General features: G+C 45.8%; 4 protein-coding genes across 42 annotated transcripts; 1 reads left to right on the plus strand and 3 right to left on the minus strand.

The window, feature by feature from the left end:
- Positions 1–18,789: 18,789 nt before the first annotated feature.
- On the minus strand, positions 18,790–135,454 carry WDR59 (WD repeat domain 59). Of its 26 annotated transcripts, none has more exons than XM_005592548.5 (27): positions 135,279–135,454; positions 112,673–112,722; positions 102,350–102,485; positions 97,653–97,738; positions 95,573–95,653; positions 93,983–94,020; positions 88,473–88,561; positions 83,475–83,591; positions 68,612–68,689; positions 66,590–66,746; positions 61,238–61,317; positions 58,806–58,938; positions 58,549–58,673; positions 55,541–55,705; positions 54,095–54,190; positions 53,774–53,930; positions 53,182–53,251; positions 48,249–48,402; positions 43,952–44,008; positions 37,602–37,735; positions 36,412–36,493; positions 33,616–33,728; positions 32,106–32,256; positions 31,628–31,700; positions 30,210–30,336; positions 29,593–29,735; positions 18,790–19,673 (listed from the first exon to the last, which is right to left on the minus strand). In XM_005592548.5, the coding sequence occupies exons 1-27, from the start codon at positions 135,330–135,332 to the stop codon at positions 19,438–19,440; spliced, it is 2,982 nt and encodes a 993-aa protein (XP_005592605.3). In that variant the 5' UTR covers positions 135,333–135,454; the 3' UTR covers positions 18,790–19,437. The 26 variants fall into 26 exon arrangements, with proteins under 26 accessions (XP_005592605.3, XP_073883713.1, XP_073883714.1 ...); XM_065536634.2 differs by lacking the exon at positions 18,790–19,673 and adding an exon at positions 26,568–26,878; XM_074027612.1 differs by lacking the exon at positions 112,673–112,722.
- Positions 135,455–138,895: 3,441 nt separating this feature from the next.
- Positions 138,896–139,248, minus strand: LOC102144646 (large ribosomal subunit protein eL38). The gene has a single exon (XM_005592554.5). It carries the CDS (start codon positions 139,174–139,176, stop codon positions 138,964–138,966), a length of 213 nt encoding a protein of 70 aa, XP_005592611.1. The 5' UTR covers positions 139,177–139,248; the 3' UTR covers positions 138,896–138,963.
- A 13,894-nt stretch (positions 139,249–153,142) lies between these two features.
- On the plus strand, positions 153,143–264,648 carry ZNRF1 (zinc and ring finger 1). Of its 13 annotated transcripts, none has more exons than XR_012429156.1 (6): positions 153,143–154,208; positions 236,241–236,450; positions 246,469–246,564; positions 258,692–258,797; positions 260,401–260,490; positions 263,337–264,648. XR_012429156.1 is itself a non-coding variant. In XM_005592555.5 (5 exons), exons 1-4 carry the CDS (start codon positions 153,785–153,787, stop codon positions 260,456–260,458), a joined length of 684 nt encoding a protein of 227 aa, XP_005592612.1. In that variant the 5' UTR covers positions 153,143–153,784; the 3' UTR covers positions 260,459–260,490; positions 261,665–264,648. The 13 variants fall into 13 exon arrangements, 8 of the variants coding, with proteins under 8 accessions (XP_005592612.1, XP_015298359.1, XP_073883727.1 ...); XR_012429155.1 differs by having other exon boundaries at positions 236,241–236,414; XR_012429153.1 differs by lacking the exon at positions 263,337–264,648 and adding an exon at positions 261,665–262,641 and having other exon boundaries at positions 236,241–236,414.
- Positions 264,466–270,711, minus strand: LDHD (lactate dehydrogenase D). Of its 2 annotated transcripts, none has more exons than XM_045381921.3 (11): positions 270,580–270,711; positions 269,479–269,591; positions 269,193–269,272; positions 268,763–268,904; positions 268,460–268,619; positions 267,917–268,116; positions 267,694–267,822; positions 267,487–267,614; positions 266,764–266,854; positions 266,537–266,648; positions 264,466–266,456 (listed from the first exon to the last, which is right to left on the minus strand). In XM_045381921.3, exons 2-11 carry the CDS (start codon positions 269,492–269,494, stop codon positions 266,291–266,293), a joined length of 1,224 nt encoding a protein of 407 aa, XP_045237856.2. In that variant the 5' UTR covers positions 269,495–269,591; positions 270,580–270,711; the 3' UTR covers positions 264,466–266,290. The 2 variants fall into 2 exon arrangements, with proteins under 2 accessions (XP_045237856.2, XP_005592613.3); XM_005592556.5 differs by having other exon boundaries at positions 269,131–269,272.
- Between the last annotated feature and the right edge of the window lie 17,647 nt (positions 270,712–288,358).

The raw sequence follows: 288,358 nt of genomic DNA on the forward strand, positions 1-288,358 counted from the left end.
ATACCACCAAGCCGAGCTGCAAGTCCACACTGTCTGGCCACAGGGTCCAGGCTCTTAATTACTACCCACTGACTCACCAATGCGATCTTTTGTCTTAACTTGCATTTCCCTGATTACTGGTGAGAAGGGCATCTTTTTCGATTGATTGGCTATTGGACTTCTTTCCAAGACCTCGATGTGGAGAGGTGTACAGAGGGGAACCCGTGAGGAACAGGTTCAGATTGGGACAGCAGGTTTTCAGAGTCAGAGTTGGCAGAGACCTGGTAGGGGTAGGGGGAGGGCACTGCCTGTTCAGAGTCAGGGCTGCGTAGCATCGCTGGTATTAGGACCTAGAATCATCTCAGAGTATAATTTAGGCATTTAGCCACCTTGGCTAGGGTGGCCAGATTTTGCAAATAAAAATAGCAGATGTCCATTTAAATTTGAACTTCAGGTTAAGAACAAATAAGTATGTTCCAAATGACATCCAGATTTGCCTGAGGATCCTGCATTTTATCTGACAGTACCCACACTGGCTCTCATAGCCTTCAAGCCTGGTTTTCCAGCCTTCCTGGAATTTCTGTGAATTACTCAGTAATTTTTTTTTTTTTTTTTTTTTTTTTTTTTTGAGATGGAGTCTTGCTCTGTTGCCTAGGCTGGAGTACAGTGGCATGATCTTGTTTCACTGCAACCTCCACCTCCCAGGTTCAAGCAATTATCCTGCCACAGCCTCCCAAGTAACTGGGATTACAGGTGTGTGCCACCACACCTGGCTAATTTATTTTTATTTATTTTTAGCAGAGACGGGGTTTCACCATGCTGGCCAGGTTGGTCTGGAACTCCTGACCTCAAGTAATCCGCCTGCCTTGGCCTCCCAAAGTGCTGGGATTACAGGCATGAGCCACTGTGCCCGGCTCAGTATCTCTTTCATAAATCTCTTTCCTGCTTAATATAGCTGTAGTGGAGACTGTTGTGTGCCACTAAAACCCCTTACACTGTGTCTCTATCAACGTGGAAAAATAAATGAAAGATCTAGAAGGCTGAGTGTTTTAAGAAAAATGGGACGGAACACAATTTTTTATATATGTATATATTTTTTATTATATATTAGTTTTATTATATATATTAGTTGTATATTTTATTTTAGGTTCAGGGCTACATGTACAGGTTTGCTATTTAGGTAAACTCGTGACTTGGGGGTTTAGTGTACATATTATTTTGTCACTCAGGTACTAAGTGTAGTACCCAGTAGTTTTTCTGAACCTCTCCCTCCTTCCACCCTCCACCCTCAAGTGAGCCTGTGTTCGTGGTTCCCCTCTTTCTGTCCATGGAGAACACAATTCTCTATGGAAGAGAAAATAGTGCAATATGCTTAACAGGTGAAGTGCCCACCTGGGGAATTCTACTTAATGTGGTTATGAAACAAATCATAACACCTGCTTGCTTCATGGTGCCTGAACCCCGTAGGCTTTGGAGTTTGCAACACCTGGAACAGTTCTGCATCTTGATTTTACAGATGAGTAATTGGAGACTGACAGAGGTTCTGTGTCTTCTCTCAGTCACACAGCAAAGCTGGAGTTAGAACAAAGGTCTCCAGATTCACAGATGCTATTCCCACTGCCCCGAATTCCTAATCCAGAAAATTCCAATAAGCACGGTGCATAGAAAAATGTATCATAAAAGAACAGGAACCATGTCTAATTAACAAGTGTGTCTCTACAAAGGGTAGCATAATTGCCTGAAACTGAACAGATACTCCTTAAATGGATGGATGGAAAAGTAGAATCAGGCCTTTTAAAAAATAGTCAGTGATTTAAATATTAATTTATTGAGTACCATGAAATTTTTGCCAACCCAAAGCTGACCTTTGAATGATAGGACATAATCAGGTGGGTAAAAGGAAAGGTAGTCAGCTTCTTTCATAAAGATCTTAACATTTTTTTTTAATTTTATTTTTTTTGAGATATGGTTTCACTCCATCTCCAGGCAAGAGTTCAGTGGTGTGACCATGGCTCACTGCAACCTTGACCTCCTGGGCTCAAGCAATCCTCCCACCTTAGCCTCCTGGGTAGCTGGGACCACAGGTATACCCCACCATGCCCAGCTGTACTTTTTTTTTTTTTTCTTAGAGACAGGGTCTCCCTATGTTACCCAGACTGATCTCAAGCTCCAGGGTCAAGCAATCCTCTCAGCTCAGCCTTCCAAAGTGCTAGGATCACAGGCATGAGCCACTGTGCCTGGGTTTCATAAGGATCTTTATAGCTCATGGGTGCACCCTCTTAGCCAATGCAAGAATTCCCTCTACAACAGCTTTGACAGATGTTCCTAAGAGAACTCTTCCAGTGACGGGGAGCTCACTACCTCATTACTGGACAATTTTAAGTCTCCCCTAGTGTAATCTAGATACCCCAATCCCCCTGTCCTGCTGAAGTCACCTTTAAGAACTAAGGAAGGCGGATTGTGGGCAGCCTCCTCCAGCGTTCCCCATATTGAGCAGTTTGTCCAGGCTGCCGCTCACCTGCCCTCCTTGCCCACCATTCAGTGTCCACCTTCATTGTCTTCCCTCCGGGGCCCCTCTATCTACCATGAACTCCAGTCCTCTTCTGTCACTTCCCCTGTCAAACACCGCTGATACAGGGTCACTGTGTCTGGCACACTTTTCTGAAGAGTTAGTGGTCGTCGAGGGTAATTATGGCACCAAACAGGAAATAATGTCAAACTTAATGAGAAATTTAACAGCCATTCCCCACCTTGGCAAATTTCTCACTCCGTGAGTCCTGGACTTTCCCCAGCCCTCCTCATGTTTCTTCCTTCTTTCCATAGCTCCCTGGGGAAAGCAAACATTCTTCCCACCTTACCAGGCAGTGGAATTGATTTTTTGTATCTTCCCCCTATGACTGCAGCCAGAGGCAACTCACCTTGCAAAGCCAAAGAGGCTCATCAAGGTTATCTTCCTAAACAGAAATACTCTCAGTTGAGTTATGTTATAGCCATAATATGTGAGTCAGTACTATCAATTGATTTAAGTTATTTTTTTCTGCTACACTTAAACTGAGCTGAAATCCATATCCTTGTAGCTTGATTCCACTAATCCTCCTTTTGATTTCTGGAACTACAGAATAAATCTAATTTACTTTTAGCCATTAAAAGTCAGCTTTTCGGCCGGGCGCGGTGGCTCAAGCCTGTAATCCCAGCACTTTGGGAGGCCGAGACGGGCGGATCACGAGGTCAGAAGATCGAGACCATCCTGGCTAACACAATGAAACCCCGTCTCCACTAAAAATACAAAAAAATTAGCCGGGCGTGGTGGCAGCGCCTGTAGTCCCAGCTACTCGGGAGGCTGAGGCAGGAGAATGGCGGGAACCCGGGAGGCGGAGCTTGCAGTGAGCCGAGATCGCGCCACTGCACTCCAGCCTGGGCGACAGAGCGAGACTCTGCCTCAAAAAAAAAAATAAAAATAAAAAAATAAAAGTCAGCTTTTCAGGCCAGACTTGGTGGCTCATGCCTGCAATCCTGGCAGTTTGGGAGGCCAAGGTGGGAGGATTGCTTGAGGCCAGGAGTTTGAGAGCACCCTGGGCAACAAAGCAAGACCCCATCTCTACAAAAAATTTAAAAATTAGCCAGGCATGATGGCACGTGTCTGTAGACCTAGCTACTTGGGAGGATCACTTGAGCCCAGGAGTTCAATGCTACAGTGAGCTGTGATTGCACCACTGCACGCCAGCCTGGGCAACAAAGTGAGACCCTGTCACTTTAAAAAAAAAAAAAAAAAAAAAGGCCGGGCGCGGTGGCTCAAGCCTGTAATCCCAGCACTTTGGGAGGCCGAGGCGGGTGGATCACGAGGTCAGGAGATCGAGACCATCCTGGCTAACATGGTGAAACCCCGTCTCTACTAAAAATACAAAAAACTAGCCGGGCGTCGTGGCAGGCGCCTGTAGTCCCAGCTACTCGGAGGCTGAGGCGGGAGAATGGCGTGAACCCGGGAGGTAGAGCTTGCAGTGAGCCGAGATCGCGCCACTACACTCCAGCCTGGGCGACAGAGCGAGACTCCATCTCAAAAAAAAAAAAAAAAAAAAAAAGTCAGCTTTTCATATCTTCTCTATATCTTCCCTTTACCAGGTTAAAATTTTCCAATTTTGCAGTAATTCTTTTTTTTTTTTTTTTTTTTTTTGAGACTGAGTCTTGCTCTGTTCCCCAGGCTGGAGTGCAATGGAGCAATCTCGGCTCACTGAACTTCCGTCTTCCAGGTTCAAGTGATTCTTCTGCCTCAGCCTCCAGAGCAGCTGGGATTACAGGCACCTGCCACCGTGCCCAGCTAATTTTTGTATGTTTTAGTAGAGACAGGGTTTCGCCAGGTTAGCCAGGCTGGTCTTGAACTCCTGACCTCAGGTGATCCACCTGCCTCGGCCTCCCAAAGTGCTGGGATTGCAGGCATGAGCCACCAAGCCTGGCCAGTAATTCTTCATTGTATATAGTTTTCAAATTCGTCACCACCTTGCCCATCCTTTGAACTCTGTCCCTCTAACAATGTCCTATAATTGAACAGAATGATTCACAAGTAGGTTAATAAAGTAGAATAAATGGGGCTATTTTTCTCTCTCCATTCAGTGAACTCTGAGATTTCATTGACTTTTTTTGGTCATAAATGCACATTGTTGCTTCATACCAAGCAATTCGCTAAAACCTGTGGGCCTTTTTCATAGGAACGCCCTCATCCTGCACTTCTACAGTTATTTCCAACCAACTGGAGACTCTGCATCCATCCTTCATAAAACTTTTTTTTTTTTTTTTTTTTTTTTTGAGACAGAGTCTCGCTCTGTCGCCCAGGCCGGAGTGCAGTAGTGCGATCTTGGCTCACTGCAACCTCTGCCCCCTGGGTTCAAGTGATTCTCCTGCCTCAGCCTCCCGAATAGCTGGGATTACAGGCATGCACCAGCACGCCCAGCTAATTTTTGTATTTCTAGTAGAGACGGGGCTTTACCATGTTGGCCAGGCTGGTCTCGAACTCCTGGTCTGCCCACCTTGGCCTCCCAAAGTGCTAGGATTACATGCATGAGCCACCGCACCCAGCCCCTTCGTAAAACTTATCTTTTCAGCCTGGATCGACAACCATCATTTGTTGAGATTTTTTTCATCTGGATTCGATGCAATTATCCAGCACATGAATTACTATCTCAGCTCTCTGGCTTCGACCCATCTTAGAAGGATATGTTGTCTGTGAACTGTCCCCACCCGGGGAGCTACACACTCTTGCCGTTAAAACAACGCGCTAGAGCAAAAGAAGTCAGGCTCACCTATAGGAGAGCTGGGTTCCAATCCTAGCTTCGTTGTCCTTCCTGTGAACTGCAGCAAAAGTCTCTGAGCTTTATTCTCACCGAACTGTCAAATGAGCTTTGTCTCTGATAGGGCTGGTGTGAAGGTCAATGGTGAAATACACAGAAAGACATGAACCTGGTTTCAGCTCGTTTTTATTTTTTATCTTTTATGGCTTATTTCAGTTCCGCCTTTGTCCTCCAATGCTGGGCTCTATGTTGTTGGAGTCCCCTACCACCTTACTGACCAGGCTCCTGGATTTCATGTGACCACATCCATCTTATTTATATGTGCATTGTAACTATGTTTCTCATTTTAAAATGGAACTTTAGGCCAGGTGCAGTGGCTCACACCTGTAATCCCAGCACTTTGGGGGGCCCAGGCAGGCAGATCACTTGAGGTCAGGAGTTAGAGACCAGCCTGACCAACATGGAGAAACCCCCTCTCTACTAAAAATACAAAAAAATTTAGCCGAGCGTGGTGGTGTGTGCCTGTAATCCCAGATACACTGGAGGCTGAGGCGGAGAATTGCTTGAACCCAGGAGGTAGAGGTTGCAGGCAGCCAAGATTACGCCATTGCACTCCAGCCTGGGCAACAAGAGTGAAACTCCATCTCAAAAAAAAAAAAAGAAAAGAAAAAGAAAATGTAATTTCAAGTTAATGTGTAGAGCTCTGATTTTAGCAAGAATGTGTAAGACACGTTCATGCCCAAGAAGGTGAGAGGCAGGATTTCAAACAGCTTTTCTGATGTTATGTTTGTCAATCACTGCATTGACAAATCCAGAATGAATTACAAGTGAGTGGATCTTTCATTTCACAACTAGCAAAACGAGTGTAGACTAGACTGAATTAACTCTCATTCTTATCTGCACTTCAGATGGATGATGCACTCACCTGCACTAGGTCTCTGCTGCCACCTAGTGTTAATAATTTCTCAGTTTTAAAGCCCTCAATGTTCAGGAAGAGATGAATGTTCTAAAGATTACACCCTCAGCTCTAAATATTACACTCCGAGCTCTTGCAGCCATCTCTTACAGGATTTCCAATTCTTTCAAAGCCTTTTGTGGGAAAAACAAGAAAGAATGTATCCTCTATTTATACTGCACAAGCAACCAGTAGCTTGGGCCAGTTAATGCTGAAAGAACTTTCAATACGGAAGTACCCAAGGTGGAGAGAAATGTTCTCCCGAATGGCAATTCAGGCCCATGACAGCAACGAGCTGAGTTCAGTGGAAAAAAGAGCTGCCATTTCTATTTCATTGTTTTTCTCATCCTTTATATTGTATCTTGGATTCACATAGCAAAATAAAGGCAGTAGTTAGATATCGTGTTGTAACTTATGTTGCTGTAAGAGAAAAACATTTATGATAAAAGAGCTGGGTCCTCATGTCCATGGTTTTCTTTCTTTTCTTTCTTCTTTCTTTCTTTTTTTTTTTTTTTTTTTTTTTTTTTTTTTTTTTTTTTACAGAGTCCTGCTGTGTCACCCAGGCTGCAGTGCAGTGGCTGGATCTTGACTCAGTGCAACTTCTGCCTCCCGGGTTCAAGTGATTCTCCTGCCTCAGCCTCCCGAGTAGCTGGGATTTCAGGCACACACCACTATGCTTGCTAATTTTTTTGTAGTTTTAGTAGAGACGGGGTTTCGTCATGTTGGCCAGGCAGTCTCAGACTCCTGACCTCAGGTGATCTGCCCACCTCGGCCTCCCAAAGTGCTGGGAGTACAGGCATGAGCCACCGCACCCGGCTGTGGCTGTGGTTTTCTTATGTTTTTTGGTTAGCACTCCGTGAAAACAGCTTATCCATGGGCCTTCCCATATGCTAATAGGCATTCTCTCTGATGGCAGCAGTGGGATTTTCTGATATCTGGTTTGGGAGGATATAACCAGTCTCCTGAGATTAGTTGTCTATTTCCAAAGTGATGGCAAACATGGTTGTCCGCTATTCCTGAAAGTTCATATTGCTTCTCAACTGCAAGTGTAACTGGAAAATAATTACCACTACCATAAGGGAAATATAGAAAGAGAACTCAAAACAGAACACAAACTAGACAATATGGTTTGGCTCTGTGTCCCCACCCAAATCTCATCTTGAATTGTAATCCCCATAATCCCCACGTGCGGAGAGTGGGACCTGGTGGGAGGTGAATGGATCATGGAGGTAGTTTCCCCCACGCTGTTCTCGTGATAGTGAGTTCTCAGGAGATCTCATGGTTTTATAAGTGTTTGACAGTTCCTCTTACACACACACACACTCTCTCACCTGCCACCATGTAAGATGTGCCTGCTTCTCCTTCCACCATGATTGTAAGTTTCCTGAGGCTCCAGCCATGCAGATCTGTGAGTCAATTGAACCTCTTTCCTTTACAAATTACCCAGTCTCGGGCAGTTCTTTACAGCAGGGTGAAAACAGACTAATACACTAGATATGCTTATTATTTAACATCAGACAACCCTTCTAGTAGTGGCAAACCAGGGCTGAAGTCAGTCCGACTGAGTCGACCACCTAAATATCTGACTCTTTCCCCTTCTCTCCATTGCTACTCCTTATCAAAAAGAGTTTCACTCACTACTGTTACTCCCTTTACTCAAAGGAAAGACAAAAATCTTTACCATGACCCCCACAACGAGCCACGAGTTTCTTTGCTTGTCAGGCAAGGGGGCACACACCATGCATGGCTCGGCCAGAAGAGAGAGCAGCTGGGGTGTTGGTGTGTGTGTCGGGGAGTGTGCTAATGAAGGATCAAATCCTGCTCCCGAGGTAGGACAGAATGAGCCTACAAGCCCCTGTGCAATTAGTTAAAACAAGTCCCACTGGCCCGGTGCAGTGGCTCACACCAGCCCTTTGGGAGGTTGAGGTGGATCGATCACTTGAGGTCAGGAGCTTGACACCAGCCCAGCTAACTTGGTGAAACCCCATCTCTTCTAAAAATACAAAAATTAGCTGGGCATGGTGGCAGGCACCTGTAATCCCAGCTACTCAGGAGCCTGAGGCAGGAAAATCACTTGAACCCGGGAGGCAGAAGCTGCAGGAAGCTCTGACTGGACTCCAGCCTGGGCGACAGAGTCACTCTGTCTCAAAAAAAAAAAGAAGAAGTCTTCAGTTACATCCAGAGAGGTTCTAGCACAGCTAAGTTGATGTTCAGAATTCATAGTTGTTTATCAGACCCAAATGTGGTGAATCACAGTACCCAGCTTTTTTTTTTTTTTTTTTTTTTTTGAGACGGAGTCTTGCTCTGTTGCCCAGACTAGAGTGCAGTGGCGCGATCTCGGCTCACAGCAACTTCTGCCTCCTGGGTTCAGGTGATTCTCCTGCCTCAGCCTCCCAAGTAGCTGGGATTACAGGCACCTGCCACCGCACCTGGCTAATTTTTGTAGTTTTAGTAGAGACGGGATTTTACCATTTTGGCCAGGCTGGTCTGGAACTCCTGACCTCGTGATCCACCCACCTCGGCCTCCCAAAGTGCTGGGATTACAGGCTTGAGCCACCGTGCCCGGCCCACAGTATGCAGCTTTTAAAAAATAATTACACTTTTTATTTTGATAGAATTGTAGATTCACATTCAGTTTTAAGAAACAACACAGACAGCCAGGCACAGTGGCTCACGCCTGTAATCCCCAGCACTTTGGGAGGCCAAGGCAGGCAGACTACCTGAGGTTGGGAGTTTGAGACCAGACTGACCAACATGGAGAAACACCACCTCTACTAAAAATACAAAATTAGCTGGGCGTGGTGGCGCATGCCTGTAATCCCAGCTACTCTGGAGGCTGAGGCCGAAGAATCACTTGAACCCAGGAGGCGGAGGTTGTGGTGAGCCGAGATGCCGCCATTGTACTCCAGCCTGGGCAACAAGAGCGAGAGTTTATCGAAAGAAAGAAAGAAAAGAGAGAGAGAGAGAAGAAAGAAAACAGATACTCTGTGTATGCTTTGCCCAGTTTCCCCCAATGGTAACATCTTGCAAGACTACAGTACAGTATCAAACTCAGGATACTGACATTCAGACAATCCACCCATCTTCCTCAGATTTCCCTGGTGTTACTTGCACTTCATGGTGGGTACTTAGTTCTGTGCAATTTATCCCATCCCCACAAGGGTCCTTTGTGCTGCCCTTTTATAGCCACACCTCCCAACCTCCTGCCCCTGCCCACCGCTCATCACCGCCCAACTCTCTTCCAGCCGTAACCACCCAACGGGTTCATTTGCCTGCTGCCCAGACAGAGCCCATTTATCAAGACAGGGGAACTGCAATAGAGAAAGAATTTAATTGGTGCAGAGCTGGCTGAACAGGAGACTGAAGTTTTATTTTTTGTTTTGTTTTGTTTTTTTTTTTTTTCTTTTGAGACGTAGTCTCGCTGTGTCTCCCAGGCTGGAGTGCAGTGGCATGATCTCGGCTCACTGCAAGCTCCGCCTCCCGGGTTCACGCCATTCTCCCGCCTCAGCCTCCCAAGTAGCTGGAACTACAGGCGCCCGCCACCACGCCCGGCTAGTTTTTTGTATTTTTAGTACAGACGGGGTTTCACCATGTTAGCCAGGATAGTCTCGATCTCCTGACCTCGTGATCCACCCGCCTCGGCCTCCCAAAGTGCTGGGATTACAGGCTTGAGCCACCGCGCCCGGCCTTAGACTGAAGTTTTATTACTCAAATCAGTCTCTCCAAAAGCTCAGAGCCTAGGGTTTTTCAAGGACAGTTTGGCAGGCCAGGGTGCTGCTGACTGGTTGGGGGTGCAATCCTGGGAGTGTGGAACACGGTCCTTGCACAGGCTGAGTCTGCTTCTGGGTGGGGTCACAGGACTGGTTGTCGGGTAGGAATGGAGCCATCAATACTCAGAAGTGCAAAAACCTGAAAAGATGGCCAGGCATTGTGGCTCACACCTGTAATCCCAGCACTTTGGGAGGCTGAGGCAGGCGGATCACTTGGTCACGAGTTTGAAACCAGACTGGCCAATTTTTCTATTTTTAGTCGCTATTAAAAATACAAAAATTAGGCTAGGTGCAGTGGCTCATGACTATAATCCCAGCACTTTGGGAGGTTGGATCACGACTTCAGGAGTTCAAGACCAACCTGACCAATATGGTGAAACCCCGTCTCTACTAAAAATACAAAATTAGCTGGGCGTGGTGGCACATGCCTGTAATCCCAGCTACTCGGGAGGCTGAAGCAGGAGAATTGCTTGAACTCGGTAGGCAGAGTTTGCAGCGAGCCAAGATTGCGCCATTGCACTCCAGACTGGGCAACATGAGCGAAACCCTGTCCTCTCCCTAAAAGGTGGCAGTAATCCCAGCTATTCAGGAGGCTGAGGCAGGAGCATTGCTTGAACCCGGGAGGCGGAGGTTGCAGTGAGCCAAGATCACACCACTGCCTGGGCGACAAAGTGAGACTCCATCTCAAAAAAAAAAAAAAAAGGCCTGAAAAAACATCTCAAAAGACCAACCTTAGTTTTTTGAGGTGTTTTTGAGACAAGGTCTCTCTGTCACCCAGGCTGGAGCGCAGTGGTGCAATCTCGCTCGGCTCACTGCAACCTCCATCTGTCTCCTGGGCTCAACCGATCCTCCCTCCTCAGCCTCCTGAGTAGCTGGGACTACAGGTGCGCACCACCATGCCCAGCTAATTTTTGTATTGTTTATAGAGATGGTGTTTTACCACATTGCCCGGGCTGGTCTTGGAACTCCTGAGCTCATGCGATCTGCCCACCTTGGCTTCCCACAGTGCTGGTGTTACTGGTGGAGGGTCTGGACTGCAAGTTTTCCAGGTTCTTGGCATTCTGAACAAAGAATTGGATGAAATGCACAAAGCAAGGAAAGAATGAAGCAACAATAGAGATGTACTGAAAGCACACTCCACAGGGTGGAAGCAGCCCAGAAAAGAGGCTCAAGGGCTCCAGTTACAGAATTTTCTGGGGTTCAATACCCTTTGAGGTTTCCCATTGGTTACTTGGTGTACACCCTGTGTAAATGAAGAGGATATTCCCTGTTATTGCTGAAGTGTTTCCATTTGATTTTGTTCTAGGAAGCCCTTAGGTTCCCTACTTCCAGGCCCTATTCTCTTGCCTCACTGGTATTATAGGCTTGAGACACTGTGCCCAGCCCCAATCTTAGTTTCTACAATAGTGATGTTATCTGCAGGAGTAATTGGGAAGTGACAAATCTTGTGACCTCCAGAATAATGGCTGGTAATCATTTATGTCTACATCGTAGCAGAATTCAGGCTCTTCTTATCCTCCTAACCTGGTGGTCTTCTATTGGCTTTACAAAGGCAGTTTAGTTTTGGAGAAGGGCTATTATTATTTAAACTATAAACTACCTGTCGCCCAAAGTAGCTTGGCACAAGCCCAGGAATCATTAAGGGCAGTCTGGAAGTTAAAGGCAAGATGGGGGTTTGTTAGATCAGGTCTCTTTCACTGTCATAATTTTCTCACTGCTCTAATTTTTGCAAAGGCAGTTTCACAGCTCTAGAGTTTTGCCGCTTCAAGAATGTTATATAATAACAGTTATCAACCAGGCGCACTGGCTCACGCCTGTAATTCCAGCACTTTGGGAGGCCGAGGTGGGCAGATCGCCTGAGGTCAGGAGTTCAAGACCAGCCTGGCCAACATGGTGAAACCCCGTCTCTAGTAAAAATACAAACATTAGCCAGGAGTCAGGTGGCAGGTGCCTGTAATCCCAGATACTCAGGAGGCTGAGGCAGGAGAATTGCTTGAATCTAGGAGACGGAGGTTGCAGAGCGCCGTGATCTCACCACTGCACTCCAGCCTGGGCAACAGAGTGAACCATCTCAAAAAAAAAAAAAAAAAAAGAGTCATGTGGAAGGTAACCTTTTGGGGTTGGCTTTTTTTTCACTCAGCCTGATTCGCTTGAGAATCATCTAGATTGCTATGTGTATCTGATGATATAAGGGTGAAGAAGAAATTACTCAGGCAGCTAGTGTGCGTATGGGAGTCCTCGGTAAGGTTTCCTTTTTAACGAAAAGCAGCTCCCAAATCATTGTCTTTTCTAACAAAGAGCAGCCTGTAAAATCGAGCTGCAGACATAAACAAGCAAGCTAGAAGCTTGCACAAGTGAATGCCAGCAGCTGTGCCAACAAAAAAGAGATACCTGGGACTAGGCCTATTCAGCATGGCGGCTCCATCTTCCCTTCTCTTTGCCAAACCACGTGTACAGTAAGGAAGACACAGCACGGCGCAGGCCAGGCAAAGACCCCATCTACATAATAAGATTACAGTGGGGCCACCAGCTTCCTTGTGTGCTAAACGTCACACCTGGTCCACCCAATCTCTGGGTCCTATGTAAACCAGACACTGCCTTCTCAATCCTGTCTATGAAATCTGGTGCACTCAGCCTTGGGCCAGAATTCCCACTCGGTGCCCCTCTCTCTCGCAGGAGAGCGAGCTATTCTCTCTTCTCTTTCGCCTATTGAACCTCCGCTCTTAACCTCACTCCATGTGCGTCCGTGTCCTTGATTTCCTTGGCACGAGGCAATGACATGCCAAGACATGCCCCAAACCACAACACTGCTTCATTTCTGGGGCTGATTCCCTTTTATCGCTGAGTAGCATTCCACAGGACAGAGGCTAGAGTCTGTTTAACCATTCGCCTACTGAAGGACATCTGAGAGAGTTTCAGTTTGGGGCTATTACAAATCTGCCGTTTGAGTCTTTGTTTTCTGTTTCCTGTTTCTTGTTCTTCTGTTTCTTTTGTCGTGCCTTCCTGTGCGTAGAAAGACTCGCCCTCACATAGAAGCTCCTATGCTCTTTTTCTTTTTTGAATATATATTTTTAAAATATAGACATAGGGTCTCACTATGTTGTCCAGACTGGTCTGGAACTCCTGGGCTAAAGTGAGCTGCCCACCTCGGCCTCCCAGAGCGCTGGGATTACAGGCGTGAGCCGCCGTGCCCGGCCTCCTGTGCTCTTTCTTAACTCTAGCTGTTCTCTCTCCCTGGGAAGCAGTGCTGAGGCTCCCTATACCTTCTTCATAAGGAAATGGCTTTTACCTCTTTTTGCCTTGTGTCTGTGTTTTCCTGATTTGTGAAAATAAAAATAAGCCCTACTTATGGAAATCATATGGAGACAAGGCAGACAGAACAAAATAGTAACAATATTTAAAGTGCTTCTATAATTGCAAAAAAAAAAAAATCAAGACATAAAAATCTTTTCTTAAAAATGTGTGGGTCAGATAGACCTGAGTGTGAGTTGAGACACGGCTTTCCTTTTCTGGGTGTGATACTGTGATTTAAAAAGAAATGTACATCCGGTCTGTGCCCTGGTTCCTGACATAGAGCTCCTCAACCCTGTCATTTCCTGAGCAATAGGGCTGCTAAGAGAATCTTCTGTTCTGATATTTAGTCTTTGATCTGGGTTCCTAACACAGAGCTCCTACGACCTTTGTAATTTCCTGAGTGATAGGAGTGTCTGACACAAAGCTACTAAATCCCTTGGAATTTGGTGAGAGGAACGGCTTTTGTTCTAATGAGTGGACTCTTGGTGGCTTCTCAGACAGCCTCAGGATGGGGGCTGGTTGCCAGGGGAACCAACCCTGTGTGACTGTCCAATGTATCTCTTCATCTGGCTGCCCACCTGTATCCTTTTAAGGCCCTTTATAAAACATGAGGAGCCAGGTGCAGTGGCTCATGCCTGTAATCCCCACACCTTGGGAAGCTGAGGCAGGAGGACTGCTTGAGTCCATGAGTTGAAGACCAGCCTGTGCAACACAGACCCCATTTCAATTAAAAAAAAAAAAGAAGAAGAAGAAGAAGAAGAAGAAGAAGAAGAAGAAGAAGAAGAAGAGGAGGAAGAGGAATAGGAATAGGAAGAGGAAGAGGAAGAGGAAGAGGAAGAGGAAGAAGAAGAAGAAGAAGAAGAAGAAGAAGAAGAAGAAGAAGAAGAAGAAGAAGAAATACACAAATAAATGCAAGTAAAGTGTTCCCCTGAATTCGGCACATCTCCTAGTGAAACCCGAGCAGGGTGTCATTGGAACCCCCAATTTAGAGCCGGTAAGTCAGAAGCACAGGTCACACAACCTGCGACTTGAGACTGGCATCTGACGTGGGGGCAGCGTTGTGGGGGTTACCCTCAGCCTGTGGGATCTGACACCATCTTCAGGTAGATGGCATCACAACCTGGGAGTTGAGACTGGCATCTGAAGTGGGGGGCATTACAGGCTCCACTAAGAAACTACACACAGCACCCCCAATGCCACGCTGTCTTGTCCCGCTCTTCCTCATTGAAAACACCCTTCATATGAACTCAGCCAAAGCCACCTCCTCTGCGCAATCTCGGCCCTTGGTACAGTTTCTTCTTTCCTTGGAAGCCAACAGCACGTTTTGGTGTAAGCACTTACATACTTCAGTTTCCTGCTAGACTCCGCCTCCAGCAGGCCAGAGACCACATTCTGTATGGTTCATCTTTGCCCAAGTGTCTATCCTCATGTCCAATACTTGATGAATTGTACCAGACCTCCTCAGATTTGAGGAAGAAATACTAAATTAGTGATATTGTGGCAACATAAACTTGCCAATGTGACAGAATGCCAACATGGGAGATTTATTTCTGATTCTGACAAGACCATTAGATTCTAAGAAGGATGTAGAAACCCAGGTGTTTCCCCCATGCCCGGGACCCGCCACTGGGTGCGTGAATCTTTGAGGGTGGGCACGCAAAGATAAGCCATAAAGAAGAGGGTGTGATTTGTCACCCTGTTTGCGGAACTATTTTGCTACAATTAGCAAAACCAACCCTTTAAGAAATTGTTCAGGGGCCAGGCACGGTGGCTCATGCCTGTAATCCCAGCACTTTGGGAGGCTGAGGCAGGTGGACAACTTGAGGTCAGGAGTTCAAGACCAGCCTGGGCAACATGGTGAAACCCTGTCTAAAATACAAAAAATACAAAAAATTTAGCTAGGTGTGGTGGCGCATACCTGTAATCTCAACTACTCAGGAGGCTGAGGCACAAGAATCACTTGAGCCTGGGAGATGGAGGTTGCAGTGAGCAGACATCATGTGCGCCACTACACTCCAGCCTGGGCGACAGAGAGAGGCTCCATCTCAAAGACCCCGACCCTAGGGTGGCTATAGCCTAGGTCCTCTCCTGCATTCCTGCTGCACTAAACCACTAAAAAGGAGTTGGCTTTCTCCCCAATCCTCTCAGCCACCTAGGGAACCACACTGAGTAAGGGAAGGAGCTCCCAGCAGGTGAACTTGGCGTCTTCAGACTGATGCATTTTTATATTAAATTAAACAAAACATAGTTGGCTGGGCATGGGTGGCTCACATCTGTAATCCTAGCACTTTGGGAGGCCGAGGCAGGCAGATCACTCAAGGTCAGGAGTTCAAGACTGGCCTGGCCAACATGGTGAAACCCTGTCTCTATTAAAAATACAAAAAACAGCTGGGCATGGTGGCACACCCCTGTAATCCCAGCTACTCAGGGGGCTGAGGCAGGAGAATCGCTTGAACCTCGGAGACAGAGATTGCAGTGAGCTGAGATCGCACCACTGCACTCCAGCCTGGGTGACAGAGCAAGACTGTCTCAAAACAAACAAACAAACACACAAACAAAAATTGTTAAAAGCAACATCGATTCTATCTATGTGACATTACCAACGAAAGCGTTATACCATTTGTGTCTTGGGGGGTTAGGGACAGGAACAAATAGTGAATGTGGTGGTTGCCCTGAGGCTTGCCCCTTGCCCCATCTTTTCCAGTAGCCTGCCTGAGCAACCTTTTGTTTCTGGTGTGCAAATAAGACTCCTGGGCCTGTTTTCTTGCAAAGGTACTTTCAAATACAGTTTGTATTGCTTTTATTTATTTATTTATTTATTTATTTATTTATTTAGAAACAGAGTTTTGCTTTGTCGCCCAGGCTGGAGTGCAGTGGCACAATCTCAGTTCACTGCAACCTCCGCCTCCCAGGTTCAAGTGATTCTCCTGCCTCATCCTCCCAAGTAGCTGGGATTATAGGCAACCGCCATCACCCCGGAAAATTTTTGCATTTTTCGTAAAGACAGGGTTTCGCCATGTTGGCCAGGCTGGTCTTGAACTCCTGACCTCAGGTGATCCACCCACCTCAGCCTCCCAAAGTGCTGGGATTACAGGCGTCAGCCATCCCACTTGGCCTTATATTGCTTTTAAAAACAAACCAACAAAAAAAAGACTCAGGTGCTTGTAATCATCTATTCTGTGGCTGAGAGAATATCGGCCAAGGCCCATAACCAGACAACCAACCTGTTTCCAAACATGAATATTTTAAAAATATTAGACATCTGTTCTGGTAACTTGGAAATTCAAAAGGAATTTCCATATTGAAGGAAGACATTATGTAATATTTTAAACTTGAAATTTCTTCACACCCATTATTAAGATTTTTCAGTTTTGAAAGTCAATGTTCCTCTAACAATAAAATAAGAAAAACATCTCATTCTTGATGGGGACTGATAGGGACAGATTTTTACACTAGCGTGAGCGGTCAACAACAGAAAAAGATTGTTCTCTGCCAACGGTGTGATTTCACTGAGGAACACAACAGATCCTTTCTCTCCGTGTAAATCAGCCAACCTATTCTGTGATCACTATTACAACATAATTTGTGTGTACAAATTCCTGGCTCGGCCTCCTCCTGTCATGCTCCCAGCAGGCCCCCCTGCTCACTCTACTGAGACACTGGCACCTTACCTCAGACCAGAGCCCAGCACTAAACTTCTGGTTCCACTGCACAGGATCTAAGTTCTTTCTTATATCATGAAGTTTCATGTCCAGTAATACAGGCGACGAGGTGTAAGCTTCATTAAAAAAAAAAGAGTTCTGAAAATGGTTTTGACTACAACTTTCAGTAAGAAATGAGTTTACACTGTGATCCGGTGTACACCTGTGCACACGTGTGCTGCACACTCATAAACAAGTTACACAAAACATTTTCCTTAGTTATGTATGGTACATTCTGATCATTTTTCTCCTACACCGTTTCATTGTTTTAAATGCTGATTTTCCGCAGTAGATCAATGTCACAATCCACTAATGGGTCCTGAACTGGAGTTTGAAACACACGAATACACAATACTCTCATATTATGGGACATGTTCTAGTCCCTAAGTTAATCTACTTGGAACTGTAACATTCTAAGAAACAGAAATAGATATTTCAATATAAATAATAAAAAAGATTTCTTTTCACTGGCACATACAAAAGGTGAAGTTGAAAATCATTCTGAAATTAGCCAGGCGTGGTGGTGCACACCTGTAGTAGTCCCAGCTACTCAGGAGGCTGAGGTGGGAGGATCACTTGAGCTCAGGTGATAGAGGCTACAGTGAGCTATGATTGCATCATCACTCTCCAGTGTGGGTGACAGAGTGAGACCCTGTCTCTCTCTTAAAAAAAAAAAAAAAAAATTAACTTAAAAAAAAGAAAGTCATTCTGAAGAATTGGTGGACACAGGTGTTACAACTACTCAGAACACAGGCAAACACAGGCAGTGTGCAAGAGAACCCAAAGGAAGAGTGAGGGCACTCACTGGAACCCAGCCCATCTGCACAGAGGCAAGGAAGACTGGCTTATTGACAGGGTCTCACTCTTTGCCCAGGCTGGAGTACAGTGGTACAATCAAGGCTCACTGCAGCCTCGACCTCCTGGACTCAAGTGATCCTCCCATCTCGGCACCCCAAGTAGCTGGGACCACAGGCATGTGCCACCACAACCAGCTATTTAAAAAAATTTTTTTTTCTTTTTTTGAGACGGAGTCTCACTCTTGTCACCCAGGCTGGAGTGCAATGGCATAATCTTGGCTCGCTGCAACCTCTGCTTCCCAGTTCAAGTGATTCTCCTATCTTAGCCTCCCCAGTACCTGAGATTACAGGCACCCACCACCATGCCCAGCTAATTTTTGTATTTTTAGTAGAGATGGGGTTATACCACGTTGGCCAGGCTGGTCTCAAACTCCTGACTTCAGGTGATCCTCCTGCCTTGGCCTCCCAAAGTGCTGGGATTACAGGCATGAGCCACCACGCTCGGCCTATTTTTAAAATTTTTTACCGAGATGGGATCTCCTTATGTTGCCCAGGCTGGTCTTGAACTCCTGACCTCAGGTGATCCTCCCACCTTGGCCTCCCAAAGTGCTGGGATTACAGGCATGAGCCATCGCACCCAGCCTATTTTTTAAATTTTTTGCAGAGACGGGATCTCCTATGTTGCCCAGGCTGGTCTCGAACTCCTGAGCTCAGGTGATCCTCCCACTTTTGCCTCCTGAAGTGTTGGGATTACAGGCGTGAAGCACTGTGCCTGGCCAAGGGACACTTTTCTATCCATGCTGCACAGCAATCTCGTCCTCCTTCTGCTAGAAGAAATAAGAAGACTCTTGGGGTTGGGAAGAACCTTAAATGTCAAATTCTATTTTCTCCTGTCAGATGACAAAAGTAAATCAGCATTTCCTTTAAAAATCAGAGCACTGACTTTGGTCCTATTCAAAATAGCTACCTGCAATTAGAAGTAGGGTAAAAAAATGATTCACCAAAATGTTGTTTAACTTTCTCTCTCTTTTTTTTCAAATAATTACGAGAATTTTATTAGCCAAGGGATAGCAGCTGGAGGAGAAATAACAAACAAAAAAATACATCTTAAGAATCCTTAAGTACAGTGCATATTTACAATTTAAGTGTCATATTTTAGAAGGCCACTGTCCATCAGCTCAGTAAATGTACCAGCTTCTAAAGCCACAATGCCATAGGCCCATTTGTTGATTCAATTCCGACCCACTGTCCTCGGGCTCAGGAGACTGTCTTTTCCATCTGACTCTGGTCTCTCCATTGGCTTCAGGAGAACACCGCTCGGCGGTTTAAGGCTAACATCTTACAGGGTAACAGCGGCCTGGAGCCAGGTGCTGTTCTCCATGAAAACCTCCCCCTTGGCAGCTCAGCCGACATAGACAACACACAAGCGCAGCTCTGCACTTCTCCCCTCATCTTCCCACAGTGACATCCACATCAGGTAGCCAAGCAGAAGAGAAGGCAGAGGCCCACCAAGAGCTGACGCTGCACAGTCCTGGGGGGACCATCCTCCCATCTCACTGGGGACGAATTGAGGTTCTGGAGCCTCTCCCCTGACAGACAGCTTGTCAGGGGCATTTATGGGTCATCTGGGATTTCAGACAACACCCGTGGTCTGCAGGTTCAGAAAGTGCTTTCAAGCAGGCAGTGGCACCCACACCCAGTGGGACACACCTCCTGGGTCCGAAACCACTCCATCATGTGGCTGGTGTGGCCACCGTGCCCACAGGTCAGGCAGAAATTGGACGATCCCCGCACAGCCACATGGCAGATGGCACACTGGAACGTGAAGCCTTTGCAGATGGCACACTGCGTGCCACGGACCTCACTCCGGCAGTGGCTGCAGTACACGCCGAACTCTGGAAATGGGCAGGGATGGGCAAAACAAGAGGCAGCATGAGTTGAGTTCTGAAAAAGGAAACTGGGGCTTGCTGGGAAGAAGGACGTCTTCCTCTTAAGACTCCGGCAGATTCTTAGACCAGTGGTTTGCATTTTCTGTTTTTTTGGTTTTTTCTTTTTGAGACAGAGTTGCACTCTTGTCGCTCAGGCTCGAGTGCAATGGTACAATCTTGGCTCACTGCAACCTTCACAGCCCGGGTTCAAGTGTCCTGCCTCAGCCTCCCGAGTGGCTGGAATTACAGGCACCTGCCACCACCCCTGGCTAAGTTTATATTTTTAGTAGAGATGGGTTTCGCCATGTTGGCCAGGCTTGTCTCGAACTCCTGACCTCAGGTCATCCACCTGCCTTGGCCTCCCAAAGTGCTGGGATTACAGGCGTGAGCCACCGCGCCCAGCCCATTTTCTGTTTTTTGTTTGTTTGTTTGTTTTAAATCAGAACTCCTTCTGAGCCACTGCACCTGGTTGAGTACTGTATTTTCTCAGGGGTCCCACGTGGAAACCCAGTGCCCCACAGCATGGGGCAGCTGCATCTGATGCCTCTTCCCACCCCGACGGCTGGCAGGGCCTGGTACGCAGGAGATGTTGAACAGGTGAAAGAACTGAATGACTCAGTAGTAACGCTTCAGCAGAGGGCAGACTGGTTTTACCAACGCCTGCTACTGCCCACTCGCCACTGGCCCAAGTCAGGACACCACGGTGCTGCTCCACCGCCGGGCAAGGACTGGTTCCACTGGGCTACCCCGAGTGAAACCTGCTCTGTCTACTCTACTGGCAATAATCTCCTCATCAACTGACCCTCCCGCCTCTGCTGGCCTTTGGATGAAAGGCCATTTCTTACTTAAGTCCTCTGACTGCAGGGGCAGTGGGGTGGGGACTGGGCCCCATCACCGCCTCCAGACCATGGACCTTCTGCTGGAGGCCAATGTCACCCAGCTTCACCAGCCTTTCCCCCTTCTCTCTGTGTCATCTACGGACATTCTGGAGACACGCCCCCATTCACTGGAGACTTGTTCTCGGCTCTCAATTTTCTCTCTACCCCAGATCTTAGCACAATCCTGGAGGTCTCCCAAACCTACACCACTAACCCTGTGCCCACCCGGCCATTCAGGTCTTTGCCCTTGTCCCTAACCCACCACCACTAACCCTTTGGTCCACCTGCCCCTTTCTAGCTGCAGTTTGCCCTTTGGCCAACCTGAATTACATGGACTCACTTTATAATAATCACTTGTTTTGCAAATGCCTTCAATTCCTTTGCCCATCTCCTGCACCACCTGGCAAAACCTCTACCCGGGATGAACCGTATCACCTGCCCATTCCATGCCTGCCCACAAGAGGCTGAGCAATCCTGCAGAAAGGCCCATGGTCAAGAAACGCATCTCACTTCATACACACGATCACCAACAGACACAACACCTAGCCCTGCACAGAGCCTGTGTTCCCTTCTGTCCCCGAGAGGGTGACTTCGGGCCTCCACCACATTCAGCAAACTCCTCCCTCAGGCCTTTTCTCCCCGCTCCTGCACCCGCCGGCCTCTCCTCTCACTTCCCCTCATCATTACACCAGGCATCTTCCAATCTCCCACCTCTCCTTCCCTCTTACAACGGAGGGAGGGTCCTTTCTTCCAGCAGAACTGGCTGCTCTGTTGAATGACAATTGGTGGTTAGAAAAATATGCCAGTAAAAACTCCTCTGATATGTGGTACCTAAGGGCATATTTTATGATAGTCCCAATTAAGGCAGATCCTGAGACAAATCAGACTAGTTTGATAATTTTGGTTTCAAAATAGCTACGTCTTCTCCCTCTAAGCATAATTTTTTATATTATGTACAAACTTTGGTTATATTCTCATGAAAAGCCTAATTAGTTGAAAACTCTCAAATTTTCATTACTGGTTTTATTGGCCAACATTTAACATTAAGAGAATGTAAATATTGTGTGTTCAGGTAAATGTAATTCTAATGTTTAAAAGGGTTTGTTCTTTGGTACTTGAGATAACTGTAAACTTAATTATTCTCCATATCTATCTGGGTAAAATTATTAAAATGTCATCTCACAGTATCATTAATAATTGTGTTTCTCTACAGTGAATCAGATTAAATATAGGTTTCAAGATCCTTGTTAACTTTAAGACCCTGAACTAATATTTCATTTCATTAATTAGTGAATGATCTTTGGGGGGATCTGGACAATTTCTAAGGAGATCTAAATTCACAAAGACAGAAAACACAAAAACCCCAGGACGCCCTCCCTTGCCTCTTCCCGGTATATACACAATGGGATGGCTCAGCAGACGAACCGGTTGAGAAGGATGGGCAGACGCCCGTGGGCCTTGCTGGTGCGCGCCTCCTCTCACCACTTTAGGGCATACAAAGGGATGTGGAATGTGTTCCCCAAACAGAGTGGGCAAGGTGTCTCACATCTGGTTGCCTTTAGAATTTTCCCTGACAATCCACTAAGAGTGTCGGTCGCCGGCCGGGCGCGGTGGCTCAAGCCTGTAATCCCAGCACTTTGGGAGGCCGAGACGGGCGGATCACGAGGTCAGGAGATCGAGACCATCCTGGCTAACACGGTGAAACCCCGTCTCTACTAAAAAATACAAAAAACTAGCCGGGCGAGGCGGCGGGCGCCTGTAGTCCCAGCTACTCGGGAGGCTGAGGCAGGAGAATGGCGTAAACCCGGGGGGCGGAGCTTGCAGTGAGCTGAGATCCGGCCACTGCACTCTAGCCCGGGCGACAGAGCCAGACTCCGTCTCAAAAAAAAAAAAAAAAAAAAAAAAAAGAGTGTCGGTCGCCAATGGTTCCAGGTTTTCTCTGGGTCTCTGTGGGAAGAAGAATGACTCCGGGAGGCTGGGGCTCTACTAGATACAAATTGCAAAGCAGATACCACTTGCCAAGTATGAGATATGAATCTATATTCAATATAATCGACGTGTTCTGTTAGTTCATCAAAGAAATGTTCCAGTTTTATTAAAACGATCAGTCAATGTGCTGAGGGTATTGTCTTACTGAATGTGCTGATAAAGTTAGTATATTTTAAAGTTAAAATATTTAAATTTGCTGGTTTTGTGTACATCTCAAAACACACACACGCACACACAAACACACAAAGGTATCTTAACATTTTTAAACAAAATCAGATGATATACACTTTAAGAGGAAAAAAACAATACTTCCTAAGAAAACTGTTTAGTGACAAAGAAAAAGTCAAATGTGATTCTGTGCCAGGATAAGAGGGTTCCCTACAGCACCAAAATAATCTCACTTGACAGCTGGTTAATTTCTGGTGCTTTTTGTCATGCTTTTGAATTATATTAAACAAAAATCTACTTCTGAAAAGTCTAGGGTTCTTAATTATTTGCTGCTGTGTTTATTTATTTATTTTTTTTTTTGAGATGAAGTCTTGCTCTTGTCACCCAGTTTGGAGTGCAATGGTGCGATCTCAGCTCACTGCAACCTCCGCCTCACGGATTCAAGCGATTCTCCTGCCTCAGCCTCCCGAGTAGCTGGGATTACAAGTGCCTGCCAACATGCCCGGCTAATTTTTGTATTTCTAGTAGAGAGGGGGTTTCACCATGTTGGCTAGGCTGGTCTCAAACTCCTAACCTCAGGTGATCCGCCTGCCTCAGCTTCCCAAAGTGCTGGGATTATAGGCATGAGCCACTGCATCCCGCCTGCTGTGTTTATTTTAAATATCATCATTCTGAACCAAGTATGTTACAACGTCTTGTCTTTAGGCATATAATAACTTATGCTTATATCGAATCACCTCTGACAACTCTTTCTCAAAATGCCTTTTCCCAAATTTGGAAAAATAAAGCTCTCACTGTCTTCACATGTCGGCTACATGTAGAACTCTCCAGATGACAAGTGGCCAACACTACAGATTTGTTCCCTCACTATAGGAAGGAGGGAAGCCAGAAATGACTGGGAATGTCTGGCATTCTCTATACTTTTAATAGTTTGGCATTATTGTAAAAGCTCTTGTATTTGTTAAACCCACAATATGAGAAATCAAATAGGGAAGTTCAACCTCCCTGGGGAACTTTACTCAAGTGCAAGATTATTAATGGGAATTTTTCCACAACTTCTTTCAAGATCAATAGAAGGATACTCATGTCTGTTACAAAGACTGGCATATCTTTCAACAAATTTATTTTTTAAACTTATGTTTAAAATGAAAATACAGTACTTGGCCGGGTGCCGTGGCTCTCGTCTGTAATCCCAGCACTGTGGGAGACCGAGGTGGGTGGATCACCTGAGGCCAGGAGTTCGAGACCAGCCTGGCCAACATGGCAAAACCCATCTCCACTAAAAACAAAAAAATTAGCTGGGCGTGGCGGCGCACACCTATAATACCTGGAAGGCTGAGGTAGGAGAACTGCTTGAACCTGGGCGGCAGAGGTTACAGTGAGCCAAGACTGCACCACTGCACTCCAGCCTGGGCAACAGAGAGAGACCTTGTTCCCCCCACAGCACCCCCTCCACGAAAAAAGAAAACAAAACTAAAAAGAAAATAGAGTACTCCTTTCGTTTGGCAGTAACCTTACAAACATTTTACGGGATGAATTAAAAGAGCCTGGAGATTTGTCAATATCCTCAGAGTCCAAAATATTTTAGTGTTGGGGAATCACTAACTGAATCCTTAGGAAATGATTACGTGTTTTTCTGCTCCATACGATACTGTTATCATAAACTAGCCAGAGCCATTTCGCATTATTGCCAACTGACAGTTTCTGCCTTTGCCTCACACTTGCCTAAAGTCACCTGCTATAAACAATAGGTCAGAAATAGAAACTTATAGAAGACATGTCAAAATAAAGCCTCTTTAGGCACTAATAAAGGTACTCTTCACTACTGATATTACTGAAGATTCCTGAATACCAACTTTCCAAATAAGCTGACACCAGCCAGAAGCAGTTTCTCATGCCTGTAATCCCAGCACTTTGCGAGGCCGAGGTGGGGGTATCACTTGAGCCCAGGAGTTTGAGACCAGCCTGGGCAACATGGCGAGACCCCATCTCTACAAAAACATTTTCTAAAAAATTAGCCGGGCATGATGGTGTATGCCTGTGGTCCCAGCTACTCGGGAGACTGTGGTAGGAGGGTTGTTGAGCCCAGCAGGTCAAGGCTGCAGTGAGCTGTGGTCATGCCTCTGCACTGCAGCCTGGGTGACAGAGTGAGACCCTGTCTCAAAAAACAAACAAGCCAAACACCATTGCCACCAGGAGACACTTGTCAGGCTGTGGAATGGATCAGGATTTCTAGGACTTTTTGGTTCAGAAGCAGATGACTTTAGTGAAAGCAGATGGGTAGAGATTCCAAGATAATTAGAACAAGAATTACTTAGCAGGGACTGAATACAACTGATGGAAAAATTTAATTCTGGCTAATGATCTATTTTCTACTAGAAAGGAGAAAACATTCTTTCCTTTTTTTTGCTCCATCTCTACCCCTCAGTTTAACACATGATAAACACTGAAATGAAACACTCTGACAATGGTATCTTATTCCAATTACCTTCAGGAGGAAAAAAAATCCAAAAAAGATCTTAATATAGACTACAAGATACCAAATCATTAGGAAACCTTAGAACAATAATTCCATAGGAAATATCATATGTTGATTAACTTCATCTGCAGAAGTGCTCAGAACAATGGGTAAGTACCACACAAAGGCCTTTTCTTTCCATGACAAAACATTTATACAGGTTCAGTGAGTCTGCTGGGGCTGGGTGTGGCGGCTCATGCTCCTAATCCCAGCATGCTGGGAGGCTGAGATGGAAGGATCACTTGAACCCAAGAATTTGAGACCACAATGGACGACATAGTGAGACTCTGTCTCTATTTTATAACAATTTAAAAAATAAAAAATAAAAGAAGCTGCCCTCCTCCTTATCACGATATACATGGATAGATCAAATTTACAGCCAAGGTCGTGCCCAAAACATCACATTTAGATTCAAATCTCATTTAAATTAGGTATGATATGGCCAGGCACGGTTGCTCACGTCTGTAATCCTAGCACTCTGGGAGGCCGAGGCTGGCGGATCCCGAGGTCAGGAGATTGAGACCATCCTGGCTCACATGGTGAAAGCCTGTCTCTACTAAAAATACAAAAAAATTAGCCGGGCATGGTGGCGGGCGCTTGTAGTCCCAGCTACTTGGGAGGCTGAGGCAGGAGAATGGCGTGAACCCGGCAGGCGGAGCTTGCAGTGAGCCGAGATTGCGCCACCGCACTCCAGCCTGGGCGAAAGAGCAAGCCTCCATCTCAAAAAAATAAATAAATAAATAAATAAAATAAACTAGGTATGATAAGTCATTATGAAGGGGAGGAGATTGCTTCATATGTGGACATGCAGCCCACAAGTCCTCCCAGGAAACTTCTTTGGCTTAGGGAATCCCAGCCTTGCACAAAGTACAGATGTCATTTCCTGACAGGCCAGAAACACTGACTACCCTGAGGATCACAGGTAAGAGGCACAGGACGACAGGATAGGTTTTGCCAGTGAAACTTGATAGGGATGAAATGAATCATTCTTGGGTCCTAACAGACAAACTAACAAAGACCATAAAAATACTCCCAGCACATAGAACAATCAAAGCATGATTCCAAGGCTTTTCAAAACTTCCAGGAGGAAGCGAACTCCAAAGGTGCAGGATCATATGGCTCCAGTTTGTCAACCATACAACAAAAAGTCTTGTGTATTAATCAACATCACCTATTACACAAAAGTAAATAAAACTGGCCAAAGAAATAAGACGTTAAATTAATATACTGAACCAATAAACTGCTGAACGAAATTTAGGTGAGCAGCTCTGTGCCTCTAGGGAGGGAATTCTCCCCATGAGGAGGCTGGGAAAGCAATCGCTTTGCTCTGCCACCATTAAGACCAAGCACATCACATACCACAATCAGAAACAAAAACAAAAACATCATCTTATATCCTGAGACTTTCTTTAAGGGAATACTCTATTTAACAGTATCCCCATAAAATGAATGAAACCATGAGCCCCATCTGTAAATACTGAATCCCAATGAAACTAACTTTGTCCCTCAAATTTGCTATGCTGAAGTCTGTGGATATGGGATGATCAAGGAGGTGGAGGTTGCAGTGACCCGAGATTGTTCCATTGCACTCCAGCCTGGGCGACAGAGCGAGACTCCATCTCAAAAAAAAAAAAAAAAAGAGAAAGAAAAGAAAATACTTCTTTTACTGCTTTTGTCTGTGAGTCCATCTTTTACAATCCTGCCCTGCTTTATAAACCTTGTGACATTGCTTTTATTGAAGTTAGGATACATTATTCATCCTTAACTACCATTAAGTCTTCCTGAGTTTGTATTTCAGACTCTCTGACTGCACTACAGACATCTTGACCCGCCAAACCACACTTTTTATTTCTTTGTACATCCCACAGAATCCAGCATGACACTTTATAAAAGCAGATGTCAATAAGGGTTTAGCTAACTGATGGGCTGATACATCAGCTCTGTATCTCCATGATTCATATGTTTTCCTGAAAACTAATTTTTAAAAGACAAATTGCTCCAGGCCATCATTAATCTTTTCCTGAGATACTTTCATACATTTAGATGCTCTGAAAAAATGTTGCCCACATAGCATTTTGTGTCTTTACATTTCTTCAGGTACACATACCAACATAATCTCTGTTAAAATAATCCTTGAAATTCACTACCTAAACCTACATATTACTCTAGTTTGTTTCTTCAAATAGAAACTACCAGGTATGGTGTCTCACATCTGTACTCCCAGCACTCTAGGAGGCCGAGGCGGACGCATCATTTGAGGCTAGTAGTTCAAGACCAGCCTGGACAACATGGCGAAACCCCGTCTCTACCAAAAATACAAGTGGTATTTGTATTGTATTTTACTATCTCAACTAAAAATTCCTATTAATTGTATTGTATTTTAGTGTCTCTACTAAAAATACAAGTGGCATGGTGGCGGGCGCCTGTAGTCCCAGCTACTTGGAAGGCTGAGGCATGAAAATCGCTTGCACTTGGGAGGCAGAGGTTGCAGTGAGCCGAGATCGCGTGACTGCACTCCAGCCTGGGCAACAGAGAGACACTCTGTCTCAAAAACAAAAAAAAGAAAAGAAAAGAAAGGAAAAGAAACTATACCTACACAATTTAAAGAGAGTCAAATCATTCTACGCATCTTATTACAAAACCCAGCATTCCCTGCCACTGCCCACCTCATCACTCCCTAGATGAAATCCTTTCCATTCGTTTAACTGTTTCTTTTTTGTTGTTGTTTTTTGCTTTCTTTTTTTTGAGATGGAGTCTCACTCTGTCACTCAGGCTGGAGTGCAATGGCATGATCTCGGCTCACTGCAACCTCTGCCTCCTGGGTTCAAGCGATTCTCCTGCCTCAGCCTCCCAAGTAGCTGGGATTATTGGTGTGCGCCACCATGCCTGGCTAATTTTGTATTTTTAGTAGAGACGGGGTTTCACCATGTTGGCCAGGCTAGTCTCAAACCCCTGGCCTCAAGTGATCTGCCGGACTTGGCCTCCCAAAGTGCTGAGATTACAGGCGTGAGTCACCATGTCTGGCTGAATCCGAATTCTTTACTGCAACTTACAAGCCCCTGCCTGACACAATCCTAAGTACTCTACACTCTAATTTGATACCGCTCTTCTCCCCACTGTACTCCAGCCACACCACGCCACCTTCCTTCGCTTGTTCACAACGACAGTCATTTCCCTGGGGCCTGACCCTCAGTGTGGGACGCTCTTTTCACCACTCTGCACTGATGGCTCCATGGTTCCTTTAAACCTTCAGACCGCAGCTCCTTGGAGGCCTTCCTAACACACCTCAATTCCTCTCTTAAGATTCTCCCTCTCCGTTCTCCCTGCCCCCACATCGTTTTTGTTTGCTTGTGAATATTTATTTGAAATTATTTAATATCCCCCCCCACTCAGTTGTAAGCTCCATGCAGGGAAGGAATGTGTGGGCACTGTGCCTAAGAGGAGTTGGACACATAGAGGAATAAATGAAGAAATATCCATCCCTCTGATCCACGCTGGAGTACTGTATATTTTTTTTTTTTTTTTTTTTTTTTTGAGACGGAGTCTCACACTGTTGCCCAGGCTGGAGTGCAGTGGCGCGATCTCGGCTCACTGCAAGCTCCGCCTCCCGGGTTCCCGCCATTCTCCTGCCTCAGCCTCCTGAGTAGCTGGGACTACAGGCGCCCGCCACCGCGCCCGGCTAATTTTTTGTATTTTTAGTAGAGACGGGGTTTCACTGTGGTCTCGATCTCCTGACCTTGTGATCCGCCCGCCTCGGCCTCCCAAAGTGCTGGGATTACAGGCTTGAGCCACCGCGCCCGGCCTGGAGTACTGTATATAAACTACTTCTATTGCAATAGAAATTTCATCCTGGACCAGGCGCCATGGCTCACACCTGTAATCCCAGCAATCTGGGAGGCCGAGGCAGGCATATCACCTGAGGTCAGGAGTTCGAGACCAGCCTGGCCAACATGGTGAAACCTCATCTCTACTAAAAGTACAAAAATTTAGCTGGGCATGATAGCAGGCACCTATAATCCCAGCTACTTGGGAGGCTGAGGGAGGAGAAGTTTGAACCCGGGAGGCAAAGGTTGCCGTGAGCCGAGATCGCACCACTGCACTCCAGCCTGGGCGACAAGAGTGAGACTCCATCCCAAAAAAAAAAAAAAAAAGATTTCATCCTGTTATGAAATGCAAGGGCTTTTCAGAAGCTTGGAATGGACTCAAAATGCCTTTGAAATTTCTGCTTAGAAATGAGAAGCTGAAACTTCATTCCAAGTCTGATGCTGTGGACAAATTAAATTACAGGATCTTTCAGACAGTGATAGGAAGAGAGAGAGAAATGCATACTCACCGATCCCTTTGTGAGGGTCAGGAGGACAGGAGACAAACTTCAACACTTCGGCTCGCTTCTCTCTCAGACCCCAACGGTAGAGGATTTCCCCATAGCATTTCTTAAAGTCATCAAATTGCTGGGTGTTGGCGGGGTCCAGGAGCCTGGAGAAAGTGAAAAAGATTTCCTGTCAGTTCCTTTAAGAAAAAATGAGCTTGATCCTAAATGGCACTTAATATGCCCTTCTTAAAGCAACAGTCCTGGCCAGGCACGGTGGCTCACACCTGTCACTCCCCGCATTTTTGGAGGCCGAGGCTGGCAGATCACTTGAGGTCAGGAGTTTGAGACCAGCCTGGCCAACATGGTGAAACTCTGTCTCTACTAAAAATACAAAAAATTAGCTGGGCGTGGTGGCATGTGCCTGTAATCCCAGCTACTCAGGAGGCTGAGGCAGGAGAATCACTTGAGCCTGGGAAGCAGAGGTTGCAGTGAGCTGAGATTCCGCCACTGCACTCCAACCTGGCGACAGAGTAAGACTCTGTGTCCAAAAAAAAAAAAAAAAAAAAAAGGCGCAAGAGTTGTGATTGTGGAGAAACTGGAGTCCTGGCATCGCAGCTCTCACCTGGGAGGGTGGTTACCTTTTATTTTTATCATGCTGGTCGCGTTCCCGCTCCCGGGGATCACTGCAGGTCAGACTCCCAAAGCGGAGCTCTTCCGGTGAGGATTCTCCCCAGGGGGAGGACAAGTGCTCTGCCTCTCTCCCCGCTAAAGAAAATCAAATGCGAAGGGAAGATGGCAATCAGAGAAGGCATGGAAAATATCTGAAGTCTCATAAGACCGCGTGTGGCCAATGGATTTCCCAGAAGAAAAGTAAGTGAGGCTGAATACTCTGAGAAATATAACTAAACAGAACTCTTTCCTACCCTTACCTTTTTGCCCAGGTATTTATTACTAAGAGAACCTGATAGCTAAGTACACACACATGATGCTAAAGCAAATGATGGGCTGGGCATGGTGGCTCATGCCTGGAATCCCAGCACTTTGGGAGGCCGAGGTGGGCAGATCACCTGAAGTCAGAGGTTTGAGACCAGCCTGACGAACATGGTGAAACCCATCTCTACTAAAAAAAAAATACAAAAATTAGCTGGGCATACTAGCACGTGACTGTAATCCTAGCTACTCGGGAGGCTGAGGCAGGAGAATTGCTTGAACCCGGGAGGTGGAGGGTGCAGTGGGTCGAGATCACGCCATTGCACTCCAGCCTGGGCAACACAGCAAGACTCCATCTCAAAAAACTAACTAACTAAATAAATAAATAAAGCAAATGATGGCACAGAGATATAGTGGAATGTTATGTAGTCATTATTTACAAAGACTTTTTGAACAATATTTGCTCATGATTTAATTAAAAATAGAACACAAAGTCACATATATGGAATGACCACACTCCTGCACACAAAGAATGGATGGAAATGTTCTAGAACGTTAATGGACGCTATTCCTAGGTGGGAGATCAACGATTACAATTTTCTTCTCTAATACTTCGTGTTTGCTTTTCTTCACTGGGCATGAGCTACTTTTGAAATCAGGAAAATTAAGATCATTTTAAAAAACTGTTTCTTAAAAAAATTCCAGGAAATACAAATACACCTACTCCGCAAATAGCTTTATGATCAGCTGGAGTCAGATCCAGCTGTATTTGTCTACACTGAAAGCGTTCGTGGGAAGGAGTAGGCGGCAGATGAACATGGAAAGGGCATGTGAAGGAGAAAGGATAAGGGTTGGATTTTGGGGGTGAACAGCGGGAAGTCCCATTGTCAGTTTCTCAAGGTTATGAGATGAAAAGCAACACAGCAAAAGGCACAAAGAGCCCCAGAACGTGGCCTGTTCAACCTGCAAAGCCAGGCCTCCAGCAAGAGGATCCCTATCACAGTACATGTAAAGAGAAATAAGAAACAAGAAAAAATATGGAGACTAAGCATCAACTAAAGCTTACATATGCACAGCTATCAGAGAACTAAAAATCCGGCGTGGGCTAAGTCATTTCCATACAAACCTATGTTCCAGCCGCCAGTGCTGAGCCCTGGGTCTGACATACTGGAGCACGAACCGGAAGAGGTAAAGCTAGGCTACAGATGGAAAGAGAAGAACCAACAGGACTAGCATCAGAATACTGTTCCCCATGACAGTTCACATTAAGAAAACAGCAGGCCAAGCGCGGTGGCTCATGCCTGTAATCCTAGCACTTTGGGAGGCCAAGGAAGGCAGAACACCTGAGGTCAGGGGTTCGAGACCAGCCTGCTCAACATGGTGAAACCTCATCTCTGCTAAAAATACAAAAATATACTGGGATTGGTGGTGCATGCCTGTAATCCCAGCTATTCAGGAGGCTGAGGCACGAGAATTGTTTGAACCCAGGAGGCAGAGGTTGCAGTGAGCTAAGATCGTGCCACTGCACTCCAGCCTGGACAATAGAGTAAAACTCCATCTAAAAAAAAAAAAAATCAGACAAAACCAGAAAAGGACAAACTTACATATCGACTATGGGACACCACAAGATTAGAAGAACGGTTGGGAAAAGGCCCAAAGGGGTTTGGTATCCCCTGAGGCCGAGACTGGGCTTCGAACACGCTACAGAGCATTGCCAGTGTCTGGACATCCCGGAGCCGGCAATAGTGAGCCAACCTGAGGAAAAGGTGAGAGGAAAGAAGACAAGTCAGGAGGAGGGACTGACACGATCACAGTCATGGCGTGTTACTGTCACGGGGTGGGATGGGAGGATTCTTGATTTGGCCTCAAAAACCGTCAGGAATGGGGGCTTTCTACAGATCCAGTGGTTTGACCTACTTTGAGTTTGCCTAAACTTGTTTTGGAATATAAGACATCGACGTATTACAAATGATCTACAGAACGCATCTCAAAGCCTCTGGCTAACACTCAGGCATGGGCTTAAACATGAATTGGCTTCTCCAAGAATTAAGTGGACTAACCTGACATCTGAACGAGCCAATACACGCTCTCTGTCCTCCCAGCTCCAAGGAAGAATCACACTGCTTTTGGGGGATTCCCATACATGCCATTTATATAACCTAAAGCTACATGGAGGAGCCCAGAGGACACTGGACCACCACAGTATGCTAGCAGGCAACCGACTTTGGAGGTGCAGTTATGAAGATGAGCTATTAGGTAAGAATAACAAGGAGTGTTTCTACTCTTTAGGTACTCATATCCCCTTTGTCCTTTCAGGAAGATTAGGCTAGAATGTGAGTAAGGAATCAGAGGGGCTTTGCCTTTAAGAATGAATAATATTACTGTCTTCCTATCACTCAATGTCTAATATTTGTGTTTTCACACTCACTATCTTATTTGAGTCTTACACGAAGTAGGTAGAGCAAACCTTATCATCCCTATGTTAGCGACAAGGAAACGGAAGCATGAACACGTGTCCCAGGGGTGGCCTTAATGCATAAATAAAACCTCAACCTGAAGGCAGGAGCGTTTCTCTCCCCAGGCCCTGGGCCTCCAAGTTATGGAGATTCAAATGGTTTTACTTCGTGTTAAATTATATTGTATCGTATATTCCAGTTTGCCACATGTCAGTGCAATAAACTGAACACAAAGGCAATGTTTTCTCGAATTGCCTAACAGGGTGAAAGTGTCGTGGTCTCTGGCAAACATGAACACCAACACACAGTTCTCAAAGGTGAGACCCTAGAGCTTTCAAGAAGAAACTTACCATATCATGAGCTCAAACTCCTGTGTTCAGACTGACGTGATTTGTGGACTAACGCATGAATCTCTAAAGGATACATGAGTCTCAGGGGTCTCAAATCCTTGTCATAAATGACAAGTATTGTATAGTTCTGTCTGCTGTAAGAAGTTTGTTCTGCACAGAAATTATTTCAGCACTGAAAGGAAAGATCCTACTCCTTCCTTTCATTCCTCGGGCCTCTGCGCCTTTCTCTTAGGTGATGACATTTCAAGTGTTCACAGACCAAAAACGGACATCACTCATTTTTCTCACTTTTAGCTCTCATAACCTACAGGGACTCCAGCAGCTGCCGCCCAAATGGATGTCGAGCCCAGGGTGTTTCCAAATCTGGGTCAGATTTCGGACCAAGGCAAAGATCTGTAGCTACCGTAGCCAGCGACCAAACCTGGACAGATCAAAGAGAAATACAAACTCAAACTGGCAAGGACAAGAACCGAAACCGTGAAGCAACCCCATCTGTCTTCCATATAAAACCCGATGCCTTGCTACTCTGGGGGCAGCAAAAGCTGGAACCTTATTGAAATGCAGAAGTTTAGGTCCCAGTTAGTTCTACTGAATCAGCGTTTACATTTTCACCAATTCCTTCGGGGAGTTAAGTGCACTCTAAAGTTTGAGAAACACTAGGCTTAAAAACTTCTCATTAAAAGCAAGCTTCAGAGAAATGACACAGTGTAATAATTTCAATGGGTCATCTACTTAACCACTAACTCACATGACCTTTTATTTTATTTTACTTTTTTGAGACAGAGTCTCGCTCTGTCGTCCAAGCTGGAGTGCCGTGGCACGGTCACGGCTCACTGCAACCTCTGCCTCGTGGGTTCAAGCCACCCTCCTGCCTCAGCCTCCCGAGTATCTAGGATTACAGGCATGCGCCACCACACCTGGCTAATTTTTGTATTTTTAGTAGAGATGGGTTTTTGCCATGTTGGCCAGGCTGGTCTGGAACTCCTGGACTCAAGTGATACGCCCACCTCGGCCCCAAAAAGTGCTGGGATTACAGGTGTGAGTCACTGTGCCTAACCTCACATGACTTTTTAAAATGCTGCTTCATCAGTAAGTGGGGTTGGCAGGGAGGAAAAAAAAGACAGTCTGTAACACATTTAAGATCTGTCCTTCTTTACCTGAATAATGAAGACTTTGTTGCCTTCATTATAAAAGTTTCAGTATCCTCTCTGAAGCTAAAATGTAAGAATAATAAAAATAGGCCAAGACAAAATGGATTTGGCTTTCTTTTTGTTGACATCAAATCTGAGGAATATCTCCCGACTTGAAATCCCATGGGGCCTGGAGCCATCGAGCAGAAACCAATAGCCACTAAGTGTCTATTTAAGTCCAAGGCATAGGCTAAACCCATCATGTCATAAGCAAAGCCCCCACCCCCACAATACCTTTAAAAATCAAATACAGCGGACCCCGTGGCTCACGCTTGTAATCCCAGCACTTTGGGAGGACAAGGAGGGCAAATCACGAGGTCAGGAGTTCGAGACCAGCCTGGCCAATATGGTGAAACCCCGTCTCTACTAAAAATACAAAATTAGCTGGGCGTGGCGGCACACGCCTGTAGTCCCAGTTACTTGTGAGGCTAAGGCAGAAGAATCGCTTGAACCCAGGAGGCAGAGGTTGCAGTGAGCCAAGATTGTGCCACTGCACTCCAGCCTGGGCGACAGAGTGAGACTCCGTCTCGGAAAAAAAAAAAAATCAAATACTATTGTCTGGAAAACCTTTCTTAGTAGCAGCACATCACTGTATACCCATTAACTGGAAAACATTATACTAGACTCTGAGATACTCAAAAGAAAGAAGATATGGACTTTGAATCAAGGAGTTTGCAATCTTAAGGAGAAAGAATAGGCAAACAAAGACACCGAGAAACAGGTAGAGAAGCATTAGGCATGCAAAATCAATTAAATCATGTAGCACTAACATAGTTGAAAAATATATAGAAGGTATTATCGAAAAGGAGAAACCTGAAGTTCACATTCATCTCTATAATCAATGACCTAGTGAATCAGTACTAAAGGAAGTTGATGACTTTCTGGGATAAGATAAGATGTTTACTACCCTGGCTAAAAATTTAGGCATGTTATTTCCTCACTGATAATATACATTTCCTAAATGTCCTTAACAGAAACAGTGACTCTTGCATTTACTTCTGCAACTCTTTGCAAAATAGTAAACATATCTTCAACACAAGCATAAAGAACAAAAAGGCTAGGTGTGGTGGCTCATGCCTGTAATCCCAACACTTTGGGAGGCCAAGGCAGAAGGATCGCTTGTAGCCAGGAGTTCAAGACTAGCCTGGCCAACATGATGAAACCCAATCTCTACTAAAAAATACAAAAATTAGCTGGTCTTGGTGGCATACATCTATAACCCCAGCTACTCGGGAGGCTGAGGCAGGAAAATCACTTGAACCCGGGAGGCAGAGGTTGCAGTGAGCCGAGATCATGCCACTGCACTCTAGCCTGGGTGACAGAGTGAGACTCCATTACAAAAAAACAAAAACAAAACCAAACCACTGAATGGTGTATTTTAAATGAGTAAATTGCATGGTAGATGGGCTATATCTCAGTTAAGCTGTTTAAAAAAATACAGAGATAGTTTGTTATAATACACTGATATGTTGCTGCAAAGATGAAGAAAATTTAAATATTTGTCATGTTAAATCATATTTTAAAACTGAACATCTCTACCTAAAGGAACACTTTGGTAAATATTTCATAAAATGAAGCATTTTAGAAAAAAAAAAGAATTGAGGGTGCAAATGGCAAAGAAATGGACACGCAAGTTTAGCTACACAGCAATCACCGTGATACTGGAACAGAAAAGAGATGTATAATAAAAAAAAAAATTAATCAATGCTTTAGGATCTTCCCAACTAAGCACCAGGAAGAAAAATTTCCAGATTTGGAAAGGCACTCTAACCCTGCAGACTGGCAAAGAAAACGGAAAAGGAATTCCAAATCAAGACACCCACTGTGAAAATGTCATTAAACGCCAGTGACGAAGTAAAAACAATTTGCTCCTGAAGAAAAATCCAAATCTCCACCAAAAGGGATGGACAATACCTGGACAAGATCCTTTCTTCCAACAAGCAAGGCAGAAGCGGCATTCTTCTGACACGTTTCCTGAATATCATTCACATTCAATCTGAAATGTTTTTTAAAGAATTAAAAATTTCATTCTAGTGTAACTTCCCACATCAACAAACAGATGAGAAACTGCCTCTTTGTTTGCTACTCAAAATGTTTTACTCTGTGTTTGCCTTGGGCCTCCTTCCTATCTGACTCAGAGGAAAAGCTTAACTAGAGCTGATGCTAATACATCTGTGGGTTCCAGCCTGGGGAAGATGAAATTGCTCACCTCTTTAAAGTCAGGAGGGAGGCCATACTCAAATACCAATTTACCAACCAGCTTTTCTATGGAGTTCCCAAGCCTTGAGGGTTGAATAAAAATGCATTGAAATACATGCGACACTGACTATGGTTCCTAACAGAAAGAGTAGTGTGCTATGTACAGACTACAAAGGAAACACTTTCTGTTATGAGTTCGAGTTTAGGAAGAGGCAGGGGAACTGCAGGTGGCCTCTGCGTGCCAATTACTCACCTCTCACTTCCGTCCAAACAAAAGTAGCTGTGCTTTGTATAATAGCTCTTCTGCTTTGTAAAGCAGCATGCCTTGTACAATACTCCACCCCTTTGAACGTGGGTGACACCAGGTTGATGGGATATCACTTCTGTGATTATGTTATTAAGCAATTGACTTTGAAGTCACCTACAGAGAGACTATCCTGGGTGGGGCTGACCTCGTCAGGTGAGGCCTTAGAGGGAAGGTGAAGCATATGTGAGCCATTCCTGCTGGTCTCAAGACGAGATTTATAGACAAGTTCTACAGCTGCAAGGGTCTGAATTCTGCTGACAACCTGAACAAGCTTGGAAAAGGAGTCTGTGCATCGGATGAGACCACTGCCTGGCCAATGCCATTTCAGCCTGCTGAGACCCTGAGCAAGGACACAGAAAAGCTGTGCCCAGACTCATGACCCCCAAAAACTGGAAGATGAGAAATGAATGTTGTTGGAAGCTAAGTTTGTGAGAATTTGTACACAGCAACAGAAAGCTAACACACTGGGCTTCTCCTGAAATTGCTTTTCAAGAAAGGATTCCCACACTCAAAAAAAAAAAAAAAAAAAAAAAAAAAAAAAGGTTTGCTAATCCTAGCTAAGTGACGAGTACAGCAGACTTGAGATTTTTATACTTACATGTACAGTTCTCCCAGCGATTTGTGAACAGGCAGGAGGCACGCAACATCCTGGATGATGACTTTCCCAGCAGCCTTGATCTGTCGATTGCCAGAGTCCGATCCCTCACGCTTACTTTTCCATCGCCTTGATTTCTAGGGGTAGATGAAAGGATGTAACTAATGGGGACTTTGACAAGTGGAAACCAACAATTGCAGAGCTCATCATGTTGGGGTCATTGGTAATTTGCACTTTTTAAAAATTACATCATGCCTACAATTATAGGAATCAGCATCTGTAGGAAATAAAAGGATGAGCTCTTGATCCAATAATCCTAACAGGAAAAAAGCACCTACTGCCGGGCTAGATACATTCTGCAGGTGCTCAGAAACATGTATCAGGAAGCCAGGATTAATACATTAATTAATGAATTTGAAAACAGCAAGTAAATAAGTTAGTAAAGGCCACAAAAATGTGGGAGAACAATTTTTAGATTGAAATCAGTCCTAGGTTCAAAATTCCTGCCTGAAACTAATCAAAGTTTCTTTCCTTAGGCAGTTTGAACAACGTTTGTTGAAAATTTATTTCAGACATAGCAGTGTGTGGGCTCTGCAAACCTCAATCTGTAGTAGGAAGACAGAGAAATTTTGCAGCTTGAGGAGAATTACCCCGTTTTTCTGGAAGACTTGAATTATTTCCAAAAGTGATCTTTCTCAATGTCAAAAATACCTGATTTGAGGGGCTTGGGTAATGGACTTGAAATATCGTGGGCAAGTTTCCCATTTCCCCAGGCTTACCTATGGGTGGCTACATATGTGAGGAGTCTGTATGTATGAAATGAGAGATGTCCTGGAAAACTCGAATTATCAGAGCACAGCCCCATCTGGAATCTTTAAAATGACAAGCCAAGGAGCAGGATTCTATTTTATTACCAGAAGTTAAAAAGGGGGACACCAAAGTGATTCAACTAAGGAAGGAATGACATATTTATTAGCAAAAAAAGGCAAAAGGAGCTAGTAAAAAGGGCCTCCAATTTGGAATGAGAAAAACCAAGATTTCCAGGTCTTATTACTACGTGTACTGGCTCAGTAGGACCCTGCGCAAGTTTTCATTTGTTGTGAATTTAGCCTAAGGCATGTCACTCTTTGTTCGCTCACTGACAACTTATGGCCAATCATGACCTCTGTTGTTCCAGTCTCACAGGTTAATGAGCGTACAATGAAGAGGTAGGGGTGCAAATGAAACGGAAAAGTGTACTCTAGAAACCTGTAATTATTATGAATGTATATAAGCTCTCGGGAATTTAAATTGGATCATTATTTAGATTACTCACAAATAAATTCATTTTCTGTAAGTGATTTTTATACAATCATTCTTCCATAAATTAGCCTTGGTCTAAAGTCAGGGGTTTCTGACCACTGATATCCCATTTAATCCCCAAAGTTGTCCAATGCATGTAACTTCCTATAGGGTTATCATGTGTCTTAGAACCTACTAAATTCAGGACATGTGGAGTTAGTTCAGGGCAGGTAAATGAAGAAGTTTAGCTAAAGTATCTGTCAATTGTTTATCGTCATTTGTAAATGCATGTATGCATGTTACACTATCAATTTGGAACTTTAACCCGTTTGATCTTTTTTTTTTTTCCTTTTGAGACAGAGTCTCGCTCTGTTGCTGAGGCTGGAGTGCAGTGGTGTGATCTTGGCTCACTGCAACCTCCGCCTCCTGGGTTCAAGTGATTCTCCTGCCTCAGCCTCGCAAGTAGCTGGGATTACAGACATGCGCCACCATGGCGGCTAATTTTTGTATTTTTAGTAGAAATAGGGTTTCACCATATTGGCCAGGCTGGTCTTGAACTCCTGACCTCAAGTGATCCACCCACCTTGGCCGCCCAAAATGCTAGGATTACAGGAGTGAGCCATCGCGCCTGGCCCCATTTGATCTTAAGAACCAGATCAGTGACTATTTACCATTTATCCATACCCAAGTCATCATTCTGCAATACAAGGGGAAGCTTTATCAATTATTATGGGGTAGCCCTTCCATTCCTACTTGCCCTGGTTTTCTAAAACATTATGTGCATACTCACAAAAGTGTTACCCTTTTAGACACAATCATCTTGACATGGGTGTAAGTAAGGGGAGGTTATGTTAAAGAGCAAAGAACCTGTCAGAATGGGCTGGAGCCAGGCAGTGTTACTGACCTAAGACAGACGTAGTCACATGTGCACTAAATACTATGGCAGGGCCTGTTTTAGGGAGGGTCATTTAACCTGTGTCTACCTTGCAGTGACAGTGAATAGCACAGGGGCTTTAGGATAATAGGGAAGGGACAAGGTACACAAGCTCATTCACTGTGATTTTCATTCAGGTTTCCAGGACTTAAAAAAGCCCAGGAAACAACACACCCACAGGCCCCACATAATTGGTCATCTCAAGTGAGACTCAGGGTACTGGATTAAAAAAAAAAAAATCTATGCCAGAAAGATTCCACCTAGAATGGAATCTGATCCGTCTAATTTGATCTTCCGGGTAGGGTGGAAGGCTTCTAAAACACTGATCCAGGCAGTCACTCTGGCTCTTTATTCCAAAAAAAGAAGGAGAAGCGCTTAAACAATTAAGCAATTCACTATTGCTCAGTTTAACTACACAGCTGAATTGAAGGCCTCAATGAAGGATGAGGTCTACCAGCTTACAGAACACACGGAAAATAACCATGGGCCGAGCGCGGTGGCTCACACCTGTAATCCAACACTTTGGGAGCCCAAGGCAGGCAGATCACTTGAGGTCAGGAGTTCAAGACCAGCCTGGCCCTGGCCCACATGGTGAAACCCCGTCCATACAAAATATATAAAAATTAGCAAGGCATGGTGGCATGGGCCTGTGGTCCCAGCTATTCGGGAAGCTGAGGCAGGAGAATTACTTGAACCGGGAGGCAGAAGTTGCAATGAGCTGAGATCGCGTCACTGCACTCCAGCCTGGGCGACAGAGCAAAAAAAAAAAAAAAAGTCGCAATTTGCTGACCTTTGAAACAAACCTAATGAAAGCATATTATTAATTATATTAAGATTCATATGCCCAAAGCAGCTCATTTGCAAAACAGACTAGCTCATTTGAAATTGACAAATGACACAAGTCCAAGTGTACAAATGTTTGACTGAGGACTTACAGTATCAGCTCCTGCTCCTGGATTGCTCACTCTGTGCTAGTTAAGCCTCACTATGACAGCTCTGTGACAAGGGATACTACCTGCATTTTACAAATGAGGACATGAGGCTTACTCTAGGTCATAGCCATCAGTGCTGAGATGTGAATACAGGCCCGTCAGGCTGCTAAGCTCATTCTTGTTAACTTGATTTTCAGTATACAATTTTATATTAAAAAATAATAAATAATAAATTCTAAGCCCCCTGTTAATATGGAAATTGCTTGGTCCATTTTTTTTTTTTTTTTTTTTTTTGAGACGGAGTCTCGCTGTGTCTCCCAGGCTGGAGTGCAGTGGCGTGATCTCGGCTCACTGCAAGCTCCGCCTCCCGGGTTCACGCCATTCTCCCGCCTCAGCCTTCCCAAGTAGCTGAGACTACAGGCGCCCGCCACCACGCCCGGCTAGTTTTTTTGTATTTTTAGTAGAGACGGGGTTTCACCATGTTAGCCAGGATAGTCTCGATCTCCTGACCTCGTGATCCACCCGCCTCGGCCTCCCAAAGTGCTGGGATTACAGGCTTGAGCCACCGCGCCCGGCCTGCTTGGTCCATTTTTTAATGGATCCATTTCTGCAGGAAGGAGATTAGCACTGGATTCCAGCGATGCCTGTCCAGCTCCACCCTTCTACGATGACTCACTTCTTCAGTCACGTTCTGCCAGCATCGTGCCTCTGTTCTGCTCAGCCCGAGTGTCTAGCGAAGATCTTCAGCTCCTGCAGCTACATGGTTTCATAGCAGGGCAGGCCAGATTCAGACCAAGATGCTGCATTTCAGGCCAGGCACCTCACACTGTTTAGGCTTTGGGGTTTAGGCACATTCAGGATTAGGCACATTGAGAGAGAAGAAAACTGGGTCCAAAGAGATGTCTTAGGGACTCTTCCCCCATTTGCAGCTTTGGGTTACAAAGATGAGTAGAAACAAACCTATGTGACCCGTCCATACTTGATGCAAATACAGACAGTGGTCTTTGCAACTTTTTGCAATGATTCTTCAATGAATTATGAAAATCACAGTCTGTAATTCCTGGGACTTCTTGAGACACCAGGCTTCTAGATATTTCTGTTTGATCTGTACTGGATGGATAGGAGGTGCTTTATGAAACCTCACTCATCTGCCTTTAAGCCTGCCATAAAGGAGGTTCCCCAACAAAGGATCACCCTAATTAGAGTCACTACCTGGAACCAAACTGTAAAAGCAATTACAGAACAGTGCCGTAAATTTTTTTAATCCAGCAAGAAATAACTGCAAAACATTGTCAAAAATCTTTAAGGGGCTGCAAAATATTGTCAACTGTCAGTTTTTCATAATGTGTTGGTTAGTGGTTTTTAAACATAAATATCTCCCCTTTAGGCTTCAGGGGTCTCTTGGTAATCCTGCCTACTGGCCAATTACTCTGGGGATTCCAACAAGGCTGTCTAAATGGAGAGGCTAAATCTCAAATGAGATCAGATACCAGTTGGGGTCTTAGGCCCTTGCTGTTAGCTAATGAGTAGATGGACACCTTTTCAGGGTTTTTTCCCCAGTGCTCTGGCAATAAGAACCATTCATGTTCCATCCACATCTCTCCTAAGAAATTTTCACCTCAATATCTTGCTGGCAATGTTCGGAATCTCTCTTGTCTGTGCAACTGCCAGGTAATAACATACGGATTTCTTTTAGGATCCTCTGGTTCCAGAGCATACTGACACATGAGGCTAGGGTGTGGTTAATCTTTCTGCACTCGGGAAGGGTGCCATGGTCTAAAAGCCCCTGAATTTCCTGCATTGCTCCAGTCTCACTCTGACGGGCTTAAATATGGACACTTCTCTATGCAGTAAAGTTAGTACCTCTGGGAGGCAAAGGATTTGATCCTTTCAATGCTCCATCAATAGAAAATGTCCTGTCCCCACAGATTTCAGGAGAAGAAATTGAGGGAAGAGAGACAAAGCAAGACAGACAAATTATTACATGATGAGCACCAGGCTGCCCCTCTGAACAAACCAAAAAGGTGTTCATGGAGTTATGGCAAAGAGGACAAGGAAGAACGGAGTGGGGTGGAGGTTGAGGGGCAGGAGGGAGGCACTGGTGCAAATAGCACTGAATGACAACCAATAGCCAGCTTGCGACTGTACCACCAGTGTTACTGCTACAATCAGAGGCAACATTAATGCCAATAAATGGGTTGAATGTAAAAACAGCCCAAGAATAAGCCACCAACTGCTTCGCAGAAACCCCATTAGCAATGTATAATCCGCAGAGCGGGCAGGGAGTCTAAATGAATCCCTGTTTAAACAGCAGCGGGAGCAGGGACTTTTGGACAATCAGTGGAAATTCAGCTGTCGGGTTGGCTGGGACAGGCTTTTGGAAGGTGGCCCCATTGGTGGCTCCACCTACAAGCTATTGGCAGCAGTGGTACTTGCTAATCGGGGCTTCTGATTCCAACTGGTTTTCTCTGACAAGACTATAGGATGATTCCCCTCAGTATTCTTTATACCAAATGAAATTTATACAAAGCCTCAAGGCTGCCTTGCACAGCGTGAGGTCACCTTGGCACTACTGAAACATGAAGGGATGGGAGAGGAAGACAGAAGAGGGGAAATGGCCAATAGGAGTGAGTAAGAAAGAAAGAAAAGGAATAGAGGATGTCCACAGCGGAGGTTTTACTGTCTACGCAAAATATTGATGGTAAGGAAAAAATTTGTTCCAGAAACTTCCCAAAGGATAAAAACTAGCTTCTGTGTTATGCCAATGAAGCAGGTGGGCACCTCCCTCTGTGATTGTAAAAGCAGAGACAAAATAGTGGAAGCCTCTTATATCTTCCTCTGCTCCCCCCATGCCAAAGGTAGGCTTTTGAAAGCTCCAAAAAATTACACAAATGCTCCAAGTGAAATTGGGTGAGCTAATGGCTTACAATCAGGGTTCTTTCCAAGAAACCCAGTATTTAGTTTCCTTTGCAAAAAGAGTCCATTCAGGATCCCTGACAATATTAGCCATTTGAAACTCTGTGATTGGACAAGGAGACAGTCCTTGGTGCCTGAACTCCCCCAAGCAAAACATTGGCTGTTGCTGGTCCTGAAAACAGCTAGTCTGTCATTTCAGGTTCCTCAAAGCCAGGCAGGTGGCATTTTATTCTTGGGCCTTGGGTAGAGACAGGATCAGTTAAGGAGAGCATTTGCACAGCGCACAGTACCGGGAAGTCGTTAATTGCTTGTATGGACCAACGCCGCCGGGCAGAGCGAGGAGACATCTGTGCATGAAAACGTTACACCCAGGAGGAGGGAAGAAAAACACCAAGAAAATTAAAAGGGAAAAATATAGAATAAAATGAAAGCTTCCCACACATCCGATGGATTCAAATGTACCATAATACACTGTAAAGTTGGGATTGGAACGACTAAAAGATCTGATCCTAAGCACAGCGGTATTTGGCTTCCCTCACCTCCCTCCCATCCCATCACACTCCAAATACAGCTTCAATTTCATTGTTCTTTTAGTCACATTTCAAGGTATACGGAGGCTGACATCAACACAGTTCTGACAAAGGAACTACAAATAGGTTTGAGGAACACTAACACACACTAAGATCATTGTGCAAGTGGAGAAATAGGCAGAAGCCCGTTTTCCACTGCAGGAGGTAAGAAGGAGAACATATATTGAGAGCACATACTCATTCCTAAAAGGAAGACATTCTTGAATAGACTCAATACCAAATTTTTTCTGGTATGTGGTTGGGGGGCGATGAGGGAATTCGGTGTCTTGACATTGGGCCTGCAGGACTGTCTTCAGAGTGACACCATGGAGAAATGGGAACCGTGAAGAAACGAGGGGAAGGAAGAGGCTAACACTGAGGAGGGACCTTCTTGAAAGCACCCTTGCTAACAAGATGAGTATCTGTTTATGGAGATCAGAAATTATTCTATTAACTTAAAGATCTCTCCAGTTATTTACATCAGAGCTATTTTAGTAACATAAACTAAAGCAAGAGTGGGAGGTTGCAACAATGTTTAAATGTATGCAAGGCAATACCTAACGCTTATCCTAAATTCTGGGCCTTCTGATTTACCCTAGGAATGAACAACACTTCATCAGCTATTAAGAGTTCACTTGTCAAATTAATGTTAGCAATTTGATGGCTTTTGAGGCATCACACGTTTTAAAATTTTTAGGAGCAAACCTTAGCATTCCATCTAGAGAATATTTGGGTGAATAAAACAACATAACCTAAGTAGGGCAGGTTAAAAACACACAAAACCACAGGAGAAACAAACAATAATCTCTAGATGGCTCTATAAAGATGTTTTGTTATTACACTCTACTGGGCCAGGCGCGGTGGCTCACACCTGTAATCCCAACACTTTGGGAGGCCAAGGCAGGTGGATCACCGGAGGTCATGAGTTCGAGACCAGACTGGCCATTCGAGACCAGACTGGCCAACATGGTGAAACCATGTCACTACTAAAAATACAAAAAATTAGCCAGGTGTGGTGGTGGGCACCTGTGATCCCAGCTACTCGGGAGACTGAGCCAGGAGAATTGCTTGAGCCCAGGAGGTAGAGGTTGCGGTGAGCCAAGACTGTGCCTTTGTACCCCAGCCTGGGCAACAAGAACGAAATGTTGTCTCAAAAAAAAAAAAAAAAAAACACTATACTGGCTGGGTGAGATGGCTCATGTCTATAATCCCAGCACTTTGGGAGGCTGAGGTAGGAAGACTGCTAGAACCCAGGAGTTTGAGACCAGCCTGGGCAACATAGCAAGTCCTCGTCTCTACAAAACACAGACCAAAAAAAACCCAAAACCAAAAAACCATTACACTTCCCTCACTGCTATGCCTTAAGGCAGTTACATTCTGTTCTGTTTTTCTTACTCATTTAAAGCTCTCAGGGGCAGAGATCTAAAAGGGAATAAAAATATGTAGGAGAAAAATTTGGGCTAAAAATGAAGACCTAAACACAGAGAAATCCAGCCTGGGCAACATAGTGGGACCTCAGCTCTATACAAATATTTGTTTTTAATTAACTGGGTGATGAGGTGTACTCCTGTAGTTCTAGCTACTCAGGAGGCTGAGGTGGGAGGATCACTTGAGTACCGGAGTCTGAGGTTGCAGTGAGCCATGTTCACACCATTGCACTCCAGCCTGGGCAACGAGCAACAGAGTGAAGTCTCATCTCTTTAAAAAAAAAAAAAAAAAAAAAAAAAAAAAATTCCAAAACCCAAAAACACAAACAGAAATTTAGTAGACTGGAATCATTTCCAAAACAAAAGCAACAAAAGCAACATCATTTGACACGTGAAACTAGACAGCTGAGGATTAGAAAATGCTCCTCAAGGGTATCAACCTTTGTAAGGGAGGTAAGGTAGCCCACATAAGATATCATGGCCATATTACACTTATGTAATTCCCTCCTTGGCCCCTACATAAATGGGATGAATGTGAACAAACTTCAAGGAGAGAGAAATTTATGTCAAATACATCACAAAATGACTGACTTATTTTTATCTTGTTAACCTATTAAGTTGAACCACAAGAATCTTTGTTTAGGTCAAAAATGGTCAAATATCAGCAATTTCGTATGAGTTAAGCTAATAATCCAAGGTTTCTGAGGTTCTTAAAATGTTCTATTTCTTGACCTGTAAGATTATTAATTCACTGAACTGTACACGCCTTTGATTTGTGAACTTTTCTGTATTTGGTATATATCAATACAAGAGTTTCATATGAAATTATAATCAAAGCATCACCCCATTTTATTTGGTCACTATTTGAAATAATACATAAAAAGCCACTTACTATGTCTATTAGGGGGCTCCAACAGCCCACTTTCTGTGCCGAACAGAACACGGGGAACCACCCCGAACTGAAATTTCACAACTCTTCCTCCACTACCCTGCATATGCTATCTGATGAGAGAATTATCCACGTGCTCTTGGTTCCTCTTTGTAATTATGGTGTTTGTAGTCAAAAAGTCCATACCATCAAAAACATGAACACAGGCTTAAAAGAGGCCCCATCTTGGAACTGGAGTTATTTTGATTTCTGTGGGCTTTTGTGGGCTTTACACACCCCCACAAAGTCAAAATTACTAGTCAGTCTATTCTGCCCAATCTGAACCCAAGCATGGGTGGCACACGACACGAATCAAAGAGGAATTCAGAACTGCCTCTTGGACTGAAAGATCTCCTTGACCTGCCCCTGATACTAAAGAGAACTCCCACATGTACCCAACCATAAGCCTGGCTTTCATCTCAACGAAATGTCTTAGTTCCAACCTGTTTATCAAATCATCTCTCCAATTACCTGCAAACATGTGGGAAAAAAGAACTAACAATTTTGAATGGAAAAGACCTGGAGATGATATAGATGAGTGGGTGTTCCAAGGAGGTCTGTACTAAGCAAGTGGGCAGAATTCCATCAGAGATGTGAGGAAGGGGACTATAGGAAAGTGTCCAGAAGAAAAAAAAAAAAACCATTTTCCCTATTCAACTAAATGGTTTTGTTCAAGGCTGGTCTGGTCTCAAACATTACTTGCTGCCACTCATTTTAGTCACATACAACCCTAAAATAAAGTCAGAGATGGCCAACTCTCAGTGTAAACCAAGAAGGTTGGACATTCTACTGCAATCGAACTGAAGGCACTTCTAATACTCCCTAGAAATGGGTGTTTTGTCTAAAATAATTCAATTTTTTTAAAAACAAATATTAATTACAATCCATTATTTCCCATTCAGCAAGAGATAACAACAAAGAATTCCTAAGGCCTGAGTTTGTGCAGTGCTCAGTGGTAACTCTGTTGAAAACATCATGTCAGCTAAAAGTCTGTTTAACCCAGACCTGCAATCTGCCAACACAGAAAGCTTTCTTAGGATCATTCCTATGCTCTGCCAACATTCTCTACATTGTTGGCACCACAGGTTTCTGACAGCTTAATGATAACTACTCAGGGACAATGAGTTCTTTAAGAAACTAGGCACATAAGGACAAGCTCAGGTGATTTTTGTGTCATCTGGTCCACTCAGATATGTATTTCCATGTGGACTTAGTGAAAAAAAAAAAAAAAAAAAAAACCTTTTAGACATTAACTTTAAGACTTCTCACAACTATGAAGTTCCAAATATATTAAGATCCCAAGACTTCAGAGGCATCCCCTTAATTTGTTGACAAACATCACAATACCATGGAAGACCTGAAGCTAAGGTATTCTACCCTGAAATAATGGGAATCAGCTCAGTGAATGGAGATTACAAGGACAGGGTTAAATGGGGAGTAAAGATTATGGACCATAAGAACTACCCCCCAACCCATACACACACAATTTAGAGCAGGTAAAACCAACCGAAAGGAACAAAGCAATGGCTTTCTTGAACAAACTGATTATGAAAGTGAATGGTTACAGGGGGATTACTAATCCAGCTGCTGCACCAGGCAGGAGCTGAGGAACAAGAATCCAGGAGAAGGGGTAAGAATCAAAGGCCGCGGCTCTGGCACTTACCCGCTCCTTGTAGTAGAAGGAGCTGATGGAGACCTGCTCTTTCTCGCTGCGAGTGGGGCTCCCACTGTATAAACGAAGGTTCCCCGGGGCCTCTGTGCGGATCTTCATAGGCGCGATCAAGCCAGTGTGATAAGCGGACAAGGCTGAGAGAGATCTGTAGTTGAAAATGATAATTATCCACACTGGCTGCAGTCCTGTCATATTTCCAATGGTGCTATTCTTAGCACTTGATACCAAGAGGAGAAGACAAAATGAGAAGATGGAAACTCCAGAAAAAGAAGTCAATAAAACTTTTAACACTGAAAAATGCTTTATCTGCAGAAGCATAGAATGCTTCTATGATTAGAGACATGAAAAATTCAAAGGAATCTACAAATTACTAGAATAAGTGAATTTGAATACAAGGTCAACCTACAAACATCTACTATAGTTCTATCAATTAGAAACAAACATTTGGAAAATAAGTATTTTTAAAGCTCATTTATAGTAGCATTAAAACACATCAAATACCTAGGAATAAATTTAATTTTTGAAAATGTGCATGACAATACAAAATGTTGCTGAGAGAAATTAAACGAGACATACAATGATGGAGAAATACACCACGCTAGTGGATTGGAAGAGTCCGTATTCTTAAGACATCAATTTTCTCTAAATTGTTCTACAGAGTCAACACAATTCCAATCAAAATACAAGCAGGCTTTGTAGTAGGAACTAATAAGCTGATTTCATAATTTTATTAAAAGACCTAGAATACCCAACCTGAACTAAACAAGAATAATATAATTGGAGAACTTGACGTATCAGATTTGAAGACTGAACTATATAAATGTACATTATAAACGTAGTGTTGGCATAAAGGATAAACAGATCAAAGGAAAAAGGAGAGTCCAGAAAGACCACAAATATATGATCTATTGATGTTCACCAAAGGCATCAATACAAATTCAATGAAGAAAGGAAATCTTTTTATAAATGGTGCTAGAACAACTGTTTTTCTACAAAATAAAACAAACTTTGACCCCTTAACTCACAATACATGCAAAAATTAATTTGAAATAGATTACAGACCTTAAATAAGGAATTTAAATCTATAAAGCATTTATTTTTATTTATTTATTTTTCTATAAAGCTTTTAAAAAGAAACACAAGGCCCGGTGTGGTAGCTCAAACCTGTAATCCCAGCACTTTGGGAAGCTGAGGCGGGCAGATCACCTGAGGTTAGGAGTTTGAGACCAGCCTGGCCAACAGGGTGAAACCCCGTCCCTACTAAAAATACAAAATGAGCCAGGCGTGGTGGTGCATGCCTGTAATCCCAGCTACTCGGGAGGCTGAGGCAGGAGAATCACTTGAACCCGGGAGGCAGAGGTTGTGGTGAGCTGAGATTGCGCCATTGCACTCCAGCCTGGGGAACATGAGCGAAACTCCGTCTCAAAAAATAAAAAATAAAATAAATAGGCCAGGCATGGTGGCTCACGCCTGTAATCCCAGCACTTTGGGAGGCTGAGCCAGGTGGATCACGAGGTCAGGAGATCGAGATCATCCTGGCTAACACGGTGAAAACCTGTCTATAACTAAAAAATACAAAAAATTAGGCCGGTGTCGTGGTGGGCACCTGTAGTCCCAGCTACTTGGGACGCTGAGGCAGGAGAATGGTGTGAACCTGGGAGGCAGAGCTTGCAGTGAGCTGAGATCGTGCCACTGCACTCCAGCCTGGGTGACAGAGCAAGACTCTGTCTCAAAAAAAATAAAAAAATTAAAAAATAAAATAAATAAAATTAAGTGATAAATTGGACATCATCAAAATTAAGAAAATCTGTTCACTGAAAAACATTAAAGAAGGAGAAAGACAAGCCACAGATTAGGAGAAAATCAATACATACATCTAGCAAAGAATTTGTAACCAAAATAGATAACAACCAGAAATAAATAAGAAATGCAGTTCCCCCAAAATGGGCAAAGTACTTAAGCACATCACAAGAAAAGATACCCAAATGGTTAATATGCACACAGAAGCTGCTTGACATCATTCATCATCAACATGGAAATGCAAATTAAAACGACAGTGAGATACGAGGACACTCACATCACAATGGCTAAAGTTGAAAAGACTGGCAATACCAAGTTTTGGAGTGGATACAGAGCAACCAGTGCTCTGAAACATTGCTGGTGACAGGGTAAATGGCACAATCACTATGCACAAACTTTTGGGCAATTTCTCAAGTTAAACATACATCTATTCAATGACTGAGGAATTCTGCTCCTCAGGTGCAGAAATTAATATACAAGTCTTTTTATGAAAATATGTATCCAGATTTGCTCATAATGGCCAAAAACTGGAAAGGATGCAAATATCTATCAACAGGACAATGAATAAACAAACTGTGTTATATTCATCCGATGGACCTACTGACACATGCGGCAATGTGGATCAACGTCAGTAACATTAAGTTGAGCAAAGTAAGCCAGACATAAAACAGGTCATGCCGCACAATTCCACTTCAATGAAGTTCAAGAACAGGCAAAACTATGAGGACAGAAGTCAAGACAGTGGTGTCCTCTGGGTGCTGAAGGGCTGGGAAAAGGGACTGGGAACCTTTGGGGGTGAGGACAATGTTCTATATCTTAATGTGAGTGTTGGTCACCGAGCCGTACACTTCAGATTGTGTACTGTAAACTATACCTTAGTAAAGGACTGTCAGTTGAAAAACATTCTAATAGGAACATTTTCCCCTCTAATCCGAAGTCCGGATACAGATATTCCTTCTTTCCCTTTGAGAATACAGGACATTTTCTTTTTTTTTTTTTTTTTTTTGAGATGGAGTCTCGCTCTGTCACCCAGGCTGGAGTGCAGTGGCCGGATCTCAGCTCACTGCAAGCTCCGCCTCCCGGGTTCACGCCATTCTCCTGCCTCAGCCTCCCGAGTAGCTGGGACTACAGGCGCCTGCCACCTCGCCCGGCTAAGTTTTTGTATTTTTAGTAGAGACGGGGTTTCACTGTGTTAGCCAGGATGGTCTCGATCTCCTGACCTCGTGATCCGCCCGTCTCGGCCTCCCAAAGTGCTGGGATTACAGGCTTGAGTCACCGCGCCCGGCCGAGAATACAGGACATTTTCTACTCCAATAAGGAACTGGGTGTAATGTAGGTATTCCCTAGTACTGAACCCCAGTTCCCATGGGGCCCAGGTCACATCTGCCCAGGTTACTGCAGAGACTGACCACCTCTTGGCAAAACAGCAGTGTCTGCTCACACAGTTCTCCCATTCAGTTCTCTTTCTTTCTTGTTGGCTCAGCTATTCATTCATAACTGATATGGTTAGGCTTTGTGTCCCCACCCAAATCTCATCTTGAATTGTAATCCCCACAATCCCCACATGTCGAGGGAGGGACAGAGTGGGAGGTGATTGGATCATGGGGGCTGTGTCCCCCATGCTGTTCTCATGATAGTGAGTTCTCACCAGACCTGATGGTTTTATAAGATCTGACAGTTTCTCCTTCACATACACACTCTCGCCTGCTGCCATGTAAGATGTGCCTCTTCCCCTTCCGCCACGATTTTAAGTTTCCTGAGGTCTCTCCAGCCATGTGGAACTGTGAGTCAATTAAACCTCTTTTCTTTATAAATTACCCAGTCTTGGGCAGTTCTTTATAGCAGTGTGAGAACGGACTAATACAATGACTATGCTGATTATACTGTATCCAGCGCCTTCAGGGGTTTGCAGCAGGGAGCTTTGCAAGTTATTATATCTTGGTCACCAGCCTGCAGAACCAGAAGTCTACTGTATAATCCTAAAGTTTTAAAACCCAGTAATCATAACAGGACACACAGAGCACTTCCGATATACCAGGTGGTGTTTTAAATGTTTTTAGAGGGACTTAATCTTCCCAGCAACTACAGGTGGTGGGTGCTACGATCATCCCATGTTACTGTTGAAGGAACTGAAGCTGAAGTTGAGATAACTTGCCCAAGGGCATAAAATGACAGGGCCAAAATTTGGATCTGGACACGTTGGCTCTGAAGTCCATATTCGTATCTGCTACACTAGATTGCCTATAAAGAAAAACTTTTTTTAAAGCACAGAAAAACAATGACTAGACAGAAACATGTTCTGTTGTTAAACATGATTATCTCCAAAACAGGGAAAAGGCAAAGAAAGGCTTTCACATTGTAATTTAAAACTTCCAGGCCGGGCATGGCGGCTCATGCCTTTAATCCCAGCACTTTGGGAGGCTGAGACAGGTGGACTGCTTGAGCTCAGGAGTTTGAGAGCAGCCTGGCAACACTGCAAAACGTTATCTCTAAAAAAAATACAAAAATTAGCTGGGCATGGTGGTGCACGCCTGTAGTCCCAGCTACTTGGGAGGCAGAGGCAGGAGGATCACTTGAGCCAGGAGGTAAGGGCTGCAGTGAGCTATGATCATGCCACTGCACTCCAGCCTGGGTGACAGAGCCAGATCCTATCTTAAAAAAAAAAAAAAAATTTCGTTTCTGTTTTCCCAGTGCACTACTTACATAATGTTATAAAATTACACATTGTTTGGTAATATCAGAAGTGGCATATTAATGTTGTGAAACTACAGATGGTTTTTTTGTTATTTTTCCAGTTTTACTTAATGTTAAATTGAATAATAAAATAATCAAAAACAAATAATAAATAATATGCTAGCAATAGGGGAAAGGCATATTTAAAAACAATTTGCCTTGTTTTGACAAGAGCTTTTATCAATCTACTTCTTCTAATGGTTTGCTAATAACTGTACAGCAGAAATCTCAGCTTTCTTGCAACTTAATTGACTTCAATCTTTCTCAAATAAATCTTGTAATAGGAGTTTACTGAAGAACTAAAACGCATTGTCCAAAGACAAACTCCATGGTCCTTCCCAGGTCTCTGGGCACGGGAACGTAGAGTGGCTTCTGCATCTCCCGCACTCACCTCGGAGTAGGCTCTGTGGGAGACACCGCCCGATGCATCGTCATGGGCCTTGTGAAATACACCAGGTAACCTAAAGAAGAAGACATCACATGAGCCGTCAGTGTCAACAAGCTGGACGTGGGAAATCCTGAGGCAGGACTGGCCAGTCTTTCTTCTATCTCTGTATACCTGAGGGTAAGACACATTTTCATAAGCTGCAAGAATCACGACTGCGGTGACCCTTACCAAGAACAAAGGTCAGCACTCGAGTCCAGGAAAGAGGATGTAGGTGGACGGGGCAGAGTCATCAGCGGGACTCTAAGGCTCCCTACCAGGGGACTGTCCCCTGCTAAGACTCAGGGCTCTGAGTAAAGACTCAAACCCAAGCTCATCAGAATGAAGAAAGTTAAGACCACCAGAATGGTGCACACTCTTAGGATAAGTCCAGAGACCCCGACTGGACCTCACACCCTGCCACGCTACTATGAAAGTCTCGTTGGAGTTCTCTGGGACTAAAAGCAAACATTTGTTGCTCAAGATGTTTATACAGAATCTATGGCATTCTTAGCTGCTCCCTCTCAAAATCTAGAATCAGAGAACCAAAGAGACCCACCTGCTCCACAGAACCTGGCCCCAGAAGTCCTAGGAAACGGAATGTTGGCATCCTGGTACGACCCGTAGGCTGTGGTCACACGAGCAAAAGTCGGTAACGGGGGTGTGACGGAGTTGGGCAGTGCAAACGGATTGCTGGAAGCGCTGTCTTCCTGGTTCTGAAATTTAAAATTCCATAAGCTAAAACCACAACCTGTCTTGAAGTTGAATTACAAAATAAGCACCCAGCAGGAAAAAAAAAAAAAAGCCCATGATTTTAGGGAGAAAGAAATGAAACAAAACCCCAAAGCATAAGTTGGTACAACAGTTTCATGCTTCCCACCACAAAGGACTCGAGGCAGGAGACGAGCTGGCGCAGGCAGGGCTCCAGGCAGCTCTGGCCACGCTTCACTTTCTGCAGGGCCGTGTCCTTCAGGATCTAGAAAAGGCCCAAAACACAGTCAAGAAGAGGAACACATTTCTCTGACAGGCTATTCTGTTTTTTTTTTTTTTTTTGAGATAGGGTCTGTCTTTGTTGCCCAGGCTGGAGTGCAGTGGTGCGATCTCGGTTCATTGCAACCTCTGCCTCCCGTGTTCAAGTGATTCGCCTACCGAGTAGCTGGGAATACAGGCATGCGCCACCACGCCTGGCTACTTTTTGTATTTTTAGTAGAGATGGGGTTTCACCATGTTGCCCAGGCTGGTCTTGAACTCCTGACCTCAGGTGATCCATGCGCCTCGGCCACCCAAAGTGCTGAGATTACAGGAGTGAGCCACTGCACTGGGAAAAGGTCTGATTTTTCACAAAAAAAATTTGCAATCTAATCGTATCATTTTATACTAATAGAAAAATCTATCTTTTTTGTATGTCCAAACTAGGCAACGACATATTCAGATTCCAAGTTTAACATGTCAAATACCACAAGATCTGAGTTACTGGCATTTCAGAGATCCTTAAGCCACTTGAAAACGTCCTAGTTCCATGTGATACCCCAACAAAGCGTAACAATCAAGTGTCCACGACCCAAACCGGGCAAAAAATGAGCAACATTCAGGTTGGCCTGAGTTTGCCAAAAAAACTCCAGTCCCTTTACTTGTGACACTGCTCAAACTGAACAAGGGGTATGAAGAGGCTCATGGGGCTTTGTCATGGAGATTCCACCTGATTTGCTCTGGATGAACTGACACATCAAGTCTCTGAATCTGCAGAATTAAACACTGATGTCAGGCTGTGGCACCTCCATCTGGACACCCACTGTGCAGCTAGCCAGCCTACCTCTAGGATAACACCAGCTCCTTCTATGGGATAAAATTTTTTTTATGACCTTACACATGTTTTTTTCTAATTGTAAAATATCTTTTAGCTTCAGAATACATCTTGCTTGTTGTTTCCACATAAACGAAATTGGACTGCAGTGCTCCTAACCTGGACTCCTAAATGAAATTAGATTGCAAATCTCATAACCTGAGATGAATGCATAACGTTAATGAGATCTGTGGACAGATTATATGCAATTCACATATTTATAGGCAGTATTTCTCAAACCATATGCAATCATTGTGTAGATTTTTCTGAGGAAGGCCATGACCCAAAAAAGGTTAAGAACCACCGCTCTTACGTTTTCTACAGAAACTAAATGGCAAGTGCAGAGGTTACGTTGCTAACACTAGTGTGTGTATGAAACAGATGACTTCTGAATCTCATCTACTAGAGTTTTCAGTCTTCTTTCCTACTCAGTCTAGACAATGATGCAGAACAGCAGGAGAATTTGGGAACCCAGACCCCTACCTTTAGCAGCTTAGCTTTCATGGTGGACGTGATGGTTGTGGGGTTAATAAACTGGAAGGAAGGGGCGGCGTTGTTTGGATACTGAGCAGGGAACTTCACCAGCATCTTGACGCGATGGTTGCTGCAGTGCACGGACACCGTGCAGCTCCTGTCTGCCGCATCCATCTGCAAGAGACAAATCCACAATGGCTTTGCAAACAAACCACAAAGCGTCTTTCGATGCACGTGCATTTAACTGAACGCTCCATGTTCCTAGTAATTGGGTGAAGGGAAAGACTCTACAAAGACAAATTTGTGTGGAAGACAATTCATTTTCAAAAAGATTCTTAAATTTTCATATCAGATTATTAAATTTTCATACCAATGGAATAAGCTGAAAGTTTTTTTTTTTTTCTTTGACACAGGGTCTCACTCTGTCGCCCAGGCTGGAGTGCAGTGTGGCACAATCTCAGCTCACTGCAACCTCCACCTTCTGGGTTCAAGTGATTCTCCCACCTCCTACCTCCCAAATACTGGGAATACAGGCAGGCGCCACCATGCCCAGGGAATCTTTGTTTTTGTTTTTTTGGTTTTTTTATTTTGTTTTGGTAGAGATGGAGTTTCGCCATGTTGGACAGGCCGGTCTCAAACTCCTGACCTCAAGTGATCCGCCCACCTTGGCCTCCTAAAATGCTGGGATTCCAGGCGTGAGCCACTGTGAAGTTCAAAGTATTCTGACTTTAACGAAGCTTCCTCCCCAAGTTGTGGGGTAGCCTAAAACTTGTTATATTTACTTTGAGATGGGAAAATAAAGCAGGAAGAAGTTAAACACCAGACTCAACTTAAAAAGTGCTCCTGGGAAAATCCATAGGGGAAGAAAGTAGATTTGGGATTGCCGGGGGCTGGGGGAAAGGGAAATAGGGAAGAACTGCTCATGAGTATGCGGTTTCTTCTGGGAATGATGAAAATGTTCTGGAATCAGACAATGGTAATGGCTGCACAACTTTGTGAACATACCCACAACCGCCAGATTATTCACTTTAAAAAGGGGAATTCTGGCTGGGCGTGGTGGCTGACACCCGTAATCCCAGCACTTTGGGAGGCCAGGGCGGGCAGATCATCTGAGGTCAGGAGTTCAAGACCAACCTGGCCGACATGGCAAAAACCCCATCTCTACTAAAAATACAAAAAACAATTAGCTGAGTGTGGTGGTGTATGCCCATAATCCCAGCTATTTGGGAGGCTGAGGCAGGAGAATCACTTGAACCCGGGAGGCAGAGGTTGCAGTGAGTCATGATAGTGCCATTGCACTCCAGCCTGGGTGGACAGAGCAAGACTCCATCTCAAAAAAAAACCAAAAAGATTAATTTTATAGTATGTGAATTATATCTCAATAATTTTTTTAAAGTACTCTCAAAGAAAGGAATCAAGATCTTCAACTAGATCACTAGGAATCCACACTGTCCTCAAATGCGACAAAGGGAGTATAAACTGACTTGATATAGATCACTAATTAAGCAAAGAATCTTTTATATCTTTCGATTTCTTGTGCTGCCAACTAGAGACAGCAGCTGTAGTAAAGTGACGAGAACCACATGTGGGAAATCTGGAGACTTGGATTCACATGTTATTTCTTCCACCAAATACCTGCTGATCTTGGACATTTCTTCTCTTGATGTCTCTGTTTCCTCAGCTATAAAGTGAGGCTAAAACCACTTAGACTTTTTTTTTGTTTTTGTTTTGTTTTTTGAGACAGAGTCTTGCTCTGTTGCCAGGCTGGAGTGCAGTGGCGCAATCTTGGCTCACTGCAAGCTCTGTTTCCCGGGTTCAAGCGATTCTCCTGCCTCAGCCTTGCGAATAGCTGGGATTACAGGCGCACACCACCACGCCCAGCTAATTTTTGTATTTTTGGTAGAGACGGGGTTTCACCATGTTGGTCAAGATGGTGTCGATCTCTTGACCTCGTGATCCGCCTACCTCAGCCTCCCAAAGTGCTTACAGGCGTGAGCCACCACACCCAGCCAGCAGACTTGTTTTAAAGGCCACATGAGATAGTTATGTAACAGCACATATTTGGGTAAAGGAAAAACTAATCAAGCTTTAAAACTCCTTTCTGGAGAGATACTCCATTTTCTAAAGCAAAGACTTTCAATACTTGCCCCCACAAAAAGAGTAAATGTTCCACAGGCTAAGTGAACAAAGAAATTTAGGTCGCCTTCTTACTATGAATCGAAATCACCAGGAAATGGCCAGCCTGAGGGAAGATGGCACAGCACAGCACAGCACAGCACAGCACAGCACAGCACAGCACAGCACAGAGAGTGCCCTGGAGGGGCTGGAGGTTTGGCTTCCCAAGGCAACTCTGCCCCTAACTTCAGCAGCAACTTCTGCCAAATTACTAAGCCTCCTGGGCCTAAGTATCTTCCTCTATAGTAAAATGAGATGCTGGAGCATCTAAGGAGGCGCTAAGGCACACAAGCGTCAGGTTCTCCTTTGGCTCATCTTAGGAGAAAAGAATAGGGTTAGAAACAAAGTCTGCATCCATTTATTTATTTATTTATTTATTTAGAGACAGAGTCTTGCTCTGTCACCCAGGCTGGAGGGCAGTGGTGCGATCTTGGCTCACTGCAATCTCTGCTTCTCAAGTTCAAGTGATTCCTGTGCCTCAGTCTCTCGAGTAGTTGGAACTACAGGTGCCCACCACCATATCTGGCTAATTTTTTTTTTTTTTTTTTTTTTTTTTTTTTTTTTTTTTAGTAGAGACGGGGTTTCACCATGTTGGCCAGGCTGGTCTCGAACTCCTGGCTTCCTGGTTTCAAGTGATCTGCCCATCTCAGCCTCCCAAAGTGCTGGGATTACAGGTGTAAGCCACCGCGCCTGGCCAGAAAACCCAGGAAATAAAAAAGCAAGCAGAGAGAGTTCTGTTAAAGCTGCGAAGTTATTTGCTAACCGAAATCGTGGCTGAAATGGTTCTCTCTCCCACAAACTGCCATCAGCAAACATGAGATACAGCTGATTAAACTAAGTACCTCCACATTGACATTCCGGATTTGTACATTGATCAGGGAGAATTCCTGCTGCAAGGTCTGAGGCAGGCCCAATTGATCTGATTTCCTCTCTTCCAGGAGATTTCTAGGGGGATCTTCCTTTAGGGCTAGCAGGAGAGAGAAGTTCAATGTTGGAAAGCATTTTTGAAAATGAATCAGAGAATAGGTCTGGGGTATCTGCCACAACTCTACAATGCGTAGAGTGGCACCTCACCTGAGACATCAGTTTGACAAATTACCTTCTTCCTCCCCATGGCTTGCATTGTGCTGGTGATCTGTATCTTCAGTGTGCAGGGTCTTCTCGGGTTCCGGCAGAAGGGAAATACTCTCAATGAATTCATCGACACCATCTAATATGTCATTTGCACAAAGCTGAAACAAAGGGTAGAAGATGTAGTTCTAGAGAAGTCAGTGGAAATGATAGTCATGTCTGATTAAAGAGTTCTGACTTAAAAATGGGAACGGCAGGCCGGTAGCGGTGGCTCAAGCCTGTAATCCCAGCACTTTGGGAGGCCGAGACGGGCGGATCACGAGGTCAGGAGATCGAGACCATCCTGGCTAACACAGTGAAACCCCGTCTCTACTAAAAAATACAAAAAAAAAAAACTAGCCGGGCGAGGAGGCGGGCGCCTGTAGTCCCGGCTACTCGGGAGGCTGAGGCAGGACAATGGTGTAAACCCGGGAGGCGGAGCTTGCAATGAGCTGAGATCCGGCCACTGCACTCCAGCCTGGGCGACAGAGCGAGACTCCGTCTCCAAAAAAAAAAAAAAAATGGGAATGGCAAAGGATGGAGATGTGTCAGCCAAGAGCTGACATAATCAAAATAGATTTTACCCACTGCCAACTCTCCCTGGTTAAAGACTCGGGATAATAGACTCTATTATTCAGCCCTGGAAATTTTTTTATCATGTTTGGAGTTTATGCAAGCCTCAGAAAAAAAATTAATTTAAACTCCAATCCTTGATGGTGTTATTCAGCTAATCCAGGAGCAAAAATACCATAACCGGCCAGGCGTGGTGGCTCATACCTGTAATCCCAGTACTTTGGGAGGCCGAGGTGGGTGGATCACCTGAGGTTAGGAGTTTGAGACCAGCCTGACCAGCAGGGTGAAACCCCGTCTCTACTAAAAAGACAAAAATTAGCCAGGCATGGTGGTGGATGCCTGTAATCCCAGCTACTTGGGAGGATGAGGCAGGAGAATCACTTGAACCCAGGAGGCAGAGGTTGCAGTGAACAAAGATCACGTGGCTGCACTCCAGCCTGGGCAACAGAAAGAGACTCTGTCTCAAAAAAAAAAAAAAAAAATCATAACCTCAAGGCATTTTGGCGCAAATTGTACCTTTCGGAGAAAACAGATTGAAAATGCAATAAAGTGGCCGGGCGCGGTGGCTCAAGCCTGTAATCCCAGCACTTTGGGAGGCCGAGACGGGCGGATCACGAGGTCAGGAGATCAAGACCATCCTGGCTAACAGGGTGAAACCCTGTCTCTACTGAAAAATACAAAAAAAAACCTAGCCGGGCGAGGTGGCAGGCGCCTGTAGTCCCAGCTACTCGGGAGGCTGAGGCAGGAGAATGGCGTGAACCCGGGAGGCGGAGCTTGCAGTGAGCCGAGATCCGGTCACTGCACTCCAGCCTGGGCCACAGCGCAAGACTCCGTCTCAAAAAAAAAAAAAGAAAAAAAAAAGAAAATGCAATAAAGTAAGGAGATTTGACCAAATTGCTCAAGAGTGACTTCATACTAAGCAGTGTTGAAATTTTTATCCAGTATTTTCTATTCGTTCTGTGCAAAGCAGTGTGCCAAGTGCTGTGGGAGATCCAATACAAGTGAGACACCTTCCCACTGTCAAGAAATTTAGCCATCAAATGAGGAGAGGACAGAGCCCTGTGATAAGGCAGAGAAGAGCAAGGACCAACAAAGCAGCTCATACCAGGTACTACTGTGGTTCATGTAAGAAACAGACATCATTTATCGGGAAAAAGTTACAAACAGCTTCATAGAAGCGGTGTTGTTGATGGATGTAGAAGCCTCTAAGCATTTGCAGAGTACAAGGTAGGCTTCTTAGTCCATTAAGAAGAGAAAGAAATGAAGCCCACAGGGCACATGATCAGGGAGCTACCCATACTATCTTATGCTAGAATAAGGGAGGGAAAGACATTTAGAGGCTCTCTGGCCTTAAAGTGCTGAATACTGAAGTTGGTTCTTAAAGACCTCAAAGCCTTGATGTGGTACACACCAGCCACTTAGCCAACCAGTAAGTACGTATTAAATGTCTATCCTGCCGGGCACGGGGGCTCACATCGGTGATCCCAGCACTTTGGGAGGCTGAGGCAGGTGGATCACTTGAGGTCAGGAGTTCGAGACCAGCCTGGCCAACTTGGTGAAACCCTGTCTCTACTAAAAATACAAAAATTAACCTAGTGTGGTGGTGGGCGCCTGTAATCCCAGCTTCTCGGGAGGCTGAGGCAAGAGAATTGCTTGAACCCAGGAGGCAGGGGTTGTAGTGAGCCAAGATCATGCCACTGCACTCCAGCCTGGGAGATTGAGTGAGACTCAGTCTCAAAAACAAAACAAAAAAAAGTTTATCTTGTAACCTCTAATTTCCACAAATCCTGAATCTTATATTTTTGGTGGATCCAGGTACATTTCTCCACAATAGCACTGAATACATACCCTCTGCATCTGGGAATCTACCCGCCACATTCTCAAGGTCTGATCCCGGGACCACGTCACCAGTTGATAGTCCTTGGACCCTAGAAATCACCAAATAAGAATCCTGGAAATTCTTCTGGATTCAACATCCATTTTGCTATAGGTTGAAATGGAGTGAGATTCATCCATCCGTTCAACAAATATCTACTGAACATCTCTGAAATGCCAGGCACTATTCTAGGTACCGGGACTAGATCATGAATAAAATAATTTCTATCTTCATAGATAGTGCATTCCAGGGGTAGAAATAGACAAGTAAATATCTGATAAAACATCTGGTATAAAAAATAACACAGGATAAGAGGACAGAGACTGACGGTGGAACCATTTTTAGATAGAACTCCCCAAGGAAATGACATTTGAGCAGAAACTTAAATGAAGTGAAATACTAACTGGCAAATTACCAGGTAAAGAGCGATGCTAGGATTTAATGTGACACTAACCTTTCACCTCTGCAAATGTTCCTCCTTTTACATGCTCTCAAGGAGCTGGAGATGAACATATTTTTGCAAAATGGGTTGTTTCAAATGCATCACAGCATCTTACCATTCAAAAGAATTTTTTGGTAAAGTGATGCATCTCTTTGTAAAATGAATAATCAATCCTTAATGTTCTTACTTGACTGAATCATATTTTCATCTTAAGTCTGGTCAAAGGGATTATCCTGAAAAGGTTCAGGGTACTTTATGAAATAACTTCTTGGAAGATCAGGACATTTGCAGATAATTTTGCAGTACCTAGAATCTCCTTCACAGCCACCTTCAGAGAGCAAAGAATTTAGAAATAATTTCATCCAATTTCTTAACTTAATGGATGGGGAAACTGAGGCGAGAGAATATGATCTGTCCAAGGTCACAGGGTGAGTTGGTTCCTTCTCTGCGTCACCACCTTCAACCAAAATTTCACTCCTCAATATTTCATATAAAACTAGGCATGGTCAGCCAGAGAGCAACTATTCTGAACCATGGCTTGTTACAAGTGCCACCGTCTTGCCTCATGTCCACATCAACAATCTTCTGACCCTACATCTGGCCTCTCTTCATGCCCCTGACTTTGAGGAAAAGGTGCCTAATTCCTTTCTAAAGGTTACAAATTAACTCAACCCCTCGACCTGTGCCTCCCCAGCTGGTCCCAAAGGGCCCTTTGCTTCCCCGACTCTCTTGTATCTTCTCCCTGCCTTCCAACAGAGAGGGCAGCAGCCTCTCCCAATTGGCTAATTCTACGCCTTGGCTTTGAGAGTAACTTCATTCCCTAAACCGGTTCCTGCTGCCCCTGTTTGTGCCACCCTATGATCTGGCTTCTCTCCTCAATTTGCTTTTGGAACGCCTTTTTTTTTTAATTTATTTAATTTTTTGTATTTTGAGATAGGGTCTCACTCTGTCACCCAGGCTGGAGTGCAGTGATGCAATCTTGGCTCACTGCAACAACCTCTGCCTCCTGGTTCAGGCAATTCTCCTGCCTCAGCCTCCCGAGTGGCTGAGATTATAGGCACGCGCTACCACACCTGGCTAATTTTTTTTTTTTTTTTTTTTTTTTTTTTAATATTTTGGTAGGGATGGGATTTCACCATGTTGGCCAGGCTGGTCTCGAACTCCTGGCCTCAAGTGATCAACCTGCCTTGGCCTCCCAAAGTCCTGAGATTATAGGCGTGAGCCACTGCACCTGGCCTGGAACTCCTTTCTTAATGATTATATGGCTTCCGATTTGGTCAGTTAAATGCTTTTCTCTTATTCTACATTTTGATCTGTCAGCAACACCTGAAACCAAGGACTACTGCTTCCCTCAGGAGGCATCCTTGTCCCCTGGCCACAACATCCTGACTCACTTCCTACCTCTTTGAGAAATCCTTCCCCACAGTAAAATCAAAGCATGAAGTGGTCCAATAAAACTTGATGACTACTACCAGCCTGGGCAACATGGTGAAACCCATCGGTACAAAAACACAAAAAATTAGGTGGCGTGGTGGCACACTCCTGTAGTGCCAGCTACTCAGGTGGCTGAAGTGGAAGTACTGCTTGAGCCCAGGAGGTCGAGGCTGCAGTGAGCCATGTTTGTGCCACACTGCACTCTAGCCTGGGTGACACAGTGGGATCCTACCTCAAAAAAAAAAAAAAAAAAAATCGATGACGAAGACATGGCAGTAAAAGTAAACTGGAACAACCTTCGGTTGAGAAAGAAGTAAAATACAGATGGTTCCCAACTTACAATGGTTCAACTTAACAATTTTTTGACTTTATGATGGCGTGAAACTGTCACAATTTTAACATAATGCACAGTATTCAATAAAGTATATGAGATATTCAACACTTTTTAAAATAAAATAGAGTTTGTATTAGAGGATTTAGCCCAAACGTAGGCCGATAGAAGTGTTCTGAGCATGTTTAAGGTAGGCTACTTAAGCTATGATGTTCAGTGGGTTAGGTGGGTAAAATATGTTTGTTTTTTTTGTTTTGTTTTTGTTTTTTCCTTTTGAGACAGTCTCGCTCTGTCTCCAGGCTGGAGTGCAGTGGCACAATCTCAGCTCACTGAAACCTCCGCCTCCCGGGTTCAGGAGATTCTCCTGCCTCAGCCTCCCAAGTAGCTGGTACTACAGGCACGCACTACCACACCTGGCTCATTTTTGTATTTTTAGTAGAGATGGGGTTTTGCCATGTTGGCCAAGCTGGTCTTGAACTCCTGGCCTCACGTGATCCACCCACCTCAGCCTCCCAAAGTACTGAGATTACAGGTGTAAGCCACGGTGCCCGGCCTAAAATAAATTTTCTACTTATGACATTTTCAACTTACAATGGGTTTATCGGGACATAACCCTATCATAAGGAACATTTGAATAAACACACATGCATGATAATTAAATCTGTAAAAGGTTCAGAAACAGGCAAACTTAAACTACCTAGGGATTCATAAATAGGCAGTGAAACCACACAGGAAAAATCCAGTAATGGTTATCCTAAGCATTAGGGGAGTAGTGCTCTCAGGGAAGGAGGGGGTTATGATCAGGAAGCTTTGGGGCTCCTGGCATCATTTTCTTTCTTGACCTGCATGGTAATTACATAGATTTTCACTTTATAATTATTTGTTGCACTATACATGTTCCATGTAATTTTCAAATACATATTTCACAGTAAAAAAAAATTTTTTTAATTTAAACTTTTATTTTAGATTCAGGGGTTCATGTGCAGGTTTGTTACACATGTGACTCGTGTCACAGGGGTTTGCTGTACAGATTATTTCATCACCCAGGTACTAAGCCTAGTACCCAACAGTTATTTTTTTCTGATCGTCTCCCCACTCCACCCTCTGTCCTCAAGTAGGCCCCAGTGTGTATTATTCCCCTCTTTCACAGTTAAAACAAACAAAAAAAAAGTTAAATAGTAACTTGTACTCAAAATTGCTACTGGCCAGGCAGTTCCAATTTACATAACTCACCCCACCAGCTTAAAGACAACATCAGTAACTAAAAATGGGTTCCTAAAAACTTTATTTCCATCCAAAACTACCGGTCAACCCCTCCCGCTAGACTGAGGAAATCACATCATCTGTTTTGTTTTCTTGTTGTTTTTTTTTTTTGAGACGGAGTCTTGCTCTGTTCCCCAGGCTGGAGTGCAATGGTGCGATCTCAGCTCAATGCAACCTCTGCCTGAGGGTTCAAGTCATTCTCCTGCCTCAGCCTCCCACGTAGCTGGGACTCTAGGCATGTGCCACTAGGCCTGGCTAATTTTTTTTGTATTTTTAGTAGAGATGGGGTTTCACCATGCTGGCCAGGTTGGTCTCGAACTCCTGACCTCAAGTTATCCACCCGCCTTGGCCTCCTGAAGTGCTAGGATTATAGACGTGAGCCACCACGCCTGGCCACATCATCTGTTTTCTACGGCAAAATGCAAGAGATTAAGTTCAAAGCCAAAACCCATGCATGCAATTGGTGGGATAAACATCAGGCAGCCTCATGTTTCTAGAAGCAAGAGAGATTTTGGAAACATGCATAGGAAAGTTAACAGGATGATCAAAAGAGTATCTTTTTTTTTTTTTTTTTTTGAGACAGATTCTCACTCTGTCACCCAGGCTGGAGTGCAGTGGCGCATCTCGGCTCACTGCAAGTTCCGCCTCCTGGGTTCACACCATTCTCCCGCCTCAGCCTCCCAAATAGCTGGGACTACAGGCACCCACCATTACGCCCGGCTAATTTTTTGTATTTTTAGTAGAGATGGGGTTTCATCCTGTTAGCCAGGATGGTCGCGATCTCCTGACCTCATGATCCGCCCGTCTCGGCCTCCCAAAGTGCTGGGATTACAGGTGTGAGCCACCGCGCCCGGCCAAAAGAGTCTCTTTAATAAATATTCTGGAAGAAGTTTATGAGAGTCACAAACAAGCTGGGACAGAAGATGACTGCTCTAATCCCAGGTCCACTAGAGACCTTTCCGGGGACCCTGGACAAGTCACATCACTCCACCTGCCTGGCTTCCCATGTGCAACATGAAAACACCAACAAATAAACTTGTGTTCTGTCAAACACTTCGAGATCATGGCAAAACGATCGCAAGAAAAGACAGGCTGTATCTAAACTTGCATGGTGAGCTGATGGAGAAACTGAGGCTGCGGCTTCTTGACTCCCATTACACTGGGGTCCTGCATGAGTGAGGGCTGGATGATGAAGCTGCAATAACAAACCATCCCAACACCTCGGTTGCTCTGCATCTCCGCCTCATCCTCGTGCCAGGATGTGCTGGAAGCAGCTCTATCTTGAGCTTTGCCAACTGATGTGGCAGAGGCAAACAGGGCGTTTAACTGCACATCAGCCCCTAACCTTTCAACCCAGGAGGGACCACATCATGTGTCATGATCAAAGCAAGTCTATCAGCCAAATCTATCTTCAAAGGGCTGGGAGGTAAAATAGCACTACGTGCTTATGAAGACAACTGAGGGTATGTAGTAGGCAGTCCTAACGACCACCTTGGGTCTCCCTCATCAACAGAGTGGCAAGGGGTAAATGTCCTGGACTTCTGAGCCCAGAGTCTTTCAGTCCCAGAAACGATCCAACAGCAAATCTCTATCTTCCATCTCTTACTGGAGCAGATCTCTTCCAAGCAAGAGAGACTACACTGAAAATTAAGAGGACAGAATTTGGAAGAGGAACAGCAGCCTTATATAGTCCCTTTACCCACCTATGATGAAAGATGGCAACAGTCCTGGCTCTCTGGTTCCTAAAGCCTAGCTCTCTCTATGTCTTCCTTACTGGACTCCACGGCAGCACTGACTAGCACTGCTGTCACCAGAGCTCAGAAAGAAAGTCGGCAGCAGGCCTCTGCCACTCACCTTCCTTCTGTTTCCTCCACTGGAACTCCAGCACCACATCATCATGCCCCACGAAGGTGTGGACTGGGGTGTTCAAGTCAAAGACATTCCACAGGAGAAGGCTGTTTTCCCTCCGCAGCTGGGGAACCATCACGGTCACCAATCCATTGCTGAAAGGCTAAGGCAGAGAAGGCAAAAGCAGATGATCAGATTATTTCAGGGAGGATCGGCTGAGTCTTGAGTTTCCAAACCTGGAATTCTTCCTAAGTAAAATAATTAGATAATGGAAGGCCCCAACTCATCTGGAGAAATTTTCCCCAAACACCGTAAGCTGAACATCGTTACTTTTCTCTTTGCTTACGGAAGACACCACAGCAAGTAAAAACTCAGGCTGAGGCAAGCGCTTGAAGAACTTTGAAAATTTTAAAATAAGCAAATGGTTCTGATTGCTATGCACTGAAACACACTGTTTCACATCCTAGCTACTCTCCATGAGTAGCTCAAGAGTTACTAAGTGCTTTCCCAGAATGAGCATGCAGGGCTGACAGGGAAAATCCCTGGAGCAGCAAACCTAATTCTTGCCACGTGGAAACGCACCAGAAACACGCCATCCATGTGAAGCATCACCTTCCCGCCTCCCCAGCACCGCAACTGCTCAGAGGAAAACTTGCTCACTTCAGGACTGACATGTTTTACTTGGCAAAACCCAATCTGCTAGGTAGCTAAGGGGTCCATTTAGTTGAATTAGACTGTTATTTAAGGAATAAATAGTCACCTAAGAGCACATTTATCTTCATCACCCTTCCTGGTAGCACTCTTGGACTTTTCTGTTTATTTTTTAAAGCAAACATATTAATCCAGAAAAGTATTTCAATTCATAAGAAGGGTGTCTGATTTCTTGGCAAGTGATCCCAGGTGCAAAACCAGCTTAATACCCAAGTTATCTTAATACCCAAGTTATCTTTTTTGCTCCCCATGGTGACAGTCGAATATATAAAGGTAGCTTTATTCATCCCTGTGCTAGCTTTCAGATTGACATTAAAGGAAATACATTATCTCTCACCCATGTGGCAATGGAAAATTACTGGAAGGTTGATAGTTGCCTAACCACTCTATTTGTAGCATTTAATGGTTTAAAAAGCACATTCATATAAGTTATTTCAAAAGAAAGTCAGCTTGTGAATCACAGAATTGTATACTTTAAAATGGTGGATTTTATCACAATTTAAAAAAAAGGAGGGCATAGTAAAAATTACTATTCATATTCTACAGTAGAGGAAATTTCTGCTCAAAAACATCAAATGGCTTCCCCAAGGCCACATCCGTATTAAATGATAGAGCATGACCCCCAGCCCAGGTCTTCTGAATTTAAAGCCAGAGTTCACTCCACCACAACTGACAGACCTCAAGCCTCCTGACGCTCTCTCCATCTACCCTGCTGCCAGCCCTATCATTAGTGAGTATCTTTACATGGCCTAGCTTCTCTGTGGAGCTTTGATCAGCAATTCTGATATAGATACTTACCCAACACTCAAAGAATAAAATGTTTTTATTTTATTTACTTATTTATTTTTTTGGAGATGGAGTCTCACTCTGTCACTCAGGCTGGAGTGCAGTGGCACAATCTCTGCTTACTGCAATCTCTGCCTCCTGGGTTCAAGAGATTCTCCTGCCTCAGCCTCTCAAGTAGCTGGGACTACAGGCGTGCGCCACCACACCTGGCTAATTTTTGTATTTTTAGTAGAGACAGGGTTTCACCACATTGGCCAGGCTGGTCTCGAACTCCTGACCTCAGATGATCCACCCGACTCGGCCTCCCAAGGTGCTGCGATTACAGGTGTGAGCCACTGCGACCAGCCAAGAATAAAATTTGAAATAGTTAACAGCATTTATGCCATCATTATCAAATTTGTCCCACCACTAAACCAAGAGAGAAAGATAAAATCACCTCACAAAGAAAATAAGAGAACATGTCCCTGGGCTCCTTGTTTTTGGAACACCCAAAAAGAAGTTTCCTATCAGGAGGCAGGGTGGCTCACTCACTGTGTATCTGGCCTTCCAGACAGGCACCTGGCAAGGAAGAATATTGAGGTATTTCCGAGGCTGGCGGTAATCCCAGAACTAGAAGAGAGCAAGCAAGATCGTTTGTGAAATAAATGCCATAAAAAATTCTACTGAAATAAGCATAGCCTTTGAACTCATTGCTTCTGGTCCTCTAAAGATACACTTCAACAGCATATTTTTAGTTCAGCTCCTATAACCATACTACTGTGACAGAGACACAAAGAAACCTCCCTTTCCATTTCTAAAACATTACAGGAGAATTTCTGGACTTTATGAGGACCACTAATCAGGGCAGGTCACTATCAACAGGCTTGATTTTGAAATGACCTTTAGAGCTGAAAATTAAAAGAGACGTGTTTGATCCTGTATCACGTTTACATCACGCAGGTAATTTCAAAACAATAGCTGAAGTATCCTGACTACTCATTACATTTCAGACATATATTTAGAACTTTTTTCTCCCATTTAATCTTTGTACCAACCACATAATGCATGTTTTTAATCTCTTTTTTAAATGCAGAGGCTATATAAAGACAAGACATAATGTGCAAGGTCACAAAGGAAAAAGGCAGCTGTGTGAGAACCTAGGAGCCAATCCATTCAAGTCCACACCCGCTATCATCCTCCAACGCCTGAGGTGCAGTTCTTCAAACTGTAGAGCACACAAAGTGAGCCACACAAACTACCTTAGAGACACCTATGCGTCTAACGTGAGGGGCACATACTCTTAGAACTCCAGCATTTGTCACAAAGGCAGGAAAGCCAAGAGTGAAACTCGGAACTGTTTTAAGGAAATTATTTTCAAAACTAGATGACAGCAATCACTCTGGAAATTGCTGTAACAATTTCTTTTTTTAATAGAGATGGGATCTTGCCATGTTGCCCAGGCTGGTCTCGAACCCCTGGGCTCAGGCAATCCTCCCACCTTGGCCTCCAAAAGTGCTGGGATCACAGGTGTGAGTCACCACTCCCGGCTACTTTGGCAATTTCCTATAAAGTTAAGAGTACACATACCATATGACCCAGCAATACCACTCCTACATAACTGCCCTAGAAAATTGAAAATGTCTGTTCACACAAAAACCTATACATGAATGTTTATAGTGGCTCTATTCACAATCACCAAAAACCAAAAATAGTCCAAATGTCCTTAAATGGGTCAACAGAAAATTAATGGTGGCATATCCATAAGTGGAATACTACTGAGTACTAAAAAGTCTATGCATTATTACTTTTTAAAACAACTTGGATGACTCTTAAAGGCATTATGTTGAATGAAAAAAAGACAACCTTAAAAGGTTATATACTAGTCCGGGTGCAGTGGCTCATGCCTGTAATCCCAGCACTTTGGGAGGCCAAGGCAGGCAGATCACTTGAGGTCAGGAGTTCAAGATCAGCCTGGCTCACATGGTGAAACCCCATATCTACCAAAAGTACAAAAATTAGCTGGGCATGGTGGCACACACCTGTAGTCCCAGCTACTCAGGAGGCTGAGGCACAACAATTGCTTGAACCCGGGAGGCAGAGGTTGTAGTGAGCCAAGACAGCACCACTGCATCCCAGCCTAGGCAACAGAACAAGACTCCATCTGAAAAAAAAAAAAAAAAAAAAAAAAAAAAGCCCTTCTCAAAAAGAACAAATTATAGTGATGGGGAACAGACAAGTGGTTGCCAGAGGTTAGGGGCAGGAGAGGGTATGAGTGCAAAGGAATAACACTAGGTGGCTCTTCAGTGTCATGGAACTGTTCCATACCCTGACTGTGTGGGGGGCAGTTACATGCAACTCTGCATATGTGTATTTCATAGGTTTTCAAGGCTGGTGCAGTGGCTCATGCCTGTAATCTCAGTGCTTTGGGAGGCTAAGGTAGGAGGATCACTTGACGTCAGGAGTTCAAGACCAGCCTGGGCAACAAAGCAAGACCCCGTCTCCTCACCTAGCTAATTGGGAGGCTGAAGTGGGAGGACTGACTGAGCCAAGGAGTTCAAGGTTACAGTGAGCTATGATCATACCACTGCATGCCAGCGTGGCCAACAGAGCAGGACCCTGTCTCAAAAAAAATGTTTTAAATAAAAAAGTAAAAAGTGTATCAGACTATACAGAAAACAGTGAAGAAGTCTAATAAATATATACTTTTTTTTTTTTTTGAGAGGGAGTTTCGCTCTTGTTGCCCAGGCTGGAGTGCAATGGCGCGATCTCAGCTCACTACAACCTCTGCCTCCCGATTTCAAGCGATTCTCCTGCCTCAGCCTCCCAAGTAGCTGGGATTACTGGCACGCACCACCACACCTGGCTAATTTTTTGTTATTTTTAGTATAGATGGGGTTTTACCATGGCCAGGCTGGTCTTGAACTCCTGACCTCAGGTGATTTGCCTGCCTCGGTCTCCCAGAGTGCTGGTATTACAGGTGTGAGCCACCGCGCCCAGCTGATGTATAATTATTGTTCCAGAGGAAAGGAAAGAGAAGGAATAGAACAGAAGTAATATTTGAAGAGTGGCTGGGCGCGGTGGCTCAAGCCTGTAATCCCAGCACTTTAGGAGGCCGAGACGGGCGGATCACGAGGTCAGGAGATCGAGATCATCCTGGCCTACACAGTGAAACCCTGTCTCTACTAAAAAATACAAAAAACTAGCCGGGCGAGGTAGCGGGCACCTGTAGTCTTAGCTACTCGGGAGGCTGAGGCAAGAGAATGGTGTGAACCCGGGAGGCGGAGCTTGCAGTGAGCTGAGATCCGGTCACTGCACTCCAACCAGGGCGACAGAGCGAGACTCCGTCTCAAAAAAATAAATAAATAAAATTGAAGAGTGAATAATGGTTGAAAATTTCCCCAAAGTGAGGATGGCCAACAAGCCACAGATGTGAGAAGTACTTTCCTCCTCCTTACAAAAGAAACTAGTTTTGATAACGGCCTTTAATAATCATAACCTTCGCTGTAGAAGGATATGACCCACACAAGTACTGTCACGCTGGCCTTCTCTGTTTCAAAACTTTTAGAGACTTAATAAAGTATAGGGATATATATTCAGACCCACAAATCTCTTACTACACTTTAAAATATTCAAAATGGTTTAAAGCTGGTTTTACATGGTTTTAGAGCAAAGGAAGAGACTTTCCAAAGGTTTTGCTTGGTTTGGTTAATAATTTTGTGAATAAGCCTGAATGGAAATGGAAATGACTTGTCTGGAGTTTCATAACCTTCTGAAAAATCTAAATAGAGTTCGAAGTGGGTGACCTTTTCTCCTCTCAAAAGAAAATCACGATATCCCAAAGAAATATACAAATGAGCCAACCTGGAATGTAAGGGAGCGTTCTATGTGCCAACAATGAGGTGTTAATAAATCTTAGAAGCTGTTCCTCTACTTAATGCACAATATGAATGAACGAGTATTACAGAGCACAGCACACAGGAACAGGCAAACACCCAGCTGTAAACTCTTGCTTAGTTCCCCAGCCTGCCTGAGGGCTGGATGAGGTTCCTCCATTGAGTGCGTGGGAAGAGGTGAACGCAGTCATTTCTGAGCAGACGTGTGAGTGTAATTTTGCCTATTTCCAAAAAAAAAAAATTAATGATTTAGATTGAAAAGTTTAGATGGCATAACTGCTAAATTTAATAGCATCCCTGTTTTGATTCAAGACTAATAATCAAATAGCTAAACATAAAATGAGAAAACTCAAGAATTTCTAGGAAGAAGCCAGGCACGGTGGCTCACACCTACAATCCCAGCACTTTCGGAGGCTGAGGCGGACAGATCACCTGAGGACAGGAGTTAAAGACCAGCCTGGTCAACATGGTAAAACCCAGTCTCTACTAAAAATACACAAATTAGCCAGGCAAGGTGGCACGCGCCTGGAGTCCCAGCTACTTGCGAGGATGAGGCAGGAGAATCGCTTGAACCCAGGAGGTGGAGGCTGCAGTGAGCTGAGACTGTACCACTGCACTCCAGCCTGGGCAACGGAGTGAGACTCCATCTCAAAACAAAAACAAAAACAAAAACAAAAACAAAGAATTTCTAGGAAGAAAATTAAAAAAAAAAAAAAACAACTTCTAATAAACTTCTAATGTTTTAGATTTGCTGCTCTTTAAAAAAAAAAAAAAATCTCAGCTTTCTCATTTTCAGTCCAAGGGACACATTTGGTGGCAGCAAGAGAAACTTTACTCAATGGCTGTTTTTTTGAAAGATCTTTTCCATGTCACAAGATGTGTATTTAAAGAACCAGATCCTGGACTTGAAGAGGAAAGTATCAAGGATTCTTTTTCTTCCCCCTTTTCTTTATTCTTTCTTTCTTTTTTTTTTTTTTTTTTGGAGATGGAATCTTGCTCTGTTGCCAGGCTGGAGTGCAGGGGCGCGATCTCGGCTCACTGCAACCTCCGCCTCCCAGGTTCAAACAATTCTCCTGCCTCAGCCTCCCGAGTAGCTGGGACTACAGGCATGCACCACCACGCCCAGCTAATTTTTGTATTTTTAGTCGAGACAGGGTTTCACCACGTTGGTCAGGATGATTCCGATCTCTTGACCTCGTGATCCACCCACCCCGGCCTTCCAAAGTGCTGGGATTACAGGTGTGAGCCACCGCGCCCAGCTTTTTTTTTTTTTTTGAGACAGAATCTCACTTTGTAGCCCAGGCTAGAGTATAGTGACAGGATTATGGCTCACTGCAGCCTTGACCTCCCCAGTTCAAGTGATCTTCCTGCCTCAGCAGCCTTGTGAGTAGATGGGACTACAAGGGCACACCACCACACCTGGCTACTTTTTTTTATTTTTCTGTAGAGACAAGGTCTCCCTATGTTGCCCAGGCTGGTCTTGAACTCCTGGACTCAAGTGATCTGCTTGCCTAAACGTCCCAAAGTGCTGAGATTACAGGTATAAGCCACTGCGCCCAGCTTTTTTCCCTGTTCTTGTAAGACCAGATTTGCCTTATGTGAGATAGCTACATTGAAAGAAGTTATGCAACTGTCCTTAGTTTTATGTTAAAATACTCCATGAAATGGGTACACTGGCTTGTGCCTGTAATCCCAGCACTTTGGGAGGCCAAGGCGGGCAGATCACTTGAGGTCAGGAGTCTGAGACCAGCCTGGCCACCATGGCGAAACCCTGTCTCTATTGAAAAAAAAAAAAATACAAAAATAAGCCAGGTGTGGTGGTGTGCACCTGTAAGCCCAGTTACTCGAGAGGCTGAGGCACAAGAATCGCTTGAACTCAGGAGGTAGAGGTTGCAGTGAGCTGAGATCACACCACTGCACTGCAGCCTGGATGACAGGGCGAGACTCTGTCGTAAAAAAAAAAATAGAAGAGACAATACACAGAATGGGAGAAATGATCTGCAAACTATCTAAAATGATCTGCAAACTATCTATGTAACAAGGGATTAATAACCAGAATATATAAGGATCTCAAACAACTCAATAGGAAAAAAATCTAATAATCCAATTAAAACATGGCAAAAGATCTGAACAGACATCTCTCAAAAGAAGACATATAAATGGCAAACAGTATGTGAAAAGATGCTCAACATCACTGATCATCGGAGAAATGCAAATCAAAACTACAATGAGATATCATCTCACACCAGTTAAAATGGCTGTTATCCAAAAGACAGGCAATAATGAATGCTGGCAAGGATGTAGAGAAAAGGGAACCCTCATACACTGTTGGCAGGAATGTAAATTAGTACAGCCACCACGGAGCAGAACTATCGTATGATCCAGCAACCCCACTGCTAGGTATATACCCCAAAGAAAAGAAACCAGTATAGCGAACAGATATCTGCACTCCCATATTTATTGCAGTATTATTCTCAATAGGCAAGGTATTCCGATCCCTGGTAGGATGAGGATATAGACTTCAGGGTGACCGAAGAATCAGAATAAATGTTGATACAAGATGGGATCACCTCCTCCAGCTGGATCAAAGAAAGTGGTATTGAGGTTACGGTCTGTTAATAGTAATGGGGATGCCAGCGGCTAGGACTGGTAGAGAGAGGAGGAGTAGAACTGCTGTAATTTCTGGAAGCAAAGTAAATGTTCATCAACAGACAAATGGAAAAGAAAATATGGTGCATATACACAATGGAGTACTATTCATCCATAAAAAAGAATGCAATCCTATCATTTACAACAACATGGAAGGAACTAGAGGAAATTTTGTTAAGTGAAACAAGCCAGGCACAGAAAAATAAACTTTGCATGTTCTCACTCATCTGTGGGAGCTAAAAATTTAAAAAATTGAACTCATGAAGAGAGCAGAATGATGGTTACCAGAGGCTGGGAAGCATAGTAGGGTAGAGCAGGGGGAGCCAGAAGTGGGGATGGTTAATGGGTAGAAAAATACAGTTAGGGCCGGGCACGGTGGCTCAAGCCTGTAATCCCAGCACTTTGGGAGGCCGAGACGGGCGGATCACGAGGTCAGGAGATCGAGATCATCCTGGTTAACACGGTGAAACCCCGTCTCTACTAAAAATACAAAAAACTAGCCGGGCGAGGTGGCGGGCGCCTGTAGTCCCAGCTACTTGGGAGGCTGAGGCAGGAGAATGGCGTAAACCTGGGAGGCAGAGCTTGCAGTGAGCTGAGATCCGGCCACTGCACTCCAGCCTGGGTGACAGAGCGAGACTCCGTCTCAAAAAAAAAAAAAAAAAAAAAAGAAAAATATAGTTAGGCAGAATAAATAAGAGCCAGTATTTGACAGCACAACAGGGTGATTACAGTAAACAATAATTCATTGTACATTTAAAAACAACTGAAAGGGTATGATTAGAATGTTTATAACAGAAAAAACTGATAAATGCTTGAGGTGATGGATACCCAGTTTGCCCTAATGTGATTATTACTCATTATACACCTGTATCAAAATATCTCATGTACCCCATAAATATATATACCTACTAGTTACCCATAAATTTCTTTTTAAAAAAATGGAAACAGTAAAACAAAAAAACAAAACAAAACAAAAAAAAGTCTTAAATGCTTGCTGAAGCTATACCTCAGGGAAAAATTAGCAGTGAGTTAAATTAATGGCTGTGAATGGTAGACTATAAAATAAGAAGCTTGACAACGGGATAAAAACAAAACACAAAAATCAAATAAACAAAAATGGAAAAAAATTCCAGTACCTTGAAACAAACTTTATGAAAGTTCTTTTTAATTAATATATAACCATAGAAAGAAGTTCTGCCAGGAATGCTGGCTCACTCCTGTAACCCCACCACTTTGGGAGGTCGAGGTGGGTAGATCACCTGAGGTCAGGAGTTCGAGACCAACCTGGCCAACATGGTGAAACTCTGTCTCTACTAAAAATACAAAAATTAGCCAAATGTGGTGGCACACACCTGCTATCCCAGCTACTCAGGAGGCTGAGGCAGGAGAATCATTTGAATCCAGGAGGAGAAGGTTGCAGTGAGCTGAGATCGTGCCACCACACTCCTAGCCTGGATGACAGAGAGAGACTCCGTCTCCGTCTCCAAAAAAAAAAAAAGAGCAAGACTCTGTCTCCAAAAAAAAAGAAAGGAAAGAAAAAAGTTCAGGTAATGTTCTAATGAAGATGAATCCCTGGAGAAATTAGACTATGTAGTTTAATAATTTGGATTTATAAATATCTATGTGTGTTTTCCTGACTCTATCATAGTATAAATATTAATTTTTTTTTTTTTTTGAGACAGAGTCTCGCTTTGTTGCCCAGGCTGGAGTGCAGTGGCATGATCTCGGCTCACTGCAAGCTCCGCCTCCCGGGTTCATGCCATTCTCCTACCTCAGCCTCCCGAGTAGCTGGGACTACAGGCGCCCGCTACCACACCCGGCTAATTTTTTTTTGTATTTTTAGTAGAGACGGGGTTTCACTGTGTTAGTCAGGATGGTCTCGATCTCCTGACCTCGTGATCCGCCCGTCTCGGCCTCCCAAAGTGCTGGGATTACAGGCGTGAGCCACCGTGCCCAGCCATAAATATTAATTTTTAACATACTATTCTAACTTAAATAAGCCTTGGGTTTATTTTCTCATGGAAAGCTTAATTAAACTTCCTAAATTACATAACTATTTATATGGATTATAGGAGTTGTCATTGTTTCCACAAAATATTTAAAATTATTAAAATGTAAAAATTACATCAAATCAAATGAATGAAAACAACTGATGCTCTTAAAAAAAGTTTGCTCTCATGCTCTTATGAACTTTTATTTTTTCTTTTTTGAGAGATGGTCTCCCTTTTCCAGGCAGGTTGGAGTGCAGTGGCACAATCTTGGCTCAATACAACCTCAACCTCTTGGGTTTGAACAATTCTCCCACCTCCACCTCCCAAGTAGCTGGGACTACAGGTGCTTGTTACCACGCCTGGCTAATTTTTTGCATTTTTTGCAGAGATGGGGTTTTGCCATGTTGCCCACGCTGGTCCCAAACTCCTATGTTCAAGCAATCTGCCCACTTCAGCCTCCCAAAGTGATGGGAATTCAGGTACGAGTCACTGCACCCGGCTGCACTTTCTATAATAATAAGGATCACAAGAACTGAGTCTACAGCCTGGTGATATGGGGAGACCCATCTCTAAAAAAAAAACCTCGAAAATCAGCCAGGCATTGTGGTTTGCACCTGTAGTCCCAGCTACTCCGGAGGCTGACATGGGAAGATCGTTTGAGCCCAGGAGGTCAAGCCTGCAGTGAGCTGTGATTGTGCCATTGCATTCCAGTCTGGGTAACAGCGCAAGATCTTATCTCAAAAAAAAAAAAAGAACAATAACTTAGCTATTCCATTACAGTATCAAGGTAAATATGTTTAATAGTTCTCTAACAAACTCTTAATATAAACTTTTGTTTCTGTTACAATATAAACTTAAATTGTAATTTCAAAATATTTAGATTAATTTTAAGACCTTGAACTGATATTAATGAATAACCTTTGAATATATAAATAATGTCTAGGCATAATTTTATATATATATATATATATATATTTTTTTTTTTTTTTTTTTTTTTTTTTAAGAGATAGGGTCTCACTCTGTCACCTAAACTGGCATGCAGTGGTTTGATCACAGCTCATTGCAGCCTCGAACTCCTGGGCTCAAGCAATCCTCCCGCCTTAGCCTACTGAGTAGCTGGGATGACAGGTGCATGCCACCAGCCCGGCTATTTTTTTATTTTTTAGAAACAGGGTCTCACTATGTTGTCTAGGCTCATTTTAAACTCCAGGCCTGAGGGAATCCTCCCACCTTAGCCTCTCAAGGTGCTAAGATTACAGGCATGAGCCACCACACCTAGCCAAGAATACCTTTTGAAAACTGAGTCATGAAACATAATTTTTACACACACACCCTTGCCCCTTGATACTATTTATTTATTTACTTGAGATAGGGTCTCACTCTGTCACCCAGGTTGGAGTGCAGTGGTGTGATCACAGCTCACTGCAGCCTCAACCTCCTCGGCTCCAACAATCCTCCTACCTCAGCCTTCTGGGTGGCTGAGACTACTGATATGCACCATCACACCAAGCTAATTTGTTTATTTTTTGTAGAGATGGGATTTCACTATGTTGGCCGGGCTGGTCTCCAACTCCTGGGCTCAAGTGATCCTCCCTCCTCAGACTCCCAAAGTGCTGAGATTACATGCATGAGCCACCATGCCCAGTCTTGATTCTTTATTGATTGTCCAGTCATAGGGTGAAAGGATTTACAAATACCTTTTGATCACAATGGTATACATGCTTACTTCTGCTGCCTTAAAAATGTCAAATATTATCTATGATTGTATGAGGATGTGTTTGCAAGATAATACATGTATTTCTTGCCTTATCAAGGAGAAAAATAGAATATTTTTGCCTTATATATTACATGTTGACAGAGTTGGCCAAATGTTATGGATTTTCTTATAAAACAAAAATGACTTGTGGAAAAGATTTTTGTGCAAAACATTATATGGATAGTACACAAAAGGAATAAAACTAAAATGCCAGCCTGGGCAACATAGCAAGACCCCACCTCTACAAAAAATAAAATAATATGACATGGTAGCATACACCTGTAGTCCTAGAGGCTGAGGTGGGAGGATCACTTGAGCCCAGCAGTTCAAGGCTGCAGTGAGCTGTGATCATGCCACTTGTAGTGCAGCCTGAGTGACACAGTGAGACCCTGTCTCTAAAAAAGAAAAACAAAATCTAAAATGTAGGTTTTCTTTCCATTTAAATAGCAACTGATCTCTGAGCACATCATTTGTTTAAAACAGTAAAAACTTAGTCTATATCTACAGAGCAGAGGTTCACCAAAATACTGTTGCTTTTTGTGTTTTTCATAAAGCTCCTGAATTATTTGCCTAAATCTCGTTTTTTAAAAATGCTACCATTCTTAATAATTTTTATCACTTACTGCTGTATTTAACTTTAGTTTCACTATATATCAAGACTGTAATCATTTCTTATCTTTATTTTATTTATTCGGGTTTTTTTATTTTTTATTTTTATTTTTTTATTTTTATTTATTTATTTATTTATTTTTATTTTTTGAGACAGAGTTTAGCTCTTGTTGCCCAGACTGGAGTGCATGTAGCATGATCTCAGCTCACTGCAACCTCCACCTCCTAGGTTCAAGCAATTCTCCTGCCTCAACCTCCCGAGTAGCTGGGATTACAGGCATGCGCCACCACACCCAGCTACGTATTTTTAGTAGAGATGGAGTTACACCATGTTGGCCAGGCCGGTCACAAACTCCTGACCTCAGGTGATCCACCCGCCTTGGCCTCCCACAGCGTTGGGATTACAGGCGTGAGCCACTGCGCCAGCCATTTCTTATCTTTAGACCCTTGTATGACAACTCTTTGTTGCCAAATTCAGGTCCTATGTTCAAAATAATAAAATGGTCAAGATGTCTTTTCAGCTTAAACTACTTTTGGGTTTCCCATATGGCCACATGGTAAACTATAATTCGCCCCTCAACTTATAAAAGGAATATACTCAAAATAATTAGGTATGCTTGTCATTCTCCAGATTTCTAACCAGCTCCACACTGTGCATGCCGCCCTATTATCAAACCCACAGTGTGTGGAAAGCTAGCAAAGAAAAGTTCAGCCTCCCCAGATTAATTATATACAAGTAAAATGTTGTTAATATGAATACATTCTAGCAACTGTTTACTTTTCAATTGGGATAGAAACACATTCACATTCATGTACAAAGATCAGCATATAACTGTTAGCAAGATTAATGCTTTTTTTAAGAAAAAAAGAAAGATTTTGTTTCTAGATTTAAATATGCTCACCAACTGGTGACAATTATACAATTTATGGGATTAATTAGAGGACCCTGGAGATTTGACAATGTCCTTACTATTCATAACATGCTCTTGCTCTCAAGGCAATCACTGATGCAGTCTTACAAAATGATTACACGTCATTTGGAAACAGAAGACTTCATTCTATTTCAATCTGATACAGGTAGTTATTACAAATTAACCGGAGCCATTGCATCCCCCCCATTCACAGACAATTTATCCTTTTCATTTACCCTTGCCAAAGGGTTCCTGCTACAAACTACAGAGCAGAAAAAAAGTCCTCTGAAGAAATATCAGGGGCTAGGTGTGGCTCACGCCTGTAATCCCAACACTTTGGGAGGCTGAAGCAGGAAGACTGCTTGAGCCCAGGAGTTCAAAACCAGCCTGGGCAACACAGTGAGACAAAATACATATTTTTTCTTTATATATAGATATAGATATACACATATCTACATACAGATGGAGAAAGAGAGGTATAAAGAAATATCACAAGAGCCTCGGTCAAAAATGAACCAGGTTTCCTTGAGTGTTGATACCCTAGGAAATAGACTCAAAGCTACATGTTTCTCATCAGAATGTACCAAGGGTGGCAGGGCATGGTGGCTCATTCCTGTAATCCCAGCACTCTGGGAGGCCGAGACAGGTAGATTGCTTGAGGTCAGGAGTTTGAGACCAGCCTGGCCAACATGGTGAAACTCCGTCTCTACTAAAAATACAAAAATTAGCCTGGCACGTTGGTGCGCCCTTGTAATCCCAGCTACTGAGGGAGGCTGAGACATGAGAATCGCTTGAACCTGGGAGGCAGAGGTTGCAGTGAGCCAAGATCACGCCACTGCAATCCAGCCTGGGCAACAGAGCAAGACTCTGTCTCAAAAAAAAAGAATGTACCAAGGGACTATGTCTGGATTTCCAGGACTCTCTTTGTCTAGAAGGCAGCAACTTTTGTGAAATAGGCTGCTGTTAACCCAAGATCAGGAAAAACAAAAAGATTATGTAAAATGATATGAACTCATTTAATTATAGTTAATGTTCTATTTCTAAGGGCCACATAAGAAAAATTCTTTTCTTTCTTCTTGATCTACCCCAACCTTCAACTCAATTGTTCTGTAGTTAAACAATTTACAAACTGAAGTGAAATACACATTTAGTGATAACCTTGCTCCAGCTGACCCCTTCGAATTTAGAAAATAAAAATACAATAAAAATAACTAATATTAATTATGAGCTAATAATTTTGTATTTTTACATCATATGGATAGTATACAAAAGGAATAAAACTAAAACACCAGTTTGGGCATTTGTCATATGCACCTAAGAATTGTCATATAAACCTAACAATGATTATGTAGAAAAATTACACATATTGATCCTTATCTACTGAAAAAATGGTTGAATGTTATGCAAAGTCCCTTTTATAAATTTCTTCACTTTTTATGATCATGCTGTTTACATACATTCAATAAAATTGTCTTGCTAGCACTGTGGGAGGCTGAGGCAGGTGGATCGTGAGGTTAAGAGATTGAGACCAACCTGGCCAACACGGTGAAATCACGTCTCTACTAAAAATATAAAAGTTAGCTGGGCGTGGTGCCATGTGGCATGCGCGGGAAAATCACTTGAACCTGGGAGGTGGAGGCTGCAGTGAGCCAAGATCGTGCCACTGCACTCCAGCCTGGGTGACAGAGCAAGATTCCATCTCAAAAAAAAAAAAAATTGTCTTGCTTCCAGGATATAGTGGAATAAATCAAATACCATGCCAAAAATCTCATTTCATTAATAAGCTAAGCCTGCTGGTAAAGAACAGAGAAGGCTCTTTGTATGGGGAAACAATGCCTATAAAGTCCTCCCAGGAAACTTGCTGTTACCTGCTTTATTACCTATGAAACCCCAGCCTCATGGTTAGGAAAGATGTCACTGAGTATCAACAAACTTGGGCATCTCATAGAAAGAGGTAGAGTTGAACTGGATGGTTTCTGGTTTCCGAACTTGGGAGACAAGCTGATTGGGGTATGGAGACAGAAACCCAAATGCGGCCGGGCATGGTAGCTCCTGCCTGTAATCCCAGCACTTTGGGAGGCTGAGATGGGTGGATCACTTGAGGTTAGGAGTTCAAGACCATCCTGGCCAACATGGTTAAATCCCATCTGTACTAAAAATACAAAAATTAGCCAGGCATGATGGCGTGCATCTGTAATCCCAGCTACTCGGGAGGCTAAGGCAGAAGAACCAGGAGCGGACGTTGCAGTGAGCCGAGATCACACCACTGCACTTCCGCCTGGGTGACAAAGCAAGACTCAGTCTCAAAATAAAAATAAAAATAAAAACGGAAAACCAAATGCAATATGAACAAACAAACAAAAAAGTCACATCTGGCACATTAAAAATAACTTAGAACCCTGAGGGATTTACAAACTTCAAGACAGGAGTTAACTTTTAACTTAGTGTATGACTGTAGTTTGCTAATCATATCACAAAGATGTCATATATGACTATATAAATACAACAAAGCATTAAGTAAATGACACTGAATCATAAAATTGCTAAACCAACTTCTGTGGTCAAACCCCTGCCCTTAGAGACCTGACCACAAGGAGGAACTACTGGAGCAAAGATGACTCTGCCCTGCCATCATTCTGACCAAGGGTGAACATCACATGCCACAGAGAGGAAAGGCAAACAAACAACGCTGTACCTTGTGATAAACCAAAAATAATCGGGTTACTGAAACACAAAAAATCTTGAGCATTTCCTGTAAGTTAGAGAATCACTAATAAAATGACTCTAGCCTGAAAACGTCAGAACTTTCTACATATGATAAGCATGTGAGGGAGCAGCTGTTTTTCCACCAGGAATAGACTAATTGTAAACTTTGCAACCTTAACAACTCTGTAGGCTTTTCTCCTTTGCTGAGATCTGTTATGCATACCTGACATCCTTGCAGTTTCTTTGCAAGGGAACCTCTTTCCCTTTCTTGAGGCAGAGTCTCGCTCGGTCGCCCAGGATGGAGTGCAGTGGCTCAATCTCGGCTCAGTGCAACCTCTGCCTCCCAGGTTCAAGCAATTCTTGTGTCTCAGCCTCCTGAGTAGCTGGAATTACAGGTGTGCGCCACCACACCCAGCTAATTTTTGTATTTTTAGTAGAGATCAGGTTTCACCAGGTTGGCCGGGCTGGTCTCGAACTCCTGACCTCAAGTGATCTGCCTGCCTTGGCCTCCCAAAGTGCTGGGATTACAGGTGTGAGCCACTGCACCCGGCCAACTTCTTTCCCTTTCTAAGTACTTTTATCTCTGACTTCCTTTCACATAGGGAAAGACGAAAACCTTCTGAACAAATTCTAAGAGACGTATCAGAGGAGATCCTATGGCATGTCACTCCGCCATCATAACGCAGCGTGGTTACGTTGAACAGCACCATGTTGGGTCTCGCTCTGTTGCATTGCGCTGGTCAACATAACCAAATTTATGTGTTCAATTGCTCAAGAAGCACATGCACCATGAAATACATACTATGCTAACACACTATAGCTTTCCTCCCAAGGTGGAATCACACATCCCTGATGCCACCCAAACACTGCTCCTCCAACTTCCCCATGGGCGCCACTGACCTTCACAGAATTGTCTTGACTGGAGGTAGCAAGAATGTGCTCGCTGTCTGGGTGCCAGTCCAGGCCATGGATTTTGGAGAGGTGGGCGGCTAGATATTCCACTGCTGTACTGGGTTTCTGCAACAGATCAGCACCGAATGTTATCGATTTAGAAAGAACTCATTGAGTGTCTACCACATAAAAGTCTGCTAGGTAGTGAGTGAGGATGCAAAAATACTACCAGATACTGTTTCTACCCTACACAGACTTTGTTTTGGTTAAGTCAAACAAAACACCATCACCAAAAGACTCATCCAACTCTCCTTCACATGCTCTGGAAATGCACCTGTGAGCCTCATTTCTTCCCACTTCAATGGAGGATACAAGGTAGTGGGTACTTTTCCCCCCGCTTTTTGTTTTATGAGACGAAGTCTTGCTCTGTGTGCAGTGGCACGATCACGGCACACTGCAGCCTCAACTTACTGGGCTCAAGCAGTCCTCCCGCCTCAGCCCTCCAAATAGCTGGGACTACAGGTGCATGCCACCCTGCCTGGCTAATTTTTTTGCATTTTTTGTAGAGATAGGGTTTTGCATGTTGTCCAGGCTGGTCTTGAACTCCCCGGCTCAAGCGACCCACCTGTTTTGGCCGCCCAAAGTCCTGGGATTACAGGCACGATCCACTGTGCCCAGCCTCACACTTTAATAGTGCAATCTGACAATTCCCACTTGCCTTCCCCATGATCACCCACGAAGAGGGACTGAGACATCCAGATGAACCCAGCTTCAACAAAAGGGTAAAACCACCATCTTAAAGTGATGGAGTGCTAAGATTCCGAAGGAGAATGAATGTACGTCACAAAAGAAAACAATACACGATTAATAAGCATAGAAAAGGCCGGGCGCGGTGGCTCAAGCCTGTAATCCCAGCACTTTGGGAGGCCGAGACGGGCGGATCACGAGGTCAGGAGATCGAGACCATCCTGGCTAACACGGTGAAACCCCGTCTCTAATAAAAAATACAAAAAAAAAACTAGCCGGGCGAGGTGGCGGGTGCCTGTAGTCCCAGCTGCTCGGGAGGCTGAGGCAGGAGAATGGCGTGAACCCGGGAGGCGGAGCTTGCAGTGAGCCGAGATCTGGCCATTGCACTCCAGCCTGGGTGACACAGCAAGACTCCGTCTTAAAAAAAAAAAAAAATAAGCATAGAAAATAAACAGGCCGGGGGCGGTGGCTCACGCCTGTAATCCCAGCACTTTGGGAGGCCAAGGCAGGTGGATCACCTGAGGTCAGGAGTTCGTGACCAGCCTGGCCAACATGGTGAAGCTGGTCTCGAACTCCTGGCCTTAAGCAATCTTCTTGCCATGGCCTCCCAAAGTGCTGGGATTATAGGTTTGAGCCACTTTTCCCACCCCAAAATTTTTCCTGTCTTAAGGGAATAATCCAAACTCACAAAAAGCTTTAGATACAAAAGAAGTTCATCTTGATGTTATCTGAAACACTAGAAAACCAGAAAAAACCTAAATGATCAACAAATGGGAAATAATGAAGCTGAATCAATATCCTACAGCTACGTGACACCATATGATGATACAATATGATGTGGCCACTGAAAGCTATACTTAGAGCTTATAGTACGAGGATAATGCATCTGTTGTAATGTTAAATGAAAAAAAGTGTACACAACTACGTATACAGTATGACAAACTAAGTTTAAAAAAAAAAAAAAAGCATAAAACAGAAAACACCAAAATGTTAGCATTTGTCTCTGGGTAGTAGGATTATGAATGATTTTTATTTTTTCATTTATATTTTCTACAAAGAGCTTGTATTACTTCTATAATTAGCATTAGTCTATGAGGTTAAGAGTGCAATCTCCAGGCTGGGTGCAATGGCTCACACCTGTAATCCCAGCATTTTGGGAAGCCAAGGCAGAAGGATCACTTGAGACCAGAAGTCAAGACCAGCCTGGGCAACATAGTAAGATTCCCATCTACACACAAAAGTTTTTTTTAATTACCTCATCATGGTGGTGCATACCCGCAGTCCCAGCTACTCAGGTGGGAGGATCATTTCAGCGCAGGAGTTTGAGGCTGCAGTGAGCTATGATTGTACAACCGCACTCCGACCTGGCAGACAGAGGGAGACTCTGTCTCAAAAACAAAAAAAGAGTGCAGTCTCTAGCACCAGCCTGCCTGGGTTCAAATTTTGGCAGCAAATTGTGCTTTGGTTTACGCATCTGTAGAACAGGGATAACAATAGCACGTACTGGCCAGGCACAGTGGCTCACGCCTGTAATTCCAGCACTTTGGGAGACGGAGACGGGTGGATCACCTGTGGCCGGGAGTCGAGACCAGCCTGACCAACACAGTGAAACCCTGTCTCTACTAAAAATACAAAAATTAGCCAGATTTGGTGGTGGGCACCTGTGATCCCAGCTACTTGGGAGGCTGAGGCAGGAGAATTGCTTGAACCTGGGAGGTGGAGGTTGCAGTGAGCCAAGATCGTGCCATTGCACTCCAGCCTGGGCAACAGAGTGAGACTCTGTCTCCAAAAAAAAAAAAAAAAACCTTTACTTTAAAGACTAATTATAAAGAGACATTAATCAATAAATGTAAAGCTCTTAAAATAATGCTTATGTACAATAAATGCTCAGTAAATGTTAGTATGTTAGTCATACATGAGTTTGGGTTAAAATTCACTGTCAGCGCTGACACTGAACTTTTCGAAGTCTGTAATGCTTGTTGCAATCAGTGCTGCTTTGATACTACAAAGCACCAGAGAAGTGAAAATATAATCAACAAGTTCTACAACTCACCTGAGCAGAAGTCCTAAGTATCATTATTTTTAGTTTATTTATTTATTTATTTATTTTTGAGACAGAGGCTCACTCTGTCGCCCAGGTTGGAGTGCAGTTGCGTGATCTTGGCTCACTGCAACCTCCGCCTCCTGGGTTCAAGCGATTCTCCTGCCTCAGCCTCCCAAGTTGCTGGGACTATAGGCATGCAGCACCACCCCTAGCTAATTTTTGTATTTTTAGTAGAGACGGGGTTTCACCATGTTGGCCAGAAATGGTCGCGATCTCATGACCTCATGATCCACTCAACTAGGCCTCCCAAAGTGCTGGGATTACAGGTGTGAGCCACCGCCCCTGGCCCTAAGTATCATTATTAATTTAAAAAAAGAAAAAAAGCTAAAACCCTTTCAATAAAATAGATAAAAAGATTTGCTGAGGGAAATTAGTGTTATCAGTTACCTCCTTTCTAATCAGGAGACTAGAAAATGTTGTTCTAGTGACAAATTGAATAAAACCAATCACTAATTGAAGAAATAAAGAAGGCCAGGAGCAGTGGCTCATATCCGTAATCCCAGCACTTTGGGAGGCTGAAGTGGGAGGATCGCTTGACCCCAGGAATTCAAGACCAGCCTGGGCAACATAAGAAGACCTTGTCTCTACAAAAAAATATTTTTTAAAATTGGCTGGGTGTGGTGGCATGCACCTGTAGTCCCAGTTACTCAAGAGGCTGAGGCAGAAGAATAGCTTGAGCCCAAGAGGTCGAGGCTGCAGTGAGCTATAGTCACACCACTGCTCTCCAGCCTGTGTGACAGAGTAAGGCTCCAACTCAAAAAAAAAGAGAGAAAGGGAAAATGGCCATACAGGAACAGAAGACAAAAACTAACATGTAGAAGATACGGCTGGGCACAGTGGCTCATGCCTGTAATCCCAGCACTTTGGGAGGCCGAGGCAGGCAGATCACTTGAGGTCAGGAGTTTAAGACCATCCTGGCCAACATGGTGAAACCCCATCTGTACTAAAAAATACAAAAATTACCTGGGTGTGGTGGTGCGCGCCTATAGTCCCAGCTACTCGGGATGCTGAGGCAGGAGAATTGCTTGAACCCAGGAGGCAGAGGTTGCAGTGAGGGAAGGTCCCCACTGTACTCCAGCCCGGGCAACAGAGCCAGACTCCGTCTCAAGAAAAAATAAAAAAAGAAGATGCACCCGCCCAACCTCTACGAAATCACCTTCTCACTTAAGAGCTACCTAAGGCAGAGGGCTTCTGCCACACAAGGCTTCCCCAGCATGCCTGGAGCCTAATGCAGCAGACAGGATCTGCCACGCCTGATCTCTGCTCCACTTCCCGCTTCTCTTCCAAATGTATGAAGCGAGGGGAGCAGCCGGAAGATAAGACGGTGGAGACATCCCTGAACAAGCCATCCCCACAACGCCTGAGCATCTCTAGCCCCAGGTCTCACAGGCAGTGAGCAGGATTTACACCCAGGCCTCATGGCAGCGATGGCTCTGTTCATTATTACTCAACAGTCTGGCAGTCAATACGGGGGAGGCCTTTTCCCTGTGCCGTGACCCTCACTGAAGCCAACACAACCAACTTCAGTAGACTTTCCATTACAGTCACAGCCAAGGAGCCGGTGCTATTTCCATCCCTAGATGTCCAATGGGCTGCTGCAGTGAGAACGTATGATCGATATGCAGGCTACTTTGAGGCTGATGGGACATCTAGGCTTGTAAGGGGAAATTTAAGCATCATGAGTACCCTGCCTCGCTCATCGTTACTGGAAGTATTCAGGATGGCAGGCATCCGAGAACAAATACATTTCACTTTGCAAGCATGGGCAGGGATAAGACACCTGCTGACAATTTTAGAATAGTGTCTGGGGTCCACGGCTTAACCCCAGTGATACACACACTGTTAGTGTCTTTATTTTGGAGGAAACTGAGGTTAAGAGAAGTGACAGTGGCTGGCTTACCTGGTGTCATAATTAGGAGGTGGCAAAATGGGGCTGATTTTTTCAACCACTGTTGCTAATGTCTCACTTCCCTAGCTTCCTTCAACATTGGACGGAGACGCAAATATCATCTGGTACTACAAGCTTAAAATGAGCATTTACCATGCTGCCCAGGGTTCCCCGGACTCTCAAGACAAGCCCTGGCATTCATAAAGTCATCTTCACACCCTCTGCGAGGGATCAAAGACCAACAAGGGGGAAAAAAGAGATTACTCACCCTCTTATCCCATATCCGCACATCACCGTCATGGCTGGTGGCAAGGCAGTTAGCATTTTTTTTATTCCATTTGACCTGGGAGGCACCCGCTGCAAAGAAAAATCAGGGAAGAAAGCTGCTGCCCTCAGTGCCTTCGGAAGCAGAGCGGAGCACAGCCAGGGGAGCTGGATAATGAGTTCTGGCTGAATAAGCCCAGAACCCTTCAGGTTTCTATGACTACACCAACTCCACTATTCCAGATAAAATGAAGCCAAAAAATAAATGAATTAACACATGGGAACAGGATCATAGTCACCTAATTGAGGAAATCATCTCAGGGGAAAAATCTACAGGTTACTCTGAGCAGAATCAGCAGGAAAATGTAGTTTCTTACAGAGCAGTAGTTGAGCATGGCACTGCTGGCTGGTAATTGACTTGTCACACAACCTGACCATTTCTCATCCCCAAATGACACCTGCTTGCACTCCTAATCAGAACAGCCTCAGCTCTTATGCCTGCCCCTTCTTCTTTTTTTAATTGTTGAGCGATAGTCTTAGAAAAACACAGCCTTAGCTGAAGATCAACTACAGAATAAGCCCCAGTGGTGACCAGTTCTGCCCCAAGGGTTACATGCTCCCGTCACCCCATCTCCCCATGAGCTGCGTCAGCCATGGCCACTGGCACCACATTGATAAGGGAAAGGGAACACCCTCGGCAGTGTGCGACCTCAGTCCTTTTCCCTCTCCGCCAGTACAGAGTGTCATTGATACATTAGTGACAAAAGGGCTACTTAAGACAGGAGGCATAATGTGAGATGCCAGAAAGAGCTGAGACATGGAAAACTGGGACATAGTGGCACTTCTAGCTGACTCCTAAAAAATAAATCATTAATCAAGAACCAAACCAGAACCAAAGTGACAGCACTGCTTCCTGCCTCCTCCTGCCCTGGCTCACAGCACACATGACATTACTGCCGTGACACTGGTCCCTCTGCCTGGTGGTTATTACTGGGGAAACCCACGGTAGATCCACAGCTTTGGAGAGCTACTAGATCCAAGAAGTCCGGAGTAGGACAGAGCAATGACTCAGAACCTAACAGGACATAGAGCATTAGGCCCAGAACTTGGTCCTGTCCAAGGATATGCTGTGTTGGTTTTGATGAGGCTATTTGTCTGTCTTGTTCTTTCTTGAGACATAGGGTATCTTAAGTCATCTAAGAACAAATGGAGACCAGTGAAGATGAAGCAAGAAAGAGTGTCAGGAGGTGGTTTCTTTGCAAGGAAGGATATCAGCTGGAGGAGAAAGTGAGTGAGAAGAACTTGCTCTACCTCCTCTTGACAGAGTTACTTAAGAGTCCAAGAGAACACACCTCTCTCGGTGAGAAGCCATCAGAACTCAAGGGCTCACAAAGGACTCTGGGAAGCCCCCCAGTGCAATCTGCTTTATCAAGATCATGTATACCAGGGGCCAGGCGCAGTGGCTCATGCCTGTAATCCCAGCACTTTGGAAGGCCGCAGCGGGTGGATCACCTGAGGTCAGGAGTTCGCGACCAGCCTGGCAAACATGGCAAAACCGTGTCTCTACTAAAAATAAAAAAATTAGCCAGGCGTGGTGGCGTACACCTGTAATCCCAGCTACTTGGGAGACCAAGGCAGAAGAATCACTTAAACCCATGAGGGAGAGATTGCAGTGAACCAAGATTGCACCACTGCACTCCGGCCTGGGCAACAGAGCAAGACTGTCTAAAAAAAAAAAAAAAAAAAAAAAAATCATTACACCAGGGTCAGATGGACGTCCCGGGCTATGAAAGCTCTCAGACACAGAGAACACTCTGGAATACTTACAACGTGATCCCCTATCCCAAAGGGCATGAATAATGTGCCCCCTTAGAGATGGGGACCATGGGCTCTGGGGAGCAGGCAGTACCTGAGGCTGCACCACTCGGGGGATGTTAGGTCCAGCAGCTTATCAAGGTCCACAAGCCTCTCACTTGCCTCTTTTCCCCCACGGTAGCTCTGCCACCACTGAGAAACCTCACTGAGTACAAAGGAAAGAAGTCTCCTACTTCCCATTTTTTTAGAAAGATCTATAACAGAAAAAAAAAGCAATGAGAACAAGCAGGCTAAAAAAAGAACCACTTTCAGCTGGGCGCGGCAGCTCATGCCATAATCCCAGCACTTTGGGAGGCCGAGGCAGGTGGGCCACGAGGTCAGGAATTAGAGACCAGCCTGGCCCATATGGTGAAACTCCGTCTCTACTAAAAATAGAAAAATTAGCTGGGTGTGGTGGCCCATGCCTGTAGTCCCAGCTGCTTGGGAGGTTGAGGCAGGAGAATTGCTTGAACCCAGGAGGTGGAGGTTGCGGTGAGCCAAGATCGCATCACTGCACTACAGCCTGGACAACAGAGCAAGACTCCGTCTCAAAAAAAAAAGAGCCACTTTCCTTTTTAGGGTTTCCCTAAAACCAATCTAACTCAGAAATCTATAAATGTGACCGGGCGCAGTGGCTCACGCCTGTAACCCCAGCACTTTGGGAGGCTGAGATGGGCGCGTCACATGGTCAGGAGATTGAAACCATACTGGCTAACATGGTGAAATCCCGTCTCTACGAAAAATACAAAAAATTAGCCGGGCGTGGTGGCAGGCGCCTGTAGTCACAGCTACTCAGGAGGCTGAGGCAGGAGAATGGCGAGAACCCGGGAGGGAGAGCTTGCAGTGAGCCGAGATTGCACCACTGCACTCCAGCCTGGGCAACAGAGCAAAGTTCTATCTCAAAAAAAAAAAAAAGAAACCTATAAATGTAAGTAACAAAGTCAGGAGAACCTGATTGAGGCATCTGTAGACCATCTATATTTCTACTCAGTTATACGCCCTCTCCGGCCAGTCTGTGTCTCAGATCATAAGTACCTAAAGCAGGTGGGGGGCAGGGGGTAGAGCAGTAGAACTGTTAAGCACTTAGCACAGAAGCACAGGTGTTTGATTCACATATCCATGCAACAAATGCTTAGTCCCCCTTATCCACAGTTCTACCTTCTACAGTGTCAGTCACCCCCGATACAGTACAAGGAGATATTCTGAGAGAGAGAGAGACAGACCACATTCACATAACCTTTATTGTGGTACAGTGTTATAACTGTTCTATTTTATTATTATTAGTTGTTGTTGTTAATCACTTACTGTGCCTAATTTATAAATTAAACCTTATCCAAGTTATGTATGTACAGAAAAAAACATAGTATATTTGGTTCAGTATTATCTGCGGTTTCAGGCATCCAGTGGGGGTCTTGGACTGTGTCCTCTGAGAATGAGGGGGGGGATTACTGTATTACTATATTAAGTATCTCCGTGGATCAGTCACAAATGCCTGTAGTGCACAAATACATACACTAGTCTACAGAACTGAATAAGAAGGAAATGGTTTCTGCCTGGGCGCGGTGACTTGCGCCTACAATCCCAACACTTTAGGAGGCCGAGGCAGGCACATCACTTGAGGTCAGGAGTTCGAGACCAGCCTGGCCAACATGGTAAAACCCTGTCTGTCTCTACTACAAATACAAAAATTAGCTGGGTGTGGTGGTACGTGCCTGTAATCCCAGCTACTCGGGAGGCTGAGGTGGGAGAAATGCTTGAACAACAGGAGGTGGAGGTTGCAGTGAGCTGAGATTCCGCCACTGCACTCTAACCTGGGTGACAGAGTGAGGATCTGTCTCAAAAAAGAAAAAAAAAAAAGAAAAAAAAGAAAAAAAGAAAAGAAAAGAGGTTTCTAACTTCACAAATCATATCACCCAGCTGCTAATACAATCATGATGCTACAGGCCTTTACATAAAAAGGCGTGGGGGTACAGAGGGAAAAAGAACCATGTACAGTAACCATTTCAGAGCAAACACCAAATGTGTGTTCCAATGCACCAAGGAGAGGCAAAGGGACAGAATTTAAGAGACAGATAATACATGCTTTTATAAAGGATGCCAAAATATTGACAATTTAGCTTTATCTCTGTGAATAAGTTATACCAGTTCTATTCCACATTCTACTCTTAGGAAGTGCTGGGAATATTCCCTAGTAGCCCCAATTGAGAATTCCAGAAAAGGTCAGTTCCAACTAAGCAATGAAAACAGGTAGATCAGAATGTAACTACAAAGGCTTGGTTCATCCATGTTAAACAACACCATGGGCCAGGCACAGTGGCTCAAGCCTGTAATCCCAGCACTTCGGGAAGCCAAGGCGGGTGGATCACCTGAGGTCAGGAGTTCGAGACCAGCCTGACCAACAAGGAGAAACCCCATCTTTATTAAAAATACAAAATTAGCTAGGCATGGTGGCACATGCCTGTAATCCCGCCATTGCACTATAGCCTGGGCAACAAGAGCAAAACTCTGTCTCAAAAAAACAAAAACAAAACAAAAAAAAAACACCATGCAGATACAGTCAGTGTAATCTAATTGTGGAGAAACCACAGGATGAACCATTGCTTTAATAAACTACAGGAAAAGAAAAACAAAACTCCAAAAAGGAGGAGAGAGACTTAAAAAGATGAGAAATATGTCAACCACTTACAAGTATAGACTTTATGTAAATTCTTATTCAAACCATTTTTCAAACAATTTGTAACTAAAAAGGAGAGAGAGACTATTGGGGAAATTTGAATGCTGCTTAGATACTTGATGATATTAAAGAGTTACTGTTAATATTTTCAGGTATTTTTAAGTATGGTACTGGGATTCTTCTTTTGTAAAAATATACACTGAAATACTTGTTGAAGAAATGATATAATACTTAGCTTCAAAATAATCGCAAGGGGGCCGGGCATGGTGGCTCACACCCATAATCCCAGCACTTGGGAGGCCGAGGCAGGAAGATCACTTGAGGTTAGGAGTTCAAGACCAGCCTGGCCAATATGGTGAAACGTGTCTCTACTAAAAATACAAAAATCACCCAGGTGTGGTGGCAGGCGCCTGTAATCCCAGTTGTTTGGGAGGCTGAGGCAGGAGAATTGCTTGAACCTGAGAAGCAGAGGCTACAGTGAGCCGAGGTTGCACTACTGCACTTCAGCCTGGGCAATAAGAGCGAGACTCTGTCTCAGAAAAGAAAAAAAAAATCACAAGGGGAATGAAGGTGGAGGTGAAATAGTGGGTGGAGGAAAAGATGAAATAAAATTGGATGTATGATGACAAGTGTTGAAGCTGACGATGAACACAGGCAGTTCATTTTCTTCTCCCTATTTTTACAGAATGTTTGAAATTTTCCACTACAAAAAGGTTAAAACAAATCAACTTGGCTCTTGTCCTTGGACTCTGAAATGAGGTCCTGCTCCACACCCAACAGTCCTAACCGTGGGTTCTGGGAGCAGCCTAAAGTGAGCCTCTTGCAACAACATGGGACTCACGATTCCACTCGGCCATGGCGCAGCCCAGGGAGAGGCAGTCAGAGAGGAAGATGGAAAGGAATAGGAAGGAACAGGAAAGAAGTGGAAGGAAGAAAATGAAGACAAACCGCGGCGCCAGGGCGAGGTGGGAGAAGCATACACTCACCAACAGCAGATAGTGCAACAGTAGGTTTCCTTGTGTCTCTGAAATATGAAAATAAAAAATCAAATCCCCAATTTATATGCCACCACCCACCTGGTATTTTTCACCCTTTGTACACAATTCTTCGCCTTCCTTTTAGCCGGAACTTGGAGTAGGTAGATCCGCTGTGAGGGCCTTAAAAAGAGGTGTAAAGAGAGACCTGCTGGCCAGGCGCAGTGGCTCATGCCAGCACTTCGGGAGGCTGAGGTGGGTGGATCACCTGAGGTCAGAGTTCAAAACCAGCCTGACCAACATGGTGAAACCCTGTCTCTACTAAAAATACAAAAATTAGCCAGGTGTGGCAGGCACCTAAAATCCCAGCTACTCGGGAGGCCGAAGCAGGAGAATTGTTTGAACCCGGGAGGCAGAGGTTGCAGTGAGCCAAGATCGCGCCATTGCACTCCAGCCAGGAAGATAAGAGCAAAACTCTGTCTAAAAAAAAAAAAAAGAAAAGAAAAGAAAAGAAAAGAAAGAAAGAAAGAGAAAGAAAAAAGCAAGAAAACAAATTATAGGCCATGTACAATGGCTCACACCTGTAATCCCAACACTTTGGGAGACCAAGGTGGAAGGACTGCTTGAGGCCAGGAGTTTGAGATCAGCCTGACAACACAGCAAGACTCTGTCTCTACAAAAAAAACCTAAAAAATAAAAATTAGGCCAGGCGCGGTGGCTCATGCCTGTAATCCTAGCACTTTGGGAGGCTGAGGCAGGCGGATCACGAGGTCAGGAGATTGAGACCATACTGGCTAACACAGTGAAACCCCGTCTCTACTAAAAACATACAAAAAAATTAGCCGGGCGTGGTGGCCGGCACCTGTAGTCCCAGCTACTTGGGAGGCTGAGGCAGGAGAATGGTGTGAACCCGGGAGGCAGAGCAGGCAGTGAGCCGAGATCGCGCCACTGCACTCCAGCCTGGGTGACAGAGCGAGACTCCATCTCAAAATAAATAAATAAATAAATAAATAAATAAATAAATAAATATTGGCTGGGCATGGTGCCAAGTGCCTGTGGTCCCAGGTACTCAAGAGGCTGAAGTGAGAAGAACACTTGAGCCCAGGGTTTCAAGACTGTACTGAGCTAAGATGACACCACAGTGCTCCAGCCTGGGTGACAGAGTGAGACCATGTCTCCAAAAAAAAAAAAAAAAAAGAAAGAAAGAAAGAAGAAAGGAAAGAAAGAGAGGAAGGAAGGAAAGACAGGAGGGAAGGGGGTAAGGATGAAAATGAGGGAAGGAAGGAGGGAGGGAGGAAGAGAAGGAAGGAGGGAGGGAGGGTGGGACGGAAGGAAGGAAGGAAGGAAGGACGGAAGGAAGGAAGGAAGGAAGGAAGAAAGGAAGTCTAACTAAGGAGAGTTCTCCTTAAGGTCTTACCTAGAGAGGTCCTAGCTCTCTTCTCCATCCCCCTACAACTGTGTCTTTCACTCCCAAATAATACATTTGCACTCAAATCCTTGCCTCGAGGTATTGAGGGGAAACCAAACTAAGACACTTGATCTCTAAAACAAAGGTCCCAAATCACCCCCAACCAAGTGGTTATACCTCCTAATTGTTCTTACTTGATATCCCAAATGTAGATGTAGGTGTCCACAGAGCTGGTAACCAGGAGGTCAGGCTCAAACACTGCCCAGTCCAAGTCGCTGGGACACAAAGAATAAACAGAACAAAGAAAAGAAAAAAATTTCAGAGTCCAGGTCCGAAGCACTAGCACATCGAGTCTCCAGTGGCTTCAGAATGTCATTGTTAATGGGCTTCTTAATGTGGTTTAGACTGAGAATCTCCAAAGTTCCTTGGTAATGAACATGAGTTTGGAAGGAACCTGTCAGGTCCTTCGCCCTGTAGTTGCCAGCTATACTATCATCTGCTCCCAGAAAAGAAATGCAGTGCTTCAACTTAAAACATTCTCTCAGGGCTGAGCCTGGTGGCTCATGACTGTAATCCCAGCACTTTGGGAGTCCAAGGTGGGCTATCACTTGAGGTCAGAACTTCAAGACCAGCCTGGCCAATATGGTGAAACCCCATCTCTACTAATAATACAAAAATTAGCCAGGTGTGGTGGCACACACCTGTAATCCCAGCTAGTCGGGAGGCTGAGGCAGGAGAATCGTTAGAACCTGGGAGGCAGATGTTGCAGTGAGCTGAAATTGCACCACTGTACTCCAGCCTGGGTAACAAGAGTGAAACTCCATCTCAAAACAAACAAACAAACAAACAAACAATAACCTTTCTCTCTCTAAATAAACAGAAAAAACGAAGGAAAAACACACAAAGTAATCTTTGCATTATCATTTTCTAAATCAAATTCCACCACAGGCACCTTGGGTAAACTCAACATCCTTAAGCAGCGGCAAACCGTCACACCGCCATGCAGCACCCAGAGACGGCCAGAGGCCTGTGGTGGTCCCTACCCGTGCTCTGCTTCCTAGACAGGCAGTGAATCCACAGAACATTCCACCCGACCCAGGTGTCTCACCTTTCCCAGCACTTCCAGGTCAGCTTAGCCCAGAAATAGTGACCCAGGGAAAGAGTGGATCAAGGAAGACTCAAAACCAACTGGAAGCCTTGACTGGGAGGCGGCTGTGCCCTTGGGTTATGAACTGTGATGCAGGAGCTCTGTTACCACTGCCACCAGAGAGAGAGCCAAGGGCCACTCCCTGACATCTCCATGTCCTCCCAGGCACCACTGACCATGAACTGGGGGATTCTGCTGCATAATCCCTCCTCTCCTATGACAAAAATCAGTTCTAGGCCAGGCATGGTGGTTCACGCCTATAATCCCAACACTTTGGGAGGCCAAGGCAGGTGGGTCACTTCAGGTCAGGAGTTCAAGACTAGCCTGGCCAATGTGGTAAGACCCTGTCTCTACTAAAAAAAAAATACAAAAATTAGCCGGGCATGGTGGAGCACACCTGTAATCCCAGCTACTCGGAAGGCTGAGGCAGGAGAATCGCTTGAACCCGGGAAGCAGTGGTTGCAGTGAGCCAAGATGGCACCATTGCACTCCAGCCTGTGCGACAGAGTGAAACTTCGTCTCAAAAAAAAAAAAAAAAAGGCCGGGCGCGGTGGCTCAAGCCTGTAATCCCAGCACTTTGGGAGGCCGAGACAGGCGGATCACGAGGTCAGGAGATCAAGACCATCCTGGCTAACCCGGTGAAACCCCGTCTCTAATAAAAAATACAAAAAACTAGCCAGGCGAGGTGGCGGGCGCCTGTAGTCCCAGGTACTCGGGAGGCTGAGGCAGGACAATGACATAAACCCGGGAGGCAGAGCTTGCAGTGAGCTGAGATCCGGCCACTGCACTCCAGCCTGGGCAACAGAGCGAGACTCCGCCTCAAAAAAAAAAAAAAAAAAAAGAAAAAAAAAATCAGCTCTAATCCTTTACCATGGACTGGACTATATCTGTCCGGGATGTGGTCTGGGATGGGGGTCAACAGCTACGCGATGGTGCTTTCTAAATGCCGGCTGCTCCTCACTGTGTTCTTCACCATCATCTTAGTGAATGCTAATAACCCGCTGACCACCCGGGGCCTGTGTAACACAGACGGTCAAGCCATGCAAGGAGGATGGCATCATCATTTCGTTCCCAGGGGACTGTGACAAAGCAAGACAGTTAAGGAGCTGTGGAGGACTGGTGCCTACCTGATGACACGAGTGTGGCCTTGTAAGGTTGTGCCAACTTCCCCACTGCCGTCTTTCCACTTGTAAAGGTCCACCCGTTGGTTGCTCTGAAAAGAAGGGAAAGAAGGCCGCAGGCAAGTACGTTGGTATATATGCTCTTGCCCCAATCAGCTTAAGGCGGAGAAGAGGAAGCCAGGGATCTCACGCATGGCAGAGATCCTTCAGGCTGAACTTTTCTTTGAAAAGCCATCAGGAATAAGTACAATTAACATTAGCTTGAGCTAACTTCAGCTCAGTATGTAGGTCTGTGAATCTCAAAATGGAAAGGCAGGACTATCTTAAGAGACACATCTTGAACAGTCACAGCTGAACTGAAGGTGCAGAAACACTTCTGCACATGAGCTTCATGGGCCAGGAAAATGTCCCGGCCACTGGAGGAACCTCCTCCCTCTGAAGGTCACACTCGTCTCCCCAGCTGCTGGTATACTGGATGTCTCCAGCTCACCCTTCCATGATCAAATGGCCAGAGTCCACCTACCACAGGTTTTTTTTTTTTTTTTTTCTTGAGATGGGATCTATATTGCCCACGCTTTTCTAGAACTTCTGGGCTCAAACGATCCCCTTGCCTCAGAGCCCAGGATAGCTGGGATAAGATGTGAGGAGTGAAGACTGCGCCATCACAACTGGGTCCTACGACACTTTAAAAACAGAGGTGCATAAGAGAGAAAAAAGAGGCTGGGCGTGGTGGCTCATGCCTGTAATCCCAGCACTTTGAGAGGCTGAGGCAGGAGGACTGCTTGAGCCCAGGAGTTCAAGACCAGTCTGGGTAACATAGCCAAATCACATCTCTACAAAAAAAATTAAAAATTAGCCAGTCATGGTGGTGCATGCCTGTGGTCTCAGCTACTCAAGAGGCTGAGGTGGGAGGATTGCTTGAGCCTGGGAGGTCGAGGCTACAGTAAGCTGTGATTGTGCCACTGTACTCCAGCCTGGGTGACACAGCAAGACCCCATCTCAAAAAAAAAAAATAAAGAAAGAAAGAAAAGAAGAAAGACCATCAAAAGGGTGTCCTAGAAGGCAAAATTATTTAACACTCCTTGAAATATACCTGTATTTAATTTCGTAAAGGGTTAAGCAGAAAGTGACAGGGAAAATGGACCAGAAGAAACCACAGCTACAATAGAAAGATAACTTGCATCAAAGTACATTTCACTTAAATATATAACAAAACAGCAAAGGCTCCCTACATACCATGAGTTTATGAAACACACTGAAAGTGATAAAGATTACTAATAGGCTGAGAACAATGGCAGGCCACTTAATAATTTTCGAAATGATATATATGTAATAGACTGATTGTCATTTTAGCTCAGAGACAGATGTATAAAATTCTGAGATTTTTATCCTGAAATACCAGTTTCCAAATTGAAAAAGGTAAGATTCTTGTGAAAAGGTTAGGATTCAAAATAGCTTCCAACGGGAACAGGAATGAAAAGAAAAGTCCCCTCGTCTTCTGATAATTTTCCCTGCCGTTTCTGGAGGGTCTGCTAGTGCCAGTCCACCTTAACGCATCTGGCCTCTGTCCTCCCCCAGCACACGCCACAGTGGGTATCATCACCCACATTATAGATGAGGCAAGCAAGGCTCAGAAAATTGTGGGGCCTCTCAAGATAAAAGACAGAATGTTAAAACTAGGACGTGACCTCAGATTTCCCTAACCAAAGCTTTCTCAAAAGGTTTTCTTCCAGCCAGGGGCAGTGGCTCACGCCTGTAATCCCAGCACTTTGGGAAGCTGAGGCAGGCAGATCACTTGAAGTCAGGAGTTAGAGACCAGCCTGGCCAACATGGTGAAAGCCCGTCTCTATTTAAAAATACAAAAATTAGCCAGGTGTGGAGGCACGTGCCTATAGTCCCAGCTACTTGGGAGGCTAAGGCACAAGAATTCTTTGAACCTGGGAGGCGGAGGCTGCAATGAACTGAGATGGCGCCACTGCACTCCAGCCTGGGCAACAGAGCGAGACTCTGTCTCCAAAAAAAAAAAAAAAAAAGTTGCCTTCCAACCAAGAAAAAAGAAAAGAACAGATAAACTTCATCAAAATTAAAACTTTTGTGCATCAAAGAACACTGTCAAGAATGTAAAAAGACAACCAACAAAAGGGGAGAAAACATTTGCAAATCATATATCTGATAAAGGTCTAATATCCAGAATATATAAAGAACTCCTACGATTCAACAGCAAAAATGCAAACAACCCAATTCAAAAAAGGGCAGAGGCCTTGAATAGACATTTCTCAAAATAAAAATGACATATGCGTGGCCAATAAGATACTCAACATCCTTAGTCACTGGGGAAATGTAAATTAAAACCACAATAAGGCCGGGCGCAATGGCGCACGCCTATAATTCCAGCACTTTTGGAAGGCCGAGGTGGATGGATCACCTGAGGTCAGGAGTTTGAGACCACCCTGACCAACATGGAGAAACCCTGCCTCTACTAAAAATACAAAATTAGCCAGGCATGGTGGTACATGCCTGTAATCCCAGCTACTCGGGAGGCTGAGGCAGGAGAATCACTTGAACCCGGGAGGTGGAGGTTGTGGTGAGCCGAGATCGCGCCACTGCACTCTAGCCTGGGCAACAAGAGTGAAACTCCAGCTCAAAACAAACAAACATAGTAAAGTACCACTTCACACCTTCACATCCACTAGGATGGCTACAATTTTTAAAAAATACAAAAAATAAATTTTGGAGAAGATGTGGAAAAATTGGAACTCTGTGCATTGCTGATGGGAGTTTAAAAGTTTAGCAATTGTGAAAATAGTTTGGTGGTTCCCTCCAAAAGTTCAACACAGAATTACCATATGACCCTGCAATTCCACTCTTAGGTGTATACCCAAAAGAAGTGAAAACAAGTACATCCACACATATGTTCATGCCAGCTCTAGTCAATAGCCAGTCAAATGTCCTCTGATGGATGGACAGCTAGATAAATAATTACACAATGGAATATTATTCACTCATAAAAAGGAATGAAGTTCTGATACCTGCTATAACATGGATGAACTTCAAAACATTATGCTAAGTAAAAGAAGTCAGACACAAAAGACCACTTATTTTATGATCTCATGTCTATGAAAGATCCAGAATAGATCAATCCATTGAGACAGAGCGCAGACTGGTGGTTGCCACGAGTTGCAAGGGAGGGAGAAATGGGGAGAAACTGCTTAATGAGTAAAGGGTTTTACCCTGGAGGGATAGAAATGCTTGGGAATTGGATAGAGGTGGTGATTATACAACACTGTGAATGCAGTGAAGGATACTGAATTGTTCACTTTAAAATGATTAATTGTGAAAGAACAATTTTAAAAAGGCTGTCTTTGTTAGCACTCCCGAACAAATGCAGTGTTAATCCACGGAGTACAACTACTGAGGCGTCAGTCTAAACCAAAGGTTCCCAATCAGAGGGGATTTCGCTTCCCAGAGGACACCTGACAGTGTCTGGAGACATTTTTGATTGTTATAACAAAGGGAGGGGAGGATACTACTGAGATCTAGCAGGTAGGGCCAGGGATGCTGCTGAACTTCCTACAATGCACAGGACAGCCCCCACCACAAAGAGTGACCTAACAAGCCAGTAGTGCCAAGGTTAAAAAATCCTGGACTAGATGATCAGGGGCTGAGGGTGAGAGGGGAATAAGAGTCCCGAGGTATAAACCAACTAAAAGAGCTCCTTCTATCACCCAGGAGAGAGGCTGAGAGTAGAAAGGCAGGAAGACTGACGATCCCTTTCTCTTTCAGAATAGCCCTGAAAATCAGCGCAACCTCAGACATCCACAGTTAAAGGCAGATCCTATTTTGGAAACAGCTTGGGAAGGGCGGCTTTCTGTTCCTTCTCAAGCTGACAAAGTTGCTCTTCTTTCTTTGCTCAGATGCTTTCCTTCCGCAGACTGCCTTTCCTGACAAGAACAGACTGAGACAGGCTGTACAGTGGTCCTGCCCCTGGTGAATCAGAAAGATTCCTTTAAATACTCTCCTGCCAGCCCAATGCAAAAAGAGCAAAAAGTTTAGATCTCTCATTATTCTAGAATACAATGTGACACAGAATCTGGAGAAAGATGCCAGAGAGGTTCTAGTCCAGAATCCTTTTGTATAAAGAAAAGATTTTATTAGAAAACCTAACAAAAGTTATACATGTTTTCCCAAGGGAAAAAAATCACACATAAACAGGCACATAAAATTTTATGGGGTTAACGAAATCTAATGATTCCCAATCAAGGAAGAATCCTTTCCTTTGAATGGAAGGGTAGGGGAAGTCTCCTGATCCCTCTGAAAGCAATGAAGGTCAACTCCACACCAGCTCCCCAGTTACCCTCCTTAGAATGTCTTTCAAAGTCATCTGCCATTTGGCCGCTTGCTAGTTACATTGCCGCTGATGAAACAGGTTCTCATCACTCACAGAAATGGATGCATCTGCCTGTTTCCCTTTCAAAATCTGGATTCAGTCCCTAGAAATACAAGGCCTGACACCGATGGGACCAGCGAGCATTCCCACATATATTTAATCTGTAACTTGCCTCTGTCTTTCTTTCAGAACCATCCAAACCTCTTTTCCAACTGAGCAATGAGGACTGCACTCTCTTCTCTACACAGGACATAGATCTGCCAGCCCCAGATGACACATGTAACAGCATTCTCCTGTATTCCTTAAATAAGCTCACCGAAGCTGCAAAATAGTGTGCAAAGCTGTCATGAGGATTCCACTGCACAGCTCCAATGTCCCATTTGCTCTGGCGAGAGATCTTTCGGTGACCTTCGAAAGGGGCATCCAGATTGACGATGTACAAGAATCTGCGGCTAGAGACCAACATCAACATTGTAATAGTATAAAAGCACAACATCATTAGCATTAGGATAGAAAAGCACAATTGGAATTGCATACAATTTGCAAGCAGTGCTCCAAAAAACCCAAATACATATGGCATTTATTTACTCTGAAAGGCAAAGAAGTGACAAGAGTAACTCAAGATGGCTGTCACAAAAAGAGAAGAAGTGTCCCTGTGACAGTCCTACCTCCAGAGATGGCCTTCCCTACCACATCCATTCACGAGAGTCTGGCCTTCTCCCGGGATTCATCTCCAACTCTCCCAGCCTTTCCTAATCCCCCAGCTAGGGTTAATTACTAAATTAGTTAATTCCACATTACTCCCATTGCATAGTTTGCATTTTGACCGCAGCATTTATCTTGTAGCAGAACCACTAATTTAAGGCTCTTGTCCTGAGTCAACTAAGTGTTCAAAGAACGAACCATGTCTCGAGTATCTTTTGTTTTTTTTTTTTGAGACAGAGTCTCGCTCTGTCACCCAGGCTGGAGTACAGTGGTACGATCTCGGCTCACTGCAACCTCCACTTTCCAAGTTCAAGTGATTCTCCTGCCTCAGCCTCCCGAGAAGCTGGGTTTACAGGCACCCGCTATCACACCTAGCTAATTTTTGTATTTTGTGTAGAGACGGAGTTTCACCATGTTGGCCAGGCTGATCTCGAACTTCTGACCTCAGGTGATCCACCCACCTCAGCCTCCCAAAGTGCTGGGATTACAGGCATGAGCCACCGTGCCCGGCCGTCTTGAATATCTTTGTATGCTTCACATCACTAGGCACAGTGCTCTGCACTCAACAAATATGAGTTAAATTAAACATATCACTTATTATTAAGCCAAAATCCTGTAGAAGCAGAAAATCTCAAAATTCCCCGTACTACTCCCTGGTCAAGAAAACTAAACTAAATCTATCAGGAGGGTTAACAATAACAACCAAAAGGAATAATAATTAAAATAACATATGAAGTGCCAGTAATGTTCACGGTGCCAATCAACACAAAGGATCTGAGAACAGGGAGGTCCTGCATTCACCTATTTTCTTTTTAAGTAAAGTATCCTTGGTGTGTGAATCAACCTCTCTGCAGCCATCAGCTATTGATTCTTTGCTAGAGACCACGCCAAGCCCCTGGAGTTCAATGAGAATAGGCAGGCTCAAAAATGAAGAAAAAGATTAATCATCCCTGCTCAGAAGAGCCAGGAGATGGCATACAAAACTCTAGGTGGTAGCAGAAACTCTGAGGAGAGATGATGGAGGGAGAAGAAGAAAAGTCAGGGGAATACACAATTTCACAGTATTTCCAGGACTTCTAAGAAAGTGCAGAACAAAGATCACATAGAATCTCTGGCCTCCTCCAAAGGAATCACCTGATCCTGCAATGGCTGGCTGGCATCGTCCCATCAGAACAACAGGACAAGCCTAGTAATCATATATGTAAGGTGTGTATCAATAGCGGGGTGCAGAGACCTTAAGGGCAAATGTACAAAGGCAGAAAGTGTGCACTTCAGGGTGAACACGCCTGATGCAACATAGGTGTTTATCTTCATTTTCCCCAGTGCTCCACTACAGTAAGAGTAAAGAAAGACAAAAAACCTCCAAAGACAAAGAAAATGAGACAGGAAATGAAAAGCAAGTGGACAAACAGTAATTGATCTAAAGAAAGCTAAATAGGTCGGGCATGGTGGCTCACAACTGTATTCCCAGCACTTTCAGAGACCAAGGTGGGTGGATCGCCTCAGGTCAGAAGTTGGAGACCAGCCTGGTCAACATGGTGAAACCCTGTCTCTACTAAAAATACTAAAAAATTAGCTAGACATGGTGGCAGGCACCTGTAATCCCAGCTACTCAGGAGGTTGAGGCAGGAGAATTGCTTGAACCTGGGAAGCAGAGGTTGCAGTGAGCTGAGATCATGCCACTGCACTCCAGCCTGGGCGACAGGCTGAGACTCCATCTTGGGAAAAAAAAAAAACAACAACAACAACAACAAGCTAAATAGAGCCAAAGTGCGTGAAGAGAGAAGTGAGTGCAAAGCAAGCTGCTTTCCCCCAACTGGAGGCTTTAGTCTGAAGAGAAGGGCAAGGGGTAGGGCTAGAGGACAACAGGCAGAACAAAAGTAGGAGAGCTGTTTGAAAGAGCACTAAGGAGGCCAGGCACAGTGGCTCACGCCTGTAATCCCAGCACTGTGGGAGGCCAAGGCGGGTGGATCACCTGAGGTCAGGAGTTCGAGACCAGCCTGATCAACATGGAGAAACCCCTGGCTAATAAAAAATTAGCCAAGCATGGTGGTGCATGCCTGTAATCCCAGCTACTTGGGAGACTGAGGCAGGAGGATCATTTGAACCTGGGAGGCAGAGGTTGTGGTGAGCCGAGATCCCACCATTGCACTCCAGCCTGGGCAACAAGAGCAAAACTCTGTCTCAAAAAAAAAAAAAGAAAAGAAAAAAAACCACTAAGGAGAGGGTTATGTGCAACCCATCCAGGCAGGTGGTTGCCTCAGTGGAGAGTGGGTGCTGTTCTCCCCTAGAGCAGCCGCAGACCTGGGAAGTGGGAAGTGCTGCATTAAATCATTCCTCTCTGTATGCGGCACTCACAACTCTGCCTTTTACTCCTCAGATAGAGACTTCTTAGGAGAAAATGACCAGCCCAGGAAAAAACAAAAGCAAGCAAATAACAACAAAACCCTGGAGATAATGACCTTTGGACACTCACTAACAGGGCCTGGTTCCCACCTGATCTCCTCCACCATCTACCCACTTAAAGAGAGATGCCAATCGCTCTTTAACATTAGCAGCCAATGATCTCAACCACTGGAGGAAACCTGAAGGATAGAGACTAACACAACGGAAAGAAGAAAAGGCTTCATGGCTGGACACAGCAGCTCACACTGGAACTCTTAGTGCTACAGGCAGAAGGATCGCTTGAGGCCCGGAGTTAAGACCAGCCTGGGCAACCTGGCAAGACCCTCTCTGCATTAAAAAAAAAAAAATTAAAATAAAATAAAATAAAATCAGCCAGGAGTGGTGACATGTGCCTGTAGTCTCAGTTACGGAGAAGGCTGAGACGGGAGGATTGCTTGCCCAGCAATTCAAGGCTGCAGTGAGCCATGATTGCGCCACTGCGCTCCAGCCTAGGTGACAAAACAGAAAAAGAAAAGGAAGGAAAAAACTCCTCCCTTGCCTCCCCACTGCCCTCCAAAATAACAACAATAACAAAAAAAAGAAAAAAAGAGAGAGAAAGGAAGAAGAAAAGAAGGAATTCAAAGGAAACAGCGATAAATGCAGAAGAGAAAAAATCTTAGAAACACTATTCTCCAAGAGTTAAGAGATAATATAAATAATAATAAATATTAAAACAATAGTTGAAATTTTTTGAAAATTAAAATAATTGAAATTTTTTTTAAAATCTGAAAGTAGTGTTAGAAGCTAAAGTTTAGGCTGGGCGCCGTGGCTCACGCCTGTAATCCTAGCCCTTTGGGAGGCTGAGGCAGGTGGATTGCCTGACCTCAGGGCTTTGAGACCAGCCTGGGCAAAACGGTGAAACCCCGTCTCACTAAAATACAAAAAAGTTAGCTGGGCATGGCAGCGTGCGCCTGTAACCCCAGTTACTTGGGAGGCTGAGGCAGCAGAATTGCTTGAACCCGGGAGGCGGAAGTTGCAGTGAGCTGACATCGCGCCACTGCACTCCAGCCTGGGCAGCGGAGCAAAACTCCATCTAAAAAAAAGAAAGAAGCTAAAGTTTAAAACTCCCAGAATGCAAAACTGACAACAAGGCCAGAAGAAAAGTCATACAAGATATCCAACATTGACTACTAGTAGGAATTCCAACAAGAAAGAATGAGAAGAGAAAATGAGGTCAGGCACAGTGATTCACAGCACTTTGGGAGACTGAGGTGGGTAGATCACCCGAGGTCAGGAGTTTGAGATCAGCCTGGCCAACGTGGCAAAACCCTGTCTCTACTAAAACTACAAAAATTAGCTGGGTGTGGTGGCACTCACCTGTAATCCCAGCTACTTGGGAGGCTGAGGCATGAGAATCGCTTGAACCTGGGAGGCAGAGGTGGTTGCAGTGAACCAAGTTTTCATCACTGCACTCCAACCTCAGTGACAGAGCAAGACTCCCTCACAAAAGGCAGAAAATGATCAAAGACATAATACAGAAAAATTTCTCTAAACTAAAAGATTCAGATTTCCAGATTTGAAGGGCCTTTCACGGTGCTAAAAAAAAAAAAAAAAAAAAAATCTGTATCTTAATCACAATGGTGATTACATGAGTGTATATATTTGTAAATTTTAGCTATTTACTTAAGTTTACCACACTTTATACAATTTACTACACATACTGTAAAATTCAACATAAGAAAAGGTCAGGTGCATGGCTCACGTCTATAATCCCAGCACTTTGGGAGGCCAAGGCAGGAGGATCACTTGAGCACAGGAGCTCAAGATCAGCCTGGGCAACACAGGGAGATCCTGTCTCTACGAAAAAAAAAAAAAAATTAGCCAGGCAGGTATAGTGGTACATGCCGGCAGTCCCAGCAGTTCAGAGGCTGAGGTGGAAGGATCACTTGAGCCCTGGAAGTCGAGACTGCAGTGAGCCTTGATCTGCATTCCAGCCTAGGCAACAGAGTGAAACCTTGTCTCAAAACAACAACAAAAAGAAACCCAATATAAGAAAATGAAAGTTCTGGCCGGGCGCGGTGGCTCAAGCCTGTAATCCCAGCACTTTGGGAGGCCGAGACGGGCGGATCACGAGGTCAGGAGATCGAGACCATGCTGGTTAACACGGTGAAACCCCGTCTCTACTAAAAAATACAAAAAATTAAGCCGGGTGAGGTGGCGGGCACCTGTAGTCCCAGCTACTCGGGAGGCTGAGGCAGGAGAATGGCGTGAACCTGGGAGGCGGAGCTTGCAGTGAGCTGAGATCCGGCCACTGCACTCCAGCCTGGGTGACAGCGCGAGACTCCGTCTCAAAAAAAAAAAAAAAAAGAAAAAAAAAGAAAATGAAAGTTCTAGGTCTTTCAAGAATCACCTGTCTTGCCGGGCGCGGTGGCTCAAGCCTGTAATCCCAGCACTTTGGGAGGCCGAGACGGGCGGATCACGAGGTCAGGAGATCGAGACCATCCTGGCTAACACCGTGAAACCCCGTCTCTACTAAAAAAATACAAAAAACTAGCCGGGCGAGGTGGTGGGCGCCTGTAGTCCCAGCTACTCAGGAGGCTGAGGCAGGAGAATGGCGTAAACCCGGGAGGCGGAGCTTGCAGTGAGCTGAGATCCGGCCACTGCACTCCAGCCCGGGCTACAGAGCAAGACTCCGTCTCAAAAAAAAAAAAAAAAAAAAAGAATCACCTGTCTTTCACAATGTCTTCCACAATGGTTGAACTAGTTTACATTCCCACCAACAGTGTAAAAGCATTCCTATTTCTCCACAGCCTTGCCAGCATCTGTTGTTTCTTGACTTTTTAATAATTGACACTTTGGTGAGAGATGGTATCTCATTGTGGTTTTGATTTGCATTTCTCTAATGATCAGTAATGATAAGCTTTTTTTCATATGTTTGTTGGCTGCATAAATGTCTTCTTTTGAGAGGTGTCTGTTCATGTCCTTTGCCCACTTTTTAATGTTTTTTTTTTCTTGTACATTTGTTTAAGTTCCTTGCAGATTCTGGATATTAGACCTTTGTCAGATGGATAGGTTGCAAGAATTTTCTCCCATTCTGTAGGCTGTCCACTCTGATGATAGTTTCTTTTGCTATGGGGAAGCTCTTTAGTTTAATTAGATCCCATTTGTCAATTTTTGCTTTTGTTGGCGATTGCTTTTTGTGTTTTTGTCATAAAATCTTTGCCCGTGCCTATGTCTTGAATGGTACTGCCTAGATTTTCTTCTAGGGTTTTTATAGTTTTGGATTTTACATTTAAGTCTTTAATCCATCTTGAGTTCATTTTTTTATAAGGTGTAAGGAAGGGGTCCAGTTTCCATTTTCTGCATATGACTAGCCAGTTCTTCCAGCACCACTTGTTAAATAGGGAATCTTTTCCCCATTGATTGTTTTTGTCAGGTTGATCAAAGATCAGATGGTTGTAGATGCACAGTCTTATTTCTGATATCTTTATTCTGTTCCATTGATCTGTGTGTCTGTTTTGTACCAGTACCGTGATGTTTTAGTTACTGCAGGCTTGTAGGATAGTTTGAAGTCAGGTAATGTGATACCTCCAGCTTTGTTCTTTTTGTTTAGGATTTTCTTGGCTATACAAGCTCTTTTTGGCTTCCATATGAATTTTATACTTTTTTCTAATTCTGTGAAGAATGTCAATGGTAGTTTAATGGGAACAGCACTGAATCTGTAAATTACTTTGGGATGTATGGCCATTTTCATGATATTGATTATTCCTATCCATGAGCATGGAATGTTTTTCTATTTGTTTCTGTCCTCTCTGATTTCATTGTACAGTGGTTTATAGTTCTCCTTGAAGAGGTCCTTCACTTCCCTTGTTAGCTGTATTCCTAGGTATTTTATTCTCTTTGTAACAATTGTGAATGGGAGTTCATTCATGATTTGGCTCTCTGCTTGCCTATTGTTGTTGTATAGGAATGCTTGTGATTTTTGCACACTGATTTTGTATCCTGAAATTCTGCTAAAGTTGCTTATCAACTTAAGAAACTTTGGGGCTGAGACAATGGGGTTTCCTAGATACAGGATCATGTCATCTGCAAACAGGGACAGTTTGACTTCCTCTTTTTCTATTTATTTTTTCTTTTTTTATCTCTCTCTTCCTATTTGAATATTCATTATTTCTTTCTCTTGCCTGATTGCCCTGGCCAGAACTTTCAATACTATGTTGAATAGGAGTGGTGAGAGATTCCTGAAAGACCTAGAGGAAGAAATACCATTTGATCCAGCAATCCCATTATTGGGTATGTACCCAGAGGAATCTAAATCATTCTATTATAAAGATATGGTGGGGCGTGGTGGCTCACTCCTAGCACTTTGGGAGGCCGAGGAGGGTGGACTGCCTGAGTTCAGGAGTTCAAGACCAGCCTGGGCAACACGGTAAAACCCCGTTTCTACTAAAATACAAAAAATTAGCCAGGCGTGACAGCGTGCACCTGTAGTCCCAGCTACTCAGGAGGTTGAGGCAGGAGAATTGCTTGAACCCGGGAGGCAGAAGTTGTAGTGAGCCGATATCATGCCACTGCACTCCAGCCTGGGTGACAGAGTGAGACTCCATCTCCAAAAAAAAATACAAATAAAAATAAAGATACATGCATGCATATGTTCAGTGAAGCACTATTCACAATAGCAAAGACATGGAATCAACCCAAATGCCCACCAGTGATAGACTGGATAAAGAAAATGTGGTACATATGCATCATGGAGTACTATGTACCCATAAAAAGGAATGAGATCATGTCCTTTGCAGGGACATAGATGGAGCTGGAAGCCATTATCCTTAGCAAACTAACACAAGAACAGAAAACCAAATACCACATGTTCTCACTTATAAGTGTGAGCTGAACAGTGAGAACACATGGACACAGGGAGGGAAACAATGCACAATGGGACTTGTTGGGGGCCGGCAGGGAGGGAGAGCATCAGGATAAACAGCTACTGCATGTGGGGCTTAATACCTAGGTGATGGGTTGACAGGTGCAGCAAACCACCATAGCACACGTTTACCTACGGAACAAACCTGCACATCCTGTACATGTATCCTGGAACTTAAAATTAAATTAAATTTTTTTAAAAAAGAAAATATGGCCGGGCGCGGTGGCTCAAGCCTGTAATCCCAGCACTTTGGGAGGCCGAGGCGGGTGGATCACAAGGTCAGGAGATCGAGACTATCCTGGCTAACATGGTGAAACCCCGTCTCTACTAAAAATACAAAAAACTAGCCGGGCGTGGTGGCGGGCGCCTGTAGTCTCAGCTACTTGGGAGGCTGAGGCGGGAGAATGGCGTGAACCCGGGAGGCGGAGCTTGCAGTGAGCCAAGATCACGCCACTGCACTCCAGCCTGGGAGACACAGTGAGATTCTGTCTCAAAAAAAAAAAAAAAAAAAAAAAGAAAATACTTCAAAAGGCCAAGGCAGAGGCAGGTGTAGTGCTTGAGTCTGGGATGTCGAGGCTGCAGTGAGCCAAGATCACATGAGCAACTGCACTCCAGCCTGGGCGACGGAGTGAGACCCTGTCTCAAAAGAAAGAAAGCGAAAAACAAAGTAAGAGAGAAAAGGTGAGAGAGAGAGAGAGAGAGAGAGAAAGAGAGAGAGAGAGAGAGAGGGAGGAGAGAGAGAGAGAGAGAGGGGGGGAGGAGAGAGAGAGAAAATACGAAATGAGGCCAAGGTGAGAGGATTGCTTGAGTCCAGCAGTTCAAGACCAGCCTGGGCAACAAAGCAAGACCCCCATCTCTAAAAACAGAAAAAAAGACAAGAAAATTAAATAGAAACCTTCGAGATCATGTTGAAAAATAGTAAGAATGTGTGCCAGGCACGGTGGCTCACGCCTGTAATCCCAGCACTTTGAGAGAACGAGCCGGGCGGATCCCTAGATCAGGAGTTCAAGATCAGCCTGGCCAGCATGGTGAAACTCCATCTCTACTAAAAATACAAAAATTAGCTGGGCGTGGTGGTGGGTGCCTGTAATCCCAGGTACTTGGGAGGCTGAGGCAGGAGAATCACTTGAAACTGGAAGGCGGAGGTTGCAGTGAGCCAAGATCGTGCCACTGCACTCCAGCCTGGGTAACAAGGGCGAAACACCATCTCAAGAAAAAAAAAAAGAGTAGGGAGCTGCAGGCAGAAAAGAGATACCAATTTTCCCTTATCTAGGCACCCAGTATGACACACAAAAAAATGGTATCAATAATTTTCTCTGGGGAGGTGGTCGGAGGTAGGAAGGAAATTTACTTTTCATTGTATATCCTTCTGAACTTTTTAAATGTTTACTATGTTGTGTGGTTTTTTAAAAAGGTAAATTAAAACACAATTTCAAAATAAAGTAATGAAGCTGACAGAAAAGAAAACATTTTCATTGATTTGTAAAGGAGTTCATAAACAACTACATTAATGAAAACACAGTGGATCCTAGAGGTAAGGACTGTAATCGAGAGCAACACGAAAGGGAAAGGGGACCGTGGCCATCAAAAAAAAATTTTTCACCAGGTGCTGTGGCTCATGCCTGTAATCCCCAGCACTTTAGGAGGCACTTTGGGAGGCCAAGGCAGGTGGATCACCTGAGGTCAGGAGTTCGAGGTCAGCCCAGCCAACATGGTGAAACCCTGTCTCTGCTAAAAATACAAAAAATGAGCCGGGCATGGTGGCACGCACCTGTAATCCCAGCTACCTGGGAGGTTGAGGCAGGAGAATCACTTCAACACCGGAGGCAGAGTGAGCCGAGATCGCGCCATTGCACTCCAGCCTGGGCTACAGAGCGAGACTCCGTCTCAAAAAAATAAATAAATAAATAAATAAATAAATAAAAATTTTTTTGAGATAGTGTCTTGCTATGTTGACCCGGCTGGTCTTGAACTGTTTGGCTCAAGTGATCCTCCCACCTCAGCTTCACAAGTAGCTGGGACTACAGGCGACGACGCCTGGCTTAATTATTACATTTTACCCCAATAGTACAATATTAGGGTTATTAGCAAAAACAGAGATGGCCCTTAATTGCCAGAGTCTTAAAAATTTTGAGCCAGAAGACACTACAGAAACTATGTCATTCGATTCCTTCATGATGAAATCAAATTCCTTCATGAGAAAACCAAAGTCCAGTTAAGCCAAACTGAATAAATGTCCAGGGGCTCATAGTTAGTGGCACCGTCAAACTGGAACTCAGAATCCTTCAATCCTAGGAACCACCTGCTTGACCATAATAGATTACATCCTTCAGGTATATAGTAGCAAACATCCTTGAGTCTTGTAGTAAACAGAAAATTGCAATTTCAAGTTCAAGCTACCAGTCACTAAAACTTTAAAGGTGTTTTATTGCTTACCTATTAGGGCAGAGAGTAAAATAAACTGCGAATAATCCCTCCAAGTAGCCCTGAAGCAAACAGGACATCAGAACTAAACCCTATGATCATAATCCTAAATAGAAGAATAGCTTCCAAGCTCCCAGAAACTCCCTGATTTGCAATTCGTTTCTAGAAATCATGGCAGACAAACTCAGCAAGCTCACTTACCCAGAAAGCACTGCATGCTGCCCAAGACAGTCCACAGACATCGCAGTTGCCTGAGAGAGAGAACACAGTCAGTGCTGCCAGCAAACCCAGCCAGGGATATAAGGCAGAGGTCTCTGTGGCTCTTCCTATCTCCCAAGAAGTCCCCAGCTCACAAGTATTATTAGTTCTCTACAGTGGATGCTTTTACCCACCTACTTCTAATTCGCAACCAAATTTCACATTCACTTTATTTTTTGTAGAGACAGGGTCCTGCTATGTTGCCCAGGCTGGACTCGAACTCCTGGTCTCAAGTGATCCTCCCATCTCAGCCTCCCAAGTACACATTCATTTTTGACAATAGGGCAGTTGTTATCTGTTACCCCCACATCAAGACTATACGTAACCAAGCTGGTACCTTCTAAATTGAAGAGACAGACTGGGCGGGGTGGCTCACACCTGTAATCCCACCACTTTGGGAGGCCAAGGCAGGCAGATCACCTGAGGTCAGGAGTTCAAGACCAGCTTGGCCAACATAGTGAAATCCTGTCTACTAAAAATACAAAAATTAGCCAGGTGTTATGGTGGACACCTGTAATACCAGCTACTTGGGAGGACAAGGCAGGAGCATCGCTTGAACCCGGGAGGTGGAGGATGCAGTGAGTCAAGATCGAGCCACTGCACTCCAGCCTGGGTGACAGAGTGAGACTCCGTCTCGAAAAATAAAAATAAATAAATGGAAGAGACAGAAGTCCTGGAGTCCATGGGGAGGCTGATTAGCTCGGAGAAAACAGCAGCTACTATGCACAAAAAGCCTCTTCCAAGTGAAATCTAACCTGGACACCCCCATCCCACACACACCCAAGACATCCATGACTTTCCAAAGGGCATGGACTTCTCCTCAAGCCATACGGCAGCTGGCAATATTCAAACATCATCCCTGCTGAATCCAAGGTAAGATGCTTGATACTGACATGCCCAGGTCACATTCGCTCTGAAATTTCTAGTGCATTTAACTGGTTTCTATTTCCCGGGTCTCCCAATTCCCAGGGAGCACTATCACATAGTTTCAGGATCCGATGTCTAACTCCCAAGAGACTGCACTGAGTCCAAAGAATGTGCATTCAGGCTGAGCACAAGGCTTATTTTAATCCTGGCAGTTATTGCCCTGAATTTCTTTGGACAAGTTCAAATCCTGCTGCATTCTCATGTCAATATCATGAAACAGTTTGTGCCACTGTTTGGTTATTAAACGCTCTAAGTTCCCTCCAAGAGAATATCAACGAAGAATCCATTTAATACATTCTGCCACAATCACAAATCACAAATGGTAAGCACATTCTTTCCCTCACCCTCGCTGGCCTTATTTAGTGGGTTTCTCAAGTCGTTCACCCTCAAGAAACATCATAGGTAATACTGGGGACAAGAAGCCGGAGTACTCTCACCAGACGTTGCAAAGTGATTAATATGCATCCTTCAGTGCACCAGAGTCAGAAGCAGAGAGAAGCCCAGAAGGAAAGGCAGGCAGTGAAATGAGATGCCGTTTCCAGGATTCCTCTGTGCAATTTACAGACAGTAAGGAGACAACAAGGAGGAGGGTAAGACTGTTCCTCTAACAAGATCTCAGTAATCTTTCTGGGGAGTCTGTGGTAGGCAGAATCCTAACAGATAGCCCCCAAGATTCCAGGCCCTTGGTATATACACACCTTTTCCCTGCTATTCAACACTCACTGAACACAAATCTAGCTACTATTGAGAAGGGATTTTAATCTAGCTACTATTGGGAAGGGACTGTCACTCAGGCTGGAGTACAGTGGCAAGTGCAGTGGCTATAGCATCTGGGATATCTTAAAACTTCCCTTTCTATCTCCTACACTCCTTACCCCTAACCTCCCAATCAGTTGACCTTAAGATAGAACTCAGCAGGGCACGGTGGCTCATGCCTGTAATCCTGGCACTTTGGGAGGCCGAGGCCGGTGAATCACTTGAGGTCAGGAGTTCGAGACCAGCCTGGCCAACATGGTGAAGTCTCATCTCTACTAAAAAATACAAACATTAGCCGGGCATGGTGGCAGGCACCTGTAATCCCAGCTACTCAGGAGGCTAAGGCAGGAGAATCGCTTGACCCCGGGAGACGGAGGTTGCAGTGACCCGAGACGTGCCATTGCACTCCAGCTTCTGCAATAAAGCAAGACTCGGACTCAAAAAAAAAAAAAAAAAAGATAGAAAGACCTCAAACAACCCAAATATCCACCAGTAGAGGAACAGATAAACAAAACGTGGTATAGACATATAATGGAATATTATTTAGCCTTAAAAGGGAAGGAAATTCTGATACATGCTATAACATGGATGAAGCTTGGAAACATGCTAAGTGGAGTATTCCAGATGCAAAAGGACAAATATTATATGACTCCACCTAAAGCAGATGAATTCATAGAAACAAAAAGTAGAATGGAGGTTGCCAAGGTCTAGGGGAAGTAGAGAATGGGGAGTTACTGTTTAATGGGTACAGAGCTCCTATTTGGGATGATGAAAAGTTAGAGGACGGGGAGATTGAGAGACTGAGTCTCATCAGCCCTTTAAATCTACATCTAGATGTCAGAGACAGGAAGTGAGAGATTAAAAGGGTGAGAGATTCAACATGAAGATTTTCATTGCTGGACGCAAAGACAGAAGGACACGGCAAGGACCTGAGAGAGCATGTAGGAGCTGAGAGTGCCTGGACTTCTGACCTACAGAACTGTGAGCTAATAAATGGACGTTGTTTTAAGATGCTAAATCTGGGCCGGGCGCAGTGGCTCACACCTGTAATCCCAGCACTTTGGGAGGCCGAGGCAGGTGGACCACCTGAAGTCAGGAGTTCGAGACCAGCCTGGCCAACGTGGCGAAAATCCATTTCTACCAAATATACAAAAATTAGCCAGGCGTGATGGGGCATGCACCTGTAGTCCCAGCTGCTCGGGAGGCTGAGGTAGGAGGATTGCTTGAACCTAGGAGGTGGAGGCTGCATGCAGTGAGCTGAGATCTTGCCACTGCACTCCAGCCTGGCTGACAGAGCAAGACTCTGTCTCAAAAAAAAAAAAACAAAACAAAAAAGGCAAATAAAGTATCATAACTCATCCATATCAGGGGAAGTTATTTAAAAAAAGAAAAAACACCACCACAGCACCACCTACGTGATTTTCCCTACCACTACCCTAGAAAAAACAGGTTACCACCATGTTTGCAGAAGCACACTGAGGAAGGTTACACTAAGCTGTCCCAAAGAAGGCATGGAGAAAGGGAACACTGAGACGGGGAAGTGAAAACGACCTCACCAGAGGAAGTTAGTGCTTTGTGGGGGAAAGGAGTCTGCAATCCAATTCCTCTCCACCCTCAGCACACCAGGTGGGGAATTCTAGACACCGGTCAAGAACCACAGGACTGTGGGATTTTTGTATGATCCACTGCAAGTGAGGAGGGGAAGCCCTGCAACGACGGAGATAGAATTTCCCAGCAGTCTGAAGAAAGGTGCCTGCTGCAGATTAAAGACAGGTTAGAGATGTAAAGTGGCATTTTATATCCTCTTACAGACTAAAATTTAAATTGGCTACTTATAAATATATATATAATATATATATTATATATCTCATACATTACTCTCATATATCCTATATAATATATATGTATTTTATATATATATATATATATATTGTTTTGTTTTTTGACATGGAGTCTTGCTCTGTCATCCAGGCTGGAGTGCAGTGGCACGATCTTGGCTCACTGCAACCTCCGCCTCCTGGGTTCACACCATTTTCCTGCTTCAGCCTCCCGAGTAGCTGGGACTACATGTGCCCACCACCATGCCTGGCTAATTTTTCGTATTTTTAGTAGAGACGGGGTTTCACCGTATTAGCCAGGATGGTCTCGATCTCCTGACTTCGTGATCCACCTGCCTCAGCCTCCCAAAGTACTGGGATTACAGGCATGAGTCACTGCACCCGGCCTGTTTTTTTGTTTGTTTGTTTTTTGAGACGGAGTTTCGCTCTTGTTGCCCAGGCTGGAGGGCAACGGCGTTATCTCAGCTCACTGCAACCTCCACCTCCCGGGTTCAAGAGATTCTCCTGCCTCAGCCTCCCAAGTAGCTGTGATTACAGGCATGTGACACCACACCCGGTTCATTTTGTATTTTTAGTAGAGACAGGGTTTCACCATGTTTCCCAGGCTGGTCTCGAACTCCTGACCTAAGGTGATCGCCGCCTCGGCCTCCCAAAGTGCTGTGATTACAGGCGTGCACCACCACGCCTGGTCCTATACATATATGTTTAAGAAAAACACTAAAGAGGCCAGGCATGGTGGCTCACACCTGTAATCCCAGCACTTTAGGAGGCCGAGGCAGGTGGATCACTTGAGGTCAGTTCAACACCAGCCTAGCCAACATGGTGAAACCCTGTCTCTACTAAAAATACAAAAATTAGCTGGGTGTGGTGACATACCTGTAATCCTAGCTACTCGGGAGGCAGAGGCAGAAGAATCCCATGAACGCAGGAGGCAGAGGTTACAGTGAGCTGAATTCATACCACTGCACTCCAGCCTGGGAGACAGAGTGAGAGTTGGTCTCAAAAAAAAAAAAAGAAAGAAAAACACTGAAGAAAGCATATCAAAATGTTTAAAAGTAGTTGCTCCTAAATATGTTAATTTGCCTGGTTACCCTACATTATATTCATAAATCATACCATAATTTTGTACCAAATAAAGACACACAAATTGCCAATTTGCAATAAACTTTTGTGTGTATACGTGAGACTCTGTCACACAGGCTGGAGTACAACGGCATGATCTCAGCTCACTGCAGCCTCAAGCTCCCGGATTCAAATGATACTTCCCGAGTGCACAGCACCATGCCCAACTAATTTTTGTGGGGTTTTGGGGGGTTTGCTTGAGACAGGGTCTCAATTTTTTGCCCAGGCTGGAGTGCAATGGCTCAGTCTCAGCTCACTGCAACCTCCGCCTCCTGGGTTCAAGTGATCCTCTCACCTCAGCCTCCCAAATAGCTGGGACCACCAGTGCATGCCACACCCAGTTAGTTTTTTGTATTTTTGGTAGAGATGGGATTTCACCATGTTGCCCAGGCTGGTCTAGAACTCCTTTCCCCATTGTTAATTTTTGTCGACTTTGTCAAAGATCAGGTGGTTGTAGGCATGTAGCTTTATTTCTGTGTTCTTTATTCTGTTCCATTGATCTATATGTCTAGTTTTATAGCAGTACCACGCTGTTTGAGTTACCACAGACTTGTAGTATAACTAAAAGGCAGGCAATGTGATACCTACAGATTTGTCATTTCACTTAATTCTATTATCTTCTAAGTCCCAAGATATACCTCCTCTAAGAAGCTCTCCCAGGGACCTCTAAGAAGGTTCCACCTTTTCCAAAAGCACTTTCTCTGCCCCTCTGTCACAGAACTTGCCAAAACTTCTTTGTGTTTAGTTATTGCCATACACATTTTTCTTGTCCTACTAGCTGATGAGCCCCTGCTGAGCACAGTCTGTTTCATTTCTCCCAGAGCACCCAGCAAGGTGCTTTGCACACAGAGGTGCTCTGTAAAAAATCTGTAGTATGAAAGATGGTTGCGACTGGGCGTTGTGGTACACACCTATAATCCCAGGACTTTGGGAAGCCAAGGCAGGAGGATCGCTTGGAGCCCAGGAGTTCGAGACCAGCCTGGACAACATGGTGAAACCACATCACTTAAAAAAAAATAAGGCTGGGCGCGGTGGCTCACACCTGTAATCCTAGCACTTTGGGAGGCCGAGGCGGGCAGATCACGAGGTCAGGAGATGGAGACCATCCTGGCTAACAAAGTGAAACCCCGTCTCTACTAAAAATACAAAAATTAGCCAGGCGTGGTGGCGGGCGCCTGTAGTCCCAGCTACTTGGGAGACTGAGACAGGAGAACAGCGTGAACCCAGGAGGTGGAGCATGCAGTGAGCAGAGATTACGCCACTGTACTCAAGCCTGGGTGACAGAGCGAGACTCCGTCTCAAAAAAAAAAAAACAAACAACAACAACATTAGCCAGGAAGGGTGTCGCTCACTTGTAGTCCCAGCTACTTGGGGGGCTGAGGGGGAAGGATCGCTTAAGCCCAAGAGGGTAAGGCTGCAGTGAGCCATGTTCACACCACTGCACTCCTGGCTGAATGACAAAGCAAGACCCTGTCTCAAAAAAAAAGCCAAAAAAAAGATGGTAGGTCAGAACCAGGTCAAAATCAGGGTCCTTCCAGCTCACAATGTGCCAAGGTGTTCCTTGACGTCTCTGAGAATATTTTTGGTAGTTTCTCTTGATGATTCCCCTTAATAATTTATTACCCATGAGTTTATCTGAAGTTTTAAAGTTCATTTGTTTCATTAATACCTCCTAGGATAATGAACTTCAATAGCTCACTGCCTGCCGTGTGAGACATTCTATTAGAATAATGTGATGAACAAAATTTAGTTTCTGACAGGGGTCCCAAAAAAAGAGAAAAAAAAAGACTTGTGTACCTTACCCATACACTTCATACTATAAAATTTTCATCACTCTTCCTTCCTTCCTTCCTCCTTTCCTTTCCTGTCCTTTCCTTTCTTCCTTCCTGCCTTCCTTCCTTCCTTTTTCTTTTTTCTCTTTCTCTTTTATTTTTCTGAGATGGAGCTTTGCTCTGTCGCCCAGGCTGGAGTGCAGTGCTGCGATCTTGGCTCACTACAACCTCCACCTCCTGCGTTCAAGCAGTTCTCCTGCCTCAGCCTCCTGAGTAGCTGGGATTACAGGCACCTGCCACCGTGCCTGGCTAATGTTTTTTGTATTTTTAGTAGAGGTGGGGTTTCACCATGTTGGCCAGGCTGGTCTTGAACTCCTGACCTCAAGTGATCCACCTGCCTGGGCCTCCCAAAGTGCAGGGATTACAGGTGTGAGCCACCGGGCCCAGCCTCTCTCTCAAAGAGAGAGTCTTACTCTGTCACCCAGGCTGGGGTGCAGTGGCACTCACTGTAACCCCAAACCTCTGGGCTCAAGTGATTCCCCTGCCTCAGCCTCCCAAGTAACTGGGACTACAGGTGCACACCACTGCACCTGGCTAATTTTACAATTTTGTGTAGAGATGGGGAGTCACTATGTTGCCCAGGCTGGTGTTGAACTCCTGGGCTCAAGCAATCTTCCTGCCTCGGCCTCAGCCTCCCAAATGGCTGGGGTTATGGGCATGTGCCACCATACACAGCCAAACTCTTGCTTTTCCATACTGAAAAGTCCTCTTCAACTGTAGGAAAACAAACTTATTATCCAGGACTGCTCTCTATCAAAACAGGCATCTTTATACAGAAGAGAATGAAGTTCTTCTTAGGAGCCTTTGTTCCTACAACTGCAAGAAGGATGGTGACTTTTGGCACACTTAACACTTTAGGAATTACATGCCCTTTATGAAACGAAAATTGATGGTGATATTTGATACTTATTCTCTTGGAGAAAATAAAATTAACAATTTGGAAAAGTCAAGCTAACTGATGGCTAATGAAGGAAACCAATCCCATGAGACTCTATTAGACTACATACACAAATTGCTGCTGTCCTTGTTTAAAAAATTTCTTGGTGAGCCAACTTCCAAAGGCAGCTGTGTTCTGAAGCATTTGGTTTCAGCAACCCAAAGCAAGAGACCACAATTTATCAAAAAGAAGAAAAATTCTGCCCTTCCTCTAGACATAAAATGGAGACAGCCTAGTGCAGCAGGAAGGATGTACATGGGCTCTGCAGAGAGAACTCGATTAAAACTCACATCTAGGCCGGGCATGGTGGTTCACGCCTGTAATCCCAGCACTTTGGGAGGCCGAGACAGGTAGATCACTTGAGGTCAGGAGTTTGAGACCAGCCTGGCCAACATGGCTACTAAAAATACAAAAATTAGCCAGCTGTGGTGGCACACACCTGTAATCCCAACTACGCAGGAGGCTGAGGCACAAGATTCACTTGAACCTGGGAGATGGAGCTTGCAGTGAGCCGAGATGGAGCCACTGCATTCCTGTCTGGGTGACAGAGCAAGACTTTGTCTCAAAAAAAAAAAAAAAAGGGTTTTACAGACTAAAGCTACAAACTAAAAACAATTGATTATTAAAAGGGTCTGACCCTTTCAGAGGATAAGATCCAATTTCTATTTAAATTAGATATTGGCCGGGCACCGTGGCTCACACCTGTAAATCCCAGCACTTTGGGAGGCTGAGGTAGGCGGATCACCTGAATCTGAGCTCAGGAGTTGGAGACAAGCCTGACCAACATGGAGAAACCCCATTTCCACTAAAAACACAAAAAATTAGCCAGGCGTGGTGGTGCATGCCTGTAATCCCAGCTACTGAGGAGGCTGAGGCAGGAGAATTGCTTAAACCCAGGAGGTGGAGCTTGCAGTGAGCCGAGATCGTGCCACTGCACTCCAACCTGGGACAAAAGCAAGACTCCGTCTCAAAAAAAAAGAAAAAAATTAATTGACTAATGAAATTTAATTAAATGGGAACATTCTCACTTTCCCACAAACTAAAATGGCAAGCACTAGGTACTACTAGGTACATCACCTAATCTTTCTGGGGCTCAACGCTCCTCATCTGCAAAATGACAGGGCAGGTGAGAGGGCTATTCTGTCAAGCCAAGCGTCTTGCTTCCTTAGGCCAGTTTTCTAATTTAATAATGATAGTAATTCACATTTATCAACCACTTAACATATACTGACCACTATGCTAGGTGCTCCACACTGATACTGTCATTTAATCCTCACAGCCAGTCCACAAGGTAGTGTGCAGAAAAGAGTTGGCACAGCAGGCCTGAGGCTACTACCCTTGCAAGGCCTGCTTGCAAGGGTGGCTCTTGGCTGGTATCTAGAACTTGGATTTTGGGAGCGTTCCACTGCTCCTTAACTGGTAAGAGGCTCCCTGTGACTCAACTGCACTTACAAACGATGTGGTTTACACTGAGTGCCTGCTTTCCTTCGGAAGGTCTGGAATTTTGGTACCGGTTAAGGCAGAGGGTGCCAACATGACCAGCCCCAAATAGAAACTGTGGGTACTGAGTCCCTAGTGAACTTCCTTGGTACAGAACGTCTCTCACACATTGTTCCAGTTACATGCGGGAGGAATTAAGCATATCCTGTGTGCCTCTACAGTGAGCGGACTCTGGGAAGTTTCGGCCTGGTTTCCTTCTCACCTCATGCCATTTGCCTTTTCCCTTTGATTCTGCATTGTGTCCTTCTGCTGTAATATGTCATAACTGCAAATACGACCGTGAATCCTCCTTGCAAGTCACTAAGCCTGGTGTGGCCTGGGGAACCCCCAACACAAGGAGGCACTATTATCCTTGTTTTATGAACAAAGAAACTCAGTCAGGCGCTGAGTCTCACACCTGTAATCCCAGCACTTTGGGACGCCAAGGTGGGTGGATCACCTGAGGTTAGGAGTTCAAGACCAGCCTGGCCAACATGGTGATACCCCGTCTTTACTAAAAATACAAAAATTAGCCAGGCGTGGCAGCACCCACCTGTAATCCCAGCTACTCAGGAGAATTGCTTGAACCCGGGAGGTGGAGGATGCAGCGAGCCATGATCGTACCACTGCACTCCAGCCTAGGAGATGGAGCAAGACTCTGACTAAAAAAAAAAAAACAAAAATAAAAAATAAAAACACAGGGCTGGGCGCAGTGGCTCACGCCTGTAATTCCAGCACTTTGGGAGGTCAAGGAGGGTAGATCACCTGAGGTCAGGGGTTCAAGACTAGCCTGGCCAACATGGTGAAACCCCGTCTGTACTAAAAATACAAAAAATTAGCCAGATGTGGTGGCGGGCGTAATCCCAGTTACCTGGGAGGCTGAGGCAGGAGAACTGCTAGAACCCGGGAGGCAGAGGTTGCACTGAGCTGAGATCATGCCACTGCACTCCAGCCTGGGCAACAAGAGTGAAACTCCGTCTCAAAAAAAAATAAAAGTAAAAAAAGAAAAAAAAAATGTAAAAGAAAAACTGAAGCTTAGAAAGGAAGTAACTTGCCCAAGATCACATGGAAGACAGGTGGCATAACCTAAATCTTAACACAGTCTGGCATCAAATCCTTAATCTCTTTGCTATTCTCTCCTCCCATTCATCACCACATCTTGATATTAAGTTTTTTAGAAAAAAAAAAATAGGCACGGTGCAGTGGCTCACGCCTGTGATCACAGCACTTTGGGAGGCTGAGGTGGGAGGATCACTTAAGCTCAGGAGTTTGAGACCAGCCTGGGTAACACAGTGAGACCCCATCTCGATTTTAAAATACATATATATAAATTTTTTAATAAAGAAAAAATAATTCAAAGTATACATATTAATAGTCACACCAGAAAGTCCTACTCTGCCCCTCCATCTCTATAGTTTTTCAAAATGAACATTGTATGCAACTAGAAAAGCAGGAAACAAAGTTGGATTGCTCCAGAAAAACATACGGATTATTAATTATTTATAATTTTGCTCCTAGCCAAAGAATTTCTTGAGCTGTGTTTTTTTATTTCAGTTTTTATTAGAGTAAAACCCAGTCCTCAATCTTTATGCTTGTGGAAAAGCTGTTGTAATACTGAGACTAATAAATCACCAACCATTATTAGGTCAGCAGAAAAGTATACTTTCTGCTGAGACGATTCATTTTCAATTTCAAGGTAACAGAAAATACTGGGGACTATCTTTATGAACCTAGGATACGAACGTTTTTCTTTTTTTCTTTTCTTTTTTTTCTTTTGAGACGTAACCTTACCCCGTCACTCAGGCTGGAGTGCAATGGCACAATCTCAGCTCACTGAACCTCCGCCTTTTGGGTTCAAGCAATTCTCCTGCCTCAGCCTCCCGAGTAGCTGCGACTACATGTGCCCACCACCACACCTGGCTAATTTTTTGTATTTTTAGTAGAGAGTGTTAGCCAGGATGGTCTCGATCTTCTGACCTCATGATCTGCCCACCTCGGCCTCCCAAAGTGCTGGGATAACAGATGTGAGCCACCAAGCCTGGCCCAAACATTTTTCTTAAGAAGACTGAAAAAGAATTTGGGAGGCCATGGTGGGTGGATCATTTGAGCCCAGGATTTCGAGACCAGCCTGGCCAATGTGGCAAAACCTTGTCTCTACAAAAAATACAAACATTAGCCCAGTGTGGTGGTGTGTGCCTGTAGTCCCAACTACTTAAGAGGCTAAGGCAGGAGGATCACTTGAGCCCAGGAGGCAGAGGTTGCAGTGATTCAAGATCATGGCACTCCAGCCTGGGCAACAGTGTGAGACCCTGTCTCAAAACAAAAACAACAACAACAAGACTGAAAAAGTACAATCCATAAATTTAACTGCATTAAAAGTAAAGTTCTGTTCATCAAAAGACAGCACATAGCTGGGAGCGGTAGCTCACATATATAGACCCAGTTACTTGGGAGGCTGAAGCAGGATCATTTGAGACCAGGAGTTCAAGGAGGCACTGTACTATGACTGTGCCTGTGAATAGGCACTCCAGCCACAAGTAACAGCGAGACCGCATCTCAAAAAAGAAAAGAATTTAAATTTAAAAAAATTTTTAAATACCATAAAAAGAATGAAAAGGCAAGCTACGACCTCGGAGAACGGATTTACAACACATATAACCATACAGAACTAGAATCCACAAAAATGTTTACATTCTTGTTAATCTATAAGAAAGAAACAGGCCGGGCGCAGTGGCCCAAGCCTATAATCCCAGCACTTTGGGAGGCCGAGACGAGCGGATCACAAAGTCAGGAGATCGAGACCATCCTGGCTAACATGGTGAAACCCCGTCTCTACTAAAAAATACAAAAAAATCTAGCCGGGCGAGGCAGCGGGCGCCTGTAGTCCCAGCTACTCGGGAGGCTGAGTCAGGAGAATGGCCCGAACCCGGGAGGCGGAGCTTGCAGTGAGCTGAGATCTGGCCACTGCACTCCAGCCTGGGCGACAGAGCGAGACTCCGTCTCAAAAAAAAAAAAAGAAAGAAAGAAAGAAACAATGCAGCTAGGCGCGGTGGCTCACACCTGTAATCCCAGCACTCTGGGAGGCCGAGGCGGGCAGATCACCAGGTCAGGAGATCCAGACCATCCTGACTAACATGGTGAAACCCCGTCTCTACTAAAAATACACAAAAAAAATTAGCCGGGCGTGAGGGCGGGCACCTGTAGTCCCAGCTACTCGGGAGGCTGAGGCAGGAGAATGGCGTGAACCCAGGAGGCAGAGCTTGCAGTGAGCCAAGATCGCGCAACTGCACTCCAGCCTGGGCCACAGAGCGAGACTCCGTCTCAAGGTAAAAAAAAAAAAAAAAAAGAGAGCCAATGATATTTTTAAAAGGGCACAAGACATAAACAGGTATTTCATAGAAGAAACACAAATTGTCTGGATGTGGTGGCATGTGCCTGTAATCCCAGCTACTTCACAGGCTGAGACATGAGAAATGCTTAAACCTGAGAGGCAGAGGTTGCAGTGAGCCGAGATCGTGCCACTGCACTCCAGGCTGGGGGACACAGTGATACTCTGTCTCAAAGAAAAAAAAAATTGCCAATTATACATATAAAAAATATTCCCTTGGGCACAGTGACTCACGCCTGTAATCCCAGCACTTTGGGAGAAGAGACAGGTGGATTACTTCAAGTCAGGAGTTTTGAGACCAGCCTGGCCAACATGCTCAAAGTCCATCTCTACTAAAAATACAAAAAATTAGCCGGGCATGGTGGTATGCGCCTGTAATCCCAGCTACTTGGGAGGCTGACGCGGAAGAATCACTTGTACTCCAGCCTGGGTGACAGAGCAAGACTGTGTCTTAAAATAAAATAAAATAAAAATTCACCTTCATCAGTAATCAGGGAAATACAAATTAAACTAAAAAATGACAGGCCATTTACCAGATACGTGAAAAATCAGTACAATATAAGAACAAGAGTTTGATGTGGGCAAGAAATTCTGTTTTGTTTACTGCTTTATTTATCATGCCTAACATACAGTAGACTCTGAATAAACATCTGATGAGAAGATAAGAAATGTAAAGTCGGATAATACCAAGTGTTGGTGAGGATACAGACCAACGGGAACTCTTCAAGCATTGCTGCTGGGAGTATAAAATTTCAACCACTTTGGAAAACAACTTTACATTTTTTGATAAGGCTAAAGAATATACACATCCTGGCTGGGCGCTGTGGCTCAGGCCTGTAATCCTAGCACTTAGGGAGGCTGAGGTGGGGGGATTGCATGAGCTTAGGAGTTTGTGACTAGCCTGGGCGACATGGCAAAACCCCATCTCTACTAAAATCTCATCTCTACCAACAATACAAAAAATTAGCCAGGCATGGTGGCACATGCCTGTAGTCCCAGCTACTTGGGAGGCTGAGGCAGAAGAATTGCTTGAACCTGAGAACGGAGGTTGCAGTGAGCTGAGATCAGGCCACTGCACTCCAGCTGCGGCAACAGAGCAAAACTCTGTCTCAAAAAAAAAAAACAAACAAAAAGTATACACATCTCATCACCCAGCAATTGTACTCCTATATAAATACTATGTTCATAGAATCATCACCTATGATTTAAAATAGAAAATAACCCAAATGTTTAATAAGAGGGACAAATCAATTGGGGCACATTCATACAATGGAATACTACTTTACACTACTTTTTGTTTTTGTTTTTTTTTTTTTTGAGATGGAGGCTCGCTCTGTCGCCCAGGCTGGAGTATAGTGGCCGGATCTCAGCTCACTGCAAGCTCCGCCTCCCGGGTTCACACCATTCTCCTGCCTCAGCCTCCCGAGTAGCTGGGACTACAGGCGCCCGCCACCTCGCCCGGCTAGTTTTTTGTATTTTTTTAGTAGAGACGGGGTTTCACCGTGTTAGCCAGGATGGTCTCGATCTCCTGACCTCGTGATCCGCCCGTCTCAGCCTCCCAAAGTGCTGGGATTACAGGCTTGGGCCACCGCGCCCGGCCGTTTTTGTTGTTTTTTACGGAGACAGAGTCTCGATCTGTCGCCCAGGCTGGAGTGCAGTAGCACGATCTCGGCTCACTGCAACCTCCACCTCCCTGGTTCGAGCGATTCTCCTGCCTCAGCCTCCCGAGCAGCTGGGATTACAGTCGTAAACCACCGCGCCGGCCTTGATTTCTAATATTCCCCAATAAAAGGAACCAGGGCTCCTTAGAGAAGCGGCTTTTAGGACTGGGGCAGGAAATATATAAGATCAAAGTTGAGCATCGTACAGTGCCAGAAAGTAAAAACTAAACAAAACGACAATGATGAAGGTGTCAAAGGAATACAAGAGCCAACTGAAAAAGCTCCTGATGGTAAAAGCTGAAACAATTTCAGTAACAAAATTAAGTTATACCGGATTATAATACGAAGTATAAAATAAATTTCTGTAAGTTCATACTGATATAAACAATGACTGAATAAGTAAACAAATCAGAGAGATTAACTCTCCACTCTTCAAGTATGGGCTACATTTGGAGACTGTCTTCCAAAGACAGAAAAAGGGCAAAAAGAGTCTGTTACAGTACAGAAACCTGACAAACACTACCTCGGCCAGGTGCTCAACATGTGACATGTCATATTCATAACCCCTGACATGGTGTGGTAAGACTGGGCACTTTTGCCGGGCGCGGTGGCTCAAGCCTGTAATCCCAGCACTTTGGGAGGCCGAGACGGGCGGATCACGAGGTCAGGAGTTCGAGACCATCCTGGCTAACACGGTGAAACCCCGTCTCTACTAAAAAATACAAAAAACTAGCCGGGCGAGGTGGCGGGCGCCTGTAGTCCCGGCTACTCGGGAGGCTGAGGCAGGAGAATGGCGTAAAAACCCGGGAGGCAGAGCTTGCAGTGAGCTGAGATCCGGCCACTGCACTCCAGCCTGGGCGACACAGCGAGACTCCGTCTCAAAAAAAAAAAAAAAAAAAAAAAAAGACTGGGCACTTTATCTCCAGGGTCTTCATCCCAAAATCTATAATCTTGATCTACTCATGGGAAAACATCAGACAAACCCCAACTGAGGAACATTCTACAAAACACCTGACTGGTACTCCTTAAAACTGTCAAAGTCATCAAAAACAAGGAAAGCCAGGCGCAATGGCTCACACCTGTAAACCCAGCACTTTGGGAGGCCGAGGGAGGTGGATCACCTGAGGTCAGGAGTTCCAGACCAGCCTGCCCAACATGGCAAAACCCAGTCTCTACTAAAAATACAAAAAATTAGCTGGGTGTGACGGCACGCACCTGTAATCCCAGTTACTCAGGAGGCTGAGGCAGGAGAATCGCTTGAACCCAGGAGGCAGAGGTTGCGGTGAGCCGAGATGGAGCCACTGCACTCCAGCCTGGGCGACAAGAATGAAACTCTGTCTCAAAAAAAAAAAAAAAAAAACTGGAGACACCTAAATACTTTTTCCTAATTCCTGCTAGAATTCTTGGTTGACATAATCATAATTTTTTTTTTTTTTTGGAGACAGTCTCTCTCTGTCACCCAGGCTGGAGTGCAGTGGCACAATCTCAGCTTACTGCAACCTCTGCCTCCTGGGTTCAAGCGACTCTCTTGCCTCAGCCTCCCAAGTAACTGGGACTACAGGTGACCACCACCACACCCAGCAAATTTTTTGTATTTTTAGTAGAGACACAGTTTCACCATGTTGGCCAGGCTGGTCTTGAACTCCTGATCTCAGGTGATCCACTGGCCTCGGCCTCCCAAAGTGCTGGGGTTACAGGTGTGAGCCACCATGAACAGCCGACATCATTGGTTTTTAAAATTTATTCATTCAACAAATATTTGTTGAGCACCTGCTCCATCCTAAGTACTATTCTAGGCAGCGGGGACACAGGAGCCAAAAATACAAGGTCTCCATCCTCCCACAGCTTATACTGTGGTAGAAGAAAAGTGAAATAAATAGGAGCAATGTGATACAAGAAATAATCTGAGAAGCATGCAAAGACCAGGACACAAAATAGTCCAAAATAAGGAATTTATATTTTATTCTCAGTGCAATAGAATGCCACTGAAGGATCTTTTTTGAGGGGGATATGAAAATGTATGTTTAAAAAATTGGCCTTGATACTTACAGCTACTTATAGCAGCTTTCTTCAGTCACTAAAAACTGGAAAAAAACTAAATGCCCATAAACAAGTGAATGAATACACAAATTGCAGTCTATCTATACACTGGAACACTACTCAGCAAGGAGAAGGAATGGACTATCTGATAGGTTCAACAACAAGAATGAATCTCAAAAGCACTAGGCTAAGCAAAAGAAGCCAGGTCGGGTGGTGGCTCATGCTTGTAATCTCAAAACTTTGGGAGGCCAAGGTGGGAGGGTTGTATGAGGTCAGGAGTTCAAGACCAGCCTGGGCATCAGGAGCCAGCTCCCACCCCCATAAAAATTTTCTAAAAATTAGCCAGGCCTGGCCAGGCACAGTGGCTCACGCCTGTAATCCCAGCACTTTGGGAGGCTAAAGTGGATAGATCACAAGGTCAGGAGTTCAAGACCAGCCTGGAAAAGACGGTGAAATCCCGTCTCTACTAAAAATACAAACATTAGCCGGGTATGGTGGTGGGCACCTGTAATTCCAGCTACTAGGGAGGCTGAGGCAGAGAATCGCTTGAACCCAGGAGGCAGAGGTTGCAGTGAGCCAAGATCATGCCACTGCACTCCAGCCTGGCGACAGAGCGAGACTCCGTCTCAAAAAAAAAAAAAAAAAGAGCTAGGCCTGGTGGCACATGCCTGTCTTCCCAGTTATTCAGGAGGCTGAGATGGGAGGACACTTGAGCCCAGGAGCTGAAGGCTGCACTGAGCAAGGACTGTGCAACTGCACTACAGCCTGGGCAACTGAGGAAGATTCTGTCCCTTCAAAAAAACAAAACAAAACAAAAATGAGAGCCAGATTCAAAAGGCTACACATCATATCACATGATTCCATTTGTTACAGAAATCCTACCAGCAGCTGCCAGAGATAAGGGGGGGAGACTGAGTACACAGAGGTACCAAGGAACTCTTTGGAGTGATGGAAACATTCTACATCATGATTACGGCAGTGGTTACATGACTACATCCATTTATCAAAACCCAACAGCCTCTACAACTATACCTGCATAAACCTGGATTTAAAAAAAAAAAAAAAAAAAGTCACTCTGGCTATATGGAAGATAAAATGGAAGAGGGAAATGCTAGCGTGCGGGAAGAGTTTTCTCCAAGTATGTTCAGCTGCTTTGGACACACAGAGCTCGATTTTCTCGCAGACCCTGAAGTGGAGACACGAAGTAGGCAGCTGCCGTGCGTCTGCGGTTCTTCTCTTCAACACAGGAGCCATCCACCATAGCGCTTTTGCACATATCATTACGTTAGCCTTGTAATTGCACATTCCAGCATCTTACCTTTCCTTGAGAGTGAAAACTAATCTCCACACTTCTCAGTACTCCGAACTGTACTTTCCAATATCATAGCCACTAGCCACGGTGACTGTTTAAATGGCAATTAAAATGTCATAAAATTGAAAATACATCTGTCACACATTAGCCCCATTTCCATCATCACTAGAAGTTCTACAAAACAGTATTGCTCTAGAAGATTACCTCTTAGTTGTGTATTTGTGTGTGTGTGCGTGTTTTTTTTTTTTTGTTTTTTGGAGACAGAGTCTTGCTCTTGTCGCCCAGGCTGAAGTGCATGGCACAATCTTGGCTCACTGCAACCTCCGCCTCCCAGCTTCAAGCAATTCCTCTGCCTCAGCCTCCTGAGTAGCTAGGATTACAGGCACCCACCACCACACCTGGCGAATTTTTGTTATTTTAGTAGAGATGGGGTTTCACCATATTGGCCAGGCTGGTCTCGAACTCCTGACCTCGTGATCCGCCTGCCTCGGCCTCCCAAAGTGCTGGGATTACAGGTGTGAGCCACCACACCTGGCTTTTTTTTTTTTTTTTTTTTTTTTGAGACACAGCTTCACCCTTGTCACCCAAGCTGGAGAGCAATGGCGTGATCTCAGCTCACTGCAACCTCCGCCTCCCGGGCTCAAGCAATTCTCCTCCCTCAGCCTCCCGAGTATCTGGGATGACAGGCATGCGCCACCACGCCCGCTTAATTTTTTTTGTATTTTTAGTAGAAACAGGCCTTCACCATGATAGCCAGGATGGTCTCGACTCCTGACCTCAGGTGATCCGCCTGCCTTGGCCTCCCAAAATGGTGGGATTACAGGCATGAGCCACCACGCCCGGCCTAAGTTTTCGTATGGTGTTAACACTCATTGATGCCAGGAACCACTTCACAGTAGTTGCCAAGCAGCACAGGCTCTTCATTATTAATTAGTGACAGGAATATCCCAAAGCATTGTTTTATAAAGTAAATGGCACTTTTATAATCTATAAAAAACACTTTCACACTTCAGACTGGGGTTTTCCTTTGAAAAATCTAAAAGTCTTCTCTTTTTTTTTTTTTGAGACAGAGTTTCGCCCTTGTTGCCCAGGCTGGAGTGCAATGGTGCGATCTCGGCTCGCTGCAACCTCCGCCTCCCAGGTTCAAGCGATTCTCCTGCCTCAGCCTCCCAAGTAGCTGGAATTACAGGCACCCGCCACCATGCCTGGCTAATTTTTGTATTTTTAGTAGAGACGGGGTTTCACCATGTTGGCCAGGCTGGTCTCAAACTCCTGACCTCAGGTGATCCACCTGTGTTGGCCTCCCAAAGTGCTAGCATTACAGGCATGAGCCCACGCCCAGCCAAAAAATCTAGAAGTTTTAATTTTAAAAAATTATTTTCAGACCAGGCGCAATGGCTCACATCTGTAATGCAGCACTTTGGGAGGCTGAGGCAGGCAGATCACTTCAGGTAAGGAGTTCGAGACCAGTTCGAGACCAGCCTGGTCAACATGGCGAAACCCCATCTCTACTAAAAATATAAAAATTAGCCAGGTGTGGTGGGGCACACCTGTAATCCCAGCTACTCAGGAGGCAGGAGAAGCACTTGAACTCAGGAAGCAGAGATGGCAGCAAGCCGAGATCACACCACTGCATTCCAGCCTGGGCAACAGAGTGAGACTCCATCTCAAAAATTAAAAAAATACACATTTTTAGGCCAAAGTGGGAGGATCACTTGAGCTCAGGCGTCTGAGACCAGCCTGAGCAACAAGGTAAAGCCCCATCTCTACAGAAAAACACACAAAAAATTGCAGAGCCTGGTGGTGTGCACCTGTATTCACAGCTACTCAGGAGACTGAGGTGGGAAGATCACTTGATACCATAAGGTTGAGGCTGGCCGGGCGCGGTGGCTCACGCCTGTAATCCCAACACTTTGGAAGGCCGAGGCAGGTGGATCGCGGGGTCAGGATATGGAGACCATCCTGGCTGGCACGGTGAAACCCCATCTCTACTAAAAAATATGAAAAATTAGCTTGGCGTGGTGGCAGGTGCCTACGGTCCCAGTACAGCGGTGAAATCTTGGCTTACTGCAACCTCTGCCTCCCAGGTTCAAGCAATTCTCCTGCCTCAGCCTCCCAAGTAACTGGGATTATAGGTGGGCACCACCAAGGCCGGCTAATTTTTGTATCTTTAGTAGAGACGGGGTTTCACCATGTTGGCCAGACTGGTCTGAAACTCCTGACCTCAGGTGATCTGCCCACCTCAACCTCCCGAAGTGGTGGGATTACAGGTGTGAGCCACCACGCCTGGCCATATATGTATATTTTTTAGGCCAGGCACGGTGGCTCAGGCCTGTAATCCCAGCACTTTGGGAGGCTGCAGCAGGAGAATCGCTTGAACCCAGGAGTTCAAGACCACCTGGGCAAGATACAGAGGCTCCTATTTCTATTTTTAAGAAAAATGCAAAATGAAAGAAATTTTTATATTTTAATTTAAAATTTTTAATAAAATTATTATTTAAAAGATGTAGAGTGTTTTGAAAAGTTTATTGTTCCTATTCAGAAAGGCATTATGAAGGGTTTTAACTTTTTCTTTCTACATTAACAAAATAGTTAATAAAATGGGTTCCTGCCCCTTCCAGTCATCACCAGAATCACCCACAAAACCATGCTAATTCACATAAAGAGGAAACCTTGTAAACAGAGAAATCAGAACCAAAAAAAAACAGAAACTCCCATAAGCCAGTAAAATTACCCAATTTACTTTGTTCGCTTACTATGACAACTGCTGTTGAGATTTAATTATTTGCTACAACTTCATAGCATCCTAATATATGTGTCAGCACTCTCTCTGCAGGTCTCTTCAATTACATCTCTATAAAGAGGCAGGGGTGAGACTACCTGGGTTTCTGTGAGAATTAAAGGGTTTGCAGATTAGTAGCTTCCAAATTAGCAGGCTTAGAGGCATGATACACGATTCTATTTTATCCTAGTCCCCAATGAAAGCAATTCACAAGAAAGGAAACAGGAATACAGTTCCTTTTCCCTAGGAGTCTGGCGCCTCCCTAGGGAGAGCAGGACTCATGGAGACTCCGTGCTGACAGTACTTGGAGATCCTTAATCCAAATGCTACTGCTCAAATTCTCAGTGGAGGCTACTGATCAGAGGGCAACACAGAGCAAACTGGTAGGTAGCTCCTCCACTCACTCATTCTCTGGCAAAAGATAGGATGGGGTTTTGGAAAGAAGAAACCACACCACCCACTTGTACTAATCCAGATCTCCTTCAGTATGAATCACCTGTGCCTGGCACAGTATATACCTGATGGGAGCTCAGTAAATCCTTGTTGAATAAATGAGTGAATAAAAGTGTGGCACACAGAAGGTATTCGACAAATATTAGTTGAATAAATGAAGAGAATGGCCAGGCACAGTGGCTCACACCTGTAATCCTAACATTTTGGGAGGCCAAAGTGGGAGGATTGCCTGAGGCCAGGAGTTCAAGACCGACCTGGGCAATACAGAGAGACCCTGTCTCTACAAAAAATAAGTAAATAGGCCAGGGGGAGTGGCTCACACTTGTAATCCCAGCACTTTGGGAGGCCAAGGAAGGCAGATCACTTGAGGCCAGGAGTTCAAGACCAGCCTGGCCAACATAGTGAAAGCCCATCTCTACAAAAAATACAAAAATTAGCCGGGCATGGTGGCACGCACCTGTAATCCCAGCTACTCGGGAGGATGAGACACAAGAATCATCTGAACCTGGGAGGCAGAGGTTGCAGTGAACCAAGATCATGCCACTACACTACAGCCTGGGTCATAGAGCAAGACTCTGTCTCAAAAAAACAAAACAAAACAAAAGGTAAATAAGCTGAAAGAGAATCTCTTTCAATTTCAAATAAATTGAAAATTGAAGAGAATCACCAAGACACTGTCCTAGGTACTGGGGAAGAGGGGATGTATATGACAGGTTCAGAGCTACCCACTATGAGTAAAGCAGTCTAATGAGCTAAACCAGGGCTCTGGGGTCAGATCCAGCATCCAAATCCCAATGGCATTGGCCACATTATAGGAAGCCTTAGCCAAGTCACTGGGATCCACTTCTGGAAAAAAGGAATAACACCTACTTACCTTGCATGGTTATTGTATGAATCAGAAAAAGATGTAGATAAAGCGCCTCGAAGGAGGCCTGGCATATGGAAGACATGGCAAAGAAAAACGATAAAACTCTCTAGTAAGTGCAAACATTTATTGAGGGTTACCACGCACACTTCACTGTGTCACACATCCTAAACATACGACCACATAAAATCTTCACTCGAGGCCGTGCTCAGTGGATGACACCTGTAATCCCGACACTTTGGGAGGCTGAGGCAGGGGGGTCGCTTGAGTTCAGGAGTTCCATACCAGCCTGGACAACATAGGAAGACCCCGTCTCTACAAAAAAATGAAAAATTTAGCCGGAAGTGGTGGCGTGCGCCTGCAGTCCCAGCTACTGGGGAGGCTGTGGTGGGAGGATAGTTTGAGCGTGTGAGGTCAAGGCTGAACTGAGCAGTGATTCGCGCCTCAGCACTCAAGCCTGGGTGACAGAGCGAGACCCTGTCTCAAATAAAATAAAATAGAAAATTAAAAAATAAAATCTTTAGGCCAATCTTGTAAGTATGACAATCTCCCTTCTACAGGTGAGAAAACTAACCTGTAGGGAGTAATGACAGGGTAGGGGCTGCGGGATTCGAACTCGGGCAACACGTGCAGTGTCGCTCCTATCCACTACACGGTATTTTCCACTCTAATGGCATTAAGACCCACTTAATCCCGTAGACACTGCAACAGGCACTTTGCAAACAGTGTTTCAACTAATTCACCCCTACAGGGTTAAAAGTCCACGCAGCTGAAGCTCTAAGGAGTCTCGCGACTTGCCTGAAGTCGCCAAAAGCGGCCAAGGGCCTCGGGGAGCCGTCACTCCCTCGCTCCGCACCCTGATCATGGGAAGCCTCCCCTCAGCACTCACGGTGCGCAGTCTCTGCCTCAGTGTCCCAAGGCGGACCCCACTCCCCTACCCGCGTGGAGAGCCCCGAAACTCCGTCCGTGCCCGCCCCGATTTCCCCCGATGGTCTTCTTCCCTCTCCCGCCTGGTCTAAGAGGTCGGGTCAGCCCGCCCACCTCCTCAGTTCGGGGCCGAGGGTCTCCCCGTAGCCCCCGGGACGGAAGCAGCCGCGTGGGGGAGGGGAAGAGAGGAGGACGCATGCCCAGACGGCTCCACTCGGCCTCCAGCTCACCTGGGAGTCACGAAACTCTACAACCACGTTCTCGCTGCTCCATCGCGCCGCCATCTCTCCCGCCTGGCCACCGCGGCCCCAAGACGGCGCCCTCCCACCCCGCCGTTCCCAGTATCCCGGGACCGTGCGCCCCACACAGACGGAGAATCAGCCCCAACACGCCCCGTACCCCGGTTGCTCCTGAACGGAAGCCATTGGTTGACCCAAGCACAGGCTCCGCCCCTTCTTCCTGGCTCCTCCAATTGCTGCACTTCGCCTGCCACAAACAGGCACGCCCCCGCTCACTTCCGTCACTCGGTTTGAGTCACCAAAGCTCCTCGCGGTTGCGGGCACTCCCCCTACCGCGAGCTCTGCCGGGAGTTGTAGTCCAAGCTCGAGCAAGCGTGGGTGACCCGGGAAGGGCTCGCAGGTTTGGGTTTGGGTGAGGTGAGGTTCCTGTTGTCCTCACTAGCTCCTCGCTGGAGTCCCCAGCATTCGTTCAGCCCCAGTCTACAAATCAAAATCAACGTTCGGGGCGACGCCTGTAATCCCAGCACTTTGGGAGGCCTAGGTCAGGAGTTCAAGACCAGCCTAACCAATACGGTGAAACCACGTCCTACTAAAAATACAAAAATTATAGCCGGGCGCGGTGGCAAGCACCTGTAATCCCAGCTACTCGGGAGGCTGAGGCAGGAGAATCACTTGAACTCGGAGGGCGGAAGTTGCAGTGAGCCGAGATCACGCCACTGCACTCCAGCCTGGGCAACAGAGTGAGACTCGTCTCAAAAAAAAAAAAAAAAAGGCCGGGCGCGGTGGCTCAAGCCTGTAATCCCAGCACTTTGGGAGGCCGAGACGGGCGGATCACGAGGTCAGGAGATCGAGACCATCCTGGGTAACACAGTGAAACCCCGTCTCTACTAAAAATACAAAAACTTAGCCGGGCGAGGTGGCAGGCGCCTGTAGTCCCAGCTACTCGGGAGGCTGAGGCAGGAGAATAGCTTGAACCAGGGAGGCGGAGATTGCAGTGAGCCGAGATCGCGCCATTGTACTCCAGCCTGGGTGACAACAGCGAGACTCCGTCTGGGGGAAAAAAAAAAAAATCAACGTTCGTGCAAACAGAATATACCTCTTTTCCTTATGCCTATCCCGATTCCCATGGAGATATTTAAAAGTCTGAATGTGCAATTTATTGTTTCATACAATACAGCAGCGCCTCCCGTAACAATGAAGGTAGATTTAATTGTGAGAATCCAGCTGTTTTCTTGATCCAATGCTCTACCTCTGAGCTATACCCCCTCCAGCAATCCAGCTCTATTTTTTTTTTTTTTCTTTTCTTTTTTTTGAGACGTAGTCTCGCTTAGTCGCCCAGGCTGGAGTGCAGTGGCTCGATCTCCGCTCACTGCAAGCTCCGCCTCCCGGGTTCACGCCATTCTCCTGGCTCAGCCTCCAGAGTAGCTGGGACTACAAACGGCCGCCACTACGCCTGGCTAATTTGTTTGTATTTTTAGTAGAGACGGGGTTTCACCGTGTGAGCCAGGATGGTCTGGATCTCCTGACCTCGTGATCCACCCGTCTCGGCCTCCCAAAGTGCTGGGATTACAGGCGTGAGCCACCGCGCCCGGCCACTGTTTTCTAATAAGCCTAACATTAAAACAGATTTGCCAGAATTTTTTGTTTTGTTTTGGAAAATATGGTTCTTTTTCATTTTAAAAGGTATTCATGTGAATTAATGTTTAAATGAAATAATGAATAAATATATTTTTTAAATTCTATATACTACATATAAAAGTTTTTGGGGGCCGGAGGCAGTGGCTCATGCCTGTAATCCCAGCACTTTGGGAGGCTGAGGTGGACGGATGGCTTGAGCACAGGAGGCTGCAGTAAGCTAGGATCACATTACTGTACTCCAGCCTGGGCGACAGAGCAAGACCTTGTGAAAAAAAAGTTTTTGGGGTTTTCAGTAATTTTTAACAGCCCAGTAAAGGGATTCCGAGATCAAAAAGTTTGAGAACCACTGTACTAACATGGTGGGTGGTGATTAAGTTTCCTCTTCAGCTCCACGCTCTTGAATGTTGATTTAACTGGTTTAGTCTCAGTTTCCCTATAGAAGGGAAAAATGGTTTACCTCTTTCGGTTGTTATAAGGAACTAAGAACAGGGCCTGGGATGTAGAAAATGCTCAACTGTGAACTATCAATTCAGTTCTAGAAGCCAGGAAATCAATAAAAGTAAAATAAAACTGTTGCTGTTGTTAATATTATCACTATTTGTATGTGCAAGTCACTGTATGAAGACAGACGAGAAAGTGTGGTCTCTTCCCTCCTGGAGTATTGGGTGTAAGCGGGAAGACAGACTTGAATTAGGGTGACTAACTTGTTGCCTGGACCTTTTCCATGTTTTATTTTTATTTTTTTGGAGACAGGGTCTCATTCTGTCACCGAGGCTGGAGTGCAGTGGTGCAAGTATAGCTCACCACAGCCTCCAACTCCTGGGCCCAAGCAATCCTCCTGCCTCAGCCTCCCGAGTAACTGGGACTACAGGCATGTGTTACTATGCCCAGCTATGTTTTTTTGTTTGTTTGTTTGTTTGTTTGTTTTACTTTTTGTAGAGATGGTCTTGCTGTGTTGCCCAGGGTGGTTTCAAACTAGTGACTTCAAGCAAATGACCCTCCAGCCTCAGCCTCTGGAGTAGCTGGGACTATAGACGTGAGCCACCATGCCTGATCCCTTTTCATATTTTAGCACTGCATCACCAAAACGCCTTGCATCCCAGGAAACCTGTAATTTCCAGGCAAACTGGGACAATTGGTTATTCTACAATAGGAATGTGCTTGCCAGAATGACTTGTATATTATAATAGACTTGTAGGCAATATGGCAGGAGAGAAGAGTCTGAATGGGCAACCCAAAATGGCATCTTGAAATCCTGAAGAACATGACATCTGAGCTTTTCTTTTTCTTTGTGTTTTGTTTGTTTGTTTTGAAACGGAGTCTTGCTCTGTCGCCCAGGCTGGAGTACAGTGGCGCTATCTCGGCTCACTGCAAGCTTCGCCTCCCAGGTTCATGCCATTCTCCTGCCTCAGCCTCCCGAATAGCTGGGACTACTGGTGCCCGCCACCACAACCGGCTAATTTTTTGTATTTTTAGTAGACGTGGGGTTTCACCGTGTTAGCCAGGATGGTCTCAATCTCCTGACCTCGTGATCCGCCCACCTCGGCCTCCCAAAGTGCTGGGATTACAGGCCTGAGCCACCGTGCCCGGCCCGACATCTGAGCTTTTCAGTATGATGTTAAGATATTGATATGGTACACTATGAAAAACAAAAACAAAAACAAAACAAAACAAAAAAAACACCTCACCATTAAGAGTGTGAACAAAGGCTGGACATGTTTGCTCATACCTGCTATTTGAGAGAATCGTTTAAGTCAAGGAGTTGGAGACCAGCCTGGACTACATGGCAAGACCCCCATCTCTAAAAAAAAAAAAAAAAAAAATTTACATTAGCCAGCCGTGGTGGCATGCATCTGTAGTCCAACTACATGGGAGGCTGAGGTGAGAGAACTGCTTGAGTCTGGGAGGTTGAGGCTGCAATGAGCTACTATCGCGCCACTGTGCTCCAGCCTGGGTGACAGAACAAAACCCTATCTCTTTTTTTTTTTTTTTTTTTGATTTTTAGTATTTTAATACAGTTCAAATCAGTGTGTCTGGTTCATTTCAGTTCCTTCACTGCCAAACCAGGGGGCAGGGACTGCTTCAGTTTCTCTGCCTTCTCTTTGTCAGTGATGACCAGGGTGTAAAGGTATCTGCTGCATCGAACTTTAAACTTCACATTGTCCTTATTTTTCTTGATCTTGACAGATTTGGCATCCTTTCGTCGGGCTGTGAGCAGAAAGTCCTTGATTTCCTCAATTTTCCGAGGCATGGCGACAAGGCGCGCAGGGAGCTGGCGCGGACCCGGACCCTTCTCACCCGCGTACCACTCTAGAGACACTCCACAAAACCCTATCTCTAAGAAAAATTTAGGCCGGGTGCGGTGGCTCAAGCCTGTAATCCCAGCACTTTGGGAGGCCGAGACGGGCGGATCATAAGGTCAGGAGATCGAGACCATCCTGGCTAATACGGTGAAACCCCGTCTCTACTAAAAAATACAAAAAACTAGCCGGGCGAGGTAGTGGGCGCCTGTAGTCCCAGCTACTCGGGAGGCTGAGGCAGGAGAATGGCATAAACCCGGGAGGCGGAGCTTGCAGTGAGCTGAGATCCGGCCACTGCACTCCAGCCTGGGTGACGGCGAGATTCCGTCTCAAAAAAAAAAAAGAAAAATTTAAAATTAAAATAAAGTCATTTTATTCCTGACTAGCTACCTCATCCATTATCTTCATGTTTCTGGAATTTGTGATACAAAGAACAACGTATAGCCAATCAGTAGCTTGTTATTTTGATGTAAATTCTTAGTAAAGACCTTAGGAGCTGCCCCTTCTTTTTCTTTAGAAACCCACGTTAGGCCAGGTGCAGTGGCTCACGCCTGTAATCCCAGCACTTTGGGAGGTGGAGGTGGGCAGATCACTTGAGGTCAGGAGTTCGAGACCAGCCTGGCCAACATGGTGAAACCCTGTCTCTACTAAAAACACAAAAATTAGCAGGGCATGCTAGCACGTGCCTGTAATCCCAGCTACTTGGGAGGCTGAGGCAGGAGAATTGGTTGAACCCGGGAGGCAGAGGTTTCAGTGAGCCGAGATCGCGCCATTGCACTTCAGCCTGGGTGACGAAGTGAGACTCCATCTCAAAAAAAAAAAAAAAAAAAAAAAAGAGACCGACTGTGATTGTTGCTAACTGGAGTATGTATTCAGGGCAACTTGAATCTATGCTCCTACATTGTTTTCTCAAGCTTGGCCCAAATAAATTCTCTGCTTATATTCATTTTGCCTCAGCTTCCCCCTTTTAGGTCAACACCAGGATGTAGTAGGTGCACAATAAAAACCTGCTGAATAACGATGACATGATTGTATATTTAGAAAACCCCATCATCTCAGCCTAAAATCTCCTTAAGCTGACAAGCAACTTCACCGAAGTCTCAGAATAAAATCAATGTGCAAAAATCACAAGCATTCCTATACACCAATAACAGACAAACAGAGAGCCCAATCACGAGTGAACTCCCATTACAATTGCTTCAAAGAGAGTAAAATACCTAGGAATCCAACTTACAAGGGATGTGAAGGACCTCTTCAAGGAGAACTACAAACCACTGCTCAGCAAAATAAAAGAGGACACAAACAAATGGAAGAACATTCCATACTCATGGAGAGGAAGAATCAATATCGTGAAAATGGCCACACTGCCCAAGGTAATTTATAGATTCAATGCCATCCCCATCAAGTTACCAATGACTTTCTTCACAGAATTGGAAAAAACTACTTTAAAGTTCATATGGAACCCAAAAAGAGCCCGCATTGCCAAGACAATCCTAAGCCAAAAGAACAAAGCTGGAGGCATCATGCTACCTGACTTCAAACTATACTACAAAGCTACAGTAACCAAAACAGCATGGTACTGGTACCAAAACAGAGATATAGACCAGTGGAACAGAATAGAGCCCTTGGAAATAATACCACACATCTACAACCATCTGATCTTTGACAAACCTGACAAAAACAAGAAATGGGGAAAGGATACCCTAGTTAATAAATGGTGCTGGGAAAACTGGCTAGCCATATGTGGAGAGCTGAAACTGGATCCCTTCCTTACACCTTATACAAAAATCAATTCAAGATGGATTAAAGACTTAAATGTTAGACCTAAAACCATAAAGACCCTAGAAGAAAACCTAGGCAATACCATTCAGGCTATAGGCATGGGCAAGGACTTTATAACTAAAACACCAAAAGCAATGGCAACAAAAGCCAAAATTGACAAATGGGATCTAATTAAACTAAAGAGCTTCTGCACAGCAAAAGAAACTACCATCAGAGTGAACAGGCAACCTACAGAATGGGAGAAAATTTTTACAATCTACCCATCTGACAAAGGGCTAATATCCAGAATCTACAAAAAAGCTTTAACAAATTTACAAGAAAAAATCAAATAACCCCACCAAAAAGTGGGCAAAAGATACGAACAGACACTTCTCAAAAGAAGACATTTATGCAGCCAACAGACACATGAAAAAAAGCTCATCATCACTGGCCATCAGAGAAATGCAAATCAAAACCACAGTGAGATACCATCTCACACCAGTTAGAATGGCGATCATTAAAAAGTCAGGAAACAACAGGTGCTGGAGAGGATATGGATAAATAGCTTTTACACTGTTGGTGGGACTGTCAACTGCTTCAACCATTGAGGACGACAGTGTGGCAATTCCTCAAGGATCTAGAACTAGAAATACCACTTGACCCAGCCATCCCATTACTGGGCATATACCCAAAGGATTATAAATCATGCTGCTATAAAGACACATGCACATGTATGTTTATTGTGGCACTATTCACAATAGCAAAGACTTGGAACCAACCCAAATGTCCATCAATGATAGACTGGATTAAGAAAATGTGGCACATATACACCATGGAATACTATGCAGCCATAAAAAACGATGAGTTCATGTCCTTTATAGGGACATGGATGAAGCTGGAAATCATCATTCTGAGCAAACTATCACAAGGACAGAAAACCACATACCGCATGTTCTCACTCATAGATGGGAATTGAACAATGAGAACACATGGACACAGACAGGGCGGGGAACATCACACACTGGGGCCTGCCAGGGAGTGGGGGGAGGGAGGAGGGGGGAGGGATAGCATTAGGATATATACCTAATGTAAATAATGAGTTAATGGGTGCAGCACACCAACATGGCACGTGTATACATAGGTAACAAACCTGCACGTTGTGCACATGTACCCTAGAACTTAAAGTAAAATAATAAATAAATAAATATCTGTTGAATAACTGACTAACAGGCCAGGTACTGTGGTTTACACCTGTAATCCCAGAACTTTTGGAAGTCAAGCAGGGAGGATTGTTTGAGGCTAGAAGTTCAAGGCCAGCCTGGGCAAAATGGTGGAACCTGGTCTTTTTTTTTTTTTTTTTTTTGAGACGGAGTCTCACTCTGTCGCCCAGGCTGGAGTGCAGTGGCGCGATCTCGGCTCACTGCAAGCTCCGCCTCCCGGGTTCACGCCATTCTCCTGCCTCAGCCTCCCGAGTAGCTGGGACTACAGGCGCCCACAACCGCGCCCGGCTAATTTTTTGTATTTTTAGTAGAGACGGGGTTTCACCGTGGTCTCGATCTCCTGACCTTGTGATCCGCCCGCCTCGGCCTCCCAAAGTGCTGGGATTACAGGCGTGAGCCACCGCGCCCGGCCCTTTTTTTTTTTTTTTAATAAAACATTAAAAAGAAACAAAGAAGAAGAACAAGTGGAAAAGTTGAAAAGGGCTGACTAAGAAGAGCCCTGCTGGCCAGGTGCCATGGCTCACACCTGTAATCCCAGCACTTTGAGAGCCCCAGGCCGGCTGATGACTTGAGGTCAGGAGTTCGAGATCAGCCTGGCCAACATGGAGAAACCCTATCTCTACTAAAAATACAAAAATAGCCGGGTGTGGTGGCAGGTGCCCTGTAATCCCAACTACTTGGGAGGCTGAGGCAGGAGAATCTCTTGAACCTGGGACGCAGAGGTTGCAGTGAGCCAAGATCAAGCCACTGCACTCCAGCCTGGGCAACAGAGCAAGACTTTGTCTCAAAAAAAAAAAAAAATATATATATATATATATACACACACACATACATATATATATACACAAAAATTAGCCCCGCATGGTGGCGGGCGCCTGTAATCCCAGCTACTCGGGAGGCTGAGGCAGGAGAATCACTTGAACCCAGGAGATAGAGTTTGTAGTGAGCCAATATAGGAGATATAGGGTCACTGCACTCCAGCCTGGGCAATAGAGTGAGACTCTGTCTCAAAAAAAAAAGAGTCCTGCTTAGGCGTTTGAGTTTTACTTTGGACATAGATACAGATAGAGACACAGCTCTTCTAAAGCTCTCTGTCTGTGTATACATAGCTTGGTAATTTGCTTCCCACCAAAATGAGTGGGATCTAAGATCATCGTGCCTGAGCATTTCTGCAACCCTCCCCCACTCCCACCTCTTTAGTTCATATTTATCTAGTTCTCAAAATCTGCCTGTCATGGTTCACAGGCAAAGATAGTACTTTGGTTTTCAAGTCCTTGGTGCACTCTGTTCTTCCAATTTTTTTTTTTATTTTCTTAAGTAGGAAAAAGGCCCAGCATAATTTTGGGGAGAGGGAACAGGAGAACCTTTCCAATTGCCCCCTTGGGTCCTGCTTTGGAGTCTCCCACCCATATGTCATGACACTGTCATGAAATAGTGGGGACTCGGCCAGGTGCAGTGGCTCATGCCTGTAATCCCAGCACTTTGGGAGGCCAAGGCGGGTGGATTACCTGAGGTCAGGAGTTTGAGACCAGCCTGGCCAACATGGAGAAACCCCATCTCGAGTAAAAATACAAAAATAGCCAGGTGTGGTGGCAGGTGCCCTGTAATCCCAACTACTCGGGAGGCTGAGGCAGGAGAATCACTTGAACCCAGGAGGCAGAGGTTGCAGTGAGCCAAGATCGAGCCACGGCACTCCAGCCTGGGCGACGGAGTGAGACTCTGTCTCAAAAAAAAAAAAAAAAAAGGAAAAGAGAAAAGAAAAAAACAAAGTGGGGACTCTGGAGCAACATTCAGAGCTCTCTGGCTGCTTCTTCATTGCTATTCACCCCTGAGATCCCCATGTAAATGTTCCTTCCATGTTGACAAAAAAAATCAAACAAAATCAAAATCAAACTTTTTGTATGTGTTTTGGAGACTGAATTTCAGGCTGGAGTGCAGTAGCAATGGTGCCATCTCGGTTTACTGCCACCTCAACTTTCCAGGCTTAAGCAATCCTCCCTCATCTTAACTGAAACATTTCTACTGACTTCAAATCTTTAGACACAGTTGAACTCTTTTAACCAATTGCCAATGAGAAAATCTTAGAATCCACCTATGACCTGTAACCACCCCCTTCAAGATACCTTGTCTCTTTAGGCTGAACCAATGTGTACATTCCATGTGTTGGCTTATGATTTTACCTACAATTCCTGTCTCCCTAAAATGTGCAAAACCAATGTATACCCTCACCGCCTTGGGCACACTTTCTCAGGATCTCTTGAGACCGTCCCCCAGGCCATGGTCACTCATGTGGCATGCATATGGGCTCAGAATAAACCTCTTTAAATATTTTACAGATCAGCACTTTGGGAGGCCAAGGTGAGTGGATCACTTGAGCTCAATAGTTTGAGACCAGCCTGGGCAACACGGCCAAACCCAATCTCTATAAAAAATACAAAAATTAGCCAGGTGTGGTTGTATGCACCTGTGGTCCCAGCTACTCGAGAGGCTGAGGCAGGAGAATCGCTGGAACCCGGGAGGCAGAGGTTGCAATGAGCCAAGATGGTGCCGCTGCACTCCAGCCTGGGTGACAGAGCGAGACCTTGTCTCAAGAAAAAAAGTTAAGATGGGGTTTCACTACGTTGCCCAGGCTGATCTCTAACTCTTAGGCTCAAGCGATCCTCCTGCCCCCTTGGCCTCCCAAAGTATTGGGATTGCAGGTATGAGCCACCACACCTGACCTCTTAATCTGTTTTAAATCCAGGAAAGTCCCCGCTGCATTCTCTATAGATGCAAAATTTCCCCCGCAACAGAATGCTTTGAAGAGTCATTTCAAAATATGTCAAAGAAATATATTTTGGGGTAAAATACTTTTAATTTCTTCAGGGTCTACTATCTGTTATACGATGCTATACCAGTCCGGTTGGAATTTGGTATTTTATTGCCACAAAGCGTCTGTTCTGTCAGTCTTATGATCTCTAGTTTTACCTTAATGCGGGTCAGTTGTGCCTAAACTCCAAAAGGTAGGGGGTAGAATGACCTTCTTTCTCATGATGGCCAGAAATTCAGTTTTTCAGGTTTCTCTGGGGTCCCCTTGGCCCGGGGGGGTGGCCGGGGTGGTCCATTCTGTCAGTTGGGGGACTTAGGATTTTGCATCTGAATCAGAGGCTGGGGACTACTGAGGGTCCTTTGTCAAGTAGATCCCACTTTGCTGACCAGGCCACAGGGGATTTATCATGAAACCGTGTTTATTCAGTACACTTGCTAGCCAAGCCACAGGAAAGCAGGGTACAGAGCAAACCCAGAAATCCAGGGCCTGGGCTGGGCTCTTATCAGCAACGAGCCATGCAATTTGAACATGATCCTTTATCTTTCTATTCTTCTGTTTGCTCTTCTGCAGAATTTGGAGCTAGCTGACTACTCAGTTCGTTTACATCTGGGAACCTTGGACCCCTGCCCTGAGCCCCAGTAATAGTTTCACTGTCTTCATCAATCAACAAATATTTATGAACATGGTCCCGTGCTCAGCCTCCCGGCCATGTGTATTTGGTTACTCATTATCTTGATTTCTCTAAGCTGTCTCTTTTCAAGCAAAACAATAAAATTTAAAGAGCTCCGAGAGGTCCTAGGAGGAAGTTTCTCACTGAAAGGCATTTGTCCACCCCCAGTGGGGGTGATGGGGGTGCTGGGGACGCCCTCCAAAGCTGTGGGAAACCCTCGCCTTCCTCTGGCTTGGAGAGACAGGGAGGTGGACGGGAGTTCCCCATTACTTCTCTGGAGTAGGCCCTAACAAGCCATTTCCCCTATTTTCTGAACAGTGCAAGTCCCAGACTTTCTATAATAGAACAGATATGCACTCGCATTTGCAAAGGGCTTTGGCAGCAGCAATTTTATCAGCTCTTCCCCCTGACTGTTGTGGTAAGTGGATCAGTGGTTTATTGTAAGTACAAAAGAAGATAACAGGACATTTTCTTTTCTTTTCTTTTCTTTTTTTTTTTTTTTTGGAGACAGAGTCTCGCTTTGTTGCCCAGGCTGGAGTGCAGTAGCACGATCTCAGTTTGCTGCAACCACCGCCTCCCGGGTTCAAGCGATTCTCCTGCCTCAGCCTCCCGAGTAGCTGGGATGACAGGCACCTGACACCATGCCTGGCTAATTTTTGTATTTTTACTGGAGACAGGGTTTCACCATGTTGGTCAGGCTGGTCTTAAACTCCTGTCCTCAAGCAATCCACCCGGTTCAGCCTCCCAAAGTGCTAGGATTACAGTCATGAGCCGCTGCGCCCGTTCATAACAGGGCGTTTTCTGAGAAAGGCTACCATTCGGGGTCCCACAGGGCATCTAAGCTGAGTGTAATCACATTCCAGAGGGCAGGGGCTTCACCTTTGCAGTGCAAGATCTCAGCTGTTCAGTGGTGCCAGCTATGAGAGAGGTGGACTTATAATAATTAGCACACTGGAATATAAACCTTAAGGCCAAATAATTAATTCATAAAAAGAAATACAGTTGTTAAGTAGATCTAGTCTTTTTTACCCCTTTGGAAAGTATACAGAGAAAACAAAATTGTCATTTGAAGAATTCCTCAGTTGGGTGCAGTGGCTCACACCTGTAATCCCAACACTTTGAGAGGCTGAGACGGGAAGATTGCTTGAGCCCAAGAGTTCAAGACCAGTCTGGGCAACATGGCAAAACCCTGTCTCTAAAAATATAGGAAACTTAGCCAGGCATGGTGGCACGCACCTGTGGTCCCAGCTACTCAGGAGGGTGAGGTGGGAGGCTCCCTTGAGCCTGGGAGGCAGAGGTTGCAATAAGCCCAGATTGTACCACTGCGCTTCAGCCTGGGTGACAGAGTGAGACCCTGTCTCAAGAAAAAAAAAAATTCCTTGATGGGCATGTTCATTGTGAAACTTAAGAGCCCAGCTCTGCTCTTACTAGCTGTGTGACCATTAATGTGCATGTGGTATGTTTTATCTATCATCTATCAAAATTTTTTTCCTTTTATTTATTTTATTTTTGAGATCATGGCTTTCTGCAGCCTCAATCTCCCTGGGCTCAGGCGATCTTCCCACCTCAGCCTCCCAAGTAGCTGGGACCAGAGGCATGCGCCAAAACACCTGGCTAATTGCTGTACTGTTTATCGAACAGGGTCTTGCTGTTACCCAAGCTGGTCTTGAACTCTTAGGCTCAAGTAATCTGCCTGCCTTGGCCTCCCAAAGTGCTGGGAGGCCATTCCTATTGGTGCTAATGATAGTACCAATGATGCTGGTGCTAGACAGACAGTTTCTAATGATACCGAAAAAGGCTTTCCAGCTCCCCATGCCCTTGGGATGTGGTCCACACTCCTTGCCTACTCCTGAGGACCAGATTCATCTTTGGCTCTTGCCCCTTGTATTGCAGCACTATAGCCTCTTTCAGTTCCTTGAATATACCATGTTCTCTCACATCTGGGCTGTTCCCTTTGCCTGGAACAGTATTCTCATCTCAAAACACAGTTTTTTTCCCGCCCTGCCTCCTTGCCTGGCTGATCTCCAACTCACGTTTCAGGCATCAGCTTGGAATGGTCTATTCCTGTCTCTTGCCTTTCTTTCAGCACCATGTTCTTTCTCTCTCATACCACTTAGTCATTCATTCGTTCATTAGTTCAACAATATTTACTGAGTGCCTACTACAAGTCAGGCACCATTCTAGGCTTACTTATCATACTGTATTGTTATTACCTGCTTCAGTACTTTTTTTTTTTTTTTTTTTTTTTTTTTTTTTTTTTTTTTTTCTGAGACGGAGTCTCACGCTGTTGCCCAGGCTGGAGTGCAGTGGCGCGATCTCGGCTCACTGCAAGCTCCGCCTCCTGGGTTCACGCCATTCTCCTGCCTCAGCCTCCTGAGTAGCTAGGACTACAGGCGCCCGCCACCGCGCCCGGCTAATTTTTTGTATTTTTAGTAGAGACGGGGTTTCACTGTGGTCTCGATCTCCTGACCTTGTGATCCGCCCGCCTCGGCCTCCCAAAGTGCTGGGATTACAGGCTTGAGCCACCGCGCCCGGCCCTTTTTTTTTTTTTAAAGACGGAGTTTCACTCTGTTGCCCAGGCAGGAGTGCAGTGGTTTGATCTCGGCTCACTGCAACCTCTGCCTCTCTGGTTCAAGCGATTCTCATGCCTCCGCCTCCCGAGTAGCTGAGATTACATGCGTGCACCACCATGCCCGGCTAATTTTTGTATTTTTAGTAGAGAGGGGTTTCACCATGTTGGCCAGGCTGGTCTCAAACTCCTGAACTCAAGTGATCCACCTGCCTCAGCCTCCCTAAATGCTGGGATTACAGGCTTAAGTCACTGCACCCCACCAATACTTATTGATCTATATGGTATGGTAGTGTAATTCAGATGCCCTAAAATTCACCCTTTTAAGTGTATAATTCAGCGGTTCTTAGTATATCTACAAGTCTGTGCAAGCATCACCATTACCCAATTCCCAAACATTTTTATCACTTCAAAAAGAAATTCATTCAATTACCAAAAAAAAAAAAAGTGATTTAAAAAAACAAGACCAGGTGTAGTGGCTCATGCCTGTAATCCCAGCACTTTGAAAGGCCAAGGCGGGTGGATCACTTGAGGCCAGTAGTTCGAGACCAGCCTGGCCAGCGTGGCGAAACCTCATCTTTACAAAAAAAAAAAAAAAATTAGCCGGGTATGGTGGCACACACCTGTAATCACAGCTACTCAGGGGGCTGAGGCGTGAGAATTGTTTGAACCCAGGAGGCAGAGGTCGCAGTGAGCTGAGATTACACCACTGCACTCCAGCCTGGGTGACAGAGTGAGACTCTGTCTCTAAATAAATAAATGAATAAAACAGAAAGACACCTACTTTGCAACCACAAAAATCAAAAATTAAAAAATTTAAAAAACAAAAAAAACCAAAAAAAACAGAAAGAGGCCGGGTGCAGTGGCTCATGTCTGTAATCCCAGCTACTCTGGGAGGCTGGGGCAAGTGGATCATGTGAGGAAGACTTGTCTCAAAAAAAAGAATTAGCGGCCAGGCACGGTGGCTCACGCCTGTAATCCCAGCACTTTGGGAGGCCAAGGTGGGCAGATCACAAGGTCAGGAGTTTGATACCAGTCTGACAAAACATGGTGAAACCCGGTCTCTACTAAAAATACGAAAATTAGCTGGGTGTGGTGGCACGCGCCTGTAATCCCAGCTACTCAGGAGGCTGAGGCATGAGAATCGCTTGAACCTGGGAGGCGGAAGTTGCAGTGAGCTGAGATTGCACCACTGCACTCCACCCTGGGTGACAACAGAGCAAGACTCCGTCTCAAAAAAAAAAAAAAAATTAGTGTCACATGGTGGCATGTGCCTGTAATCCCAGCTACTTGGGAGGTTGAGGCAGAAGAATCACTTGAACCTGGGAGGTGGAGGTTGCAGTGAGCCAAGATCATGCCACTGTGCACCAGCTTGGGTAATGGAGCAAGACTCCATCTCAAAAAATAAATAAATAAATAAAAATAAAAAAAAAGAAAGAAACCTATTAGTAGTCATTTTCCATTCTCCCCTCCCTGAAGCCATGGCAATCACTAATCTTTCTGTCTCCATGGATTTGCCTATTCTGGACATTTCATATAAGTGAAATCATACAATATATGGTCTTTTATGGCTGGCTTCCATATAGATCAATAAGTATTGATCAATATAGATCAATAAGTATTGGTGGGGTGCGGTGACTTAAGCCTGTAATGTGATTTTACAAGATTCATCCATGTTGTAGTATGAATCAGTACTTTATTCCTTTTTATGGCTGAATACTATTTCATTGTATAGATACACCACCTTTGGTTTACCTCTTTATCAACTGATGGGCATTTGGGTTGTTTCCACCTTTTGGCTCTTTTGAATAATGCTGCTATGAACATTTATGTACACATTTTTCTGTAGACATATGTTTTGCTTTCTCTCGGAACTATACCTAGGTAGGAGCGGAATTGCTGGGTCGTGTAACTCCATATTTAATCTTTTTGAGGAACTGATAGACTATTTTCCAAAGCAGCTGCACCATTTTACATTTCCACCAGCAAGGTACAAGGGTTCCAATTTTTCCACCTCTCATCAATACTTACTATTGCCCTTCTCTTTGATTATAGCCATTCAAGTGGGTGTGAAATGTTTCTTCTGAAGTTCTATGAGAACAGGGACTCCATCTGTCTGGTTCAGCACTGTATCCCAGAACCTACTACAGTGCCTGGAATTTATTACATACTAAATATTTTGTTAAATACACTAAAAAACTGTTGAGTGAATGGATAAATCAAAAGCTATTTGGATAGTTACAATGGGTATCATGTATTTATCTCTCTAATAGGGATCTTCCAAGGGGTCTAATACCTTTTCTTTTGTTGTTAGTATAGTACTGAACCACTCTTCTGATACCATAGTCTTTCTTCTACAAGCAAATTGGATTAAATTTAAGCTTTCTTGTTTTGCCTCTTTAGGTATACACATACTCATATAGGCACCTACAGATAATTTATTAGATGTTGGCACATTTTGTTTCTTCCTATTTTTATTTCTCTAGCAAACAACTCTTACTTCTTTTTTTTTTTTTTTTTTGAGACGGAGTCTCACTTTGTGGTCCAGGCTGGAGTGCAGTGGCCGGATCTCAGCTCACTGCAAGCTCCGCCTCCTGGGTTTACGCCATTCTCCTGCCTCAGCCTCCCGAGTAGCTGGGACTACAGGCACCTGCCACCTCGCCCGGCTAGTTTTTTGTATTTTTTAGTAGAGACGGGGTTTCACCGTGTTAGCCAGGATGGTCTCGATCTCCTGACCTCGTGATCCGCCCGTCTCAGCCTCCCAAAGTGCTGGGATTACAGGCCTGAGCCACCGCGCCCGGCCAACAACTCTTACTTCTATAAGGCTGTTTGCTCATCTCCAGGTATTTCGTGCTTGCAAATAGCTTTCCTCCTGTTTCCAGGCTGGCCACACTGGAACAATCAATATCTGTGACAGGCTAGCCTTGCTCTTTTGGTTTTCTTTTAATATTTCTCTACACCCTGTTTTGGCCCCCCAGTTTAGAAGTATCTGGGGTCATTTAATAGGTAGAAGTCAGTTAAGCCAGGGACTGTGTGATCCTCACAGCCAGCACCTAGCACTTGATAAACAGTTGTTTAGCTGTCACAGTGGCTCATGATGTAATCCCAGCACTCTGTGAGGCTGAAGTGGGAGGACTGCTTGAGGCCAGGAGTTCCGGCCTGGGCAACATAGGGAAACTCCCATCTCTACTATATATTAATGTATGTACGTATATATATTTTTTGAGACAGTCTCTTTCTGTTGCCCAGTCTGGAGTGCAGTGATGTGATGTCAGTTCATTGTAACCTCTGCCTCCCGGGTTCGAGCCATTTTTCTGCCTCAGCTACCCAAGTACCTGGGACCATAGGCGTGAGCTACCACACCTGGCTAATGTATTTATTTTCTATTTTTAGTTTTTTAGTAGAAACAGGGTTTCACCATGTTGGCCAGGCTGGTCTCAAACTCCTGACCCCAGGTGATCCCCCCCGCCCCCCGCCCCACTCCGTCTCCTAGAGTGCTGGGATTACAAGCGAGTCACCATGTCCTGGCCTGATTTTCAAATTTTTAACAGACTTTTACTCAGGAGGCTGAGGCAGGAGAATTGCTTGAACCTGGAAGGCGGAGGTTGTCCAGCCTGGGCTACAGAGCAAGACTCCATCTCAAAAAAAAAAAAAAGAAAGAAAGAAAGAAAGGAAAAGAAAAACAGGCCAGGTGTGGTGGCTCACGCCTGTAATTCTAACACTTCGGGAGGCCAAGGCGGGCGGATTACCTGAGGTCAGGAGTTCAAGACCAGCCTGGCCAATATGGTGAAACCCTGTCTCTACTAAAAATACAAAAAATTAGCCGGGTGCAGTGACACGCACCTGTAATCCCAGCTACTCAGGAGGCTGAGGCAGGAGAATCGCTTGAACCTGGGAGGCGGAGGTTGCGATGAGCCGAGATTAGGCCACTCCACTCCAGCCTGGGTGACAGAGTGAGATTACGTCTCAAAAAAAAAAAAAAAAAGAAAAAAAAAGAAAGAAAAAAAAGAAAAAGAAAAACAATTGTTCGCTGAATGAATGTGAATATAGGAGAGAAAGACGGACTGAGGTATCAAAGGAACCCTCCCTTGCAAAATGATGCAGGCTTGGTCAACAATACACCTATTGAGTACCCACCGTGTCCTTGGCCGTGGTGTAGGCCGAAACACAGAACATGGTAAACAAAACAGGGCTCCAACCTTGGACAGAAGGTTTCTATAATCACTTCTAGCTACGTTGTTCTATTTCCATATCCATATCTATTCACATTTTATGGTACCTCTATTGGTTCTGAAAATTACATTTTAGCTAAGGAATCTACTCATTTGCTTAAGCCCAAAATAGGAAGTTCTGACCTAGTGTCAGCAACACTCCGGATTCACAAGTGTCCCCATGGCGCTGTTTACCCCCAAATAGCTAAACCCCGCCAAATGTTGAGATTCCGGACCTGAGGGGTGCTTGGATGGGGAACCCCCGAAAGAATGGACATCACGTCCACCAGAGGGTGCTGTGGGGGCAAATTTGTGCCAGGAGGGGAGCTCGACTGGTGACCCTCAGAGCCAGGTAGGCGTAAGGAGTAAATCTCCTTCTTCCCGGTGTTTCCTTCCCACCCCCTCGAACCATTGCTGCCCCTCCCCCATACGTGGTTCCCCCTGAATAATTTGCCATTTTCGGGGACTTAAGAAGTGTTTGCTTTTCAAAGACATCTGGTTTCTGTGGCTAACGCCCAGTGGCTCAGGCCGCCCAGGTCACAGGCCGGCCGGGGGCGGGCGGTGGGTGGGGACTGCTGGGGCGTCAGCTGCCCGGGCGCCGCAGGGGCCGCGAAAGGGTTAACCCGACGGGGGGAGGGGGAGGGGGCGCAGGCCGCGCCTGCGCTCTGCCGCCCTCCATTGTCTCCACGGCGGCCAGGAGCGCCGGCAAGCGCTGCCCGGGACCGAGCGGGGTGGCGCGGCTGGCGGGGCCGGCGGCGACTGAAGCGAGAGCGCGACACGACGCGACCGCGGCTTCCCGAGCTGCGCCTGGCCGCCCAGCGCCGCGGCCCGCCCGAGGCCTGGAGAGGTCCGGGCCGCCGTCCATGGTCGCGGCGTCCTGAGGCGGGGGACGCGCCTGGCGCCCCCGGTCCTCCTCCTCCTCCCGCGGGGCGGGCGGCCTCCTCCGGCGCCTCCCCGCGCCCGCCTGCCTCTCGCCGCCGCCTCCCTCCCTCCTTCCCTGCGGCTCCCCCGGCTTTCGGAGCCCGGGGGCGGCCTGTGGCGCGCGGAGCCCGCGCCGGACTGCGCCTCTTTGGACCTTGAGGGGAAACGTGCGTTTGGCTTGGATCGTTTGAAATTCTGAGTTTGGGATCCCCGTCCGCCCGCCTGCCTCTTCCGCCCCGCGGGTTTTTTCCTTTTTTCTTTTGCTTTTTTCTTTTCTCCCTTCGGGTCTCCTTTTTGACTCCCTCCCTCTTTATGCTCGCCCAGCCCTCCCCCCGCTGCTGAGAAGTGGGGGAGGGTCTCGGCCTCCAGGTTCCCGCCCCACCGGGGCCCGGGCGAGCATGGGGGGCAAGCAGAGCACGGCGACCCGCTCCCGGGGCCCCTTCCCGGGGGTCTCCACCGATGACAGCGCCGTGCCGCCGCCGGGAGGGGCGCCCCATTTCGGGCACTACCGGACGGGCGGCGGGGCCATGGGGCTGCGCAGCCGCTCGGTCAGCTCGGTGGCAGGCATGGGCATGGACCCCAGCACAGCAGGGGGGGTGCCCTTTGGCCTCTACACCCCCGCCTCCCGGGGCACCGGCGACTCTGAGAGGGCGCCCGGCGGCGGAGGGTCCGCGTCCGACTCCACCTATGCCCATGGCAATGGTTACCAGGAGACGGGCGGCAGTCACCATAGAGACGGGATGCTGTACCTGGGCTCCCGAGCCTCGCTGGCGGATGCTCTACCTCTGCACATCGCACCCAGGTGGTTCAGCTCGCACAGTGGTGAGTCCACGGTGGTGGAGGCCTCGGAGGGAGGGCGCGCCGGGGCGCCCCAAGCCTTCGCGCGCGTGCCAAGGTTTGGGAATATAGTGCACGACCGGGATCTGTCTGCCTTCCCTTTGGTTCCCGATGCCAAGGGATGAATGGGATACCTACCCTCTGGAAACTAGGCTTTCTGCAAGGTTGCGGAGCCTGGCGATGTAGGACTCCCGGCGTGTGTTCACTTGTGGAAGGGCAGAGCGAAGCCTACCTATTGGAGTCCCATTTATTGGCATCTCCCTCCTCAGAGAAGCGGTCTTCTCTGGCTGAGAGCAAGTCAGCCTGGGTGCTTCCATTCTGCCACTGCAGCACTGTGCCTGCCTCACCAGTAACGGAGAGATGGAGCCAGTTGGAGCAAGCAGTGTCTCCAAAACAGAGAGTATGAAAATGAAATAAAATTAGGGGCGAGTGATGCCTGGATTAGGGCTCTCACTCTTGCTGGGAGAGAGAGGTGCCCAGTTTTGCCACCCTGCTGGAGATCTGTTTGAAATGTTTAAAATGGAGCAGCCGGCAGGCGGCTGGCATAGACAGGTGTGGCTGCTGTACGGAGGGCCCAGCCGGCGAGTCTCGCGGGGGCTTTGCAGGACCAGGGCTCTGGTCACCCGTACTGCATGCAGCAGACTTGGCTCCACGACTCTCACCTCCCTCCATCTTTTTTCTTCTGCTCCATGCTAAGTGCTTGGTCTTCCCGTGAATCTGCATCTTTTTGTAACAGGGAGCCTGTCAAGGTGGGGCATTATTGCCTGACTGTTGGCACATGACTGGGGGAAAGGAGGATTCAGAGAATCTGGATGAATTCATTTTATGAACTTCTGGTGACAGGCCAGCAAAAGGTTGGAGGGGGATTTCCCAGGCTCCTACTGGGAGGGCTAAAAAGGCCTGGCAGGAGGAAAACAGGTCTGTCTGCTAGGTCAGGCTTCTAGAAAATTGGCCAAAAGGTGTGTGGGGCCGCTGTTTGCTAATTGGCAAGTTGAGTGAATAACTTACATCTTAAGTTTCTTTTGGGTGAGTTGGGAAAATTTAGATATTGTGTAGGGGAAAGATTGCTCCTGCCTTTAGGGTACTTTATGGAGGGTAATATCTCGTGGATCACTGTTTTACCTACTGTGAAATAGGGTTGACTTTTGGGGTATCGCTTTCCCCCTCCCTGCAAATATCCTGGGGTTTGTTTTCATTTGGTTCGGTTTTTTGTCAATTCTATAAACTATGTGAAATAGAGTTGGGGGACGAACTGTTAGTGACTAATTTAGGGTAACCCTTAGAAGTAGCTTGTGAATTGTTAGGATGATATTTTAATCTCTGAACAGACCTCCGGATATCATTGGAGCTTTTCTGACCTCATCGAACTCTGACCTGAATGAGATGCAAAACATGATTGCCTTTGGCTCTTTCAGGCATTTGATCAAAATTAGGCATTTTGAAATTAATAATCTTTCCTATGAAATTTAGTTCAGAGAGTTAGCCATATTTTTGAGATGACTGGTTAGGTGTTTAAAAGAACTGTAATGAGCATCTGGTTTTGAACTTAAAAGCACTATACGAAGTTTCTCTAAAATCACAGAATTTTGTGTGTTGAAAAATATGAGATATGTAGGGAGGAAGAAAGGGAGTTTTTTTTTTTTTTTTTTTTTTTTGCTGAAATTTCTTCAGTCTGTCTCTTACTAAAAATTTATTTATTATGCTACTGCCAGGTTCCATGCTAAAGTTATGAGCTTATAATTGGATTCCAGAATTTCAGTCCTAAGCTGTGAAAGCTTATTTTTTTTCATCCTGTTATGGTGAGAGTAGGGAGAGCCACTGAACTGTGGGGACAGGAAAGTTGGAGCACATTAATCCTTTGGGGAAGGGTGTCAAAAGCGTGTATGGGAGGCTGCTATTAATATTGTAGGTAATCTGTTCCTTACTGTGTAGGACCATCATGTCCTTCTGCAAGACATTGAGCATGCCTGGCCCCACCTACTAAATGCTGATAGCATCCAGCAGTTCAGTGTGTCACCCCAAAATGTCCCCAAGAACTCCCAAATGCCCTCTGGGGTGTGGGTGGTATCACTCTGGTTGAGAACCACTGCTTTAGGGATTTATTCTTTTATTTACATAAAGTCATTAACTTTTCCTGTGCAGTTCATTTGAGATGAACCTTCGTGTGCAGCATCGGTTCCATCTCACCTGAAACAGACCATGGGATCTTCCAGGACATGTTTCCTCTGTTGCTCATTGCTGCAAGAAGCAAAACTTGTTTCTGCTTTGGAGCCTTTGAGTAAGGTCTAAGCGGCTTTTGCTGTTGTGTTGTAAGATTAGAAGGGTAAAGATTTTGGTGCACAATTGATTAGATGCCTGGAAGTTGATATGATGCGTTTCCTTGTGTTTTCAAGGTGCTCTTGCAACTCTTCATGGGTACAGAAAACAGTTGTCAGTGAAATACATGGGGGAGTTCAGTGTATCCGAGGCCATCTCAGAGAGCGTGGGCTTAGGCTGAGTCTAGAGGTAGAATACGGAAGAGCCCTGGTCCCAGCTCCTCCTCTGAGCAGCTGTGACCTTGGGCAAGATATATCCCCTCTCTGGAGCCTCATCTTTGTCGTTTTTAAGATAGTTGTGGTCATCCTCATGAGCTCCAGCCTTGCTCCGCAAATCCCGGGAGACGAAGCGCTGTGGTCACATTTGTCTTCTCTAGGTTCCTGGCTTCCCTGTGCTGTGACCCCCACGTATCCCATTCCCTATGCCTGGAGTGTTTTTCTGTCCATTCTTCACACGCAATCCTCTTTCTGATCCCTTAGGGCTTAGAGACCACTCTTAAAAATTGGCCCCTCCTATTATTCTCTCCAGTCACTCACTTGTTACCTTAATCATTCTTTTTTTTTTTTTTTTTTTTTGAGACGGAGTTTCACTCTTGTTGCCCAGGCTGGAGTGCAGTGGCACGACTTCAGCTTACCGCAGCCTCCGCCTCCCGGGTTCAAGCAATTCTCCTGCCTCAGCCTCCGGAGTAGTTGGGATTACTGGCATGTGCCACCACGCCTAATAAGCTTGGGGCTAATTTTGCATTTTTAGTAGAGATGGGGGTTTCTCCATGTTTATCAGGCTGGTCTCAAACTACCGACCTCAGGTGATCTGCCTGAACCGGCCTCCCAAAGTGCTGGGATTACAGGCGTGAGCTACTGCGCCCTGCACCTTAATCATTCTTAACATACTTTGTAAACATTTTATCTTTTACATTTTTTGCGTACAGTTTGCCTAAAGTCTAAGCTCCATGAGAGCAGGACTGTGTTCCTTGATCTCTGCTGTGGGTCCTGCACTGTGCCTTCCTCTCACATTTTTTGAGTACCTGAATTTGAGTGCTTTATGTTCATCATCTCACTTAATCATCACTATAACTCTATGAAGTAAGACTGTTCTCCCCTACCCCCATTGTACAGGTAAGGAAACAGGTTTGGGGGAGATTAAGGAACTCACACAAGATCAGGCAGTTAGTAGGTGGTGGAGATGGGATGGGAATGCAGGTTGGCTGGTGCCAGAACCTGGGCTCTTAACCAGTACCCTCTTCTGCCTCTTATCTGAAAACATTAGGAAGTCGCGTGGTGTCCTGGAGATTGTGCTGGCCTGCGAGTCAGAGTGCTGGGCCCATTTCCTGGTTAGACAGCTGATTAGCTGCATGACCTGTGACCTTGGGCAAGCGAGTCATTTAACCTCAGTCACAATTTATTCATCAGTAAAATGGAGAAGACACCTGTCCTGCTTACCTCTCAGAGTCATGGTGAGGGTCTCATGAGATAATGTGCACAAAAGCCAAAGGACATCTAAATGGAGAGTGGTGGAGTTCCAATGGGGGCACTCTCTTATAGTTGTCTGCCTTCAGTCACCTCAGATTTTTTTTTTTCTTTTTTTTTTTTGAGACGGAGTCTCGCTGTGTCACCCAGGCTGGAGTGCAGTGGCGCGATCTCGGCTCACTGCAAGCTCCGCCTCCCGGGTTTACGCCATTCTCCTGCCTCAGCCTCCGAGTAGCTGGGACTACAGGCGCCCGCCACCACGCCCGGCTAGTTTTTTGTATTTTTAGTAGAGATGGGGTTTCACCATGTTAGCCAGGATGGTCTCGATCTCCTGACTTCGTGATCCACCCGCCTCGGCCTCCCAAAGTACTGGGATTACAGGCTTGAGCCACCGCGCCCGGCCTAGATTTTTTTTTTTTTCTTTTGAGACAGGGTCTCATTCTGTTACCCAGGCTGGAGTGCAGTGGCAAGATTGTAGCTCACTGCAGTCTCAGACTCCTGGGCTCAGATGATCCTCCCAGCTTGGCTTCCCAAAGTGCTGGGACTACAGGCATGAGCCACCATGCCTGGCCTAATCGTCTCAGAATTTGATGGGTGGAGAGGTTTACAGCTGTGCTAGCTGTAGCCCCCAAATGGAATCTGGTTCTGTGTCCTAAAGTCTGACCTGCATTGGTGGGCTGCTTTTACTCATAATGCCGCCGATAAGGGCTGCTTTCTAGAAGCAGAGTGAGTCCCTTCCATTCCACGTTAAAATGTAAGTTTTGCTGTAACTCCTGATGGCTGCCTCGGTACTATTCTGGAGGTCTGGTCATTCTCTTTCAGTAGTTCTGTTTGTCTCAGAGTATGGATTTCCAAATGTGGGATACAAAACATGCAGGATTCACCATGTTGAAAGAAGTTGCTGTTTTCTAGGTTCTACTATAAAAGGGCTGGCCATTGAGGGCTTCACTTCAACTTCTTAGTCTTATGTGTGTGTGTGTGTATATATATATGTATATATACACACACATTCAGAAAAGTCTAAGCTGTTCTTTATTGTCATCAAGCCATCAACTGAGACTGATACAAGGTGAATGTGTTTTGTTTTTGTTATTTTATTTTTTTTTTGAGACAGGGTCTTGCTCTGTCACCCAGGCTGGAGTGCCATGGTGTAATCATGGCTCACTGTAGCCTCAAACTCCTGGGCTCAAGCCATCTTCCCACCTCAGCTTCCAGAGTAGTTGCGACTTAGGTGCACACCACCACGCCTGGCTAATTTTTATACAATCTTTTGTAGAGATGAGGTCTCACTGTGTTGCCTAGGCTGGTCTCAAACTCTGGGCTTTAAGCAATCCTCCCACCTCAACCTCCCAAGGTATTAGGATTATAGGCATAAGCCACCATGCCTGGCCCAAGGTGCCTTTTAATAAGTCTTTGAACATGCTAGCAGGATATCTCTTGGGTTCTATTTTGCTGCCACTGTAGGGTTCTCAAGTGATTTAATTTTCTTTTATTGTTAGCTAATGGGGGAGAGTTGCCAGCTCCCTTGGAGTGGATCAGAAAGCCTTTGTGCCCTGCCATAGGTGTGCCTGAAGTAATGGGCCTTCACCTGGTTTCTGGAGAAGGAAAAGCATTCTGTGGTCTCCAGAGAGCATGATGGGTCTCCTGCCCTACAAAACTTGTATTGTTAATGAAAACTTTTTTTTTTTTTTTTTTTTTTTTTTTGAGATGGAGTCTTGCTCTGTCACCCAGGCTGGAGTGCAGTGGCCGGATCTCAGCTCACTGCAAGCTCCGCCTCCCGGGTTTACGCCATTCTCCTGCCTCAGCCTCCCGAGTAGCTGGGACTACAGGCGCCCGCCACCTCGCCTGGCTATTTTTTTGTATTTTTTAGTAGAGACGGGGTTTCACCGTGTTAGCCGGGATCGTCTCTCGATCTCCTGACCTCGTGATTCGCCCATCTCGGCCTCCCAAAGTGCTGGGATTACAGGCTTGAGCCACCGCGCCCGGCCGAAAACTTTTTTAAAAAAGCAGAATTTTTAGCTCTTTATTACCATGAGGGCTTATTTGCTTAAAATAGAAGTTACCCCGAGGCAAAGATACTTTCTTGAAGGTCATAGTTAACTCTTGCTTACTGAGGTTTGAATGGTGTTGTAAGAAACAGTGGCTTAGTTCTTAAAGCATTTGTTTTATGGGATATGTACATTTTGATCTTAAACAAGGATGCACCTCAATATGTCATGTCACAAGGAATACTTTGAGTTAGGCCACTCTTAGCCAAAGAAAGGAAGCAAGCTCTAGTTCCTTTCGGGAAAAGGAACATGCTTTGTATTTTACATATGTGGTATTCACCCCAAGCATATTGGGCACAGAAATTTGAGTGTAGTAGTTCCTCCTTATCCAAAGGGGATTCGTTCCAATACCCCCAGTGGATGCCTGAAACTGTGGATAGTACCTAACCTGAACCCTATATCTACTGTGTCTTTTCCTGTATATACATACTTTTGATAAAGTTTTATTTATAAATCAGGCACAATAAAAACTCAATAGCTGTAACTAATAATAGAACAATTATAACAATATGCTATGATAAAAGTTATATGAATGTGTTTTCTCTCTCCCTGTCTCAAAGTACAGTCATGCATTGCTTAATGATAGGGATACTTTCTGAGAAATGGGTCATTAAGGGATTTTGTCACTGGGCAAACATCTTAGGGCGTACTTAACACGGACCTAGGTAGTATAGCCTGCTACATACCTAGATTATATGTTGCTCCTAGTGCTCCTAGGCTACCAACCTGTGCAACATGTAATTGTGCTGAACACTGTTGGCAATTGTGATACAGTTGTAAGTATTTGTGTGTCTAAACATAGAAAAGGTGCAGTATATAGTCTTACGGGACCACCATCACGTATGCAGTTGGTTGTTGACCCATGCATGTTGGGCGGTGCATGAAGGTATCTTAATATTTCAGACCTCTGTTGACCACTGGTAACTGAAACTATGTAAAGTGAAGCCTTGGACAAGGGGTACTGCTCTATACCCAATTATAAAACTAAGCTTCAATTTTGACAGTTTCAAAATTGGAAAAACTTCGTAGGGAAATGGTGGTAACTTAAATGGGATATTGATTCTGCTCCTCCTCATCCTCAGGTAGGGGTGTTTTTAATGACAGTGGATCACTGAGGTTGTGGTTCTAGAATCTTGAAGTTAGCTCAAAACCTAAATCTTAACCTCAGTCAGTCAGTTATTGACTGATTGATTGATTGATTGAGACAGAGTCTCACTCTGTCACCCAGGCTGGAGTGCAGTGGCGCGATCTCAGCTCACTGCAACATCCGCCTTCCAGGTTCAAGTGATTCTTCTGCCCCAGCCTCGCAAGTAGCTGGGATTACAGGCATGCACCACCATGCCTGACTAAGTTTTATATTTTTAGTAGAGACAGGGTTTCACCATGTTGGCCAGGCTGGTCTCAAACTCCTGACCTCGGGTGATCTGCCTGCCTCGGCCTCCCAGAGTGCTGGCATTATTATAGGCATGAGCTATTGCGCCTGGCCACCTCAGTCTTTTAGGATGATGGTTACAAATAAATTTCAGTCTGTTTCTTTTCCAGGCTTTCTCATGGCCTAGTCTGAATCAGATGGTTCATAGTAATTACCATGGATTTAGTCTTGAGTGTGAGAAGGGGATTCTTAGAGACCCAGCAGTTTCACTTCTGAATCTTAGGTTCTCACTTGAACACAGGTTTATCCTTGAATTCAGCAGTTGGGTTTCTGTCCTTTATATATATATATATTTTAGACAGGGTCTCGCTCAGTTCAGGCCGGAGTGCAGTGGCACGATCATGGCTCACTGCAGCCTCAGCCTGTAGGGCTGAAGCGTTCCTCCTTCCTCAGCCTCCTGAGTAGCTGGGACTACAGGCATATGCCGCTACACCTGGCTAATTTTTAATTTTGTGTAAATGGGGTCTCCATTTGTTGCCCAGGCTGGTCTTAAACTCCTGGGCTCCAGCGATCCTCCTGCCTCAGCCTCCTAAAGTGCTGGGATTACAGGTGTGAGCCACCATGCCAGACCCCAAATTTAATCCTAAAACAGCAGCTGAAATAGTTTCTAGACTGATGAGACTGTTTACCTTGAGACCTCCCTAGAACTGTTAGTCTCGAACACACAGCTTTCCTCTGTTGGGAGAAAGGGGGAAGGAAGAGTTCACTGGATCCCTGTAAACTTCAAGTTAGGGGAGGCATGATGAGAATTTATAGTGCACTCGTGGATCTATAACAAGAAGGAGGCAGATACAGCAAGAGCTCTCCTGATTTCTGTGAATGATTCGAAAGGGTTCTTAAACTTAATGGTGCCCAGTATTCTCTAGGGAGGTAGTTAACAATGCAGATGACTGGACCCCACTCCCAGAATTCACTAGAGCTGGAGACCCGAGAATCTAAGTTTTTAACAAATGAACCTGAAAGCAAGTGAGAAGAACTTCTGCATCTGAAACTCAACTCCACCAAGCATTTAGTTTTTCTCTCCCCAAACACAGAAATAAACTCTGAATCCTTTTTTGATGTATTCATTGGCTTTCTTTTTATTTATTTTTTCTTCTTATTTTTCTTTAGAGAAAGGTTTTTCTTCTCTTGCCCAGGCTGGAGTGCAATAGCAAGATCACGCTCTCTGCAGCCTGGAACTCCTGGTCTCAAGCAATTCTCACGCCTTAGCCTTTGGAGTACTGGGACTACAGATGCTATGCTACCATGCCCAGATAACTTTTTTCCTTTTTTTTTTTTTTTTTTTTTGGTAGAGAAGTTGGTCTCACCATGTTGCCCAGGCTGCTCTTGAACTCCTGGCCTCAAGTGAGCCTTCCGCCTCAGCTTCCCAAAGTACTGGGATTATAAGTGTGAAGCCACTGTGCCTGGCCTTTATTTTCAGAATTTCTAGTCAGATATTTGCTAAGCAATCTCTACAGCTCCCAGAGGGTAGGTTCAACCAGGAACAACATTGTTGGCTATTTGATGGTTTTCTTTTACATGGGACTAAGCATTATTGCCTGCATATAGGCCCAAGCCAATTCGCCTTGGTCTGAGAATTGAATTTGCTCTGAACAGAAGGTAATTGTGTCAGTGTCCGCTTTCCTTCTGGACTTTTCTTCCTCCTGACTTTTCTTCTTTGGCTGCTGGTGCTACAGAAGGGCTTCCTGAGTTACCCTCTTTCCTACATCCCCAGCCAGGCAGCTAGACAAGTCAAGAGCTTAGGATGAATCCAGGCTTTAAAGAGGTTGGAAGACCTATTTTTCCTTTTCTCTGACTGACCTAAAAATATAAGACTTTTTTTTCTTTGTGACGATCTGTTGAACAAAAACATTCATTTGTTCCATTGATAGCCTCTGGGATACCAGGACCTATGGTAGGTGCTGAGAATATATACATTTATTATAGAGCGATTAACTTATTGTTTCCAAGAATCTTTGTTTCCTCACTCCTTAAGAGTCTGTATATTTTAGCTTCTGGGAGATTTCACCTTTTCATCAGCTCCTCTGTTGAATAAACAGATAAAAGTAGGTGTTTGTCCATGAGGCTGCAGCGAGGGTATATACTTCTTCTCTTCACTCATTTTTTTCCAAAGCCCTAATTCTGGGTTGGGGCAGGTGATCTTTTCTTTGTGGTTCCAGCCAAGAACCCACCAAGAAATTCCTCATATGTCTTAGTACAAGGGATCCTCTGTCCTCTCAGTGAGAATATCGAAAGAAAAAGTGATTTTCAAACTCTTCATCTGCATTTTTGATTTCAGTATCTTTGTCATCCCTAGAGCCACTTTTCTTTCTGGTCATTGAACACTATTTTCTAGAAGCATGATTCACCACTTTTTAAATCTGTCTCTGTAAAATTTATCCCAAGCCACAAATACCCAGAAGGAAATTTCCTCCTTGGTATTATAAGTCTATGTCTCTGAGCTTCATAACATCTACACTTCTGTGCTGGCTCCCCTCTCCCCCACCTCCCCAGTTTTTTTTTTTTTAAACTGTCATAAAATATATGTAACAATTTACTATCTTAACCGTTTTTAAGTGTACAGTTTAGTGATACTCTAAATACTGCATGTAAGTGGACTCATACAGTGTTTGTCTTTTTGTGGCTGTCCTATTTCACTTAGCATAATGTCCTCAAGGTTCATCCACTTGTAGCATGTTTCAGAATTTCCTTTCTTGTAAAGGTTGAATCGTATTCCATTGTCTGTCTCCCACATTTCACTTTCCATTCATCTGTTGCTGGACACTTGGGTTGCTTCCACATTTTAGCTGTTGTAAATAGCTGTAATTCATTGTTAGAAATGTGAATTTCTTAATATCTCTTCAGGACCCTGCTTTCAGTCCTTCGGAGGATATACCCGGAAGTGGAATTGCTCCATCATTTGGTGATTCTATTTTTAATGTTTTGAGGAACCACCATACTGTTTTCTACAGCAGCTGCACCATTTTATATTCCTACCAACAGTGCACAGGCTTCCAGTTTCTCCACATCCTTGCTAATACTTGTTATTTTCTGTTTCTTTTTTTTTTTTTTTAATAGTAGCCATCTTAATGGATGTGAGGTAGTATCCCATAGTTTTCATTTGCATTTCTCTAATGATTAGTGATGTTGAGGATCTTTTCATGTGTTTATTGGCCATTTGTATATCTTTTTTGGAGAAATACCTATTTGTATATGCACGTTTGAATCAGGTTGCTTTTTTCTTTCTTTCTTTTTTTTTTTGATACGGAGTTTTGCCCTGTTGCCCAGGCTGAAGTGCAGTGGAGCAGTCTCAGCTCACTGCAACCTTCACCCCCCAGGTTCAAGTGATTCTCCTGCCTCAGCCTCCAGAGTAGCTGGGATTATAGGCGCCTGCCATCATGCCCGGCTAATTTTTGTATTTTTAGTAGAGACTGGTTTTCATCATATTGGCTAGGCTGGTCTGGAACTCCTGGCCTCAGGTGATACACCCGCCTTAGTCTCCCAAAGTGCTGGGATTACAGGTGTGAGCCACCGCCCCCAGCCTGGGTGGTTTTTTTCTTTATTGTTGATTTTAGTGTAGTTTTAAGAAACTTTTTAAAGCCTTGTTTATGATAGCCAACACTGTAATGTATTCCCCTCGGGAATAAGTAATAAATCTGTGTTATATTTGAGTACATTTTGCTCAAAATAAAGAATTTAATGAATTGTTTCATGCCGAGAGATTTTATGAGTACTTTGGCTCTTGGTAGTGCCTTACTTTCAGAAGGATAATTTTTGGAGAAATTTCACCTCGTATTTAGGTATGTATGGTCTCTCATCTTGGTCTTGGTGAATCAGACTTGTCATAGCAGTGCTCCAGCTTTCTTGTTGGTAGTAGCTTGAGCCCTCTGAAAAGTAATTAATCCATACTTCATGAAGAGTTGTTCTGAAATTAGTCACCTCTGTACTTTTTTTTTTTTTTTTTTTGAGGAGTCTCGCTCTGTCATCAGGCTGGAGTGCAGTGGCACGATCTCCACTCACTGCAACCTCTGCCTCCCAGGCTCAAGCAGTTCTCTTGCTTCAGCCTCCCAAGTAGCTGGAATTACGAGCATGTGCCACCACAGCCGGCTAATTTTGTATTTTTGTATTTTTAGTAGAGATGGGGTTTCGCCATTTGGCCAGGCTGGTCTTGAATTCCTGACCTCAAGTGATCCGCTTGCCTTGGCCTCCCAAAGTGCTGGGATTGCAGGCGTGAGCCACCATGCCCGGCTAGGAGAAGCTTTTTTTTTTTTTTTTTTGAGACGGAGTCTTGCTCTGTCGCCCAGGCTGGAGTGCGGTGGCCAGATCTCAGCTCACTGCAAGCTCCGCCTCCCGGGTTCACGCCATTCTCCTGCCTCAGCCTCCCGAGTAGCTGGGACTACAGGCGCCCGCCACCTCGCCCGGCTAGTTTTTTGTATTTTTTAGTAGAGACGGGGTTTCACCGTGTTAGCCAGGATGGTCTCGATCTCCTGACCTCGTGATCCGCCCGTCTCGGCCTCCTAAAGTGCTGGGATTACAGGCTTGAGCCACCGCGCCCAGCCCAGGAGAAGCTTTAACCTGGATTCAGGAACAGAGGTAGGAAAACCCAAGATCACAGGCCTCATCTGACATGGTCATTTTGCCCATACTTCTTAGGTTTTTGGAGATCTTTTCATTTGTTTCCATCTTAAATAACTTTTTCCCTGTGGAGAAGGTGCCTTTTTTGGAGAGAACCATTAAGATTCTTTTATCCTGCTGCCTGCCTGAGTATTCTGGGAATTCTACAAGGATTTGGGGGAGCCCTTGGGATTCCAACCTAACAAATTAGTTTTCTGTAATATTGTTCTAGTCCATTTATATTGTGTAAACGATCTAAATGGTGTAACACCATTTAGGATCAAAAATATAACAGCAATTTAAGTCAGCTTTTCAAAGAAACTTTTATTTTTTAATTAAAAACAAACTTTTTTCAGAGACAGGGTCTCACTGTGTTGTCCAGGCTGGACATGAACTCCTGGGCTTAAGACATCCTCCCACCCTAGCCTCCTGAGTAGCTAGGACTGTGGGCACACATTACCACGCCTGGCCAAAGACACTTTTTTATAGCTCTGCCTGCTGCTATAACAAGTGTCCCTAAATACCCATGTACATCATATATTATTAGATTTCCTCAACTCTGGTTAGCTATGACTGAAACATTCATGCCATTGCAGCCAGTGCCCTGGAAAGCTATAAGCAAGTCTTAAGACCTGTGATGAGGGCTGACTTGCAAGCTAGCTGCCGTCCCTCTTAATATCTGACGAGCCCAGTCATGTTGGCTGTGTTTAATTCATCCATTTCCTTCCTACTTTCTCAACCCAGAGGCCAAGTGCAGCACAAAAGGATAGTGAATCTAAATGTCTCCAGTATTTTGAGATATAGGAATCTCCTATGAAGTGGCAGACCTTTGAGAAATAGTATTATGAGCTGTTCTGTTTTGCTGTGGCTTTGGAAAACCTTTGGATTCCTCTACTGAAAATTTGTTTGAAAAAAAAAAATCTTTTTAATGAAACAGTGTGAGTCACAAAGCAGCCACCCCTTCTCATAATAGCATTTCTCACCAGGGGAATTTTTGGTAGCTGTTGGGGGAGGGATTTGAGTAGGTTGTGGATGATAAATCCCTTGGGGGGAACATAACCAAAGGCTGCCATATCAGAACACTGGTGCTTTCCATGCTGACACCAAGCCCTGAATTCAAAGTGCAGGACAGCAGAATAGAACAGAGAAGGCTGTGCCCAGTGAATTGCTGCAGTAGCATGACCAGTGAGACTGGAGTTTCAATTAAAACACCGTTGTAGTGTAAAAGGATCATGAGATGGAGGGAGGCCTTGAGTTAGAGAGCCAGAAGCCATTTATAGGCAGAACATCAGCTTTCTGGATTAAAGAATGGCTGTGGACCTAATGATGAGCATCTAGAGGTCATGGGGAATTTCTTTACTGTCTGTGCCCCCCTTTTCTATGTGGTCAGCTTGGTGCTTGGCAGTGATCATGGCACACTTTACAGAGAGTGGATTCATGTACGGTCATCTGTGCTCTTCTAAGATTTTAGGTCTAAAGCATTTAGAGTGCCTCCCAGAGGAAATGCCACCCAGTCAGCCTCCTTGTGGGATAGTGAAAAGGAAACATTTAGGGATACTGAGAGCTTAGAACAAGCCAGGATTATGATATAAAATCTCAGCTGCCTGTCTTAAACTTTTCTGCCAACCTAGCCTGAGTTTTAACTGTTTTTAACTTCATTGATTTACAGTTTCTCGGGACTCATGTCTGAACCAGTATCTTACGTAAGCTACAGACAGGGGGAAAGGCTGAAAGGTTATTAGAAATGTGTTAAGATTTGCTTTCCTTTGGAAAGTCATGGCTGTCTTCTGTGTTTTCCTGGCTTTGTACTTTTCTTCAAAGCCTGTTACTGGTTCCAGGTCTCCAGAGCTCAATAAAGGGGAAACAGGAAGTGAGCATTTGATGCATAAGAGCCAGCAAAACATAATAAAGGGCACAGGCATGGAACCAGGAGAGAGAATTGTGGGAGAGAATTTTCTTGAAGGCATCAGGTCTGTAGGATTACAGGCATATCCTTCAACAATGACTTTTAACTCCTTCAAACAAGGAAAAAGCAATTAGGAACCTCTGTTCAGAAAGGACCAATTTTTCTTAGGTTCTGTAGTAGAGGTTCAACACTTTTATATGATGGCATACAAGTAATTATAAAGTATCTTTTGACTAAGGAGTTCAGAACACTTACAGAGAAAAGTGATGATCACCTTTATAAAGGAGTAACAATTACTTCTCTGTCTCTTTACTTGAGGGCCCACAGGGTAAGTCTTATCATGAGTTCTAGCCTGGAGCCCTGACTCTTACTTTTTCTGTCCATTCACTTTGTTTTTGTTTTGTTTTTTGTTTTTTTGTTTTTTGTTTTTTTCGAGACAGAATCTTGCTCTGTCACCCAGGCTGGAGTGCAGTGGCATGATCTCAGGTCACAGCAACCTCCGCCTCCCAGGTTCAAGCGATTCTCCTGCCTCAGTCTCCTGAGTAGCTGAGACTACAGGTGCATACTACCATGCCCAGCTAATTTTTGTATTTTTAGTAGAGACGGGGTTTTACCATGTTAGCCAGGTTGGTCTCAATCTCTCGACCTCATGATCCGCCCACCTTGGCCTCCCATAGTGCTGGGATTACAGGCGTGAGCCACCGAGCCCAGCCTGTCCATTCACTTTTAGTAATGAACTCTGAGTTTTAGTCCTGCGATTACTAAATGGAAAAGTCACAGAGGTTTGTGCTGTTTCAATTTTGGTTTCACTTGCACATTTCAGGAACTCAGATAGTGGTGTGACTCTGAATGGGAACTCTTTGGTGTCTTGGAATTATTATTATTATTATTATTATTTTTTTTTTTGAGATGGAGTCTCACTGTATTGCCCAGGCTAAGGGGCAGTGGTATGGTTTTGGCTCACTGCAACCTCTGCCTCCCAGGTTCGAGTAATTCTCCTGCCTCAGCCTCCCGAGTAGTTGGGAGTATAGGACACGCCACCACACCTGACTAATTTTTTGTATTTTTAGTAGAGATGGAGTTTGAACTCCTGACCTCAGATGATCCACCTACCTTAGCCTCCCAAAGTGCTGGGATTAGAGGCGTGAGCTGCCACGCCACGCATTCAAGAGAGATAATACACTCACCTTACCAAGCAGATTATAATAACTAAAACATTACAGATATAATTGTATGTACCCTGGCCTATTCCCATTTTCTCCTTCCCTTTCCAAAGGAAATGACTGCCCTCACTCCTGTTTCTCCCGCCATATGTGTTCATGCTTTTGCTCCTTGTAGCTATCCAAAACAGCATTTGTTTTCCATAAACTTTACGTAAACTGTACAGACATGGAAGGAGAAAGATATTATGAGGTATATACTACCTCAAAATGGAGGTAGTATATAAATTCATTTTACTACTTATTGCTATAGCGCATTTATTTTCACAGCGGTACTCTATTGATCTATTTATTGATCTCTTGATCTGTTATCAATGGATATTAAAGTTATTTTTAGTTTTTGAAAATTTTGTTTCCTTACATACGTGAATGAGTTTTTCTAGGGTACATCCTTAATCATGAAATAGTGGGGTTACAGGGTGTGTGTGTGCGTGCACGTGTGTGTATATATCTTTAACTCATACATAAATATTGCCCAGTAAATCCCCAATGTACTTATACCAATTTACACTCCTGAAATAACATATTTTTGCTTGTTCTGTGTCCTTGCCAAAATTTGATATTGTCATACCTTAAGTTGTGGCAAGCTCTCGTGGGTGTAAATGGTATATTGTTGTGATTTTATTTGTTATATATTTGATAATATATATTTATCTATAATTAATGTATTAATATTGTATGTTTAATCATTCTTTCTTCTGTGAAATACTTGTTCATGTCTGACTCATGTTCATATTGGGTGGTTTAACTGTTTCTTACTGGTTTTGTTTTGTCTGTGGATAATAATTTCTTTGTTGTCATATGTAATGTAGATGTGTCTTCTCTCAGTTTGTGGCTTATCTCTTTATTCTTTTTGTGATTTCTTATGGTTACTTAATTTTAATATGACTGAATGTTCAAGTATTTTCTCTTATGGCTTATACATTTTATGTATTAAGAAATATTTTATTTACCTGAGGTCATAAAGATGTTATGTTTTCTTCTAAAAGTTTTAAAAATTTGCCTTTTGTATTTAAATCCTTAATCCATGGGTAATTTAAAACCAATGTTTATTGGCTGGGCACGGCAGCTCACGCCTGTAATCCCAGCACTTTGAGAGGACGGGGGCGGGGGGTGGATCACCTGAGGTCAGGAGTTCAAGACCAGCCTGACCAACATGGAGAAACCTCGTCTCTACTAAAAAAACAAAATTAGCTGGGCATGGTGGTGCATGCCTATGATCCCAGCTATTCGGGAGGCTGAGGCAGGAGAATCGTTTGAACTTGGGAGGTGGAGGTTGCAGTGAGCCGAGATTGTGCCGTTGCACTCCAGCCTGGGCAATAAGAGTGAAACTCCATCTTAAAAAAAAAAAAAAAAATTATTTATTTCTTTAGTTTCAAGACAGGATCTCACTCTGTTGCCCAGGCTGGATTGTAGTGGCGCGATCTGCAGCCTGAAACTCCTGGACTCAGGTGATCCTCCCACCTCAGTCTCCTGGGTAGCTGGGACTACAGGTGTGCAACCGCCATATCCAACTAATTCATAGTACTGGGGTGATAGGTATGAGCCACAGCTCCCAGCCTATAATTAAATTTGCATGGGGCAAGATAGGGATATATTTTTCTTTTTCCATATACTAATAACCAGCTCGCTCAGCAGCATTTGAGGAGTAGTAAAGTCATCTATCCTTGTACTAATACTCTTTTATTTTTATTTATTTATTTTTGAGGTAGAGTCTTGCTCTGTTGCCCAGGCTGGAGTGCAGTGGTGCTATCTCAGCTCACTGCAACCTCCGCCTCCCGGGTACAAGCAATTTTCCCACCTCAGCCTCCTGAGTAGCTGGGGTTACAGGCTCACGCCACCACACCCTACTAATTTTTTGTAGTGTTAGTAGAGATGTGGTCTCACCATGTCGGCCAGGCTGGTCCTGTACTCCTGACCTCAAGTGATCTGCCTGCCTTGGCCTTCCAAAGTGCTGGGATTACAGGCGTGAGCCACTGCACCCAGCCTGTTTTTATTTTTTGAGACAGAGTCTCGCTCTGTCACCCAGGCTGGAGTGCAGTGGCGTGATCTCGACTCACTGCATCCTCTGCCTCCCGGGTTCAAGCAATTCTCTTGCCTCAGCCTCCTGAGTAGGTGGGACTACAAGCGTCTGTCACCACACCTGGCTTTTTTTTTTTTGTATTTTTAGTAGAGATGGGATTTCACCATATTGGTCAGGCTGGTCTCGAACTCCTGACCTCAGGTGATTCACTTGCCTCGGCCTCCCAAAGTGCTGGGATTACAGGCGTGAGCCACTGTGGCCAGCCTACTCTTTTATTTACTATGGTTTTGTAATAGGTCTTGCTACGTGGAAAGGCAAAACTGTGTTGGCTAACTGAATCTTTCTAAGGGACAAATAAGGGAATCCAGATAGAATCAACACAATGAAGTACAGAGTAGCAGGAACTGCTCTGTTTAAAGCGGGTATTCTTTTTTAATGACAGGACATCTGGCAAACCCACCCTAATGGGCAGTTTCAATTTTTTTCCCTACTATATTGCACAAACAATAACATTTCCTGATGTCTTTGTATTGCAAACAGCAGAATAAACAGTTCTGTATGTTACAGGCAACAACAGTAAAAGCAACAAAAACTGGTTAGCTATTTTTGGCACTCTGTGCTTCCAGATAAATTTTAGAATCAGCTTTGTTAACTTTCTGTGAGGAGAAAAAACTGTTAGGATATTTATTAGAATTAAATTGAGTTTATCAGTAAGCCATTTTTGTAAATTTGGGCTTATCCATGAATCTGATAGAATTGATTTACAGATATAAAAATAAAAATTTTAAACATTTTATTTACATTTAAACTTTTTAGAAATAATTTCAGACTTACAGAAAAGTTGCAGAACTTATACAAATAAATATTACATATCCATCTCTCAGAATTCTCAAAGGTTATCAGAAAGAGAAATCGTTGACATCCATTGCATTCTTGACTCTGGAAAGCAGCTTAAGATCTTAATAAATACAACTTATCAAGTTTAAGAAATCTATATTGATCTTCTCCTGGGAATTGGAGAGCCATGTGATCTTAAAAGTGACATGGTGTCACTTAGGCTAGGCGTAAGACCGAGATCTCCTTTAATCATTGTTGGTCTGTATCCTTATGTGAACAGAAATAAATCCACTGCCACCCTCTGCTCCCAGGGTGCTTGAAAGATCCAGTCTGTTGAAAGAGGGGCTTCTTAGATAGTTGTAGGCTAGATAATTCAAATCAAGTCGGCATCAGGATGACATAAGAATGACTTCTGGAAGTTTGGCTCAGCTGAGCCAGAGATGCCTTTATTGCAGGAATGGGACACCCTCTCTTGGGAGAGACAGTATAGGGTAGTAATTAAGGTCACAGGCTTGGCACCAGACTGTCTTCAGTGTGAATCCCAGTGTTGCTAATTTTTAGTTTTGGAACCTTGGGCAAGTGACCTCACAACCTATGCCTTAATTTCTTTACCTCTAAAGTGAAGCTAACAATAATAACAGTATCTATCATATAGGACTCTTATATGAATCAAATGAGTTTGTAGCATATCCACATCACTCAGAACAGTGCCCAGCAGGTAGTAAGTGATCAGTAATGTAAGCTGTTAATATTTAATGTCACTGGATAAAGCTTTGTGGTTTTTTGAAGATCTTGAATTCCTTTTGTTAGGTTTATCACTAGATACTCTATAGTTTTTTGGTCCTTACTGTCAATAGTAGCTTTTAAAATTTTTTATAATTGTTTTGGGTTTCTTGTTATATTCAGCAGACTTGCTAAACTCTTGTAGGTTTCATAGTTTTAATGAGAAATATCGACAGAAAATTCAGAGAATCACACCCTTTGCAAATAATGACTGTTTTATTTCCTCTTTTGTAATCCTCTTTTGTGTCACTTCTCTTTCTTATTTTAAGGATTGCTGGCTAGTTCCTCCAGTAAAAACCGTATTAGAATCTGTGATCATGGAAATCCTTATTTTTCTCCTGCTTTTAAAAGGAATGTTTCCTGCTTTTGGAAGCATCACAATGTTTTTGGTAGATTGCCTTTATTCTGTTTTATTCCTACTTTGCTAAATTATCACAAACAGCAATTTTATCAAGTTTTCCTTGTATTTATTCAGATGATCATCTGGTCTTTCTCCTTTCAGTTGTAAAAGATTTGAATTATGTTAATAGATTTTCTAATGTTAAATTATCCTTATATTCAGCCGGGCGCGGTGGCTCAAGCCTGTAATCCCAGCACTTTGGGAGGCCGAGACGGGCGGATCACAAGGTCAGGAGATCGAGACCATCCTGGCTAACACGGTGAAACCCCATCTCTACTAAAAAATACAAAAAACTAGCCGGGCGAGGTGGCGGGCGCCTGTGGTCCCAGCTACTCCGGAGGCTGAGGCAGGAGAATGGCGTAAACCCGGGAGGCGGAGCTTGCAGTGAGCTGAGATCCGGCCACTGCACTCCAGCCTGGGCGACAGAGCCAGACTCAGTCTCAAAAAAAAAAAAAAAAAAAAAAAATTATCCTTATATTCTTGAAATGAATCTACTTGGTTATGATGTATTCTTTTTTTATACATTTCCAGATTTAATACGTTAATATTCTCCCTTGGATTTTTGCACGTGATAAAATTTCACTCATAATTTTGTTATACTGTCTTTTTCTTCTCTTACTAAGATTAATAAGGCAAAGCGTGGTGGCTCACGCCTGTAATTCCAGCACTTTGGGAGGCCGAGGCGGGCAGATCACTTGAGATCAGAAGTTTGAAACCAGCCTGGTCAACATGATGAAACACCTGTCTCTACTAAAAATATAAAAATTAGCTGGACATGGTGGCGCATGACTGTAATCCCAGCTACTCGGGAGGTTGAGGCAGGATAACCACTTGAACCCTGGAGGCGGAGGTTGCAGTGAGCTGAGATGGCGCCGCTGCACTCCAGCCTGGGAGACAGAGTGAGACATCTCAAAAAACAAAACAAACAAAAAGATTAATATAGCTTTTTTTTTGGTAGAGTCTACTATGGGTTTTTTTGTATAGACTACTATGTTGCTCAGGCTGGTCGTGAACTCCCAGTCTCTAGTGATCTTCTCACCTTGGCCTCCCAAAGTGCTGAGGTTACAAGCATGAGCTACCATGCCTGGCCAAAATAGAGCCTTTTATTTATTTTCTTGAGACAGGGTCTTCCCCTGTTGCCCATGCTGGAGTGCAAAGGCGTAATCGTAATATTTTCAATTTTTTTTTTAAGTTGGCCTCTAACTTAATTGCATTATAGTCACAGAACAGTCTGTATGATACTGATTGTTTGGTTTTTATTGATACTTAATTTGTGGCATACTACACAGTCAGTTTTCATAAATATTTCATTTGTGCTTGAGAAGTTTGTATAACAACTGTTGGGTGAGGGGGTCGGGGAGCACAGAAAAATAAAAATGTTGGGTGAAGTTTTATTCTGTATATCCTTATATCAAGCTTATCAGTTATGTTGTCCAAAAATCTTCCATATCTTACCCACTTTTGATTTTTTTGTTTTTTGTTTTGTTTGTTTGTTTGTTGAAACAGGGTCTTGCTTTGTTGCCCAGGCTGGAGTGCAGTGGCGCAGTTACAGCTCACTGCAGCCTCAAACTCTTGGACTCAAGTGATCCTCCTGCCTCAGCCTCCCGAGTAGCTAGAACCACAGGCACACACCACCACACCCAGCTAATATTTGTATTTTTTATAGAGATGGGGGTTCACCATGTTGCCCAGGCTGGGCTCAGGCAATCCTCCCACCTTGGCCTCCCAAAGTGCTGGGATTACAGGTGTGAGGCACAGCGCCCGGCTGGGTGTTCTTGATCTAACGATTCCAGAGAGAACTATGTTAACGTTTTTTTTAAATGACTGAATTTGTCAACTTTTCTTCATAATTTTGTCAAACGTGTCTGCATATAATTTGAAGTTCTCTTAAGTGAATAGTTGCTTAGAATTGTTTCCTGGAGAACTGTAGAGAGCATCTTTATCCCTAACAATACTTTTTCTCTTGGTCTTTTTTTGTCTGATATTAATGTTATCTTTCTTTTTGTAAATATTTGCCTGGTACATCTTTTCCTATCCCTTTTCTTTTTCTCTATGTCCTAATGTCTTAGGTGTATCTCCTGTAAATGACATATAGTTAGATTTTTTTCCAGCCTATTCTGAGACTGTCTCTTGATTAGCATGTTTAACCCATTTAAAAGTATTATGATTACAATTGTATATTATCTTAATATCTCATTTAATACCTTATGTAATTTATTATTTAATATCATTAAATACATTGTTATTTCATATCTTACTTTGTGCTATTGACCATGTTTTGTTTGCATTTTTCTCCTTTTCAGTCTTTTCTTAGAAAGAGTTTCTTTATTGTACCATTTGGAAACTTTCAGTTCTGTTACAGGCTACTCTTAAATTTTTGGCTTGCATACTTCAATAAAATCTTAAAGTTAAATCAATGTCTCTATTCTCTCCCCAAATAGAAACCCACAGTTTGTCTTACACATTGCCGTGGATCAGTATTACAATTCCACCTTGTTTTGTCTGGTTTTTTTTTTTTTTTTTTTTTTTTTTTGAGATGAAGTTTCGCTCTTGTTGCTCAGGGTGGAGTGCAGTGGGGCGGTCTCAGCTCACTTCAACGTCCGCCTTCCAGGTTCAAGTGATTCTCCTGCCTCAGCCTCGCAAGTAGCTAGGATCACAAGTGTGCGCTACCATGCCCAGCTAATTTTTTTGTTTTTAGTAGAGACTGGGTTTTACCACATTGGCCAGGCTGATCTCGAACTCCTGACCTCAGGTCATTCACCCACCTCGACCTCCCACAGTGCTGGGATTACAGGCGTGAGCCAGGCGCCTGGCCTTCCACTTTGTTTTTTTTTTTTTTTTTTTTTTTTTTTTGAGACGGAGTCTCGCTCTGTCACCCAGGCTGGAGTGCTGTGGCCGGATCTCAGCTCACTGCAAGCTCCGCCTCCCGGGTTCCCGCCATTCTCCTGCCTCAGCCTCCCGAGTAGCTGGGACTACAGGCGCCCGCCACCTCGCCCGGCTAGTTTTTTGTATTTTTTAGTAGAGATGGGGTTTCACTGTGTTAGCCAGGATGGTCTCGATCTCCTGACCTCGTGATCCACCCGTCTCGGCCTCCCAAAGTGCTGGGATTACAGGCTTGAGCCACCGCGCCCGGCCCCACTTTGTTTTTATACCCTGGAATTAGTTGTTGCTATTCTTATTTGATGAAATCTGCTTATTTGAATTCACTCACCTGCTTGCCAACTTCTTTGCCTTCCCTTCCTTCTTTTATCATACTTTATCCTTTCGAGTTAAATTTCCTTCTTCCAGAGGTAGGCTTTAACGCTGTTTTTTAGTGAGAGTCTATTAGTGCTAAACTCTTTCGTTTCTGTTTGTCATAAGCATTGAATAATTTCGCTGGATATAAAAGTCTGGGTTGGCAGTTACTTTGTCTCAGCAATTAGATGATGTTATTGTGTTTCATTATCTTCTAGCTTTTGATATTATTGCATTTGAAAAGTCTTCTCAACTCTTAGAGTTAACATTTTTTTCTCTTGGCTGCTTTATCTTCTCTTTACTCATGGTGCTCTCCAAATTTACTGTCATATGTTCCAGATTTAATTTATTTTTATATATATATTTGCTATTTGTTCTTGAATATCAAATTTCATGTGTTTCAGGGCACCTAAGAAATTATCATCTAGTTATCTCTTCAGATTTTAGCTTTTATTGTCTTCCATCCCTCCATTTGAAAATCCTAGAAGTCATGTATTGGGCCTTCTTTCTACCTTCCTATTTCTTAAACTCTTCTATGTTTTTCAGTTCTTTATATGCTTTACTATGGGTAATTCCTTATCTCTGTTTTCAGTACACTACTCCGTCCGTCCGTCCATCCATCTGTCTCTCTCTGTTGCTGACACTGGAGTGGGCTGGTGTGGTGGTGGGCACCTGTAATCCCAGATACTCGGGAGGCTGAGGCAGGAGAATCGCTTGAACCCAGGAGGTGGAGGTTGCAGTGAGACGAGATTGTGCCACTGCACTCCAGCCTGGGCGACAGAGTTAGACTCCGTCTCGAAAAATTTTTTAAAAACTAATTAATTGGCTGGGCGCGGTGGCTCACGCCTGTAGTCCCAGCACTTTGGGAGGCCGAGGCGGGCGGATCACGAGGTCAGGAGCTCGAGACAATCCTGGCTAACATGGTTACACCCCGTCTCCACTAAAAATACAAAAAAAATTGGCCGGGCGTGGTGGCGGGCACCTGTAGTCCCAGCTACTGGGGAGGCTGAGGCGGGAGAATGGCGTGAACCTGGGAGGCGGAGCTTGCAGTGAGCCGAGATAGCGCCACTGCACTCCAGCCTGGGCGACAGAGCGAGTCTCCATCTCAAAAAAAAAAAAAAAAGAAAGAAAAAAAATTAATTAAAATAAATAAATTTAAATTAGTGAAAATTAATGAACAAAATTTAAATTAAATTTCTGAGTTACTCTAGCCACATTTTCAGTGTTCAGTAACCACAAATGGTTAGTGACTGCTATAATTGGACAGCATACACGAAGAACATTTCCATCATTGCAGAAAGTCCTGTTGGACAGTGCTGCTCGAAACTCTTCCCTAGTGGTCTTATAGTATAGAGAGATTCGGCAAATGTTTAATTTCAAAAAATGGATCAAAGAACTTGCCCTAGTGCTGAGAGTCTAGGAGGCTCTCTTTAGCATCACACCATTCTGCATCATCTATGTTTAGGAAAAATTCAGAGAGGGTGTTGCATTCTTAAGATGATTTATGGGATCATTGGTGATCCCAAGCTTACTAGTCTTGCCTGTAATTTGGTACCATGGGAAGAGGAGAAACCAGGTAAGCAGGAACCCCCAAGGTTGAATAAGCTTTGAGGAAAATGGAGAAAAATTTCTAAATTGATTTTATGCAGCTGTGTTTAATCTGAGACTAGAGAGGATGGGTTTGTGGGGTGACTGGAGAAAAACAGCTTAAGTTCTTACGACTTGAAATTTGACTCAAGTTGGAAATTCCTTGTAATTAAGTCATCTTTTCTCTCCACCCCCTTAAATTGCCATCTCATTCTCCTTTGTGTTGCTATAGAACAGTTAAAGATTCTCAAGAAAAGATACCTTCCCCTACCCCACTCCCCACATTCACATACCCACGCCTTCTTTACATAAAGCATCATTTTACAGTGACTGGACTCCAGATACACCAAGGTTAAGAAGGGCCGGACGCAGTGGCTCACGCCTATAACCCTAGCACTTTGGGAGGCCAAGGTGGGTAGATCATCTGAGGTCAGGAGTTCGAGACCAGCCTGACTGACATGGCCAAACCCCGTCTCTACTATACAAAAATTAGCTGGGTGTGGTGGCGGGCACCTATAATCCCAGCTACTCAGGAGGCTGAGGCAGGAGAATCTCTTGAACCCCGGAGGTGGAGATTGCAGTGACCTGAGATTGTGCCACTTCACTCCAGCCTGGGTGAAAGAACGAAACTCCGTCAAAAAAAAAAAAAAAAAGATCATATTAGCCTGGGCCCCAACAGGCTATGTAGGAGGGAAGAGTCACAGACCCCCAACCTTGTTCTTTGCCCATGGCTGACACTGTTATAATTTACCTCATTGTTTATTATGGAGCCCTACAGGGACTCAGAATCCTTTTCTTTTTTTTTTTTTTTTTTTTGAGACAGAGTCTCACTCTGTCACCCAGGCTGGAGTGCAGTGGTGTGATCTTGGCTCACTGCAGCCTCCATCTCCTGGGTTCAAGTGATTCTCCTGACTCAGCCTCCCCAGTAGCTAGGCCTACAGATGCGTGCCACCACACCTGGCTAATTTTTTACTTTTAGTAGAGATGGGGTTTCACCATGTTGGCCAGGCTGGTCTTGAACTCCTGACCTCAGGTGATCCACCAGCCTCAGCCTCTCAAAGTGCTGAGATTACAGGCGTGAGCCACCATGCCCATCCCAGAATCCTTCTTAATACAGTACTCCAAGTGCCCACAGTCCATACTAACTGCTGGAGTTCTTGGCCTAGGGAATTGAGGCTCGGAGTTTGCTATTAAGAGAAGGCATATTGTTGCTGATTGCAGAGTACTTGTTATGAGCCAAATGTGTTAGTTGAGAATGTTTTTTTAAAAAGTCTTTTGTGAGTGTTTATTACCTATGATATGAAATTAGGTGCCTAATAAAAGTTCAGTAAATATACACATGAAGAAGTACAGTTATCACAGGAGTAAAGATAAAGGTAGTTCGTGTTGGAAAAGAGTTGGGTTACTTCTTTCTGGTGATTTTTGTAGAGTTGGCAGCAGTGGCTTGGGATTGACTTTCTGCAGGAAATTAATCTCAAACAAAAAAGATGGCTTGCAAGATGACAGGAAGGGGTTTAGAAAGAGGCAGCATTTGTGGAAGGAAGAGGAAGAAGTTACAAAAGACAAAAAGCCCTGGAGCAGGTGAGGGAGTTGGAAAGGCTGAACTCGCACGCACTGTGCAGAAACAGACCTTTGTGGTTTCCAAACCAGTATTTTCTGTCTTTTAAGCAAATCTGGAAACGAAAGTTCTTCCTACTTCTTTCCTGGTCACAAAAATAATCAGAATATTCACTGTAAAGATTTTAAACATTAATGTAGAAAGCAGAAGTTTACCCCATGATCCCTTTGGTGTATATGTCTCCAGATTTTTGCCTCTAGATGAACGGGTGTGTGTAAAGCAGTGGAAAGCACATTATGCTTGTTTCACAACTTCTGTTTCTTATTTAATGTCCTCTTCATTGTTTCATGTTGTTCCATGTACATGTGTGGATTTTATTATTTTATTTTATTTATTTATTTATTTTTGAGACAGAGTCACGCTCTGTCGCCCATGCTGGAGTGCAGTGGTGACATCTCCACTCACTGCAAGCTCCGCCTCCCGGGTTCACGCCATTCTCCTGGCTCAGCCTCCCGAGTAGCTGGGACTACAGGCACCCGCCACCGCACCCGGCTAATTTGTTTGTATTTTTAGTAGAGACGGAGTTTCACCGTGTTAGCCAGGATGGTCTCCATCTCCTGACCTTGTGATCCACCCGCCTCAGCCTCCCAAAGTGCTGGGATTACAGGTGTGAGCCACCGCGCCCGGCCTATTTTATTTTGTTTTTGTTTCTGTTGTAATTTCTGGAAACTTGTACCTGGAAGTGAAACCTATTCACAGCACACCTCTGTCTGACCATCCCCCAAAAATTGTGCCCCCAAATGCTTATACCAGTTTAGCTCTTTGCTAGAGACCATATCTACCATTTGGCCAAAATTTCTCCATAAGTTGTTATAAGACTACCACAGGAAAGATCATATAGCCCCTCCGGTAAGCTTAGTTCGTTCTTAGGGACAAATTAAATTATAAGCCAGCCAAGAGCTCGGCACCCACTGCAGAGGACATTTCGTAAGAGGGGATTCGTAGGAGCCCCACTTTCTCTTTCCCAGCCCTCTGTTCTGAAGAATCTGAATGTGTCTAACTTGTTCCAGAGTTCACTGTTTCTTTCCATTTTTCTTTCCGACGGGGTGATTGTTTCTGCCAATGGCTAGACTAGACTGTAAGAAATTTTTATCTTGGATCCACATCTGAGCAGCTCTGAAAGAAAACACCAGGCAGTGGGGGGATGGGGTGGGTGGGATTTCAAGTCAGGCCTGCAAGAGGCAGCTAGTCATGGGTCTGCACTCAGCCTGGTGCTTTTGCTTCCTTGGGGTGCTGCCAACAGAAACGGTCAAATAGGCAGCATGCTGGTGAGGCCTATACATCTGTCTGGGATAGGATCCCACAGAGAGGTCTTGTGTGGGATTGATCCAATAACCCCATGGTTTGAGTCAGGTGACAGGTCAGCAAGGACCCGAATTTTCCTCCCTCCTCCAGTGATCTGCAGAATAATCCAGTGACCAATAACTAAGCATCTTATTTGAGTTGTAAAAGAACTCTCATCTGTGTTTAAATAAACATTTAAAATATTCCTAAATAAGAAAAACATTCTAAGGTTATTTTGTTTTTGTTTTTGTTTTTTAAGCTGTTGCTAGTACATGTGACTGAGCAACTGTGTGGGCACAAGTAAAGGAACTGGCATAGAACCTGGAAACAGAGTTTAGAATGAAGTTGAACCCATTACCCAACAGCAAGGTCAATGTTTATGGCGCTCCCCTGAGCTCAGAGTCCTTTTGGATGACATGTGTCATTTCCCCCATGCCTCTAGAAAGTGGAGAAACAGGAGCGGATTAGGAAAAGTACTTGGAAAAATTCTGTAATGATTTGAGCCTTAGCCAGGCTTAATACTTCAGTGTTTGAACTCTTCCCTACTGAGACTCTTGCTTTCATGGCAGTTTTTGTTGGTTATTGCATTAAAAACAATATACAACAAAGTAGATTGTAACAGTAGTATGTAATAAGAATATTGCTGGCCAGACGCAGTGGCTCCTAGCACTTTGGGAGGTTGAGGCAGGTAGATCACTTGAGGCCAGGAGTTTGAGACCAGCCTGGCTGACATGGTGAAACCCTGTCTCTACTAAAAATACAAATATTAGCCAGGTGTGGTGGAGCGTGCCTGTAATCCCAGCTACTCAGGAGGCTGAGGCACGAGAATCGCTTGAACCCGGAGGTGGCACTCCAGCCTGGGCAACAGAGCGAGACTGTCTCAAAAAAAGAAAGAAAAAGAATATCACTAATAGCAGACATTTATTTCATCTTACTAAGTGCCTGGCACAGTTCTAAATGCTTAACATTCAATTATTGAATCCTCACTCCTTGAGGTGATTACTGTTAACATTCCTATTTCACAGATAAGGAAACTAAGACCCAGTGGTTAGGGAACTCAGCCAGTATTACATAACTAGAAAGTGGTGTGGTTCTAGCCATGTATAGTGGCTCATTCCTGTAATCCCAGAATTTTGGGAGGCTGAGGTGGGAGGATTGCATGAGCGCAAGAAGTCAAGGCTGCAATGAGCTGTGATCACACCACTGCACTCCAGCCTGGGCAACATAGCAAGACCCTGTCTCTTAAAAAAAGAAAAGAAAAAAAAGAAGTGCTATGGCTCTAATAATGGTATCTCTTGTTGTTATTAAATTGCAATCAGTTTGGCCATCAAAAATTGAATTGTGGGAATCCTTTTTAGCCCTATAGCTGGGCCTATGACATTCTTTGTAGTTTCGTAAAATGGTGGAGGAATAAAATACATTTTCTTACCATGTCAGCCGTAAGAGTTGCCCCCGTGTCTGCATTTATCTGCTGTTTATAATATCAGTCCTTTCAGCCATCTTTGACTCCAGCAGGAACTACAGCTCATTGATCCTGTTTTCTTCTCCCTTTCCCTCACGCCCTCATGCCTGTACTTTTCTCCTTAAATAACTTAAATTCCATGGTCAGTCATCATAATCACTGCCTCATGTACTACACTTTTCACTCCTCTTCCGCTCTTTTGCCTTGTCACACTTGCTTGGCTAAGTCACACCTCTGGTTAAATCCAAATCTCTGCCTACTTTGTGGGTGTGCTCCTGGGTTAGAAGAAACACTGAGCACGTTTGCTGGCCTCACTCTTAATTCATGATTACTAACCTTAAACAGGCCCCTAATGCTGTCTGGGAATCCTGCTGTATTTCCATAGTTCCTTCATTCTCCAACCTCCTAGAGGACTCTTCCACACTTTCTCCTCTCTTTTCAAAACTCCCTTCTTAGCCTTTGTTGATGACCTTCCTAGTTCATTGAGAAAACAGTGGCACTCTCCACCATATCCACCCATGTGCTTTTTTATCTGCCTTTTCCCCCTTTCCTGTAACTAGGTATAAGCTGTACATGCTCACTGCAAGGGCCAGTGCCTCCATTTGCAAGCAAAATTTCATTCCCACTTCCTGAGTCCATCCAGAGCACTGCTTCAACCTTCTTCTGCTCTCTGCTAAATATTACTGCTCTAGTGGTACATTCCTATCAGCATACTAACTAACTGCTGCTGTTGCTTCCATCTTGAAAACAGGAATAACAAATTAACTTACCGTGATTCTACTTCCCCTAGAGATACTAGCCTATTCTGGTTTTGTCTGTTTGTTTATTTGTTTGAGACAGAGTTTCACTGTTGTCGCCCAGGCTAGAGTGCAATGGCGCGATCTCGGCTCACTGCAACCTGTCTCCTGGGTTCAAGTGATTCTCCTGCCTCAGCCTCCCAAGTAGCTGGGATTACAACCATGTGCCATCACGCCTGGCTAATTTTTGGTATTTTCAGTAGAGATGGGGTTTCACAATGTTGGCCAGGCTAGTCTCAAACTTCTGACCTCAAGTGATCCACCGGCTTTGGGCTCCCAAAGTGCTAGGATTGTAGGCATGAGCCACCGTGCCCAGCCCCTGCTACTTCTTTTAACAGCAAAAGTTCTCAATAATTCTCTTTTCTTGGTTTTCTGATTTTTCTTCTTCCATCCTTCTTAAATCTACTCCACTCAGGTATTTGCCCTCATCACTCAATTGAAACCGCTCTTATCAAGGTCACTGAGGACCTTTGTATTACTAAATCCAGTAGCCTATTGTCAGTTCTCAGTTTGGGAAAAATGGCTGCATTTTACCCAACTGGTCATTCCCTTCCCCTTGAAACACTGTCTTCACTGCTTCTAGAATACCGTGCTCACTTAGTTTTCTTCCTACCTCTCTCATTAGTTTTATCTCCTTTCTCTCTATCTCAAATGTTGAAAGGCATGAAAACTTAGTCCTTGAACCAATGCTCATCTTTTTATATATCACAAACTTGGTGAAGTCATTAATATTAGTGGTTGTAGGCCGGGCGCGGTGGCTCAAGCCTGTAATCCCAGCACTTTGGGAGGCCGAGGCGGGCGGATCACAAGGTCAGGAGATTGAGACCATCCTGGCTAACACGGTGAAACCCCGTCTCTACTAAAAACACAAAAAACTAGCCGGGCGAGATGGCGGGCGCCTGTAGTCCCAGCTACTCGGGAGGCTGAGCCAGGAGAATGGCGTGAACCCGGCAGGCGGAGCTTGCAGTGAGCCGAGATCGCGCCACTGCACTCCAGCCTGGGGGACAGAGCAAGACTCCGTCTCAAAAAAAAAAAAAAAAAAATATATATATATATATATAAGTGGTTGTAAATACAGTGTGTATGCTACATGTCCAACTTGACTGCAATCATGACCTTTTTTTTTTTTTTTTTTGCTACATCTCCAGCTTAACTGCAATCTTAGCCTTTTTTTTTTTTTTTTTTGTGAGAGACAGAGTCTTGGTGTGTTGCCCAGGCTGGAGTGCAATGGCGCAATCTCAGTTCACTGCAAGCTCCGCCTTCTGGGTTCACACCATTCTCTTGCCTCAGCCTCCTGAGTCCCCTGGGACGACAGGTGCCCACCACGCCCGGCTAATTTTTTTTGTATTTTTAATGGAGACAGTGTTTCACTGTGTTAGCCAGGATGGTCTCGATCTCCTGACCTTGTGATCCGCCTGCCTCGGCCTCCCAAAGTGTTGGGATTACAGGCATGAGCCACCATGCCTAGCTGACCTTTTTTTAAAAAACAGAACAAAAAAACTATTATTGGCTGGACACAGTGGCTCACGCTTATAATCCCAGCATTTTGGGAGGCTGAGGTGGGCAGATCACTTGAGGTCAGGAGTTCAAGACCAGCCTGGCCAACATGTTGAAACTCCATCTCTACAAAAAAATACAAAGATTAGTCGCGCATGGTGGCATGTGCCTGTAGCCCCAGCTGAGACTGAGGCTGAGCTTGGAGAATCGCTTGAACCTAGGAAGTGGAGGTTGCAGTGAGCCGAGATCGCGCCACTGCACTCCAGCCTAGGTAACAGAGCGAGACTCCATCTCAAAACAAACAAACAAAAAAAACTATTATTGAGACTGGGTGCAGGCCAATCACTTGAGGTCAGGAGTTCGAGACCAGCCTGGCCAACATTGTGAAACCCCATTTCTACTAAATCTACAAAAATTAGCCAGGTGAAGAAAAAAAAAAATTAGCCAGGTGTTGTGGTGAATGCTTGTAATCCCAGCTACTCGGGAGGCCAAGGATCGCTTGAACCCAGGAGGCAGAGGTTGCAGTGACCTGAGAGGGCACCACTGTATTCTAGCCTTGGTGACAGAGCAAGATGCTGTCTCAAAAAAAAAAAAAAAAAAAAAAGGCCGGGCGCGGTGGCTCAAGCCTGTAATCCCAGCACTTTGGGAGGCCGAGATGGGTGGATCACGAGGTCAGGAGATCGAGACCATCCTGGCTAACACGGTGAAACCCCATCTCTACTAAAAAATACAAAAAACTAGCCGGGCGAGGTGGCGGGCACCTGTAGTCCCAGCTACTCAGGAGGCTGAGGCAGGAGAATGGCGTGAACCCAGGAGGCGGAGCTTGCAGTGAGCCGAGATCCGGCCACTGCACTCCAGCCTGGGCGACAGAGGGAGACTCCGTCTCAAAAAAAAAAAAAAAACTGTTACTGAAACATTCACATACAATATGATTCACTCATTCAAAGTAAACAGTTGAATGTTTTTTAGTATATTCTGAGAATTGTATAACCATCACCACACTTACCACACTCTTGACAGTACAGAAATAAACACATACACCTATGGTCAACTGATTTTCAACAAGGGTGTCAAGACCATTCGATAGAGAAAGAATAGTGTTTTCAATAAATGCTACTGGGAGAACTGAATATCCACATGGAAAAGAATGTGATTTGGACCCCTACCTCACACCACATACACAAAAATTAATTCCAAATGCATCAAAGACCCAAATATAAGAACTAAAACTTTGATCTGCGGTAGCTGGGAAAAAAAAAAAAAAAGAAATATTTAAAGAAAAAGAGAAAAAACTATAAAACTCTTAGAAGGAAATATAGTTGGAAATCTTACTGACCTTGGATTGGGCAGTCGTTTCTTAAATATGACACCAATAGCACAAGCAACACAGAAGAAAAATAATTAATTTTAGAACCTTTTTAAATTATTCCAAAAAGTAACCCCATAACGATTGGTAGGAGCTCTATTTTCCTCCATCTTCCCCTACCCAAGACAACCACTAATCCACTTTCTGCCTATGTAAACTTGCCTATTCTGGACATTTTATATAAATGGAATAATATATAATGCATAGCTAGCATCTGGTTTCTTTAAGTTACCATGATGTTTTTAGGGTTCACTCATATTGTAGCATGCAGTACTTTATTCCTTTTTTTTTTTTCTTTTGAGACGGAGCCCTGCTCTGTCACCCAGGGTGGAGTGCAGTGGCACAATTTCGGCTCACTGCAACCTCCGCTTCCCAGGTTCAAGCAGTTCTTCCTCACCCTTCCAAGTGCTGGCACTACAGGTGCATGCCACCATGCCCAGCTAATTCTTGTATTTTTAGTAGAGATAGGATTTCACCATGTTGGCCGGGCTGGTCTCAAACTCCTGACCTCATGATCTGCCTGCCTCGGCCTTCCAAAGTGCTGGGATTACAGGTGTGAGCCACTGTGCCTGACCGGTTTTTTTTTTTTTTTTTGAGACAGAGTCTTACTGTTGCCCAGGCTGGAGTGCACTGGCGCAGTCTTGGCTCTCTGCAATCTCCGCCTCCTGGGTTCAAGCCATTCTCCTGCCTCAGCCTCCCAAGTAACTGGGATTACACACCCAGCTAATTTTTGTATTTTTAGTAGAGACAGAGTTTCACCATGTTGGTCAGGATAGTCTCGATCTCCGGACCTCGTGACCTGCCTGCCTCAGCCTCCCAAAGCACTGGGATTACAGGTGAGCCACCGTGCCCAGCCATATCCAAGTTTTTGTGTAGACATTTTCTTGTTTTACTTAAGAAAAAATGCTTTTTCTCTAAGATTTTTTGTTTGTTTTGAGAAAGGGTCTCACTTTGTCCCCCAGGCTGGAGAGCAGTGGTGCTATCTTGGCTCACTGCAGCCTGACCTCCAAAGCTCAAGTGATCCTCCCACCTTAGCCTCCCAAGTAACTGGGACTACATGTGCATGCCACCATGCCTGGCTAATTTTTTGTATTTTCCGTAGAGACAGGGTTTTTCCATGTTGCACAGGCCGTTCTCTAACTGCTGAACTCAAGCATTCTCCCCATCTCGGCCTCTCAAAGTGTTGGGATTACAGACATGAGCCACTGCACCCAGCTGTATATACCTACAAGTTGAATTGCTTGGTCGATTCTACTGGGTCGGGTCCATTCTACCGGATCTACCCAGTAGAATTGCTGGGTAACTTTAATTGGATCTTTTTGAGGAATTGCCAGACTATTTCCCAAAGCAGTGGCACCATTTTACATTCCCACCAACAGTATATAAGGGTTCTGATTCTCCACATCTTTTCCAACACTTATTATTACCTGTCTTATTTGATAGTAGCCATCTTAGCGATTCTCAAGTAGTATCTCGTTACAGTTTTGATTTGCAAAGGATGTTGGGCATCTTTTCGTGTGTGTGTGTGTGTGTGTGTGTTTTGTTTGTTTGTTTGAGATGGAGTCTTGCTCTGTCGCCCAGTCTGGAGTGCAGGGATACAATCTCGACTTACTATACCCTCCGTCTCCTGGGTTCAAGCAATTGTCCTGCCTTAGCCTCCCAAGTAGCTGGGATTATGGGCGCCCGCCATCATGCCTGGCTAAGTTTTGTATTTTTGTAGAGTTGGGGTTTCACCATGTTGGGCAGGCTGGTCTTGAACTCCTGACCTCAGGTGATCTGCCCACCTCAGCCGCCCAAAGTGCTGGGATTAGAGGCATGAGCTGCCGCACCTGGCTTTTTCTTGCGTTTATTGGCTCTTCATATATAGTCCTTGGAGAAATGTCTATGCAAGTCCTTTGTCAATTTTTTTATTTTTTTAAACAGTCTTGTTCTGTCACCCAGGTGGAGTGCAGCGGCATGCTTATAGCTCACTACAGCCTTGAACACCTTGGCTCAAGTGATCCTCCTGCCTCAGCCTCCTGAGTAACTGGGACTACAGGCATACACCACCATGCCCAGCTAATTTTTAATTTTTGTAAAGGCAGGGTCTTGCTGTGTTGCCCAGGCTGGTCTGGGTCTCAAGTGATCCTCCTGACTTGGCCTCCCAAAGTGCTGGTATTATAGGCGTGAGCTACTGCACCTTGTCCTTTGTAAATTTTTTAGTTGAATTGTTTGTCTTTTGGTTGTTGAGTTAAGACATTTTTATACATTTCAGATATACTAATTCCTTATCAGAACATGATTTGCAAACTTTTTCTCCCATTCTGTAAGTTGTCTTATTATGTTCTTGATAGTATCCTTTGCAGCACAAAAGTCTTTAATTTTTTTGTGTTGTTTGTTTGTTTGTTTTTCGAGACAGAGTTTCACTCTTGTTGCCCAGGCTGGAGTGCAATGGCGGGATCTCAGCTCACTGCAACCTCCACCTCCCAGGTTCAGGCGATTCTCATGCCTCAGCCTCCCGAGTAGTTGGGACTACAGGAGCGTGCCACAATGCCCAGCTAATTTTTTTTGTATTTTTGTAGTAGAGACAGGGTTTCACCGTGTTAGCCAGGGTGGTCTTGATCTCCTGACCTTGTGATCCGTCTGCCTCGGCCTCCCAAAGTGCTAGGATTACAGATGTGAGCCACTGCGCCCAGCCCTAAAAGTCTTTAATTTTGTTGAAAGCTAATATGATATCTGTTTTAAGTCTCTTGTTGCTTTTGGTGTCATATTTAAGAATTTGTTGTTTAATGCAAGGTCAAGAAGATTTCCACCTATGTTTCCTTCTAAGAGTTTTATACTTTCAGTTCTTATATTTAGGTCTTTGATCCATTTGGAATTAACTTTTGTATGTGGTATGAGGTTGGGGGTTCAAGCCACATTCTTTTGCATGTAGATAATTCAGTTGTCCCAGTAGCATTTATTGAAAACACTGTTCATTCTCCTTTGAATGGCCTTGACACCCTTGTTGAAAATCAGTTGACTATAGATGTATGTGATTATTTCCTTACTCTCAATTTCTTTTAATATTGCACTAGTCTATATGTTTATCTTATGCCAGTACTACACTATGTGGATAACCATAGCATTGTAGTAAATATCAAAACCAGGAAGTATGCGTCTTTTATCTTTGATTTTCTTTTTGGAGATTGTTTGGCTATTTCGGGTCCCTTGCAGTTGCATATGAATTTTGGAACGGGATCAGCTTATATCTATCTATCTCTGAAAAAGACAGTTGGGATTTTGATGGGGATTGTGTTGAGTCTCTAGATCAATTAGGAGAGTATTGCCATCTTAACAGTATTAAAATGGGATGCCATGAACATGGAAGTCTTCTATGTGTGTGTTTGTTTGTTTAGAGCCAGGGTCTCGCTCTGTTACCCAGGCTAGAGTGCAATGGCTGGATCTCAGCTCATTGCAAACTGCCTCCCAGACTCAAGCAATCCTCCTGCCTCAGCCACCCAAGCATCTGTAACTATAGGCGTTGGCCACCGTGCCCAGCTAATTTTTGTAATTTTTGTAGGGAGGGGGTATTCGCCACGTTGCCCAGGCTGGTCAACTCCTGGGCTCAAGCGATCTGCCTGCCTCAGCACCCCAAAGTGTTGACATTACAGGTGTGAGCCACTGCGCCCAGCTGCTTCCGTTTATTAGGTTTTTTTTCTTTTTTTTTTTTTTTGAGACGGAGTCTCGTCCTGTCACCCAGGCTGGAGTGCAGTGGCGTGATCTTAGCTCACTGCAACCTCTGCCTCCTGGGTTCAATCAGTTCTCCTGCCTAAGCCTCCCAAGTAGCTGGGATTACACCATACCCGGCTAATTTTTTTGTATTTTTAGTAGAAACGGGGTTTCACTTGTTGGCCAGGCTGGTTTCAAAGTCCTGACGTCAAATGATCCGCCCAACTCGGCCTCCCAAAGTGCTAGGATTACAGGTGTGCCACTTACTGATTTTCTTTAATTTTTTCAGTGATATTTTGTAGTTTTCAGTGCTGCAAGTCTTGCACTTCCTTGTAAAGTTCATTATTCCCCCGGTTGTTCCAGTGTCACATATTGAAAAGACTGTCCTTTCCTCCACTGAATTACCATGGAAGCTTTAAGGGTACTATTGGCAATACATGTAAAGTCTATTTCTGGACTTCATTCTGTTTTTCTTTAATGTCTGTCCTTATGCCAATACCATGTTCCTTTGATTACTGTGGTGTTATAATAAGTCTTGAAGTCAAATATTATTTGATTTCTTTATTCTTTTTTTAAATTCTTAATTATTTAGCGTATTCTCAGGCTTTCAAATTTCCATATAAAATTTAGAATCAGCTTGTCTATTTCTACAAAAAAAAAAAAAAAAGGAATGCTTGCAGGAATTTTGATTGGGATTGTGTTGAATTTAAGGATAAATTTTTTTTTTTTTTTTGAGACAGAGTCTCGCTCTGTCGCCCAGGCTGGAGTGCTGTGGCCGGATCTCAGCTCACTGCAAGCTCCGCCTCCCGGGTTCCCGCCATTCTCCTGCCTCAGCCTCCCGAGTAGCTGGGACTACAGGCGCCCGCCACCTCGCCCGGCTAGTTTTTTGTATTTTTTAGTAGAGACGGGGTTTCACCGTGTTAGCCAGGATGGTCTCGATCTCCTGACCTCCTGATCCGCCCGTCTCGGCCTCCCAAAGTGCTGGGATTACAGGCTTGAGCCACCGCGCCCGGCCGAGCCACCACGCCCGGCCGAAATCTCTGTTTTTAATGACTGGTCCTGGAGCTTTTAGGAATGCAGATTTATGGGCCACACCCCAGACCTACTAAATCCACATGGGAGGAGAGGGGCTGGTCTGTCAACAGGTTTTCCAGGTGATTCTTACATGTGCTGACTTTGAAGAAGCACCGTTAATGGAGAAATCCCTTTCATAGTTCTTTGCCAGAAAACCACAGTTCTACCAGAAAGTTTCCCGAAAGGTTTTCACTGTATATAGGAACCTGCAGTTAGGGATCCTCCAGATGTTGTGGGATATTGGTGGTTACTGTTTTGAAACTGAGGTATAGTTGACATACCATAATATCCATACATTATAAATGTACAGTGATATTTAGTAAACATAGAGAGTTATGCAACCATCACTAAAATCTTTTTTTTTTTTTTTCTTTTCTTTTTTTTGAGATAGAGTCTTACTCTGTCACTCAGGCTACAGTGCAGTGGCATTGTCATAGCTCACCACAGCCTTGACCTTCTAGGCTCAAGCAATCCTCCTTCCTCAGCCTTCCACGTAACCGGCACTGCAGGCGAGCACCACCACGCATGGCTTAAAATCCAATTTTATAACACTTCTATCTCTCAAAAAGTTCTTTTTTATTGTTATTTTTTTAAAAAAGAGGATCTCATTCTACCACCTAGGCTGGAGTACAGTGGTGAGACTGTAGCTCACTGCAGCCTCAAACTCTTGGGCTCAAGCGATCCCCTCACCTTGGCCTCCCAAAGTGCTGGGATTATGGATGTGAACCACCACATCCGGCCCTTCTGTTTTTAGTCGATCTCTGCTCCCCACGAGGCAACTGGCCACTGCTATCTCTCTAGATTTGCCTTTTCTGGGAATTTCATATACATGAAATCATACAGTATGTATTATTTTCCATTTGGTGTCCTTCACTCACCATGTTTTTGTTTTTGTTTTTGTTTTTGTTTTGTGTGTGTGTGTGTGTGTTTTTTTTTTTTTTTTTTTTTTGAGTCGGAGTTTTGCTCTTGTTGCCCAGGCTGGAGTGCAGTGGTGCGATCTTGGCTCACTGCAACCTCAGCCTCCCGGGTTCAAGCGATTCTTCTGCCTCAGCCTCCTGAGTAGCTGGGATTACAGGCGTGTGCCACCATTCCCAGCTCATTTTTTGTATTTTTAGTAGAGAGGGGGTTTCATCATGTTGGCCAGGCTGGTCTTGAACTCCTGACCTCAGGTGATCCACCTGCCTTGGCCTCCCAAAGTGCAGGGATTACAGGCGTGAGCCACCACACCCGGCCCACTCACCATGTTTTTAAGTTCATATGTGTTGAGTATGTATCAGTAATTTGTGCTGATATCAGTAGTTTTTATTGCTAAATAGTATTCCATTATATGAATTTACCACACTCAGTCTATCCATTCACCAGCTGATAGACTTTTGGGTTGTTTCTAGCTTAAGACAATTATGAATGATGCTGCTGTGAACGAACATTCATGTTCATGATTTCATGTGGACATAAGATTCCATATGAGAAGTTTGTTTTTAAACATTTGAGAAACTGACAGCCTTTTCCAAAGTGGCTGTACATTTCACATTTTCATGGGCAATGGTTGAGAATTCCAGTTTTGCCACATCCTTGCCAACACCGTGTATTGTTGACTTATGGATTATAGTCATTCTAGTAGGTATATAGTGGTACCACATTGTGATTTTAATTAATTAATTTATTTATTTTTGAGACAGGGTCTCACCCTGTCGCCCAGGCTGGAGTGCAACGGCGCGATCCTGGCTCACTGCAGCCTCTGCCTCCTGGCAGAGTAATTCTCCCACTTCAGCCTCCAGAGTAGCTGGCACTACAAGTGCATGCCACCATATCCGGCTAATTTTTGTATTTTTTGTTAGAGATGGCGTTTCACCATGTTGACCAGGCTGGTCTCCAACTCTTGTCCCAAGTGGTACGCCCGCCTCAGCCTCTCAAAGTTCTGGGATTACAGGCGTGAGCCACCATGCCCAGTCCTCACTGTGATTTTAATTTGTATTTCCTTAGCTAGCGATGATCCCTTTTCATGTATTTATTAACAATTCACTTATCTTCTTTGGTGAAATGTCGATTCAAATCTTTGCTTGCTTGTTGTTTTTTGTTTTTAAGACTTAATTCTTGGGCCGGGTGTGATGGCTCATGCCTGTAATCCGCACTTTGGGAGGCTGAGGTGGGTGGATCACCCGAGGTCAGGAGTTCGAGACCAGCCTGGCCAACATAGTGAAACCCCATCTCTACTAAAAGAAGTATTAAAAAAAAAATTAGCTGGGCATGGTGGCGGACACCTCTAATCCCAGCTACTCGGGAGCCAGAGGCAGGAGAATCTCTTGAACCTGGGAGACGGAGGTTGCAGTGAGCTGAGATGATGCCACTGTGCTCCAGCCTGGGCAACAAGAGCAAAACTCCGTCTAAAAAAAAAAAAGACTTAATTATTTTAATAGAGCAGTTTTAGGTTCACAGCAAATTTAAGAGGAAGGTCCAATGATTTTCTGTATATCCTCATTTTTAAAAATTGAGTTGTCCTCTTACTAAGTTGTAAGAGTTTATATATTATGAATATGTCTTTTGTCAGATATGATTTGCAACTATTTTCTCCCAGTGTGTGACTTGTGGTTTTATTTGCTTATATGGTATCTTTGGAAGAGCAAACATTTTTAATTTTGATTGTCTAATTTATCAATTTTTGCTTTTATGGATGATGCTTTTGGTATCATATGTAAAAAAAAGTGTCTAGTCCAAATTTACAAAAATTTCTCCTATTTTCATCTAGAAGTTTTATAGTTTTAGCTCTTACATATGTCTGTGTTCCATTTTGAGTTAATTTTGAATATGGTATGAGGGAGGGAGTGTCTATTTCTTTTTTCTTTTTTTTTTTTGTAAATGCATGTATGTCTAGTTGTACCAGCATCATTTGTCGAAAAGACCATCCATTCTCCCTGAATTCCCTTGGCAAAATCAACTGGTCATAAATGTAGTGGTTTATTTCTCGACTTTCAATTCTGTTCCATTGATTTATGTGTCTCTTGCTCTTGTGGTTACTTGTAACTTTATGGTAAGTTTTGAAATTGGGTGGTGTACAGTCTCCATTTTTTTCCTCTTTTCCAAAATAATGTTGGGTTTTGACTATTCTAGGTTCTTTGCATTTCCATGTATGTTTTAGGACCAGCCTGTTAATTTCTGCAGAATGGTTTTTGAATCCTGATATTTTTTCATTCAAGGGTTCTTGTGACCTCTCACAGAGGGCCTGAAATTGGCTCACTGCTCTTTGAGAGGTTATAATAAGCGAAGGCCTGCTGTACGTCAATGCATGATGTGTCGGTGTTCTTCCGGGTGTGGCATGTTGGGTTTAACAGCCAGTGGGAACGCAGGCCAAGGCCAGCTCCAGAACGGTAAAGATGACCCTCGAGTGCTTCCCTTGGTGTTATACTTGGTGTCATCCCACCACTGGTAGTTGGCACTCCAAAAATACTTCAATAGAAGTGGGAGACTGTCTACAATAAAGAACAAGTTGAGACTGATGCTTTTATCATCCCTCCTCTTTTTGAGCCTCCCTTGTTTTAAAGCCATATTTATACCAGTGAGTTTTTAAGCAGCCTGGCCGAGTCTGGTTCCCTCAGCCCTGAGCTGTGGCCAGCTTTGTGGTTGATTGCATTTATCAGATTTTTTTCACCTGTTCTTGCCTAAGCCTGTAACACATTATCACTGAAACCAGACATGCTTTTATCGTTTCAGAAGCTTGTGAGAGGAAACTGGTGCTTCCCTTCCTCAGTTTTACTTTGAGGGAACATTTTATCTCTTTCTTGCAAAATTTGGCATGTTCTTTAGACATGTGTTTCTTTTGAACAGGCTGCCTTCCAAAACTGTACAGTTCTTATCTTGCTTCTACCTCACCAGGCCTTTTTGTGCTGGATTCACTTAAACCCAGCTAATACTTACTGAACATTTAACTATAGTATATGCGGCCGGGTGCAGTGGCTCACGCCTGTAATCCCAGCACTTTGGGAGGCTGAGGCGGGCGGATCACAAGGTCAGGAGATCAAGACCACGGTGAAACCCCGTCTCTACTAAAAATACAAAAAATTAGCCGGGCGCGGTGGCGGGCGCCTGTAGTCCCAGCTACTCAGGAGGCTGAGGCAGGAGAATGGCGTGAACCCGGGAGGCGGAGCTTGCAGTGAGCCGAGATCGCGCCACTGCACTCCAGCCTGGGCGACAGAGCGAGACTCTGTCTCAAAAAATAATAATAATAATAAAATAAACTATAGTATATGCAAGGAATCATTTTCAGTCCTGATAGATACACAGAAATGGATAAGACATGGTTATTGCCCTCATAGAGCTCACAATCTGATAAAATTTGATAAAAGAGACAGTGTATGGTATATATACACAGATAGGTATAGAAGATAGCATCTAAGAGACATGGAGGATCCCTGGCTGGGTGGAGTACTGGTTTTCCAAGAAACCTGTTGCAAATCAGGAACCAGCCATTCTTGCTTTATACCTTTTTTTTTTTTTTTTTTTTTTTTGAGGCAGAGTTTTGTTCTTGTTGCCCAGGCTGGAGTGTAATGACACGATCTCCGCTCACTGCAACCTCTGCTTCCCAGGTTCAAGCAATTCTCCTGCCTCGGCCTCCCAGGTAGCTGGGATTACAGGCATGCACCACCACACCCAGCTAATTTTGTATTTGTAGTACAGATGTGGTTTCACTGTGTTGGCCAGGCTGGTCTTGAACTCCTGGCCTCAGGTGATCCACCCACCTCGGCCTCCCAAAGCGCTGGGATTATGGGCGTGAGCCACCATGCCCAGCTGCTTTGTACTTTTAAAATGTGATCTTGACTTTCAGAATTTAAACTTTGGAATTTCTTACAGTGGTTTAGATGTCACCTTTACTAGGTGTAGGACAGGTAGAGCTCTTGACTTTCTTTAAAATTTATTTTATTTTTTGAGGCGGTGTCTTTCTCTGTTGCCTAGTCTAGAGTTGCACAGCTCACTGCAAGCTCTGCCTCCCGGGCTCAAGTGATCCTCCCACTTCAACCTCCCAAATATCTGGGACTACAGGCATACAGGCAGGCACCACCATGCCCAGCTAATTTTTTTATTTTTAGTAGAGACTGGGTTTTACCGTGTTGGCCGGGCTGGTCTCAAACTCCTGACCTCAAGTGATCCGCCCGCCTCAGCCTCCAAAAGTGCTGGGATTACAGGCGTGAGCCATTGCACCCTACCTTTTTTTTTTTTTTTAAATAGAGATGGGGGTCTTGCTATATTGCCCAGGCTGGTCTCAAACTCCTGGCCTTAAACGATCCTGCCTCCTAAAGTGCTGGGATTACAGGTGTGAGCCACCATACCCGGCCCAAGCTCTTGACTTTTAGGCTTCCTCGTCCTGTTGACTTTTCTCTCACTAATTTCACAAGGCAGTATGGCCATGTTTTTAATTAAGTTATTTGATGGGCATACCCCTTTGCCTTGGAAAAGGGACTGCATTTATAACAAATGAACCAAATGAACCATGAGTGACATACTTAAAAGTGAAGTAACATAGTATTTTAAGCAGCCTATCTGTTATTTAATATAATTCCCTAAGGAGAGCTTAGTATGGTGCTGTGTCACCCATGGGCCTATTAAAAATGGAATTCCTTTCTCTAATGTTGCGTAATACTTCCACCAGAAGAAGGAGGTGGTAGAGTATTTGAAATAATGATGATGTTAGCTGCTGCCCCTGTCCCTTTTCTGTAATATGGGAAACAAACTTCTGGCAGGCATCCTGGTTGGATCGTGGGTGGTGCTTGTCCAGCTGCCTCAAGGATCCGGCCTAGGGACATGTTCTTTGAGCACTTGATGTGAGAGTTTTATTTGTTTGTTTGTTTTTAATTTAACCCACACCCATGCAAACCATGTTCTCTATGCCAGGACCAGAATAACCCTGGCCAGGGCTCAAGAAAAACCTGGTAACAGACCTAAAATTAAATGCATGAACTCTGCCTGCCCTTTTGCATTTGCATTATGGTTTTTTGTTAGATACTCTTGACCATTTTTTTTCTCTTAGGAAAAGGCTGGGAAGGAGAAGCTTAAGTCATTACCTTAGGCACAGAGAGGGGATGGATGAGCTGTGAAGATTACTGTTAATAAGTGGAGGTAGGACCAGTGCAAATTGTGCTGGGTGCGAGATTTTTTTTTTTTTTTTTTTTTTTAACTTAGCAATAAAGATGCTATGACAGTATCAATCACTGGCTTTATTTGAGCTATCCATCGTAATAGTCTTTTTTTTTTTTTTTTTTTTTTTTTTTTTTTTTAAGAGATAGGGTCTTGCTGTGTTGCCCAGGCCGGACTGGAACTCCTGGGCTCAAGTGATCCTCCTGCCATGGCCATAGCATGGTCTTGACTTTGAGTGTGAACCTTCATCTGGTGCCAGTAAACGTGGCTTGCTCAGCTGAATCTTCTTTTTTGTTGTTGTTTTTTTGTTTTTTTCAAGAGACAGGGCCAGCTCACCCAGGCTGGAGTGCAGTGGCATGGTCACGGCTCACTGCAGTCTTGAATTCCTGGGCTCAAGTGATCCTCCCACCTCAGCCTCCCAAATAGCTGGCACTGCAGGCCACTGTGTCCAGCTGTCATTTAGAATTTAATGTTTGCTTTTTTTTTTGAGATGGAGTTTCATTCTTGTTGCCCAAGCTAGAGTGCAATGGCGCGACCTCAGCTCATTGCAGTCTCCATCTCCTGGGTTCAAGCAGTTCTCCTGCCTCAGCCTCCCGAGCAGCTGGGATTACAGGCACGCACCACCACGCCTGTCTAATTTTTTTTATTTTTAGTAGAAATGGGGTCTCATCATGTTAACCAGGTTGTTCTCAAACTCCTGACCTCAGGTGATCCACCTGCCCCGGCCTCCCTAAGTGCTGGGATTACAAGTGTGAGCCACCCGCCCAGCCAAGTGTTTGCATTTATATAGGCCTCAATGAGTTGGGGGGTTTGTTTTGTTTTGTTTTGTTTTGTTTGAGGCAGAGTTTTGCTCTGTCACCCAGGCTGGAGTGCAGTGGCATGATCTCAGCTCACTGTAACCTCTGCCTCCTGGGTTCAAGTGATTCTCATACCTCAGCCTCCCAAGTAGCTGGGATTACAGGCATGCGCCACCAGTCCCAGCTAAGTTTTGTATTTTTAGTGGAGACAGGGTTTCACCATGTTGCCCAGGTTGATCACAAACTCCTGATCTCAGGTGATCTGCCTGCCTCGGCCTCCCAAAATGCTGAGATTATAGGCGTGCGCCACCACACCCAGCTGTTTTATTTTTATTATTATTATTATTATTATTATTATTATTACTTTGAGACTGAGTCTCGCTCTGTCACCCAGGCTGGAGTGCAGTGGCGCGATCTTGGCTCACTGCAAGCTCCACCTCCTGGGTTCACCCCATTCTCCTGCCTCAGCCTCTCGAGTAGCTGAGACTACAGGCACCCGCCACCACGCCCGGCTAATTTTTTTGTTTTTTTGTATTTTTGGTAGAGATGGGGTTTCACCGTGTTAGCCAGGATGGTCTCCATCTCCTGACCTGGTGATCCGCCCGCCCCGGCCTCCCAAAGTGCTGAGATTACAGGTGTGAGCCACCGTGCCCAGAATGAAGTATTTCAAGTATACAGGACAGTACAGAAAAATAATATAGCAAACATCTATGTGTTATCACCAAAATGAAATGTTTATATTTTATTATTTCTGTGGATTTCTCTGCATTTGTACCACTTATATGAATCCCCACAATTTTGTGTGTGTTAAAAATGGATATAATGTATCTGTCTATTGCCATTAAACAAAAATTAAGCATTATGTTTTTGAGATGTTTTCATACAGATCCACCCCATTCATTTGAACTGCTTTATAGTGTTCCTTTAATATGTGGATAAATATACCTCAACAGATGTATTTATTTATTTTACAAGATGGGGTCCCACTCTGTTACCCCGGCTGGTGTGCAGTGGCATGATCACAGCTGACTGTAACCCTGAACTCCTGGGCTCAAGCAGTCTTCCTGCTTCAGCCTCCCAAGTAGCTAGGACTACAGGTGCATGTCACCATGCCCAGCTAATTCTTAAATTTTTTGTAGAGATGGAGTCTGGCTATGTTGCCCAGGCTGGTCTCGAACTCCTGGCCCCAAGCAGGCCTCCCAGAGAGTGGAATTACAAGCATGAGCCACTGTGCCTGGCTCAATTTATTTATTTGTATTCATAGTGAGGGGCAGTTAATTTAATTCCACATTTTAGCAGTTAGAAATAGAGTCACAATGAACACTTTTGTGTCTGTTTTCTAATTGTTAGTGGCATGTGGAGGAGTGCTGTTGACTTTCGTGCGTGTAGATCTTGTGTCTAGCAACTTTGCTGAACTTGTTTTAGTTATTGCTGTTTGTAGATTTTCTTGCCTTTCCTAATATAGTCATATCACAGCTGTTTCCTCCTTTTTAGCCCTTACATCTTTTGCCTACCATGTTAGTTTGCTAAGGCTGCTCTGCTACCAACAGGGTAGCTTAAACAACAGAAATTTATTTTCTCACAGTTCTAGAGGCATGACGGCCGAGATCAAGGTATCATTGGGGTTGTTTCTTCTGAGGCCTCTTTCCTTGGCTTACAGATGGTGGTCTCTGTCCTCACATGGTCTTCCCTTTGTATGTGTCTGTGTCCTAATCATTCTTTTTTTTTTTTTAAGACAGAGGTCTGGCTTTGTTGCCCATGCTAGCATGCAGTGGCGTGATCATGGCTCACTATAGCCTCAACCTCCCCAGGCTCAGGGGATCCTCCTGCCTCAGCCTCCCAAGTAGCTGGAACTACAGGCACGCCGCCACGTCTGGCTGATTTTTGTATTTTCTGTAGAGATGGGGTTTTGCCCTGTTGCCCAGGCCCATCTCAAACTCCTGGACTCAAGTGATTCGCCTGCCTTGGCTTCCCAAAGTGCTGGGATTACAGACATGAGCCAGCCCCAGTCCCTCATCTCCTATTCTTATATGAACACCAGTTATATTGAATTAGGGCCCACCCTAATTAACTTAGGCCCACCTAAGTTAAAATGATGACCTCATTTTAACTTAATTACCTCTTTAAAGGCCTTATTTTCAAATATAGTCACATTCTGAGGTATTGGAGGTTGGGACTTCAAAATATAAATTTGGGAGGGGACGCTATTCAGCCCCTAACATTGAATAATGCTGACTTGGCTCTCTAATTCACCATTGAATTAAAGCAATGAAAGTGGGCATCCTTGTTTTGTTCCTGACCATAGAGAGATTTTAAAGAGAATGCTCTTAAAATTTCGCCATTACAAGTGGCAGTTGATGTCAGTTTCTAGATACTTTCACTGAGTTAAAGAAATTCCCGGCCGGGCGCGGTGGCTCAAGCCTGTAATCCCAGCACTTTGGGAGGCCGAGGCGGGCGGATCACGAGGTCAGGAGATCGTAGACCATCCTGGCTAACACGGTGAAACCCCGTCTCTACTAAAAATACAAAAAGAAATTAGCCGGGCGTGGTGGCGGGCGCCTGTAGTCCCAGCTACTCCGGAGGCTGAGGCAGGAGAATGGCGTGAACCCGGGAGGCGGAGCTTGCAGTGAGCCGAGATCGCGCCACTGCACTCCAGTCTGGGCGACAGAGCTAGACTCCGTCTCAAAAAAAAAAAAAAGAAATTCCCTTTTGTAACTTGTCGGCTCTCAAGAATAGAACCGTTAGGGCCTGCCTTTGCCAGTTAAGCATTTTTGGCAGAAGGACTGCACAGATGATGATGTGTCCTTCCCACTGCATCCTATCAGGAAGCTCATGATGTCCGTCTGTCCGTGGCTTGGTTCAGGTGGTCTCTGCTGGCAAAGGTGATCTGCAGCTGCCAAGTCTGAAATGGTGTGCAGCTCTCGTTTCCCAGTAACCTTTGACCAGTGGTTTTTAAAACCCATGGATAATCCTTTTTTTTTTTTTTTTAATTATACTTTAAGTTCTAGGGTACATGTGCATAATGTGCAGGTTTGTTACATATGTGTACATGTGCCATGTTGGTGTGCTGCACCCATCAACTCATCATTTACATCAGGTATAACTCCCAATGCAATCCCTTCCCCCTCCCCCCTCCCCATAATAGGCCCTGGTGTGTGATGTTCCCCTTCCCGAGTCCAAGTGATCTCATGTTCAGTTCCCACCTATGAGTGAGAACATGCGGTGTTTGGTTTTATGTTCTTGCGATAGTTTGCTGAGAATGATGGCTTCTAGATGCATCCATGTCCCTACAAAGGACACAGACTCATCCTTTTTTATGGCTGCATAGTATTCCATGGTGTATATGTGCCACATTTTCTTAATCCAGTCTGTCACTGATGGACATTTGGGCTGATTCCAAGTCTTTGCTATTGTGAATGGTGCCGCAATGAACATATGTGTGCATGTGTCTTTATAGCAGCATGATTTATAATCCTTTGGGTATATACCCAGTAATGGGATGGCTGGGTCATATGGTACTTCTAGTTCTAGATCCTTGAGGAATCGCCATACTGTTTTCCATAATGGTTGAACTAGTTTACAATTCCACCAACAGTGTAAAAGTGTTCCTATTTCTCCACGTCCTCTCCAGCACCTGTTGTTTCCTGACTTTTTAATGATCGCCATTCTAAGTGGTGTGAGATGGTATCTCATTGTGGTTTTGATTTGCATTTCTCTGATGGCCAGTGATGACGAGCATTTTTTCATGTGTCTGTTGGCTGTATGCATATCTTCTTTTGAGAAATGTCTGTTCATATCCTTTGCCCACTTTTTGATGGGATTGTTTGTTTTTTTCTTGTAAATTTGTTTGAGTTCTTTGTAGGTTCTGGATATTAGCCCTTTGATGAGTAGATTGCAAAATTTTTCTCCCATTCTATAGGTTGCCTGTTCACTCTGATGGTAGTTTCTTTTGCTGTGCAGAAGCTCTTTAGTTTAATTAGATCCCATTTGTCAATTTTGGCTTTTGTTGCCATTGCTTTTGGTGTTTTAGACATGAAGTCCTTGCCCATGCCTATGTCCCAAATGGTATTACCTAGGTTTTCTTCTAGGGTTTTTATGGTATTAGGTCTAACATTTAAGTCTCTAATCCATCTTGAATTAATTTTCGTATAAGGAGTAAGGAAAGGATCCAGTTTCAGCTTTCTACTTATGGCTAGCCAATTTTCCCAGCACCATTTATTAAATAGGGAATCCTTTCCCCATTTCTTGTTTCTCTCAGGTTTGTCAAAGATCAGATGGCTGTAGATGTGTGGTATTATTTCTGAGGACTCTGTTCTGTTCCATTGGTCTGTATCTCCGTTTTGGTACCAGTACCATGCTGTTTTGGTTACTGTAGTCTTGTAGTATAGTTTGAAGTCAGCTAGTGTGATGCCTCCAGCTTTGTTCTTTTGACTTAGGATTGTCTTGGCAATGCGGGTCTTTTTTGGTTCCATATGAACTTTAAAGCAGTTTTTTCCAATTCTGTAAAGAAAGTCATTGGTAGCTTGATGGGGATGGCAGTGAATCTGTAAAATACCTTGGGCAGTATGGCCATTTTCACGATACTGATTCTTCCTATCCAACCCATGGATAATCCTTACATTCATTGAATTAAAAAAAATTTAATGACTATTCTTTTCATTTCTAGAAATTGTTTAGTTATTTTTCTTGTCTATTTTGTCCTTCCCTCCTTCCATTCTTTATTAGTATTTTATTTGCTGGAATTCGGAATCCTTTTTTTTTTTTTTTTTTTTTTGAGACAGTCTCACTCTGTCGCCCAGGCTGGAATGCAATGGTGTGATCTCAGCTCACTGCGAACTCCGCCTCCAGGGTTCAAGCAATTCTCCTGCCTCAGTCTCCCGAATAGCTGGGACTCCAGGTGTGTACCACCACACTCAGCTTCTTTTTGTATTTTTAGTAGAGACAGGGTTTCACCATCTTGGCCTGGCTGGTCTCAAACTCCTGACCTTAGGTGATCTGCCCGCCTTGGCCCCCCAAGATGCTGGGATTACAGGCGTGAGCACCACACCCGGCCTGGAATCCTTTTTCTTATGTCTTTAATCTTTAAAAAATTTTTTAGACCAGGTCTCGCTCTGTTGCCCGGGCTGGGTGCAGTAGCACGATCGTGGCTCACTGCAGCCTCAGCCTGCCAGGCTCAGGCAATTCTCCTGCCTCAGCCTCCTGAGCAGCTGGGACCACAGGTGTGCACCACGACACCTGGATAATTTTTAAAAATACTTGTAGGGGCTGGGTGCAGTGGCTCATACCTGTAATCCTAACACTTGGGGAGGCCAAGATATGGGCAGATCACTTGAGCTCCAGAATTAGAGACCAGCCTGGGCAATATGGTGAAACTCCATCTCTACAAAAAATACAATAAAAATTTTTTGCTGTTTCTACTTACTTCTGTACAGTAAGACTAGACCACAGAGGGGTCCTTTGTACCTTCGCCCAGTTTTCTTCAGTGGTACATCCTACATAATTATGGTGCAATAGCAAAATGAGGAAATGGGCATGGGTGCTGTTAGTACAATCCATAGACCATATTCAGATCTCATTACTTTCATATGCACCCATTTGTGGGTGCGTGTGTGTGGTTTAGTGCAGTTTTATCACATACATGGGTTATATATCCAACATCACAATCAGGATAAAGAACTGTTCCACTACCTCACAGATCCGTAATGCTGCCCATTATAGTCATACTCATTTCTCTTCCCTCCTCCCCATCCCTAATACCAGTCAGCCACTAGTCTCTTCACCAGCTGTAGAATTTCATCATTTCAGTAATGCTATATAAATGGAATCATGTGGCATGTAATTCTTGGGATTGGCTTTCTTCACTTAGCGTAATTCTCCAAACTCTTGTGTATTTCAATAGTCAATTCCTTTTTATTGCTAAGTAGTAGTCCACGGTATGGATGGACCACAGTTTGTTTAATCCATCCGAGGATCTTTTTAAAATACTTGTGGCTGGATGCAGTGGCTCACTTCTGTAATCCCAGCATTTGGTGAGGTCAAGGCGGGAGGATCACTTGACCCCAGGAATTCAAGACCAGACTGGGCAACATGGCAAAACCCTGTCTCTACCAAAAATACAAAAATTAGCTGGGCTTGGTGGTACACACCTGTAGTTCCAGCTACTTGGGAGACTGAGATCAGAGAATGGTTTGAGCCTGGGAGGCAGAGGTTGCAGTGAGCTGAGATTGTGCCACTGCACTCCAGCCTGGACGAGAGAGCCAGGCCTTGTCTCAACAGTCAATCAATCAATCAATAGTGTATTCCTGATATTAAAAAAATAAATAAAAATACTTGTAGCCAGGTATTGTGGCTCACACCTGTAATCCTAGCACTTTGGGAGGCTGAAGCAGGAGGATTGCTTGAGCTCAGGAGTTCAACACCAGCCTGGGCAACATGGTGAGACCTCGTCTCTACAAAAAGGAAAAAAAAAACCTGGGTGTCATGGCACATGCCTATAGTCCCAGCTACTCAGGAGGCTGAGGCAGTAGGCCCACTTGAACCTGGGAGTTCAAGGCTGCAGTGAGCTATGATTGCACCGTATGGATGACAGACCACCCCCTCCACTACTACCCACCTCCAAATACATTTTTTTTTTTGAGATGGAGTCTCACTCTGTCGCCCAGTCTGGAGTGCAGTGGCAAGATCTCAGCTCACTGCAACCTCCACCTCCAGGTTTCAAGCAGTTCTCCTGCCTCAGCATCTCGAGTAGCTGGGATTACAGGTGTATGTCACCACACCTGGCTAATTTTTTATGTTTTTGGTAGAGAAGGGGTTTCATCATGTTGGCCAGGGTGGTCTCGAACTCCTGACCTCAAGTGATTGACCTGCCTTGGCCTCCCAAAGTGTTGGGATTACAGGCGTGAGCCACCGCATCCAGCCTACATCTTTCCCTTTTTTTTCTGAGACGGAGTTTTGCTCTGTCTCCCAGGCTAGAGTGCAGTGGCGCAATCTTGGCTCACTGCACTCTCCGCCTCCCGGGTTCAAGCGATTATGCTGCCTCAGCCTCCTGAGTAGCTGGCACTACAGGCGTGTGCCACCACACCCGGTTAATTTTTGTATTTTTAGTAGAGATGGGGTTTCACCATGTTAGTCAGGCTAGTCTTGAACTCCTGACCTCATGATCCACCCGCCTCGGCTTCCCAAAGTGTTGGGATTACAGGCGTGAGCCACAGCGCACAGCCCATCTTTTTTTAAACTATGTTTGTTTAATCATCACGTATCTATTCATCTATCCACTTCTTTATGTATCTATCCACCTCTTATTTTGTACACATTTCAAAGTAAACTGCAGACATCTGTATACTTATCTTTAAATATTTCGATATGTATATCATTCACTGGTGTTAAATATTTCTTTATAGCTTTTCCTCTTGATGGTAAGTTTACATACAATGAGATGTACACATTTTAAGTACATGTTCACTGGGTTTTGACAAGTGCATGCATCAGCAAAACCCAAAACCCTATCAAGATAGAGAACGTGCCCGGGCGTGGTGGCTCACGCCTATTATCCCAGCACTTTGGGAAGCCAAGGCTGGAGGATTGCTCGAACCCAGGAGTTCCAGATCAACCTGGGCAACATGGTGAAACCCCATCTCTACCAAAAACACAAAAAAATTAGCTGGGTGTGGTGGTGTGTACCTCTAGTCTCAGCTGCTTGGGACGCTGAAGTGGGAGGATTGCTTGAGCCCAGGAGGCAAAGGTTGCAGTGAGCCAGCATGGCACCACTGCATTCCAGCCTGGGTGACAGAGCCAGACCCTGTCTCAAAAAAAAAAAAAAGATAATGTTATGTTACCCCACCTGCCTCACATTTGTCAGTAGACTTGCAGTTGGGCCCAAACATAAGACATTTGTAAAAAGGTCCCTGATTTTGACCACCACCCTTTTAAGTAAAGAACCTTGGGGATGCGAAAGTCCTCCTCCAGGTCAGCAGGCTTGTTTAAGGTGAGGCCATGTCCTCCGACCTCAGGGCTATGACTGCCGTTCTTACTTCTTCAAGGCCACCTCCATTTCCAGCAGGCAGGTGTGTCAGACAGTAAAATGGAAAGAACTGCTCAGTGAACACCCATGTAACCACCACCTTGACCTCAGCCAACATTATCTATATTGCTTTATCACAAACTGTCTATACAACCTTCCCTCCATCCGTCTGTCTGTCCAGCTTACTGTTGTGATGCATTTCACCAAATGCACTCTTAATCATTGCATGATCTCTTTTGTGATTTTGCTCTGAGGAACACAGACTTACAGAGTTAAAGCAGGGCTGGCAACCCATGTGAAAATGAGGAGAATCTGAGCCTTCTCATTTGCTGCCATTGGGGACATGATGTGAATCGGCACCCTCTGACTTAGCTCCATGGGGCCTCTGGATTGAAAGTGAGGGAGGAGCCTCCTGAGGAAATGGACTGAAATTCCTGCCCTAGGTAGGCTGATTGCCTTCCCGAAGCTCTATTTATAGACCGCAGAGGAAATCTAGGGGGGTTGATCTCACTTCCCACCCCACTTAATAAAATTGGTTCAGGTGGGTGGCTAGAACCTTAAACACCAATTATCTAAATATACATATGAGGTAGGAATAGAGGGTCAGAAAAGCATTTCTGTTCTCTAACTTGAGGACTCCAGCTAAAAACATAAAAATCGCCAATGGCTGGGCGCGGTGGCTCATGCCTGTAATCCCACCACTTTGGGAGGCCAAGGCAGGTGGATCACCTGAGGTCAGGAGTTCAAGACCAGCCTGGCCAACATGGTGAAACCCCGTCTGTACTAAAAATACAAAAATTAGCCAGCCCTGGTGGCACACGCCTGTAGTCCCAGCTACCCAGGAGACTGGGGCAGGAGAATCACTTGAACCCGGGAGGCAGAAGTTGTAGTGAGCCAAGATCACACCACTGCACTCCAGCTATCTGCGACAGCGCGAAACTCCATCTCAAAAAAAAAAAGAAAAAAGAAAGAAATTCGCCAGTGTCCAGGGGCTGTCACCATCAGGAGCTATTTGTGAGCTTCCCTGATGCCCATGATAGATGTGCTCCATGCTGTAAAACACATCCACCTATTCAATAAGCAGAGTGGACTCATGTAAGTAGTAATTTCCTCACAAGCTCGGAAAATGTCTCTTCATTTGTACTTTGGTATGTACACATCACATTTTGGAGAAAGTCTAGACTTTAGAAAAGAGCCTTTAGGGTATTCCCAGGTTGTTCCTGGGCTCCTGTACTCCCCGTTCAGGTCACATCTGCTGGCTTTGGCTCATTGTGGCCACACAGGTTCTTCGTTACATATTCCCTTTGGTGATGGGAGTCTTCCCAAGCCCTGGTCAAAACTTTACTTTTCGTATGAACTGTGTATCTTATCCTTCAGGGAATAGGACTGATCCCATTTGAGATTAGTTCTTCCTTCCTTGTTGACAATTGCCTTTGTACTCCTACAAGGCCCTAAGCAAGGACCCTTAGTTCCCTCTGGTTTCGTGGTTCCTGTGGAAAAGGCAGAAGCCCGTGTGAAAAATCCTCATCCTGCTGTGTTTCAGCAAAGCAGAGCGGCTTTGTCTTCCAGAGTGGGAAGGACCTTAACTGTGTTGACCAGAAGTGCAGTTCCTGGCTTCAGCCGTTTTGCTCTGGAAAAGGAAAATACATGCAGTGACCTTTGTTGTGAGTGTAGGGTACTCTTGTTCTAAAAGTCCATTTGTGGTAAGGGGTGGCCCTGCTGGGAGAAGCTGACGCCACTTTGCCTCCCTGGCACCCTGCCTGTTCTGTCTGCTTTGTTGACTTTGATGGCTCAAGGGACAAGCTAGGCACTGGCTCATCTTTTCCTGCCTGATTCTCTGGGCAAATTTCTCCGTAGGGTCTGCAGGGAAGTGGGGGAAAGCTGGGCGTGGCCAGAGGGGAGATCACTATGTGGGCTTCTCAGTTCTCATGCTGGTCTGTGTCAGGTGCCTTTAATTCAGGGTCTAAGGAATCATTGCTTTTTACCCTAAGCAGCAATTTAATAATTTAGCCATCAGGTAATACTGGCACTTTGTGCTCCCCTGGCTGTTTTCTCAAGCTAAGTTCTGTGGTGGCGTTACTTGATTTCTCCCCTGATACTAATCCAGCCCTGGGAATTGGCCTTGCCTCTTCACGTGGAGTGTGACGTTTCTAGGAATGTGGGAACTGCTCCATGGTGATGGTGCTTTGGCCTTCACTGCCCACATCACTGGGACCATCCCAGGCCTCCTTGTCTCTGTGTAACCTTTTTTACAGGTCAAGTCCAGACAGGAGGATCTGACTCTCTTCTTGGTCTTTTCTCCTGTATAGCTTTCTTGTTTTAGAGCAGAAATTAAAGGAGCAGGGTGTCTTGATGAAACTGTTACTGTGATCATATCAGCTTTCCAGAGCAAATTCAGAAAGAAGGCCCTTTGTAACAGGCAGAGTGGGTGGGCAGGCGTTCGTTTGTAAAGAGATGGCTTTCCTCTCCCAACAAGCAGAGCCAGGCATCACCCCATGCTGCATTGATGGAGGAAGTGAATTGAGAAGTGTGGGAACGTCATTTGGACTCTTCCTATTGCTCCCATTTTAATGCTTTCTAAAGGAACTGTTTCTCATGTTTAAATAAAGTGGCAACACTGGCTAACTAGAACTTATTTATTTTTATTTATTTATTTTTGAGGCGGAGTCTTGCTCTATCGCCCAGGCTTACTAGAATTTAGAACCACTCCTTCATTTGTACGTATTCGTTCTGTCTTTCCAGTCCCCAACATATGATTTAGAATCTCACCTTCTTGCAGCAGAACCAGTGCCCTGATTTAAGTTATTGGATGTCTTTGTTGTGAAGAACTTCGTTCCAGCACTTTCCATACTACCAGCCCAGGAGTAGGTTGTGTTCTGTCCTCGAACATTGGAGTCTTGGGTAGACTGCAGGCCTGATGACAGACATTGCTCGTCTCCCTGTGAGAGGCCTTTTCCTTCCTTTGCCCACAGATCATTGTGGACACACCAGCTGCCTGCCTGGAGGAAGGAGCTCCTGCCTACCAGCCTGTGGAGTCTCATTTCTGCTGGAAAGGCATAAGAATGCTGCAGACTTGACCTCGGGACCCTACCATGCTTTCCAAGTCACCTTAGAGATTAAAGGTCTTTGATTTTACAGAAGAAAAACAGCATAAATACTCAGTCTTATGGGGGTAATTATTGCCTTTCCTACTAAAAGTAGCATTACCTGGGAAAGCCGGCCTTGTCTCCAACTGGGCACATCCTTGAAGGACCAAGAGGGTCTTCTAAGAAAACCATCAATGTTTCTGTTCCAGTATTTCCTCAATAAAGACATTTGCCAACCAGTGACCCAAGCGTGACCTAAGCTGCTCAGAATATAGCTCATTTCCTTTGCTGAGCAGGCATGTTACATTTCTATGTAATCGGGCATATTTGCCAATGGAGAAAATTCTGAGGATGGTAATCATTTTAGCCATTAATAGCTGATGGTCAGTTCTGCAGGTGCCCCTCCCCCTATCACATTAAGACTCCTTTTTATATACAGTTCGAAGTTTAAGGATACATAAAGATGAATTGGAATCTTCTTTTTAAGAGTTATGGGCTTAAGGAAGTTGAACTGTAAAAGGATCACTTTCATTCTATACAGCCCAGCTTGCAAGCCAAGTGACAGTGTGTTCACTCACATTTTCATCAGGCAGCTCTGGCCAGAGGCCCTGAAAGGGTTGAGTATGGTGGAGGAGTCCATCGTTTTCAGTGACAGTACTGCTCATAAGTTCTAGTGGTTCTGAAAAGAATAGGTTTGAAAGTTAAGTATAATATTATGTATGATGTTGATGTTATGTGTGATGTTGATCTGGTATTGGTCCTCTGACAAGAATGGAAACTATATGTTTGGACAAAGATACTGAAGTTACAGATACTGAAGTTTACAAGTATCATGATGTGAGAGGATAGATCTTCATTTTCATTCTGAGGACCTGGCTCATGGGCAATACTTTTTTTTTTTTTTTCCTTTGAGATGGAGTTTTCCTCTTGTCGCCCAGGCTGGAGTGCAATGTCATGATCTCAGCTCACTGCAACCTCCGCCTCCTGGGTTCAAGTGATTATCCTGCCTCAGCCTCCCAAGTAGCTGGGATTACAGGTGTGTGCCACTACGCCTGGCTAATTTTTGTATTTTTAGTAGAGATGGGGTTTTACCATGTTGGCCAGGTTGGTTTTGAACTTAGGACCTCCTGTGATCCACCCGCCTTGGCCTCCCAAAGTGCTGGGATTACAGGCCTAAGCCACCGTGCCCGGCCAGGAAAAGACTTTTTAATGCCACTAGATTCCTCTCCTGATGCATTCAGGCCTGTGGCATCCTCCAGTTCAGTGTCTTGGATAGCTGGTATTACAGATTTAGATTCTTGTTTTGATGGACATTTCTCCATACAGAGTGCCGTGATGCTGTTGCATTTTCTTTCAGATTTGTTCAGAATCTCCTGGGGGTTTCTCTCATTCAGAATCAGGTACCACCAGGGCATCTTGGAATACCGCCACCCTGCCATCCTGCTGCATGTCCCTGCTCCTTTGACTGCAGTGTAGTTCACGTGCTTGTTTCTTGCTTATTCATGCCAGATTTCTAATCTAAATGGAATTTAGTAAGGTTATTCTAATACAAATACAGATGGCAACACAGTTTTGTTTTCTTCTTTGCTCTGCTGGAATCACCAGGTTTGATTAACACTTGGAGATTTTTTTTTAACGTTTTGATTTGGTCCTGGATGAAGAGGTGCTAGATTAAGAAAAGCTTCTTAAGGAGCAGTTTATTCCTTAGCCAGGGGCTTGGCCTGTTTGGTATGGCAGAGTGACCAGATTCATTCTGGTCTTTCAGGTGCTTTCTTGACCTCTTTCATTTTTATAAATAAGGGATTCATCTTCCCTGGCCTCAGTATCGTCATAAAAGCTGCTTTGCAAGGAAGTCGATGGAATTGGTTCTTTCCTTCTGCCTTGGAAACTGCTATTTATTTTTCATTTTTATTTTTTTGAGAGTTTCGCTCTGTCACCCCAGCTGGAGTGCAGTGGTACAATCTCAGCTTACTGCAACTTCTATCTCCCGGGTTCAGGCGAGTCTCTTGCCTCAGCCTCCTGAGTAGAGTAGCCAGGATTACAGGTGTGCACCACCATACCACACCTGGCTAATTTTTGTATTTTTAGTAGAGATAGGGTTTTACCATGTTGGCCAGGCTGGTCGTGAACTCCTGACCTTAGGTGATCCACCTGCCTCAGCCTCCCAAAGTGCTGGGATTACAGGTGTGAGCCACCATGTCCGGCCAGAAAGTGCTATTTAGACATGGGCTGTGTGTGGAGAAAAGTAGGGACCACTGCTATTGTAAACCTTCTCAACAAATAAGAGGCCTGAGACAGAACCCTATTCCATCCTTTCTGGTCCTCTAAATACACTGATACTTGACCTGCCCTTTTTCTTTTGCTTTCTTTCTTGTTTGCTTGCTTGCTTGCTTTTTTAAATTTTATTTTATTTTATTTTATTTTATTTTATTCTTTTAGAGATGGGGGTCTCACTCTATTGTCCAGGCTGATCTCGAACTCCTGGTCCCATGCAGTCCTCCCACCTCAGCCTCCCTGGGACTACAAGCATGTGCCACAATGGCCGCTCCTTTGCTTTCTGTGTGGGAGCATTTAGATCTGAGGAGTGCTGTGGCTGGTCCCTTGAGGTGGGCTGTTCTCATCCATTATGTGCAGCTTTTTCTACTTTGGCTTTCAGTAGCTTTGCTTGCAAGGAGCCCTCTAAGAATAACAATAACTGTTAGACCCGAGGATTATTTCCCTAAACCTGCTGGCCCAACACTGTTGTAGGCAGCAGGAACTAAGGGGAAGAACAGAGTGGCCAAGGCCTCTCGAAAGAATGAGATAAATTGTTAAAGATGGGACAACTACTCTAGACCAGAAATGACTGCCATAGTGGGGATCAATTAAAGGGGAATCAGAGCCCTACTGGACAATAGGGCTCCCAGCACTTGGGCAGAAAGTAAGCAGCAAACCTCATCGTGCTGCTTTGGAAAAGGGGTTTGGGTTGAATTTGGTAACCTGATGACAGACGAGGCAGAGGGTACATGGCAGTGGGTGTTGGTACTCATCTTGCTCTGCTGGTTGGACTCAGGAGAGTTGTTTCACATCCTCGTGGTTCCTTTCCATTTCTCCTTTAAATAAATCGGTCTTACGCCCCAGGATATGAGCTGGGCTTTTTGTGTGCCTTAGTTGAGAGTGTTTGACCACCTTGTGTTTTCCTTGGACTGTTGATGAGCTGCTGCCAAACGTTTCCCCTCCAAGGGGCTGCTACCCGCTAGGCTTTTCATACTTGAGTATAAACAACTAGATACTGGCCTTGATCCCCAGCTGTGTGAGCATCTGGGAGCAGTGAAGGAAGCCTCAGAATGTGTCAGGTCTGCCTGCTCTAGGAAGAGCCCGAGAAACTGCCCACCATTAGGACTGTTTTCAGAGTAGCTCTCAGGACTTTGCAGCTACCCTTCACCCTTGTAGGCTTGGCCCCAGATATCTTGGATTTTCTTTTTTCTTCTCTTTACCTTTCTTTTCTTTTCATTTCTTTTTTTTTTTTTTTTTTTTTTTTTTTTTTTTTTTTTTTTTTTTGAGAAAGAGTCTCACTTTGTCCCCCAGGCAAGCTGGAATGCGGTGGCGCAATCTTGGCTCACTGCAATCTCCACCTCCTCGGTTCAAGCGATTCTCCCGCCTCAGCCTCCCAAGTAGCTGGGACTACAGGCATGCACCACCACACCTGGGTAAGTTTTGTATTTTTTGTAGAGACAGGGTTTCACCATGTTGGCCAGGTTGGATTTTCAAAAAGAACAGCATGATGAATTCTGATCAAGCATAAGAAATCTCAGATGCAGTGGGGGTATCAGAGAAAACTACCCATTTTCTTACTTTTGTTTGTGGTGAAATGGCTCATATCTCCTAGGAACCGGTTTTTCAGCCCTCAAAAAGACTCCCATCTATCTCTTGAAGTTTGTTCTCAGGTCTTATCTGATCCTTCCATTTCTGAATGTGAGCAGTGTTTGGAGCCAAAAGTTCGAAGTTTTTACTCTACCTGTAATGTTTGGAAATTGTATAAATCAGTTTAAACGTGGACTAAAGGTCTTAGGCTGATGGATTTGACTGCTCCTTTCTCTCCTTCAGGCTGGCTTTGTTTCATTTGACCCTTGAAGTCACATTCTTTATGTTCCTTCATCTCATTTCTCTCTTCACTCCTTTGCAAAGTCTAGGGGATGAGACAGACAGTTTGGCTGGATTTTATGACTAGGCCTGGTTTGATTATTTGGTACAGCCCAGGATATTAGGAGCTTCTCTCAGTTGTAGGAAACCTAGCAGCACTTGGACTTGCTGTTATAAACCAAGGTGATGTGACAGTTTTCTTTTCTTTTCTTTTCTTTTTTTTTTTTTTTTTTTGAGACGAGTCTCACTCTATCACCCAGGCTGGAGTGCAGTGACACAATCTCGGCTCACTGCAACCTCCGCCTCCCGGGTTCAAGAGATTCTCCTGCTTCAGCCTCCCGAGTATCTGGGACTACAGGCGCATGCCACCACAACCAGCTAATTTTTGTATTTTTAGTAGAGACAGGATTTCACCATATTGACCAGTCTGGTCTCAAACTCCTGACCTCGTGATCCACCTACCTCGGCCTCCCAAAGTGCTGGGGTTATAGGCGTGAGCCTCTGTGCCCGGCTGACAGTTTTCTGTATTAGGGTAGTCCCACCTTGCCTGTGGCAGGAGCAGGGAAATATATCCTATCTCTACATTTGAGCACCATGACCGTGAAATCGACCCTAGCATACCAGACTCAGAAAATACATATATATATTTTTAAGACAGTTTCACTCTGTCACCTAGGCTTGGAGTGCAGTGGTACGATATCGGCTCACTGCAATGTCTGCCTCCCGGGTTCAAGTGATTCTCCTACCTCAGCCTCCCAAGTAGCTGGTAGTACAGGCACACACCACCATGCCCGGCTAATTTTTGTAATTTTAGTAGAGATGAGGTTTCGCCATGTTGGCCAGGCTGGTCTTGAACTCCTTGACCTCAAGTGATCCACTTGTCTTGACCTGCCAAAGTTCTGAGATTACAGGCGTGAGCCACTGCAACCGGCCAGAAACTTGGATTTTAATCTTGGCTGCACCTTTGATTTTAATGGTAGACTTCTGAGGTCATCTCTGTTTTTCCCCTGTACTATCAGGGTACTAGAGTTTTATAACTGCATGAGGAGGAGGAGGAGGCTAAGAAAATGGGGAAGGAAGTTCTCAAGAAGGCTGTGCAGTGGCGACTCCCCTTCATGGGACACTAACGAAGTCAGACCCTAATATGAAGCTCTGATTTAAAAAAAATTTTTTTTAATTTTTGTGGGTACATAGTAGGTATACATTTTTATGGGGTACATGAAATGTTTTGATACAGGCGTTCAATGTGAAATAATAAGCAGGTCATGGAGAATAGGGTATCCATCCCCTCAAGCATTTATCCTTTGAGTTACAAAACAATTACACTCTTTATTTTAAAATATGCCATTAAGTTATTAACTGGCTATAGTCACCCTGTTGTGCTATCAAATAGTAGGTCTTATTCATTTTTTCTATTATTTTGCACCCATTAACCATCCCCGCCTCCCCCTACACCCCTACTACCCTTCCCAACCTTTGGTAACCATCCTTCTACTCTCTGTGTCCATAAATTCAATTGTTTTGGTTTTTAGATCCCACCAGTAAGTGAGAACATACAATGTTTGTCTTTCTTTTCCTGGCTTATTTCACTTAACATAATGATCTCCGGTTCCATTCATGTTGTTGCAGATGACTGTATCTCACTCTTTTTTATGGGTGAATCGTACTTCATAGTGTATATGTACCATGTTTTCTTTATCCATTCATCTGTTGATGGACAGCTGATATTTTTGCCAGCATGTGTGTGTGATGGCGAAGTTACCTAGGGAAGAAGACATAAGAAGTATGGGACTTCTTAATTCATCCCTGCACCACAGTATGAGTTTCACTCCTCCAGGTTTCTTAACACGAGTCGTCTTGCCACCAGCTTGGTTTAAGGTGCTCATCTGAGGAACCAGGTGCTTTGCGTCAGCTTCTGACCTGGCCGAGACCTTTTACTGACAGTTGGGCCAGGTGTATTAGAGTTGGGAGAGGCTCCCTTGCCCAAGAACCTGCTGCCGAGACAGTAGAAGATGGTGGTTTATATTGTATTTCCCTCAAGGTAATCTGTGAGAGAAGCTTAAAATTAGGTTACACTTTTGACTTGACAAAGTGTCAATGAAAAAATATTCATGTTCTCGTTGTTATGCTGCAAGATCTAAGCCAAGTGAGAAATCTAAGCAAATAGTTGTTCAATCACTTCAGAAGAATTGAGACAACTTACAGAACTTGCTTTGACAGAGCTGTTCCAGCTTATTTGTAATAACATGCTTAGAACCTTCTGCGTTCAAGAGCATGTCAGAAGAAGGGAACGCCTGGTCGTTGTCTCCCTGGGAAGCAGCGTGGAGCATAGCCCCGGGAGATGAAGGTAGCAGAGGCCCATGCCCATCGAGCACCAGCCTCTCAAGGCATCTCTGAAGGCAGCTGAGAAGTTTCCATCGACAGTGGCTCATGGCCAGTGCTCTGACCTTTTGCTAAAGTTGGCAGTTGCTGAAGTGAAATGAATTCTTTATCAGAAAGAGTCAATTAAAAGAGCTAAGTCAGGCCGGGCGCGGTGGCTCAACCCTGTAATCCCAGCACTTTGGGAGGCCGAGACGGGCGGATCATGAGGTCAGGAGATCGAGACCATCCTGGCTAACATGGTGAAACCCTGTCTGTACTAAAAAAGTACAAAAAACTAGCCGGGCGAGGTGGCGGGCGCCTGTAGTCCCAGCTACTCGGGAGGCTGAGGCAGGAGAATGGTGTGAACCCGGGAGGCGGAGCTTGCAGTGAGCTGAGATCTGGCCACTGCACTCCAGCCTGGGCGACAGAGCGAGACTCCGTCTCAAAAAAAAAAAAAAGAGCTAAGTTAAAGAGAGTGCAAATGTGGACTGTCTTTACCTTTCCACAGCAGCTTTGGCCGCATGCCCCCAAGCTCCCTTTGTCATCTATGTGTATAGCAGGGTTACCCAGGAGGAGCAGGGATGCTCCCTTATCAGGCTTCTCTTGGCCGCCTGCAGCAAGATGAATGTTCCTGCGGTCTTCAGTCTTTCATGTCTTTGTGAGAGCCTCCGTACGTCACGCCACTGTGGGTGATGGAGGCTCATACCGGGTGGGGCTAGTGCTTGCTAGGAGAGACGTCTGGAGGGCCTGGCCGTATGCCACACATGGGAGGAAAGAGGAGGAATCTTCTAAGTTATAGGCTGTGTGTGAATAGCAAGTACCCCCTTGCCTTTTCTAAAACAGACTTTTTTTAAGTGAGGTGTCAGTTCTGACAATATTATAGAACATTTACCACGTGGGAGGCCTTGGGGCTTCCCAACTCCTTTTGCTCACCTGGAGATAGTGCCCCCTTTCTTCAGAGCGGAAGAACCCAGGGTTCTTCCGGAACTTCCCCTTGAGGAGACCTGTGGTAGGAAAGAAACATGACAATAATCTCTAACTTTCCAGAGGCTTTATAATGGGAAGAAAACTTAGAGGCATAAGCCTCACTTTACAAGTGAAAACAGGAGACAAAGCTAAGATTTGTGCAGAGTCATGCGAGTGGTTAGGGACAGGCCTGGATGAAAACGTACCTGCTCTCAGCTCCCCACGTAGCCCCGCTTGCCCTGCACCACACCAGCAGCAAGCTGGGTGTTCACAGCTGGACACTGGAAAGCCCCAGGTCATTCCTCCCACCCTGATCTTCAGGGAGTGCCTTCAGCGAGGCCCGAGCAGACCCTCTAGCCTGCCTGTGGTGTGTGCACATTCCTGGAGGTGAGGGTTTAATTCCAGCCTAGATTTGGGGTGGGCGCCACCAGCCAGGCCCCACCTGTTTTACTTTATCTCCCTTCATCTCTGACATCTTCCACCTCCATCCTGCTTGGCATCCTGGGCGCTGCATTCAGTGTTTGCTGTGGATAGGTGTGCATGGCATTTAGCTTTGGAAAAATACATGGTGATATTTTGTTGGCGTGTTTTTAATTTTAGCCCAAAGACCTTGATCTACTCTTAAAAGTATTTGAATTAATAAATCAAGGAAGACACTGCTGGTAGTTTCTAGAGTGAGTGATGATGTTTGTGAAGTTACTGTGTGAACTCTGAAATTCAGTGGCTGTCAAAGGAGGTGAATGCTTGCTAGCACCTTGCAGACGTGCACCCGCCACTAAGCTCTGTGAGTGGAAGACTCAGAGAAGGAATGAGAGGAGGGAAAACTCCAGGCACAGCACAGTCGCTGCCTTTGTTCAGCAACGAGGAGAGAAAAGTGGCCTTTTGGGTTGGCTGTGACCTCCCTGTGTGTGTCTGCCCCCGTCATGCTAGGCGGCCCTAGAGAATTATTGGAGATAGTCTCCTGGCTTAGGATTTTTGTTAAAATACAGGGCTCCATTCTTGATATTTCTTTTCTTTTTAAAGAGACAGGGTTTTGGCCTGGTGCAGTGGCTCACGCCTGTAAATCCCAGCACTATGGGAGACTGAGGCAGGCGGATCACTTGAGCTCAGGAGTTCGAGACCAGCCTGGGGAACATGGTGAAACCCCATCTGTACCAAAAATACAAAAAACAGCCGGGGTGGTGGTGTGTGTCTGTAGTCCCAGCTACTCGAAAGGCTGAGTTGGGAGGATCACTTGAGCCGGGGAGGTTGCGATTGCGGTAAGCTGAGATTGTGCCACTATATTCTAGCCTGGGTGACAGAGTGAGACCCCATCTCAAAAAAAATAATAATAATTAAATACATAAGAAAACTCCTGAGGTCAGGCCAACCTGGGTGACAGAGTGAGACTCCGTCTCAAAAAAAAAAAAAAAAAAAAAAGATGCTTAGAGCCAGAGGTTCATGGGATTAAATGCAACAATGTAAATAAATCTCCCAGAAACCTGCCTGGCACATAGGAGTGGCTCTAGAAATGTGGCCTGCCGCTCTGGTCTTTTCTTCCTCCTACTTACCTGCCCCACTCCATGGAAGAGCTAAATGAGCAGTGGACTCAGAGCTGCTGTGGAGAGAATAGAGACCTTTTCAGGCTGCCCCTGGCCCTTCTTGTAATACCTGACACCCTGTGTGTCTTGTATCAAGGAAAGCCAGAGAGGGCTTTTCGGAAGAACCGACTGCTGGGCCCTGCCCCAGCTCTCCCTGCTGCTCCCTCAGCAGCGGGTGTGCCGTCCTTTGCCCCTCACAGGGCCCAGCAAACCAGCAGGTGCATGGGGTTGCAAACCTGGTCCTGCAGGAATGTAGAGTAGGCCTATCTCGCCCCACTTCACTTGAGAGATAGGCCGTGTCCCTGTGATCCTTGCTAAGTAACTCTTGTGTGTTCAAATAAGGAAAAACGGGAATGTGTTTTCATGGCACGAGAAATTATACTAATTCCATTGCCTTGGTAATTGTAGTATTATAAGTGATATCTGGCAGCCAGAGCTGAAGACGATGAAAAGCAAAAATGATAAGAAAGCTTGGGGGAGGCTGTTCACGTCTTACTCTAGTATAGTCACCCAACCCAGAGGCACCTGCGGCTGAGGCTCCTGCACTGGGGTTGGCAGGTCAGCCCTGCGTGTCGCAGAGTTGGACGTGTTAGCACCTCCCTGAGACGGGGATACCTTAGACCACTGCTGTGGACAGCAGCGCCTCAACTCCTCCAGGGTTTTGTTGTTTTGTTCTGGCCAGAGCCACGCTCTAGCCGTTTGTTACTTATGCCTTTGTAGTAGCAGTGCCAACTATTGTGACGTTTAGCTGAGATCCAGGGATAATTAGGGTAGGGATTAGGGTGTGGGGCGACTTGTTTTTAATTAATTATAAAAGTAATTTGAATTCATCGTCACAAAATCAAACAATATAGAGAGCTTAAAGCTAAAGGTGTTATCCCTTCTTCTGCCCTGGTCTCCCTGCTCTTGGGTGACCAGGTAGCCCTTGTGAAAACATGGGTGTGTATGCTCAGAAGTGTATCCTTCCTTATGCGTATGCAAGCAGGCATGGGTTTTGTTTGCTAAGGGTGTCACATTCTTCGTGTCTGTAACTTGCTTTTTTTCCCTTTAATTCAATTTGTGGACAAGTCAGTATATGGAAGTTTCACCCTTTTGGGGGCTCCCGGTAGCCCCTCCTGTGGACACTCTACCAATTATTAGCCAGATCACGATTAACCTTAGAGACAAGAGGACTGTTGGAAAGTCCTGCATGTGGAAGCCACTGCTGCTCCTCTTGTCAGGTGACTTTTTCCGAGTCCTGCACCTGTTGGGAGAGCTCCTCTAGAGAGCAGGAGTGTGTGGACTTGGCCAAGCACCAGGAAGGGAAGGTAGTAGTGCAATGCCAAACCGCAGGGTCAGAAGGCATCTCTGCAGCTGGGCTCCAAACTTGTTTCCCATTCAATTCCAGAAGTTCAGGGGTAGAGACAAGAGTTTGGAGGCTTGCCCTTTGAAGAAACTGAACACTACAGAAAAAAGACTAAAGAGATACTAATGTTTAATCACAAATGAAACAGCCCCCTGTTACCTCTGTTACAAAAACCCCAAATAAAGTCAGATAACTGACCTAATAGTGTATTGAGGACATATATTACAAATACTGTTTTCCCCCAAAATACAAGACTGGTTCAATATCAGAGACCCTGTTACATCAATAGACCAAAGGAGGGGAAGATATGATTATCTCATTTGATGCAGAAAACAAATTTGATGAGTTCAGTACCATTTTATGTTTAACATTCTCAATAAAATATTGACTAAGGAACATTTAATTTGATTTTAAAATCCTGTACCAGAAATCTACAGCAAACATTGCATTCAATGGAAGATTTTTTTTTTTTTTTTTGAGACAGAGTTTTGTTCTGTCACCCAGGCTGCAGTGCCTTGGTGCGATCTCGGGTCAACGCAACCTCCACTTTCCGGGTTCAAGCAATTCTCCCGTCTCAGCCTCCCGAGTAACTGTAAGGCATGTGCCACCACACTTGGCTAATTTTTGTATTTTTAGTGGAGATGGGGTTTCACTGTGTTGGCCAGGCTGGTCTCGAACTCCCAGCCTCAGGTAATCCACCCGCCTCGGCCTCCGAAAGTGCTAGGATTACAGGCGTCAGGCGTGAGCCACCACGCCCAGCCTAGATCTAGTATTATAAAATGAATCTTCCTTTCTCATTTACTTAGAAATTCAATGCTATTTCAGTAACTGGGGGGTAACAAATTACCCCAAAACTTAATAGCTTAAAACAGTAATAATCATTCTCTCTCACAGTTTTTGTGAACCAAGCACTTGAGAGCAGCTCTGCCAGGCATTTTTTGGCTGTCGAAGCCTCTCTTGAGGTTGCAGTCAGATGGTGGCTGTGGCTGCGACCATCTCAAAGGCTTTTCACTCACATGCCTAATGCCTGGTCTGGGAAGACTCAAGCAGTTTGAGGCTGGGACAGCTGCAGTTCTCCGTCATCTGTTTATGTGTACGTTTTCCATGTGATCTCTCCAATGTGGTGCCTTCTGGGTCACTGCACTAAGTACATGTTGACTCAGGGCTCCCACAGCCCTTGGCCCAAAAGAGAACCAAGTAGAAGCCATTTTGCCTTTCTGACTGCCCCTTGGAAGTCACACAGCATCTGCCACATTCCGTTGGTTGAGGCAGGTGGGAAGGTCACTCTAGGTACAAGGGAACATAGACCCCATGTCTTGATAGAGGAGTGTTAATATCACTTTGTAAGAAGGTCATGTGGGATGAGATATATATTGGTGCAGCTATCTTTGGAAAATACAGTCTGCTACAAGTAAAACCCATTCAGAATTCTAATTGGATTTTTTTGAAGAAATCTTATTTTTAAATGCATTTGGATTACCTAAGTTAAACTTCAGAAAGAAGAGAAAAGGAAACTTTAACCTTCCAAGCCATCTGCGCAAAAACAGGTAATAGACAAATGAAATAGAATAATGATCTCAGAGGAAGACCCATATATATACGGGAATTTAATATATGATAAAGGGGGGCACCAGGAATCAATGGGAAAAGGATGGACTGCTTAATAGAAAATGTTAGGAGAATTGACTAATTAAAATGGAGAAACATAACTGGATCTGCACAGAATATTATACACAATGGTATACTCTAGAAGGCGTTAAAGACCTAAATGAGAATGGTAACACCACAAAGTTAATACATCTCTTACCTACAAATCTGAAATCCAGAAAGCTCTGAAAACTAAATGCTTTTTCTTAACCCACATGGCAGCAAAACTTGAGCTGAGGTGAAGCTATTTATAATTATTTATTTATCCTGCTTAATGTGAATATCATATAATTCACTGCAGTTTTTTTAAAAAACTATTATTATAAAAACTTTCATTCAGAAAAATTTTAAAATAGTATGAAAGGGCCAGGCACAGTGGCTCATGCCTGTAATCCAAGCATTTGGGGAGGCTTAGGTGGCAATATCACTTGAGGCCAGGAATTCAAGACCAGCCTGGCCAGGAAGAGCGAGACCTTGTCTCTATGGAAAAAAAAAAAAAAAAAAAAAAAAGCTGGGCATGGTTGCATGCACCTGTAGTCTCAGCTACTCCGGAGTCTGAGGTGGGAGGATTGCTTAAGCCTTGGAGGTCAAAGCTGCAGTGAGCTGTGATCACGCCACTATACTCCATCTTTGTTGACGGAGCAAGACCCTGTCTCAAAAAAATCATGAACCAATTAACCCTGGACCGGCCAGGGTCTCAGTTTGCGGGGGGAGCACAAGCAGTGGAGCAGCTGTGCTGCTGTGGCCAATCCTTTCCTCCGGCAGCAGAGTGGGGAGTGGGTTCTGATCCATACCTACCGCTCCTTTTTTGCGGATTGTCTAGTTAATTGGTTTTGCCTATTAAAGCCAAACTCAAATATTTGTCCAAAAAGCTACAGACCCAGTGATCCTGCTGTATAGCAGGACCTTTGGAGGAAGACTACCCCAGGTGTGTGTGAGGGCCTCTGAGACCAGCTGCCACAGTGGATGGGCAGGGCTGGAGCTGGCCCTGGGGTCTAGCATCTGTGCAACAAGCGCCTCACCACTTCTGTAGACACGCAGCCCACCACCTCTAAGGCACGAAATGAAATCGCCCTGATCCACACTTAAAATTTGGCCCTAGTAGCCAAGGCCAGAGAACACACTTCCCTTTTCACCCAACATCTATTCCTTTACTTGTCTGAGTCTTTTTTTTTTTTCCTCTTCTGTGAAATGGGCCAGAAGTTCCTCACTCAATTATTTTGAGTGCATTAAAAAATATGAGGGTCCCAACCCGTCGTCCCTTGCTTCATTCAGGAAATGAATGGAATCAAGTTGATGCCCGAGGAACATCAAAGGGACCCAAGAAAGTCAGAAAAATGGTACTTTCTGCTGCTTTTTAGCCAAACGGGTGAACAGGGTTAATTGGCTCATCATTGTAAAGATCTGAGTTGTTCAACCAAAGTTAGGAGGTAATCTTTTAGTAGCACTATTGCCTTTTCAGAAAAGGAAAAAAAAAAAAAAAGGAAGGCAAGAAGAGTTGCTTTGCACATAGACATCTCCAGTTTGGGAACATCATTTGTTTGGTGGGGGGGTTATTTTTTCCTCTGACCCTGCTGTAAATATTCTTCACTGCTCTCTTCTATTTCGTGTATCCACCATCTTTGCCCAAGTGTTTAACTCTGTTCCCTTAAATGGTTTCCCTTCAGACTTAGTCTTGGATCTTTGTACATTCTCCTGGAGTGGGCTCATCTGGGCTTTTGTTTTTTGAGACAGAGTCTCGCTCTGTTGCCCAGGCTGGAGTACAGTGGTGTCATCTAGGCTCACTGCAACCTCCACCTCCCGGGTTCAAGCAATTGTCCTGCCTTAGCCTCCCGAGTAGCTGGAACTACAGGCGGGCACCACCACGCCCAGCTAATTTTTGTATTTTTAGTAGAGATGGGGTTTTGCCCTATTGGCCAGGCTGTCCTCGAACTCCTGACCTCATGATCCACCCGCCTCAGCCTCCCAAAGTACTGGGATTACAGGTGTGAGCCATTGTGCACAGCCTCATCCAGGCTTTTTAAAACTGTTTGTATCCTAATCCATATCTCCAGTCCAGATCTTCCCTCTGGGCCTCAGCCCCTCACACCAGATAAACCAGCTATCTCCACTTACATGTTTTTCACATTCCTAGAACTTGGTATGCCCCAAACTGTACCATCATTTTCACCCCTGCCCCCTTTCTAGCAGCCCATTCCCCTTGTAGAGTTCATGTCTCCACGAAAACCACCATTTACCCAATTGCCCAAGCAAGCCGCTTGAATATCATTAACTTCTACACCCCTAATTCTCTGACTTCTAAGCTAATAACATGTCCAAGAGAGTAAACCCTTTAAAAATCTTTTTAATCCATACACTTTCTGCCAGACTCAGGCAGAAAATATAAGGGGATGCCAAAAAACTCAGTAATCAAGACAAATAATTGTTCAGAGTTGAGTTGACCAGATGTCCCTTCTGGATTCTAAGTCCAGCAGATGGCCCATTGGGCAGCTAGCCCAGGGGCCCCAGGAGCATAGGGACCTTCATGTTTGGCAGGGCAGCAGGGCCGCCTAGCCCAGGCTGGCCTCTCCATTCACACCACCAATAGCCTGAATGACTGCAGTAACTCCCCATTGCTCTGCAAGCTTTTCAACCCCTCCCAATCCATTTACTGCACTGTGGCCAAAGTAATATTTCTGAAATAGAAGCCACCTCTGAACTGTTCGATAGTTCTGCAGTGTTTCTGGAATGATGCACCTAAACCCTCAATGGGCCTTGCCCACTGATCCTGCTTTCCTCTTTAGCATCCACGTGCACATTTTTTTGCCACTCTGTCAGCATTTTTTAAAAGGAAACCTATTTATTGCCGTTTACTCTCCATACAAAGGAGTGCTTATATTACATCATAAGCATACATCCTGATGCGTTCACAAACTAAACACCTCTGTGTACTGGCATCCTAGGAACCCTCCCCCCACCCCGCCCGCCATACCCCTTCCCAGTTGCAGCTCCCATGGCGGGTACTGCTTTCCTGACTTGTAACAGCATGGACTTGCCTTGCCTGTTTTGTATCTTAAGTAGATTGGATCAGATAGTGATCCCCGTGCACTCATATGTCTGCTTCCTTCATTCACATCGTGTGTGAGAGCCGCCCATCTTGTTCTGTATGGTTGTAGAGTTTTCATCACCTTGCTGTAATAGTTTTCCATTGTGTGAATAAAATATGCTTTATCCATTTATTCTCGTACTGGTGCTGCGTAACAAAATACCCCCGAACTTGATCACCTACAGCAACTGTTTATTATGCTCATGGACTCCGTGGGTCAGGTACTGTATTTGCATAGGGCACAGCAGAAGCAGCTAGTCTCTGCTAGCCTATGATGTCTGGGGCCTCAGCTGAAAACTAGAAGGCCAGGCACAGGTGTCTTTTTTTTTTTTTTTTTTTGAGACGGAGTCTCGCTCTGTCACCCAGGCTGGAGTGCAGTGGCCGGATCTCAGCTCACTGCAAGCTCCACCTCCCGGGTTTACGCCATTCTCCTGCCTCAGCCTCCCGAGTAGCTGGGACTACGGGTGCCCGCCACCTCGCTCAGCTAGTTTTTTGTATTTTTTAGTAGAGACGGGGTTTCACCTTGTCAGCCAGGATGGTTTCGATCTCCTGACCTCCATGATCCGCCTGTCTCGGCCTCCCAAAGTGCTGGGATTACAGGCTTGAGCCACCGCGCCCGGCCTTTTTTTATTTTTTTGGGACAGAATCTGGCTCTGTCACGTAGGCTGGAGTGCAGTGGTGCGATCTTGGCTTACTGCAACCTCCGCCTCCCAGGTTCAAGCGATTCTCCTGCCTCAGCCTCAGAAGTAGCTAGGATTACAGGAGGATTACCCACCACCACACCTGGCTAATTTTTATATTTTCAGTAGAGATAGGGTTTCGCCATGTTGGCCAGACTGCTCTTGAACTCCTGACCTCAAGTGATCCGCCCGCCTTGGCCTCCCCATTACTGTTGTGAACCACCATACCCGGCCACAGGTATCTTTTGATGGCTCATTCCCTCACATGTCTGGTTCTCCACTGAGACCTCAGCAAGGGCCATCAATCCAAATACTGACGGTGGCCTCTCCATGTGGCCTGGGCTTCCTCACAGCATGGTGGCAAGCTTTCAAGGGTGAGGGTCCTGAAAGCTAGGCAGAGGCTGCATCTTTTGTGTGACTTAGCCTTACAAGTCATAGCATTTTGGTTGTACTCTGGGTCAGAATAGTCCCAGGCCCACCCAGGTTCAAGGGGAGGGAAAACAGACCCCAGCGCTTGATGAAGGGTGGCAAGGTTCTGGAAGTGCGTGTGGGACAGGAAATAGTCCTGGGACTGTTTGGGGAAAATACAGTCTACTGTACCCCCAGCTGCTGAGGTGTCTACCTTTCTGATCCAACCACATCATTACTCTTCCAGTGCTTTGAAAGAACAATCTCCCTGTCACCCCGGGGCTTTGCACAGGATGCCCCCTCGACCGGGAACTCTTTCCTTTTCACCCCTGACTCCTGCGCCTGGGGTATCCCTTGTCTGCCTGGCTAGCTGTTGCTTATCTTTTATTTTTTATTATTTTTGAGATAAGGTCTTTCCAGCTTGAGTGCAGTGGCACGATCATGGCTTACTTCAGCCTCAATCTCCTGAGCTCAGTCGCTCCTCCCACCTCAGCCTCCCAAGTGGCTGGGACTACAAAGTGCATGCCACCATGCCCAGTTAATTTTTTTTTTTTTAATTATCAGATACATGGTATGCAGTCAGATTTTCTGTATTTTTTGTAGAGATGGGGTTTCACCATGTTGGCCTGGCTGGTCTCGAACCCCTGGACTCAAACAGTCCTCCTGCCTCAGCCTCCCAAATTTGCTGGGATTACAGGTATGAGCCACCATGCCTGGCCTGCTTGTCTTTTAGTCTCAGCCTAAACTTCCCTTCTTAAAAGAATGCTTTCCTCACATCACTGTCACCTGAACCCACTGGCCCCAAAATGGCAGTGCAGGCCCCACTCCTCGTTTCTTTTGGGACCTTGTCCTGTCCCTGTCATAATGCTGATCACAAGGTAGTACTCTGGCTTGTTTACTTGTCTGGATCCCTCATTAGGTTTAAGCTCCAGAAAGGAGCTGAAACTGCCCCTTGTACTGTTCAGTGTCCAGTCCAGTGCCCGACACAGAGTAACCAGTTAAATGGAGAAAGTGGATTCAGCCTTCAGTGTCCACCCGCTAGAGACAGTAACATATGCACAAAATGAAGCATTAACACAGTTTAGAACATAGGATTAGCTATGTTGTAGTATACACAAACACATGTACACTTGTGCAAGTGTCAAGTGTTAGAGCAGGAAGCAATTTTAGGTGTAGATTGTCCCATTGAACCCCTCCTTTTGCAAGTAAGAAATGTAAACAGAGCTGTGACATGGCTCACCCAATTGGAAGCAGGTGGCCCTGTGACCAGCAATCCCAGGCCCTCACTGCGAGGGAGGCATTACAGTGAAGGCCTCCATTTGAGCCCCTCCATCTTCACCTCTGAGATGCAGGTACTGTGTTGGTGTAGTGATGGGCCCCAGTGCTACTGTTGTCTAGTTGGTGAAAGAAAACATTTAAAAAATTGAGGGGCCAGGCAGGTACGGTAGCTCATGCCTGTAATCCCATACTTTGGGAGGCCAAGGTGGGAGGAATGCTTGAGCCTAAGAGTTAAGAGACCAGCTGGGGTAACAAAGTGAGACCCCATCTCCCTCCTACCTTTCTCTCTCTCTCTCAGTATATACACATACGCGCACACACACAATGTATATATATATATACACACTATATACGTGTATTTATGTATATTTATGTATTACATAAATATAAAATTGAGGCAAGGTTTTTTTTGCACAATCGTTGATTGCTTGCTAGTTTTTATTAATAGCTCTTATTTTTCCTTTCTTTTTAGACCTCCCTCCAGTGCATGGTGTTGAGTTAATGCTATTACATGTGTGACACACTATTGCTGGTCTCACTGGTCTTGACAAGGCTGCTGTCTTGGTTTTATTCATTCATACATTGATCTGTTCTTTGATTCCTGTTGTCCATTCCCCTCCCTGCCATAGCCAATTGAATATGTTTGGTGTATTGGTTTATTATTAATTGCTGATTTCTGTGCATACATGGGTTTTGTGTGTATGGTTTTGTTAATCTAGGGTTTTCGTTGTGTGCATATGTTTTTAACGTAGGTAAAATGGCACAAATGGCCTGGTGCTACAGATTCTTTTGTTTCTTTTTTTCTCTCAGCACTATTTTTGGATCTGTCCATTGTGCACATTGAATCCATTGCTTGTGGCTGCTGCATAGTATTCATCGTGTATATGCTCTGCAGGGACCTTGCCCATTCCCGTGGGGCTCATCTGCTACCTGACATGGTTCTGTGGCCAACATCCTTGTGCTGTCTTCTGATTGACCTGTGTGAGGATTTTGCTAGGAAATATACCCAGAAATAGAGTTGCCGGATCATAGACCAGTGAACTTTGCGGTTCACTTCTGAGGACTCAGAAAACATGATTATGTCCCTTTTCTCTCACTGTTTTCTCGTAAATGTCAGGAAGGTAGGTTGCTTAAAATACCCTGTCATCCTAGCTCTGGAATCTTACAGTGATACCACCCAGAGAGCAAAGATAAAGATTGGGATTTTATTCTCTGTGGGTCGGTTTGAGGTTTGCATTTTTTCACTCTGAATGATTGAAACTCGTGCTGCTCCTTCTGTGTGCATGTGTAAAATGAGCCACAGACTGCTGGTCTGTTCTGCTCTCCTGCTGTCCGTGACCATTTCTAGACCTCCTGTATGGAGGCAGCGTGGTGCCATGGAAGGAGGCGATGCAGTGGAGTCAGGCTGGCATAAGTCTCTTCTCTGCATGTGTGTCAGCCCCATCCCTAAGCTGGGGTCTTGCCACCCGGTGGGGCTCCATGTGCCAGCATGTGGCACAGAGCCTAGTGGGTGACCCTTCCAACAGCCCCTTGAGAGGAGAGGGCACAGTGCTGCATAAGTGGGTGTCTAAAGGGTGTGGAGCTGTATTTAAGCCTTTACTACCACATTGTGAAATATTCATGGGTGGATTTATTTAGTGTCTGGAATTTTCTTCAAAATAATCTGGATCAGGGAGAGTGAGTTGGGATAAAGATCAGATGACCATGTAATTTATCATTCAGTCCCAGGCATGACTGAAACTGAAAGAGGGAGCTATTACACCAAGATGACAAGCTTGAACGGGGGTTGTTCCAGCAAACGAAGATGTGGACACCTCAGGGGAAAATCAGATAGGACTGACCCTGATTTGATCATTGTTGAAGCTGGGTGATGAGTACCTGGGAGCTCACTTTATTCTATTTTTTTGTTCGTCTGAAAATTTCCATAATAAAGTTTTTTTAGGCCCATTGCAGTGGCTCATGCCTATAATCCCAGTACTTCGGGAGGCCTAGGCAAGAGGATCACTTGAAGCCAGGAGTTGGAGGCCAGCCTGGGTAACATAGCAAGGCCCTGTCTCTATAAAAAGTAATAATTAAAAAATATTGAATAAATGTATTAAGGAAATGTTTCTATCAGAGTGCAGAAGTTCCCACTGTCCGGGAAATGGCTGTTGGGTCCTTTGCCAACCCCTGCCTGGGGTCATAAGCCCAGGTCACCATGCTGGCTGCTTTTCCCCCCTGGAAGTGTCTCTGGGCACTGTCAGGACCTGTCCAGGTGGCAGCCGAAGCAGCTCCCTTCATGCCCACTGCACACCACAGCATGGTGGCAGGGGCACCCGCAGTCTGTGCACATGCACACATGATTGTTATCTGCACCCCTTATCAGAACCGCGGGTTGGGCAGGAAGCAGCATGACCGCAGTGGGTTCCTAACCGACATTCTGTCTCACACACGCTTCACTGTCCTACTTAACCCTCGCTGTGGTATGGCAGTTACTGGAACCTTGACTGGTAGAAGGTAGCCTCTGCTGGGAATGGACTCAGACAGCAGACTGACTGCCCTTAATTTGTTATCTCTTTCCGGTTGTACAGCTGGGCCTTTTTCACACATTTCCATGAAGTGTGATGTTCATTCATCCAACACATATTTTCAAGAGCCCATCATATGCCAGGCTCTGGGGCTACAGCAGTAAAATAAACAGACTCTGCCTTCAAGGGGCTTATATTGTAAGGGGGCCACAGACAGCAGGTGCAGCAAAGGTGGAAGAGGAGGGCCGCCTTTCTCACATGGCTGCCGAGTGCTCAGGAATCGATGTTAGGATGCTATCATGTGGAGGTCGTTGGCAACTGTGGAAAGGACGGTTTTAGAGATTGGAGCAGGTTCAAGAGGAGCTGGGAGAGGAAGTGAAGATGGCCATTGGAGATGCTTCATTGGAACTGGGGCAGTTGCTGCAGGTGTAGGTGGGATTGAGAGAGCGTTGTGTGAGGTAGAGAATAGCTTACATATGCGGACGCAGGAGAGAGGAAAAATATGCTTAACGGAACTTGTTCTGAATGACCCTTTTGTATGCCCTAGCAAATATCAAAACAACCCTGATCATGAGATGTAGAGCTGTGGAGGGGCTGATTCAGTTTTTCTCTTCCTTCAGAGTCCCATCTTCTCCATACTAAAAGTAAATCACAAATATTTGGATTGTTACTGAAATATCTATTATGTGTTTTAATCTTCTGTCTATAATCTTTCTCTTGTTATATAAATGGTTCTGAACTTTCGGGTTCTGAGCCCAAACACTTTTGACATCTAACTCTATGAATCTCCCTTAGAATGTGGCATCTTATTTCAGGAGGCTGATGGATCTGCTGATGTCCATCCCCGTAGGTTTCAGAGCCTGTGTGTGGGACACATTCACTAGACAGCCACTTTGGGATGTGAAAGAAATGAGAACTCTGTGGCCTTGTCTTTTCTCCTCTCCCCTAATGGGTCATCAGTTCACTGAAGGGAGAAATTGTATTTGTTTTGCCATTTTCCTTACAACTTAATAACTAGAATACATATGAATGGATAGACTGATTGATTTGGCTGCTTATCCTATTAAGTGTGGCACATTCAGTCCATAGCCCGTGGCATCCTCTCTTGGGGCACAGTTTTCAATGGTTTCCCAAGAGAGGATGCCATGTGCTATGGACTGAATGTGTTTTATCCCCCTACTCCCCCAAAATTCATGTGTTGAAGCTTAATCCCCAATGTGATGGTATTTGAAGGAGGACTTTGGGAGATAAGTGAGTTTAGAAGAGGTCGTGAGTGTGGTGCCTTTGTGATGGAATTACTAGTGCCCCCAAAAGAAGAAGAGACACCAGCGCTTTCTCTCCAGCATGTGAGACACAGCAAAGATGGTGGCCATTCGCAAATCAGGGAGAGGCCCTTCACAAGACATCAGACCTGGCAGCACCTTGATCTTGGGCTTCTCAATCTCCAGAACCGTGAGAGAGAAATGTTTATTGTTTAAGCCACCAGCCTTCAGTATTTTGTTACAGCAGCTCAAATTGACTAAGATATCCTGCTTCATAATTTTCAGCAGAGCCAGGGAACCCCAGCTACTCTCCTTTAAGAGTTGATCCAGGCTGGGCGTGGTGGCTTGAGCGGGTAATCCCAGCACTTTGGGAGGCTGAGGTGGGTGGATCACGAGGTCAGGAGATCAAGACCATCCTGGCCAACATGGTGAAACCCCATCTGTGCTAAAAACACAAAAAAGTAGCTGGGGCCGGGGGCGGTGGCTTATGCCTGCAATCCCAGCTCTTTGGGAGGCCGAGGCGGGCTAATCACCTGAGGTCAGGAGTTTGAGACCAGCCTGACCAACATGTACAAACCCTGTCTCTACTAAAAATACAAAATTAGCCAGGCGTGGTTGCGCATGCCTGTAATCCCAGCTGTTCGGGAGGCTGAGGCAGGAGAAATTGCTCGAATCTGGGAGGTGGAGGTTGTGGTGAGCCAGGATCACTCCACTGCATTCCAGCCTGGCAACACAGCGAGACTCCGTCTCAAAAAAAAAAAAAAAAAAGTTGTTGAAGAACAGCCATTTCTCTTAGAAGGTTTTACATTCATTTCCTATTGTTACTGTAGCAAATATCCACAAATTTGACAACACAAATGTATTTTCTTGCATTTTTGGAGATGAGAAATCTGCAGTGGTCTCGCTGGGCTGAAATCAAGGTGTCTGCAGCCAGTGCTGTGCTGCTTCTGGAGGCTCTGGGGGAGAATCCATTTCCTTGTCTTTCCCAGCTCCTGGAGGCCACGCTTTCCTTGGCTCATGGTCCCTTCCTCTAACTTCAAAGCTAGCAGCAAAGCATCTTCAAATCTCTGTCTGTCTGCTTCCATAGTCATATCTTCTTCTCTGCCTCTCTCTTTCCGTAATAAAGACCCCGTGATTCATCGGACCCACCTGAATAAGGTCCTGTATTCATCACATCTGCCAAGTTATTTTCGCCACATAAGATAAACATTCACAGGTTCTGGGGCTTTGGAGGTGGACTTGTTTAGGGAGCCATTATTCTGCCTACCACATCTTTGTACAGCTGGTTACACACATGTTCCCATGTCATGGCTGGGGTGGTAAAATGATTCCTGTTTTATGGAAGTTCAGGGAGGTTCAGGGACTTGCCCTTGGTCACATAACTTGTGCGTGGAGAAGTCAGCACTTGAATGCTGGAGTTCTGAGCCCAGATCCATGTTTTTCCATTATATTTGGCTGCTTGTTTTTTAAATTCTCTTCCATACATTTCTTTCTTTCTTCCCTCCCCTCCCCTTCCCTTCCACCACTGTGCCTGGCCGAGCTGATTGTTTTAATGAAATGAATACAGCAGCACACGCATTCTGCATCCCAGGATTATACTGGGAGCCGTGCAAGGAGCCTTCTTACAGACCTCCAGTGACAGAAAGGCTGGGCTGTTGGCATCAACTGTTATAAGTTACATAGTGCAAGGCAAATGGTTTCATTCCATATGAGCAGTCACTTAGATGTGAGTGTCTTGTTCGTTCGCTGGTGAGTCAGATGCTGTGCTGAAGATGATCTAATAGCGTGTTCCGGCATTTCCTTTCTTGTTGGCGAAAAATTCCTATCAGCCAGTAGGGTGGACAGTAGGGTAGACAATGCCTTTAGGAGCCCAGAAATCAACTATTGGTCCCGTATAGATTCTCTGTGAAAGTTTCCTTCATTGTCCTTTTCCCTTCCCTAACTCTTTTTTCCCTTTTGCCCTCTAAACACCTACCCTGACCCCACACACACTCCACAAAAAAAGGAAAGTTAGTTGGAGGTTGGGATTTCTAATGACATCAATAAAGACTCCAGCTGGGCGCGGTGGCGCCCTCACTTGTAGTCCCAGCTACTTGAGAGGCTGAGGTGGGAGGACTGCTTGAGCCCGGCAGGTGGAGGTTGCAGTGAGCCAAGATCCCATCACTGCACTCCAGCCTGGGCAACAGAGGGAGACCCTGTCTCTTAAAAAAAAATCAGGGCCGAGTGTGGTGGCTTATGCCTGTAATCCCAGCACTTTGGTAGGCTGAGGTGGGTGGATCACAAGGTCAGGAGTTTGAGACCAGCCTGGCCAATATGGTGAAACCCCCGTCTCTACTAAAAATACAAAAATTGGCCGGGCGTGGTAGCAGGCGCCTGTAGTTCCAGCTACTCAGGAGGCTGAGGCAGGAGAATGGCGTGAACCGGGGAGACGGAGCTTGCAGTGAGCCGAGATTGCGCCACTGCACTCCAGCCTGGGGGACAGAGCAAGACTCCGTCTCAAAAATAAACAAATAAAAATAAGGACTCCAGGACTTGGAAAACAGTCTATATCCAGGGAAGAAGCAAGCTGCAAATGGGCAGTTCCAAGGCCAGTCCTGTTTTTCTAGGAAGATCTTCTGAGGGCATCTGCCAAGAGTGAAGCCTGACCTGCATGGCTGGTCCTACTTGGACAGAGAGTTCCTTCTGAAGGTGGAGGAAGTGACACTTTCTTCTGCTGTATAGACAGCCCACAAATCCCTTGGGAGTGGTAACTGCCGTTTTTACCTAGAGAGCAGTTTTTGTTGTTGCCTTTGTTTTTGTTTCTTGAGGGAAGGTGGTCCTTGGCTCCAGTTGTTGCTGATTTTATGAGGAACAGGCAGGGGAATTCATCCCACTCTTAGGAGTGTTCTCTGGCATTGCCCAAATGCTGGAAAGTCCACACCACAGCAGCAGTGGGTTTTGGGTCCAAGAGATGTAGGTGTGCAGTGTGTCGGCCGTGGAAACAGAGGTGGAGCAGCCATGTGCAAGGAGAGCGTGATGTTCATTTGAATGACCAGGCATTTCCTGACCAGACCTGTCTATCCTACTGCCTAGCTTGTAGGTAATCCCTAATGTCTAAGAACTAGAAGAAATTCTTGGGCTACTGCACCAAGAGGAAGAGGATCTCCTTTTTCAACAGATGGTCCATCCTTTAAATAAGACATCTCCAAAATACAAGCCAAGTGTTTCCCTGGAGACTTTACATCCACACTGTTTGAGTCATAATTGAATGCCCCTAAATTTGCCCAGGCTTGGTAGCCAGGTGACAAGGAGTTATAAATCGATATTCATCTTTCTTAGACAGTAGTTAGAGACTTGATTCACATTTCACACTTATGCTGACATTTTCAGCTGCTGCTACTAGTGCTGCTGCTGCCTTTTTTTTTTTTTTTTTGGTAGAGATGGGGGTCTCACTATGTTGCCCAGGCTGGCAGTCTTGAACTCCTGACTTAAAGCAATCCTCCTGCCTCAGCCTCCCAAAGTGTTGGACTTACAAGTGTGAGCCACTGCACCTGGTCAGTTTTCAGCTTCTTGTATCTGCTCAGACTCAGGTCATTGGACCATCATGTCCCTGCCCTTACTTCCCCGTCATTTCCCTCCTAAGTAGCCCTTTAAGGGCCTCTCTTTGGAAGAAATGGGCTAGAGGGTCAAAGGGAAGAGGACCAATGAATGGCCGTAGCTCCTGCTCCTGGTAGGTGCTTTCCCCATTCTTCATGTGACTGGAATGCTGTTGCTGAGGCTCCACCTGGCAGGCTGTAGCCTGGACTTACTGTACAGCAGGGTGGGTTTGATGTCCTCATGCTCACTTCCATGCACACACTGTGCAGTCCTTCCTTTTGTTCCTAGCTGTAGACAAATGTCTTCACTCAGGCTCTTTTGGTTTGCAGTAAGTGGAAAGGAATAAGTTTGAGACAGGGTCCTGCTGTGTCACCCAGGTTGGAGTGCAATGACCCAATCAAGGCTGACTGCTGCCTCAACTTACAGGCTCCAGCCATCCTCCCGCCTCAGTCTCCCAAGTAGCTGGGGCCACAGGCACGTGCCACCATGCCTGGCTAATTTTTATACTTTTGGTAGAGACAGGGTTTCACCGTGTTGCCCACGGTGGCCCTGAATACCTGAGCTCAAGTGATCCACCCGCCTTGGCCTCCTAAAGTGCTGGGATTAGAGGCATGGAATAAATGCACCCGGCCAGGAATAAATTTATTGGGTCTATTATTGGAATTCAGTCTGTATGATTTTTCAAATATTCATATATGTATTTTCATATGTTCGTTGATTCTAAGGCACAGACACTTCACAATTTAACAACTTTAAAATCGAGATTTGTCATATAATCACATCTTAAAATTATAAATATCTGTGGAATACCATATCGAAAAAAATTGTTGGCAGTTTTTCTTCCCTTTCTTGGAGTTTTATAATGGTGCCTCTTACAATTGATGGCATCTTGGAGTCCACAAAATACATTATGTAAGTTCAGCTCATTTTTCACTTTTTTTGCCTGAAGAATTTGTGAATTTCCTCGAATGGACAGATTTACCAGCAAGCTTCAGTATATTTGAGCAGTACCAGATGCAGCCGATAAAATGGTTTACTCTGCACAGAGCATTCACACATCCATCCTTGGTTGGACTTTAAAACAATTCTGGAATAGGAAGGGCACTACTTGACTATTACTAAGTATCTCGTACAAGGCCATCTGGCTAGTGACTGGGAAAGCCTGTTTTCTTCTGATGCCTAGTCTGATTCTCTTTCTTCCATACCAGTCAGTGTAGAATTCAGAAACAGCAGAAATATGTTGGAGTGGAATATACCATGCTTAGAGTAGAAAATGAAGATCACTACTAAGAGGATCTTTATAGTTGGTAAAAATTGAGAATCCTAACACCCAACAGAAGAAAGTGGCTAGGCACAATATTACTAGATTATCATATGGAATACAAATATTGAAAATGACAAGTACCTAGATTGTAGTTGATACAAGGAAGCCTATATTTGTAAAGAGCAGAATATAAATATCCTAACTCCTTGACTCCCAGTGCCAACCATTTACCTCCTTGAGCCAAGCATGGGGGAGGCAGTTGAGGGCCAGGCAAAGTTAGAAAGGCTGAGCTCCAGAGAAAATGCAAAGAGAAGTTAGGAGAAAGAGATAAGAGACCTGGAAGATAGAACCAAGAGATTTGACATACAAGCAGCAGGAGTTCTAGAAAGAAGAAGGTTAGAGGAAGAGTGCCTGAGGCAGGACTGGCCAGGACTAGCTTATGCTGTCATAATACACGGTCCCAGAAGCTCGCTGGCTCAGCTCGGCACATTGATTTCTTCCCGATGCTGCCGCAGACAATGCAGATCCAGAGTGGGGACTCTGCTCACTGTTGTTACTCAGGGACCTGAGCCAGCAGGGGCTTCTTCACAACACCTGCTCCCCGGTCCCTGCAGCAGTCAGGTAGAATGGCGGGTCATGCCCTGGCCCTTTTTTTTTTTTTTTTTTTTTTTGAGACGGAGTCTAGCTCTGTTGCCCGGGCTGGAGTGCAATGGCCGGATCTCAGCTCACTGCAAGCCCCGCCTCCCGGGTTCACGCCATTCTCCTGTCTCAGCCTCCCGAGTAGCTGGGAGTACAGGCACCCGCCACCTCGCCCGGCTAATTTTTTTTTTTTTTTTTTTTTTTTTTTAGTAGAGACGGGGTTTCACCGTGTTAGCCAGGATGGTCTCGATCTCCTGAACTCGTGATCCGCCCGTCTCGGCCTCCCAAAGTGCTGGGATTACAGGCTTGAGCCACCGCGCCCGGCCTGCCCTGGCTCTTAAAGTCCGCTTGGGTGTGTGCACGTTCTTCCACTCACATTTCATTGGCCAAAGCAAATCACAGACCCACTCTTAACTTCGAAGAGAGCGGGCACATACAGTCATTATATATGGATGAAAGGAGGAAGGCTAGAAATATTTGGTGAACAGCATTGATGACTTACCACCAGGGGAAGTAATGAAACATATAGAAGAACATTTCCCTAAAGAAGGAAGACTTGAGTCTGCATAATGAAAGGTAAAACTGATAAGAGAAGACACTCTAAGCATGTCCTGGTAACATTTCTGAACTCTTAGGATGAAGAGAAAAATCTTCAAGCTTTCAGAAGCCAAAGGAACAAATTATTAAGGAAAAAGAGTCACACTGGCACCAGATTTCCTATTTGCAACACCAAGAAGCTAGAAGATGCTGGAATTTCATCTACAGACCACGGGGATAAAAGGAATGCAACTCAAGCATCCTGTACCCAGGCAAGCTATCCATTCAGCTGTCAGAATGAAAGAAAGGTATTTGAGCATATACAAGGATTGAGAGTGAGAGTGTGCCCCCAGCTGTCACCCACTGCCCTTGTCCTTGCGGTGCCTGGATGCTCTGCCCTCACTGTTCTTCTAATACCTCAAGGGCTCTGCATACCTGTCACCTCCTCAGAGGCTGTCCCTGACCGCTGTATCCAAATTAGCACCCCCACCCACTCTGCTTGGCTTTTTCTTCACAACACAGCTCACTGCTTGACACTTTGTTCAATGTTTATTAAAATTTCAAACGTTTGGAAAAGTTGGAAGAAGTTTAACTTATGCATCTTATTTTTTTGTTCATTTTATTGCAGACATCAGTGTACTTCCCTGATATAGATCGTTAACTACAGTTCCACACTTGTTTACAGGTTTTTTTTCTGGTTGAGGTAAAATTTGCAAACAACGAAATCTCAAATCTTAAGTGTGTATTTGGTCGATTTTGACAAACACATACACGTGTGTAACACAGACCCTCCTCATGATATAGAATATTTTTGTCATCCCAGAAAGTTCTCTCATTACCTTCTCAGTGAATCTCCATCCCCACCCTGACCCCTAGAGACAACCACTGTTCTGATTTCTTCCACAGTAGATTAATTTTGCCTTTTCTGGAACTTCATATAATTAGAATCATGTGTGCACTTTTGTGTCCCTCACTTGGCATGTTTTAATTCATCCATGTTGTTGCGTGTATCCGTAATTCATTGCTTTTTATAGCTGAGTAGTGTTTCATTTTATTCCATGGATGTACCACAGTTTCTATATCCATTCTGTTGACCGACATTTGGATTGTTTCCAGTTTTTGCTTGTTAGGAATAAAACTGTGATGAGCATTCTTGTAAATGACTATTTGTAGGCATATGTTGACATTTCTTTTGGGTAAATACATAGATGAGAAATTGCTTGGGTCATAGGCTAGGTGTATGTTTGTTTTGTAAGAAACTACTAGACCTTTCCCCAAAGTGGTTGTGTCATTTTATATTCCCTCAAACACATGTGAGAGTTCCGATTGCTACACATCTTCACCAGCATTACCAACATCTGATGTTGCTAGTCCTTTAAAATTTTTGTTTGGTATTTTAATAGACAGATTTATTGGTCAGTGTTTTCTGGAGAAACAGGTCCAACAGAGTGAGTGAGTGAGAGTGTGTGTGTGTGTGTGTGTGTGTGTGTGTGTGTGTGTGTGTGTAGAGATGTATTATAAGAAATTGGCTCACATGATTATGGAAGCTGAGAAATCCTATGATCTCCCAGCACTTTGGGAGGCCGAGGCGGGTGGATCACGAGGTCAGGAGATCGAGACCATCCTGGCTAACATGGTGAAACCCCGTCTCTACTAAAAATACAAAAAACTAGCCGGGCGTGGTGGCAGGCGCCTGTAGTCCCAGCTACTCGGAGGCTGAGGCAGGAGAATGGCGTGAACCTGGGAGGCGGAGCTTGCAGTGAGCCGAGATCGCACCACTGCACTCCAGCCTGGGTGACACAGCCAGACTCCGTCTCCAAAAAAAAAAGAAAGAAATCCTATGATCTGCCATCTGCACCCTGGAGACCTGGGAAAACTCGTGGAGTATGTAGTTGCAGTTCGAGTTTGAAGGCCTGAGAACCAGGAGAGCTGATGGTGTACGTCCTAGTTCAAGGGCAGGAGAAGACCTGTGTCCCACCTGAAGCAGTTAGGCAGAGAGAGAGTGAAATTTCTCCTCTTTGCCTTTTGATCCTATTCAGGTCCTCAGTGGATTGGATGAGGCCTGCTCACCTTGGGGAGGGCGGTCCGCTTCACTCAGTCTCTGGTTTCAAATGCTGATCTCATCTGGAACCACCCTCACAGACACATCAGAAATAATGTTGAGCCAAATAATCTGGGCACCCCATGACCCAGTCAAATTGATGTATCACAACAGGTATGTAAACACACACACACAGATACATTAAACTTTAATTGTCAGTATGGCTTCTTCTGATGTCTGCTTATGAGAAATTTCTGGGGAAACAGGTGAACCTCCAGGCCCCAGAACAGAACTGCAGAGGTTGAGTCCAGAAGAGAGGTTTTGGAAGAGGCAAAAGCCAGAATTCCTGGGCCTTTCCCAGTCGAGAACGTTCTCTAGGAGAGACTGACTCACACCTCAGCAACTGATAAATTGTGCATTGGCTTTCACTTATTTCTGTGTTGACAGAGAGGGAGTCTGTGTCTTTGAGGGTGAAGAATGTAATACCTACAGCTTAGAAATGTAAAAGAAAATCATCAGGGTTACCCCTTGATCTTTATTTGTAATAAATCCCATTTATTAAAATTAGTTTCTTCAAGTCCCATTTTATTGACACTAAGCACCATGAGGATGTGACAGAAAGATTGAGGCTGGAAACTAAGAACTGAATGCTAAGGACAAAGTCAAGGAGTGGGCGCTCTCTGAGCTCCTCGGCCAAGAGGCACCCTCATCTGCCCGTCTGCCCCAGGACCTCCCATCTGCGTGGCGTGGCTTTCTTTACCCTGGTTGCTTCCTTTGGTTCTTCTACCTTTAGGTGATCCCAGAGACAGGCAGAACTGGGGCAGCCTTTAAAATAGCGCATCAGCATGGGGAGGGGGAGAAGGGAGGGCTGGGGAGGGAAACTGGAGCAACACGCCGCCAGCACATGGTCCCGCCCTGAGAAATCAGGTCTTAAAGGAAAAGGTTGCAGCTTTGGAAAATGAGAAGTGTATCGGTCTCCAGAGCACAAAAACGCGAGTTGATATTGCATGATAAATGTTGTAGTGGATTGGGAGAGTTCTTGTAGCTTGAACCAGTTGCCCCCATCCTTCCTCGGCTGCTCTGTCAAATGGAAGGGCCTGGGTGAAGGGACACCCAGTTACCCTGGTCCAGGAACATGCTTGATGCACATGACCACATCAGCATTCCTGGGATCACTGTTGGTTCACCTAGCAGTGGGCTTACCCAGACATTGTGAGTGTCCCTTTGACCTGACAGTAAGAGGTCATAGATGGCAAGTGCAGTCTTGTCTTCTCTCAAGAGCTTTGTCTCTGGTACAGCCAACCAAATGGCAAAGGATTCCCCACTTAAGGAACTTTTTGAAAGACAGGAAGCAGCTGGACTCTGGCTGATCCAGCTCTCTGCTCAGCTCTTCTGGCTGTGTAAACAGTGAGCTGATCTAATGACAAGAGAAAGAAAGGAAACCAGGTCTCCATTAGAAGGACTCTCTTTGCTTCTCTTGATCGGAAGTGGAGGGATCCTATAGACGCATTTGCTTGGCAGAACCCACCCAGAGCAGAACTGGGTGATTAAGGACACATTCCCCACAGTGCTCTGTCATTCGTTCCTTCCTCATTTGAAGATACTGGCAGAAAAGGACAAGGAACCAGGGGTACGTTCTCTGCCTCTGCCTCTGCCTCTGCTCTGTCTGGTGGGAGGAGATGACAGCCTACAGTGAACCAGTGTCAGGCTTGGCCAGCAAGCCTGACCAAACTGTGACATCTCCCTTCACTGACGGTCGCAAACTTTTGGCAGACACAGCCCCTGTGCAGGGAGCTGCTGGAGCGCTGGCTGGCTGCCCCCCTGGCCTCCAGGGTGTGACGCGCAGAGCCTGGTCTCAGAGGCTTAGGGAGTGTCCTGTAGCTTTCTCCTGAAGGAAAATAAAAAGCATCTCTTACCTGCTCTGAGTGCTGATGAAAGTCTCCTAGGAAATTTGACAAAATCATGCGAGCTGGATGACTTTGCAGACCTTTGGTTTACTTTTGTTTTGCAGGGCTGATTTTAATTTGGTGAGAGCTTTTTTCCAAAATGGACTCAACATTTCCTGGATATTTTAACCTTCAGGTAGCTCATAAATGTCACAGGATTTATCATTCTGTAGGGCTGTAGTGGACGCTTATGGGAAAAGATTTGGGCAGCAGAGTGGGAGAATCCATCTTGGTCATCGGATGACCTTTCAGGAAAGAAAGTGGAGATATTAGTCTTTTCTAGCTGTCTGTGGTTTTCTGTCCTTCTTACCTTTTACCCTTTATTTTCCGTTTAAAAGGTAATCTGCAGATTCAGCATCTTACAACCAGTGCTGTAGGCTCAGTGCCAAACGGAAAGCAGAACTCCAGATTAACAGAGTTCCTAAGGAAAAAAGTGTCCATTGTTTCAGGCTACGAGGTTAGTCAGGACCATAGGGCACTTAAGGAGAAATTGCTGGGACAATGTAGAAGGTTCATAAATGAGTATTCGGTAATAGCTGGTAGTATTTTTGTTCTTTCTGCCATGTAACTCTTCTGTGCTAGTCAGTCAGTAGCACAGCATGTGAGCAAGATTGCAGACTCTTGGTGTCCTGGGCCAGCTCTAGCTCTTTCTGGCCATGTGAATCTTGATCAGGTTATGTACTCTTCTGAGCCTTGATGTCCTCATCTGTAAAATGGCATTAATGGTAGATAGTACCTACCTACCGTATATGAGAAGACACGTAAAGCACCATGGTTGTCCATAGTAATGACTCAATAAACATAAACTATTATTATCATATGCAAGAGTAGGTGCTGCAGAGGTTAAAGAGAGACTGTTGGTTTCCAGTTGGCAGTGTGGCAAGTGCCAGTCACAGTGCACAGTGCTCGAGAAGTTCAAAGGAAACGCTGATGGCACCCAGCAGAGATGGGGCTGCTGGCCACCCCCTAGTGGACTCTGCATAGCCCGTGGCCAGTGTGCCCTTGCCATGGTCTTGAGGATGGCAAAGCCAGGTCGTCATGCAATTTCCCACTCGTGTAATAGACACCAACTTATTCATTTTTGTTTTTTGTTAAGACAAGGTCTCACTGTGTTGGCCAGGCTGGAGTGTAGTGGCATGATCATGGCTCACTGCAGCCTCAACCTCCTAGGCTCAAGCAATCCTCCTGCCTCAGCCTCCCAAGTAGCTGGGACTAGAGGCGTTGCACCATCACACCCAGCTAATTTAAAAAAAAATTTTTTTTTTAATAGAGACAGAGTCTCCCTATGTTGCCCAGGCAGATCTCAAACCCCTGGGCTAAAGTGATCCTTCCACCATGGCCTCCCACAATGCTGGTATTACAGGTGTGAACCACCATGCCCAACCCAGAGTTATTTCTTGAGCTATGCCAAAATAAAACAAAACAGAAACACCAGAGGTAGTAGATACTGGTGTTACTAACCCTGTTTTAGTTAAAGTGTAGGCCTCTTCCTACACCAGTGGTGCTTCCTCTCCAGCTAATATTTCCCAACCTACCTCATTCTTAAAACCCTATGACCAACTCTCCCTACCCTGATGGAAAGGACTTTAGATTTGAAGCACAGAACCCTGAGGCTAGTCTCAGCTGCACCTCCTCAGTTGTGTGACAGTGTGCTACTCAGAGGCCTTCACCAGGGCCCCTTCCCTCATCTGGGCAGTGAGGGGATTACTCTAAACATGTGAGTCTCAGCCCTTTTTTTCTAGGACATGAGTGTCTGGTGACATTCCTTTATAGACCTTCTTGTTGGGTGGCCTACTTCCTAGCACCTTAGCTGTAACTTAACCCCGCTCCTGCACTCAAGGAATCACGCTGGAATACAGGGGAGTAAATGATGCTATTATAGGGATAACCTTGAATCTGTTCTGAGTTCTCAGAAATGTGAGTACCCGTGAGGTGTAGTTTTGTTCTTAGTCACAGGTCACTTGAACGCTACGCAGTGAGAGTGTCAGGGCCTGGAGGCAGAGGGCCTGTCCTAGACCACATCCCTCCTCTCCTCCCACAGCCTCAGCCTGCAGGCAGGTGCCACCTTCCCAGGGTAAAGTGCAGGTATCCTTTAGTTATTTAACGGGTTGCAAAACCTTGGTCTTTGGGGTTGACAAAAACCCCGTGTGACTGTAGAGGGACTTAGGCTGGATCGGAAAAGCATCTTCCGTCTGTGAGACCACCCCATCGAGCTGTGACCCTGGATCTGCATATTTCTAAACTGAGTTAGAAAATAATCAGCCTGGTGTGTTTAGATCCAGCTGTGCAAGAAAACTGGATGGAATTCCCCTCCTTTCTTTACTTTCTTCTGGGGTTTGTTGTTGTTGTTGTGTCCTTTTTGTGGAGAACGGGGTCTCACTGTGTAGCCCGAGCAGGTCTCAAACTCCTGAGTTTAAGCGATCCTCCCATCACAGTCTCTCAAAATGCTGGGATTACAGGCATGAGCCACCACACTAGGCCTGGTCTTCTAGCTTTATTACTGATGGATTTGTAACCACCCAGAGGTTAGAAATACAGCCCTTTCCCAGAGGTCCGCCAAAGTCCTTGGATTGGTAGCATTTCCAAGACTTTTTAGCTGAGATGCTTATATGCTAAGAATCTCTGAGGAAAGAGGTGTGCCATGGAGTCAAGTGTCCACTTTGTAGTTAACCAGGCCCTGAATTTTCTGCCTGGTCGCATAGTTCAAAGCACTGCCAATGAAGGGGAAAAAAAAAAAAAGATTTGGAGAGGACTCTAAGCAAAGTGGTGCATCAGTTAGCCTCCCGTCTCTTAGCACCCTGGGCCACCAGAGTCACGGCTTTTCATGCAGAGTTAGGCACCCAATTAAATAAAAATTTATTATTTTATTATTTTTTTTTAATTGTAGAGGCAGGGTTTCACTATGTTGCTCAGTCTAGTCTTGAACTCCTGAGCTCAAGTGATCTCCCCGCCTTGCCCTCCTAAAGTGCTGGGATTACAGGCGTGAGACACCGTGCCCGGCCACATTCAGCCTTTTATCTGTTTCATAAGAAACGTTGGATGGGCCGGGCGCGGTGGCTCAAGCCTGTAATCCCAGCACTTTGGGAGGCCGAGACGGGTGGATCACAAGGTCAGGAGATCGAGACCATCCTGGCTAACCCGGTGAAACCCCGTCTCTACTAAAAAATACAAAAAAACTAGCCGGGCAAGGTGGCGGGTGCCTGTAGTCCCAGCTACTTGGGAGGCTGAGGCAGGAGAATGGCGTAAACCCGGGAGGCGGAGCTTGCAGTGAGCTGAGATCCGGCCACTGCACTCCAGCCTGGGCGACAGAGCAAGACTCCATCGCAAAAAAAAAAAAAAAAAAAGAAACGTTGGATGACTCATGCCTGTAATCCTAGCACTTTGGGAAGCTCAGGCAAGTAGATCACCTGAGGTCAGGCGTTTGAGATCAGTCTAGCCAATGCGGCGAAACCCCATCTCTGCTAAAAATACAAAAATTAGCCGGGCATGGTGGCACTCACCTGTAATCCCAGCTACTCGGGAGGCTGAGGTGAGAGAATCTCTTGAACCCTGCAGGCAGAGGTTGCAGTGAGTGGAGATCGTGCCACTGCACTCCAACCTGGGCTGCAGAGTGAGACTCCATCTCAAAAAAAAAGAAAAGAAAAGAAAAGAAGAGAAATGTTGTAGATGGTTATCACTAGTGTGAATTAAAACTGCATGTGGAGGGCCGGGCGCGGTGGCTCAAGCCTGTAATCCCAGCACTTTGGGAGGCCGAGGCGGGTGGATCACGAGGTCAGGAGATCGAGACTATCCTGGCTAACATGGTGAAACCCCGTCTCTACTAAAAATACAAAAAACTAGCCGGGCGTGGTGGCGGGCGCCTGTAGTCTCAGCAACTTGGGAGGCTGAGGCGGGAGAATGGCGTGAACCCGGGAGGCGGAGCTTGCAGTGAGCCGAGATCACGCCACTGCACTCCAGCCTGGGAGACACAGCGAGACTCCGTCTCAAAAAAAACAAACAAACAAAAAAAAAACAACTGCATATGGAAAATTTGACGAAAAATGAACACACGAGTCCAGTCTTTACGACAGTACAGTGAACTCTTGAACTACGTGGGGGGCTCTGACTCCTACACAGTCAAAAATCTGCATATAACTTTTTCTTTTTTTTTTTTTTTTTTTTTTTTTTTGAGGCAGGGTCTTGCTCTGTCCCCTAGGCTGGAGTGCAGTGGCAAGAACATGGCTCACTGCAGCTTTGACCTCCTGGGCTCAAGCAATTCTCCCACCTCAGCCTTCCAAGTACCTAGGATTACAGGTACACACCACCACTCCCGGCTAATTTTTTTTTTTTTGTAATTTTTGTAGAGACAGGCTTTCGCCATGTTGCCTAGGCTAGTCTCAAACTCCTAAGCTGAAGCAGTCTGCCCGCCTCAGCCTCCCAGAGTACTGGAATTACAGGCGTGCACCACCACACCCAGCCCTGTGTATAACTTTGGACTCCCCCACAACTTAACTACTAATAGCCTGCTGTTGACCAGAAGCCTTACCAATAACATAAACAGTCGATGAAGATGGATTTTGTATGTTATAAATGTATTATATACTGTATTACAATAAAGAGAGTGAAAATAAAATGTTATTAAGGAAATGATAAGGAAGTGGCCAGGCACGGTGGCTAACACCTGTTGTAATCCTAGCACTTTGGAAGGCTGAGGCCAGGAGACTGTTTGAGCCCAGGGGTTCAAGACCAGCCTAGGCAACACAGCGAGACCCCATCTGTAATATTTAAAAAATTTTAATAACATTTAAAAATATATATAAGGAAGAGAAAATATATTTACTGTTCGTTAACTGGAAGTGGATCATCATAAAGGTCTTCATCGTCTTCACATTGAGTAGGCTGAGGAATAGGAGGAGGAGGAGGGGTTGGTCTTGTGTCTCAGGGTGGCAGAGGCGATAGAGAATCCACATGGAAGTGGAGCCCCGCCATTCTAGCCCATGTTGTTCAAGGGTCAGCTATTGTTAGATGTGCCACATAAGGAAGTCCAGGCTGGGCGGTCAGGAATCACAGTCACAAAAGGGAGAAGCTGTGATGTGCACAATTTAATGCAGACAAATAATATTTCAGTGGCAACAGATCTTTTTGATAGAATTTATATGGAAAAGAATTGATCCATTTGAAAATCATTTCAATGAAAGTAGAATGGAAAATATTAGAAATAATTCATCTGTGTTGTATGGAAAAATGGATCAAGGGATTAGGTTTGCTTAACAGAGTTCAACTCGGAAGATTCTCAACCAAAATTCTCCAGTATGGGTACAATTCTGTATCATTTGAAACTCTTTGGATGTGTAAGCAGTTCATACTGCCTTGGGAATGAAACGGCAGGATCACAATACCCGATACTGGCCTGGTACCATGAAATAGCTGTTACTCTTGGTGGCATTTGGCTAAGGCTCGTGTGGCATCTGGGAGCACTTTGGAGGGCCACCCCTCAGCTCACACACATCTCAAAGGACAGTGGCCTTAAGCCACAAGGGAGGCAGAGGGGGCTGTGAGTGAGGGAGAGAGGTGCTACCTGGCATGGGCGGCCGAGGCTGGGAGCTGGGTGAGGGATGAGATTCCTCCCAGGGTGATCCAACCAAGTGGCTGAAAGGCTGTGAGGCAGAAGGATGTTAAACTGTTATGCAAAGGCTGAGTTTCCAGGTGCCTTAGTTTGATGCCTCCCTACCCCATTGTCCACCAGACCCCTCTGAGAAAGGGTCTAAAGCAAATAAAATTCAAGTCAGGTGTCAGTGACCTTGGTTAAACCTTAATGAGGGACATAAGGCAGGGAGAGCCCTAGTGAAAGCTGGTAGTCAGTCAAAGGCTGCAATCAAAACGGCAAATGCCACTGGGCACGGTGGTTCACGCCTGTAATCTCAGCACTTTGGGAGGCTGAGGCAGGCGAATCACCTGATGTCAGGAGTTCAAGACTAGCCTGGCCGACATAGCGAAACCCCATCTCTACTAAAAATATAAAAATTAGCCAGGCATCGTGGCGGACACCTGTAATCCCAGCTACTTGGGAGGCTGAGGCAGGAGAATCACTTGAACCCGGGAGGCGGAGGTTGCAGTGAACTGAGATTGTGCCACTGCACTCCAGCCTGGGCGACAGAGTGAGACTTCGTCTCAAAAAAAGAACAAAAAAAGGCAAATGCTCAAATGAGTCCTTGAAGGAGGACAGATCTAGGGTCTGTTCCAATGGTCATCCTCTACATTGACCCTGAGCCCACACAGCTGTCATTCGAGAGTGTCCACATGTACTGTGGATGTACTGGATCTGGAGAAAACATTTCATCCCGTTCTCCTCTCTTGCAGGTTTCAAGTGCCCCATTTGCTCCAAGTCTGTGGCTTCTGACGAGATGGAAATGCACTTTATAATGTGTTTGAGCAAACCTCGCCTCTCCTACAACGGTAAGGGCTTGGCTTGCCTCACCAGCCTCCAGAGCATCCATCGGGGGAGCCGGCCAGTTCTGGGGGGAGCCTCCAGTCGAGGGTGGCTCTGGGCCGTATTTTCACCCTGCCCTCTGGCAGGTGTCCTTGAGTGGTGGTGAGGAAGTGGACTGTTCAGGGAGCCTTGCTGCTCAAGTCAGAGAGGAAGAGGAGCAGGACAAGGAAGGAAGGCCCAGGGGTCAGGTCCGAGGCCTGGGAAGGCTCTCAGGTTGCTCAGTTAGTCCCCTGCCTCTCTGCAACTCAGTTCTGAGGACTTTGGCTGGGAGATGCAGCCATTCCTTCACCCGTCACACACTTGACTGTGGAAGGCCCCAAGACAGCCAGATGTCCTCCACGGCTCAGAGGAGGGGCCCAGAGCAAGCACCCACCCTCCTTGGGGAGGTGGGTGCTATGTGCTGGTGGCATGTACAGAGTGCCGGGAGGCTGGTCATCTCATTGTCATGTTCGAACTCAGACGAACACCTGATTTAGTCCTATGACTCCACACCAGAGAGCTTGACGGGGAGTATGTGTGACGTAGAGATGTTCTGGGGATTGAAAATGCGGATGGGCCACCTTGCTGCTCCACCCCGGCCATGTTGCCTCCTACCTTGGAGGCTGCCTCAGAGCTGAACAGCGAATACCGCAGTGGGTAGGATCCTGAGGGCAGGGGATTTCAAAACACCCAAGTTAACCTAACAGGACGCCTCTGGGGAACAAAATGACTGTCAACATCTGCCTAGCATGCTGTGCATAAGACTTTGGAGTTCAGCTGATGTGAGTTCGAATCTCCCTCTACCACTCACTGTCTACAGTCTTGCAGTGTACACTCACTGTCTACAATCTCAGCTTAGCGGAGCCTCAGTTTTCTGGTCTGTAAAATGTGGATAGCAATACTTGGTTCATAGGATTGTCAGAACTGGGTAAGAGATGGCACATGAAGCTCTTTGGTACAGAGTCTGGCACATGGTCAGTGCTTGGGAAGTTATAGCTGCCATGAAAGATGTGAGACCTTCTATAGGTTTCTTTTTGCAGTTTTCCAGAGCCCACAGACTTCTGCTCAGTGCTGCTCAGCCCATGCCATGGCTGACCCTTGGTTTTCCATGCTTAGTGTTTAGTCTGGTCTCCAAACCATGTTCATCAGAAAACGGCGTCTTCCACTAGAACAGGCAGTGGACCTGAGTGCGCTCCAACCCCGGTCCTGGCCCACCTTCCCAGATTCAAGTCATAGTAGTGGTTGGAAAAAGAGTTCTTGGATTTCCGAGAGCATCTGAGGACTGGATGACTTGCAACCAGCCCGGCAAGAATGTTTCCTGGGGAGACTCTTCTCTGCCCTGCAGCCTCTTCACTCCCAGAAGGCTCTTTCCCCTACAAAGCATGAGCCTAGGAGGGATCATGGTCTCAGAGCATCTCCTGGGAGGTAACTGACTAATGGCATCCACTCGGGTCTCCTGAAAACTTCTCTTTTAATTACTTGTTCAGCCAAAAGACTCTGGATGCAGGTGGGCATATTACCCACGTGGCTCAGCTCTATGCGTCTGTTAGCCCATGCTCAGGTGGGAGGACCAGCACGGCCCTCCCCTGGGCATCATAGCTGTGGTCTGGGAAGCCCCTTTCCTCCCCAGGGGACAGCCCCTCCTTTCTCCTGGGCTGACTGCTGCTGAGCCTCTAAGTCTGTTGTCACATGTGCTTCAGGCTTCGCGTCAGTCCTGTCGCGTGCATGCTGTCAGGACGCTCAGGCTCGGCTTTGTCCCTGTTTGCCGTCTCCGCCTGGGACCAGGGAGGGAGAGGAGCCTTCCCTGCGTCTCACAGCCCTCCCCAGCCACGGCCTCAAAAACCCTATTCACTTCTTTCCCACATGTGTGGAGACCTCATGAAGTCCTCCGTTTGTCCTGTGGGTTGCTAGGGCGTTCTCTGTAGACACTGCGTTTGTTGTAGGAAGAATACAAAGAAGCCTCAGAGGGGCTCAGCCTGAGAAAACCTGGTTCTCAGCAAGAACTTTGCAAGCGCAGCCGTGGAGGACAGAGTGCTCTTGGGCCCCCATGCCCCAAATGCAGAGTTACCCCCACTGCCCTGTAGAGAACAGGGAAGGTGAGCCTCTCCAGCTCCTCTGCCAGAGAACTGCCTGGGACGCCACCATGTGTCCCCATGTCCCCCTCTGTATCAGCACTTGAGTGCCTGGTGCTGTTGGTTCACCCCCCTACACCCCACCACCGGCAGCCTCACCCAAGGCTACAGAAACCACACTGGGAGCCGGGGCCCCCTTAGAGGAAGGGGAGGTTGGCCAGCCAGCCTGAGGCATGACCACTGCTCCTCTGGTTCTGGTTCTAGTTTTTCCTTTGTCCTGGAATTGAGAAGCAGGCCACCTCCTCAAGGGTGTGTGTGTCTCTGTATGTGTACGTGTGTGTGTGTGTGTGTGCGTGTAAACTAGAGGCTTTACACCTAAGGATCTTTTTTGCAAAAGCCAGTCCTTTACCACTGAAGGCAAAGAGAGGCCGGTTGTCTCCAGTCCTTCCAGTGGACTTTGTCTCAAGGTGGTGAAGTGCTTTGTTCAGAAACAATGGTCCGGCCCTCTGTGGACACTGTTCATGTGGTATGGACTCCTCATGTTCAGTCTTTGTCTTCTCTGAAGACCCTAAACCTTCCAGGTAAGAAGAGAGCATTTGCTTCCGGGGGTGTGTGTGGAGTGGGCATCCCCAGGCACGCCCAGGGCCTGCTCCAGCTCAGAGGGAGCACAGACCGTGGGCCAAGGTTCAGGAGCTCCGATGTTTTCTCCGTGATTTGTCATCATCCCACCCTCACCTGCTGCATGTTACCTTTTCTAATTTAAAAAAAGACTTCAGAGTCAGAGGTGTGAGTTCTTGGAATCTTTCTGGAAAGGAGGTGAGGTGGGGCTTTCTTAGAGAGTGAAGAGATTTCTTATGAAGATTCACTAGAACTCCTGGTCACTCCCCTGAAGACTTCCCATTTACACACACACTTTCTGTGGTTGTTGGCACCAATTGCGGAAATTTTTAGAAAATTTATGATGGTTATATAAGATGAAATTTAGTTAACCACCAAAGGAAAAAAGTAGAAACCTCCTAAATGAGGCAGATAGAAAGTAGTATTTTTCTTATTATGAGGGTTGGCCTGAGTGGTGGGTTGGAAGGCCTCCAGTAGCTGCCTGCCAGCTTAGAAAAAACACAACTTACGAAAGGCAAGACTAGTTTAACTGGTTTAGCCAGTGCCTGATGCTCTGAGGACAGGCACCTGGCTGGGGAGGTTTGGGAATGTGCTGAGCCCCTGCTGGAGGGGCAGGGAAGGGCAGTGCTCTGGGGTCAGTGCTCGACCCCAGAGCACTGAACGTTAAACCCCCGTCCTCCTAAGTGCCTTCCTGGAAGGTGAGGATAATGTATAGAAGGGAGGGGGTTTGTTGGTTCTTTTTTGTGGGTAAGATGGATCAACCCGAATGGGTCTTTTAATTTCTCTCCCTTTCTAACATCTCTGTTTGTGACTCTGAGAGTGAGGGACCGTGCCCTAAAGAATACGCACTCACATTTTTACCCTGAGTCTCTGGGCTAGCAGAACAAGCGTGGAGATGGGGGTCTGACTGACGATGCTCTGAATGGAAGAGCATCGTAATCCTGTGGAGTCGTGCAGATGACCGACTGTTAACTGAAAGCTTAGGGGTCCTCGGCCTAGGGAGAATCTGGGGGGCGGCAGGTTCATTTGCCAGCAGCACCAAGGAGAGCTCCCTTCAGCTGTGTTCTGGGGGGCGGAAGCCCATGCCCAGCTTCTTAAGTCATGATGCCCTCTTCCTCCCCTCTGCCAAAGGCCATTGCCCCCATCTTCAAGGCTCTTGAGATGCTAAATGTCACACAAGCTATCTTTTAAAGTCAAAGGAGGCCGGGTGCAGTGGCTCACGCCTGTCATCCCAACACTTTGGGAAGCCAAGATTGCTTGAGCTCAGGAATTTGAAACCAGCCTGGGCAACATAGTGAGACCCCATTTACTAAAAATAAAAATTTTGTCTGACATGGTGGCAAGCGCCTATAGTCCCAGCTACTCAGGAGGCCGAGGTGAGAGGACCACTTGAGCCCAGGAGATCGAGGCAGCAGCGGGCTTGATCACGCCACTGCACTCCAGCCTAGGCAGCAGAGTTTGACCCTGTCTCAAAAAATAAAATATAAAATAAAAATGTGAGAGGATCTGGCTTCCTGGAAAAGCAGAAATGGCTCCGGCTGTAGCCTGCCCTGTGCCTGCAGACACTTCTTTGTCCCGTGTCTCCTCCTCTCAGAGACCCTGTGGTCAGGATGAAAGCACCCTACCCTTTCCCTGCCTGGGGAAACTGGGTGCTGGCTGAGGAGTTTGCCCAGCCTTGCTTGGGGCACTGCCCAGAGCCATTGTTAGATGCTATACGGGCTGGAATCAGGCTGGACAGGCTGGAGTCAGACCGCGGAGGTGTCTGTCCTGTTACTCCTCCTACAGGAGGGCAGGGAGGGGCAGGCGACCGCTCACCCAAGGTGTCCAGTTGTTGCTGACCAGCTGCACCAACCGCCAGACTGGCCACTGCTGGGTGCATGAGGAGCGAAAGCGATGAGGGCAGGCCTGCGGGGCGCTGACACAAGTGGGGAAACCAGAAACAGGTGGCTACAGGAAAGGGGACTGTGGGAGGGAGCTGTGGTGGCCTCAGTAGGAAAGTATGAAGCACTCCAGGCCTGAGCTTTAGTTGGCTGTCCCCACTATCCTCATTGCAGGTGACCTAGCTCACCAAAACAATTGTATTGCACTTCAAAGGCCTGGGGAGTTGGATGGGCCGCTGCTAGTAGGCCATGCTCTCTGCTCAAGGTCACCCCGTTGCCTGAAGAGCACAGCCCCCCAGATTTCCCAAAAGGGGAGCTGACAAGGCCTGGCATGGGTGGCACTGCCCTGTCCTGTCCTTGGCAGACTGGGCCAGCAGCTCTGCATGCTGAAGAGGCGGCAGGACCAGGCACTCCACCGAACCTAGGCTGGAAATGAGGCCAGAGGGCGGAACCTGAGCCTCTGCGTCATTTGCTAGGGGTTTCCCCTCTGACTCCCACCTTCCTTCTCTGTGGGCCCGTAATGTCCACCAGGCCCAAGTGGAGATGGAGAGGTATGTTCCTGCATTCAGCTGCTGCCTCGGAGCTGCACGAGCTTTCCCTCCCAGCCAGGCGCAGACCTGTGTCTGCAGCTGTGTGAGCCTCATCCCTCCATACTTCTAGCAGCTCCAGGGTCTCTTGAGGATGTGTTGCCAGAGCTCTCCGCAGGACACTCAAGCCTGGTGTGGTGGAGGGCAGGTGTGTGTCTGTCCTGTCTGGTCTGTTCACTCAGTGACCAGGTTCCTGCATCCACCTTGGGCCCCCTGCACACACTTCACAGAAAGGGGGAGATGTGAGTGAAGTGCCTGTGAGATGGGTGGTGTTTTCCAGCCCTGAGGGAAGACACCCTTATGGACTGGTCTTTTAAGGAAAAGGGGCCGGTCACTGGGTGGCAGAAACTTGGGCTTGGGAGTCATCAACACTTAGCAGCTGCATGAGCTTATCCGGAGATCCCCACAGGGGTTTTAGGAGTCATGATCTGTGTGTCTGGGGAGTTACCTGCATATAGCTGGCTCAGAGAAGTAAGGCTGTTTTTCTCCTCCTCCTGGATATCTTTGCTTTGACAAATAGCAGCTGTCAGAAGCACCGTGCCTGGATCCCAAGGAGGGAGCAGAAGATGCCACCGCCTCCCACCCCCAGCCCATCACAGGCATCATCCCTCCCTCCTGTTTTGGCTCTAGGGCTGTGCCTGCCATTCTGGTTTGGTTCCCTGGTCTGGTTAGAGGGACAGGCACTGGCACCATCCCCGGCCAGGCCAAACACACTTCCAAGCTCCCCCTTGGGCAGTGACATTGGCTGGTGTTGTACAGTGGTGTCAGGAAACTTGGGAGGTGCTTGAGAGCTAGTAAGAAAAGGGCAGAACCCAAATGGCAGAACGTTTGGCTTTGTTCCTGTGTTCTTATCCGGCAGCATTTGGTTTTTTGTTTGTTTGTTTAATTTTTTTTTTAATTTTTTATTTTTTTGAGACACAGTCTCACTCAGTCACCCAGGCTGGAGTGCAGTGGTGCAATCTCGGCTCACTGCAAGCTCTGCCTCCCGGGTTCACGCCATTCTCCTGCCTCAGCCTCCCGAGTAGCTGGGACTACAGGTACCCGCCACCACGCCCGACTAATTTTTTCTTGTATTTTTTAGTAGCAATGGGGTTTCACCGTATTAGCCAGGATGATCTCGATCTCCTGACCTCGTGATCCACCCGCCTCAGCCTCCCAAAGTGCTGGGATTTCAGGTGTGAGCCACCGCGCATGACCATCCGGCAGCATTTGTTGAACTCCTTCTCTGGGGGCCTGGAGATACCAGGGGACATTTGACTCCATCTGCCACAGAGTCTCAGTTTGTGTGGGCCAGGAGCCTAGATTTTGTGCTGCAAGGCCGCCGCCATGGCTTTTCTCTGACTGCGGGCAGCAGGTTCGCATCAGATGCGTCTGGAAGTCTTGTAGGAACCAGTTGATAGTCAAGCATCAGCTTCAGCCATTTCCACTTCCCTGCTAGGATCCCGGGGACATCCGGAGGCCACTAACTCCCACAGCCCCAGGGGTGGGGACAGGAAGTTGTACTCGGCCCACTCCAACCTCTTGCTGGGTTTGTGTGCCTCCTGCCTTCTGCCATGGAAGAATGCTGCTCCCTGGGCACTGGGCTCTGTGTGGGCACTGCTGGCTTCCCCATGCAGTCTGAGTGGAAGCCCACGACTCCTCCCTATTGCCAGGAACCTCCAGGTGGCCTTTTGCAGCCAGTGGCTCTTGGTCCCAGTGAAATGTGCTCCCTGCCATGTGCCAGCCTGCATGGGGTGCCTGCACATTTTAGTTCTTCCCACCAGTGCCGCAGACTCAGGCCAGCTGGTAAGGCACAACACTGCACTGCATAAAACCGCCTTGTGGAGTGGTGAGGAAAAGCTGCCTCTAACCTTCCTGTGCTCAAGTCCGAGTCCTTTAGTGCACAGGCCTTCTGTCCCAGGACAAGAAGAATCGCCCTCGTGCCCCCTGCCTTTCCCCTTCCCCTTCCCCTTCCCTTTCCACCAGTGAGGTTCAGTGCAAAAAGAAAGGAGAGTGAAGTACAGTCTTGTTATACAGCGCCTAAGCCTTATCCTCATACCTGCCTGTCCCTTCCCTGAATCCATCACCTCCTGCGGGGCGATGAGGGAGACCGCCTGTGCCCTCCTGGAGCTGACACAGATGGGGAGAGAATACACCTGGTGTGGGAAGCTGTATGGGACGCAGATAATTCTAGCTAGTCCCTTCGGCTCACAGTGGAGTTACTAATCAGTAGGAGAAAATGCAAAGGGAAACTACTTCGGAATCAGTAATTGCTGTGTTCCCAGGAAATCCTCCTTAAGTATGGAGGGGAAGGAATGCTTTAGAGGAAACTAAGGGCTGTAGCCCATACACTCATGTCATAGATGAGGTGCCCAAGACAAAGAGAGTAGGGAATACAGGTCCAAGAATGTCAGCAGGATGACTCTGTCCTCACTAAGCTATGCCGTTTTTCCTCCCATCTATGTTGAGGTTTTTCCCTCTGTTTTATTATGAAGAATGTCAAACACACAGCAAAGTTTTTATGTTTTTTGAGACAGTCTCATTCTGTCACCCAGGATGGAGTGCAGTGGCACAATCTTGGCTCACTGCAACCTCTGCCTCCCATGTTCAAATGATTCTCCTGCCTCAGCCTCCCAAGTAGCTGGGACTACAGGTGCGTGCCACCATGCCTGCCTAATTTTTGTTTTTTTGGTAGAGACAGGCTTTCACCATGTTGGCCGCACTGGTCTCAAACTCCTGACTTCAGGTGATCCATCTGCCTCAGCGTCCCAGAATGCTGTGATTACAGGCGTGAACCACTGCACCCGGTGTACAGCAAAGTTGAAAGTGTGTAAAGAACACCCCTATTGCTGGGGCATGATGGCTCACACCTGTAATCCCAGCACTTTGGGAGGCCAAGGTAGGTGGGTCATGAGGTCAAGAGATCAAGACCATCCTGGCCAACATGGTGAAACCCCGTCTGTACTAAAAATACAAAAATTACCCGGGCATGGTGGCGCACACCTGTAGTCCCAGGTACTCAGGTGGTTGAGGCAGGAGAAACGCTTGAACCCGGGAGACAGAGCTTGCAGTGAGCTGAGATCCGGCCACTGCACTCCAGCCTGGGCGACAGAGCGAGACTCCGTCTCAAAAAAAACGAGAACACCCCTGTTAGACAACACAGGCACCACCTGGAGTCTGCAGTGTACTAGACCCGTTTATCCATCCACCAACCCATCTTATCCTTCTGATGCATTTCATAGTAAAATGCAAACACCAGTATGCTTCCCTGTCGGGGTTTTTAACTAAAGTAGTGCACATTCGAGGCCGGGCGCAGTGGCTCACACCTGTAATCCCAGCACGTTGGGAGGCCGAGGCGGGTGGATCACGAGGTCAGGAGATTGAGACCATCCTGGCTAACACGGTGAAACCCCGTCTCTACCAAAAATACAAATAATTAGCCGGGCGTGGTGGCGGGCGCCTGTAATACCAGCTACTTGGGAGGCTTAGGCAGGAGAATGGCGTGAACCCGGGAGGCAGAGCTTGCAGTGAGCCGAGATCGCACCACTGCATTCCAGCCTGGGTGACAGAGCAAGACTCCGTCTCAAAAAAAAAAAAAATAGAAAAAAAGAAAAAAATAAAGTAGTGCACATTCGAACACTACAGAAGTACATAAAAGGATTTTTCTCCAGGTCCTCCTTTCCTCTACCACTATGAAAGTGTGTGCATCCTTCCAGACGTTGATCTGTGCCTACACACGCATTTGAATATGTATGGTAGCTAGTGCTTTCAAGCAGGGGGATCACGCCCATGTGTTCATCCACTACTTGCCATGTTTGGAGTCTGAGGGGACAGACACTCCAGCAGCAGACTCTGTGCCATCCCCCTTCTCAGTTTGTGTCGCCCTTTCAGGCGGGCCCTCAGGCTAGCCAGGTGTTCCAGACAGAAAATGACCACAAGTTGTCCTGGTGGCCAGGAAGCGAGTGACTTCTCTCGCAACTCATGTGCCTGGGGACTTAAAGATCGAATCGGTTCCATTTTATGCTTTTTCCTTGGGGTTCCTGGTAGGGGGCTTTGAGGAGTGGAAGCCATAGGCTTCTGGGCCTTGAAGAATCTTCATTTTATGGGCCCCAGGTGTTTGCCTTTCCACCGAAATAATAAGAGAACACAAAGAAACAGCAATGAGAAGGCCTCTCAAGCAGAGGGTCCCAGTCCCAGCCCCACCATCTGCGAACCCTCTCATGAGGTGTGTGACTTCCTTGGGCTTCCGGATCCTCATTCGCAAAATGAGAATAACACCGGGTGACCTGCCCAGCTTGGAATATGGTGAGGCTCAAAGGAAAACACGCACACGTGTTTGTCATTGGCAGTGTTCGGGCAGTTAAGCTCCTTTAGTGATGGAGAAGGGATCCTGCCACAAGCTCTGCCTTCTTCACAGCCGAGACACCGCTCTCCTGATATTTCCCCTGTGGCGTGGAGAACTTCTGGGTCGCCTTTTGTTCACGCCGCCTCTTTCACCTGCCCTTCAAATTCTCATGTCAGCCTGGGTTTGTCTTCTGCCTTCTTTGGATTTTGGTCTGAACTTTCTCCCCGGACTGCCTCTTTATCCCACATCCATGCCTGGCACCCATGTCTCTGTTCCAAACCTCAGCTCTAGGCTTCAGCAGCCTCCTGGAGGTCTCCATCAGCTGGCCAGGCCTCCTCCCACCCAACTCAGAATCCGTCCCTTCCTTCTCATGCTTTCCTTCTGGGCACCCTCCCTTAGCGCAGGCACCTGCTGTTTGCCCCACTGCCCCCATCGGCACACGCAGGGCTGCTGCGCACTCCTTGTTGTCAGCCCCAGTCACCACAGCAGAACACAAGGCTGTTCCCTGTGCCCAGAATCTCCCGTCACCACCCCAGCCTCATCCATCCTCAGCCTTCTCCAAAGCCTTCCTGGAACAGCCTGATGAGGCCTCTTTCTCCATTCCCTCGCCCCTGGGCCTGCGCGTCAGAAGATGTCCTGGAAGTCCTCACGCTGTGCCTTTCGGTCTCCTCGTTCGGCATCCCTACTAGTCTGTGAGCTGCTTGAATCCCAAGATCACGACTATTCACTGTCGCCGGCACGCAGAATGTCATAGGACTTAATAAAAACCACTGGGTTCCCACAGGTGCAAGTAGCTTCCTTCCATTTCTTCTTTTTGGGATGGTGAGCAGGGTCATTTTTGTTTCTTTCTTTTTAAACATTGAGATGAAATTCACCATAAAATTAACCATTTTTATATGTGCAATTTAATAGCATTTAGGACATTCACAACCCCCATCTTTATCTGGTTCCAAACACTTCATTGCCCCACAAGAAAACCTCTGATGTGATTCCACTTATATGAGGTAGCTAAAATAGTCAAACTTATAGAAGCAGAGAGGAGAAAACTAGTGGCGGCCAGGGGCTGGGCGAGGGGGAGGGGAGTGGTGCATTAATGGGTGTAACATTTTAGTTATGCAAGATGAGTAAGTTCTAGACATCTCCCGTACAACATAGTGTCTACAGTTGACAATACTGTATTGTATACTTGAAGATTTATTAAGAGGATACAGCGGCCGGGCGCGGTGGCTCACGCCTGTAATCCCAGCACTTTGGGAGGCCGAGGCGGGCGGATCACAAGGTCAGGAGATCGAGACCATCCTGGCTAACACTGTGAAACCCCGTCTCTACTAAAAATGCAAAAAATTAGCCGGGCGAGGCGGCGGGCGCCTGTAGTCCCAGCTACTCGGGAGGCTGAGGCAGGAGAATGGCGTGAACCCGGGAGGCGGAGCTTGCAGTGAGCCGAGATCGCGCCACTGCACTCCAGCCTGGGCGACTAAGCGAGACTCTGTCTCAAAAAAAAAAAAAAAAAAAAGGAGGATACAGCATATGTTAGTCTTACCACAAAAAAGTTTTTAAAAGGGGAAAAATGGGTCGGGCGTGGTGGCTCATGCCTTAATCCCAGCACTTTGAGAGGCCAAGGTGGGCAGATCACAAGGTCAGAAGTTCAAGACCAGCCCGGCCAACATGGTGAAAGCCATCTCTACTAAAAATACAAAAATGAGCCAGACGTAGTGGTGGGCGCCTGTAATCCCAGGTACTTGGGAGGCTGAGACAGAAGAATCACTTGAACCCAGGAGGCGGGGATTGCAGTGAGCCGAGATAGTGCCACTACACTGCAGCCTGGGCAACAAAGTGAGACTCCACCTCAAATAAAAGGGTGGGGGAAAGAAAACCCCTTCCCCATTAAGTAGTCACTCCCCGTTTCCCCCGTCCCCAATCCCAATCTCCTTTCTCTCTATGAATGTATCTATTCTGGACATTTCATATGAGTGGGTTCATACAATAGGTGGTTTCTTTTACTTTATGTAATATTTTTGACATTTATCCATGTTGTAGCATGTGGCAGTTCTTCCTTTTCCTGACTGAGTAGTATTCCATCGTCTGGATACATCATCTCTGTGGATCCGTTGCACAGCTGGTAGACACTGGGTTGTTTCCACCTTTGGGCTGTTGTGAACAACGCTGCTGTGAACCTCCATGCACAAGGATTTTCTTGGGGACCAGTTTCTTCCTCTCATTCTTGCCTCCTACCACTCTCTCCATTACCATATTTTTCTAAACCAGACATCAGCGCACCAGCTGCGTGTGTGTTTAGGGAAAGCATCTGTGGAGGGAAACAGCTTGCCTCATGTTGCCCCTGCTTCGTGTCTACCCTTCTCCAAGCCTTTTTTGTCCACTGTCACCTAGGCTTTTGGTTAATTGCATGTTGGGATTAATCCCATTTTGTCTTTGGGTAATTAACATGTGGTGTCCACGCATTATCTATCTCCATGGTGAGAGTCAAGGTCCCTCTTGGGTTTCTGTGTCCCCTGCAGAGCCGAGCACAGCTTGGGGCAGCTTAGCAGTTCCCTAGTTCCTAGGCTCTCACCTGCCCCGTGCCACCTGTCCACTGGTGACTAACCCTCTTGCACTCTCCCCTGTCCCCCTTGCAGATGATGTGCTGACTAAAGATGCGGGTGAGTGTGTGATCTGCCTGGAGGAGCTGCTGCAGGGGGACACGATAGCCAGGCTGCCCTGCCTGTGCATCTATCACAAAAGGTAGGAGGGTTTGGCAGGGTAGCTCAGTGCACCCCACCTCCCAGAGGGGCAGACCCCCATCTCCAGCCATTCTGTTTCCTTTGGTTATGGGATGATCTCTCCCCCAACCTCTGGCTCCGAGTGGGTAAGAGCAGAGGCTGTCAGACAGGTGTCCACTGTGCCGGCGGGAAGGTGCGAGCATCCCAAGCGCAGGGCAGAGCTGAGTTGCCAGAGGTGTGCTCTGGTTTGAGGACTCAGGTGGTGGGAGCTGATGGGGAGGCCTGTGGAGCCTCACAGGTTGGAGGAGCTTAGGATGCCACCGGGAAGGTTGGTTCTCCGTCTGTCTCCCTGCCTCTTCTTCTTCTACGGGCCCTCTGCTCCACGGGGGGAGAACATCAATCTGTGCGAGGAAGGCCAGGCGGAGGGTGTGCCCACTGCCTTGCACTGACCTTCTCCCTAGAGGGCCAGGAGGCAGGAAGAGCCATTTCCTGTGGGGCCACAGCACTGGGAGCAGTTGTAAGTAGCAGGCCCAGATTCACCCTCAGGCTCCAGTGTGAGCCTGGTCCTTGTTTCCAGCCAGAAGGAAGGCATCCTCTTGCCCAAGAGAGGAGGACACTGTGCTGCCTGTCGCCAGCACCTGCTGAATCCTTGAGCCCAGAGCTTCTTCCTGACACTCAGGTCTTTCAAAGCCTGACTCTCAGGGCCACTGCTGCACAGGATGACAACCAGGCACGACACGCGGCATGGCTGGTGCAGAGGAGGCTCAAGGCTGGCCTGGGAGAGATTCTTGGTCTAGCTCCCAGCACGGAGCCTTGCTTGTGTCCCAGGGAGGCACTAACCAGAACCAGAAAAGGAAATCTTTGACTCTCAGGGAGAATTATGCAAATTATCTGTCTGGTTCCTGTCTTTGAAAATGCCCAGATGTTGGTTTACAAATCAGGAAGCTGTCTTGGGGCAATCTCTGTTCCCTCTTTGATGCAGAGGGCCTTGCTCTGTAAACACTGGACACCAGGGCTGACTGTCTCTGGTCTGACTCCCCTCCTGCCTCTTGCAGTAAGGACTAGATGCTGCTATCAGCTGATCACGGCTGAGCAGGGTAGAGCTTGGGGCTCTCCTAAGAGGTCACCCACTGGGAGGGAGCCTCACAGCTGTTCTTTTGACCCAGGAAGGAGCTCTTTCAGGACCCTGGCGCCCAGAGCCATGGCCCTTCTGCCGTGCCATTGTTCCCACTTCCCTGTCCTTGGAGTCTTAGAGACAGCTGACTAGCTGCCCTGCAGGGTCCACCGCTCTCACCTCACTGGTGGCTGCTGCCATCCTCCTGGGCCCTGTGCACAGAAAGCTTTGGTCCTTCTCAAGGCCACTCTCCCCCTTCCTACAGCACCAGATCCCCCTGAGCCAGTACCCACCACCACTGCCTCTGGCTGGGCCAAGACTAATCTTGGTGTTCTCCCTTCTTCGTGCTTGAGAAAGTAGCCATGTCTGGGGACATGATTGTGTTTCTCTGGGGTCCTTTCAGAAGAGACTTAGGAAGCTCCTGCTCAGGAATCTGGCCCTTTGAAAGAGCCCCTTCAAAGCAGCCTGGGCAGCAGGTAATGTGGTTTCCCTTGCGGCCCCCTCCCCCCAGCTGCATAGACTCGTGGTTTGAAGTGAACAGATCTTGTCCGGAACACCCTGCGGACTGACCTGCGGGCTTGCTTGCTGACTCCTCTCAAAGGTGAGCCCGCGTTTGGGGGTGCTCCCGGCTCAAGGCTTGGGGTCAGGTCACTTTGGGGGCATGCAGTTTAGGGAGCAGGGCTGCCCTTATGCCACTGAGAAGAAAGCAGGAGCAGAGGGAAGGAGAACCTTATCAATTAGTCATCTGGAAATGATTTTCCCTGGGAAGGACAAGAGATACAAATCAACATGGGCAGTTATGAAGAACAGGCTCAGAAGAGTTAGGATCAGCTGGGGAAGAGACCAGTACATTCTACATTCCTAAAGAAAGTTCAGGAATATCCCCTGGGAATGTGCACGGGCAGGAAAAGGAGCCTGAGCGCTGGGTTTGTGCCTGGCATGGTCTCATCCTCGCTGAGCTCTGAGTCTCTGCCTCTTCTCTGGTAACGGGGATAATCTCACTCCCTGTTGCCATAAGGACATTGCACTTACTAAACAGCCAGCCATGGGCAGCGGTGCATTGTTCCCTACAAAGTGCTCGTCAGTGATCATTTGACCACTGCTTCTTCCCATGCCGCTTCCAGATGAATCTGAGGCCTCCAGGCCAGACTCGATCTCGATCCCTCCATCCCACAGCACTGGGTGCTGACTCCACACATCGCTCTGGCTCACCGCTGGGTCTGGCCTCCCCATTTCTTCCCCAAGGGTACCCCGCTTGCTGCCAGCCATCCACCCCTGACCCCCATCTCACCTGTCCCTTCCAAGTTCTGGGCTGGCATTTTCCTTTTTCTGGCAAACAAGTAGACAAAACCCCCATAAAAACCAAAAGCCGAACTCCATCTCACAGCCAAAGGTTTTGGGGCCTCTCTTCTTCCCCTCCCTTTCTCTCTCTCTTGTTTTTGTTTTCTTTTGTTAGGTTTATTTTATTTATTCCAAGTAAACTCTCCCAGAACAGCTGATGATGTCAGACAAATCAGGGACATTTGCTTTTTTTTTTACCTTCACCTCAAAAACTGATGACAAGGGGAGAAGAAAGAGCCAGGGGGAGAGTGAGGCAGGGGAGTAGAACCTGCCCAGGCGCATGGCTGCAAATTCCCCATGTGCTGTTTGGCTTCTGGGGTCCTGTGTAGTAGATGCCCCAGCCCCGCCTGCCCTCTCGGGATGCAGCTGCCCTGGGATGCAGCCGCCAGCCCTCGGCCCGACGGAGCACGACTTATTTATTACGGTCCACACAGGGACAGAGAGCCCCTGCTCCAGGGAGGAGGCTCACCGGACCCTGGGGCGGAGCTGAGCTTGGGACACCAGCGGGAACAGGGCACCCCTTCTGCACTGACTTCCAGATCATGGTTCTCCCTTCCTCCCTGAGGACACCAAATTGGATGAGAGCAAGTTTGAGAGAAGAATGAATCAACTGCTATCCTTCCCCTCACCCCTCAGCCCAGGAGGGAAAGGGCATTTTCTTTTTCATCTTTGAAAGGCATTGTGGGTCTGTCTTTAAAGTGTTTACAAAAAAAAAAATTATATAAAAAAAAGTCTAGTGTCGACTGGTGTTTTCCCTCGTGATGTTTACAGCTTGCTGTTTGCTGCCCAGCCATAACCCACTCAGTGACAGACGAACACAGCCAAGCCCTCGCCGCCAGCCTTCTGACGGTGGGCGAGCACACAGTCTCTTCCCCTGCCCCAACTGGCCTTCTCCACCACCAACTTGTCTACTTTGGGTTTGGTTTTTTTTCTTCTATTTTTCTGGCTTGGTTTTTTGCTCTTTTCTCCCTTTGAGACCCTAATATCTTGACTTCATTGCCAAAAAACAACCCATCGAGAACTTTCTTCCCACTGATCCCATCTCTTTTTCCCTTCTTTCCTCCTGGTTCCGGTCAGTTCAGAGGATTTAACAATCACAAGTGTCCTGCAAAAATGCCTGAACTTTATTCTTAGGCCCTTGTGGATTTTTTTTCCCAGAAAACTTAAACAAAAAAAGACTTACTAAGAAATATGTACAGCTACCCCTGTTTTCAGGCACTATGTTTGAGAACATTTTAGCCATTGATGTTCACACGTGGCATCAGCCCATGCAAGATAGGTTTCTGTATTTATATATTAAAATACAAAAAAAAACTTATAAAATGTTTAAAAAAATGTTCAAAGCTTGGGAGAAAAGCTTTCTTCATTAGTCAAGGTGTTTTGATATGGTATTAAAATGTCTAATAAAAGATACACTGTGTGATTTTATTTTAATGAGGTGTTGTTATACAACCAAGAAATGGGGGCAGGGGCCTGCCCCCCAATCCCTCACCTACCTCCTTAGCATTCCTTCAGGCTGCTGCTCGGGGCTCCAGGTGTGTGAATTGGTCCTCAGACAGGCCTGGGTGGAGGGAGAGTGGCAAGTCAGGCGTGCCTCCTACAAGCTTCCTAACCTCTTAAGCATCATGGAACCAGTCAGCCCTCCTCTGTGGAGTCATTGTGCCGGACCTCTGAAAAGATCTGCAGGGGCCAAGATGTTGCAGCCACTGGAGGCTGCAAGGATGTGGGTTCTTCCAGGTGTGGGCCCAGCCCCCCTCCTTCCAGCCTCTGCTCCCCATCCCACGTTCCACTCGCCCTGCCTGTTGTTCAGTTTGCATCTCAGTGCTGACTCACGGGCATGCTTCATTGAGGCCCAGGAAGAGGCCCTGGTTTGGGGCTGTGCCAGTTCAGAGCCCTTGAACCAGAACCAACTGCTCAGGCTCACAAAAGTTGGCAAAATGCAGGCTGGGCGGGCAGCTCGGGGCAGGGAGCAGCAGTGCAGGCCTGGCCTGTGTCCCCATGCCCCGCGGGCTCCCGGAGCAGCGTTCCAGAGCCTCCTGCAGAGCCAGCGAAGGAAAGCTGTGGAGGGAGATGACTCCACCGCCTCTCTGCTCTGACCCTTCTCAGGCCCGCCTGATGTCTGGACCACCCCCCTGCTGCCACAGCCCCTGGCTCCGCAGTCACCCTCCATCAGATGCTTCCAGAGGCACCTACTGTGTGCAAGGGCATTCACAACAGGCCAGTGGGCAAACGTGAGCCAGGGCCAGCGGAGAAACACTAAAGACGACTCGGTGGTTCAGAGCCTGGGCCTCAGCGCGGGACCCGTCTGGGGTGAAGACCTTGGGGCTGTTGTGAGTCGACGGCAGGAACGTGGGCTCTAGACTGTGCATTCAGGCTCTCCTACTTGGCAGAATGATCTTGGGGAAACGACTTCATCTGAACTTCAGATTTTTCACATGTGAAGTGGGGACAAAACCATGCAGCTCAGAGGTCCCTGTGGGGGCCAGGGGAGCTGCTCTGCAGGTCCTGGCACATGCACAGCAGGCTCCCCATAGCTTTGTCACCACAAAGGGCACTGTTCTATTCACAGCACCTCCTGCTTCTGCCTGGCAACTGTGTCTCCCTGTGCTATATTTAATTCCACCAGCAAAGCTGGCAAGGCAGGGCCCAGCCCTGAAGGAGATCTCCTTGCCTGAGCCCTGGATCGGGAAACGGAGGCTTCCATGTGCCCACCTTGGCGGCTTAAGCCTGCTGCTTTGGCAGTGCCACGGGTGAGCCGAGCAGCTGTGAGTTGGGTGGGGCAGGGCTGTAGCCCACGCCGGGTGCTATTCCAGGCTCCAGGGGCTGGTGCTCATCCCCACCCCCAGCGACTTCAGTCCTACCTGGCACGCTGCAGCCCTCTGCCGGCTGCGGGGTCCTCTGAATCAAGACCCAGGTTGCCTGCTTTTGGTGTGGGGGTGGGATTGGGGCTGTCTGAGCTTGCCAGGTGGAGCTCATGTTTGTGATCCTCTGTCCGGACAGCTCTCCAGAATCCTGTGTTGCCCCTGCTCTGCCTTTCTGGGATGGGAGAGAACGTGAGGGAGCCGGCGAGCAGGTTCTACCCACTCTGCTAAGGGCCTAGCACACTTTGATGAGGTTCCTAGATATGAGCCCCTCACAAAGACCAACCATTCCTCTAACAGCCATTTAAAGGTACTGAAGTTCATGGGAAAATGTCCTCATTCTTAGGAGATAGATGCTGAATTATATAGGTGAATGTCTTCAAGAAATGTGTAGTTTAATTCCAAATGGTTCCCCCCAAAATACACAAAGCAAATAAGGCCAAAATGTTCATTGTTGAATCTGCAGTGGCTGGTATTTCAGTGAACAGTGTACTTGTTCTTTCAACTTTTCTGTATGTTTGGAATTTTTCTTAATAAAAGATTGTGGGAAACGGTCATTTGCTGAGCGCCTCCTAGTTGCCAGGCGCTGGAGGGCGCATCAAAGAAGAGTCCTATCCAGCTGCTGCAGGATTCCCACCTGGAGGAGTGGGTGACTGGCTGGCTGGCTGGAAGGGGAGGGGCGAGAGGGCTGTCTCGGTGATGAGCACACGTGTGCTGGGGTGGTTTGGGGAGAGGGCTGAGATTTGTCACCAATCAGCCCTTGGCACGGTCTCTGCTCCCCACCAGGGCAGCACGGGACAGAAACGTCACAGAGTGGCCTCCAGGCTCAGGTCGGTGTCACCGCTGTCGGCGGGAGCCCAGTGTTAGCATGGAGCGGGGGGGTTCCGAGAACTGAAGTTGGACTGAGGCGTCTCACTGCAGCTGCCTCTGCCTAAGGCCTAGCAGCCTGCCTGAGCACTGAACAGCTAATGGGAGGAGGAGAGGGGCGGAGGCCAGGGAGGGCATGGGGTGTGGCATGCCCCTTTCCAAAAGGGACCGAAGACTAGAGGGGCCTGGAAGATGAGACAGCACTACAGGTTCCTGGGATCTGCGGGGGTGGAGGACTTAGCTTGGCTTCTGGGCTGCCAGGCCTTCCCTGACCCTAGGAGGAGGTTTGCCCAGGCCTGAGAGCTGCAGGCCCGGGGCAGAAGTGAGTCCTGAGCCGCAGCTACCTGGAGCAGATGCCGCGTATCTGAGCTTCATGATGTCGGGCGCCCTCCTGTGGGCTTAGGGGGAACAACTGCCAACATCTCAAGACTAAAGACTGAGGCTCTGGCCCAAGACAGGGCCTCCGGTGGACAGACCTTGAGGGCAAAACAGCTGGTGGTACGATATATAACCCCATGAAGAGGTGGGTGCAAAAATAGTTTCATCTCTGTTTCTGAAGACGTGGCAGCTGCTGAGGAACACATTCAGTGTGTTCAGAGGCCTGGTTCAGGTCCAGTTGGAGAGTCCATCCAAGTGACATGCCGTGGGCAGGTCCTCAGGCCTGAGGCCGAGTAGCTGGGACAGGGACCTGGGTTCCTTTCCGAACCCTGAGCACCGCCCCCCTCCTCAGGCTATAACAAGTCAGAGGACAGCCCCAAAACAAAGGGGTCACTAGCCAAAGGACAGAGAACCTGGAGCGGGAGGGGAGGAAGTGCTGCCTGCTGACTTCCAGGTCGCTGCAGGTGGGTTTCAGGTTTATTCCAGATTTATTGGGGGAGGCTCCAAGGAGAAGACCTACTAGCATGGCACGGGAGCTCACGTCCCATACCAGGAAAGGAGTGCCTGTCACCAGGTGAAGAGGGAAGGGTCCTGGGACCCCAGCAGTGGGAGGCCTCAGGGGAGGAGTGTCATCAGAGTCTTGAGTGGACCCAGATGGTCTCTTCCAGCCAGGACAGGATGCGTAGAAGCAGAGAGGAAGCAGCTTTGCTGGGAACCACCCAGGGTCGTTTACTGAACCAAAGGCTCCTGGAGCCAGCCAGAAGAACGGGGAGTAGCACGGTGCTCAGGCTTCTCTCTGGGCGCTCTGACCTTGGGCCCAGATACAGTGGACTCACTGGCAGCAAGACTGCGTCAGCTACTGTCTATTCCCTTGCAGGGGCCGTGGCATGAAGAAAAGTTCCAGAGCAGGGGCTCCGTAGTCTTGGAACTTGTGGGCTAAGTGCTCAGAGCCCCTCACAGCACTTTGCCCGGGTTCATGAGGCCTTGAGGGTCTAGCACAGCCTTGAGCTGCCGCATGGTCTCCACGCCCACGGCGCCCACCTCCTCCCGCAGCAGCTGCCGCTTGCCCAGTCCGATGCCATGCTCCCCCGTGCACGTTCCGTGGAGGGCCAGTGCCTGCCTGGGGGCGGGAAGGAGACATCCTCATGGGGCCCCCTTCCCTCTGCCCTCAGCTATTCCCCTCCCTGACTTTGCTCCTACCTGCCCAGCTGTTCTGCAAAAGCCTTGACCCTACCCAGTTCCTCAGCGTCATCAGGGTTGACCAGCAGGATGCAGTGGAAGTTGCCGTCACCCACATGCCCGACAATGCTTCCTGGAGGCCCAGAGGACAGAACTGTTCACCCTCCCTCTTGCCTCCTGCTGCCCCAGGCTCTGGTCAGCCCCGACACCCCCCCCCCACCTCTCCCCAGCAGCAGGGTGGGCAGAACCTGTGAGTCCCGAGGCGTTCAGATCCTCCTTGGTCTGCACCAGGATCTCCGGCAGCCGGGAGATGGGCACACACACGTCCGTGGAGTAGCCCTGGTCAGAGGGAGGCCTGTGAGTTACCCCTGCCTGCCTGGGGGTATGGGGTCACCGTGGTCAAAGCTGAGGACAGGTCTGGGGGCACTGGGCTTCAGCTCTTGGCCTCGCACAAGGAAATAATCCTGCTCTTCTCTAGGCCTCAGCCCTCACCTCCCCCCAGCACAACACAGGAGACAAATGGCCCAGGCGTGCTTGCCACACCTCCCGGTAGAGGCTGTTCCCACTCCCCTGTGGCTCCCACCGCCAAGCTCCAGGCTGCTAAGCCTTTGCACAGCTGCCTGGAGCCCAGATTCCCCTTCCCCAGGTTAGGCTAACATCCCCCTCTCTATCATCTCTTCCTCCACGAAGCCTTCCTTCCGTTTACAACTCCCAAGAGCACTACACCGTTCCCACGACCTGGCTCACAGGAAGGACTTTTGAGGGCTTAGCAGACAACTGTGCTTTCCCCGTAGACAGTATCTGAACAGCTGGGTGGGGCGACCTGCAGCCCCCGGTTCTAGCACCTGCTCAGCCAGGCCCAGCCCCCTTGTTGAGGCTCGGACTGTTGCTCTGTGCAGTAGAGTGGTGGGCTGAGGAAAGGGTTTGTGGGCTGAGCTGTGGGCCCCATCTGCACCCCAGTCCCAGCTCACCTTGCAGCCTGGCCGCATGGCCAGGGCTGCGTACCAGGCATTGTGCCGTGCTGTCCAAAGCTGGCTGCGCTCCTCGGCCGCCTTGGCCCAGGAGAAGTCAGAGGCTCCGTTCTGCTGGACTATCTCCTCTGCAGTTGGGGTAGGGAGGCTGACACCCGGCTGTCGCTGAGGCAGCCCACCCTGCTGCCCCACTCCACCCCAGCATACCTGTGCGTTGCAGCTGCTCCTCCAGTGCCTGCTGGGAGCCATGGAACTCCAGGAAGAGTGTGGGTGCCACTGAGCAGTTCAGCTTGCTGTACCTGTTGCAGGCATCCATCATGACTTCATCCAGGAACTCTGGATCCAGGGAGAGGGCAGGCCAGGTGAGTCCTGGCCTTCCCAGGGGGCCTCTTCCAGGGAGCCCACCCTGACTGCCCCGTCCTCAGCTCACCAATGCGGGCTACGGGCACTGCAGCCTGGAGGATGTGTACAGTGCTGTCCACAGCAGCCTGGACACTGGGGAACGCACACGTGGCGGCCACTATGGCCTCAGGGACAGGGTGCAGGCGCAGGGTGGTGGCTGTGATGAGGCCCAGCGTCCCCTCAGAGCCCACGAACAGCCCAGTGAGGTTGTAGCCGGCTGCACTCTTCCTAGGTCCCAGGGACACGCAAGGTGAGTACCAGGCTGTGTGATGAGGGATTTCTGGCCAGAAGCCCAAGCTGGAACCCAGGACACCGACCCCAGGCACTGAGGTCTGGGCTGGCCTCCCTCGGGCCCAGATTCCCTGGCCCAATTCTTTCTGCTCCACAAAGCAAATCGGCCTCACGCAGGGAGAGCAAACCCTGTTCCCATCCACTTTGGCCCAAGTGACAGGGCTTCAGAGCCTGGGGAAGCCTAGCCTGCCAAACCAGGAGGCCGGCAGGAGGTGTCTTTCACAGCCCGGGCAGCCCCCCAGCAGTGCCCAGGGCCAGGGCCCCCGCAGAGGGCACTCACCGGAAATGCCGGCCTTGGCCCGCCGTGTGCAGCAGCCGCCCGTCGGGCAGCACCACCTCCAGGTTGAGCACGTTGTCCCGCATGGTGCCGTAGCGGACCGCGTTGGTGCCCGACGCCCCGGTGGCCGCCATGCCACAGAGAGAGGCGTCCGCACCTGGGTCTGGAGGGCGGCGTACAGGAGAAGGCAGCCTCAGAACGGGAGGTCCTTTCCCTCGGGCTGGGGGAGGAAGGTCCCCTGAGCCCCAGACACAACCCTGCTCCCAACGTGCCCTCAGGGCCCCAGGAAAGGTTCGCGAGTCCTACCCACGGGAAACCAGAGGCCGCTATCCCGCAGGTGGAGGTTGAGAGCTTTGCGGGTGACGCCCGGCTCCACCACCACGGAGAAGTCCTCCAGGTTCAGCTCCAGGATTCGGTCCATATGCGTCAGGTTAATGCAGACGCCGCCCTGGTGGGAGCGGGTGCTGAGACCACTGCATACCTGGGTCTCTGACCTGGCCACGTCCCCGGGTCACAGCCCGCGGGTGTCCCCCCAGCAGCCAGGCCAGACCCCCAGAAGCAGGCAGCCCGCGGGCGGGCGCAGACCCAAGGAGCTGTGTGCGGCGGGGGAGGCAGCCACAGGTGTGCCAAGGTGGGGGACCAGCCCCGAGGCGGGCAGGGGAGCCACACGGTACCTGCACAGCGCAGACGCCACCCTCAAGCCCGGTGCCGGTGCCGAATGGGATAATGGGCACACCTTGGCGGTAGCACAGGGCTGCCAGCCGGCTGACCTGCTCCACGTTCTGGGGCCACACCACAGCATCGGGAGGTTCGCACCTAGAACCAGACCCTCAGTGATTTACGGGGGCGTGGCACCCTCTGGTCCCGAGGTGTTGCAGGGCCTGAGGCTACAGCGAACGAGGGGCAGAAAACATGCCAGAGCACCCCAAAACAGGTGAGTGAGGGGGAACGCAATCCAGGACCCTCGCTCTCAGCTGGGGTTGAATCCAGAAGATGGGAGGGGTCTGCGAGCCCTCCCATACCTGTGCACCGACTCATCGCGCCCGTGCTGCTCTCGGACCACCGTGGCAGTGGACACGTGGGAGCCGCCCACCACGGCCTTCAGAGCCTCTACGAAGTCCCTGCAGAGCTCGCCCTGCAGGGGAGAAACACACTGCCAGGGTCCCCCGAAAGACACCTGGGGCCACAGCCCTGCCCCAGTGTCAGCGTGGAGGGCTGGGGGCTGGAGTGAGCTTCCCCTGCCGACCCCCGGCTGACAACATCCTTGCCAGGTAGGCCCTCTTTAAACAAACCCACTCTCCAGAAATGCCTCTTTTCCAAACACAGCCATTGGGGTCAAAGTTGCCCCTCAGAAAAAAAACGCTACCAGAATTTTTGTTAATGTTTTCTTTTTTAATAAAAACAGGGTCTTACTATGTTGCCCAGGATGATTTCAAACTCCTGGGCTCAAACGATCCACCTGCCTCGGCCTCCCAAAGCGCTGGGGTTACAGGCATGAGCCAAGGCGCCCGGCCATCCAAATACAAAACCAGAATTCGCTCTCCAAAAAGGCTATCAGCAGTGTTCCTTCAATAGCCAGCCCAGCCTGAGCCAACTGAAAAGGTCCCTCACTTCCTCCTTTCTCCAGGGCCAACCAAGTACCACGCCCGCCACAGGGGACTCAGAGCTTGATAAGGGAATGACAGGGAGGAAAAGCTTTCACTGCCCCCTCCCCACTCTGCCCTGGCTGGGGCTTCTGGAGCCCTTCGTGGGGGGCTGGGGAGGGGAGCAGTTTCTTCCCATTTTACAGATGAGAAATGGAGGCCAAGTTAAGGACAGAGCCTGGCCTGGAACCTAGATCCTTTCCTCCAGGGCCTTCTTCCACAGGTGTGTTTTATTCCAGAGCCACCCAGGGGCATCCATTTGACTCCCCCAGCCCCACTCATGGTAGCAGTGGGGACTCAGCTGATCTCTACACTCACTCTACACCCACACTTGCCACAGGGTAAGCCCAGTGCCCTTTTGCCCAAGGTCAGGTCACTTGGTGCTGGGGCATCACAGAGCCCAGGAAACTTGGGATCAGAACCCCCTGTTCCCCGCTCCCCACCTCATCCCTCCAGGGGACTTCTCTTCTCTCCCGGTACCTTTGCCTTCTGGGAGCAGTAGCCCCTCCAGGGGAACAGCCCCCAGGTTGCAGCCCGGAGCAGTCGGGCCATAGCCAGGCACCTGCCAGAGGGTGTGAGCGCTGGGTGGCAGGGTGACCAGTCAGCTACTGTGGCAGCAGCTGCGGCTGCTGTCAGCCCATTGGCTAGGCCGGGGGTGGGGCCTGCTTAAGGTGGCATGGGCTTTAAGGTGGCCCTTGCAGATCTTGCAGACATTTTCGTGGGCGCCAGGGATGACACTTCTAAAGGAGAAGTGAGGTTCACTGGACGTTTAGGGAAACTGTAAGGCAAAAATAAAATTCTAAGCCTCCCAACCGACCGAATGGACTTTCGTCTCAGCCAAGGGCATTCCAAAGTAAACCTGAAAAATTAATTCAGGCTGTGATGGGAAGGGGTTTAGGACATGCCTCATTATCCCCCTCCTCCCTTTAGAATTCAGACACAACTGACTAGCATTAACACTAAAACAGAGATCTTAAGGCATTCTGATCTTAAGACACAAAACACTCTTTGTAGCAATAAGATACCAAATTCCAACCTGACTCTAGCATCACCTGACAGATAGCAGGCCCTGAAAGAAATTGATGTCTTTTACCCCCAATATCTATTCCTTTGATATTTTTAAAAATAGCTCCAAAAAGCTGTCTTTTGTGGGGAAAATCTAGAATCTGTAGAGAAGCCCCTCCCCCTGCCAGGAATTTTTTTTTTTTTTTTTTTTTTGACGGAGTCTCACTCTGTTGCCCAGGCTGGAGTGCAGTGACGTGCGGCAACCTCCAGCCCCTGGGTTCAAGCAATTCTCCTGCCTCAGCCTCCCAAGTAGCTGGGATTACAGGTGCCTGCCACTGTGCCCAGATAATTTTTGTATTTTTAGTAGAGATGGGGTTTCACCATCTTGGCCAGGCTGGTCTTGAACTCCTGACCTCGTGATCCACCTGCCTCGGCCTCCCAAAGTGCTGGGATTACAGACATGAGCCACTGAGCGCCCAGCCTCTTTCCAGGTTTTATCCTGATCTAAGGGAGATTTAACTAAGAGTCTGGCACCTTTTAAGGCCTTAGACATTTACCATCTATGTTACATAATAAGAACCTTGGGCCGGGCGCGGTGGCTCACATCTGTAATGCCAGCACTTTCAGAGACCAAAGTGGAAGGATCACGAGGTCAAGTGATAGAAACCATCTTGGCCAACATTGTGAAACCCCATCTCTACTAAAAATACAAAAATTAGCTGGGCATGGTGGTACACGCCTGTAGTCCCAGCTACTTGGGAGGCTGAGGCAGGGGAATCGCTTGAACCTAGGAGGCGGAGGTTGCAGTGAGCCGAGATCGTGCCACAGCACTCCAGCCTGGTGACAGAGTGAGACTCCGCCTCAAAAAAAAAAAGAACCTTGGTCTCCACAACTCCTTATCTTAACCCAGATGCTTCTTTCTATTGATTCCAGGTTGTCTTTTTAAAATTTTTTAATTAAAAAAATTTTTTTGTTGTATACCAAGATTCCAAGTCTTTGGATAATAATTCTTTTTTTTTTTTTTCTTTTTTTTTTTTTGAGACGGAGTCTCACTGTGTCACCCAGGCTGGAGTGCAGTGGCCGGATCTCAGCTCACTGCAAGCTCCGCCTCCCGGGTTCCCACCATTCTCGTGCCTCAGCCTCCCGAGTAGCTGGGACTACAGGCGCCCGCCACCTTGCCCGGCTAGTTTTTTGTATTTTTTAGTAGAGACGGGGTTTCACTGTGTTAGCCAGGATGGTCTCGATCTCCTGACCTCATGATCCGCTCGTCTTGGCCTCCCAAAGTGCTGGGATTACAGGCTTGATGGACAATAATTCTTTCAACCAATTGAAAATCAGAAAAAAATTTTTTTTTTTTTTTTTTTTTGAGACAGAGTCTCACTCTGTTGCTCAGGCAGTGGCATGATCTCAGCTCACTACAACCTCCATCTCCTGGGTTCAAGTTGTTCTCATGCCTCAGCCTCCCAAGTAGCTGGGATTACAGGTATGCCACCATGCCCAGCTAATTTTTGTATTTTTAGTAGAGACAGGGTTTCACCATGTTGGTCCAGGCTGGTCTCGAACTCCTGACCTCAAGTGATCCACCCGCCTTGGCTCCCCAAAGTGCTGGGACTACAGGTATGAACCGTGCCCAGCGCCAATCAGAAAAGTCTTTGAATTCACCTATGATCTGTAAGCTCCTCCCTCCATCGGAAGGAACCAACGCATACCTTGCTCATATTGATTAGTGTCTGATGTCTCCCTAAACTGTATAAAAGCAACTATAACTCGACTCTCTTGGATACATGTTCTCAGGACCTTCAGGGAATGTGTCACAGGTCATGGTCTTCATGTTAGTGGTGGCAAATCCATACAGGTCTACAGAAACCTCAATGCTTGCCTTGTCAGAAGAAAGAATTCTACTGAAGAGTTCTGAAACGAAAATATCTTGAGCCCCCAAAATTACTAAGCTAAAGGGAAAAGTCAAGCTGGGAACTGCTTAAGGCAAACCTGCCTCCCGTTCTTTCAAAGTCACCCCTCTGATCACTCAGCTAAATGCATATCTGACTGCCTCCTTTGGAGAGACTAATCAGAAACTCAAAAGAATGCAAACATTTGTCTCCTATCTACCTATGACCGGGAAGCCCCCTCCCCGTCTTTCCAGACCCAAACAATATTCATCTTACATATGTTGATTGATGTCTCATGTCTCCTCAAAATGTATAAAACTAAACTTTGCTGGCCGGGTGCCGTGGCTCATGCCTGTAATCCTAGCACTTTGGGAGGCCTGGGTGGGCAGATCACGAGGTCAGGAGATCGAGACCATCCTGGCTAACATGGCGAAACCCCATCTCTACTAAAAATACAAAAAATTAGCCGGGCGTGGTGGCGGGCACCTGTGGTCCCAGCTACTTGGTAGGCTGAGGCAAGAGAATGGCATGAACACGGGAGGCGGAGCTTGCAGTGAGGCCAGATCACACCACTGCACTCCAGCCTGGGTGAAAGAGCGAGACTCCATCTCAAAAAAAAAAAAAACTGAACTGTGGTCTGACCACCTTGGGGACATGTCATTGGGGTCTCCTGAGGCTTTATCACAACATCAACATTGGCAAAATAAACTTTCTAAATTAACTGAGACCTTTGTCAGATTTTGGGGGTTCATATTTTGGTAACCACGGAAGAATTCTGACTGGAGACGCCCCTATCAGTGCTTGGTACCAGCTTGAGCTATCTTTATGGCTCAAACCAGTAAGACAACTTGCTGAGATCCGGAAGCACCCCCTCCAGAGAATACCTTATCTCTCAAAATCTGGTCAAGATCTAAAGTTCATTTTACAGTACAACTCCTTTATTTTTTTTTTCCTTTGGGGTTTTACTTGCTTCTAACACAAGGAAGGCAAGTTTTTCCTGCTTCCATGACGATGGAAGGCAGGTAACTCCTTTATGGTGTTTGAGCTTGCATCTAACAGGGAAGATGAGGTTTTTTCCCTGCTTCTAGGACGGTAGAGAGCAGTCTTCAGCCTGAAAGCTATCCCTAGGTAAGTAACTGAATTGGGGTTTGTCTTGGCTAAAGTTAAGATTACAACCAGCTGCCGGGCGCGGTGGCTCAAGCCTGTAATCCCAGCACTTTGGGAGGCCGAGACGGGTGGATCACCAGGTCAGGAGATCGAGACCATCCTGGCTAACACGGTGAAACCCCGTCTCTACTAAAAAATACAAAAAACTAGCCGGGCGAGGTGGCAGGCGCCTGTAGTCCCAGCTACTCGGGAGGCTGAGGCAGGAGAATGGCATGAACCCGGGAGGCAGAGCTTGCAGTGAGCTGAGATCCGGCCACTGCACTCCAGCCTGGGCGACAGAGTGAGACTCCGTCTCAAAAAAAAAAAAAAAAAAAAAGAAAAGAAAAGAAAAGATTACAACCAGCTGTTCTTAATTTCTCCTGACCACTAGAGAGCTCAGTAATCATATAAATTGTGTGATCATTTGTTTTGCTTAACTGTTGTGTTGTTGTTTCTCTTTTTGTTGTTCTTTCAGTCTTTTTCCCATTGGGTTTGATCAACTCTATCTGAATTTATCAAATCCAAAGGAAGTTCCAAATTATGGGGAAAGAGGCCTCTGAGGTGGCTAAATTCACACACACACACACACACACACACACACACACACAAGATGATGCGATGGGGGTGAAAAACGGCCAGCAAAAGGAAAAAAAAGAGGAAAGATTTTTTATTTTGACTACTAAGGGGCTTTACTTACGTAACAAGGCCACCTTTTTGCTAGCCAGGCCAAACTGAAAGAGCAATGGCTGTATTTCTGAAATAGCAGCAATTTGTCCTAGTGAGAGCAGCCCTCGCTCTTGGTGCCTCCTCGGCCTCAGCCCCCACTCTGGCTGTGCTTGGGGAGCCCTTTAGCCTGCCACGGCACTGTGGGAGCCCCTGTCTGGGCTGGCGGAGGCTGCAGCCACCTGCCTCTGCTTGCCGGGAGGTGTGGAGGAAGAGGCGCCGGCGGCAACATGGGCTGCGGCAGCGCCGGTGGGCCAGCGTGAGTTCTGGTGGCGCGTGGGCTCCGCGGGCCGCACGTGGAGGGGCCGGCCCAGGGCAGTGAGGAGCTTAGCACCCAGGCCAGCAGCTGAGGAGGTTGCGCCGGGTCCCTCAGCGCTGCCTGCTCGCATGCACAGTGCTCGAATGCTCCCTGAGCCTCAGCCGCCTCCCCGCGGGGCAGGGCTCAGGACCTGCAGCCCCCCATGCCCGAACCCCCGTCATTCTTGAAGTCAGCAAGACCAAGAATCCACCAATTCTGGACACACTAGCTGAAATATGGTAATGAGATTTTAAGGAGCTCAATGATTAAAAGTCAGCTTAATTAAAAACTAACATCCAAGGTGAACATACACGTGTGTGTGCGCTTGTATGTGCGTATTTAAAAGGCATTCATGTTTTTGTTTTTCTCCAAGGATCTTTTTTTTTGAGCAAAAGTTTTTTTCTTCTTAGTTGACTGAATTCTGTTTTCTTCATTTACTTCTGCTGCCTCTCCTTTCTCTTGCACCCTCTGCTGCATGAGGGACCTAAAATAGTTTATGATAGCAAGGGGTTCCTTAAAGAAAACAGGGAAGGCACCAGGCTCCGTTTAGGGGAGAAAAGTCTGTTTTTCCTTATGCAATCCCAAGAGTATAAACAGGCATGTTCGTCTCATCTCTTAAACTGCTTACTTTTGTATTGTGTTACCTGTTTGTGTACGTTTGCTTTTTTTTTTAAACTAAGATAGTTATTGCAACAGAGGTTACCCTTGGGGTATTTTTTTGTTTTGTTTTCTTTGTTTTTTGTTGTTTGTTTGTTTTTTGAGATAGAGTCTTACTCTGTCACCCAGGCTGCAGTGCAGTGGCGCGATCTCTGCTCACTGCAAGCTCCACCTTCCAGGTTCACGCTATTCTCCTGCCTCAACCTCCCGAGTAGCTGGGATTACAGGCCTGCCACCACGCCCGGCTAATTTTTTGTATTTTTAGTGGAGGTGGAATTTCACCGTGTTAGCCAGGATGGTCTCAATCTCCTGACCTAGTGATCCACCCGCCTCAGCCTCTCAAAGTGCTGGGATTACAGGCGTGAGCCACTATGCCCAGCCTACCCTTGGGTTTTTAAGGAAGACTATGGTTTAGACACTTAGAAATGTCTTTGTTTAAAAGCTGTTTTTTAAAAGTGCACTGTAAAAGCATTGCATGGTCTAACCTCATAATAATTCTCCCCTTTTGGAGACCCAGGATTCAGTGTGGGCTCTGCCCAGAGCTCAGAGATCCACTTAAAAGATAGGTAGTCCCTATCTAAATAAAATTAGTCTCCTTAGGCAATCCTATGATAAATTTCTTCTTTTTTTTTTTTTTTTTTTTTGAGTTGGAGTCTCGCTCTGTCGCCCAGTCTAGAGTGCAGTGGCACGATCTTGGCTCACTGCAAGCTCCGCCTCCCAGGTTCATGCCATTCTCTTGCCTCAGCCTCCCGAGTAACTGGGACTACAGGTGCCCACCACCATGCCCAGCTAACTTTTTGTATTTTTAGTAGAGATGAGGTTTCACCATGTTAGCCAGGGTGGTCTCAATCTCCTGATCTTGTGATCACCCACCTCGGCCTCCCAAAGTGCTGGAATTACAGGTGTGAGCCACCACGCCTGGCAAGTTTCTTTAATTTTATGTTTGATTTGGCATTCATCTTTAATCTCCCTCTAGCACCACCAGTATCTTATGATGTAAATTTTGCTATTTGATTTTCACCTGAGTTGTTTCCATTACTATGCAAACTTAAGGCTATTTAGCTGACAATTGCCTAGGGTTGTGAAACAGGTTATCAATAATCTGAGTATATCCATAAGATGTACTTCTATCAGCATGCCTAATACGTCTATGTATTTATGTGTTGTGTACACAATGCTTCACTACTGAAAATACATAAAAGAGCTCTAATTAACTGGTTTAAGAAAATAAAAGTGCTTGAATGAAATGCTTTATCAGGAAAAAAGACTAGTCAAATGTTTTTTCAAGTTTATGTAACTCAGTAAAATTGTTAATAAATAAGCTAGACTTAAAATTACTGGTAAAGTAATACTAGAAATATCTTAAGAATTGTCAGCATACATTTTTGTTTGCATTTATTAATAAAGCAGTTTCATACTTATCCCTGCCAAATACTATATGGTGTCAAAATTTGTCATAGGGGTTACAAAACTATAAATGCAGCCCAAAACAGAATGATCTTTGCTTGTGTAACCTTGTTAGAAATGCAAAATGCTTGTTCCCCAGTGCCACAAAGAAATAGCACTCGAACATAAATTTAATATTCTCAGCAAGGCAATTTTCACTTTCTGCAGAAAGGGTGCCCCTCGCAGATGAAACAATGGTGAGAGCACACCTGGACAGGGGAGAGGCAGGAGTTCTTATTCCTGATGCAGGTAGCCCCTAGTGCTGTGTTGTTTCTCTATTGGATAGGGTTGGACCACACAGTCTAAGCTAATTCCGATTGACTATTTTAAAAAGAACAGGAGTATCAGCTGGAGTGACAGGGTAAGTAGTTTGACAGGAAGAGCGGTTACAGAACAGGTGGCTCAGGATGAATCAGGGCAGATTAGGTGACCAAGAGTGACTGAGGTCAAAGCAGGTGACCAGATGTGAGCTACTGATTAGGAGTGGTGGGAAAGTTGTTTACTGAAACTAGAAGCAAGGGGGTAAAGAGAACCAGGAAGTTAAACTTTAAAATGGAGAGTCAAAGAATAAGAGAGCTGAATATACTGATATACTGATTCTTTGAAGAGAAACTTGGGGTTCACTATGTTTAACAATCTTTAATAAATAAGACATTAATATTGGTTTAATAAAAATAGCTACATCTTAAATTTAGTAAGATTACCATAACTTCTCATCTTGTGGCTTTAGGCAGTCTAGTCTACAGGCAATAGAGTTTGTTTTGGAAAAGCACTGTTATCATCTTTGTTTCAAAGCAAAACTATAAGTTCCTCCCAAAGTTAGTTTCGCCTGTGCCCAGGAATGAACAAGGACATCTTGTAGGTTAGAAGCAAGATAGAGTCACTTAGGTCCAATTTTTTCACTGTCTCAGTGATGACTTTGCAATGACAGTTCCATAATTTAAAATAATGACAACCACAGTTTTTATAAATAATCTAGGTAAATAATTAAAATAAAATTAGTAAATATTATAGAATATTATAGGATAAATATAGACAAACTCATAATTTTGAATGTAAAGTTAAATAATAGATATTTTGTTATTTGGGTATTTTCCAATAAAAAATATATTTGGGTCAAGTGCAGTGGCTCACGCCTGTAATCCCAGCACTTGGGGAGGAAAAGGCGAGTGGATCACGTGAGGTCAGAAGTTTGAGACCAGCCTGGCCAACATGGTGAAACCTCATCTCTATTAAAAAATACAAAAATTAGCTGGGCACAGTGGTGCATGCCTGTAGTCCCAGCTACTCAGGAGGCTGAGGCAGGAAAATCACTTGAACCCGGGAGATGGAGGTTGCAGTGAGCCGAGATTACACCACTGCACTGCAGCCTGGGCGACAGGGAGACTCTGTCTAAAATATATATATATGGGCCTTCCAGAATGCTGGGGTTATAGGCATGAGCCACCACACCTGGCCAGTTAAATGAATTAGTTTACAATAACTTGTAATCCTATTTTGTAATATCAAGTGTTTTATGCATTTGATATTTGAAAAACTTTCCAAGATCAAATTATAAATTATGCTTTTTTCTGACCTAACTACTCCTTTAAAATGTTATTAATAGGTTCCCTAAAATCCAAAAATGATATATTTGGCTTATTTGGTCTAAAAATTGTACAGGAAACATTGTCAAACATAAAATGGTGTTTGGTTTTCTTTGGGCTGTATTTGTATAAATATGTTGTTGGTATGTGTTCCAAAATTATGGGAAACTCCCATAATTCTGATCTGACTTAATGTACATTATCAGTAATAACTATCATTGTTATGTTAAATTATTGTGTGCTACAGAAGTAACAGATTTCCTTGCCAATTGTATCTTTGACTATGGCTGCTCTAAAACTTTTTGTCATTCACGGACAATTGTTGTCTTGTTTTGGTCCTCTTTGGTTTTACAATCAGCTATAAAACTGATTTTATAGAAGGTGGTTTTACAATCAGCTGTAAAACTCAAAAACTCTTAACAGGTGCTCTTTTTTGGGTGAGGGCAGAGTCTTGCTCTGTTGCTCAGGCTGGAGTGCAGTGGCGTGATCTCGGCTCACTGCAACCTCTACCTCCTGGGTTCAAGTGATTCTTAACTCCAGCCTGGGCAACAGAGCAAGACTCTGTCTCAGAAAAAAAGCATAAGCATGAGGAGGGAAGCATGAGGAGATCAGCCTCCCAAATAGCTAGGACTACAGGTATGCACTACCACGCCTGGCTAATTTTTGTATTTTTAGTACAGATGGGGTTTCGCCATGTTGGCCAGGCTGGTGTCAAACTCCTGGCCTCAAGAGATCCACTGGTCTCAGCCTCCCAAAGTGCTGGAATTATAGGCATGAGTTACCATGCCTGGCCTGACAGGTGCTGTTGAATACAGGTTTCTGATAACTTTGGAGATTGTGACATCAGCATAAAGGAAAAACTTTCAGGATTCATGGAGGGCTGAAATGTTCATGAATATCAAGCAGAACAGGAATTAACTGCAGGGACTAAACTAATAGAAGTCTGAAGTAATCTTTTTAACTTTTTGCTGAAAACATTGCTGATCTTTGTTTTGTTTTTCAGAGTCAAGAAAACTTTTAAGCTATTTACAACTTTTAACAATTGAGTTAAGCATACTCATGAACAAAATTTGGAGCATATTTGTTTCTCTCTACCTGGTTTCTATAGAATTTGGAAACTATTTGTGAGTATTCTTAACTTATGATAATAGTTATTTGCATAAGTGCAAAAATAATCTATTTTCATTTGTAACAGGACACAATTGGAGAAACTAGTTATTTTACCAAGGCTTTGACCAGAACAGTGTGCTTTCCTTTAAGGAATCAAACTTCACTTATGGAGCCAGTAAAAGTCCCTTGAAAAACTGGCCTCATACCTTTGTCTACACAGTCCGTGTACAGGGTTCCTGACCTGTGGTAAGCAAAGAATCTCACTTTCTGACAGACCCAGGAGCCCCAAGTTTATCTTGGAACCTCAAGAGGAGAAGAATTCACCCAGCTCATCAGTATTTGATGGTACAAATTCATGGCTGGGTTTGGCTTTAAAAAGTGTTATCTGCCAGGCATGGTGGCTCACACCTGTAATCCCAGCACTTTGGGAGGCCAAGACGGGTGGATCATGAGGTCAGGAGATCGAGAGCATCCTGGCTAACATGGTGAAACCCCGTCTGTACTAAAAAATAGAAAAAAAAAGCCGGGTGTGGTAGCGGGCGCCTGTAGTCCCAGCTACTCGGGAGGCTGAGGTGGGAGAATGGCATGAACCCAGGAGGCGGAGCTTGCAGTGAGCTGAGATCGCTCTACTGCACTCCAGTCTGGGCGACAGAGTGAGACTCCATCTTAAAAAAACTTAAAAAGTCTTATCTGAGATTCCTTCTGTGGGACAGAGTTCCATCAAAACTAGTTTAAAAACCTATGTAAACGTTAATTATTTTTTCTGCAGTGTATACAAATAATTAGGCCAAGTATAATAAAGCAGATCAATCCTACCATGATCTGTCTTTAGTAAAAATAGGAAACTGGAGAGAGGAAAATTCTGTTTCAAGAACTATAGTACACCCATTGTTAGAGTCTAGTCTTGCCTAATATTTTTCAATTTTTATTATCTACCATTTGAACCAAATTCTAATTTTTCTTGGCAATGTGTCTTCAAAATAATGTTTTCATATTTTTCCTTCTTTTTTTCCCCATTTTTCCTGATTTAGAGTCACTGAAAACTAAGTTGTGTTTTCATAGAGCCCTGTGAACTGAAGCTAGACAACTTAAACTTCAGAAGAAAATAACAGCAACCTATTTACATTTATATACATAAGCTACTTTTTTTGTTTGTTTATTTTTGAGATGGAGTTTTGCTCTTTGTGTTGCCCAGGCTGGAGTGCAATGGCACGATCTTGGCTCGTCGCAACCTCCGCCTCCAGGGTTCAAGCAATTCTCCTGCCTCAGCCTCCCAAGTAGCTGGGATTACAGGCATGCACCACCATGCCCGGCTAATTTTGTATTTTTAGTAGAGACAGGGTATCTCCATCTTGGTCAGGCTGGTCTCGAACTCCCGACCTCAGGTGATCCACCTGCTTTGGCCTCCCAAAGTGCTGGGATTACAGATGTGAGCCATCGCACCCGGCCAGCCACTTTCGTATCTGTCTACTGATGTATGGACTTCAGAGTAAGTGGCCTATATCAATTTTTCAGGATTGTTCTTTTGTTTGTTGTTGTTGTTGTTGTCCCTTCCTCCCCCTATTTTCTCTTCAGAGGACATGAGACTTCACAACCTTCTAAAAATGAGCTTTCCTAGTAACTGGGGACTTACCTGTCTAGGAATAAACCATCCTAGCCATGAGAGATCAGATGAAACCTGAGATCAGAGACTCATTTTCTTCTAAAATGCTTTCTCTAAAAGATTTTTAAAAAGAATAGGGGGGAAATGTGGAAGGAAAATATCTTGAGCCCCCAAAATCACTAAACTAAAGGGAAAAGTCAAGCTGGGAACTGCTTAGGGCAAACCTGCCTCCCGTTCTATTCAAAGTCACCCCTGTGCTCATGGAGGTAAATGCACATCCTTTTGCCTCTCTTGGAGAGACTAATCAGAACCTCAAAAGAATGCAACCATTTGTCTTTTATCTACCTATGACCTGGAAACCCCTTTCCCACTTGGAGTTGTCCCACCTCTCCAGACAGAACCAATGTTTATCTGACATATGTTGATTGATGTCTCATGTCTCCCTAAAATGTGAAAAAACAGACTGTGCTGTGATCACCTTGGGCACATGTCATCAAGACCTCCTGAGGCTGTGTCATGGGCATGTGTCCTCAACCTTGCAAAACAAACTTTCTAAGTTAACTGAGATCTGTCTCAGATTTTTGGAGTTCACAGAAGCATAAGGCAGAAGGAGAGACCAAGGCAAGTTTTAGAGCAGGAGTGAAATTTTATTTAAAAAGCTTTTGAGTGGGAAAAAAAGGAAGGAAAGTACACTTGGAAGAGGGCCAAGGGGGCGACTTGAAAGACAAGTGTGTGGTTTGACCTTTTGACTTGTATTTTTTTTGTTTTTTGTTGTTTTTCAGGCAGAGTCTCGTTCTGCTGCCCAGACTGGAGTGCAGTGGCGCAAGCTTGGCTCACTGCAACCTCCACCTCCTGGGTTCAAGCAATTATCCTGCCTCAGCCTCTCCAGTAGCTTTACAGTAGGATTACAGGTGTGCGCCACCACACCTGGCTTTGTATTTTTAGTAGAAATGGGGTTTCACCATGTTGGCCCGACTAATCTCAAACTCCTGACTTCAGGTGATGCACCCGCCTTAGCCTCTCAAAATGTTGGGATTACAGACGTGAGCCACCTTGTCCAGCCTGACTTGGGGTTTTATATGGTGGCGTGCTTCTAGGGGTCTTGCAGCCCTTCTCCCCTGATTATTTTCTTGGCATGGGTTGTCCGCAAGAGCAGTGGCCTGCTAGCGCTTGGGAGGGAAACGTGCAGTGTGTTGACTGGCGTTGTACGCATGCTCACTTGAGGCTTTCTTCCCTTACCAGCTGGATGTTCCTAGAAGGTCATATACCAGTTAAACTCCACCATTTTGCTTCTTAGTACGCATGCTCAAGCTCACTCACCCAACTCCTGAGAGCTTATGGGAAACTGATTACCAGTTTCAGGTTTTTGTATCTATTGGGAAACTGCCTTTCCCTGGAGCAGGCTGCCACCAACTGTTACTTTAGAGAAACAGTGTAACTGCCTGACCATCACCCGAGGGTGGCCTGACTTTCCTGTTGGGTGGAGGGGAAGCCTTCTCTTGCCCTGTTCACGCCTGCCTAGCTACCTACTGTAATACTCACATGAGTAAATCCCTTCAAGTATTTCACAGTTTGATGCTTTTTTTTTTTCGGTCCAGAAAACTGAGGGATAAAGACCATTGCATGGCCTAAAACACTTCAGTGGCTTCCTGTGGCCCCTCAAACAAATGCAACCCCCTTGCAGTGACCTTAAAAATCCTGCTGTGCCCTGCTGACCTCCCTATAGATCTGGCACCTTTTAGGGCCTGATATCCATTTACCATCTTTTCTGTATCCCACTTCCTCCCAACCTCCTCACTGACCTCTCAGATCCAGCGTTCCTTTCTGTCCCTTTGGACCCCAAGCTCCAGCCAGGCTTGGTCTTGACACACGCTGTGCCCTCGGTCTGGCATGTTCTCTAGGCTCTCCACCTGTCCAGTTCTTCCTCACCCTACAAGTCTAAGTAACAGTGTCACACTTAGAGTGGGCCACCCTCAGGAGCATGAGCAGGGAAGCTCAGGGAAGGCTTTCAGGATGGGATGGGGTAGGGCAGTGGGGCAAGCCAGGCAGGCTTCCTGAAAGAGGAAATTTGAGGATGAGCAGCAGTTTTCCAGGTTGGTGAAAGAAAAGATTTCACACCTCTTTCATATTCACCCTCCCATGGGCAGAGCTCAGGACCATCCTGGAGTGATGTGGCTGCTGTTCTTGAAGCTAATTCCTAGCTCCATTTTCCTCCCACAGCAAATGAGAAACATCATGTTGCTAACATCATGGAGACAAAGCTCTACCTACCTTTGTTTTTCTTCCCATCAAATCAGGAGTACACACTCCCCTCTCACCCCTAGCTGGGTCCTTCACCCCTGCCACATTTGAGTGAGCTTATACGTCCACCTCAGTTCACTGCTTACCTGAATTGTCTCAAAAAATGTCTATTTTGTCCAGGCACAGTGGCTCACGCCTGTAATCCCAGCACTTTGAGAGGCTGAGGTGGGTGGGTCACCTGAGGTTAGGAGTTTGAGACATTATACAACCCTGTCTCTACTAAAAATGCAAAAAACTAGCCAGGTGCAAAAGTAGTCCCAGCTACTTGGGAGGCTGAGGTGGGAGGATCACTTGAACCGGGAGGTGGAGGTTACAGTGAACCAAGATCACACCATTGTACTCCAGCTGGGATGACAGAGTAAGATTCCATCTCAAAAAAAAAAAAAAAATGTCTGTTTTACAGTTGGTTAGTTCAAATCTAGTACAGTGAAGATCCAAACAATGCATTTAGTTGATGGGGCTCATAAATCTTTTTTTTTTTTTTTTTTTGAGATGGAGTCTTGCTCATTGCCCAGGCTAGAGTGGCGCGATCTCGGCTCACTGCAAGCTCCGCCTCCCGGGTTCATGCCATTCTCCTGTCTCAGCCTCCTGAGTAGCTGGGACTACAGGCGCCCGCCACCACACCCAGGTAATTTTTTGTATTTTTAGCAGACATGGGGTTTCACCGTGTTAACCAGGATGGTCTCGATCTCCTGACCTCGTGATCCGCCCGCTTCGGCCTGCCAAAGTGCTGGGATTACAGGCGTGAGCCACCGCACCTGGCCTAAATCTTTTTATCTGCAAGTTTCCCCCTTCCTTTATTCATGGCATGTATTTGTTAAAGAAACTGGGTTGGCCAGGCATGGTGGCTCACACCTGTTATCCCAGCGCTTTGGGAAGCCAAGGTGGGGGTATCACTTGAGGTCCTTTGGGAAGCCAAGGCGGGGGTATCACTTGAGGTCAGAAGTTTGAGACCAGCCTGGGCAACATAGCGAAACCCCATATCTACCAAAAATATAAAAAATTAGCCAGGCATGGTGACATATGCGTGTAGTCACAGCTATTTGGGAGGCTAAGGTGGGAGGATCGCTTGAGTCTGGGAAGCAGAGTTTGCAGTGAGATGAGATCTTGCCACTGGGCAATAGAGTGAGACCCTGTCTCAAAAAAAAAAAAAATGGAGCTGGGTCATTTGTTCTATAGAAATTTCCATATTCTGTATTCGGGTGATTGCATCCTTGTGGTATTGAATATATTTCTCTAATCTCTGTATTTCTTATGAACTATTAGATCTAGGTGAGATGCTGGCCAGTACAACTTTCTGATGGAACCATTCTAGATCTGAGCTTCCCACTTGGTAACCAGTGGCCACGCGTGGCTATGGAGCATTCAAAAGGTGGCTACGGTAACTGAATTGTCTATTTCATTTCTGTTTTGTTTTTTCTTTTTTCGGGACAGAGTCTCACTCTGTTGCCCAGGCTGGAGTGTAGTGGCCCAATCTCGGCTCGCTGCAACCTCTGCCTCCTGAGTTCAAGCGGTTCTCTTATCTCAGCCTCCTGTGCAGCTGGGATTACAGGCGTTCACCACCATGCCTGGCTAGTATTTGTTTGTTTGTTTGTTTGTTTGTTTGTTTGTTTTTGTTTTAGTAGAGATGAGGTTTCACCATGTTGGCCCGGCTGGTCTCAAACTCCTGACCTCAGATGATCCACCCACGTCAACCTCCCAAAGTGCTTAATTGCAGGCATGAGCCACCATGCCCAGCCTCATTTCATTTTAAGTTTTTTACTTTTTTTTTTTCGAGATCGAGTCTTGCCCTGTCACCCAGGCTGGAGTGCAGTGACATAATCTCGGCTCACCACAACTTCCATCTGCTGGGTTCAAGCGATTCTCCTGCCTCAGCCCCCTGAGTAGCTGGGATTACAGGTGCGTGCCACTATGCCCCGCTAATTTTGTATTTTTAGTAGAGACAGGGTTTCGCTATGTTGGCCAGGCTGGTCTCGAACTCCTGACCTCTGGTGATCCGCCCACATTGGCCTCCCAAAGCGCTGAGATTATAGTGTGAGCCACCATGCCTGGCCTTTAACTTTCATTTTAGATTCAGGGGTACATGTGCAGGTTTGTTACATAGGTAAACTCATGTCATGGGGGTTTGCTGTATAGATTATTTCATCACCCAAGAATTAAGCCCAGTATTCAATAGTTAACCTTTTCTGCTCTTCTCCCTCCCACCCTCCACCCTGAGATAGACCCCAGCATCTGTTGTTTCCTTCTTTGTGTTTATAAATTCTCATCCCATTTATAAGTGAGAACCTGTGTCTTCTGTTCCTATGTTAGTTTCCTAAGGATAATGGCCTCCATCTCCGTCCATGTTCCCGCAAAAGACACGATCTTTTTTATGGCTGCATCATTTTATTTTAATTCTTTTTAATTTTGAGTGACTACTGTATTGGACAGCACATATCCAGAGGTTTGATTAAATTCAGATTCCACTTTCTTTGGCAAGACCACTTCATAGATGGTGTTGTGTGTCCATGTACATTTTAGAATAACTTTTAGATCTTTTGCCAGGCATGTTAGCTCATGCCTGTAATCCCAGCCCTTTGGGAGGCTGAGGCGGGTGGATCACTTGAGGCCAGGCATTTGAGACCAGCCTGGCCAACATGGTGAAACCCCATCTGTGCTAAAAATACAAAATTAGCCAGGTGTGGTGGCGCATGCCTGTAATCCCAGCTACTTGGGAGGCTGAGGCAGGAGAATAGCTTGAACCCTGGAAGCGGAGGTTGCAGTGAGCGGAGATCGTGTCACTGCACTCCAGCCTGGGCAACACAGCGAGATTCTGTCTAAAAAAAAAAAAAAAAAAGTCTTTAGCGTCCGGGCGCGGTGGCTCAAGCCTGTAATCGCAGCACTTTGGGAGGCCGAGTTGGGTGGATCACGAGGTCAGGAGATCGAGACCATCCTGGCTAACACGGTGAAACCCCATCTCTACTAAAAAATACAAAAAACTAGCCGGGCGAGGTGGCGGGCGCCTGTAGTCCCAGCTACTCAGGAGGCTGAGGCAGGAGAATGGCGTGAACCCAGGAGGCGGAGCTTGCAGTGAGCTGAGATCCGGCCACTGCACTCCAGCCTGGGCGACAGAGCGAGACTCCGTCTCAAAAAAAAAAAAAAAAAAGTCTTTAATGAGCTGCATGCAGTGAGGCTGAGGCAGGAGCATCACTTGAGCCCAGGAGTTGCAGGGAGCTAGGATTCCATCACTGTACTCCAGCTTAGGTGGCAGAGTGAGATTATGTCTCCAAATAAATAAATAAATGATTGAATACATTAGTGTGTTTTGTTCTTGTTGTTGTTGTTGTTGTTGTTGTTCTTTGAGATGGAGTTTTGCTCTAGTCACCCAGGCTGGAGTGCAGTGGGGCGATATCGGCTCACCACAACCTCCACCTCCCAGGTTCAAGCGATTCTCCTGCCTCAGCCTCCCGAGTAGCTGGGATTACAGGCATGCACCACCAAGCCTGGCTAATTTTGTATTTTTAGTAGAGATGGGGTTTATCTGTGTGGGTCAGGCTGGTCTCCAACTCCCAGCCTCAGGTGATCCGCCCACCTCAGCATCGCAAAGTGTTGGGATTAAGGCGTGAGCCACCGCGCCGGTTCTGTGAATACATTAGTAAATGGGGAAAAAAGACAAGTCTCACCTGCAGAATTCCAAATAAATTATTTAGGTACCTCACCCTAAAGAGAGGGCGACATAACCTCCCACTTCCTTTTTTATTTTTATTTTTTGAGACGGAGTCTCACTCTGTTGTCAGGCTGGAGTGCAATGGTATGATCTCGGCTCACTGCAACCTCCACCTCCTGGGTTCATGTGATTCTCCTGCCTCAGCCTCTCGAGTAGCTGGGACTACAGGCACGTGCTACCACACTTGGCTAATTTTTGTATTTTTAGTAGAGACGAGGTTTCACCATGTTGGCCAGGATGGTCTCGATCTCTTGACTTTATCATCCACCCACCTTGGCCTCCCAAAGTGCTGGGATTACAGGCGTGAGCCACCGCACCCGGCCAACTTCCCACTTCTTAAATGTGGACTGTGCAGAGTGACTTCCCTCCAAAGAGTACAGAATAAAAAGGACAAACAAAAGGAGTAACTTTATAGTGGAGACACACCTTCAGCAAGATGATCAAGGTCCGTATCAACACTCATAAGCCAAGTAGATAGCATGTACCTTTACTGGGTAAAATCACAACCTCCCAAAGCTCATGTCCTCCCTGCAACCTCAGACTCTGACCTTATTTGCAAATAGTGATTGCAGACGTAATTAGCTAAGATGAGGTCACGTGGCAGTAGGGTGGGCCCTGAATCCAATATGGCTGGTGTCCTGATAAGAAGAGGTGAAGAGGAATGGACCGCAGAGGGGAGAACGCTACATGAGGAAAGTGACGCAGCGCTAGCCGCAGCAGCGAGGGAAACCCCTGGAAGCCAGGAAGAAGCGTGGAAGGCCGCCCCCTGTGGGTTTCGGGTGCAGCAGG

Source organism: Macaca fascicularis, chromosome 20 (genome assembly GCF_037993035.2).
Source record: "Macaca fascicularis isolate 582-1 chromosome 20, T2T-MFA8v1.1".
NCBI lineage: Eukaryota > Metazoa > Chordata > Mammalia > Primates > Cercopithecidae > Macaca > Macaca fascicularis.

What these genes read in the sequence shown, in the direction of transcription:
- WDR59 (XM_005592548.5), bottom strand. Translation starts at nt 135,332, where the DNA reads ATGGCGGCGCGATGGAGCAGCGAGAACGTGGTTGTAGAGTTTCGTGAC. An exon ending in AAGCAATTAACGACTTCCCG is followed by an intron (nt 37,736 to 43,951) that starts GTACTGTGCGCT and finishes ATCTACCCCTAG; the next exon opens with AAATCAAGGCGATGGAAAAG. An exon ending in GAAGAAAGGATCTTGTCCAG is followed by an intron (nt 33,729 to 36,411) that starts GTATTGTCCATC and finishes TGATCTGTCCAG; the next exon opens with GTTTGGTCGCTGGCTACGGT.
- LOC102144646 (XM_005592554.5), bottom strand. Translation starts at nt 139,176, where the DNA reads ATGCCTCGGAAAATTGAGGAAATCAAGGACTTTCTGCTCACAGCCCGA.
- ZNRF1 (XM_005592555.5), top strand. Translation starts at nt 153,785, where the DNA reads ATGGGGGGCAAGCAGAGCACGGCGACCCGCTCCCGGGGCCCCTTCCCG. An exon ending in GTGGTTCAGCTCGCACAGTG is followed by an intron (nt 154,209 to 246,468) that starts GTGAGTCCACGG and finishes CCTCTCTTGCAG; the next exon opens with GTTTCAAGTGCCCCATTTGC. An exon ending in ACCTCGCCTCTCCTACAACG is followed by an intron (nt 246,565 to 258,691) that starts GTAAGGGCTTGG and finishes TCCCCCTTGCAG; the next exon opens with ATGATGTGCTGACTAAAGAT.
- LDHD (XM_005592556.5), bottom strand. Translation starts at nt 270,651, where the DNA reads ATGGCCCGACTGCTCCGGGCTGCAACCTGGGGGCTGTTCCCCTGGAGG. An exon ending in CGCGATGAGTCGGTGCACAG is followed by an intron (nt 269,273 to 269,478) that starts GTATGGGAGGGC and finishes GTCTGGTTCTAG; the next exon opens with GTGCGAACCTCCCGATGCTG. An exon ending in TTTGCAGAACAGCTGGGCAG is followed by an intron (nt 266,457 to 266,536) that starts GTAGGAGCAAAG and finishes TCCCGCCCCCAG; the next exon opens with GCAGGCACTGGCCCTCCACG.